Raw genomic sequence first — 288358 nt, forward strand, 5'->3', positions numbered from 1 at the left:
GAAAAAAAATAAATCTTTTCAAGTGGTCCACCTGCAGACAAAAGCTTTCAAGCAATGAGGCAACTTAGTGTGAAATGATGGGACCGGCTCTTGATTCACCTGATGTGGCTCTTCTGGTGAATTGTGCTCACATTTCATGAATTTGCATGCGCTGAGATTAAGAGCAGAAACAAATAAACGAAAACCTCAGTCTTAGAAGAGTGTGAGTTGAAGGGAGGGGCCAGCCCTGTGCTGAAGGGAGTATTCCTGTTGCTTGAATGAAATACAAAACCAGGTTGTACTGGGTAAGAGAAATAGGAGTCGGGACTAGGAGAGTTCCCCTCTATCCTCCACCCCAACTCTGAGAACAGCTTTCTTTGTTGAGCGAATACACCTGAGGTGAGCCTTCTTCACTCCTCCTCCCACTCACATCCAGGTTAAGTCCTGCCAGGTGCCTCCGGAGGGAATAAAGCATCCAACGATAACTCACAGACTCCTACATGAAATCAAAGCTTTGCTCATATCCTTTCACTGGAATTAAGAAATGAAATGGGCGCTGCCCTCAGAGATGCCAGACCAAGCCCACATGTTTGGATTTTCTAGACAGAAAATCATTTATTTTTGGTCCATTTCAGTATTTATAGCAGTGCACATGTAAATCATTTCAGTTCCCAATTGTTGGAGCAAATTAATCTTTCACAAGCCACTCAGCAGTGAGGGTAGAAGAAAAACAGTAGGTGCAACAGTACACGCTCCCCTGTATGTGAACCTTCTTGTTATAATACAATAAACTCCTACATTGAGCTCACTACATCCAATGAGTGCCGCTCTCTCCATTCATGTGGCAGCCCCAGCTGCCCCCTGCCACCTCTGCCCTGCTGAGGGAGTTCTCTGATCAACCACCTGGGTGGGTCTTGCTGCCATTTTCAGTTTGGAAGGAAAAGCCTGTAAATCTGCTTCCTGGGAAGACAGACATTGCTGAATTGTCATCTGCCTCCAGAATGCAGAAAACATCAATTTCATTGCAGCTCATCAGAGTTGGAAACACCTGCCACTTCCTTTCTCAGTTGCAATTAACATGTTGCATCTCAACATTGATTGATTCCAAGCAGCCTAACACTGCCAAAGTCAAGGTTTAAATGAAACAGTATAACCTGATATTATTTTTCACGGTTTTAGAAATATGAACACACTTGTGTTTTTATTGCCAAAGAAGCACTACAAATAGTTGGGGGGATAAGTCTTTGTACTTGAGATAAACGTGAGTAGAATAGGTTGATGCTCATAATAAAAACCATTCTTTATTCTTATATTTATTTGGAGTTGTACTTGTTTATCTTTGTGTTTACTTGTGGGTAGAGGAATAATGTTATTTCTGAATATTTCATCTAACACAGGGCTGCTGAATCCCATGGGTATTTGGAAGATGTTTATTAAACAAATAAATAAATGAATGGTTTGGGAGAGCAAGCTTATTTTAAGAATTGTCCTCTTGGTCCAACTTACATAAAATTCTGAAATTTTAATCATGAGCCTTTCATTCAACTTAAAAGCTGTGTGAGACTATGAAATATGACCTGAGGCTGGGGCTTTCTGTTTCATCCTAAATGGTTCAGCCTTGATCACAAGTGTTATTTTATGGAAAAGTGAAGGCCCCATCTGTTTTCAACATGATTCTACTCATATTGCCTACACAGAAACTTTTCAAATGGTACAACATTTTACCTTTAGAGAGTCTCAGAACATTCTCTGTTGTAATCATTTAACATAGTTCAACAGCCACAATATTTGTGTCCTTTTGGGAATGATCATTAAAATGGTTTTTAAGTACTGGGAAAACTGAAAGCTAGAGTAAGGAGAAGGCTGTTAAATACAAGGTTTATGTTTCAACTTGGCCAGATAAGACTCAGCCTTAAACCACAGAATATAATCTTTGGAAGAGAAAATGAACACATTTCTTCTCTCATCTATTAACAGAATACTGGGGCCAAGAACCACCTTCTTTTTTGGCCCTCTTGGGAGAATCTTCTTTTAAGACTGAAATAGAACAAGTTAAAATAAGTGGCACTTAATTCTCTCACACAAAACCAACCGAGACACGACACATTTGAGCATCATCTGTTAAATATATACAAGCATCAAGTGATGACTAAGCTTGAATATTTCTACCCATTCTAGAAGGAAAGCTGAAGATATGTATCTTTGTTAAAATGAATTAACATTCTGGTACATCTGTAGTTTTATCTCTAAATGCCTGATGGCAGAAAGTATTATTTTGATTATCTCCATAAATCTTTAATACTATATAACTTAATGCCCGAAATTTCTGGGTTATTTGTATATTAAATAGCTTACATACTAATAGCTTAGTGTTAATAGGTCTTCTCCAAATTATAACACAGGAAAACCAGAATTACGAGGAAATCACCTTAACCATTTCCACCAAATATATAAATAAATAAAAATAGATAAATAGCCCTAAGTGGCACAGTTTTCAGAGAGAGCGAGAAATAGATGCTTGTATATATTTCCTACTAATGGAATTCAGGCACTAGAAGACCTGATCATGTTAAAAAAGAAAAAGGAAGGAGAGAAGAAAGAAAAAGAACCACAACCTTTAGGACTTGGTATACCATGGAAAGGTGCGTCTTAATACTGCCCAGAACGTTGGCTGGCTCAGGAAATGCATGCATACATCTAAGTTCCAGCCTGATCAGCTGACCAGATTGTCATGTATGGAGAGCATCTCAGACAAAAGTGGCTTATGGGTCAACTTCTACTGAGGAGAGTTAGCTCTCCAGGCAGTTGCAAAGCACCATTTGTCCAACAATACATACATTTAAACACTTGCAGACATGAGAGAGGCCAAACATACAACAATGACTTCTCCAGTCTCACTCTTGTCAAAGATGGACTGACTCTTCAAAGAGTCCCATTGAGAGAAAATAATCAAATACTTTAGAACAACAAATCACCATTTAAAATCTTGTCTTTTGTTTCCATATGAACTATCAAAATGTCCCGGGAATCCCATGTCAGTGCACAAACTCCACCTCCCAGCTTTTTTTTCCCATGGAAAATGCCACAACGAAAAAATCCTTTACCCAACTTGGGATTTGGTGAATGGAGCCTCTGCACCTCACTTCACCTTGAAGGCAGAAGAGGCCTTGTCTTGTCCTGTGGAGTTCCAGGAAGCCCCTGTAGAGGGCGTCAGAGACACTTCTCTGTTTGGACCTAAGGAGAACACCACTGAAAGCATCCTCCACCCTTGATCACTAGAATGTTCGCTTTCAGTAGCAGCATCAACCTCACTAATATTTTATCAACAAATGAGTTTTCCTTTTTGCCATTACCAGCAGATATTAAAAAAGCACTTCAAAATTCTTTTTTAAAATATTGGTTCTGTCTTTAAAAATTATTCATCTTCTAAAAATGTTTTTCACTATATTCCAGGGAAATAAAGAGAGTGCTCTGAAAAAAAATGTAAAGCTTTTCTAAGCCAACAGCATTTGGTGAAAACTAACAATCCTGCTGGTATGAAGTTGAAGTTTTCTTTCCTTTTTTCTTTCTTTTTTTAAAAAAATAAAATTAAGGCTCAAATGTTCTATTAAATACTCATTTCTTATGTATATTATATTAAGGCTTATAAATACACCTGGTGAATTAAATTCACCCTGGATTGAATTAACACCTGCTATATGAGTTATTTGCTTTATGTAATCAGTAATCTCAAGGTTTCTTCCCTTTCTCTGGAAGCACAATTTAAATATTAACCTAATCTTTAAACGGCGGCTGCTTCTTTCTGACATTTGGAAACTGGTCACCCGTGCAAAAAAAAAAAAAAAAAAAGGCAAATATGGATATAGTAATGAAAAGGCAGCTTCTTAAAAATCTTAAGATGTGTAACTCAATGAATTGGGAAGAGAAATGATGAAAGCAGCAGGAAAACTGATCTCTGTGTCACTCTTTACAGAAAACAATGCTGATTATCTGCCAAAGTCATCTCCAATCTGAGACCAGCTGAAGTTGACTGCCAATTTCAAAAGAGTCTCTATATTTTCTTCATTATAATCTCTGGAAGTATCTTAGGCCGCTGGAGTACATATGAGAGAATCTTAATTAAAAAAAAAAATACTGCAGCATGGTATAAGTTATGTTTCAGGTCTAACATCCTGTGAACGGAGGAACACGTGAGTGTGGGGTGCTTGGCCTGATCTGGTCGTCAGCTTGCTCCCTGTGGGGCCTGCTCACGTCCTGCTCAGCTGACTGCCCCTAGAGAATATGAAGCTTTCAAAGTGCTGGTCTTCAGCCTTCTCTCTGATGCGTTGTTCCTCTAAGGAATCCACCAGTTTGTCCCTTTGCTCAATCACTTGCATCATCTCAGTGAGTATTTCTTGCTCTTCATTCAGATCATTCTCATCTTTCTGGCTCTCTACAGAAAAAAACAGAACCAAAAAAATCAATAACAAACAAAAAAGACACATTAGACTTCAGGCAACATTTGACCTCAGAGGAGCTTTTGGCAGGGGTGTTCTTGATTGTTCTGGACTTGTTCTGCTCTTTAATTTCTAAGGAGAAAACAAGGAAATGAATTTAACACCAGGAACCTGCCCTGCAAGACACAGATTAGAAGGGTGGGTGCTTTGTGCAGCTCTCAGCTCAGTTTTCATCTCAAGACTATATAAAGCAACAGGGAAAACCCCTTTGTGAGAAAAAGAAGTTCATACAAGCCTAGCCCTTCCAAGCCCTCCCACCTGTCCTTCCCTCCCCAAAAAGAAGCCAGCAAAACAACACAGAGGCGGTTTTCCCTAAATACATCTGAGCTACAGCAGAGCAATCTGCGAGAGAAGTTTCTGAGTAAACCATCTGCATCAGTGGATGTTATTTCAATGACAAGAATCCTGTTTTCATTTGCAGTTAATAACACATTGCAGCCCTCTGAATAGAGACCAGGAGGCAGCCAAGTGAGGCTGTGGCTAGCTGCTGGGAGGGTATTTCCAGACGGTGACTAGGCTTCTCCCTTTTGCCTTCTGAGTACACGACCTTCTTCCTAATTGCCCCGAAATGTTCAATTGCCTGGGGAAGATACGATTGTTATAAAAGGAAGGAAAAGAGTAAGAAACTGGTTGTAATGACTTCCTGACACTCAAAATAGGATTCTCAAGGCAGATCTTAAGTTTTGTCAGATTATTGCCTTAGGAGAAGATTTTATGTATTATTCCATTAACCCCTCTTGTTTAATGCATGGGGACTAGGCAGTGAGCTGGATCCCAGAGTAGAGATGGTACCACTGCCTCTTGCTGCAGGCTGAGTTCTGAGACCGGCATCAGGAATAAGGGACACATGACAGAAGGGAAATAAAGAGGCAACATTCCCTTTGCAGCTCAAGTTTCATGGGACGGAGGAGCGAGCGGCAGGAGAAACTGAAGGCGAGAGCCCTGGGCTCGAGTCTCTCCATTCTGGGCCTTAGGGGGGCTTCTATCCTATCATTTGATGGGAACATTGGGGACCAAGGGACCCTTGCCCTGACCCTTGCTCGGAACACCAGCAAGATGTTAGTTGGAAAGGCACCCTAGGTATAAACATGGAACAGGCAGAACTTCATGGTTGGGCAGAGAAGAGAGGTCTGGACGTGGCTAACCAGATCCTGATTTGCTGTCTGTGGCACACATAGGCAGTGGCCAGAAGTGTCCATTTGGCCCAGAGGTGCAAAGGTCGCCAGCCACTGGGCCTGCCACGGGGCTCCTTATGGTGAGGGATGAGGTGGCCCCACAGTGCAGACTGTCTGGTAGACTGTCTGGCCAGGCTGAGTGGAGGATGTGCTGAGGTGAGGCTGATTAAGGACAGGAGTGAGGCTTCAGGTACACTGAGAGCCTGGCCAGGCTATGGTCATGCCGTGCACCCGGTCTGCAAATGGCAGCAGAGAGCAGCCTAATGACGGGAGACAGCTACATGGGGGTCAGCGGATCAGAGCCACCCACACCAATTTCCAGTGCTGCAAAGTCACACGGACCTGCCTCTCGCTAACACCCGGCAGTCACCTTCAAGGATCAAGCAGATGGGAGGGGCGGCAATCTGCAAGACTGAACATTTCCATCCCAAAGAGACTGAGCATTTCCTGGAGGGACTTTTAAAATTATTGCATCAGACTAAGTTTACCAGAAAAACATCTACTTTGACTTTATTGACTATGCCAAAGCTTTTGACTATGTGGATCACAACAAACTGTGGAAAATCCTTCAAGAGATGGGAATACCAGACCATCTGACCCATCTGACCCATCTGACCTGCCTCCTGACAAATCTGTGTGCAGGTTAACTGGACAAAGTAGAAAAACATCTACTTTGACTTTACTGACTATGCCAAAGCCTTTGACTGTGTGGATCACAACAAACTGTGGAAAATTCTTCAAGAGATGGGAATACCAGACCATCTGACCTGCCTCCTGACAAATCTGTGTGCAGGTTAAGAAGCAACAGTTAAAACTGCAGGTTAAGAAGCCTTTGAGTGTGTGGATCACAACAAACTGTGGAAAATTCTTCAAGAGATGGGAATACCAGACCATCTGATCTGCCTCCTGACAAATCTGTGTGCAGGTTAAGAAGCAACAGTTAAAACTGTTTTAACAGTTAAAACTGACACTTACTCCTTGGAAGGAAAGTTATGACCAACTTAGACAGCATATTAAAAAGCAGAGACATTACTTTACCAACAAAGGTGTATTCAAGGGTATAGTTTTTCCAGTGGTCTTGTACAGATGTGAGATTTGGACTATAAAGAAAGCTGAGCCCAGAAGAATTGATGCTTTTGAACTGCGGTGTTGCAGAAGACTCTTGAGAGTCCCTTGGACTGCAAGGAAATCAAACCAGTCAATCCTAAAGGAGATCAGTCCTGGGTGTTCATTGGAGGGATTGATGTTGAAGCTGAAATTCCAATACTTTGGCCACCTGATGAGAAGAGCTGACTCGTTGGAAAAGACCCTGATGCTGGGAAAGACTGTGGGCAGGTGGAGAAGGGGACGACAGAGGATGAGATGGTTGGATGGCATCACTGACTCACTGGACATGGGTTTGGGTGGACTCCGGGAGTTGGTAATGGACAGGGAGGCCTGGCATATTGTGGTTCATGGGGTCACAAAGAGTCAGACATGACTGAGTGACTGAACTGAACAAACGCTACTATGTGAGAAAGAATAGGAGATCCTGAGTCTATAATCTGTTCCCAAGTCATAGCCCCATCATTTACCTTGAGCATGCTTTTTAACTGCTCAGAGACTCAGTTTTCTAATTTGTAAAATGGAGTAACATACCTGAGAATGATCATGATGATAACATCTCATATTTACTAGGTGCTTGTTCTGTAGCAGGTAACCCCATAGGTAGGTGCAATTATGGTCCCATGACGTATACAGAAAAGATTTAATTTGCTCTTTTAGACTTTGGTCCCAGTGTAGGAAAGCCATGCATGGATCTGGCCCCCACAAACACACAGGCACAAAACAGAGTGAATATGCCTCATGGGTTGGAGCCAATAAGTCAATATATGGTATCAGTTTATTCCAACTCTTCCTCCGTCATGGTGGAAATAATTTTCTCACGTGTGATGCCCTGGCCCAGTTGTGGTAGGGAGGATGCTTCCTTTACCGTCCCCAGTGCCTGGTAGAACCAGGCCTGCCTTCCTCTCACTGTGGAAACACGTACATCATGGCCCTCATCTCACTGTGTTATAATTACCAGGCTGAGTGTCAGTCTCCCCAGGGAGGCCACAGGGCAGGGCTGCTCTTCTGCACCTACCAGGCCCACTCTAAATTCTCAACAAACATTTGTTAAATGAATGGATGGATAAGTGAGTGAAGGTGTGAATGAATGACTTCATTCCTATTAGCACATGGGTTGGGATGGGGCAAAATGCTGCTCTCCTGGCCCTAATGAGCAAAGCTAAGAGGGACTTGCTGTGCTCTAGCGGGGGCAGAAGAAGCTGCCTTTGTGCCCCCTCTGGCTCCCAGGCTGGTGGCACCAGACAGGAAGAGTACTCTGGTCTATAAAGTGCAGCATGTTCTGGTCAAGTGTCTGCATAGGAAAAAACATCTTTAACAAAGGCCTGAAACACATCACCGTACTCACCTTCCTGGAGCATTTTCTCTCTTAATTTTTGCTCTAGTCTGCTTTGATGATCTTCCAGTTCTAGTTCGTGGGCCCTGGGAATGAGAAAATGTTCAGACTTTGTAAATACTGAAGACCTGTGTAGAAATATCTAATAAACCCATTGACCATAGCAACTGCTTTCCTTGTTCCTTATTAAGACTGGGGTCTTGGAATGCCTCTAAACCGAAAGTTTTGCTACTACTGCTGCTGCGATACACTGAACTCAGCAGAGAACGGAGAGCCACTGAAGCTTGTGACGAGATCCCAGAGAACTTCTGGAAGGCCACACTGGCATGGATCATGAAGAAATGACTAGAATGGTAGAAGCAATGACAATCTAAAACTCCTCTCTTTTAGGGGCAACGTGACTTCAAGCATCACCTCTAACAACTCCCAAATCTTTGACTGTGGTAAGCAAGAAAACAAGTAGGAAACAGGAGTAAGGCATTTTGTCAGTGGAGGCAATAGTCCTCAGACAACCACCCATCTGGTTGTAGGCAATGGTGAAAGAACCGTGATGCTTTGGAGGAGTCAATTTAGAGTGCTGGGTACTCAGTGTGTCCACCAGCAAAGTCAAGAGGGGAAGTCAGCTTTCAGTGAAGGTCAGATGGAACTTCATGAGCTTTCAAGGCCTGGCGATATGCCATGGATATTACAGAACCTGTGTCAGCGCCCCACACGCTGGGCCGTGTGGTCATGTGGAGGTTCCTCCAACCTCTGGGAGTGCAGCCCTGGAGTTCTCAGGAGAAATGAGGACCACAGACAAATGCAGCAGGGGTCAGAGGTGAAATGTGAATCACATGAGCCCTAAAAGGGAGACAATAGAGGAAAAAAAAGTTTGAAGACAGGAGCATGGGAATGCCCATGTTTAGAAACTAGTCAAAAGAGGTAGAAGCAGGGAAGGAGCAAGCAGAAGGTAGGAAGGATAGGCAGCATCACAGAAACCAAGAGAGGCAAGATTTAGGAGAGAAGAGAGGGGTCAAGGCTGTCCATTGCTAGAGACACTGAAAATGGGGAGGACTGACACTAGGGCCCCGGGGCTTCCCTTCCGGCCCCAGCCGCAGGCTGTGCGCGTATCTGCTACAGCATTGGGTCACTTTACTATACTCTGTTGTTGCTGGGTTTTTTGTTGTTGTTGTTGTTGTTACTTCTACTATTGCTTAGGCCAAGGTCCACACTTTGTTCAATACTCCGCCTTTTGTTATTGACACTGAACTTCCCTTGACCCACTCTAGCTCCCAATAGAATATACCTACCACTTAGATTTTCCTTTAAGAAAGGACTTTGTGAAAGGAGTGTAGTGTGTAGCAAGCTGACAGCTGTAGCAGAATGCACTTCAATGTCGTGCTGAAGCCACCCTGTCCCCGAGCACAGCGGTGGTGCTGGAGCTCGGCCATTTCTGCCCCACTTTGGGCTCCTCGGATGGGCAGCCTTGGCTGGTGCTCCCTTTGGCCTGGCTCAGATTTTCCTCAGGGCTGCACGGCAGTCTGAAGCCCCTCCTTCCAGTCCTTCTCCCCGCCCCTCTCCTTTCACAGGCGTCAGGACTGCAGGGAGGTGTGCAGATTTCACTCTCGTTCCCGCTCCCTTTTCCCTTCCTTCTGTTATACCTCTTGTGCTTCTAATTCTGTCCTGGCACCTGCTTTCCCAAGGGACTCAACATCACACACCAGTCTAAGACATTTCTCCTTGTTCAGCCAGGCCTTTCTCCAAACTAGAAGCTGCCCTCCACCAGAGCTCTCATCTGGCTCACACTCCAAGTTCTCCTCCTTGGCCTCTTTTGGAGGAGAACGTTCCCTCTGACAGCGTACCAGTAAGGGAAGGCCCAGTCACCGCGCAGTCCCCATCGCCCTGACCTTCGCAGGTAGGGCCTGTGCTCTGAATACTCCTCCTACAAGTCTTCACAGAGCAAATGCTATGTTTTACTATTTCTCTCATACTGTGTGCTTGCGTGTCCGTCTCTGAAAACCATGAGATCCCTGAAGGCAGGGACTGGGGCCTGACTCATCTTTACTTTCACAGTACCCAGCACAGTTCCTGGCACAGAAAATATGCTTGATAGATGTTTGTTGAATGAATTTTATACTTTCAATCTAGCCCAAAGGCAGATGGTATGGTTGTGTAAAAAGGGCTTTGTGGTCAGGTAGATGTGGACAAATTACTTTATTGAATCTCAGCATGTGCATCAATATAAAAAATAGTAATAATAATAGAAAAAATAATTACAGATGAGCCCTGCTTCCCCACTCCTGGCATTTCCTTCCATGCCAGTGGACCTTGATGAGTATAAGTCCTGGCTTATTCTTTCCACTTTCTCTCTTAGATTCACTCTCACCCCAGGAGTGGTAAATTTGGGAAGAACAGGGGAAATTAGCTGATACCCTTTCTCACCTGGGATCAGCCTGCCTGAGCAAACGTGTGTTCTCTGGGTACACATCGTGTATAAATACACATATTTATACACACATATGTAATGAGCCAATGTAAAATATACTCTGGGTCACTGTCAACAACGTTTAAAATCAACTGCTCTACGGAATTCTCTCTACTCTGACAGCTACTGATTCTAAATTCTTTTGATAAGGAGTAGATTCCAGAAATTGTACTTCCCCATCCATGTCTCAGCCTGTATACCTACCTGCCTACTGAATATCCCACTCACTACTAAATTCAAGTTGCTCAAAACAACTAGCTGTATGTTAAATACGAAAATTGTTAAGAGAGTTCTATCAGGAAAAAAAAGTGTCTATTTCTTTCATTTTGTATCAATATTTTTGCATGAGATGCTGGATGTTCTCTAAACTTACTGTCTGCGATAATCATTTCATGATATATGTAAGTCAAATCATTACACTGTATACTTCAAACTTACACAGTGTCGTATGTCAGTCACATCTCAATAAAACTGGAAGAAAAATAGAAACAACTACAACCTGAAAAAAAAAAGTGTTCTCTTACTCTGAGCCTTGCTAGTGGTTTAGGGCAAGATTTCTCAACCTTGACACTACTGACATTTGGGGCTGGGTAATTCTGTGGTGGTGAAGGGACCGGGTCTGCCTGTGGAATGTTTGGCAGCACCCTTGGCCTCTCCTCCCTAGATATCAGTAGCACCTCCCAGTTGTCTTAGACAAAAACATTTTCTGCTTCTGCTGCTAAGTCGCTTCAGTCGTGTCCAACTCTGTGTGACCCCAAAGATGGCAGCCCACCAGGCTCCCCCGTCCCTGGGATTCTCCAGGCAAGAACACTGGAGTGGGTTGCCATTTCCTTCTCCAATGCATGAAAGTGAAAAGTGAAAGTGAAGTCGCTCAGTCGTGTCCGACTCCTAGCGACCCCACGGACTGCAGCCTACCAGGCTCCTCCATCCATGGGATTTTCCAGGCAAGAGTACTGGAGTGGGTTGTCATTGCCTTCTCCGAAACTATCTTCAGATATTGCCAAATATCCCTGGAAGTAGGAGGCAGAGATGGAAATTGCCCCCAGGTGAGACTACTGGTCTCAGGTAAAAGCCTTACCCCTAAGAAGCAAGTGATTCACTACGTTTTGTGTGTCTAATAAGTGTGATAAGTGAGATAAGTGTGTCTAATTCTGAAGTTTGGTTCCATGGTGAACCCCCAAGTGATCCTAACCCCTAGAATCTTTGAGGGAGAAGGCAATGGCACCCCACTCCAGTACTCTTGCCTGGAAAATCCCATGGACGGAGGAGCCTGGTGGGCCACAGTCCGTGGGGTCGTGAAGAGTCGGACACGACTGAGCGACTTCACTTTCACTTTTACTTTCATGCACTGGAGAAGGAAATGGCAACCCACTCCAGTGTTCTTGCCTGGAGAATCCCAGGGACGGGAGCCTGGCGGGCTGCGGTCTCTGAGGTCGCACAGAGTCAGACACGACTGAAGTGACTTAGCAGTAGCAGAATCTTTGAATGTGACCTTATTTGGAAAAGAGTCTTTGAGGATGGAAAGTTAAGAACCTTGAGATGAAAATATTCTGGATTATCCTGATGGGCTCTAAACTGAGTGGCAAGTATTTCTACAAGAGCAGACACAGATACAGAGAAAAGGCTGCATGAAGATTGAGGCAGAGACTGCAGTGACGCAGCCACCAGCCAAGAGATGCCTGGAGCCTGCTAAGCAAAAGAGGGAAGGGAGGATTCTCCCCCAGAGCCTGGCCCCCCAACACCTCCCTTTCAGTCTTCCAGAACTGGGAGAGAATACTTCTCTATTACTGTAAGCCACCCTGTTTGTGGTAACATGTTAGTCCAGCCGTAGGAAATGAATATAGTTAGCAAGCTTTCTTGGACTCTCATATTTAGCCACGCTAGCCATGATCAGTAATAAATGCTCTAGTTTAATGTTCCATCTGTTGACCCAGTAGTCTTATTTCTTAGCCAGTTCAGAATCCAGGCAGAGACGAGGAATAGAATTTATTAGACCCCTTTAAGATTCCCCAAATTATTTCTCAGGGTTGGGTGAAAATGAAATGGGTCAGCATAAGGGAAAGCGCCCTATACAACCTGTGGTGCTTAGTCAGTTTATATTAAAAGTCACTTTCTTTCCCTCCAGGATGGTGACAGGTAAAGTGACCTTCAACTTTCTCAGAGTGCAGTGAGATCCACCTCTACTTTCTGATCTACCAGCCAGACTGCAGCCTCTTATCCAGAGGACAGCCAGATAGATTTCCACCTTCAATCCAGTAATGCCGCAAGGAGTGGTCGGGAAGCCCTTCTCGTCGTTCACACTCAGAGGCCAGACATACGCTTCCCCATCGCAGATGTGTGACTGCAGGTGGGTCTCCCCTGCCCTGGGGGCAGGAATGGACTGCAAGTGCCTCATCCATACGCCCTCCAGCCCAGACCTATTACCTGAAATCATTTTAGCCATAGGACTCCCCAGCAGAGAACAGACTACTGAAGATTCTCTGTACTAATGCCCGCATGATATGCAAGACCTCAAATACCAATTTGTCTCAATCACAATTCTGTATGCACAAGGAGAAAAGTCCTGGGACTTCAACCGAGGAGGGTGGGCCACCCCACTGCCACCCCCGTTCCCCTGGTTGCTTTTTTATCCGTGTTGCCTTACTTACATGATCAGGAGCTCTGACTCATATCGCATTAATTTATTCTTCTCCAGAACCAGCTTAAGCCATTCCTGCAAAAGCTGTGCTTCATCCTGTGTGCCTGAATCTGCTTAAGAAATCAGTGGCAAATGGGTTAGATTGGCATTTCTCTTCCCATGATCAAACTGCTTTGAAGCTACTTTAGGGGGCCATGTTTGTAGCAAAAAGGGGTCTGCAGGTGGCAGCCCCCTGACGGCCTGTTGAAGCCTCAAGGTCATGGGCATAACAAATAAAACACACCTGCGCATGCTCTAGGGGAGGTCCTCTTGGATATTTAGGGCGTGAATACTTCAGTTCCAAGGGTGGTATACCCTTGACAATGGCCTGCCACACTAATGACCCTCCTCTGAATAGAGTGTCTTCCATAAAATTTCTATGCATTTGTATATCATATCCACCACCAAAGAAAGCCCTAATAGCTCTGCTGGTTACTATCTCCTTCTCTTCTTCTGAATCGAATGCCTACTGAGTGCCCAGGTGGGCTGTGGCTCCCTCCATGGGGCAGGAAAGTTCATATACCCTTTGGTTATAGAAGAGTGGTAACTGGCATTTTGGGTTTTTTTTGGTTTTGTTTTGTTTTGTTTTTTGCACAAAGAAAAGCCAAATGATTAGAGGGGAAAAGTTATTAGCTTTGAGTCTCATAGGGAAAAAGTTTTATCTATACTTGCTTATAACTTAGATTATGACCTTTATTCCTTTATTAAACAGAAAAATTAGCATGATAAAATTCACATTGCTTTTAGATATTCAGTGTTAGATGCTACATGTTTAGATAAGAAAATGTTAAAATTTGGGAATGTTTGGGAAGTAGTAACATCGGTGGCTTTCTAGTCTTTCACCCTGAAATGGGAATACAAGCTGTGTTGCAAAGCTCATGGCCATCCTCCAAGGATTTAACTTGGTAAGCCCCATTGCTGTTGTTTGTTGTTCAGTTGCTAAGTCGTGTCTGACTCTTTGCGACCCTATGAACTGCAGCATGCCATGCTTCCCTTGTCCTTCACTATCTTCTGGGGTTTGCTCAAACTCATCCATTGAGTCAGTGATGCCATCCAACCATCTCATCCTCTGTCCCAAAGGCAGAGAGGAAAACAGGGCAGTCAGAAGATGTGTGTGACCTTGGGAAAGCTGTTTAACCTCTCAGAAGCTCTGCTTCTTCATGGGATAAACTAAACAAGAAGGCACACAGGTAATAGAATAATAATAAAGAGCTGCTGTTTATAATGCAGGGTTACGTGCCAGCCAATGGACTAAGTACCTTATATGCAATACCTCACTGAATCCTCACAACAAACTCACCAGTAGGTTCCCTTGTTATCACCATTTGAGGGCTGAAGAAGCAGAAGTTTGAAAGATTAGAATAACTTACTCAAGCTCACGGTTAGTAAGTGGCAGAGCCAGGGCTTGAGCTCCAGAGAGCCTTACCCTAAGCTCATACTCTTCTCTGCTTGTATGCTCCTCTCCCCTCCTCATTACTCCCTCCATTCCTCTCACAGCCCCGTAAAGTAAATAAAGCCCCTAGCACATTGCAAAGTCATCCATAAAAACGAGTTCCCTTTCTCCCTGTCTCCTTGATCACTCTTTTATTGACATGGAAACTGGGGTCCAGAGTGATTGATGTGCAATATCCCAAATTATATGTTTAGTTAATGTACAAACTGGTGCTACAATGCAGAACTTGACTTCTGATTAATTCATTCATTCAATAACACCTATTTACAGAATAGGAGTCGGGTATTGCCTTAGGTACTGGGGACACAGTGATAGATAATGCTATTTATCACCAGAATTTTGGAGATAGTAAGGCACAGTATCTGCTGAAAAGGGTGTTGTTAGATAATCTTTTGGATCAGATAGACCAAAAAGCTAGAATAAAATAGAATATCAGAAAACTGTTGCCATAGCAAAAAAAGGACTCTGGGAATACACAGAAGGGAGGGGATTTCTGGTCAGGATATGAGGCTGGGCTTCCCAGGGGAGGTGATGTTTCAACTGGGGTATTGAAGAAAGGATAACACTTTGAGAGGAAACACTGAGGGTGGGAGAGAACATTTCAATAAGAGGGAACAATATGAGCAAAGACAAGAGGATAGAAGATGGTGGCGACAGAGGTCAGGAAGGGCTAAGGGGACACAGAGGGTAGACAATGAGACCTCAAAGTGTATGACCATCTCATCACAGAGGCCCCTGAACACCATGCTAAGGCTTTTGCACTTTATGCTGTAAATACAAAGGGACACTAAAGGTGGTTGAGCAGGAGAATGATACCTAGAAGGATTAAAAGGGAAAGGGAAATAAGTGTTATTCTTTCTTAGGTTTCTTGAATGAATGAATGAGTAAAAGAACTTATAAACCTGTTGAGTACCAGCATCTTCTGAGCATTGTTGGTGGTGCTGAGGGGCAGGGATGAATAAGCCCTGGCTCCAGCTGTCCAGGAAACTGGGACCTTGCAATCCAGTGGGGAAACCAATGCCACACAGTCAGCTGGGATACAATGAGCCCCTGCCATGCAGCACAGGAGGGAAACGATTGATCTTACGCAGAGGAAGTGGGGGAAACCTCAGAGAGGAGACAGCAGGTGAGCTCAGTCTAAGTGCACAAGTGGGAGTTTTCCAGGGGCAGGAGGAGGTGAAGAACAAGGCATTCCAGGGCATTAGTTGCTGAATGGAAGAATGAAATTTATAGATCATATATATGACATAGATGTTAAAAACATATACTTTAAATTCAGACTTAGGATCAAACTTCCATTCTTTGACCTGTCACTGTGGGGGCTTGAGTTCTTAACAGCCTCTCTGAGCCACAGTCTCCTTATCTGTTTAAAGATACAATGGAATTGTGCATTCAGAGACCTTAACCCAGCCCTGGCACTGAGTATAAACTCAATAAATAGTAATGGTCATTATTCAAATCATGTAATGTACATGATGGAAGATCACTTAAGAGTCATCTCTCCCAGCCATCGAGGCACAAAGGAATTTCTTCTCCCACCCTCCGCTCCAGCCTCTACGGTAATTCTCCATGGATGGTGAAATGCCCTTCTGTTCAAGAAGCCCACTGCAGAGCTGTGTACTCTCAAGTACTGAAAACTTCTATTGCTCGTCAATGGGTTGGCTATTTGCCACTGAGTCCAATTTTGCCCTCTGGAGGCAAATAGAGAACACATAACTCTATTCTACGTGAAAGACATTCAGATATTTGAAGACTGATCTCATGATCCACTGTAGTTTTCTTATTTCAGAGTCAGTACCTCTAGGTCATTTATCATTTTATCATAAAAGAGCTGTCCACCTCTATTTGCCTTCTAATTTCCCAGAACATATCTTAAGGAGAGTCCAGAATCAAACAAAGGATCAAGAGCCCAGAATGGAGAGCCACGCTTACATCTTCCCCTTGTGCCCTGGAATGCAGGTGTCCTTTCAGCAGCAGTGTCTTCACCTGGCTCTTCCTAACGTGCAGCTGAATCTTGTCTTCCCACACCAGGAGTGGTGAAGGCTGAGGACTTCATGTTCAACTTGTGCAACTGATCTTCTAAAACGAATTCAAGACTTACTTGCGCCTTGTTAAATATCATCTTATTTTGTTCCATTAAGGGGGAATCTTTGGGATATTTTATTCACCTGATACATTTCTCCTAGTTTGGGATTTCTGTGTACTTGCACATTCATGCGATACTGAGAAATGAAACATCAGATGGAACTGGACCGAGAGCAGAGCCATCTAGCCCCTAAGGGACCTTTCTTACCCTTTGGGCAAGACTGTGCTACAAATTTTAAATGCATGGCACCCAACTAGTATCATCCAGCCCCCATTTCTATACCTTGTCCACTAGGATCTTATAAACCTTAATAACAAAGCAATTTCCCAAAATCAAGCTTCACAAAGCCTGCTGTGTCCATTGGCATGACAAACCTCAAAACACCACCCAGAAGAGGAAATGACATTTATTTTCCACAGTGTCTAAGTAAACGCCTGTGGTTCCTAAATATCCACAGTTTCTTTAATAATTCTTTCTAGAATTTTGACAAAGATCAGAACTCATGTTTCTTTCTCATATGAAACTAGAAAATATACCCAATTTCTAATCTTTTGGTTCTGGAATTTTTCCTGAGTTTTCAAAGACTGGGGTCATTTCTGCAAGTTATTTCAACACCAGGGGGTTAATTCAGTCAATAAGCAAATTCTGATTGAGTAAGGTCACATCAAAGACATATTCTATTGTGAACATATCATCTTTCACCACGGCTGAGAAACCTGAATTCCTTGCTCTCCCATTTCTCTCACCTATCCAGGTTTAATTTCCTCATCTAGATATTTGCTTAACATTTCTAGACTGAGGGCCATTTTCCTTGATTAGGAAAACAGAAAAGCTGAGAGGAGAAAATCTTGCCTCTCACCAGTCATGTAACATTAAACCATCTGTCTCAGCTCCGGGCTATCCTCGCCTTGTTCTCAGTCCAAAAGAAACAGCACTGTTCTGCTGTCTTGAGAGTATTTTCTGTTGTTGCTTTTCAGATTCGGCCTCTTTGCTATACTCTATCTACAGGTTCAAGCCAGACTTTTATCCTGCATTCCATGTCCCTTCTTCAGCCTTTCTTGTGTGTCTTTCTAAAATGTGGTCCCTCTGAGAGTTGTGCAGCCTCACTGATTCCTACTGATGCCGTATTCAACAAACACAGATTGAACTGAATCAATCAATTTAATTTACGTTCTTGAGTGAAATAATTTGCAATTTTATAGCCTACAGTTTATTTTTAGACTCTCCCTTTCCTCAGTAGTCAAAATTACTTTTGAGGATCTTTGAACATGGAATCAAGTGCAGATTTCTAGGGAATCTGCTTTCCCAAAGCACTGGGTACAGGCAGACAGTGCCTAGCCCAGGATTGCCTTGCTCTCAACCCGAACAATGTACTGAGATTTCCATCACCTCACTACCCACCAGAGAGCTTCCCTGTAGGTCCTAATGAAGTCTCGAAGAGCATTGCTCCTCACTGTAGATGCGGTAGAGTGAAGAGGCAGAGGGAGTGGGCTTTGAGATCGATCAGACCTGTCTCTCCCACTTACAATGTGTGACCTTGGTCAAGTAACCTCACCTCTTTCTGCCTTAGTCTCCTCCCTTGAAAAATGGGGGTGGGGACTTCCCTGGCAGCCCAGTGGTTAAGACTGCCATTGCAGGCATCATGGGTTTGATCTAAGATTGGGGAACTAAGAGCCCACATGCTGCTTATGCAGCCCAAAAAAAAAAAAAAAAAACAGAAATGCAGTGATCATAGTCTCTGTCTCATAAATTGGTTATGGGGATGAAATGACAAGATGCATGTAACATGTTGACCATGGTGCTTGGTACGTAGTAAACATTCAGTAACTCACACCATTATTACTACCGTGCTGTTGCTTCTTCCAGCGTCCAGTTCTATGTTTCTGTGTGGACTATTTGCTGTATATCTCTAAAGCTCAGCTAGAGTGTAATCCCTGACTTGATTACCCGTGGCTAAACTTTACCAGGTAACTTCCCTTGAGATGAATAAAGGCACTTAGATAATTATATATGTATATATTTGTCTCCATGTAAACAGAAAGATCACATGGCTGGATCGTCAACACTTGCTTGGGAGGAAGCCTAGAGACTGTGCCTACACAGATTGTGAGCTAAGCCACACCTGCAGCTGGTCTCACGGCTGCTGGTGAACTGCACACCCTTCCAGGACAGGGATGTGCCTCCCGCGTCTGGGAACCAGGATGCAGCCAGAATGGCGTGACCTGAAGGTGAGCAGCCTCTAGCTGTGAATGCCACCCCTGCTGCGGCCGCCACTCACCGGTTCCTCCTTTGTTCCTGCGCCCTCGTAACGTGCTTTCTGCTAGACAGAATGCAAGGATCCTCTTGTTAGGCAAAGTAAAGTCATCAAAACACAACATGAAACAACTTTTTATTGATGGGGGTCATATAAATTGACCCTCTTGTCCCTAATGAGCTCTCAAAAAAACAAAGCAAAATTTTTCACTTCCTACTGAAATTCAATACTCCCCTCCCCACCCCCACCCCCCATACAAACATATATACAATTGAGTTTAAATCACCTAGCCTGACAGCATTTAGTCCCTGCTCACAATAGGGGGACTGGCACTTAACATCCAGAACCTTTTTCTCAGTGAAGAACAACAGACTAAATGAACAATCTATTCTTTAAAGTCATGGCTTGTGAACCATTTCCTTTTGTTGGTAATCCTGAATGCTCCTGTGTGTATCGGTGTGTGGTTTTTCCAAGTTGGATCTTGTGTTGCTCTCTGATTCACAATTATCTAAATCTTTAGATGTGATTTCCCACCTCCTCAGAATCTGTGAGAAGTTCTACTTTGGTTTTTCCTGCAATTCTGTCAATGCCCTTGACATCCTCGGTGATGATCTGGAGCATGAAAGGGCATTTGAGTAATCACAGCCAGAATCCTTGGTAGCAGTGGGCAAGCATTTCCCTCAGATGGTGGGTTTCAGCCCCTGCCTCTGGCTGTCTGGCCTCTTAGCTCCTGTGCACATCCATGGGCCTATTTCATTTCATCTCTAGCCAGGCCTCTTGTACCCAGCACTCTGGGTTCGTGACTTCCCACAGCTCCTTACACATAATGGTGGTAATCCAGAATGCTACACTGGGGGTCTGGTCTGATTCAGTCTTGACAAAAACTGGATACTGGAAAGTAGGTCATGATTCTATCCTGGGAGTCAGGGACTGCAGCTGAAAACCATAAATTCTAGCCCTTCCTTTATTAAACAGCTTTTTGGTTTTGTTTTGCTTTTAGCTACATATCTAGTCACCATAAATGAAGTTTTTCTTGCTTAAATGGCAACCCACTCCAGTGTTCTTGCCTAGAGAATCCCAGGGACGGCAGAGCCTTGTGGGCTGCCGTCTACAGGGTTGCACAGAGTCGGACATGACTGAAGCGACTTAGCAGCAGCAGCAGAAATGATATCACATATATGTAGTCTTCTACAACTTGCGTATTTTAAATTCTTTCTATATGTTTCTAAAATGCCTCTATGCTGCTCATTTTCACTGCTGTATTTATAATATTGAGTTGTATGTGCCACAGTTAACTGTACTACAGTTTATCCATTTTTTTGTTAATGTATAGCTAGGTTGTTGGTAGTAGTTTGCTACTGTGGATGATACTACCGTGAGCATTGTTGTATATATCTTCTGGTTAATGTGGGTATGAGTTTCTCTGGAACACATAATCAGGAATGAAATTCTTGAGTAGTAAGTATGCAACTGTTCAGCTTTTCAGCATAAAGTCAAATTGTTTTCCAAAGATTTGTGGCTGTTTATACTCCCTCTGTCTTCCCCTGGTAAGGCTCAGAGGGCAAAGCACCTGCCTACAATGCGGGAGACCTGAGTTCAATCCTTGGGTAGGGAAGATCCCTTGGAGAAGGCAATGCACCCACTCCAGTACTCTTGCCTGGAAAATCCCATGGATGGAGAAGCCTGGTAGGCCACAGTCCAAGGGGTCGCGACAGAGTCGGACATGACTGAGTGACTTCACTTTTACCTTTCATACTCCCACTAACATTGAATAAAAGCTCCCTTTATTCCTCACCCTTGCCAAATACTTAGTATTATCAGATTTTTTAAGTTTTTGAAAAGTTAATAGTTTAGTTCACACTGTAGTATAAATTTGCATTTTCCTAATTACTAATGAGTATTCTGTGAGACCTAGGACTTCTCTGGTGGCTCAGATGGTAAAGAATCTGCCTGCAATGCAGGAGACCCAGGTTCGATCCCTGTACTGGAAAGATCCTCTGGAGAAGGGAATAGCAACCCACTTCAGTATCCTTGCTGGAGAATTCCATGGACAGAGGACCCTGGCAGGCTACAGTCAGAGGGGTCACAAAGAGTTGGACACAACTGAGTAACTAAAACTATTACTATTCTTTTGTGAAATGTATATTTATACCATTTGCCTATTTTTATATGGAGTTATTAATCTCTTATTGATTTATAAGAGTTCTTTACATATTCTGGAATACTGGATATTTGTTATATTTGTTACAAATATATTTTCCAAATTAGTAAGTTTTCTTTTCTGGTTATATTTGTTGCAAATTTATTTTCCAAATTAGCAGTTTATTTTTTTCCTTTCCTTATGATGTCTACAGACTACCAACTTGAGGTCTAAGAGATTCTTAACATTTCAAATTAAAGTCTTTAATTTTTATGACATTGATTATATGGTTTAAGATGAGGTTCAACTTCATTTTTTTCCTGTATGGAAAGCCAGTTGTCCCAGAATCACTTATTTCCTGTGAATTGCAATGCTACTGCTGGCTTATATCAAGTTTTCATATATGTGAGATTATGTTTGGGTGTGTTGGTGGCTCTCAGTGAAGTATTAAAATTGGCTCCATAAAGGATGTGCATATTTTTTCTTAGATTTATTCCTAGGCACATTGTGTTTTTATGCTAATGTAAGTAATATCTTCTTTGTTATTTCATTTTCTAGAAACCAATGCTGAGATATGGAAATGCAATTGATTTTTCTATTTTGATCTTATTTCCAATCACATGATATAGACTCTTATTATTAAAAAAAATTATCTGTACATTCTTTTGGGTTTCTATGTGGTTAATTCTATCATCTGGAAATGACAAAAATTTGTTTCTTCCTTTCCAAACCTTGTGCCATTTTATCTCTGTCTTACTGTACTGGCTAGGTCTCCTGTGCAATATTGAATAGAAGAGGTGATGGCAAGCATCCTCTCCTATTACTGATTTTAAAAGAAATGCTTCTAATATTTTACCATTAAACAATGCTGTTTGCTACAGGGTTTTGGAAGATATGTTTCAAATTCAGAAAGTTCTGACTCAGCAATTTCACTTCTAAGGACACAAAAACACCAATTTGAAAAGATATATGAAGCCTATGTTCATTGCTGCATTATTTACAATAGCAAGATATGGAAACAACCTGTGTCCACTAATTGATGGGTGGATTGAAAAAATGTGGTATATATACAAAATATTAGCCATTAAAAAACAGTGAAATCCTGTCATTTGACATCATAAATGGACTGTGAAGGTACTATGCTAAGAGAAGTCACACAGAGAAAAATAAATACCATAGGATTTCACTCATATATGGAATCTAAAAAACAAAATAAAACAAAAACAAAGTCATAGATACAGAGATCAGAGCAGTGATTACCTGAAAGGAAGGAGTAGGGGTGGATGAAATGGGTAAAAGGGGGTCAACTGTGTGATGATAGATGGTAACTAGATTTGTGGAGGTGACCACGCTCTAGTGTATACAGACATCAAATTGTCACGCTGTACACTGAAACTTCTATAACAAAACTTTTTTTAAGCTTCAAGAAGGCAAAATAAAAGGTTCTTTTTTTGCTAAAAGTTTTTATCCTCAATGAATGTTGAACTTTGTCAAATTATATTCTCTTCTATTGAAAAATCATATGGTTTTCTCTTTAATTTGATAATATGAGGATTGTTTAGTCACCCTTAGATTGTCAAATTTTAAAATGAATTGAATTAAATGTTCATTATATTCTTTTATCTTTTTGAATCTTTGCTATATCTATGGTTATGTCTGCCTCTTTCACTCATTATTTATTTCTTCTCTTTTATTTTTAAAAATCAATTTAAGAGGACTGCCTTTAGTCTTTTAACTTTTTCAGTGAACAAACATTTGGCTTATTTGACCCTATTTTATCTTTATTCTCTATTTCATTTACATTTGCTCATATATTTATTATCTTTCTTTAGGTTTATTTTGTTCTTCATTTTCTAAGCGAAGTTGGACACTTAGCTCATTGATTTAAGCCTTTCTTCTTTTCTAATAAAAGTATTTAAGGTAATACCTCTAAGAACCATTTTCACTGCATCCCATGTGTTTTGATCTATTGTTTTCCTTTTCATATTTACTATATTTTAAATTTCAAAGTATTTTTTAAAATATCTTTTTTATTTTTTTGACCCAGGAGAAATATATATTTTTACTTTCCAAATGCATGATTTTAAAAAATACCCTTTGGTTATTGATTTCTAAGTTAGTTATATTGTAGTATAAAATGTGGCCTGTATAATATAGATTCTCTGAGATTTACTTTATGAACCAACATAGTCAATTTTTATAAATCATCATATAAACTTAAAAAGAACACACATCCTCTAATTTCGGGGTGCAGGGTTTTATACATGTCCATTGGAAATGGCAACCCACTCCAGTACTCTTGCCTAGAAAATTCCATGGATGGAGGAGCCTGGTGGGCTACACTCTATGGGGTCACAGTCAGACACGACTGAGTGACTTCACTTTCTTTCTTTCTTTATTAAACTTATTAACTGCAATGTTCAAACTTATAGTAATGTTTTGTCTGTTTGACTCTCATTAATGGAGAGATATAGTAAAACCTCCTGCCATGATAATAGAAATTCCTGCTCGAAGTTTTGTCATTTTTTGTTTTATATATTTTGAGGCTGCTATAGGCTCAACATTTTAAACTGTCATAATCTTCTTGGTGAGTTGGTCATTTTAAAATTATGTAGTGGCACTGTTTATTGTTAATCATAGTTTTGTTACTAAAAGTTAATTATCTGGGCTTCCCAGGAGGCACTAGTGGTAAAGAACCTGCCTGCTAATACAGGAGATATAAGAGACATGGGTTTGATTCATTTACCCTAGCTTTATTTGTCTTATTTAGCTAGTATATACTTGCCATTTTTCTTTTTTGCTTTACACGTGTCTACTAAATAGCATACAAATGGCTATTGTTTTGATCATTAACTTTCATTACAATTATTGACATATTTAGACTTGTTTTTTTACCATCTTTGTGCTTTTTATCTTTTTAAAAATGTTTTAAAATTTCTGTTTAGAATTGAATTGGGGGTTTGGTTTGGTTGATTACTTTTTCTTATTTCTTCTTCCTGTTTCCCCTGGTTGATTTGAAGTTATACATTTTTCCTATTCTTTTCATAATTACAGTTAAAATCTAAATAGGCATTTTAAAAATATCCTTAGCTCAGTTCATTTCAGTTGCTCAGTCATGTCTGACTCTTTGCGACCCCATGGACTGCAGCACACCAGGCCTCACTGTCCATCACCAACTCCTCGAGTTTACTCAAATTCATGTTCATTGAGTCAGTGATGCCATCCAACCACCTCACTCTCTGTCGTCCCCTTCCCTTCCCACCTTCAATCTTTCCCAGCATCAAGGTCTTTTCCAATGAGTCAGTTCTTTGCATCAGGTAGCCAAAGTATTGGAGTTTCAGCTTCAACATCAGTCCTTCCAATGAACGTTAAGGACTGATTTCCTTTAGGATGGACTGGTTGGATCCCTTTGCAGTCCAAGGGACTCTCAAGAGTTTTCTCCAACACCACAGTTCAAAAGGATCAATTCTTAAATATTCTAACAAAGTCTAAATTTTTAAATAGTTTCAGTTCAGTTCAGTTGCTCAGTAGTGTCCGACTCTTTGCGACCCCATGAATCGCAGCACGCCAGGCCTCCCTGTCCATCACCAACTCCCAGAGTTCACTCAGACTCACGTCCATCGAGTCAGTGATGCCATCCAGCCATCTCATCCTCTGTCGTCCCCTTCTGCTCCTGCCCCCAACCCCTCCCAGCATCAGACTCTTTTCCAATGAGTCAACTCTTCACATGAGGTGGCCAAAGTACTGGAGTTTCAGCTTTAGCATCATTCCCTCCAAAGAAATCCCAGGGCTGATCTCCTTCAGAATGGACTGGTTGGATCTTCTTGCAGTCCAAGGGACTCTCAAGAGTCTTCTCCAACACCACAGTTCAAAAGCATCAATTCTTTAGCACTCAGCTTTCTTCAAGTCCAACTCTCACATCCATACATGACTACTGGAAAAACCATAGCCTCGACTAGACAGACCTTTGTTGGCAAAGTAATGTCTCTGCTTTTGAATATACTATCTAGGTTGGTCATAACTTTTCTTCCAAGGAGTAAGCATCTTTTAATTTCACGGCTGCAATCACCATCTGCAGTGATTTAAATGGTCAGAATTTCATATGTTGAAGGACAGCACTTCTGTCCATTTTAGTCCAGTAAAAAAAAAAAAAAACAAACAAACAAACCCATGCTCTTTTATATTGACAATGTTTTACTTACATGTTTTTTATTTTTTGCATTCACCATTTCTTCTTTAATATTTCAGATTAGCCTCTTAGGTTTATCTTTTTTTTTCTGATTAAAGCATATTTGCTAGAATTTTGTTTGTAGGCAATTTGTTGATTTGGCTTGAATCTCATTCTGAGTGGCTCACTTCTTTGTGTTTTAGGTGATTTTAAAAATTATTATAAGCTCATAGTTTACTGAATTTAATCTGTCTAAATCCTGAGAGCCTAACCTGAAAGCATGGTCTCTTTGATACAGAATCTACACTTGGTCTTAGAGTTCTAGAGACCTGGCTTAACATGGGAATCCCAAGGTTAGCTCCCCTACTTCTTGTTAGACTTGAAGCAACCCTGGATTACTGTTTCTGTGTTTGCTTCCTTCCTGGAACACATAGGTTTTAGTAGATGTTTCTTCTTTTCCCTCTCTTTCTTGGCCCTGAGAGACTTCTCTCACTTAAAAGTCTAGCAACATCTTCAAAAATGTCTTGTTGTAGTTAATGGGCTTTTCAGTATATATTCCACCATTCTGCTGTTCCATATGTTTTAGGAACCATATTCTGTATTCTTGGCAGAGGCAGTCACTTGGGTATTTAATTTAAATTTTTGTTTCAAGGAAAATCACTGTAATGGTGTTTTTTAAAACTGAGGGATGTAAAATTAATTTTGTGGGTCATAACAAGCACTAGAAAATGAGACAGAATAAAAATATCAGTCTTTTATAAGTAGTAAAGTTTAAAATTATCTCTTGAAATATTGTATTCGATTATATATTTAAATGTACTATTAATAACTTATGATATAAAACATATTTCTTACTGCTGTCATGGGCAATTTTTTTGTGTAAAGCAATTGTCTAGAGCACATAACTCTGAAGCACATAACTCAATGACTCCAGGATCCATACAATGGAGAGAAGACCCAAGGCTTCTTCAGGAAGAGAATCTTAGTCTGTCTGGCCCTCACTGGGTCCATCTCTGTAATAAGGCTACTGCTTGACTAGGTAGCTACTGAGGCTAGAAATAGAGTTGACTACATAATAAATGGATTATTGCCATTTGTTGAGAGAGGGGGTCTGCCATAAGCCTTGAGCAATCCTGCGTGTCTTTGCTGAGTGTGTGAAACAGCAAGGACTGACCATCCTATGATCCCGAGCCACTCCTGCAGCCAGTCAAGTAGATTACTTGCTTCCTGGGAAACGGGCCGGCTTGTTGACTGCTTGCTATAGCTGCTGCTGAGTTCCTCTGCTGTGGTACAATCCCCTGTGTGCACAGCTGCCATCTGGGTCTATCAGACTTAGATACAGGGCAACTTGCACCACGCTGCTGCTCTTGCCATTTGCGGTGCTGTGAGTCAAAACTCCCTTGCTCGGATGCACTGAATCTCACTGTTTACTTTCAGCACATAGAGTATGGCAAACCCATTCAAATTCCTTGGTTGCTAGGCTACCAGCTTCAAAATCTTTGCCATGAATGGCATCAAGATTCAAAATCAGGAGTGTCTGACTCTACTCTCTGTGTTCTTTGCAGGACACCTTGCTGTTTCATTATCCAAGAAATTAGTATTCCTTCTGTTCCTCAGTGGCAATCAAGATAAAAACCACAGAGTGGAAGCCAAACTACTTCCCTCTTCCGGCCTGTTTCTCTTGTTGTCATGTATGTTCCTGCTGCCACCTGCTGGCAGCCTCAGACAGGTTCTTTAAACCCCTTATCTGTGTGAAGGAAAAGCTATCTGACTCTTAAGAAAAAAGAAACAAGAAGCTCAACGCAGGCAACCAACTGGTAAGCCTTCCTCAAAGCTGGTAAAGCTATCGGGAAGGAATAATTCCCACACACTCCCGATCTCAGTTTTCACCAGATTTTACCTGTTTCCAGGTACTGAAAGAAAGCACAGATTCTGTTATTTACTTCGCCTAAATTTGAATGGTGGTCTCCTGCTAAACTGGGGTGTTCTATCACCTTGCACATAACACTGACCACCACGTTGACAACCAGCAAACCAGTAGGTAATAGCATTTGACCAAGAAGAGTCTAAGCAGCTGCAAAGCTCAACTTGACCTCCTCATAGAGAGTGAAGCTCAGGGCAATCAGGTCATTGCACATTGTGGTCCTTTACTCTGGGCAGCTAGAACCATCAGGATTCCCTTTGTCAAGGACATCTCACACACACACACACACACACACACACACACACACACTCACAAACACACCTTACAGAACATAAAGACTTGTTATCTGGGGTGGATTTTTGTTTTTCTTTGTTTCCCTTGCCTTGACAAAATGGGGAAAAACCCTTCCTGGGGGTGGGAGAGTTTATTTCTGACTGTTGGAAAAAGAGAAAGCAGGAATTGTTGTCACGACAATTAGAAGCTCATCAAAGGCTTATTTTGCTCATCAGCCACCACTGCCCTCTGTCCTGCACCCCCGCATGTTCCTCTAATTCAATGCCGCCTAATGAATAACTCCTAGGAACAAAAGACCCTTTCAGGCTGGTGCACATCACTACCGGAGGAGACTTGCATAACTGTCGCAGACAACTCATGTTTTCAGGCCTGTCTCTAAATCTGGTTATTCACAACCTTTATAGCTCAATATTATTGTCTAACTGTGATTATTTTCTAATTATCCTAATAATACCTATTAAATAATTCCCATTCAATCACTTGAACCAGAGCAGCCCAGACCAGCTCAAATACAACTTAACCTAATAAGCATCGGTCATTCATTAAGCACCAGGGCAATCTCTTAAAGGGGCTGAGTGGAATATTAAACTGCACGGGAATATTACTATTGCGCAAATGTTATTACAAGTTAGAGTGTATTAATTTCGATGCCTGGTTCGCACATCTTCTGCTCGGTTTCCTCTGGGGCCGCTGTGACTCAACTCTTCCAGTCTCCTGCCCCTTGTTGATCTGCATCTGTCATCCACACAAGGACAATCAAGGAGAAAAAGGCCCATAAACTTAACAGGGAAATTAAATTACCAAAGATATAAAGGGAATGAACAGAATCCATCTTCTGGCTGGGGAAATACTACCTTTGAAAACACCGTGAGCTGGCTGAGTTTCTCTAGCTGATAACTCAAAATAGCCTTTCTTTACAGGGAGGGAGATTTTTCAGGAGCTTTAAAAATTTGGTTTCTAGACTTTAAATTTCAAGCAATAAAGACCAGAAACTCAGGTCTTTTAAAAGTGCAGGATATTTAATAATGTTTCATAAAGTAATATCAGGTAGCTATTTATTGAATGCCTACAATGTGGTGGGCACTCTTGGGAGACTATTGGCCCACCAATGCCCTTAATTCTCAAAATGATCTAGTCATGTGAGGATTATTAGCCCTATTTTTTACTCCAAGGGACCTGAGGCCAGAAAGGTTAACTGATTCTCCTAAACCACATAAGCCTAAATGCAGTGGAACAGAATTTGAACACGGGGGTCTTTGATGCTTATGATTTTGCCTATCCCACCATGCCATACTGCCTCCCCAGCAAACCAAAACATGTCCTAGCTTTGCTGGTTTATCCTTTTCATTCCTAAGTCTCTCACTGAAGTCAGCAGATTCCCAAAGACAAGTGCCAAGCCTTCCTGATCGGGAATATGACCAAACATTTCATTGTATTGACAACAGCTATAGAGGCAGGCTGTGACCCTCACCCCAAGTAGTGACAAACAGTTATCATTTTTGCCAAAAACCCTACTTCCAATGGGTGGATTTTGGTTCTCATTGTAAGGAAATGCACAGAGTATTGTAAGAAAAGGAACAGATATTTATTAACCATCTCTCCTATGCCAGGCACTGTCTCAGGGCTTCCATATACATTGTTTTGACTGGTCTTCAACATAAATCTGAGGGACAGGTACAGTTGGCACTCCCACTTTGTAAACACAGAGACGTAAAGTAAGTCAGACCCTGACATCTCCAGAGAAACACTAACCACGCAGCTACTGAAGTTGAAATCTTAGGACCTCTCAAGTGGATGGGCCTTTGTAAGGCTCTGGGAGTAGCCCCCAGCTTCAGGTCTCACAAAATCTGAGTCTGTATCTGCTTTTTAAGAGAACTGAAGTCCTAACCTTTCTCTATATTGTTTACACGACTGCACACAGAAATATATGTTTTTCAGTATCTGCTTTTTCATGCTTTATATCCAAGCTACAGAAGGCTAAAGATATCACATCAGAAAGTTAAAGAGACAATGCCTCCAAGTATATGGATGTGTGTACCCATATAAATGGGGGCTTCTCTGGCGGCTCAGATGGTAAAGAACCATCTTCCAATGCAGAAGGCATAAGAGACATGGGTTCGATCCCTGGGTCAGGAAGATCCCCTGGAGAAGGGCATGGCAACCCACTCCAGTATTCTGGCCTGGAGAATCCCATGGACAGAGGAGCCTGGTGGGTTACAGTCCATGGGGTCACAAAGAGTCGGACACAATTGAGCGACAAACACTTTCACACATATATGTGTGTGCATGTGTGTGTGTGTAACTGAATCACTTTGTTGTATACCTGAAACAAACACAACATTGTAATAAAATTCAACTAAATAAAAAAGAGACAATGCCCACCACTAACTCCAGTTGATTAGCCACACCCTGCTGGATGGTTTCCAAAAACACATAGATTTCTTCATTTTATCCCTCACCCAAAACCCTCTCCTCATGCATTAAGGCATCTCACATTCGGCCTTTGCCAGTGCTGTTCCCTCTGCCAGAACAGTCTCCTCACCTCCCTTGTTGCCTCCTGTTCCTCTTCTGGTTCTTGTCTTAACAGAACATCCCTTCCAGGTGATTAGCCTGACTGACCTCCCCTCCCTGCCCCACCTCCATTGAGATCAGTTGGGAACCCCGTGATTCTGTCCTCATTCTACCCTAATGCTTGTTCCCATCACAACCCTCATCCCCCACTACTATGGTTTGTTTATTTACGTGTCTATGTCCCTCAGGGGACCACACACTTCTCAAAGTCCGAAAAAGTGTTTATCGTTATAGAAACACATTATCTCCATGTCGAAGGTAAGGCAAGCCTTCACCAGATGAATTCTGTTTGCATCTAAGAATCTGAAGCTATCAGTGGAATAGATATCATTTATTGCTTTCCCTTGTGCCAGGCATGTGCTGATTGGGGAAGTTACCCTGGGGAAGGGAATGGCAACCCACTCTAGTATTCTTGCCTGGAGAATTCCATGGACAGAGGAGCTTGGTGGGTTACAGTCCACCGGGTTGCAAAGAGTTGAACATGACTGAGTGACTTAACACAGTATTATACATATATACATATAAAGATACTTTCTTCTTTAATCTTTATCTTAGCTCTCTAAGATAGGAAACCACTATTATCCACATTTTATAGCAGAAAACAAAAGTTCATAAAGGTTTAGAACATAAGCGATCCAAGGCCTTATAGCTGATAAAGGGAGAAACATGTGGTAAAGGGAGAAATCAGGACTTTGACTCCAAGTCCAGCTTTGAATCTCTACCAACATCGCTTGAAACACTCAGCTGCTGCTGCTGTTGCCAAGTCACTTCAGTCGTGTCCGACTCTGTGTGACCCCGTAGATGGCAGCTCACCAGGCTCCCCCATCCCTGGGATTCTCTAGGCAAGAACACTGGAGTGGGTCGCCATTTCCTTCTCCAATGCATGAAAGTGAAAAGTGAAAGGGAAGTTGCTCAGTAGTGTCTGACTCTTCGCGACCCCATGGACTGCAGCCTACCAGGCTCCTCTGTCCATGGGATTTTCCAGGCAAGAGTACTGGAGTTGGGTGCCATCACCTTCTCCAGAAACACTCAGCTATTTCTCCTGAATTTATCTTAACCTCTGAATTGCAAGAACACAGCAGCAGAGAGACTGGACAGACCAGAAACCCAAGGCCCACAAACCAACCGATGCCCTGGGAATTTCAAACTGGATGGCCAGTTTGATTTTGCAAATGGGAAGCAGCTGCAGATTGAGCACCCAGGTCAGTGTTGATGGTTCCGCAGTGAGTGGCAAGGCCTCACAGCTTTGCCTGGATGGTTAGACCGACATTATTCTCAGACCATAGTCACAGGCCTGAGCCCACTGCACCGGATCTGCCCACAGCGATGCCTACCTGCTTCTCCTCTCAGCGCCTTCTCCAACCTCACGCCCTGGATCTCGGAAGCCCTCTGCCGCTCTTCCACCTCCTCCAACTGCCTCTGGATGGCCTGCAATGCCAGGATTGTGTGTCATGCAGGTGCTTGCAACATGCAGAGTCATACAAGGGGGCCAGTTCTGCCACCTGCTTTCCAAGAGGAAGAAGCTCTTTCTCTTGGGTTGCCAGCTCTTCAGTTAACTGGGTAAGAATCTCTGAATTCCCCAAACAACTGGAATTTGATATTTCCCTTCTTTAATATGAAAACATAAAGCAAGGAGTCTGTGTGTAAGCTCAATCTGCCCCCAAGGAGACAGTCTCTTTTGACCAGGCCAGTTGTACAGACATGCTGTCAGGCAGAGGCTGCCGGCCTGGGTGTGCAAGCCCCTGTGGCTCCTGGACTCCTCACAGTCTCGGCCTCTGACCGTGGTCATGGGACAGCTGCTGGAGCTACTGGCCATATTCAGAGTTGGACAGGATCTCTGGGGACAAACACAGAGCATGCTCACAATCCATTTTCCCAAGACATTGGAACAGGAGATGGGAGCCAACTCCTGGGGCTGGGTATTCCTCTCTGAGTCTGCCCTGCCCCTGTCCTGAGCTACAAATTGGCAACCTATTATTTCATTGCACCATGGGGCTTTTTACTGTCTGTGGAAGTATACTGTGGCTTGTTACTAGCAGTTTAATAAGACCAGACAGAGATGTTTATTTCATTAAGGCATATCCTCCTTAGACTACTGTAGGTACCTATCAAGGCTTGGGGTCATGATGGGCTTTGTATTTACATGTTTAGTTTCCCCACTAGCTATTTCTCTCTTGTGTGTATTAGGAAGGAAAATTAAGGGGGAAAAAATCCCTTTCCTATTTACATGTTGTTCATCCCCATCAGTTTTTTCTGCTTTTAATTACATGCTGCCACAAGGCACATCTCTTGGCAGAACAGACTTTGCACCAGGCACCTTCATAGAAATGGCAGCTGTTTGGGCAGGTATAACCCGTGTGTTCTTCCTTCCCTACTTTCTCCTAGCTCTGTCTCACTCTTCTTCCTCCTTAACTCTACCTTGTTCTAAGTCTCCTCTGGAGTCAAATTACAATTGCTGAGGCACCTCCAATCTGTGAAGAGGCCTGAACGAGGGTCGGGGCAAGGACTCAGCAGCCACCTGGCTTCTTGTCTTAGCTGAGAGTGTTTAAATCCCAAACATAAAATCTGAAATAGATGGGAATTCTAACTAAAACTACTTGTAATTTTATGCTTTCTTCCTGTCTCTTTTTAAAAAACGATGATATCTTTATAGATCTGTCTCTCACTGGTAGAATGCAGCATTGCTAAAGGAAGGGAAACATTTAAATGACTTTATGACTGATTGCTTTGTAATTATGCCTATGTAATTGTTATGGACTGAGCAGTCTCCACCCCACACTAAATTCATCTATTGATGTCCGAACCCTTAAAGTGACTGTTTGGCCCTTACGGAGGTAGGTGAGGTTAAATGAGGTCATAGCAGTGGGCCCTAATCCAACAGGACTGGTGTCCTTACATGCAGAGGAAAAGATACCAGAATTCTTTCTTTCTCTTGCTCTGAATGCACACACACGAAAAGGCCATGTGAAGACACAGCAAGAAGGCAGCTGTCTGCAAGCCAGGAAGAGAGTCCTCACTGGAAACCAACATTGGAGACACCTTGATCTTGGACATCCAGTCTCCAGAGCTGTGAAAGAATAAATTTCTGTGGTTTAAGCCACCCAGTCTGTGGTATGTCATCATGACAGCACAAGTTGACTGATACAGTCATCATTCTTTAGAAACTAAGAAAGAGAATCTCAAAGATTATACAGGGCAGGTATGGATGCCAGCAGATTAGGACTCAAAAGGCAACTGTGATTATTCTGTTAGTACTCTTGCCTGGAAAAATCCCATGGACTGAGAAGCCTACAGTTCATGGGGTCACAAAGAGTCAGACATGACTGAGAGACTTTACTTTCACTGTCTGGAGTAGAAATATCAGGTTGGCAAAAAACCTGTTGGGGTTTTTCCATAACATCTCATGGAAAAACTTGAATGAACTTTTCAGTCAACCCAATATAAGAAGAAGAAATTATTGAGTTTGCCAATCCATTTCATAAAGATAACTTGTTCTCAGAAGGAAAAGTTGAAATGTTTCAAGAAAGCCTGTTTCAGAAGGTGAGGTTGGACAGAGGGAATTTAATTTTCCCCAACTGCTAGGTGAAGAGGGTGGCTCCCGAGTCAGCCACTGAGAAGAGTAAAGAAGGTTAGATTTAGTGACTTCCTTCTTGTCAGAAACAACTTATTGGACTACACAACTGGATAAAGTGAGTTACTGGAGAAGGGGATGTAAGGATACAATGCATTAGCACAAGTGGTCATTTTAGGTCCCTTTGTCCAAAAACTCAACTGCTCTTCAAGGCTAGGTTTGGGGTCCTCAGGGAGAGGGGAAGTGCCTTGACTTTCTGCTTCATTTTGCAGGTCAGTAGATCCACCTGAGCAAAAATGTTTGCAGTAAACAATTAGGCCAGGAAGTCTACAGCAGAATGGTAGATGCTTATGCGTTCAACTAACCTTGGAACAGAGACAGCCCCAAGAGCTGTCAGTTCAGCAAAGACACTGTCAGAAATTCGAGAGAAGGTTATATCCTCACAGAGGACAAAACGAAGGCCACTGCTGTGTGGCAGTCAGGGCCTGGGATGGATTCCAAGGCAATGTGTTGGCTGCCATTCCAGCTCACTTTGCAGGATACACGCCTGCAGATGGAAAGGCAGCTGGGAGTGGGCCAACTCAACACCTGGGCTCTCTGGCCCCAGAGTCCCACCAGGGATTGAACCATAACCTTCAGAACAGCCACAAGCCTGGTGCTTAGAGAAGAGAGATTGATCTTTCCCTAGCTCAGCTTCCCCAGCTCAATACAGATTTCCAAAGGGCTTCCAGACTCAGATCCCCAGCAACCCAGACCCACTCACTCGTTTGTTTTCTGACCTGAGCTTTATGAAGTCTTTTCAATTCTTCTTGCTTAACCAATTGTTTTGTTGCTTTTTCCAGCTTCCTTCTTCTTCTAAGTGCCTTCCTCTCCTACAAAAACCAAGAAGAAAAATATGTCTAAGAAAAATGGAGTTGAAACTTACAAAATACTGTCACAGCCTCTATCCTCTTCAACAAAACCACTGCTTGACTTCTAGAACAAAGATGTCCAACAGAGCTTTCTGCAATGATAGAAATGTTCTCTATCAAGGCAGAAGCTTGCTTTCCTTCCCTACTTCACTTTGTTCAAATACATCATTAATACCACTGGGTTCTTCGTGTGCCTGGGCTAGCGGAATACAGAACACCCACGGATTAAGGCATCTACAAAGCTTGATTCAGGTCTTCATGACAAGTCTAGGACTTCTAGACTGTCAACCACTGCAAAGGTTCTAGGCCATTTGGATGAGGAAACCCCTACTTTAAGTGGCTGGGACCTTTCTTAGAAGGCTGGGGTGGAGACAGGCATGGTGGAAATCACTGGTAGTTGTCCAGAGACTGGCTAACTCAATCTCTGTGGCGAGACAGTCCCTTATTTAACAACTATCTCTTGAGCTCTCATTACACTAATCTACATAATAAACGCCAGCAAGTACTGAGTGCTATGTGTCAGACACTGTACTGATTACCTCACAAATATCATCTTATTTTTTCTTCAAATTATGGTGTTTTTTTTTAATAGACAAAGAAATCAGAACTCAGAGAAGTTAAATAACTTACCCAAGATGACACAATCAGGAATTGGAAGCACCAGTAGCTAAGCCCAGGTAACCCGAATCCAAGTATCCATATTTCCACCTAGTTTATTCTGTCTTTCCCAGGCCCCTACAGTGCAGGTACATCACGCACCTCTGTTTTATGGAAACATTAGACTTTCACCCTAAATTAAGACCATTCAAACAATTTCAGCGAGGATGCCTTGACAGCCTCATACCGTCTCAGCGCTTTACAGCAATGAAGTTGCCAAAGCCCAACTCCTTTATCAAGAGTCAGCAAAGCGGAACCTAGATGGGTGGAGAAAGTCTTGTATTGCCTTTTATTAAGATGATGTGCAGTGTCTGGCACACAGCACTCAGTACTTGCTGGCGTTTATTATGTAGATTAGTATAATGAGAGCTCAAGAGATAGTTGTTAAATAAGATGATGATATATCGACAAGCACTCATATAACCTTACGAAGCACCAGGCACACTTCTTACATCCTCAGTGATAGTGGTGACGATACAGAGAGGAAAGGAAGGAGGCTAAGGAAGAAAAAGATAAAGGACAGAGAAAGAGAAAAATCTGGCAGGGCTGAAGACGAGCTCCCTGTCCCCATCTGTCAGATCCAGGCATTAATTTCAGGGGAGGGGTGCAGAGTAAAGAGGTGAGGGTATTTATTTTGTCTCCAGTTTCCTGTCCTGAAGAAGGGCATGGCAACCCACTCAGTATTCTTGCCTGAAGAATTCCATGAACAGAGGAGCCTGGCAGACTACAGTCCATGAATCGCAGAGTCAGACACGACTGAGCAACTAACACACACACCAGTTTCCTGTGTAAAGGTTCACCTGAGCTGACATGGGCTCTGTGCCATGTGACTGGGGACATATCTGTATGGGGCAAAAGAGATTTAAAAACAAGAGGGGAAAACACTTCTTCTATTCCTTCAGTGTGAGCTCTGAGAAGTGGTAAAGAAGGAGCCTTTTTGCCAGCTTCCCTTCCTGAAGAATGGGCTGTGTCAGAAGCCAGAAGCACCAGGGAGCTTTACCACACACATCTTCTCAGTCAGATCTGACTGTTCGTGACCCCATGGACTATAGCCTGCTAGGCCCTTCTGTTCATGGTATTTCTTAGGCAAAAATACCGAGAGTGGATGCCATTTCCTATTCCAGGGGACCTTCCGGACCCAGGGATCAAACCCATGTCTCCTGCGTTGGCAGGTGGGTTCTTTACCAAGGCGCTACCTGGGAAGCCCAGCTATACCACACTGCAGGCTTATGTGATGATCAGCTCTGTTCTGGGTGACCAGGAAGACACAGAGCTACTGGGAAGGCTTGCCTTAGGTTATCATGGTCTTGCTATTTTGAGAGCTTAGGGCCACTCCATTCTTTTGGTCCCCATGAGTGTCAAGATGTTTGATGCTGGGGTCTCTGCCTCATTTGAATACAAAATTAACTCAGGGTCACTCAAGGGGGTGAGAGGGCCTGCAGGGAAACCCTAGAAATCAACACACAGAATTCATTTGTGTTGAGTGCCAAACTAATCAGACACCCCCACAGTCAGAAATTAGAAATCTCTCAGTATTGTCTTATTCTCATTCTCTGCCCTCTCTCTCTCTCTCCCCCTCTCCCTCCCTCTCTTGTCTCTCTCTCTCTCACACACACACATGTCCCAGTTCCCTCCTGACTTGCTCCAAGCTGGGCCTTGGGGAGCTGGAACCCCTGAGTGACTTGAGATGACGCCAAAGTTCCTAGTGCCAGATATGGAAAAGTTGAGTTTAAGTAAATAAATTTGGTTCTCTCTCTTTCTCCTCAGATCCTCACTGCTCCAAAAAGTAAACACCACCACAGCAGTGAACTGCTTCTCTGTCCGCCCAGGAAGCACATGCGGTCCAGCCATTCAGCCCTTCCAGCCCCAGCAGACAAAGGAAACAATGGTGGGATTTGATCATGGGATGCATGTCTCCACGTATGTAACATACAGATGCATTTAAAGACATACAACAACATTTGTGTTTTTAAATCCATGGGTACAGGAGTTGTTTAAAGGGTGCTCCGTAAACTAATGTTCATTAAGCAAAGAGGAGAACGGCTGTCCCCCTGCCGGCACTCAGCTAGTCAGTGGGGATCCTCGGAGTCTAGATGCAAGCGCATGGTTCATTTCGCATTTCTGATTAGAATAAACATAACATTTTCCATGCAATCTGCCTCTAGTGCTTCTTAAATGAAGCTGTGCTTCCCCCAGGGAAATATGCATCTGCTTGCTGTAATTTTTTTCGATGGTTTGCTTGTTGGATCACATATTAAACCCACTTTAAGAGCTGCAGTCACCAAATGGTTTCAAGTAAATACGTCTGTTTTTTTCCGCCTTCCCATTTTGACATTTTTGAGAAAGGCAAGCTTCTAAAAGTTATATATATAAAGATAATCCTTAGGGTGTTCCAGGTAAAAAAAGTGGTTGCTGTCAGATGCAATGAAACATGATCTTCCTAATGAAACTGCTGCAGCTGGAGCCCACATTGGGTCTGAAATCTGGATGGTAAAATGGCCCCCACAAGCCAAGGCCCCCGTTGGTTTGCCAAGTGTTGTTACCTTTGACCGCGAGGAAGGCTGGGGATGGAATTCCTCATCTGCAGAGGAGGTGGTGGAGGAAGAGGTGGAAGAGACAGTCCCTGTCCCCTGCGCTCTGATGGGGACGTGCGTGGGACCTGAAATGGGAACAGAACTCACTTGAACTCCTAGCTTCTTCTCCTGCTTCATGACCCAGAGCCGCCTCTCCCTCCTCCCTGCCACCCCTGTTCTCTTCCTCCCCACCCTCCCTTCCCTGCACCTGCCTTGAGCATGAAGCAGCAGCACCTAAGGGCAACTGAAAATTTGGCCCTCCATGTTAATTACATTTCTGGGTCCCTGCCAAGAGCTTTGCAGCTCTCTTTTCATGTTAAAAAAAAAAAAAAAAAGGTATTATGCAGAAATCAATTAATTCCTTAAACACCATTTATATGGTGTGTTGCTTAGAATGCATTCAGAGATGAAATCTATTATTAAAATGCGTGTCTGAAGTTAGCTGAGTTACCTAAATGCTTGTGTAAGGTTCATTCTGCAGAGTAATTGAATGCAAAAAAGTCAGAGCCAGCTCTTAAACAAATCGCCCTTCTGCGGCTCACAGCATCTGGCACCCATTTTTACTACATGACATCTGCTCAGTGTAAAAGGGCTGGCGTCAGAATGTCTGGTCATAGAAAAAAAAATCCCAAATGTAATCAGAAGCAAAAGGACTCTAAGCCTAAGGTTTTATCACATAGTCTCATGCAACATAAATATTTCATTAATTATGGCTAAACAAATGCCACTTTTATTTTCCCAACTTGCAGATATTATCACATCATCGAAGTGATGATTCAAATGCCAGAAAAGGCAGTTTAAGATAGGGAGGACTCAACAATTCCAGGCCCATGGGAGAGCTGAAGTCGAGGGGACGTGCCAACTCCTCAACAAGAGGTAGATGTTTAGAGGCAGGAAGTGCCCGTGTTTGCTCGAATCTCTTTGTGACTTCTCTGGGGCCCACGTGTGATAAAGTCTTCCAGGTGCCACAGGGGACTTGTATTCTGCTCAGCAACAACATCTGCCCAGACACATCAACCTGAAGCAGAGTCAATTATTACTATCTGGATTAACCCACCCTAAACACTGGATATCAGAATCAGCTAGGACTCTGTGATAGAAAACTTACTCATCTTTACTCTGCCATGGCAGGTTCTATCTAAAGAGAAATGTGTGCTGGGTACGGAGGGAGGAGAGGCAATTTCAAGCTGACTAACGTTCTCTCCAGCCTGCCTTTTCTTCCTGTAATTTTCAACTATTCACCCCAGTGAGAGAGGCCAAGTTTTAAAAAATAAGGGTAATTTTAACCTCCAGGAACACATTTACATATGCTGTTATTCAAAGCTAAATAATGCAAAACATCTATATAATAACATCGCCTCTCTGGGGAGGGAGTTAACTGTTTTTCACTTTAATTTGCCAGATGGGAAAGCTCAGGTGAAGATAGAATCAGGAGCAGCATAATAATGGTGGAGGCACTGTTGGTAGGGATCTGAGATTGTGTCCCAGCTCGAGCCACTAAATTACTGCTAAGTATTTTAAGCACAGAATATTCCCTTCTGTAAGCTTGAGGAACTAACTTCACCCCTTGCGTTTCTGGGGATTGTGATTTCTAACTCGCAGAACTGCTATGCAAGAAGAAAGATCAATATAAAGAGTCTAACACAGTCCCTGGTTCACTGGATGCATGCGTGCATGCTCAGCCGTGTCCAACAACTGTGACCCCATGGACTACAGCCTTCCATGCTTCTCTGTCCAGGGGATTGTCCAGGCAAGGATCCTGGAGTGGGTTGCCATTTCCTCCTCCAGGCGATTTTCCTAACCCGGGGATCAAACCTGCATCTCCTGCATTGGCAGATGATTCTTAACCACTGAGCCACTTGGGAATCCTGCCTGGTTCATTGCAGGTGCTTAAATAAATGTTTTCATCACCATCAGCTGCCTCACCCAGGTAATGAAACAGCAGCTATTGCTACATCATCATCATTGATCCCAATGAACACCACTGCAATATTAGTGTTGGGATAAGTCGCTTCAGTCGTGTCTGAATCTTTGCGACCCTATGGACTATAGCTTTGGACCCTCTATCCATGGGATTCTCCAGGCAAGAATACTGGAATGAGTAGCCACGCCCTCCTCCAGGAGACTCTCCCAACCCAGGGATCAAACCCACGCTTCTTACATCTCCTGAATCGGCAGGTGGGTTCTTTACCACTTGTGCCACCTATAAAACTGCCTGATTAATCTTTATTTTGTGGAGGAAGCACAGTATCTAAATTTCAATCTTTTTCTAATTCTCAAAAATAAATATTTCTATTGAATTTTATTTTGAAATTGAGAAGAAAATGTTTCTAAATTTGAAGCACTTCTTAAACTTCTGGCAACGTTATATAAAGTTAAATAGTTACCCCTGAATCTCTTCCCCTGTACTCTATTCCATCATAGAACCATTCATTCTAGTTTAGTTTTCACTTGCAAGCTTGTAAAGCTTGGCAGCATTGTTCTACTTTGGCTACAACGGAGTGACTGATTCTGGAATTGATCTCCCACCACAAAGCACTAGAAGTCAGGACGAAATATATGAAGCAGCTGCTTTGCTTCCAGACACTGGACAAGAGGCAGTGCAGACCTGTGATAAAGGCAGGAACACAGCAAATGAGGCAAGCCCCACAATCACTAGTTTTCTGCCTACAGACACTTTCCAGATCACAGGGCAGGTAGGAAGAACCTAAACAGAGCACAGCAGATTCTTTGAGAAGACAGAGGTCAGTGTTTGACTGGATTGAGACAATTGGAATAGGTGGGGAAGAGTATTTGAGAGGAAGGAGCTTTGCAGAAAAAGGCCTTCAGAAAAAGGCATAGACATCAATCGCAGTCTATCATAGGTGCACAGAAAGTGCAAAAGGTTAGGCCAATAACTGTTGCAAAGTTATAGTGTAAATAATCTCTACAGCTTTCACAAGACTGGGAAAGCTACAAGTTTTACCCAACTAGGGTAGAGAAAACATTGAGGGCGTTAGAGTGGAGACCACAGAAGAGTCACACTTGAGTAACAGGGATAAAGTAGTTCTAGAATAAAGATAATTACAGACATAATAAGTTTAAAAACCAGCCTTGAAAGAAACAAATTGATCTGCAAGTTACTTTACTGCCTGCCAAACATTCTTTATGCCTATATAACATTCTTTAAATGAAGGAACAAAATCAAGACACTCGAAAATGTAATATTTACAAAATTATTTTGTTGTTTAGTTGCTCAGTCATATCTGACTGTTTCAGTCAGTTCAGTTCAGTTCAGTCGCTCAGTCGTGTCCGACTCTTTGCTACCCCATGAATCGCAGCACACCAGGCCTCCCTGTCCATCACCAACTCTCGGAGTTCACTCAAACTCATGTCCATTGAGTCAGTGATGCCATCCAGCCATCTCTTCCTGGGTCGTCCCCTTCTCCTCCTGCCCCCAATCCTTCCCAGCATCAAAGTCTTTTCCAATGAGTCAACTCTTCACATGAGGTGGCCAAAGTACTGGAGTTTCAGCTTTAGCATCATTCCTTCCAAAGAAATCCCAGGGCTGATCTCCTTCAGAATGGACTGGTTGGATCTCCTCGCAGTCCAAGGGACTCTCAAGAGTCTTCTCCAACACCAAACTTCAAAGGCATCAATTCTTCGGCGCTCAGCCTTCTTCACAGTCCAACTCTCACATCCATACATGGCTACCGGAAAAACCATAGCCTTGACTAGACGGACCTTAGTCAGCAAAGTAATGTCTCTGCTTTTCAATACACTATCTAGGTTGGTCATAACTTTTCTTCCAAGGAGTAAGTGTCTTTTAATTTCATGGCTGCAGTCACCATCTGCAGTGATTTTGGAGCCCAAAAAATAGTCTGACACTGTTTCCACTGTTTCCCCATCTATTTCCCATAAAGTGATAGGACCGGATGCCATGATCTTCGTTTTCTGAATGTTGAGCTTGAAGCCAACTTTTTCACTCTCCTCTTTCACTTTCATCAAGAGGCTTTTAGTTCCTCTTCACTTTCTGCCATAAGGGTGGTGTCATCTGCATATCTGAGGTTATTGATATTTCTCCCGGCAATCTTGATTCCAGCTTGTGTTTCTTCCAGTCCAGCATTTCTCATGATGTACTCTGCATAGAAGTTAAATAAGCAGGGTGACAATATACAGCCTTGACGAACTCCTTTTCCTATTTGAAACCAGTCTGTTGTTCTATGTCCAGTTCTAACTGTTGCTTCCTGACCTGCATATAGGTTTCTCAAGAGGCAGGTCAGGTGGTCTGGTATTCCCATCTCTTTCAGAATTTTCCACAGTTTATTGTGATCCACACAGTCAAAGGCTTTGGCATAGTCAATAAAGCAAAAATAGATGTTTTTCTGGAATTCTCTTGCTTTTCCATGATCCAGCGGATGTTGGCAATTTGATCTCTGGTTCCTCTGCCTTTTCTAAAACCAGCTTGAACATCAGGAAGTTCACGGTTCATGCACTGCTGAAGCCTGGCTTGGAGAATTTTGAGCATTACTTTACTAGCATGTGAGATGAGTGCAATTGTGCGGTAGTTTGAGCATTCTTTGGCATTGCCTTTCTTTGGGATTGGAATGAAAACTGACCTTTTCCAGTCCTGTGGCCACTGCTGAGTTTTCCAAATTTGCTGGCATATTGAGTGCAGCACTTTCACAGCATCATCTTTCAGGATTTGAAATAGCTCCACTGGAATTCCATCACCTCCACTAGCTTTCTTCGTAGTGATGCTTCTTAAGGCTCACTTGACTTCACATTCCAGGATGTCTGGCTCTAGATGAGTGATCACACCATCGTGATTATCTGGGTCATGAAGATCTTTTATGCACAGTTCTTCTGTGTATTCTTGCCACCTCTTAATATCTTCTGCTTCTGTTAGGTCCATACCATTTCTGTCCTTCATCGAGCACTTGGATGCAGTCTTAAAAATGACAGAATGATCTCTGTTCTTTTCCAAGGCAAACCATTCAATATCACAGTAATCCAAGTCTATGCCCTGACCAGTAATGCTGAAGAAGCTGCAGTTGAACAGTTCTATGAAGATCCACAAGACCTTCTAGAACTAACACCCAAAAAAGATGTTATTTTCATTATAGGGGACTGGAATGCAGAAGTTGTATGTCAAGAAATACCTGGAGTAACAGGCAAATTTGGCCTTGGAGTACAGAATGAAGCAGGGCAAAGGCTAACAGAGTTTTGCCAAGAGAACATACTGGTCACAGCAAACACTCTCTTCCAACCACACAAGAGAAGACTCTACGCATGGACATCACCAGATGGTCAATACTGAAATCAAGTTGATTATATTCTTTGCAGCCAAAGATGGAGAAGCTCTATACAGTCAGCAAAAACAAGACTGGGAGCTGACTGTGGCTCAGATCATGAACTCCTTATTGCCAAATTCAGACTTAAATTGAAGAAAGTAGGGAAAACCACTAGACTATTCAGGTATGACCTAAATCAAATCCCTTACAATTATACAGTAGAAGTAAGAAATATATACAAGGGGTTGGATCTGATAGACAGAGTGCCTGAAGAACTATGGATGGAGGTTCATGACATTGTACAGGATGCAGGGATCAAGACCATTCCCAAGAAAAAGAAATACAAGAAGGCAAAATGGTTGTCTGAGGAGGCGTTACAGGTAAGAAGAGATATGGAAAGGCAAAGGAGATAAGGAAAGATACACCCATTTGAATGCAGAGTTCCAAAGAATAGCAAGGAGAGATAGAAAAATCTTTCCTAAGTGATCAATGCAAATAATAGAAATGGGAAAGACTAGAGATCTCTTCAAGAAAATTAGAAATAGTTGCCAGATACACAAAAAAAGCAGGAAAATGAGTCTGATAATCAAGAGAAAAATCAATCAATAAAATAAGACTCAAAAATGATGAAACTAGTGAGTGAGTTAGTGAAAGTCACTCAGTTGTGTCTGACTCTGCAATCCAAAGGAGTATGCCACGCTCCTCTGTCCTTGGAATTCTCCAGGCAGGAATACTAGATTGGGTAGCCTTTCCCTTCTCCAGGGGATCTTCCCAACCCAGGGATTGAACCCAGGTCTCCCACATTGCAGGCAGATTCCTTACCGTTTGAGCCACCAGTGAAGCCCATGAAACTAGACAAAGATTCTAAAAAGAGTTATTTTAATGTGCTCAAGAATTTAAAAAGAAAGCATGAACAGAATGAGGACAGAAATGAAAAATATTTTTATAAGAATCAAATGGACCCTATGAAGATGAAAATTATAAAATCTAAAATGAAATGTTCACCAGGTCAGTTTACCAGCAGACTAAATACTGCCAGCAGACTAAGTACTGCAGAAGACAATATTCAGTGAAATTAAAAAATAGCAATAAATAAAAAACTACCCAAACTGAAGCACCAAGAAAAAGACACTAAAAAAATTGAACAGACCTCAGTCATGTGTGATGCAAAATCAAATGGTCTAAAATACATGTGATTGGAGAACCAGGAGATAGAGGGAGAAAGGCAGGAACAGAAAATGTGGTTGACATAATATTGCTGAAAATCATGCAAATTTAAAGAAAATTGTAAATCCATAGCTTCAATAAGCTCAAAAAAACCACAAGCAGGGTAAACACAAAGAAAATCATAGAAAGCCTCATGATAATAAAATTGCCAAAGACCAGAAATATAGACAAAATCTTAAAAGCAGAGACTGAGAAAAATAATACATTTCCTACAGGGAAACAAACATAAAAATATCCATGGGCATCTTGGCAGAACTGAAATATGCCAGAAGACAATAGAGCATCATTAAAATGCTTAAAGAACAAAATCATCTGTCAATTTATAATTCTATGTCCAGTGAAACAACACATTCAACTTAAAGCAAGAATAAAGGTGATCTTTTTTTAAGGAAAACAAAAAAGTTAGAATAATTTCTTGTTAGCAGACATGTATATAAAATATTTTTAGAAAATTCTGTAGCAGAAGGAATATACCAGATGGAATAAAGAACTTCAGAATGGTAAAAAAAAATAACTTTTCTTTGTGGTTTTTAATTTCTTTAAAATGTCTGATGCATGATACAGCATGCTTGGGGCTGGTGCACCGGGATGACCCAGAGAGATGTTATGGGGAGGGAGGTGGGGGTGGGGGTTCATGTTTAGGAATGCATGTACACCCGTCGTGGATTCATATCAATGTATGGCAAAACCAATACAGTATTGTTAAGAAAAATAAAGTAAAAATAAAAATTAAAAAAAAAAACTAAAAAAGAAAAGAAAAATAATTGTAACAAAAAGGATTTTACAAATAGAAAATATTTCTCTTATGGTCAAATAAAACATTTTTGCTGGCAAAAAAAAATACAATTGACTATTTAATGTATGTTAGTGTGAAATAATAGGAGAAGGCAATGGCACCCCACTCCAGTACTCTTGCCTGTAAAATCCCATGGATGGAGGAGCCTGGTAGGCTGCAGTCCATGGCATCGCAAAGAGTCAGACACGACTGAGCGACTTCACTTTCACTGTTCACTTTCATGCATTGGAGAAGGAAATGGCAACCCACTCCAGTGTTCTTGCCTAGAGAATCCCAGGGATGGCAGAGCCTGGTGGGCTGCTGTTTATGGGGTCGCACAGAGTTGGACACGACTGAAGCGACTTAACAGCAGCAGCAGCAGCAGTGTGAAATAACAAGAAACACAACTATTGATAATCCTCAACTTACAATGGGGTTACATCCCAACAAACCCATCCTAAGTTGAAAATACTATTAAGTTGAAAATTCATTCCATACATCTTACTTACTAATGTCATAGCTTAGCTTAGCCTACCCATAATGTGCTCAGAACACTTACATTGCCTATAGTCGGGAAAAAATCATCTAATACAAAGCCTGTTTTATAACAATGTGTAGAAAATCTCATATAGTTTATTGAATACTATGCTGAAATGAGAAACCAAATGATTGAGTGCAGATGAGTGTAAGAGTATCAGTTATTTACCCTTGTGATCTCCTGGCTGATTGGGAGCTGTGGCTCTCTATAGAATATGTCATCTCATATCTCTAGCCTGGGAAAAGATCAAAATTCAAAATGAAGAATGGCTTCAACTGAATGCTTTTTTGCACCACAATAAAGTAAAAAAATAAAATAAAATTGTAAATTGAACCATTATAAATCAAGGACCTTCTGTATTGATCTCTGTCCCAGTTTCTGCTAATATTTGATCTTTGACCTCAATTCCTGACACAGAGCTCCTAAAACCCTTAGAATTTCCTAGGTGATAGGAGTATCTTTTGTCTAATGAGGTGACTTTTGGTGGACTTGGGAATAGGAGCTGGTCAATAGAAAGACTAAGCCATAATTAGAAGCTTGGAACTTTTATCCCTAATACCCATCCTCTCAAGAGGGGAGAGGGGCTGGAAGATGAGCTAATAATCGTTTATACCTATGTGATGAAGCCACCATAAAAATCCCTAACATACAGATTTTGGAGAGCTTCCAGATTGGTGAACACATCCATGTGCTGGGAGGGTGTCGTACCCTAGCTGCATGGGAACAGAAGCTCCTGCATTTGGAATCCTTCCAGACTTCACCCTATGTATTTCTTCATCAGGCTGTTCATTTGTAACCTTTATAATAAACTAATAAGTGTAAGTAAGTGTTTGTTGAGTTCTACACCACATTAGCAAATTATTGAACCCAAGGGAAGGAACTGGAAGAACCTCTGCTTATATCTAGTTGGTCAGAAGTACAACTGACAAACTGTAAGGGTACAGAAGATTTGAGCAAACACTAATATATTTGATCTAACTGCCTGATATAGAACAACCCCACAATAACTAGAGAATATTTCTTCAGAGGATATGCAATTTACTAAATTGGTAATATGCCAAACCATAAAGCAAGTATCACAAATTCCAAAGGACTGAAGTCATACATAGTACATCTTCCGATGACAGTGAGGTTAAGCTAGAAAATGAGAATAAGAAATATAAATGGAAAGTAGGGTGGGGTGGGAGGCAGGAGGGAGGTTCAGGAGGGAGGGGACGTTTGTATGCCTATGGCTGATTCATGTTGATGTATGGCAGAAACCAACATAACACAGTAAAGCAATTATCTTCCAATTAAAAATAAATAAATTTAAAAATACATATAAGTAGAAAAATTTCAGAATGTTTAGAACCTAAGCAATAATTTGTAACAACTTATAGATCAAAGAAGTAAAATAAATTTGAATTGGCTGATAAAAATACAGTACAATAAAATGACTAGACTGTAGCTTTAAATGTACGTGTTACGTAAAAGAGAAAAGTTGAGAATTGATGCTCTAAGATCTATTAATACTTCAAGAAACTAGAAAAAGAGCCACTAAATGAACCTAAGGAAACTAAAAGGAAGAGCACACTCAAGATAAGAACAGATTATGAAAGACAATAAAAACAAAGCAGAAATATTAACAAAGCAAAAATCCTTTTCTTAAAAAGATGAATAAAGTTGATAACCTCTCTCAAGAATAATTAAGAAAAAAGAGGCAAAAAACACACTTACCAATACTTAAGATAAAAAGTTCTACAGAGTATTAAAGGGAGCTACTAACCAAAAACCATTTTGTGACAATAAACTTGAAAATTTAGATAAAATAGACAGACTTAATGGAAAACATAGCTTACAAAACTAACATAAGAAGAAATAGAAAATTCTGATTATTTATATATCTATCAGAAGGAACACCCATACACTGTTGGTGGGAATATAAATAGGTACAGCCACAACAGAAAACATTATGGAGGCTCTTCAAAAAATTACAAACAGATATGATCCACCTTTCCAGTTCTGGACGTTTATCCAAAGAGCACAAGATACTAATTTCCAAAGATATATACACCATACTATATTCATCATAGCATTATTTTCAATAGCCAAGTTATGAGAACAACCTAAGTGTCCATCAACGAATGAAAAGATAGATGTGGTATATGATAGAATTCAGCCTGCCTGCTAAGTTGCTTCAGTTGTGTCTGACTCTTTGCTACCCTCTGGACTAGACCACCAGGCTCCTCTGTCCATGGGATTCTCCAAGCAAGAATACTGGAGTGGGTTGCCATGCCCTCCTCCAGGGGACCTTCCTGACCTAGAGATTAAACCCCTTTCTCCTGCATTGAAGGCAGATTCTTTACTGCCGAACCACCAGGGAAGCCCATATGATAGGCTCCATGAAAAGGGATGACACCTTGCCATTTGCGACAGCATGGATGGACCCTGATGAGTTTATGCTAAGTGAAACAAGTGAGAGGGAGAAAGACGATTGCACATGATATGGGGAATACACAATGCAACTGGTGTGGGGAATACAAAAATAATTGAACAAGTCAAACGAAAGCGCATTAAAAACATGTAAATACAGAGAACAGAATAATGATTACCAGAGGGAAGAGGGTAGGGGGAGGGAAAAATGAGTAGAGCAGGTCAACTGTATGGTAATGGATGGAAACTAAAACTTTGGTGGTGAGTATGCTGTAGTGTATATAGGGGTCAAAATATAATGTTGTACACATAAAACACAATGTTATAAATCAATAAATATAATCTATAGCAAATAATATATTTAGTGGTAAAATACAAGCCTTCTGATACTAGGTTAAAAGACAATGATATAAATAGCATTCCACTTCTATTTAGCATTATTTAAGAACAACAGACTGGTTCCAAATAGGAAAAGGAATACGTCAAGGCTGTACACTGTCACCCTGTTTATTTAACTTATATGCAGAGTACATCATGAGAAACACTGGGCTGAAAGAAACACAAGCTGGAATCAAGATTGCTGGGAGAAATATCAGTAACCTCAGATATGCAGATGACACCACCCTTATGGCAGAAAGTGAAGAGGAACTAAAGAGCCTCTTGATGAAAGTGAAAGAGGAGAGTGAAAAAGTTGGCTTAAAGCTCAACATTCAGAAAACGAAGATCATGGCATCTGGTCCCATCACTTCATGAGAAATAGATGGGGAAACAGTGGAAACAGTGTCAGACTTTGTTTTTTGAGGCTTGAAAATCACTGCAGATGGTGACTGCAGCCATGAAATTAAAAGATGCTTACTCCTTGGAAGAAAAGCTATGACCAACCTAGATAGCATATTCAAAAGCAGAGACATTACTTTCCCAGCAAAGGTCCATCTAGTCAAGGCTATGGTTTTTCCAGTCGTCATGTATGGATGTGAAAGTTGGATTGTTAAGGAAGCTGAGCACCGAAGAATTGATGCTTTTGAACTGTGGTATTGGAGAAGACTCTTGAGAGTCCCTTGGACTGCAAAGAGATCCAACCAGTCCATTCTAAAGGAGATCAGCCCTGGGATTTCTTTGGAAGGAATGATGCTAAAGCTGAAACTCCAGTACTTTGGCCACCTCATGCAAAGAGTTGACTCATTGGAAAAGACTCTCATGCTGGGAGGGACTAGGGGCAGGAGGAGAAGGGGATGACAGAAGATGAGATGGCTGGATGGCATCACCGACTCGATGGACATGAGTCTGAGTGAACTCCGGGAGCTGGTGATGGACAGGGAGGCCTGGTGTGCTGCAATTCATGGGATCGCAGAGTCGGACACGACTGACTGAACTGAACTGAACTGAGGAGGTCTCAGGCAGTACAATAAAATTAAATAAAGGGTATACAAACTAGAAAGGAAGATGTCAAATTGTCTTTATTTTCAGACAACATGATTATGTATGTAGAAAATGTCACAAAAAAATCTACTAGAATAATAAAAGAGTTTAGCAACCACAACATAAAAAGTCAAGTGTGTTTCTATATATGAGCAACTGAAACTCCAATACTTTGGCGACCTGATGCAAAGAGCCAATCCATTGGAAAATACCCTGATGCCAAGAAAGACTGAAGGCAAAAAGTGAAGTAGCTGCCAGAGGATGAGACGATTAGATAGCACCACCAACTTAATGGACATGAATTTGCGCAAACTCCAGGAGACAGTGGTGGACAGAGGAACCTGGTGGGCTGCAATCCATGGGGTCACAGAGTCAGACATGACTTAGTGACTGAACAACAACTGAAAATAACAATTAAGAAAGCCGTCCCACTTATAACAGCAGCAACGACAAAATAGGAAACTCTCAAGGAACACTGTTGTTCAGTTGTTCTTAAGGAATACATTTAGCAAAGTATGTGCAGGAAGTACACACTGAAACCCAAGAAAACTTCAGTGTTGAGAGATATTCCATCTCCATGGACTGAAAGACTCAGTAGGTATCAATTTTCCATAAATTATTTATAGATTAAAAACAACCTCAATCAAAATCCCAGTAGGCTTAGTTGGTAGAAATTGACAAGCTAAACTTTTTGGAAACACAGAAAACCCAGAATACCAAAAATAATACTTAAGAACAAAATCGGAAGACTCCCACTATGTGTTTGCAAGACTTACTCTAAAGCTATAGCAGTCAAGAGAATGTAAGGATAAACATACAGATTAATGAAATAGAGTAGAAAGTACAGTGGTAAACCCATACATTTATAGTCAACTGATTATCTATGAAGATGCTACAGTACCACAATGAGCAAAGAACAGTCTTTTTAATAAGTGGGACTGTAACAGTTGGATAACCATGGGCAAAATCTTTGACTTTTATTTATACTATACAAAATTAATTAGAATTGGATTGTAGACTTAAGCTCTAAAGCTAAAAACTGTAAAATTTCTGAGAGAAAACACAGGAGAGAGCCTTAGTGACTCTGGGTTTAGAAAGATTTCTTAACTCTAACTCAAATTATAAAAAAATTAATTTGTCTTCATCAAATGAAAAGCTTCTATTTTTTTGGATGATGGTGAAAATGAAAAGACAGTTGACTAGCTGGGAGAAAATATTTGCAAACACATATCTGATGAAGGAGTTATATCCAGAATTTTTAAGAACTCTGACTAAATAGATGGTTATAGATTGTTCTTAGATTTGAAGACAATATTCTAAAGCTATCAAATGTCTCTAACTTAATCAATTTAAAACTGTATCATTTATAACTGTACACACAAATATTGAATACTGGGCATATATGTAATGAAAATTGTACAAGATTACCACAACTACAAAACACTGGCAGAAATTGCGGAAGTCTTCAGGAATGTATTATGTCCCTGAATTTGAAGGCTTAATATTGCAAAGATGTTAGTTTTCTCCAAATTTATCCCTGGAGCCAATGCAATACCAGTCATATGCCCAGAAAATATTTTTGTGGAAATTGATGAATTGTTTCTGTAAGTCATATGGAAATGCAAAAGGCCAAGAATATCAAACAATCTTGAAGAGGAACAAAGTGGAAAATTTACTTCAGACTATGAAGATTTATTATAAAACCACATAATGAAAACAGTGTGATTCAGGTGCGAGGACAGACAAACCAGTGGAAGAGAACAGAAGTTTCAAAAATGAACCTGCTTCATTTATGACAAGTGTCATTACAATGAAGTGAGGGCAAAGGATGGCCTTTTTAATAAATGCTGCTGAATCAATTGGATAGCAACATGGAAAAAAAATAAACCCTCACCCTACTTCTCAGAATATATCAAAATCTATGCTATGTTGGTCACAGATTCATTTATAAAAGATAAAATAATAAAGCTTCTCTAACAATGTTGGACAATAGAAATCCAATTTGAGCCATGTAAGTCCTTTGAAATTTTCTAGTAGCCACAACAAAAAATGCACAAATAAACAGACGAAATTAGTCTTAATCATATGTTTAGCTCAAATTTCAAAAATGTTATCATTTCAATGTATAATCAATGTAAAAATATTGAGATCTTTTACATTACTTCATTCATACTAGGACTTCAGGATCTGGTACATATTTTATAATTACAGCACATCTTGATTTAGATAATACATTTTTAATAGTTAAAGTGAAATGTAATCCTATCAAAAGAAAAAAGTTGAGTCGAACAGAAAGATATTTTATATTGCTTCAGTTGCAAAATTTAAATCCATTAATATTCAATAAAATTCAAATTTAACTCCTCACTCACTCACACTAGCTATATCTCAAGTGTGAAAGAGTGAGTACCATACTAGACAGTGTAGTTCCAGAAGGTAACATACAACAGTATCTTTGTGACCCCAGAAAAGGGAAAGATTTCATAAACAGGAAGCAAAAATCAGCAATAAGGGAAAATAGTGCTAGATTTGACTTCAGGAAAATACATGCCTTTGTTTATCAAAAACATCTTTAGAGAGTGAAAAAGTGAGTCAAAGGGTGGGAGGAGATATTTTATATAATGTATGAAAAATATTTATATATATATATCTGACAAAGGATTTATATCGAGAGTCTACACAGATTACAAACTAATAAGAAAGGGACTGACTACACAATGAAAGTATGGACAAAAGACGTGAATAGACACCTCATACAAGAAAATACCTGTCAATACATAAGCATGTGAAATACACAGCACCATTATCACACAAATGCCAATTAAAATCATAATGAGATACCACCCCACACCCGTAAAAATAGTGACATCAACAAAACAAAGCTGAGACTACAGAGTATTGGCAAAGATATGGGTGAAGGCGAGTTCTCATTTTCTGCTGGAGGGTATATATATTGGTACAATCACTTTAGAAATCCATTTGACAGTATCTGCTAAAGCAAACCAATCATGCTTAACCCCAGGACCTAGCAATTCACGCCCAGGTACTAGTACATACTGACAATGATTCTCTTTCTTCAAGGCCAAGCTCCCTTGAGCCCTCTTCTCAACTAGACCTCAACCTTGGCCCGTAGTAACTATACTCTCAACACAAATAGTTTAGCATACCCACTTCTTCCTGCATGAGAAAGTCTTAAACACAGGTTAAGTTTCTAACAGCTCAGTCCCTCTTAAAGTCCTTGCCTGGAAAACTCAAGACTGATGAATTTATTGTTCATTTTAGCCAACATCTGTCTATAGGCTCCTGACCATCTTTTCTTATAGTCTTTACTAAAAAATGAGGTTACAACTATCAGTCTTTCTCCTGTCCCTTTGAGAGGTATATGTACCTCCTACCACTGAGGAGGACCAGAAAGCCAGCCCTTTCAAATGCAGTTATCAGGAAGGATAGAGCCTGTCTTCTAGTTTCTGGGGGAGGACAGAATCCTAACTTCAATCTCTGCCAGCTAACAGACCCAGCTGAGTAACAAGCATTTACACTAAGGAACCCTGTGGGATTTCTCACTTCCCTGTCTCTGCTGAGACCCCACTTATCCCTCTCCCTGCTTCCTCATTCTGTCACACACCCAGCCACCTCTGGCAAAATCAAAGCTGAATTATGCTGAATTCTCTCCCTCGCTATAACATCAAATTACTAATTAAACTCTGTCCTTACCATTCTAACTAGTATCTGGTTTTATCTTTGACAATACCCAACAGAAACAATATGTATAGGGATGCTGAAAGCAGCATTCTTCACAACTGGGAATGACCTAAGTGTCCAGCATCAGAATGCGCCAATAAAGAGTGGCATATTCATACAAGAGGATAAAATGCAGGGGTGGAAAAGTGGGAACCACTGCCATGCAGATTGACAAGGATCCCCACCTCCCCCTGCTATGCCCATAATGTTCAGTGAAAGAAGCCAGGCCCCAAAGAGCACATACTTGTATTAGTCTTCCATTGCTGTGGGAGCAGTGGACACCAGCGTAGCAGTTGACCACAGCACCCACTGATTATCTCATAGCCGTGTAGGTCAGAAGTACAGGTCTGGCTTCACTGGGTCCTCGGCTCAGCGTCTCACAGTCTGCCGTTGAAGTATCCACTGGGCTGGGGTCTCCTCTGCAGTTAAGAGTTCTCTTCCAGTTCATTCAGGTTGCAGGCAGTGTCCAGTTCCTAGTGGTTGTAGGACACAGAGTCCATTTCTTGCTAGCTGTCAGCTGGCTCTAGTTCCTCAAGGCCTTTCAGAAGGGCCCAGCTCCTTGTTCAGTTCTCACCCAGCTGAGTGAGTGAAATGTGAGTCAAATTCGCTCAGTCGTGTCCGACTCTTTGCAACCCCATGGACTATACAGTCCATGGAATTCTCCAGGCCAGAATACTGGAGTGGGTAGCCTTTCCCTTCTCCAGGGGATCTTCCCAACCCAGGGATCAAACCCAGGTCTCCCACATTGCAGGCAGGTCTCCTACATTGCAGGTGGATTCTTTACCAGCTGAGCCACAAGGGAAGCCCAAGAATACTGGAGTGGGTAGCCTATCCATTCTCCAGCGGATCTTCCCAGCCCAAGAATCAAAGTGGGGTCTCCTGCATTGCAGGCAGATTCTTTACCAACTGAGCCATGAGGGAAGCCCTGATTAAGTTAGGCCTACTCACCTCCCTTTAGATGAACTCAAACTCAATTGGTCTGGAATATAATTACATTTGCAAAATCCCATAAGTTAAGCAGCAGAATGAGATCCATCATATCCACATCTCACCAAACTCAAGAGGATGAGATTATACAGGGCAAGTATGTAGGAGGCAGGCAGCATGGGGCCCTCTCAGAATTTTGTCTTTAAGACTGAACAATGCAACTTTTATCAAGTGAAAAAACTGCAAAAGTAACCTAAGAGGACAGAAGTCAGATGGTAAGTACTTTTGTTGGGTGGCACGTGTATTTGGGGAGACACATGACGAAGGCTTCTGAATGCTGATAGTCTTCTACATCTTGATCTCCAAGGTGACTACACAACTGTGCTCTTTGCAAAAATTCATCAGTTCTGCACTTAATATTTGTGTGTGTATTTTATACTGCAATAAATATTTTACACAAAAATTTTAAAATAGGTTCTCAGGGTGCTTTGTTTATTTACATATAGGAACAAAAATTAGCATTAAAATTGTTGGTATGAAACTGGCACTGGCATAAAATGCTTGAAATCAGTCTATGCCCCAAAGTAACTTAAAGACTGAGAGGTTTCTGTCTACATTAGTTTACTTGGCAAAATATGTTGTAAAAATAAGAAAAATTAAATATCAGCTGACTCTTATTCAAGTGATCGTAAATTTGAGGTTTTGAAAGTTTCTCACTTTCCATTTGAATACTGTTTCTCTCTCCACTTTATGGAAGTGTGCAGCAGCAAGTTAAATGTAAACTGAGCTGTGAGCACGTGTGTGTGTGTGTGTGTGTGTGTATGGTGGGCTGGGCAAGGGCAAGGAAATACAAGGAAACTAAAAGGACCTAATTTGATAGAGCAGGTAAAATCTTTACATTCTTAGGATACTGACTTAAGAAGGCCTCAGAAACACAATGCTCTTTAAAAAAAAAATTTATTGGAGTATAGCTGCTTTACAGTGTTGTATTAGTTTCTACTGTACAGCAACATGAATCAACTATGCATACACATATATCGCCTCTTGTTTGGATTTCCTTCCCATTTAGGTCACCACAGAGCAGTGAGTAGAGTTTCCTGTGCTACACAGTAAGTTCTCACCAGCCATTCATTTTAACATTGTGCGTGCATGCTTAGTCGCAACTGACTCTTTGCCATCCCATCGACTGTAGCCCACTAGGCTCCTCAGTCCGTGGGATTTTCCAGGCAAGAATATTGGAGTGGGCTGTCATTTCTTCCTCCAGGGCATCTTTCCAAACCAGGGATAGAATCCGTGTCTTCTTGGGTCTCTTGCATTGCAGACAGATTCCTTACTGCTTGAACCATCAGGGAAGACCCCTCTGTATACATCGGGTGTATACATAGTGTGTATAGGTCAATCCCAATCTCCCAATTCATCCCAGTACCCCATTCCGCCCTTATTGTCTATATGTTTGTTCTATATGTCTGTGTCTCTATTTCTGCTTTGCAAATAAGTTCATTTGTACCATTTTTCTAGATTCCACATATATATGTTAATATATGATATCTATTTTTCTCTGACTTACTTCACTCTTTATGACAGCTTCTAGGTCAATAAAGACTGTTTTCATGACCACATCTCTGTGAATGGCACAATTTCATTTCTTTTTATGACTGAGTCATGTTCCATTAAATATGTGCCATGTCTTCTTTATCCATTGATCTGTTGATGGACATTTAGGTTACTTCCATGTCCTGGCTATTGAAATAGCAATGGGTACAGGTATTAACTTCAGAGCTGGTCAGCCTTAACCTAATTCCGTCCTTTGCATTCCCATTCTGTTCTAAGGTAAGGAATTCACATTATTTCTTTAAGGAATATAAATTAATGAAGGTCTCCATGATAAATAAGTCAGGAAAACACATTTATCCCAAATTCAAAAAAATATTTATTTATCTATTTTTTACTGCATCGGGTCTTAATTGTGGCTCAGGAGCTCAGTAGTTGTGACTTAACTGCCCTGCAGCATGTGGGATCTTAGTTTCCTGCTATGTACCTTGCATTAGAAGGTGGATTCTTAATCACTGGACCACCAGGGAATTCCTTACTCCACCTTATTCTAAACAGCACATAAAGAAGTCACATAAATGTGATATAAGTAAAGTAAAGGCTATTCTTACTATGATATGATGTAAACCTTAAATAAAATATTAGCAAACATAATAGAAAAATATATTAAATAATAAAATATCATGACCAAATGGTCACATTTCAGCAATACAAAGATGGCTCAATATCAGTGAATCTATTACATAACTCATAATACTAATTAAACTATGGAGAAAAAAATATGCAATCATCTCAAAATGTACTGACATTTAATAAACTCCAACTATATTGTTACCCTGCTTATTTAACTTATATGCAGAGTACATCATGAGAAAAACTGGGCTGGAAGAAGCACAAGCTGGAATCAAGATTGCTGGGAGAAATATCAATAACCTCAGATATGCAGATGATACCACCCTTATGGAAGAAAGTGAAGAGGAACTAAAAAGCCTCTTGATGCAAGTGAAAGAGGAGAGTGAAAAAGTTGGCTTAAAGTTCAACATTCAGAAAACGAAGATCATGGCATCTGGTCCCATTACTTCATGAGAAATAGATGGGGAAACAGTAGAAACAGTGTCAGACTTTATTTTTGGGGCTCCAAAATCACTGCAGATGGTGATTGCAGCCATGAAATTAACAGACGCTTACTCCTTGGAAGGAAAGTTATGACCAACCTAGATAGCATACTCAAAAGCAAAGACATTATTTGTGAACAAAGGTCCATCTAGTCAAGGCTATGGTTTTTCCAATGGCGATGTGCGGATGTGAAAGTTGGACTGTGAAGAAAGCTGAGCGCTGAAGAATTGACGCTTTTGAACTGTGGAGGAGACTCTTGAGACTCCCTTGGACTGCAAGGAGATCCAACCAGTCCATTCTAAAGGAGATCAGTCCTGGGTGTTCTTTGGAAGGAATGATGCTAAAGTTGAAACTCTAGTACTTTGGCCACCTCATGCAAAGAGTTGACTCATTGGAGAAGACTCTGATGCTGGGAGGGATTGGGGGCAGGAGGAGAAGGGGACGACAGAAGATGAGATGGCTGGATGGCACCACCAACTTGATGGAGATGAGTTTGGGTGAACTCTGGGAGTTGGTGATGGACAGGGAGGCCTGGCGTGCTGCGATTCATGGGGTCACAAAGAGTCGGACACGACTGAGCGACTGAGCTGAACTGAACATCTATTCATGATTTAAGATACTTTAAAAAAATAGGACTAGATGGCTATTTTCTCAATATGAATAAATATATCTGTGTCAATCCAGAAGCCAGCACCATGCTTAAATGGGAAAACACTTGATGAGATGAATTCTCATTAAAGTTAAGAATATGGAAACCATATCACTACCTTAATAGTGTTCTGGACATTGTGGAAACCAAAGAAACGAGGAAACAACATAAGTTAGTGGTACATTACATAAAAGAGGCAAAATTATCATCTATAGAGTTATAATTGTATATTTGGGTAGGATCCAGAAGAAGTCATTAGAAAGCATTTTTAAGCGAAGAGAATTCAGTAAAAATGGGTGAGTGGAAAATTACTATATAGAAATCATAACTTTCATATACTCACTAGTAGGAAGATAAAATGGAAACTACCTTATTTATAATAGCAACGAAAATGAACATAGCTAGTAATAAATAATAATAAATACGTAAGATCTATATGATGTAAAGTTTAGAATATTCCAGAGGGTCATAAAAAAGGGTATGAGCAAATGGAAAGACAATTCACATCATAAGGTTGTAACTAGATTCTGAGTTAGTTTGTAAAGTTAATTCCATAAAAGCACTCTTCAGGATATTTTAGGTACATAGACAAGCTATCACTAAGTCCATATAGAACATCAAACAAGCAAGGAGAGCCAGGAAAGTTTTGAACGAGAAGATCAGTAACAGAATTCTCTTCCTACCAGATGGTAAAATATAGAAAATTTAAAATGTATAAATATATAAAGGAAAATAATTAAAACAGTGTGGTACTGATATATAACAGACAACTCAAGAGAAGGTAATAGATGCTGTGGAAATCAGTCCAAGTACAGGAATCAGATATATGATAAAGATGTTATCTCACATAAGAGAGGAAAAGATGAGTTATTTGCTAAACTATGTTAGGGTAACCAAAGAGATATAATAAAAAAAGAAGGTTGGATTCATAGCTCATATTTATACTAGGGTAATTTCTTCATGTGAACAAATAAATGTAAAAAATTTGAAACAAACAAGACTAAAAGAAACTGTAAGAAGATTCTTCTATAAACTTAGGAAAAAATTCTTTCTGAATCATTATAAACATAAAGTTCAAAAGTGACAAAATGGAAAATTGCTACAACTACTATATAAAATTAAAACTTCATGTGACAAAAATCACCATAAACAAAGTTAAACACAAACAAGAAGCTGGATAAAGCATTTGTAATTTATATCACAAGAAAAAAGCTAAATGTCCCTTTTCATAAAGCCCCTACATAATATCAAGAAAAATACCACAACCCAACAGAAAAAAAAGATAAAGAAACAACAATTCACAGAAAATACAAATGATTCTTTATTATATGAAAAGACACTCTATCTATTGCCAGTGAGGTTAGTAAAGATTTTTTAGTGAAGAGGAACTAAAAAGCCTCTTGATGAAAGTGAAAGAGGAGAGTGAAAAAGTTGGCTTCAAGCTCAATATTCAGAAAATGAAGATCATGGCATCCGATCCCATCACTTCATGAGAAATAGATGGGGAAACAGTGTCAGACTTTATTTTTGGGGGCTCGAAAATCACTGCAGATGGTGACTGCAGCCATGAAATTAAAAGACGCTTACTCCTTGGAAGAAAAGTTATGACCAACCTAGATAGTATATTCGAAAGCAGAGACATTACTTTGCCGACTAAGGTCCATCTAGTCAAGGCTATGGTTTTCCAGTGGTCATGTATGGGTGTGAGAGTTGGACTGTGAAGAAAGCTGAGTGCCGAAGAATTGATGCTTTTGAACTGTGGTGTTGGAGAAGACTCTTGAGAGTCCCTTGGACTGCAAGGAGATCCAACCAGTCCATTCTGAAGATCAGCCCTGGGATTTCTTTGGAAGGAATGATGCTAAAGCTGAAACTCCAGTACTTTGGCCACCTCATGCGAAGAGTTGACTCTTTGGAAAAGACTCTGATGCTGGGAGGGATTGAGGGCAGGAGGAGAAGGGGATGACAGAGGATGAGATGGCTGGATGGCATCACGGACTCGATGGCCATGAGTCTGAGTGAACTCCGGGAGTTGGTGATGGACAGGGAGGCCTGGCGTGCTGCGATTCATGGGGTCGCAAAGAGTCGGACACGACTGAGCAACTGAACTGAACTGAACACACAGGTTAGTGCAAGTGCAGAAATAGCACTCTCATGCTCTGCTGCTGGAAGGGTGAACCAGCCCCGTTTTGATGGAGGACAATTTGTCAATATCTATCAAAATTCGCAATTCATATGAGCTTTGTTCTAGCATTTCCATTTTAGAAATTTGTCTAAAATTACACATATGTCAAATGGCTCGAGTTCTTCATTATCATAGCACTGTTTGTAATAGCAAAAGATTTGAAATGCTTAAACTTTCCACCATAGGGGACTGGCTACATCAGTTATGGTATTGAACACATCAACACAATGCAATACCACACAATCATCAAATGAAGGAGAAAGTTCTTTATGTACCAGTACCGATTGACCTCCAAAATAAAATTAAAAGTTCCAAAACAGTGTGTGCAATACAGTAGCATGCTATTAATTCTGGAAAAAGAAAGCATATGATATGTAAATTTGCTCATTTATTCATAAATTCTGTCTGGAAGAATGCCCAAGAACCTGATAGCAGTATCTGTCATCAGTGATAGGACCTGGATGACTTAGGGACATAGACAGAAGATACGACTGTTCATTTTATGCCTTTTATACCCTTTTATTTTGAGCCATGTGAATGTATTATCAAAAAATCCACAACGCATTGAAGTTTACGATGTAATACAAAGGGCATAGTTACATTCCAGTCTGTCCATGTTTATCCTGAATTTGCTAAAAATAAAGCCTATTGTTAATCAATACAGTCTTTTGGGTTTTTTTTAGGCAACAGACTCTTTACTTAGTCTGGTTTTAGAATAGATCAAAATCAAGTCCCTGACTTACATAGCTTTTTGATTAAAGTGTCAGAAGAAAAATAACTTTTGCTTGAAAACTGAAGTTCCAAGACAAAAGTTAAATTTTTTTAAAGTTTTAAAAAATAAAGTTCTCAACAATAGGGATGGTAGAATCAGTTTGTTTAAAGCAATCAAACAAATATCAATAACAAAAAAGAAATCATGTTGTTTATACTACTTAAGGGTAAGTACCCCCACTGCAAGGAGGAGAGTAGGGTGAGAGATTATATGTTACTTTCTAAAAATATTTCTTTATTGTTAAATTATTCTGATCTATTGATATATTAATTAATTTTGTAATTTTAAAAATTATACTCAGATTTAAATATTTAAAAATATCTAAGGTTCCACTGGTAGCCAAATATACATAAATGTGTTTAAGCTAGTAATAAAAAAACACAAGTTTAAAAGAGACACCAATTTCTTTTTTTGACTAGTAAAATAGTAACAGAAAAAATATGATACTTAATGCAGGTGACGGTGTTGTGGAAAAGGTACTCTCATCATTAATGGTGAAATATAAACTGGTCCCTTTCCCTTGTTTTAACTAAAATTTACAACATATAGTTGTAAGAAATAATACAGAGAGAACCTATGAAGTCTTTACCCATGTAATTCTCTTTTAAAAAATAATTTGTCGGTGTCAGTTAAGAATCTTTAAAAATTCACACTTTCAACTAGCAATCCCATTTCTTGGAAACTATCCTAAAAATATCATTAAAAGGAAAGAAAAAGCTATGTCCATAAAAATGTTCATTCAATACCATATATAAAATAAAAATATATTCATATACAATACATAAGTTAATAAGAAAATAGTTCATTAAATAATAACATATACACTAGGTAGACTATTCTACAGCCAATAAACCACATTTGTGTAGACTATAAGGTAATTGACTTAATATCTATGCTGAATGTTGATTTAAAAGATATAAAATTTTATGTACAACAGTGAAAAAGATTCATATGGTCAATGAGTGAGAAAGAGGAGGAATTATGGTTGATACTTTGTCTCTTTCAAAACTTTATACAACATAGTTTCAAATTTAATTTTTTTCAGATTTTTTCCAAATTTTCCAAACTCAAGTTTTCCTACTTTTGTCAGAATTTGAGAAGCAAAATGAGGTGAAAGATGGCTACTTATTAATCCAATAAGGATAATTAACTTTCCCGCATGAATGGGAGACTTTTGCTAGGAAAGAACCACTTACTTGCATCTTTCTCTGGAGAAGGAGGGACCTTCTGCCCCAGGCAGGTGCTACTGACTGGCTGCACCTGCTTCTCTGGGGGCTGGGCATTGCCCATGGGCGGCACCTTCCCCTTGGGGCTGCTGAAGAGGTTTTGGGAGTCCTTTCTTGGTCCAGATTCTTGGAGAGAACTCTCAAAAGATTTGTCTTTGAGTCTGAAGGAGGAGAAGAGTGAGGTCCTTTTCTTGGGAACCCTGGAAGCATCTGGGACTGTCTCCCGCAAACTCACTTTCTCCAGGAGTGTGGGGACATCTTCGATCCTGCCACAGGGTTGGGGCACACATGCAGGAAACACCTTGGATGGCCGGCTGGGCAAACTGTGGGTGCCAAAGGCAGGGGCAGGAGGGCTCAGGGCTGAGGGCTGGGCAGCCCTTGCAGTCGGGGAGCCCAGGGAGAAGAAGGCTGAGGCCTTGCTTGCCACGTCTCTCTTGGGGGATGGCTGATCGCTGTCTTTACTGGAGCTGCTTTTCCGAAAGCTGAATGAGCGAGTATAAGCATGAGGTGGGCTGGTGGGCAAAGTCTTTGACTCTGGCTTGGCCCAGGCCTTCCTCCCACCGTCAGAGTTGGGGAGGAGCGGCTCCAGGGACCTCCGGATGGCGTTGGCTATAAGCCTCAGTGGAGACTTGGGTGGGGCCGTGCTTCGCTCCCCAGGAGCCCGTTCAGCTGGGGCCCGCATCTTCTCCTGAGACTGTCTCTGGGCTGGCAAGCTCTCTTTCTCTGCCCGAGGAAGCAGCAGGGGGCGGACAGGTTTCAGCACACGGCCTCCTGTACCATTTTTAGTGCTCTTTTGGGAAAGTCGTGCCCCGGTTTCCAGGTGCAAGTTCTCAAGATTAGAGTCATTCCAATCCAACAACCAAGTCTTCTGCTCCGGAGTGAGAACCAACTTCTTTAAGCCTGACTTCTCTGCCAGCTCCAACCCACCATCCTCTACCCTCCTGGGTCTGCTACTCCCTTCTCCAGGCTCCTCTCCAGCCCAGGGAGACAGCGGGTGGTCTGGCAAGCACCTGTCCTTCCCTTCAACAGGGTGTGGGCCTCTGTGGATGCTTCTGATGTCCCTAGGAGGGGCCACTGCCTCCTGACACCCATCAGAAGCCGTCTCTGCAGGGCTGGGTGGCCTGGAGCTCTCAAGGCCGTCTCCACCAGGCCTCACCAGGCAGTATTCCATCCGCTCCAGTACCTGTCCATGAGGCAGACGCAGGGGGAGATCCTTGGGTGGTCCATGGGCTTTGGCACGCCTCAGAAAGATGGGGGTGGATGGACTGAAATGACCTCTGGAGATTTGTGAGGGGGTGTTGAAAACTGTCACCTGGAAGGGACAGGCAAAACCCAGCAGTGGTTTAGAAGCTCCCACCATTTACTTACATGAGGAGGTGCATTGCCTCCCACAGTCCCCTCCCTTCCTCTCTTCAGATCTCAGACACCCAAAGTCAAAAAGAATTCTGCCTAGGGTGATTTCAGAGGGCCACTCTTCCTTCTAAGTGGCTGCCTTGGAATGGGCTAGAATTGGCCCAGAGCCTCCATATCACTGATCAAAGGCTTACCTGAGTCTTAGATTAGATGGGTAGAAAGCCAGAGGGAAGACAAAGTCATTGACAAGCTCCCAGACCAGTGAGGGCAGGGCTAGCCTGGCCCGTATGGGTGGCCAGGCACATGCAGAGGCTCAGCTATGGTCCCAACGGGCATATCCTACCCATAGGTATGGTCCTCCAACAACCAAGAAACCAAGACTTTTTTCCTTGGAGACCATTAAAGAGAGACAACTACCCTCTCTGGCTTGGAACTGTGGTGGCAGGAAAGACTTTGGGATCTTCCAATAACCCTTTCAGCTATGGTTTTTCATGTATAGATGTGACAATTGGATCATAAAGAAAGCTGAGCACCAGAGAATTGATGTCTTTGAATTGTGGTGCTGGAGAAGACTCCTGAGAGTCCCTTGGACAGCAAGGAGATCAAATGGGTCAATCCTAAAGGAAATCAACACTGAATATTCATCGGAAGGACTAAAGCTGAAGCTCCAATAATTTGGCCACCTGATGCAAAGAGCTGACTCTTAGGAAGAGACCCTGATGCTGGGAAAGATTGAGGGCAGGAGAAGTAGGGGGCAACAGAGGATGAGATGGTTGGATGGCATCACTGAATGGACATGAGTCTGAGCAAACTCCAGGAGACAGTGAAGTACAGGGAAGCTTGGCATGCTAAAAGTCCATGGGGTCAAAGAGACAGACATGACTTAGCGACTGCACAAGGACCCTTTAAAACCTGATTTATGCCTCCCCATTGAGAAGGCAATCAATCATTGCCAGCACTCAGGAGCTTGGCCCTTGGCAGAGGGAGAACATAACAGACTTTAGAAGGAGAGGTTGCGTCCTGCCCAGAGCTCTGGTCATGGGACAGGAGCTTCTCAGGAGAATGAAATATTCTGTCTTGGATGTTCTACTTCCCAGAGTCTATAACAGGCTCTGGCAGGTAACAGAGGCTTCATAGATTCATACTGAAGGAAAGAGTCCAATCCTGTCTATCTCGGTGAGGCCATTTTCTGTTCAAGTGGGATGTTGCTTCCAAGGTTCTCAGCTGTGACCAAAGGCCCTCTCCATTCTGTACTTGCCACCCTATAGCTGCCAGCTCCTCAATACCCTCTGTGAGGTCATCAAGGGCAGAGCATAAGCCCAAGCATCTCTGCACCCCACAGTCCAGCCCAGATTTCAGGCCTCATAAAGTCTGCTGAGTGAGGCAGTGGCTGGCTATGCCCTTGGTGACTGAGAAGGAGCAGAGTGCACTTTTGTGAAAGGCACAAATGAAGAAGCCTGGGGTGGGCTCTTGACAGAGCATCTCTCTGGCCCTGGCTTTGCAACTGGGGTGACCTAAGGATGCTAGGAATCCAGAGCTTAGTGTGGAAGTAGGGGGAGTACAGGCATCATCCTCATGCCTGTGCAGGGCCCTGAAGGCACTTACCTGAGTAAGGGAGGGACTGTCCAGGGCATTCAGGTCATCAGTCGAGGAAGAGGAGGATGGAGAAGGAGGAGGCAGGGGAGGACAGGCTTCCTTGGGAGGCAACACCGTCATTTTGTGGTTCACTGGTATGAAATCTACCAAGGAAAGAACATGCTCTCCATTACGGAGTTGTGGTTTTTCCTTATTTTATCAAGAAAAGGGGAGGTTTATCAGTGAAGCTCCATTCTATAAATTGAGTCACGAGAGGAAGATGCTGGAGACCAATTCAGAGGTCCTGGAGCCCAGAGCCTGGGACTTGGAAGAACAGGCACAGGAGTGTCAGGTTCCTTAGGGGAAGGAGGTCTCAGGATGAAAAGTCCAAGAACCACTATGTCTCACACCCACAAGAGAATGCTTCCCGAGAGAGGGAAGAGGGGTCTCCAGGGTTTTTCTGGGAAACAGACATCTACCTCTAATGTCTGCCCTAAAGCCATCGTGGTGGGGGGCTGGGGCTGCATTATATTCCTTAGTCAATAAACAGGCCACCTGAGGCCTCTTCCCACAAGAGGCTGGACCATTCGCCATGGGCACGGATGGGGTAACACAGGAGAGGCAGTCACAGCTGAGGAAAAGGGCTCCTCCTCTCACGGGTGCACCAAGCGGCTCTCGGACGAGATGGCCAGACTGACGTTTTAAGAGAACTCGAGGGAGGGAGGTCGTAATGAGCATCAAAGCATCTGACGCATATGGAGTGGGGTTCATGCCAAGCTCCTGCTGGTCAGGGAACAAGCAAGAGAGAGTGCGTGTGCTCAGATGGACAGGAGAAAGGAGCGTGCCTGGGACTGAGGATGAGCCTAATTCTGAACTGTGGGAGCTGAAATCAATTAGTCTCATTACAACAGAGTTCTAACAGATGTCGCCTACAAGACCAAGCTCATTGCCTCTCTCTCCTGAGGGCACGCACCACGTGTGGACGTGTACCCTCTAGGAACCTTAAATCCGGGCCTCCCCGCTGGCTCAGTGGTAAGAATCCGCCTGCCAATGAGGGAGTCGTGAGTTCAATCCTTGAGTCGGGAAGATCCCCTGAAGAAGGAGATGGCAACTCCAGTATTCTTCCCTGGGAAACCCCATGGACAGAGTAGCCTGGTGGGCTACAGTCCATGGGGTCACAAAAGAGTCAGACGAGACTTAGCGACTCAACAGCAACAAACCTAAACTCTCGAGAGTTTTGTTTCCCTATCATACCATTTCAGTAACCAGTCCTCAAAGGGATTCAGAAGATGCCATGCTCACTTGCAGATTTACCCACCAAGTGTCTGACCTACCAGCCCAGCCAGCTCTCCTGTAAGCCCTCCAGGCACATAAAGGCTGTTCTCCAGGGAAGCTCGCAGGAATACCTGTCTATCCATTCTTGTCAGAATCCTTACTTCTGGCTGCTCGGCTGACCCATTTCCATTTCCCTCCAAGGCATGAGATTTCAGCTTGCTTCTTAACACGATCCCCTGGCCTCAGTTTCCCCAGAGCTTTGGCTGAGAGGCCCCTCCTCTGGGACTCATCCAGGCCAAGCCAAACCCAAGCTCACCACAGAAGGAGTTCCCTCCAGACCACCAGGGAGCCACACAGGGGGTTTGCCAGCGCTCTGACCTGCTTTCCTCTCTCAAATGCAAGCATGTTGGAGCATGCATCCCAGGCCTGGGCTATGAAAAGCTGGCCACACACACGGTCAGCAAGCTTCCCAACGGAAGAGCTCCAGGGGGAAAAGGTAACTCAGGGAAACAGATCTGAGAGTGGCAGGAAGGAGCTGCTGGGGACAAAGGCCACACTGGCTGCCAGGAGCTGACACAGGTGGGGGTGGGCAGCTGGCCGGCCTGCCTGTCACCCCAACGAACCCCCATCTCAGTCCACGATTAGATGGTTCGAGCCTAAAAAGGCAAAAGCTGTGAGTCAGTTGTTGCTGTGCTTCCTGTCCTGGGCTTGCCAAATTCCTGCTAAATTCCTTCTCCTCCTCTTCCTCGCCCCCTCATTCTCCTCTTTCTGCCATCTCCTGAATCAAACTCCTGAACTTGTCCCAAAGTCCCCTCAGCTCCACAGACTGCCTCTTTGTTCCTCTGAGGAGCAATCTGGGAACCTTCTGATACAGAGCCAGGACACCTTGGGAATCAAGCTCACAGGAGAGCCTTGGGGTTCTCAAGGTCATGACCTGGGAGTGCCCCCCTCTCTTCTTTATCTAATTCCCATCCCCACCCAGTGAGTGGGGTCTCTCTCCACACATGGCCTCAAGGGTGAGGCCTCAGAACTGGGAGGCGGCCCTGAGGAGATGGAAGCAACGCACCTGCCATTCAAGTCCCAGCCTGGGAGAGGAAGGGGGCGCCAGAGCGCAGCTGAGAGGTGACAGGAAATCTCACCCACCCAGGCCTTCTGAGGCCATCCTCTCAGAGGATGGTGACGGGGAGCCTGGAACACCACCCCCTTCACACACACGCCAGCTGGCTGATGCCGAGCGAGTTACGTAACCCTCAGGTTTCTCATCTGAAAAATGGGAAGCCTAGTGCTGTTTCATGGGGAAGCTGGAGAAAGAAAATGGGATTAAAAAGAGGTGCTCAGCACAGAGCGCAAAGTAAATCCCACAGTGAACAGTGAAAGTCGCTCAGTTGTTTCCGACTCTTTGCCACCTCATGGACTATACAGTCCTTGGACTTCTCCAGGCCAGAATACTGGAGTGGGAGCCTTTCCCTTCTCCAGGGGATCTTTCCAACCCAGGGATCAAAGTCAAGTCTCCAGGCAGATTCTTTACCAGCTGAGCCACAGGGAAGCCCAAGAATACTGGAGTGGGTAGCCTATCCCTTTCCAGCAGATCTTCTAGACCCAGGAATCGAACCGGAGTCTCCTGCATTGCAGGTGGATTCTATACCAACTGAGCCATCAGGGAAGCCCTAGATGCCACATGGTAGCTAAATATGAATCCCATTCCCTTCCTCCCATGCACACAGGTGGTGTCCCATAAAGGCACTGCTGAACCGCTAACCTGTTTCAGGGGAGACTGCACACACCCACCCTGGCCAGGACTTCTGCAGCTCAGGGTCCAGAGGCTTCATTTTCACTTACAGCTCACACCCTTCTCTGTTGGCCCTTTCTTGTTTTGCTTGAAACCTTGGCATGGTCCAGCCAGGCTGCCTGACCTCTACGGGAGCCTCAATCCTGGGTGCCACTGGCCCTTCCAGTCCCATCGTGCAAAGGGGTTGATGAACAGACCAGAATCCAGATTGCAGATCCTCCCATATCCTCCCTGGGTCAGCTGCCTCTTCTTTGGGCCCTCTGGCAATACAGACATTTCCCCCTGATCCTAGAGATCATTCTGGTGAGTGTGGTCCGCTGGGGGAGAGTGATAAGGGCAGACACACAGCCCACTCCATCCACCTGGCTGGGGCTGGGGCCTGAGCCAGCCTTAACAGGGCAGTGAAGGGATGGATGAGACAGTACCCCAAGCTTTGCTCCCTTCTTCAGGACCAGCCTTGCCTACTGGATTTCCTTTCGGGCACAATGAAGATGACTGAAAGATGGCTCCGGGGATTTTCACAAAGACTGGGATCCCAGGGTGCAGCTTCCCCAAATTTGGAGCATAGGCAATTCTTAAATCCTCCCAAAGTCTTGGAGCGCCCTCTAGGGGCTTCAGCTCAGGCTGAAGTCATGGTCTCTGTTCCTCCGCTCAGTTCAACAGGCTTGGTCCTGGACTCTTTAGTTAGTTCCTCCGTTAATTTATTTATTCATTCCGAAAGCAAGCACTGGGTGCCTCCTCTGCTCCAGGCCCATACTAAGCACTTAGCCCCTGGAAATGATTCAGACTCGAGGCTGACTCTCAAACTTTTATATAGATTTGAGAAGCAACAGCTGATACTCCTGGGTTAACTAAAGACATAGCTGAGAAACCACGCCACTGGTTAGCAGTCTCCTCTCCCCTGTGCCTCCTCCAGGATCCCCCACCCTGCTGGGAGGGTCACCTACCAGGCTCCCAGCTCTCACTGGCCCCCACCCCCCACTCCCCGACCAGGACCTCCTTGAGGGCGAGGCCAGACCCCTCATACCAGTGGCACTCAGTAAAGACAGCTGGAAGAGCGGGACAGAATCTGTGCCCAAATCGACCCACCCATAGAATTCCCGTGGCTGAGGAGGGGTTGAGGTGGGGGAGTAAATGAAATAACATGTGAAAAGGGCCTGACCTGGGCCTTCACTGAAGGTTAATTCCCTCCTTCCCCTTACCTTCCTTGCCTGGAACTACAGAATGGCTCGAGTCATTTTAGGTTTTTCCTGGTGACGTGGCCTGCCCAGGTGTGCGGCCCTGGTCCAGAAGTGCCCATTGTCCCCGCCTGGCCCAAGGGAAAGGGGCTGCAGGTCTTGGGGTTTCGGGGAGAATGACTCACTGACCAGGAGTCAGTGATGACTCAGAAGGAAGAAGTTAACTAAACTAGCACACTATTCCAGCTTCATCTCTTTTTTTTTTTTTTGGTCTAAGCCAAGGCTTTCCTGAGTCCATCTCTCTTACAGCAAAGTCTGGAGAGGGAGCGTGAGGGCAGCGATGAACTTGGAATCAGATGAAGAGTCCGTGCCCGCTCTCAAGATTGGAGAGGGAATTCCATTTCTGCTCGGTAACTAGGGTGGCGTCAGGCGCGGGCTGGCCCTAGGACGTCGCCAACCGTGCGCGCAGTCATTGCGCCCCCTCGTGGGAGCCTGCTGCCTTGGCACCTGCTGCAGGCCCTGGTCCTGGTAGCCTGCTCAGAGAAAGAAGTAGGGGGTGGGTGGGTGGATGGGTGTGTGAGTTCTTTCATTGCTTTACCCACTACTGCTCAAGCTTAAGCTGACAGCCCCAGCCTAGTTCCAGTGAACTGAACCAAAATGTATAGAGCCCCTGGGCCACAGTTTCATCTTTGTTTCAAGAAGCTTGGAGCTCAGGCCCCTTTCCAAGTGCAGTTGTAGAGTTCTAAGGCTCGCTGAAGGTAGAAAATCCACTGGAAAGTACTTTGTCTAGCGAGCAGCGGAAATGGAGTCAAACATACATCTCTTTCCTTTCCCCTCACATCCAGGAGGCCGGTTCAGAGAGGACATGTGAGGAGTGAGAACAGCTGCCCCTGAGAATTAATCAGACAGCTCCTGCCCGCCCCCACCTTCCCCAGGGAGCTCATGACTCACTGGACTGGAATCTTCTCCCACTCTGGTATTCGCTGGGAGTTGGACACTGGAAGCTACTGGCCCACTGCAGAGCTGTGGTGGGAAAAAGAAAAAGGCAGGGGAGATGAGGAGGGAGGAAGAGTCTGTTAAATGGATAGGACAAATAGGGAGTTGTCTCCTATGGCCCATTTGCCAAAAGCTAGTAGACTCATGGTCACAACTGACTGAGCCCCTTTACTCAGGCTGTCCCTGTCTCTATAACACACACCGCTAAGTTTTCATTCATTCAGTCATCAAACATTTACTGAGACACTGCTGGGGGCCAGGTACTGCCCTCTTTCAGAAAAGATCTCAAATTAAGTGCCATCATTCTAACTCACCCATTGGTAATAAGCACGTGTACTTACATGCTTATGTGCATACATGTATACATATATGCCTATATGCACACAGGCATATTTAACACATCTGTTTTTAGCAGAGCAGCTCTTTGAAGCTGAAGTCTAACATCAATGCCACAACTGTGTCATAGAGGAACCAGAGCTGCTCTCACTGAAGCCTGGAAGCTGCAGAAAACACCAACCTCTTTCCGTGTTACCCCCAGAGTCCCCAAGCCCTTTCGATTTTAACTGAACCCCTGTACAATCCATGGCCACGACCCCTCCTCTTGTCCTGGTTCCAATGGAAACACGCTTGCAGGATGCCGTGGGCTGGGTCTTGAGAATCAGCTGAACAAAATGAACATCACAGGCAGAAGAAATGGGTCTCGGCCATTTGGGGCCTGAGAGTGGGCAGCGGGATATAAATGTATCCCATTCCCACACTGGGCCCTCAAATTTGGCCTCTGTGGTGGCCCTCTTTCCTGGAGGCATCTGGGGCACTTATGCAAATGCAGATAGCGGGCCCCACTCTAGACCCAAGACATCCGAGTCTCTGAAGGAGGGAACCTAGAAACCTGCCCCTTATATGGTATTCTTTAGGAACCACTGAACATGGTGTTTTAGGGGAGCATTATGGACTGTTTTCTCTGACCTCTATTAGACAGGGCTCAAGTTCTATTTTAAACCATCATCATGGACATGCTCTATGCTAAAAAACTTTGAGAAGCTGATGAGCTGAGGCAGTCCCAGAGTCCTTTCAAAGGTGGTAAAACATATATAATATTAAAATCACCATGTTACCATTTTCACGTGTAGAGTTGAGTGGCATCAAGTACATTCGCATTGTTGTGCAAACAATACCTCCATCCATCTCCAGAACTTGTTCTTCATCTCAAATGAAACCCTGTCTCCATTAAACAATAATCCCTAGCCACCCTCCTCCCCCAGGCCCTAGTAACCACTTTTCCATACTCCCTGCCTCTACGACTTGAACGATGCTGGATGCCTCACAGAAGTGAAATCATACAATACTTGTCTCATGGCTTAGTTTCCTTAGCATAATAACTTAAAGGTCCATCCATGTTATAGCGTGTGTTGCAAATTCATTCCTTTGTAAAGGTGAATGACATTCCATTGTGTGGATATAGCACAAGTTGTTTATCCATTCACCTGTTGATGGACATTTGGGCCAGTAACCTTTCTGCTATTGTAAAAAATGCTGCTTTGAGCATGGTGTACAAATGGTGTACATTTGGTGTACAAATGGAGTCTTTGTAAAGTGATGTCCTGGTATTTTTCAGCATCCCTTCAGCTAAACTCTGAGCCATTTATCTAGGTGAAAAGTGTGGTTAATGAAACCCTGTAACACCCACAACATGATGCCAACCCTACATTATCTGCTACAGTGACAGACTCACTGTAACCAGCAACACAAAACACAGCACTCAGACTACGTCCAAGATTGTAACCTTACGATGCGGTCTGCTTGGCAGTGATGGAAACCATGATGGATGAAGGCAAAACTGACAGAAGATCGCTAGAAAGTCACGAGGTCTGTCCACTTCTGCCTACTCTTGTTTCTTATTCTGGAATTAAACTGGACTGTCGAGCAAAATCCTCTGGCCACACTGCCTTGATCTCTCCACCCAACCCCATCCTGGGAGAAACGCTCTGTCATACTTCCCTGTCATGCTCTTACCTGCCAGCAAGGGGCGCTACATAAAACAGCCTTGGGAAAAGTGTGGCTGCATTTTCTGCAGAGGCATTGTTCAAGACACACAGTGCGGAGAAGGAAATGGCAACCCACTCCCATAATCTTGCCTAGGAAATCCCATGGACAGAGGAGCCTTGTGGGCTACAGTCCATGAGGTGGCAAAGAGCTGGACATGATTGAATGACTGAACAACAGCAAAAAGTACCAAGTGTACAATCCTAACTAGCTAGCTGATCATTTGAAAGCTGACTGTGTCAAAGCCACAGAGAACCTGTCTGTTAGAGCTCATTCAGTTAGTAACCTTTATCAAGTCCCATGTATGTTTGTTAAAAATAAAATAAAATTGAAAGCCTTTGTATTAAAAAAAAAAAAAAAAAAGACACAGTGGAATATCCCTCTCAGGAAATTTCCATAGGGTGAAGCATCAGGAAAAGTGGAACTGAGACCTGCAAACCAGTGTATCTTTTCCTCGTGAATAATGAGAAATGATTGTTTCCGTTTGAACTGTGGCTTCAGGAAAACTAAGTATCAAATGACTCCACTAGACAACAGTTTAGGATCATAGTGTGCCTCTCTGAGGTCTAAACCTCCTAAACTGGTTTTCACTTTCATGTGTATATAGATATCTTGAGACTTTATCTTGAGGCGCTGTTTCATATATAGAGACAATTTTGTTTTATGGCTCTCTTGTAAGTTGTCTAAAATCCCCTGCAATCGAGGAGAGAGAAGAAATGGAAGGAAGGAATGAAAGGCTGGCAGGCTTCGTATACGTAACTGAGGAGGCTGGAGCCCAGGGAGAGGGAGAGTCCTGCGGTACCCAAGCCTCTGTCCTCTGCATGTGCTAATCCTCTCTGGACAGCACCACAAATGGTCCTGAGAAAATGTGTTTGGATGACAATCTGTCCTTTTAAAAAACAGCTCACATGGGAGGGTCAACCCAGAATTTGCAGGATTCCAAGCCCCAGCTCCAGAGAGCATTTCTAGGTTCACGTGGAAGTTCTGCTCTTGGCCACCAGAGGGAAGCACAGGACAAGCGGCGCTGCGGCTCTTCCCAGGGACGCTCAGGCCGTTGGTCCTGACGGTGGCAAGTAGCTGTTAGCCTGTTTCTTCACACCCACGGGTTAGTAGTCGCTCTTGACTAACTCAAAACACTCAATCCGAGGTCACCTTTATTAAAACAAGCTGGAATGCTAAAGACAGCTACTTCTTAGAGTGTGGAGCACCCAGCACTCACTAAGTTGTGAGTCCTTGGGAAAAGAGTCCGTTTGCACACCTGTAAAATGGGCTTCACGCCACTTACCTCACAGGGTCACCCTGAGGAGGAAGTGGCACCATGTATAGGCAAAGCCTTGACCAATACAGCTCTCACTGACAGGGCATGTGTTCCCACACGTTCCACAGGCCCCAGGCACTGACAGGGGCCCTGTGCTGCCCCCAGGGAAACTGCTGCCCAGGGCTACCTGTGGCCCAACAGCAGCTGGAGCTTCCCTTGCGGGCCACGGAATGCCAGAGGGCCCGTCAGGAGATATTCACAGAGGAGACTGCTTCAGGCGAGAGGGTCCTGGTCCTGGGTCACCCCTTATCTCTGCCTGTGACACACGATAGCCAGTCAGGCCCCTCTGCCACCTTCCCACTTGAGATTCCAAAGCTCCCTGTGGAGAGGGAGGCTGGCCCTGCATCCAGTCCCCTCACCCCCAGTCTCCCAGCTCCACCGCCTCTGAGCCTGGGGGCCAGACGTTCTGTCCCACGGTCCCCCATGAGGAAATGCTGCCCGTGAGAGTCAGTCTCTGTGCCCCTCCCCACTCCTGCCCCCGTGTCCCAGGGCCAGGCAAGCCTGTCTCTCTCCCAGGCAGGCTCTCTACTCACCAGGCACAGCTTCGGGCTCCCCGAGGTCGTGTGGAGAGACTGCCCTGGTCAGGGCCTCCCTCAGGGAGCTGTGCCGGGTGAGGGGCTTCAGGAGGGGTGGGAGCTGGAGTTCCAGTCGCGGGGGTCTTTTGTCAGAGGGCTCCGCATTGGAGGCCTCACTGTCAGCGTGGTCCAACTCTGCATCGGAGCTGGAAGGTGGAGGGACAGAACAGGTGAGCTTGGAGGCCTGCAATCCCCCACCCCCACCACGCTGTGCCAGGCCCAGCACTGCCTCCCTCAGACACAGGGCTCCCAGGGAAAGGGCTGTCGTCTCGTTACCTCCCTGCCTGGCACCCAGCCTCTGGCTTGGTTCGGGGCTGAACTGTGTCCCCCCAGATTCACAAGAAGTCCTAACTCTAAGTACCTGGAAATGGGATTGCTTCTAGAGACAGGGTCTTTACAGAGGTCATTAACTTAAAATGAGGTCATTAGGGTGGGCCCTAATCTAATCTGGCAGGTGAAAGTGAAAGTTGCTCAGTCATGTCCGACTCTTTGTGACCCCATGGATGGTAGCCCACTAGATTCCCTGGTCCATGGGATTCTCCAGGCAAGAATACTGCAGTGGGTTGCCATTCCTTTCTCCAAGGGATCTCTCCCACTCAGGGATTGAACACGGGTCTCTTGCATTGCAGACAGATTCTTTACCATCTGAGCCACCAGGGAAGCCTAATCTGGCAGGAGTCGCCTTATGATTTTCCTTACAAGGAAATTTAGACACAGGTATACATAGAAGGAAGGGGCTTCCCAGGTGGTAAAGAACCCGCCTGCCAATGCAGGAAATATAAAAGATGCGGGCTTTGATCCTTGGGTCGGGGAGATTCCCTGGAGGAGGGCATGGCAACCTGCTCTAGTATTCTTGCTTGGAGAATCCCCAGGGACAGAGGAGCCTGGCAGGCTACGGTCCACTGGGTCTCAAAGAGTCGGACGCTACTGAAGTGACTCAGCATGCACTCATACATAGAAGGAAAATGCCACATAAGTGAGAAGACCACCCCCTCCAAGCTGAGGACAGGGGCCTGGAATAGTCTCCCCTCATGATCCTCAGAAGGAACCAAGCTGCAAGTGAGTAGGGAGACTAGCGCCCCAGAGCTGTCTGCCCAGCCCATCCCGCCCCCGTCCTACGGCAGGGGGAGCATACCTGCTGTCATCGCTGGTGACCAGCACGCGCACGGCCAGCACGTCCTGTCCAACCACATCCTCCCCGGGGCTGATCCTCACCGAGGTCCACTCGGAGGGTGGCGGGGAGGCGGCTCCACCTGCCACATCCCCAGGCTCGGGCTCCGGGATGCTCTTGGGCTTCTTGGGGGAGGTCGGCTCATCTGTTGAGAGGAGAAGAGGGTCTAGAGAGATGGTGGGAATGGACAGCCCTGCAGGGAGCCTGCCCCTCCTCCAGAGGCTTGGGTGGGCTCTCCAAGATAGACCTCCTCCTCCGTGCCATCACTGGGTCCCCACCACTCAGCCCGCCAGACATCCCAGCATTTAGAGCACACATCTTGTGTGCTGGGCATGAACACACACACCATCCCATTTAACCCATAAAGGAAGGTTGAAACGTGCAGGGGCCCACCGCAGGCCCACCAGACTCTGCACTGCTCTTGTCAAAATCACACTGTGCTCCTAAACCCAGCAGTAACTTCTCATTTCTCCTCTTACTTGACACACCAGCAGCCTCTGACCCAGCTGATCATTTCCTCCTTCTAGAAGCAGTTTTTCTTTCAGGACAGCATAGCTGGCTCCCTCCTCCCCATTGGCTCTCCCCTTCTGTTTCTTTCCGTGTTCCCCTTTCCCCAGGACCTGACCTGTTAGCACTGGAAGGTCCCAGGACTCAGTCTTTCAACTGCTTCTCTTCTCATCTACACTCATGTCCTTGATGACCTTATTCAGTCTCATGACTTTAAATAACCCCAGACAGCATGGACTCACACATCTCTCTGTCCAACTTGGACATTCCCCTGAATGTAGATGCATGCGCACAAAGGCTTTCTTGGCATCTCCAGGGAGATGTCCAATAGATACCTTAACCTCACATGCATGGAAATCACCATCTCCACCTCTCCCCCAGCCTGCCTCCCCATGGCCCTCCCATCTCCGTAAATGGCAACTGGGGCCTGCTGGTTGTTCCAGTCAACACTTCAGTGGCATTCTTGACTCTTTTCATTCTTCCACTCTTCACTCGAGCTATCAGCAAATCCTGTTGGCTCTACCTTGAAAATACGCCAGGAATCCAGGCACCTGTCACCACCTCCTCTGCTACCACCCTGACCCCAGTGGCCATCATCTCTCGTCTAGATTATAGATACAGACTCAACTGGTTTCCCTGCTTGCTTTCCCTCTGGCTGCGCCCACCCTTCAGTCTGTTCTCAACAGCTGCCGAGTGACTGTTGAAACTGCTGTATGATGCAAGCAACCCAAAGCTGGTGCTCCGTGACAACCTAGAGGGCTGGGATGGGGAGGTAGGTAGGAGGGGGCTTCAAGAGGGAGGGGACATAGGTATACCTACGGCCGGTTCATGATGATGTATGGCAAAAAACCATCACAACATTGTAAAGCAATTATCCTCTAATTAAAAAGTTGTGTTTTTTGTTTTTTTTTTTAAAAGGAAGTCAGACCATACCACCACCTCCTCTCACAAAGCTCTAGGGTCCCTGTGACCTCATCGCCCAGTGCTTCCCTCCTGGCTCTCTGCTCCGACCACATGAACACCATGCTGACTCTCCCTCACTCAGCCCGCCTTCGTCTCAGCCCCCAGCTCAGAGGTTCTTACCTCTTCCTCCTCTGAGGAAGGAGGGGTTTAAAGAGCAGGGCTTGCTCACCCACTACCTTCAAGCCTTCAGCCAGCTGTCACCTTCTCAAGCAGGTGACCCCAATCATCCACCTCAAATGGGAACCCACACCCTCAGCACTCTCCTCTTTACTTTTATCTATAGCATATCACACCTTCTAATGAACTACACACATTCCCCATTTATTTTGTTGTTCTCTCTCTCTCCCATGCTGAGAATAAAGGCAGTGATTTTTGCCTATTTCTTTCTTGCTAGTATTGTGCCTGGTGAAGAGTAGATGCTCAATAAATACCTGTTAAATGGATCAATGAATCAGTTGGTGAATAAATGAGCAAGACAGGCAGCCCGGGCCCCAGTTCCCTCTTGGCCACTATCAGTGACCTCCTCTCTGGTCACAGTGGCAGAGGAGTCCTTCCTCCTCTCTGAGGATGACACTGCACTTGATCTTGGTTCCCCCTACACATCCCCCAAGGTCATCCTCTTCCCTGTGCCATTAATTCTTTGTCTCCCGCATCTTTTCCATAAGCGTTTACATACCCTACCATTTTAAGAAAACTGTTTTTATTCCCAGGCTATCCCCACTCCCAGCCAACTCTCCTTCCTTCCTAGTCTTCTTGGAAGAGTTGGTTGCACTCCCTTTCTCCATTTCTTCACCTCGCATCACTCACTCCGCAATCCCCTATAATCCTGCCTATATCTCCACTATCCAAATGACTCCCAGCAAAGCCCCCAGTGCCCTCCATGTTTCTAAATCCAATTCACTAGGCTTTGGGGCCCTCCTGCAGCTCTTGCACTCTGCTCCTCGCTGCTCCCAGGCTCACTTTCTCTCCCTGCCTAGCAGACCGTTCCATCTCAACCATTGTGGCTTCTAGCCAACCCTTAAGTGACAGATTCTTCATGCTTCCACCTAGGCCCTCCCATTTTTTCACCCACACGCTCTTTCTGGGAAATGTTACCTACTCCCTAATTCTATTTACCATCTGGGAATATAATTCATTTTTATTTTTATGTGCAAAGCCACACATTTTAAAATATTAGACAGGTCCAATAAAACATGTTTACAAGCAGGTGCAGCCAGGTGGTCCCTGGTTTATAAGCCCTGGTACAGTGCATGCTTGCTTGTGAGGACATATATGTACCCTTCTGCATTGGTGAGGCTGTAGATGGAGGGGATGCATTTGGGGAGTAAGTGTTATAATTGAATACTTGACTATGTAGTAATAATAATAGCAGCAGCTTTTGCTGAGTACTTTTATGAGAATTTTAGCATGTAATAAGTCTATTAAGTGTCACACAAGATTCTAAGAAAAGAAGTATTATCCCCATTTTGCTGCTGAGAAAACAGGTGTACAGAGAGTTTAAGACACCAGCACGCAGTAGTATATTTCCTCAGAGGATGCGGCCTAGTCTGTAGTCTGTGAGCAGAACAGCACTACAAATGGGCCCCAATATGCATGGGGGTTATTCTATGAGTTTGGACTGGGATGCGTCCCCAGTTCTTCAGTCCCTCCCGTAACAGACTTGTAGTTTGTCCTATGGCCTTGCAGTCCTTCCCACTAAAGAGGAGGGGTGAACTTCTCTGTCCAGTTGCCCTGAGGCTTGGCCTGAGGCTTGCTTTGACCAGCGGAAATCAGTGGGCATGATGTGAGCTGCAGCTTTCAATGTCCTTGCTGTTTGGCTAGTCCACTTGCGCTCCGGTTTGTTGGCCATGCGAAGAGCTTGTCCCTGGTGACTACTGCCCCTTCAGCCTAGGGTCCCTGACTGTGGCACACGGGACAGATCTGGAGCCAGCCTACAGCCTGGCTGATCCCATGGAATCCCAGGCTACCTTTACACCTGCAGCCTGAAGCAGAGCCACTCAGGCAAGCCAGAGACCCACAAGCAAGAAAAATGATGTTACACGATACTAAGGTTTGGGAGGCTTGTTACAGTTACTGCAGCAGAGACCTGGCTCTATACATGGTTCATTGCGAGTATAGATGTGTGTGCCTGTGAGCTGTGTGTGCAGCTACTTGCATAGCCAACGGACGCTATTGTGCTCTCCTCTGATCCAGGCTGTACTGGGGATTTGAAGATGAATCAGCCATGGTCTGCCTCAAAGCACCTCTTTCTGCCCCACAGGAAAAAGAAGGTCTGTTCACAAACACCTGTGTTATAAGGTAGACCCAAAAGAGTGAGGCCAAGATGAGCTGCGAGTGGAGGGAGGTCAAACTTCCATGCAATAAAGACTTTGGTTACAAGGCACCATTTCAATGGGGCTTGAGGATGAGTAGGATTTGAACAGGAAGAGGAGAGGTGGTGCTCCAGAGGGCAGACCCCTGGGAGCAAAACCAAAGTGAGAAAGCACTGCCACCTGCATGGGAATGGAAACTAAGTCCATGCGCCTGGAGGGCAAGAGGGTAGAGAAAAGAAGCCAGAGGGAAATGATTGCATTGACACCAGACCAGGAACAGTGAGGTGAAGGGTGGGTTTTGCTCTGGGAGCAACCACTGAAGGGCTGGAAGCTGGCAGTTGGCACCATCAGATTTGCCTCCGAGAAAGACAGCTCTGGTCACAGAGTGGAAGGTGGATGGAAGGACCCACAAGGAGGAGAAAGGGCTACCAGTGAGGAGCCAGCTGTGATGACTGGAGGAGGCCTATCAGCTGAGCACACAGGGCGGAGAAGAGGGGAGAGGGAGTGGAGAGCAGTTTGGCCAGATGGGCGGCTGCAGGCAGTGGAGGCGAGCTGTGCCAGGCGGCAGTCACACACCCACTATATCTCAGAGGCCAGCCCAAACCTGCAAGAACACCCGGGGTCTGTTTTCCTCCTCCTCCTCTCTCCTGCAGAGTTTTGTTATTGCCAGCAGGGCTGAGGGATAGATCAGAGTAAGGCTGGCTCCCTGGCTTCTGGAGGGGTGGGGAGGTGGCTGAATGAAGATCCCCCAGTGCAGCAGGGTCAGGGCCAGTGTTCCTCACAGGGGAGCCTGGGTATCAGGGGAGGGGCAGGGGCCGGGGGGCACCTGGTCATGGAGACTTGTGGAAAAGAAGCTGGTGCTTCCTCTGTCACCACCTCGCGCAGGCAGAAGACCCCCAAGGAGGACATGCTCCTCCCTTCCTTCTGCCCCACAAGGCCCAGGCAACCGCTGGGTCTCAGGTCAGCGCTGCCCCAAGAGGAAATCTCCACTCAAGCTTCTATTCCAGATACTTCTTCGCAGTCCCCTGAGGATCCCTAGCCACATCCACAGACCAGTAGCGGTAGTTCTGGTGGTGCTAGTACTTGCAAGGGAAGTAATCTAAAAGCAATAACAAAAGCAGCCCCAACTCATCACCTGGGGCCACATGCCTGTTTAGCAGTTTACATTCATCTTCTTGGATATCCCCTCATCCTGAAAAGATGCTATGATCATCTTCATTGTGTGAGTGGCAGAATGCAGAGACCAGAGTAACTCAACCAGGGCCACCCCAAGGGTGAATGGGATTAGCCAGCCCTGGACACAGAGCAGCATGTCTGTGACCAGCCCCAGGTGAAGGGCTCGGGTGTGCTCACTGGTGCTGCCTCCCCCAGGCCCAGCTGCTCTTTGTCCTAGGCTTTGCCTGAAGTCATCAGTGCTCATAGGGAGAATTCAGTGGGGCTGGGAGCTGCCAGGGGAGGAAGTGTCAGGTTGTAGAGGGTGAGGATGATCCAGCCCTTCCCAGGGCAGCTGCCCCAGCCTCCTGGAGGGAAGGACATCTGCTCAGAGCTGAGCATCTCAGTCTCCTCTCATTGCTCAGGCCAGACACCTGCTCCCTGGGGAAAGAGGAGACTCCAGAGGCAGAGGCAGGCAGTGTCCAGGCAAATGTCTATCCTCACTTGGCCCCAAGCAGCCAAGTCCTGAGCCTCTTTTGTGGCCAGGCCCCTCCTACAGGGAGCATCCTTGCCCCTCTCTCTGCTGGCAAACTTGTTCCCGTTTTCTCCCCAAGTCTGGAGACCCTCCACTCTCCTCCAGAACCCAGGAAGACAACGAAGCAACAGGTTCTCCTGGGTACAGCCATTAAGCCTGTTTTACAGATTAGGAAACTGAAACTCAGAGGTGTTATCTCACTGGTCCAAGGTCACACAGCTCCTAACTGCCAGAGCCACTTTTGGCTCTGGGCTTGTAAAAGCTCCCTCTTCACTCTTGCCCATTGTTCTCTTGGAAGAGAGAAGTTTAACAAGAGCAATGGAACTTAAGTTTATCAGTCAAGAAAACAGAACCCAAGTCAGGTATTCAACAGAGTAAAGTTAATAAAGGAAACCAATAACGATTGGTCAAAGTTGAAAAGTCAAATAGGGATGACAAGGCAATGCACAGACAAATAACAATAGGAAGCTACTGGCTAGGGGGACTCTGGGAGGAGCCAGTGCTATGAGCCCAGAGGCCAGGGCCACACAGTAGGTGGTGGGTACCATGGGAAGTACGCTGCACTGCCTGGGATACAGAGTGATGGAGGAATACCCTGGTTTCTTCCTTGATCCCACCCTCCAGTCCCTCACTAGTAATGTCTCAACAGTCAAACTTAATAGGAAACCAGTTGCAAAGGAGCTTGGGAGATGTAGTTTGCAGGGGTTACTCCTCTTACAGAGCAGAGCAGGGGAAAGGCAGGGAGTGCACCTGAGAGCAAGCAGGCAGCTGTCCAGGGTACTAAGCGTAGTGCAGTCTCCTCCTGGACTGCGCTGAGTGAGGGGACACGGACAAGCCCCCAGCAGGATGGGCGAGGGCCCTGGCAAGGAGCCTGTGTCAAGCATGCCCTCCACCCAACTGCCCTAGGAGGGATCTGTTGGTTTAGTACCAAGGGCCTTTGCAGTGCATGTCCCTTCCAAAGATAAGGCACAGGTGTCTAAAGACATCCTGTCTAAAGCTGTCATCCTGGAGGAGAGTATACTGCTAGGAATCCCAGTTTCCAGGGGCTTTCAGGGTATGAGCACACCGATGGGTGGCCCTGGGCCTTGGGTCCACCTGCCATGCGGCATGGCTCTCCTGCCCAGTGGCATGCTCATCAAGCGTCCCCAGGCTGACTGTGGGGCATGTTTGTGTGCAGACATGCATACTCGGGCTCACCCTCTACTGCTTTGAATCAGCGTGAGCAGTGTTCCTCCAAGGACCCTGCCCGGCTTTAGCAGCAACTTCTGTGCAGAAACCAACTCAAGTAAACCAAAAGCCAACCAGAAGGAGGACCCAACCCTTCCTTTGTTCACAGCCCTCAGCAGAGCTGATCTGCTCATCTCACAGAGCCCTCTGCCCAGACATACCATGGAAACACCAGCTACAGATGGGCCCCCAAATTGTCCTGAGCCCTCCGAGCAGCAAGGCCTCCTCCATCAGGGCTGGGAGGAAGGGATGGGTCATGCAGTGTCTTTCCGACAGTGTGGTGGCCCGAAGTTAGAGAGGAAGCTGACTTTCCTACTTGTGTTTGGCTCACAGTGCCAGCTTTGGAGGCTTAGTCCCCAGATCTTGACTCTTCTTCCTTCTCCTGCCACAAATAGGTACCATGCTGGGCCAACCCAGGCCTCCAGCTTCCGACATACTTGCTCTGACTCGCAGCCAAGAGAGGCTGTGTGCAGATTATACCCCTTGGAGGCAAAATGAAAACTAAACCAAAACTCCCTTCTCCCAATCAATCCAAAGGCTCTGCAGAGGTAGCAAGACACAATGCCTACTGCTCTTACGGGTTCTCTCTGCTCCTGTGACCTGACACCAGCAAGATCATCTCAGGCCCCAGGTGGCCACAGGCTTCCTAGTCAGTGGAGTCAGAGGTCCAGGCTGGAAGGCAGGACCTTTATTTATTCTACAAATATTTATCGAGGGTCCGCTATGTGCCAAGCACTGTTCTACCTGATGGGTGTATACGAGTGTTCCAAAGAAACAAAGACTCCCACCCTTGAGGAGCTTACGTTCAACAGAAGGAAAACATAAACAATACATGTAGGTAGTAAGTGACTTATATAATACAGTCGGAGGTGACAAGTACTATGGAAAAAGTAAACGGTAGGGGGATCAGGAGAGCTGGGGGTACAGGTTGTGGTATGAAAGGTGGACCTCCCAGGGAGGGAGACACGGAAACAAAGAGATCAGTCATATGGATACCAGGAAACGGTGTTCCTGGCAGAGAGAACAGCCAGTGCAAATGCCACACGGCAGCGGGCAATGTGGCTGGGACACGGCATGGGAGGGGGAGCAGGTCAGAGTAACAGGGGCCAGACTCTATAGAACCGTCTGACTCCACCATACGCCTCTGGCTCTTCCTCTCAGGGAGCTGGGCAGCCTTTGGAGTTTTGAGCAGAGGAGAGATCAGATTTAAGTTCTAACAGAATTACTCCAGCTGTTGGGTTGAAAATAGGTTGGCTGGCACAGGGAGAACTCTAAGAAGGGCTTGCAGGAGGTCGCCGGAAAAACGTGGGAAGAAATAATAGTGGTTGGGACCAGGCGGCAGCGTGGAGGTGGTGAGACACAGAGTCTGGTCGTACTTAGAATTCACTAATGGACTGGATGCGGGACCAAGAAAAGAAGGGCCAAGAATGACTCCAACCAAGGCTCTGAGCTGAGCAACAAGAAGAACGGAACTGCCATTTCCGGAGACTGTGAAGGCCAAGGGTGGAGTCTGGCTCAGGGGAAGATCAGAAGCCTGAGGTGGACATCTAAGCTGGAGACTGTGCAGAGAGCGAAGCGGAGATGGTGAGCAGGCAGCCCATGACAGAGCTGGAGACGGCTCCTCTGCTGAGACTCAAGACACTCACTACAGCAAAACTAAAGTGCAGGTAGTGGGAGAGAAGGGGCTCAAACTGAGGCCAGAACGTCCAAAGGGAAGTAACCAGTTACCTTCAAGAGAGCTGGGGGACTGGAAGGCTAGAGAGCAATAGGTGTTGCCACCCCATGTGAACTGAGACCCTTTTGGTTCTCAGAAGTCCTGTCAGACTCTGAGTCTCTCTGACCCCGAATGCCTGCCTCAGGACACTCTCTGCTGCATGAAGCCAGGAAAGTTCACCCTATAACTCAGCAAGAGCCCTTGCTGGGCACGCTCACTGACTCCGCCTTCACAAAACCCTCCGCCAGAGGCATCGCTAGCCCCATTCACAGAAGGGACTTGCTCTTCTGTGAAGGGACTGCCTGAGTCAGTACTAAGTGTTGGGGTCAGAGCTGGGCCTTCAGCCAAGTCCAAGGCCCTCCCCTATGCCAAGGCCTCTCCTGTGAGCAGCACCAGATTCCTGGCCTGAGCCTTGGACAGGTGAAAATGCTTAATAGTTGAAGATCCTGCTCTAGGTCGCCTGTCGCTTCAGTGAACTTTAAAGTCAGTATCAACCCAAGGAGGTAAAGAGCTGATGAGGTACCACACAGGAACTCTTTGACTCCTTGGAAACACTGGCCTTGGGGCAGTGAAAGTACCAGTTGCTTCTTTTACTTATTTAAGGGATTAAAGGAAAAGCCTTGAAAGCGAATGAGTTCACAGAAATAGGGGAGAGCAGCCGTCTATGGGGTCGCACAGAGTTGGACATGACTGAAGTGACTTAGCAGCAGCAGCAGCAGCCCACGCTCACCCACTTCACTTGACCCACTTTCCCTACTCCATATTCAGGTTGCAGGGACTTTCTCTCTCTGGCTGGATTATTTCTTTAGGATCAGTTCCTGGAGTGGGATTACTGGGCCCAGAGGTCAGAATCCCTTTTTTGGGGGTCTTAGTAATCGTTAGCATATTGCTTTCCAGAAAAGATTGTCCTCATTTAACTTTTCACTTAATACTAGTGATTAAGTCTGCATTTTTTTTCTTACAATCTATTCACTATTCCTTTACTTATTTAGTAGGTACAGCATAATTAATTTATATATTCCTTTGAAAGCCAAGTTAGAACATTTTTGGAAATGCTTGCTGTTTCAGGGTTTTAAAATTTGCTTGACTATGAACTATTCATGCATAGCCTTTGCCCGTTTATGGACTGGGTCTTTAATCAACAAATACTACCTACATGAGCAAGGTGCCTGAGACCATTGCTTTGCAGGAACTTTCTAAATGCCACAGCAACGAACATCTTTGTTATCATATCAAATGCAGATTTTCTCCTGGTCTGCCTGCCTATTGACTATTTTTTTACTTTTTATACATTAAGTTTTAAAAGCTGTTTATAAGTCAGATCTGTGCCATATTTTCCCTCTGAGATTTTTTTCCATCAGAGATTTTAAAGTTTACAAAGTCACCACTCCATTACCTGACCAATACTTAATTCTATTATTTACATTTTTATTTTAATTTCTTTCATCCAGTGTTTCTGAGTAAAGAATATTTTATAAACACTTACATAGAATGTAATATGCAAAACAAAAAAAACTCACTTCAAAGAGGTACAGGAAAACCCAGTAGAAAAAAGTTAATTAGGCTTCCTTACGGAAGGACTCCTCAGACTTGAATGTGCTAACCCGTCTCGTGGATCACCAAGATTTGGGAGGATCAGCATGGTAAGTATAAAACACTTCCCAAACTCTGGGACTATGGAGCCCTTTCTTCACAAAGCACCTCTCAAAGCTAGTGTTCTATTGTCATGCTTCGGAAAATGTTGTTTTAACCCAACTTCAAATCAAAACCACACTGTAAGCTCCATGAGAATGAGGACTTTTGTCTGTCTCATTCTCTGCTATATTCTCAACATACAGTAGATGCTCACTAAGTATTAGCTGAGTAAACAAATGTATGCATGTACAAATAAATAGGTGCACGCAGAATTAAACAAAACGAGTCAAGCCTAGTACGACGACACTGAGATATACACAATCCAAGATGCAGGGAGGCGCGGTGCTCTGTGCAGCTCCCTGCTGCATCTCCAGGTCCTAGAATATGCCGAGGGCATGGTAGGCATTCAGTGAACACGAGAATAGATGAATGAATAAAAGAATAAGTCACTTGTCCAACCCGGCTCCTGACTTTAGTCCCTAACACCCTTCCTTTCAGGGAACAGAAAGAGTATCTCACCTGGGTAAGAGGAACAACACCTGGTCATGATGCCAGGCAGCTCCAGGCACCAGCAACTGGGCTCAGAGGCCCAGGGCCTCGGAAGTGTCCCTTTAGAGATACAAGGGCCCTCATGAAGTTCACAGATGAATTTACATGCCAGTGTCAGAAGCCCAGCACATCCAGCCTGGCCAAGAAAGGCATCCACCCTAGGGAGGTGAGGGACCAGATTTCTTTGACACCATCCAGATGAGTTGAGTGAAACTTCAAATCCTTCCCTTAAAGACAAGTGGAACTGAGCCAGAGCCTGCCATGGAAACACCCTCAGAGTGGCCCTGTGGGCAGAGCCTTGCAGCCTAAGAAACTGAGCGACCTGAGCCTTTGAGGGCAAAGTGGGGCTCTTAGCAGCCCAAATGACTCTCCTCCTTGGATAAATACACCTGCCATGTGCACTGCCATCCTGAAACAAACATCCAGTCCTTCCTCTTACCTTATACCCATCACTCAGCCGGGCCAGCACAAAACTGTCAAGAGCAACCTCTGTCGCACGGGAACCTAAGTTAGAGTAAGGTTCCTAAGTAAAGTTCTCTGACAGGTCCGCAGCTTGGATGTGTGCAGGAAATGGATGCAAGCAGTTGTCAATACAGTCTGTTCCTTGTAGCTGAGGGCACCCTGACCCTCAGCCAGCAATGCCCAGCACCTAGAGCAGAAAAGTACCATGAGTTTTCAAGGAAGAGCCCCCCAAAGCCTGGCTGCGGAGCATGGGTGATATTTTCCAAATATTACCCCCAGGTAATATTTCCTCTGAGAGTACCCAGCACAGCCCCAGAGAGCTCCATGTCACCACAAGTGCAAGGCCCGCCAGTTCAGGAAAGGCCAACCCCTTCAACCAACCCCTGTGTTTCAGGTTTGAGCAGCTTCCACGGCAAAGAAGAGAGGAAACAATGAGCTTTATAAAGAACCATATTTATTTCCATGTACAGCATCAAATACCATAAATAAAGCTAAACATTGTTTGCTGTGTGCAAAATACAGGGTTCCACGTGGCACTGTAATGACTATCAAAGGTCACAAACATGCATGGTGACAAGGTGGGGGGAGGCTAGCTAAGGAGGAGGCTCGGGGGAGGAGGGCACTCTTTGGTTGACATTCTATAAAGGGGAGAGACTCTGCAAGAGAAGATAAGACAAGAACGGTGACTTCGTCCTGGCTGGGATCTGCACCAACGAGGGAACAAAATGCAGCATGCAGGGCTGTGCAGAGAGGTCAGCATGGCTCTGGGCCGCATGCAGGACACCACCACCTGCATCCTGGGACTGCGAGGCCTGCCTTCAACAGCCCCACCGGACTAGGTGTGGTGTTTCTCTTTAAAAGCACTGTGAGTGTCCTGCTGCTCCAGGCAGAGTCAGCAGGGGGATGTGTTCTGAGCAGAGCTGTGGGGGCATTGAAAGGGGGCTGCTCTCCAAGGCACCCTTGGCCTGTGACGACGACTGCTCTAGCTGAAGCTTCTGTATCCTCTGGGGCTTTATGAGCCTAGAGAGACCAGAAGAGTCAAAGCAAAACGCTGGGAGGGAAAGTATAGGCTGCAGGGGAGGAAAGATTCACTAGAAAAACTGTGATCGTATGTTTAAAATAGAGAGTCTGGGCCAAGCTTGTGATGAAGCCTGGGAGAAATTTAAAAAAAAAAAAAAATCCTTCCAAAACGAGTCACCTATGGTGCGGATTGGTAACATTGATAACCTTTATATTAGAAAGCAACTGAAGAAGATGCTTGTATGCATATGCTGTTTCAGAGGCTGAGAGATGAAAGAGTTCTTTTCAAAGGTGAAGGGCCCTCTCTATGGCACAGTCTCACATTCCAGGTTAACCCTCCCAGGAAGGTAAGTGGCTTTGTAAGTGCGACCAGAAAAGCATGCATGCAGGCCTTGGAGTATAGAGAGGAGGTGGGCCATGCACCTGGAGTGGACTGGGCAGCCGGCTCAGAGGGATGGACTCAGAAACGCTTTCGAGCTGAACGCCACCCCACATTGTTCACCAACCATGCCACCGAATGAGTGAGTCCATTAGTAGGCAAGACGCTCGCAGTTAGCACAACCAAGGCCACGGCGGGGGGAGTGGGGGAGACGGGGCGCGGAAAGCAGGTCAGGGGTTAGTACCACTCTCTGAAAATTGGCAAGAAAACCAGTCACCTCAGAGCAGAAGTGTGTCAGCCAAGAAGTGGGTGCAGCACTGGAAGGCTGAAATGCACTGATGGCCACAGTGTAAGGTTTGGAGAGAGAGAGACAGAAGAGAGAATTTAGTTGGGGGAACAAGGAAACTGATGGACAATACGAAAAGGTACAGGAGTTGAAAATGAGGCAACCATTAAAAAAAAGAGCAACTCCCCCAAACAAGTTATGGCTTGCTTAAGACAGATGAACCTTTCTGGAAGTGAGCAGTGACTTATCTGCAAGGGTGGATCCGTACAATGGGAAATAATCCCCTGTCTCCACCGCCCCCCACATTCTCTCTGCCCCGATTTTACTCTAGTGTCCCACATTCGTTCTTAAATACGTTATGGAGGTTTAGAAACATCCCGCTCCCAGGACTTACTTTTGTGTTTTGGTACTGCCCCACCAGGAAGGTTCAACGTCTCAGAACATACAAACATCTCAGGCTTCTGACAGGCACGCCCTGTCTCACCAGAGTAATTCAAACCAGTCTCCTTATGGCCATAAGTGATATTCTCAGAGATCCTAACTCTGGCTTCATGGAGCATCCCACAAAGCATCTCATCCTGCCCTGAGCTGACGGGAATAACAGTGACACAGCTGTGATGTGTTTACATCATGACTTTCAGAATCAAACATGAAACGAATCAAGGGCTCCTCCCCCCAGAGAACACTAAAATATCAGCAAAAATTTGGAAAAACACAATGCAAGTCATAGGATGAGAACAGTTCCAACAAAGACAGAGGCACCAGTTCCCACGGACTTGGCCGCAGTTATGCCCCTGATTTACCCAAGGACTTAGGGAAGTGTTTATATTATAGAAATGCCTCCCTGCTTCTTCCCACCCTGGAGAACTTGGCATCTCAAAGCCCTTAAGAGTTCTGGCTCCTAACCCACCAGACTCCATCCTTTCTTAATTTAGAGGATCTTTCTAGCGTAACAGGCAGGGCCCAGCAACTCTAGATACACTGAACTCTGCGGAAGGTCTTTCTCTATCAGCCATCTCCACTGTTCAGCCCGACCCAGCAGCCGTGCATGTCCAGGCAGAGTGGAGCTGGGAAGACTGAGGCCTCTAGATGCGCAGAATGAAGAATGTAGGTGGGCCCAAGGCCCGTTTTGCCCTTAATAAGGTACATTTCTTATGCAAAAGTCAATAACAGCATCCACTCCCAGCCTCCTCTGCTAGTCAAGACACGGGAGCTTCCCCCTGGATCAGATGCATTCCTCAGCTGGGACAATTCAATAATCAATGGTTTCTGACCGTTTGACCAAATATGCATGGCAGCTGATTGGCTAAGAAGCCAGAATGCCTACAAGCCATGCTCACAGGGGAGGTCACACTTTCCAGAAATAATACTGTCAGGTGCTAACAAATACCCTCCATCCCAAAGGACATGGCATGAGAGGGCAGTTTCCTCCCTCAGTCCGAGTGTTGTGGACCCTGAATGGCCTTGGCTCAGACTGCAACCTGGATTGGGGACCTCAAAAGGAGGGCTTGAAAGGCCACCAGCTGACATGACTCCTCCTCAGGACTGCATCAGTTTGATGGAGTTCTGAGTGGCCAGGGGCCAACGGGCTTTGGCTGCCATGCCCATTAGTGGGAAGGGAAAACGTATGTCTGTAGCAACTCACTTGAAACCCTGTGGTTCTACATAATTTGGCTGCAACTTGGTACTGGGGTCAGGGCAATCTTGCAGCTACTATCTTACATCAGAACAAGGGAGCAAAATAGTCCTTCTCCCTGGGAGGACAGGTAACAGGTAACTACATGTTGCCATATCCTTCTGTAGATTTAATTCTCTTTCATCCTTTCTGTTCCGTTTTTTTCCTTCTAAATTACTATGCTTTCATGTTGCAAACAGTTGTCCCATGTTGACAAGTGGTATCCAGGCACAAAATCAGAAGGCACTGTCAGGAGATCGCACGCTGGCTCTGGTTTACTTAAAAGCCCAAATTATTCACGTTACAGGGAGTGGCTATTTCAAGACCACAACATGGAAGGGGTTTTTGTAATACCAGTTATAAACCTCAAACCCGTGTTTAAAAAAACTGACACTCATAGAAAAAAAAAAAGCTTTCTCTTGGCTTATTAAACGTTGAAAATTGAAATGTAAACCTAGAAGTATGGCTCGCTTTGGTATAAAAGTACAAAGCTATTAAAAAAACATCCTTCATGTCATGGTGGCCTGAAGCAGATGTTCACTGCGACCAGGCTAGGTGCAGGTGGCCGACGGGAAATTCTTTGGCTTTGAGCTAACTGGTTCAAGGGCGGGGCTCCCTGGCCAGCACCTGAGCTGGCCGAACACGCCGCCATCTACGCGGGAAATGTTACGGTACTCTGGGGCTGGGCTTCAGTGCAGCTTGGCCGGGACGCATCTGAGCAGCCAGTCGCGGATGCTCTGGAGGGACTCCTCCGACTCCCGGTACATGGAAGCCAGGATCTCGGAGAACACCCAGAGCAGGGGCAGCCCGAGGCTCAGGAGCTCGTAGGTGTAGCAGTAGTTGTAAGCATTGTCCCTGATATGCAGGCTGGTGGCGCGCAGGAGTCCCTGAATCCAGTTAAGCAGCCTCCGGGGAAGGTGAAGCAGGCCCCACGGCAGCCTGAGGGACCAGCTTAGCGCCTTCCTAAAGAAGGAATTGGAGATACCTGGGGGGCTGCCTTCCGGCGTGGCGATGGCAGCAGCGGCGCAAGAACTTTCCGCGGGAGGGTCTCGCCGAGGGGCTTCTTGCTCTTTCCACATCCCCTCCTCCTGAGAAAGAGATCAAGGTGAGGGTATTCAGTCCATGATGCTCAGAGAGGGCTCCTCCAGGGAAGCAGAGGAAGACTCAACAAACAGAGGACTTGGCAGACCCTACAATTTGCAACCAGGACCCCTCCCTAAAATCTCAGCACCTCCTGTGCACGGCTGAAGGCGGCTGAACACGGGTGTAACTTTCCGGGAGGGGCGGGGGGAAGGCGGGGCAGGTGGGAGCTGATCACAGGGATCAGTTTCCTCTGGAGCCTTCAAAATATACATGCCCTTTGACTGAGCAATCTCACTCTCATGATTGACCCTAAGTAACAACGTGAAATACGGATAAAGATACAGGTACAAAGACATTCCCTGTAAAATGTTAATAAGGCAAATAGTAATGTCCAACAATATAGGATGCAAATAAATTATCAGTCATCTTTTACAGGTATCAAAGATTAGGCTCCAAAAGAATTCTTAATGGGAAACTGTTCTTAATATACTGTTAGTGAAAAAAGAAGGCTATGAAACTGCAAGGTAGGATTCCAACTGGGTGAAAACATACAGCTGACCCTTGAACAATGTGGGTTTGAACCGCATGGGTCCGCTTGAATGCAGATTTTTCAGTAATGAATACTACACCTCTACCTAATCCATGGATGGTTGAATCTATTGATATGGAGGAACCATCAATATGAAAGGTTGGCTATAAATTATACATGAATTTTCGAACCTGCAGAGAGTCAAAGGTTCTAACTCCCACACTGTTCAAGGGTCAACTGTATTCATACAGGAAAAAGTCTACAAAGGAATGTTCCAAAATGTTAATTATGATTTTCTCAGGATAGAGTGATGATGGGTTATTTCACTTTCCTTCTTTATAGACTTTCATTTACTTAGCCATTTTTCTACTGTGTGTGTGTGTGCGCCTGTGTGTGCTCAGTTGCTCAGCTGTATACAACTCTTTGCGAACCCATGGACTGTAGCCTGCCTGGCTCCACTGTCTATGGGATATTCCAGGCAAGAATACAGGAGTGGGTTACCATTTCCTCCTGTAAGGGATCTTTCCAACCCAGGGATCGAACTTGTGTCTCCTGCATTGACAGGCAGATTCTTTACCACATAAGCCACCTGGGAAGCCCATATTACTTGTGAAATCAGAAAAAAGCTGAAGTTGTTGGTCTTGCCGGAGATGGGTGATTAATCAAGCCGTAAAGAAGATGCTGGCTAAGAGCTACCATAGGTAGGGGTAGGGAGGGTGCTATCACAACCCATTTAGAAAATAAGCAGGCCAGTCACTTTGTTGACATCCAAGAGCCTGGGGAAAGGACTTGGAAACCACAGAGGGTTGGCCCTATACCAGGCATCCTTGCTCATGGTGCTCTGTGGCCACTGGGGCCCCAGGCCCTGGGGGCTACGTGGCTTTTGCATGGCTAAGCATTTAGCCCCATCCTTGGCACATGGGAAAGCTCTTCTAGGCTTCTCATGAGAAGCAGCAGTCATTGCTCTGGGAGCTGACATCTGGAACAGCTCACATCCCAGAGGCCAGCTGAATGGACTGAGACACAGGGACCTTCTTGCCAGGGAGCAGAGCCCTCTTCACCTGAGTCTCAAGCCCCCCAAAGCTAGAAAGATTGGCCTCACCTGCAGGAACTCTTGACAACCTCCTCCTACCAGGGAACTTTCCCATTTCACCACCACTTTCAAGATAAAACCTACCTCTTTCTGTTGCTTCAACTCTGCCCGTCTCTTCCGTTGCTGGCTGTTGGTCTTACAGTGAATGAAATGAGACTTGCAGAAAAACTTGCCTATAAAAAGAAACACACACTCAGAGGTTTTTCTCCTGTAAACCAGCGCCACAGCAGAACCTGAGCCAAGTGCCTGCCCCCATCTAGGTCAGAGAAACACCACTAAGGGAAACAAGCCCAGGAAGGTGCAAACGTGGGAAATGGTTTCCGTCATCTGCCTTAAAGAAGAGGCGTGGAGAGGAGGCCACCAGCTGCAGCAACGCTGGTGGGGGACCGGGGGGACTCTCCCGGGAATGGGGCAGAAACCCTCAGATAATCCCTCAGGCCAAGTCTCTTCCCAAGGCCAGTTGCCAGGCAGCAAAATGGACAGCCTGGAATAGCAGCTCTGTTTGTAGTTCCTCTTGCTTCTGGGACCCCTGGGGGTGGGAACAGCACTGAACAGATGGTGGCAGAAAAACCCAGTGAGCCACACACTGGGCCACTGGCCACTGCCCAGGATACTGGGTACCTTCCAGAAAACCCTTCTTTGCTCCACTGTTACCCCAGTGACAACAGTGATGGGAATGATCATACAACAGCGAAGTCTTGAGTAGGACTCAATATACCAGGCACTATCTTAACTCCTTCCCCTGAGTTAAATCAGTGATCACCTTATGAGCAAAGTACTGTTATCCTCATTTTATAAATAAGGAAACTGAGGGACCCAGAGGTCAGGTAAGAGGTTATCTGTATGTGGCATACATATGCCATATGCTGGAAGTGGCATACGCTGGATGTGAACCCAGGCAGTTAGTTTTAGGGTATGGAATCACAAGCTTTGTCATTATATGATAGTGCAAACATCAAGTGCTGAAGGTTAGAAATTAATCACTCATTCCAATGAAAGCGACTCCTTCATTGATGACTCTGGTAGGCCACTCAGCAGAGGGCATGTTACAGTTATGGCCATTCCTACAATACATGCTTCATTCATAATAATATGAATATGACATCATGTATTGAACCCCACCCCCCCTTTTCATTGGAAAAGACCCTGATGCTGGGAAAGATGGAGGGCAGGAGGAGAAGGAGGCAAGAGGATGAGATGGTTGGATGGTGTCACTGACTCAATGGACATGAGTTTGAGCAAGCTCTGGGAGATGGTGAAGGTCAGGGAAACCTGGCGTGCTGCAGTCCATGGGGTCCCAAAGAGTCAGACATGACTTAGCAACCGAATAACAACAAATTGAACCCCTCTCACATGTCAGGTGTGGTGCCAAGCATGTGACATAAGTTATCAGGTTTGATTTTCTTGACCACACAGGGGCGACTGAAGGTAGTGAGACTGAGTGAGAAAATGTCCATAAACACGTGGTGCCTGGTAGGTGCTCCCTACGCATGTGCAGCCCCCATGCTGCCAGCTCCCCTTTCCTCAGGACCCCTGCCCACCACAGGCAGCCTCTCCCCTTAGCAGGGGATCCCTGCCCACCCCGAACTGCTTTTCTGATGACACCAATACTCCCTGGGAAGTGCTGGCTGTCCCAGAGCCTCCAGAGTCAGGAGCCCAGGCCAGAGACAAGTGCTACCCTGGCCCCTGGGGGTTACCTTCATCAACATCAAAGGCGTAGGCGGCCAGGCGCAAGGTGGTGGCACAGGCGCTGCAGCGGAAACACTCCCGGTGAAAGAAGTGGCCCTCCGCGCTCAGCCGCTCCATGACGTACACGCGCTTCTTGCAGAAGTAACAGGTGTCGCTGCCACCCACGTTCAGGGGAAACGTCTTCCGAACGGACTCCTGGCAGGCACAGGGCATCGGAAGAGAAGAACAGCATGTTAGGGTGTACACCGCATCTACAAACGCAAGGCCGGGCATGTAGAGATGCCAGCCTGCCTTGTGGGGCCTCACAGGCTATGTGCTGCTTTCGTCATTGGGGGCACTGCTGCCAAGAGTGAGGGTGGGAAGGTACGCAGACCCCAGCCCTGCCAGGGCAGCGTTGACTGTACTCCCAGGCAGGCTGCTGGACACCCTGGTTTCATAGTGGAAGTGACATTTCCTCGTCTGACAGAGCAGGTGTCCGTCACAAACATTCCTGCCCAGGGATGCCATCTCCAGCAATCTGAGTCAGGGGTTAAGTGTTGCCTGGGTCTAGAGCGAGGTCACTGAAAGAATGTCTTATCCATCCTTGTCCCCTTGCAGTGACACAGGTCAGGCAGGGAAGGCTCATGGCCTCAAAACTGTAAGAGAACTGCAGGAAAGGGGCATAAGGGTGCCAATGAACTTCTTCAGTGCAGAAGGGGAGGGTGAGGCCCAGGGCAGGAGGGGCACCCCTGGGTGATTCCAGGGAAATGTGCCAAAAGGACTCCAAAAGAACTCAGACTGTGGTGGTGACAGTGAGCAGAGTCATCTGGAGGAGGGGGGAATTCAGAGGAAAGGGATGTTTTCCCCATTACTTCTTAATCCAGTCTATACTGGATGCTAAACATTGGTAGTAAGGGTTGTCCATCTCTGTAGATGGCCTTCCCTGACCTTTTCCCCGAGTTCTCCAGAGCCCCAGCTGGCAGGGAAGATGCTCTGCTTTCTGAAATGACCCACAAGGGGGCCGACTAAGGTTCGTCTACAGGAAACATAGCCCCCTACCCCCGCCCCCGCCACTAACCTCCGCTCTGACCCGGCCCGTTCTCAGCCCCTCTTGTCCCATGAGAAGGGGGCCAGGCCATCCTCTCCGCATCCCAGGCACCCTCCCTGGGAGGCCAGAGCCAGTGTCTGTGGGTGAAGGCGGAAGGGTGCGCATCCTTACCAGGTCTGGAGAGGTGGCCTGAGTTTTAGGTCTGTGATCATTCAAGTACAGATTGACCAGAACTTCAGCTGCAGCCCCTATTCCGCTGGATACTTTCCCTACTGTCAGCTACCCAAGAGCAGAGATAAAGGAGACAGAGACAAAGGGAGAGGCCATTAGCACCAGGAAGGAAGACATGAGCGAGCTGGAGGTGGGAGAGCTCCACACCCACATGCAAACAGCTGCCAGCGTCCCAGGAGAGGCCTCACTAGCCTGCAGTCGGCAGCAGGCACTCTGCAGATGGAGAAAAGAGAGATCAGCAGGGTGACTCACAACTACATCCACTGGGAGTACATGGTCTTCAGGAGTTCAGCTTGCTCAGTTCACAGAGAGGGAGAATGAATCCTAGAGGAAGGGATCTATCCAAGGCCACTTAGAAACCAGTGCAAGATCCAGGACTCTGCTAAGGTCTCCTGAGCCCCAGCTGGGGGACCTTCACACTAAGAAAACAAGCCAGCTGCACTGAAGCTGACCTTCCCCAGACTCCCCTCTCTAGAGGGCCTGGAGCAGCTACATGGGGAGAGCTGTTCCCCATTTCCCCAGATCAGGAGGGTTAGGACTGAGCTCTACCACTAACAGTTCTAAGATGGGACAGAAAGCCCTCAACTGCTGAGCTCAGTATCCTCATTTAGTGAAATGGGAATAAATGGTGCCTACCATGGAGCTGCGGCAAGAATGAGAGGGCACGTGTGTGAATGCCGGGCACTTGGCAGGGCTGGGCCAAGATGAGCTCGACTCCTCCCTCCCCACCCCTCTGAATTTGGCAGCCCCAGCCTCCCTTGCAGCCCCTGTGTCCACTAGGGAACTGTGGCTATGCCTGACTTCAGTTCTATCAGGTTAGGACACAGACTACCTTGCCAATAAAGAGTGGCTGAAATGGGAATGGATGGTGGTCCCCACTGGACAAGTGCAGGGAGCAGGACAGGGAGCTCCAGGTGGCAGTGCCCAGGGCCCCAGAGCTGGTGCTGGGCAAGTCAGTTCCACGCTGGCCCTGGAGACCACAGCCTGATGGGTCGTGGGTGCCTGTACTCCCGAAGGCATGATGGTCCGTGCATACCCATGAATGCTTGGATCCCCACTGGTGTGTCATGGAGCTGGGGAAAGGGTGAGAGCTGACAATCCACGCAGATGTGGTAAAATCACACATACACCCCCAGGCAACTCCCAGCTTATTCTCCCCCCACCAGCTCTGAAAGGCCAGCCCGGGAATATTGCTATCTCCTCTGCAGGGAGGCAAACACCCACGATATGAGACTGTATCTGTAAACACGGTTCCTGATCCTAAGGCCTTGGAGGGAGACGCTCCGCAGCCTCTGAATCCAGCTTCTGGGAGATGTGGCCACAGATAGCAGCAATGTAGACTGCTGGCCCTCAGTCACAGATTGATAGCCATCTTCACGGCAAGTAACAGTGACTTGTATGGGGACAAAGGAAGGCCCTCAATCTAAACCCAATACCGCTCTTGGAAGGCCACACAATTCACAGTGAAAGCCCCAAAGATAAAGCAGGAAGTTAAGGGACAACAAAGCAAATAGCAGCAGGTGCCCACAGGTCCTGCCTCCTGGAAGCAGGGCCCACCCTCAGAACCTGAGGCCAACTCATTGGGCACCAACAAACGCACAGATACAAAAAGAGGATGAAGAGGGAAGGGCTGCCAAGCAGGCTGGGGTGAAAGACATGACCCAGAGGATGCCTGCCCGCTTCTCATTAAGGAAGCCCCAGCACCAGCAGCTACTTGGATCAGTCGTGCCAGACCATGTGTGGGGCTCTCTGGGGAACTATGGAAGATGTGGCCGGGGACCTTCTCGGGTGTCTGCTCCCAGACAGGTGGGACCCCCTCAGATTTCACAAAGCTCGCTCCTTCTCAGCCGCAGCAGCTGCCAGACTGCTTACCCTCCCCACTCTCAAAGCTGGCCCCGTCTGGAAGAGATTAGGATTCTGCTTCTGAGCATACACGCTACCATTTTCAGGATTTCACAAATGCCAAGAAACTTGGCTCCTGCTCCTAAGAGAGGTTCAGGTGCACTGGCTCTGGACAATAAGCCATTATTTGCCTGATGTTCCACCCCCTGCTGGGGCCTCCAACACAGGCCTCCTCGGATAGGAGCTGAGAATACCAAGTACTTCCTGCGTTTACAGCAAAATAAAGACAGAAGAGGTCAGATTTACCTCACTGCCCATACTCCCCTTGCGTGACTGTCTCTCCTGACCCCATGTGTGAACTGGCTCTGAGGCGCTCTCCCAGGAAGGCACCGTGTGATGCCAGATGCCCACGCACAATCACTGCCTTCCCTGAGTGAGCAGAGAGCGAGACTCTACTTTCTGGGGCTTTAAATACAAGTCCTTAATGAGACCTTATTAACTATTTAGCTAATAAGCACTTTGTGCTGCTGAGCTTCTGTGCAATCCTGACTTATGAGCAATTATAGAAGCAAGCAGAGGGCCCTGGGGTGGCTGGGGGTGCCGCCAAAACATGTCTGTGCAGTCATGGGCCTGCTCGGTTATTCTATCAGCACAAGGGATCCAGGGTGAAGATCAAGCCCTGTCCTTCCTTTCATTGTGGGCCCTTAGTCATAAAAGACTCCTTTCTCCTGGTTGCATCCACATGCCTACCTATGACAGCAGTTTTCCTAGGAATAATGAAATGAAGGCACTCTCAAGGAAAGCAACACTGGTGCTCTTATATGCCCTTCCCAACTGTATCATGGAAACCATGCCAGGAACACCAAGAACAAGAGGTAGCCAGGACTTCCTGGAAGGACACTAGGAGGCCAGGTGATGGAGAACTTGTCTCAGGGATGAGAGGAGGCCGCCCCAAAGACCAGAGTAAAAGAGGATGCTGCCCTGGAGTCTCAGGTTATCTCCCATTTCCTGATGGTACGATGTCTTCCTGGCTCCAAGACAGTGCAGACCTGACCACCTGGACTCATGCTCACTCACTGCTCCTCAGATGGTCAGCGGTGAGTGACTAGGTTTTGGTTTTTCTTTTTAAATCTCTAATCCATGGTGGCTTGATATTTCCGGATACAATGAAAATGAATTACTAGAAATATGATCACACACTTGGATGTGTGGCTATGTTGAACTGCTCTGCTGCTGCTAAGTCGCTTCAGTCGTGTCTGACTCTGTGTGACCCCATAGACGGCAGCCCACCAGGCTCCCCCGTCCCTGGGATTCTCCAGGCAAGAACACTGGGGTGGGTTGCCATTTCCTTCTCCAATGCATGAAAGTGAAAAGTGAAAGTGAAGTTGCTCAGTCGTGTCCGACTCTTCACCACCCCATGGACTGCAGCCTACCAGGCTCCTCTATCCGCGGGATTTTCCAGGTAAGAGTACTGGAGTGGGGTGCCATTGCCTTCTCCTACAAGTGTCTAATGCTTTCTCTTGCTGTGCTCCTTGGATCACAGACTAGTTCCTGCCAATGGAACACACTTTAAGTAGCACTGTTCTAGCCAATCTGGAAATGAATGGATCCTGGGCATCCTGAGGAAGAAAAGAAACTCCACTCATGGAGAAACCTCCAGAAAACTCTTTATGGTTTGACCTCAGAGTAAGGACCAGAAGCCAGAGGTTCTCAACAACGAAATTACTGCACTTAAAGGCAAAAGCATTTGCGCTCCTGGGGAGCTGGTCCAGAGAAAAGCTTACAATTTGGCTGGGAGTACTTTTTCCAAATCCAAATCTGGGCAATCAGATGACCTAGTCAGAAACAAACATGTCACAGTCACTGGTTTTTTAAGAAATGGTCATTTTGGAAGGCCATGGGACTGCTTTTGCACCCTTTATGTATCTTTCAATATTTTTGTAATTTTTTAAGAACTGGGATATTTTTCACTAACAGGAACTGATCTGTGATCCAAGGAACACCGTAAGTGAAAGCATTAGACACTTATAGAGCAGTTCAACATAGCCACACATCCAAGTGCATGACCATATTTCTAGTAATTCATTTTCATTGTATCCAGAAGAATCAGGCCACCATGGATTAGAGATTTAAAAAGAAAAACCAAAATACTATATGGGGTATTTTTTCCTCTTGGAAATTCTACTTTTTCCAGCTAATTAATTAGAACAAGATGGAATGGTTGGACAATTCAGGTGGGCCATCATCTAACTTCACATTAGGTTAATGTCACATACATCATTTCCCTTCTGTGAGCCTCAGCTTCCTCATCTGTAAAATGGGGAGACCACTGCCATCCTCACAAGGCTGTGAAAGGGTCATCAGAGAATCTGGGGTGCACCTCACAGGGTGCTGGGTTCCCAAGAATTGCCTGGCAGATGGTTAATGAGTCCAAAGCACAGCCACTGATGCAGCTTTAATTTTCCCTGTTCTGGAACTTCTTTTCTCCTCTCCTGGGTGGCCTTCACACAAAGGAACTTGCAGTTGCTGTGTTCCCTCCTCTGCACGAGTAAGAATAATACAGCCCACCCAGATGAATGCACTGGCTTCTCCCTCTTCTTGAGTCAACTGAGATTCAAACATGATGACATTAATGGTCGTCACAAGCACCATCACCAAGCATGTCCCTGTCTGGATTTTGGAACCCTTCTTACCCTGCTCCAAGCTGGGAGATGGGTCATCTCCACTCTGGTTTGCACTCCCTGATGTCATAACCCTGTCTTTCTCATCTCTACACTCCTGGCACATGATAGATGCTCTGAAGGAAGGAGGAAGTAGGCACTCGGGTCTGTTTGTGTCCAGACAACGGTAACATCCCCCTTGGGCCTGGAACTCAGCCAGGAATACCAGGTGTCCAGGCTGTACTTCTCCACCTGACCTGCCGTGAGGATCAGGAAACCAACATGGGTCAGGCAGGGCTGAGGAATAGAGTTTCCAGGGCCTTAGAGCTGAGAGCTTGAGGGAAGGGAAGGTTTTGACATACAGGGCCAAGGGAAGTCTCCTGGGCAAATAGGAATATACTCCTCCCTGAGGAGTCCCTGGATGAGGAAAATCAGCCGACGGACTGGTGTGCCTGAGTCCTCAGCCATATGCTCAGGGCAAGGATTGAAACTGCCTTATTTGAGGGGCTCTGGAAATGATACCTTCAGAGCTGAGATGCAGGCAGGCCTTAGGGGCTGTGACCTCCCAGTGGGCGCCAATGTCCCCTGGTGCCAGGCGCTGAGCTGCACTGAACCCTCACAGCCTTGCGAGGTGGGTCTGATAATCCCCCTTCGCAGATGGGGCCATCGAGGTTCAGGGAGGCTCTAACTCACCTGAGGCCGCAATGTTCTTAAGTGGCCGGGTTGGAAATGGAAACCTGAAGGCGACTTCTTTGCCTTTAGAAAGAGAGGAATCAACATGCATTTTAGGTAAGTGAGCTTTCTTCCAGAATTCTCCACTGGGGAAATAGCACAGTTATTGGATATTTGAGGGACTGGATATATGCTAGGTCTTTGCATTATTCCAATCACCCTCAGGAGTAGCTGCTGCCACCTCCATTCTGAAGATTAGGAAACTAAGGTGCTGAGAGGTCTACTAATTCATCCAAAGCCACACTGCAAGTAAGCAAGTCATCTGTGAGCTGAACCAAGTCTCAGTCTTGTGTGACCGAGTCTTGTGTGACTCCAAGCCTACATCCTGCTCACTACAGCACCTGCCTCCCTGCAAATTAAAATCCCCCAGGCTGGGATGTACACAGGTTACCTCCAAAGGATTGCCTAGCTCTATCCCCAGAACAGAGAGAACAATGAGGTTGGAGCCAGTGTTGAACTCTACCCTTGCTATCAGATGAAACACTGGCAGATTGCCCAGCTAGACTCACCCAGCTTCTAATATGCAAATCTCTAGAGTAAACCCTGCAAATCCAGTTTTAAAACAAACACCCCCTGGGGTTAGAGAAAGCTCCTTTTGCAATGCACATTGCTCTTCTGACTCAGGACTAAACTACAGCCCCCAACCCCCGGAGGCCCTCCCTCTGGCTCAGCTGTGTAAATACTCCGCTGCCATCTTGATCTTGCAAGAGCTCACCAGCCTTGGTAAGTGGCTAGCAGCCATGTTAAAGGCTAAACTGGCAGTGGCCTCCTGCATTGAAGAAAGAAGTTAACCAAGGGTTGATGGGGGCTAATGGTGCTACAGGAGGACTGGTTTGATGGTATGAATGATCAGACTGGGCATGAGCCCATAGCCCATTGTCTTAAAAAAATGACATAAAAGATAAGACCCTGGTAAGAATTTGGTCCCTAAATGAGGGGACCTCAAGATTTCTTGTGACTGTTCAGGCCCAAAACTAGCTGCATCACACTGAAATTTAAGGCAATATGTCGGTCAGGCAAGCGTAGTCTGAAGGCAGAACCCTGGCTACATTTCTTGGACTCGGTGACCCAAGTTTGCATCCCTGTAACAAGTGTTCCTCGTGAAAAGTTTGACTAGGTCTGTTTCTAAGAGGAGATGATTATCCCTGGATCCTCAGAATTGAGGTGTAGGGCTCTGGGGCAGGAACCGAAACACTCTGCCTGCCAGGAGGTTGCCAAGAACCAAGCACCAGTTTCCAAGAGCATTTTCCTTTCTCTGGCTCCGCTGAATTGAGGCACAGTCTCTGGGCATCAGAGCAGCCCCAGAATCTGCTGGGGAGAAGCGTGAAGGCCCCAGGCTCTCTCCAGGGCAGCAGCTCTCTCAGCTCCATCAGAACGGAAGGAAACTGTCACCAGGTTGTCACCTGCTTTAAGGGGCAGCAGAGTCTTCTCAGAGGAGGCCATCACTCTGTCAGATTCTGCACATTCAGAGCTTGGTGTGGAATCAATGGTGGGGTCCAGGCAAGGCAGGGAAGTTGCAGGTGGGGGCAGGGGGGTAGAGCAGTGGGCAAGATCCTTTCCAAGACTGCTGGAAGCTAGAAATTCACCACTCTGTGCTTAATTGCCTACAACGGCTTCATGGTGAGATGTGGAGAGGTCTGTGGGTATCAAGCCCAAGTCCACAGACAGGGTAAGTGTCCCACGGCAACCATTTCCCGAGAACTCCCCAATCACTCCCAGCCACACAGTGACAGGCTCATCAGCCTGTAATTAGTAAGTCAAAAGCTACTGAAATTGTCCAATGACACCATCATCTGATGGCTAAGACTAGCTAGGGAGATGGGATAAGAAATAATAGGGAGCAATTGTTCTACCCCAACCTGGGAGAAACAGAGAGCAAAGCTGTAGAGGTGGGGGCCCGAGGAGCTCCTGAAGCCCACCCACCCCATTTGCAGCCCTCCTTGAGCCTGGGCTTGGGGCTCTATGCACATAGCCTCTGGGCTGTTCCCTCTGACAAGGCCTCCATTCACACGTGGCTTCTGTGGTTCAGAAGAGAGAACACAGGCTAGAATCAGGAGCCTGGGAACTAGTCTCCTCCCTTTGCCTTTGTTTTCTTTCTTTTTTTTTTTTGCCTTTGTTTTCTTCTCTGAGGCTCTGTTCCTGCTTAGTTCTCTTTCCCAGGAAGAGCTCTCCCACCGTTATCCATTTAAGATTGCTACCCTTCCCCAGCGTGCCAAGTCTTTGCTACCTGCTCTAATTTTCCCATGGGAAAAACTGTCTTCTGATACATCATATAATTTACCTAGATATTATAGATTATTTATACCTCCCTCTACTAGGATGCAAGCCTCATCAGGGCAGGAATGTAACCCCTGATAACTGACGTGTATCCCAAGAGTGAAATGCCTGACACCAGCTTGTCATTCAATAAATATTTGTTGGATGAACGAATGCTCACTCATTGGCTTAATGAGTGATGTTGATTTAAAGCTGTTTGAAGAGCGCAGTGGAGAAGCAGCCAAGGGCCTCAGTGGAGTCAGATAATGAATGACGGGGTAGTCTTGCGATAAGAAGTGTCTTTGCCAGACCCCAGTGGCCCTGCGTGTACCTGGGCAGGCTGCCTCTTGCCATCACCGAGAGAACTAATACCTAGTGGAAACCAAGTCAGGGAACTTGGGAAGTGTGGTCACTTCTCTTGTTCCACCTCTGCTCCCAAATCTGAGAGGACAGTGACCAAGCCAGGCCTTCCCTAAGGACGAAATAAAGGGCAAGCTCAGGGCTAGCAGGAAAGGGTCTGGGCCAGACAGAAGCACAGTGGGGGCCCAGCTGCCCAGCTGGCAGCACCAGTCATTGCCTGCCTGTGCCTAGGTGCCCTCGCTCCTCCCATCATCCTGGCCAGGGCACCAGTGACCTTTTCCATAGCAGGAAGTACCCGCCAGGGAAGGTTCTTCTCCCAAAGGCTACTCGGAAGCCTTGGTGATGACAACGACCAGCATGCCAGTCTCTAACCACAGAGGTCACTATCAGATGAGCCAAGAGTCACTCTCTTGTTGATGAGAAAGTGGTGACTCCTTAAGGTCAAACCACTGACCAAAGCTGACGTGGAACAAGTTGCTGGGCATCTCAGCCACGGCTGTGTTCAGTAGAGCTGAAGATGAGAAGTGTTTCTGTTTTCCCACACCACCCCCAGCTTCCCCTCCAGGGAGGCTTTGCACCCACACTGGGGACCATGGAGTGGGTGGGGCTGCTAAGGTTCCTTGCTCCTTCCTTGGAGACCCTGCCTGCACTCTTCTCCCCACAGTAATGGGGGTCAGTGGGGGTGGGACTCCCAGGAGGCAGCTCCTAACGTCCCACTGATGCACCAGCCCAGGGAACAGCCCAGTGGATTTCTGGTTTGTGCTTCAGTCTAACAGAGTGGAAACAAATGAGCGGTAACTCTGCCATGGGCACACTCAGCACCACACATGGAGATGAGCCCTAGTGGGGCTAGACAGAACAGAGGAGCTCAGGGGAGCACAGTCCTCCAGAAAGAGGCTCCAACTCACTGTCATGAGTGATAGCTGAACAAGTGCACTTCACTCCATTTTCAGACTCACCCATTACAGGGGCTAAGCTCCTCCAGAGGCTGCCCCTCTCCCACTCCAGCCTGGTAGTGCTCTTGGCATATTAGGTAACAGGCAGACAAGCAAAAAACATGAAAAGTGCTCTAGAACCCAAACTTCATAGCTTTATCTCCTCAACCACCATGGGCTCCCACCAGTTCCCCACCCTCTGCATCACTACCTGAGCCATTCTTCCAGAATTCAGAGCAGATCCTGCAGTGGCTCTTTATAAGATGGAATGAATCCCTTTAACACAAAGCGGACTGACTTTCACTTTTACTGTCCGCACTCCTATAAATACTTTTATCCTGAAATCAAGTTGCACCAGAATTGTCTTCCCACTCATGCAAGTCCTATCTGCCTTCCTTACCACAAGCCAGATCCTTTTGAAAATGCACTTTCCCTACACTTCATTCTAGCAAAATCCCTCCGTATAATCTTCAACACTTGGCTCCCATATTACCTCCTCTGTGAAGCCTTCCCAGGCTTCACCGTTCTGGGTTCCTAGAATCTTCCTTTTAAACCTCTCACATAATTCATCAATAGTATTGTCTGAGATGCACCATGTGAGACTGTCTTGTTAGGTGAAAAATAGCCAAATATTGGCAATATCCTATGGTGTAATGTGATACACTTCTATGCTGATATTCTGTTTGTCATCTACACCGTATAAGAGAACTGTACCCCCGCCTCCTCATTGTCTCAGCATCTGACATGATGGTTAGCATACAGTGGGTGCTCAGAAAGTGCTTGCTAGACAAGTAAGCACCATTTGATTAGGTTTTGTGTGCTGTCTGTTCTGTTTAGTTGCTTGCTCCAACACAAAACCAAAACCAAACTCAGGACTGTTGTAAAGGACCTTATAAATTTTCATCCCAGCCAAGCCAAGCTTCAGATGGTCGTCTGAGCAGGCTGAGTGGAGCAGGAGAATATCTAAGAACATGCAAGGAGTAGGGGAAGACAATTGTTTGGGATAACTACCTTTCTGGCAGGAGAAACAGAGTCAACAGTTGATGGAGAGGAAGTAGCAGCTGAATCAGGAGATGGAAGGCAGGAGGGAGAAGACGGAGGATGAGTATGAGACAGGCTTTTAGAGAGGAGTTTATTCTGCACAGAATAGAAACAGAGGAAACTGATTATCCATAGGGAAATGCACAGTGGCACCTGCTTTGATGATACAGCCCCCTCGTCTACACATCCAAGGAGGGGAAAGGATATCCAGGCTCATGTTTCAGGACAAATATGTAACCTGTGTCTTTGGAGCCCAGTAGGACTGTCTAGTTCCTGGTTACAATGCACTCTGTTACAGCTATTCTGGCTCCCTCATCACAAAATAGCTAGAGCAGAGCCATCCTATTCGAACATAGACATGAACTCCTGAAGGCACCACTCTGGAGCTTGATATAAAGCAACAGCTTCAAATTTAGGAAAGGACAACCCCAGGAGGCTCCAGGGCACATGCCCCAGCAGGGACCTCTGCAGCCACACAGAACCCTGAAAATGAACGAAAGGCAGAGCCTCCTTCCCATATCGATGACTCTGCCAAGGAGCAGAGAACACAGGTCTGGAGGCCGGGTGAAAGCAGCAGAGGAGTGTTCTAGAGACCAGGCTTGCTGCGAGCATGGGAGAGCTTACACATGCGTACCACGGGTCCTCACCCTCCACTCTGTCACCTCCTTGCAAGCACGTACTCTTCTCTTCAGCGGGTTTCTAGATAAGTGCCTGGACTGGGCTGTGCTTCCTGTTCTAAGGCAGGGCCATTCTGTCTGGCCAGTGCTGCCTTTTGGGAAAGCAGAGCAGGTCACGGCATGTGCTTGACCTGGACATTCAGGGTCTTCCAGATCAGGGCTGTGGTGGTATTCCTCCACTGCACTGCCACACATCATGAGCAACTGGCTTGCTCTCACTGTAGAGGCACTGTGATGTGATTCCTGCAATGGGCCAGCTTCCCCTCTTGGTGCTGGCCCCTAGGAAGCTCAGCCTACTCGGAAGCTAAGATCTTACAGTACACATGCTTCTATTTTCCTGTGACCTGAGCCCGCTTTTCTGCCTTGGTTTTCCCTTTGTCATGATTGATCTACTTATTTTGAGTCTCCTCATTTGGAGCTTTTTTAGACGCCAGTCCAAAGCCTTTGGTGACTTGAAAAGTAAATAGCTTTACAGACTATCAAGCGTGGAGGAAGGAAGAAATGAAGCCCCAGAGACCGATTCATGTCATCTCCCCAGAGGTCCAACACCTGGGTTCCCAGGGGCTCTGAAAGCCCTGCATTTACCTGTGGGAAATCCCCATGTCCAAACATGGAGGCAAGGTGAGCTGCCTTCTCCTTAATATTCTTTTTGTGAAATTCCCTGTTGGCCAAGTTCTGAGCCCTTTTCTGTAGCCAAGGCGAGAAAGAAAAAAGAAAAAAGAGACAGTGACAGAGATGGTGAGGGTTCCTTCTGGGAGAGAGGTGGAGAGGCAGCCAGTTAGGCTTGCTGTGCTCAGTACACACGGCAGGCAGGATGAGAGATGGGGAAGAGCAGTCAGAGGAGGAACCCACCCTGGGCAGGAGGAGCGGGGGGAAAGGAAGGCATCCCAGACACAGGCAGGACAGAGGCAGGGCAAAGACACAGGCAGGGCAGAAGCAGGGCAAAGACATGGGCAGGGCATAGGCAGGGCAAAGACACGGGCAGGGCAGAAGCAGGGCATAGACACGGGCAGGGCAGAGGCAGGGCAAAGACACGGGCAGGGCAGAGGCAGGGCAAAGAGCGAGGCTTTCACCTGGAGAACCTTTTCCTCCACTTGCTGCAGCCGCCGCAGCACCCCAGAGAGGGCCAGTGCTCCCGGGCAGGTGGGAGGCAGGCTGGTGAGGTTTTCTGGCCCACCCAGCTGCAGGTCAGACTTGGCTCGGGCTCTCCAGGGCCTGGCTGGACACTCACCACCAGCAGACACTTGCTTTATCTCTCGGAGCACGTGTCCTGTCACAACCATGGAGGGGAACTGGGGGAGATGGAAAATCAAGCTTCCTTCCCGAGGAAGGCCCTCTCATGGACCCTTCCCAACACTCACTGAAGGCATCCCCACCAGGATAAGGGGCAAGGGCATGCCATGTGCCACCTTGAGTGAGAGTCCAAACTAACCTTGAGTGTTGACTTCTCACCACCTGCATCAGAACCACCTGACTTATAGCCTCCTTAACTATACCATCTGAGATGTTATCGACAACACTCCAGACCCCCCGAGTCAGAACCTGTACTGTCCTGGTTCTCAAAGTCTGAGCTCAACCCCCAGAGAGTCAGGTTTAATTGGTTTGGGGGTGGGTACCAGAGATTGACATTTTTAAATAAAGCTCTCTAGATGATTTTTATACACAGGGACATAAAATCACTGCACTATATCCACACAGACCTCCTTTGACGTCCGCCACCCTCACCCCGGAAGCAACACAAAATTCCTATTGCTGTCTAGTAGTTTTGAGTGCTGTGTCAATAATAGTGATTCTAATTCCAAACCCAGAGATGTTAACTGGAAAAAAGCCTCAGGCCATGGCTCCTGGCTATCTCCCTGCCCACTGGGCAAGTCCTTGGGGGACCTGGGGAGGTCTTCACCACATCCCAGTCTTACCCCTTCGTTGGCATGTGGCCACCTGAGCCCATTCTATCATCTGCCACTTTTTCCCATCGATTTAGAAATCAGTCTCCTCAAGAGATCTGCAAATAAGCTGAGTATCCCAGGGGCACTACATAAAATACCCCTTGTGGAGTGGCCTGTTTTTTCCTAAATAAATGAAGCACTGAGAGCGCGGTAGCTGGTCAGCTGATATCGCCGACTGGCATGTATTTAAGATGGTGCATCCTTGGTTATCCTTACCTATAAGGGTGGTAACCTCAAGTTGTATCTGCCTTCCCAGAGAATCTACACTCAGCCCTACGCTGGGTGCAGAGAGAGCCATGGACCCCACCCCTCTGGATCAAAGTCCCCTCTGGCTTCAACCAAGACAGCATCCACTGGAAGGAGCCCTACCTGCCTTTTCAGAGGTGGTGATGGGCTGGGTGTGGGCTCCTCCGGCTTGGGACCGCGAGAGTTAACAGGAGGGTCAGAGGAAGAGCGCAGTATAGGCTTACCTATCCCTGAGACACGGTGCTCCTGGGAGAAGGAAGGTGAGTCCGAAAAAAAGCAGCCACAGGAAATAGGAAGGAAAAGGCGAGTCAGACTGAGACACTTGGAGGGAGGAGAGGAGAAGAGGCAGGGAGACAGAGTTTGCAGATGCTGAGCAAGCCCAGGGCTGAGCGCCGGCGAGCTGTGCCCAGCTGGAAACACGAACCCCAGCTCTCTGTCCCTGTTAATAGCTAGTCCCATGGTCCCCTTCCCTAGACAATGTGTGTATCCCCAGGAGGCGGTGCTTTTGGCTTGGACCAGGGCACTGAGCAGGCACTGCCAGAGCCCATGACAGGCCAGGGTGGCTGGTCCCAAAGTCCCTCCTGCCCATTAGACGACAGGGATGCTACAGTCCTTCTGAAGGAAGAGAGCCCTTATCAACACCTGGGGACCGCAAGGGGTCAAGCCTCCAGAAGGGCCAGCTGAGAAAACAATTCAGACAGTTATAAATCTCAGAAAACTCCTTATAATAAAACCTGGCTTCGTGGGGAAGTTCAGTATTTTCAGAAGGGACATGATCTACATCAAGACTAGAAAGATGTTTATGATTGCCTCTGAACCAAATTAACCAAGAGTTAGTCCTTCTCCTGAGATGGGCTAATTCTGTCATGTGACGGACATTCTGCAAAGAAAAACTGAACCCCTTGTCCCAAGCTTTTGTAATGTGGCAGTGGTGTCCCCAAGAAATTCAGGGGAGCAAATGAAACCATACAAGCACACACTCCAAGTCGGAGTCTGACAGAAGAGAGCCAGGTCTGCAGCCTGACCCACAGCATCTCACCGTCCTCAGCCTTACACAGACCCTGGTCAGACCAACAGCCCTGCCAGCCTGACCCAAGGGAACAAGGAGAAAGGAGCACCAGGGTACACTCAGGAGGTTGGTCTCCATTCCTGTAGGCCCACATGGAGCTAAGACCTGTGATTCCGTTTTTTCCCTGGTTTGGACAGGGTTTTCACCATGGACTTAGACCCTCAAACAGTCAGCATCTCTAAAGCTTCCTCCAGCTGCACTGTCTCAAAGATGACAGCAAACCCAGCCATGGTTGCAAAGCAAAACAAAATCAGGGAAAGGGTTTCATCTCCAACGCAGAACAGGCATCAGCAAACTACAGTCCTTGGGCCAAATCCAGCCTGCTGCCTGTGTTTGTAAATAAAGTTTTATTGGCACACCGCCACATGTATTTTTTCACATACTGTTCATGGCTGCCTTCACAGTGACTCAACTCTGCCATTACAGCAGAGCTGAGTCATTGCAAGAGAGATCACGTTGACCCTAAAGTCTAAAATACTTGCTATCCAGGCCCTTTTAGGAAAGTCTGACTCCAGATCAAGAAGAAGCTCAAGTCTCCTTTTGAGCCAGGACTGGCTGGCATACCTGAAATCCAGCACTTGCCTGACATTTGCTGGCTTCTCAGTAGATTCTGGTCACCAGGAAGGCAAGGTCAGTGGATGTTTGACAGGACTCACCTGCCTCAGGATTGAAGGGTTCCGTGAGCTCTCCTCGAACTTGGCCAGCAGCTGACTTGCCATGGACTTGACTTTGTTCTGATTTCCACCTTCCTTAATGCCCTCTTGATTGGCGCCCAAGCTGTGGCTGGAAAAAGCTGAAGGCTGCAAAGGCCAAATCAGAGCATTGGTTGTTGGATCCGGAACCCAGGCATCATGGGGTAGGTCTGGGGGCTCACAACAGGGATGGTTTCCTGAAGAAGGACACCCTCTATGGCCTGAGAAAGTGAGGCAGACAGAGCAGGCAATGCCCAATGGAGACGATGCTCAAAGGTGGGACATGGTTCCCTAAAGGTGGGCACAGCCAGGCCTGGGAGCCAGACAGTTTTTGAATTCTGAGTTCTCTAATGTTTCCTCATTTGTAAAATGGGAGCAGTAACCCACCCTCATATAACTGTTGCAAAAATAAAATAATGAAATGATGAACAGAACAGTTTGCAAACCCATCATGTTCACCTCTGACAGGAGGTGAAGAGTAGTGGGGATGAAGGAAGCAAGAGGGGGTGTCAGTGGGGCAAGGCACGGGCGCTGAGTGTCCCTTCTCCTCTGCACCCCACACCCAGTGGCAACCAGTCCTGCCCTGCTGTTTCTTTTTTAAAAATAGTTTAATTTTGAAATGATTTTAGACTGACAGAAAAGTTACAAAGACAGCACAATAGCTCCTGCATAGCACAGATGCAGCTGCACTTTACATTAACATACGGAATAATCATGACACTGTTATCAAACCCAAGAAATTCCCACTGGCATGATACCGGTAACAGAACTATGGACTTGATTCAGATTGCACCAGTTTCCCACGGATGTCCTTTTAGGTTCCAGGATGCAATCCAGGATCCCACACTGCATTTAATCATCATGCCTTCTCCACCTCCTCCCATCTGTAACACTTTCTCCATCTTTCTCTGTCTTTCACGACCTTGACAGTTGTGAAGGACACAGGTCAGTTATTTTGTACAAAGTCTCTCCATCTGGGTAGGACTGATGGTTGCTCATGATTAGACCAGAGTTAGGGATTTTGAAGAAGGATGTCACAGAGGTGAGGAGTCCTTCTCATTGCTTTGTTTTGGGATACATGATATCAACATGACTTGAAATGGCAACCCACTCCAGTGTTCTTGCCTGGAGAATCCCAGGGACAGGGGAGCCTGGTGGGCTGCCGTCTATGGGGTCGCACAGAGTCGGACACGACTGAAGTGACTTAGCAGTTAGCAGTGTTACTGTTTAGAGGCTGACCTTGACTGCTTGGTTATGCTGCTTTACAAAATGGAATTCCATGTAAGATTTTCTTAGCTCATCTGCTAAAAATAAAACATAGAAACTGATTGCTGTCCAATAAATGTCTGTTCCCTGGTACCATAGATCTGCTCCCATCAGCCTCAGAAATACGAATGGCATTGTCATGTCAAGAGGGCAGTCAGTTTTCCCAAGGAAACAATGCATCTCCCTTACAGGAACAGATGTTCTCAAAACAAAGATATGTTCACTTAGAAGAAATTCATGAAAAGAGATAAGCGATAGTCAATTGTGTTTTTTTTTTTTTTAAGATTCCCTAAGTGTAGCAGCCCCATGGGAAACCTGGTATGCACAGCCACTCTGAAGAGCTGGACAAACACAAATCAAAGAGTCACTCCCCACTTCAAAGCGGGAACTGCAACTCTGCATAGCAATCCAGTCTTGAGTGTGAATAGGGCAAGTTTACTAGGCTGGTCACTGTTTGTACAGCCCAAAGTAGGCCAGGACAGTGGGTCATGCAGACCGGCCCTTTGCAGACATTCACGTGCTCATGAATCACTTCAAAACCAGATTTGGATTCAGTGGGTCTGGGCGGGGGGGGGGGGGCGGGGCTGAGAGTCTGTATTTTTAACCAGCTTCCAGGTGATACTGGTGCCCTGGTTCTTGGCTCACACTTCGAGTAGTAAGAATTCAGAGGAAATTATTGCTTGGTTAAATCTCACTTAAGCAAACAGCTGGCCAAGAAAATAGAGCCATTTCAGAAGAGGCAGGTGCGACCAGATTTCTTCCCACACTGACTCCTGTGCTGCCAGCGACAGAAACAGTACAAACACCCCCTCAAATAAGGCACAGATGAAAGGCCTGAGAAGACTCCCCCCCGGGGACAAAGTGTATCCAAGGGAAGCTTCTTGGGAGGAGGCGGGAGCAAATCACAGGCGCTTAGAGCTGAGGCATTCTTCCTGGAACTAGAGAATGGGATATTTCTCAGCCGTCTTCCTATTCACTGGCTTCCCAAGGGCAACAGCTCTCAATCATATAAGTAACAGAAGTTTTTTCCTAAGTTCTATAAATCAAGTATGAATGTATCCTACAAATTATCCTTTGTGCCTTTTAGTCATTGTTTTGGTATCAGCCAGTAGGCTAGCTAAAGCTGGTATTCTTACAATTCAGAGACAGCAACTAGCCTGCTTTTGTGGGATTAGAATGGCTTTTTGGAATGAGGTGTGGGGCTTCCCTGATAGCTCGGTTGGTAAAAAATCTGCCTGCAATGCAGGAGACCCTGGTTCAATTCCTAGGTCGGAAAGATCTGCTGAAGAAGGGATAGGCTACCCACTCCAGTATTCTTGGGCTTCACTTGTGGTTCAGCTGGTAAAGATCCACCTGCAATGCGGTAGACTTGACTTCGATCCCTGGGTTGCGAAGATCCCCTGGAGAAGGGAAAGGCTACCCACTCCAGTATTCTGGCCTGGAGAATTTCATGGACTGTATAGTCCATGGGGTCGCAAAGAGTTGGACATGACTGAATGACTTTCACTTTCTTTCACTTGGAATGAAGTATATATCTCAGGTCTCTTTAAAGAGCTGCCTGGGGAAGCAAGAACCGGTAAACTTTTTCTTCTGATCAATTTTTCAGTAGCAGGAGAGAGAACATGCTCGGCTTTGACAAGTGAAAGTGAAGTCGCTCAGTCGTGTCCAGCTCTTTGCGACCTAGTGGACGGTAGCCTACCAGGCTCCTCAGTCCATGGAATTTTCCAGGCAAGAGTACTGGAGTGGGTTGCCATTTCCTTCTCCAGGGGATCTTCCCAACCCAGAGATTGAACCCGAGTCTTCTGCACTACAGGCAGATGCTTTACCGTCTGACAAAGCAAAGGCTACTTTGGCTTTGACAAAGCAGCCTGTAACTTTCTTCTTTCACCAGAAGGTGGCACTTGTGGGTCCTGGGACATTCGCCTTAAAGACTAATGGTACAGAAAACACAAAAAGTAGAAATGAGGGCTGGGAGAATAGTGGGACTGCTGGTGCCTCTTTCCTACTTACTATTAAAAGTGATTATATCTTGATTAACCTAGGTGCCAGAGACCACGATTGGTATGGTGTGTGCATTCATACATGCTTACACATCCTCTTATTTAATATTTAAGATTAAATTAAACCAAGGAAATGGCAACCCACTCCAGTCTTCTTGCCTGGAGAATCCTGTGGACAGAGGATCCTGGTGGGCTGCCGTCTATGGGGTCGCACAGAGTTGGGCACGACTGAAGCAACTTAGCATGCATGCATGCAATCTTGACTCTGGCACGTAGAGAATCTTGTCATCTGCAGACTGAGAATCTTACTTCTTTTCCAACCTGGACTCCTTTTATCTCTTTTTCTTCTCTGATCGCCATGGCTAGGACTTCTAAAACTATGCTGAATAGTCATGGGGAGAGTGGGCACCTTTGCCTTATCTCCTGATTTTAGAGGAAATGTTTTCAGTTTTCTACCACTGAGAAGAACGTTTGCTCTGGGTTTGTTGTATATGGCCTTTATTATGTTAGGTATGTTCCTCCTATGCCTACCATTTAATCTTTGAAAATTCTGCAAAATATCCTACATTTCAAATGCATCATCTGTGTTTTACAGACATGAGCCACTCCCTGGGAGAGTGACATAGCTAGTGACCAGACCTGACTGTTTGCCCATCGAGCTAAGCTTGGAACCCAGCGGTTCATGAGAGGAAAGAAAGAAGGGCAGGGCGACTGCCTCGGTCAGGCGCTGGGCTGTGGCCACTGGCTGTCCGGAAACAGGCCTCTGTGTGAACCGACAGTGAGCACACGAACCTCGTCCAGGTTGTTGAAGCCCTTCCGCCTCCGCTTGTTCATGTCATTCTCTTCGGTTCGACTGTCCACCTGTGATGGCCAAGAAAGCGTGGTGAGCTCAGGGCTGGTCAAGGGCTGCAGTGCCAGCACTGGGGATGCAACCCTGCCCGCAACAGCTGCCAGCCCAGGAACTGGGGGATGACATTATCCTGCACCATGACAAATGCTCTCAGCTCTGTTCAGGCACAGCGGAGGGAGCCTCCCTCCGTCTCAGGAGCCAGGGGTTCTGTCCGAAGAGAGTGGGAATACAGATCCCCAAAGCATGCCGAAACATCCCAAAGCACAAAGAATCCCTGTGACATGGGCCGGGATTGTCTTCTTGTCAGTGACCTTGGACTCAGAGCCATCACAGCCAGGCCTGCTGATGCTGCCCTGAGGATATCACCTCCTGTGAAGAGGTGCCACTGGCTCCCCTCACAGGCACAGATTCTCAGGACTCAGATCAGCTGTCTAGGAATTTGATGGCAAATTACTTCTGCCATTCAGTCCCACTGCAGCTACTGGTAAATGATACTGTGTTAACTTCAAAGCAGCATCAGATATGGCATGAAAACTATGGTGACTGTATAGCTCAGTTTTCCCAGGACATTTTGATGTACTGTTTTTCCCCCCAAGCATAATCAGGAATAATGCCCACATTTTTTTAAAGATTTTTTTTTTTTTGGTTATGGACCATTTAAAAAGTATTTATTGAATTCGTTACAATATTGCTTCTGTTCTATGTTTTGGTGTTTTAGCTGAGAGGCATATGGGATCTTGGCTCCCCAAGCAGGGATCAAACCTGGCCCCTCGCACTAGAAGTCAAAGTCTTAACCACTGACCACTAGGGAAGTCCCTCATTCTCAAAAGTACCCTGGTTTAGACAACAGATTGCATGGCTGTCCTATTGATAACCCCTTACAGTCAACCCTCTGCTTCCCAGATCTGGACATTTAAATCCAGAGACCCCCTTCTACCTCAGCCCATTGCATGATGCCTGCAAGGGCCACTCAAGGGCATACCTGTGGTCTGGCTTTTCTACTTAAGGGAAGCAGTGGGACTGCACAAGTTGAGCTGATGCTACAAGCTGGGATGGGGCTGCAGGGTGGATTTAGTGCCTCCCCCTACCCCCAACCCTCTCCTTGACACTGGGGTTAGACCTCCAGCTGGGGCCTTCCCCATATGGCCAGCTCACTGAGGACCATGGAGCCATCCCCACTGACAAGGCCTCCCTCCCCATGGGAGACTCCGACCCCCTCAGCGGGTCTCTCGCATGACAAAGTGTGAAGAGTGTGTTACCCATGGACTGTAGCCCGCCAGGCTCCTCTGTCCATGGGATTTCCCAGGCAAGAATACTGGAGTGGGTTGCCATTTCTTTCTCTAGGGGATCTTCCTGACCCACAGGTCAAACCCTTGTCCCTTACATCTCCTGCATTGGCAGGTGGATTCTTTATCGTCTGAGCCAGAGAAGGCCAGGTTAAATCCCAGCCTCTGTTCACACTGGATGCAGCTGAAACGGCTGGCCTCTCTCCCCCTCAAACCCAGGCTGCAGCCCAATCCCCACCACACATCCTCACCTTGCCCCATCCCAGAGGACCCTTTCCCTCCCGGATGTTATAAATCAACAGGAATGATCAGAGCCCTCAGCACACAGTCTAGTCTGTACCCACTTGCTCTCACAGGCAAGCACCTGCTCACCCTGCTCATACACTCCCCACCACCTCTGCCCCTCCTCCTATTTACCAGCAACTTAAAAAATTTGTAAAACAAGATCAACCGCAGTTTAGTCACTGATATTTGTTCAAGAATGTGACCCTTCCCTTGCTCAAGCTGCACAAAACAACAGATCAAAGGGCCTCACCTTCCCTTCAACATTTCCCTCAGCTTCTAACAAATCATTTTTCTGTGAATGGAAATAATTTCAACCCAAATGTTTGGGCAAACACCAAGAGAAACAGATGATCTTATTTATAGCGTCGGGTTCCAGAGGCCTAGGCTGTTTAGGCGCCCGGCTCCAGAGCCTGTGAGTGCTGCACTGGCCCCGAGACAAGCCTGTGAAAGTACAGGGTGTCCTCCCCACAAGAACACTTCAGGCATCATAGAGTTTTTCTGGTTTCCACCTTTAATGAGGACTCGCTCTTTCCTTCAAAGAGCAACATATCTTACTCTCTGGGTGTGATTGGTCCAACAATCAGAGCCTGCATGGATCCATACTCAGTACATTAGTGGCAAGTACACAAAAAACATTCCTGGGGGGAGTGTACCCAGCAGCAGGACCTAAGAAGATCCCCGAATCTTTCGGGGGGAGAGAGGAAGCGGGTGGGGGCAACCTCAGTTTCTCTGATTCAGCCTGACCCACAGGACAATAAAATGCAGTCTATATAGAAAGGTTAGCCACACACAGACCCAAAGGGTCTCTGCTCTTCCATATGGATTTATCGTGAAAGCACTTATGCTCAACCAAGAGCCAAGTTAAAACACAAAGCTTGAGAAAATACCAACCTGGAATTTTATCTAATTTTTCTTATCTGTACATCTCTATCAAGGAGCCAAAAAAATGCCTCCATATCCCCCTCCTTGAACTCTATTACACCATAGAGAACTGGGGTACAAGGAGGAAGAAGGTGGTTATTGTGCCAAGAGGCAGCACGAGATTCAACAAATAATTTGCTTCTGCTTCCTTTTCCCATAAATTTCTTCTGTCCTGTCACCCTAAGACACTTTCTTATCATGATTTCCCAATGATTTGAAGGAGTCTATATATCAGAAGACATTTACTAAACTACTTGGTGATCTCCATTTAAAAAAACAGACATATATCTACCAAGCTCATCATTTATTTGATCAGCATAAATATTTTTGTTCCCATACTATCTGACTTAAGTTGATTTTAGCCCCAAACAAACAAACTTTATATTTAGCTAGCCGATGAGCCCTAACCCTGGAGAAATTCAGACCAAGGTCATAGGAAGACAGACTGGCCATTGTAGGCAGTGGCCTGACTGAGAGTACAGTGGCCACCATGATATTTAGAAAGATGGCCAGTGATACTGGCAAGAGAGCTCCTCCCTCTGTGGCAGAGCAGCAAGGAGCCATGGGTTCAAGTTCTGACCTGAATTCCTTTCCAGCTAAGTGAGCTTAGGAAAATCACCCAACTTTTTTGACTTTAGTTTCCTCATCTCTAGGATCCTATACTGTCTCTGTCATAAATAAGCTATTGTAAGGATGAATACAATTGTGTGTATAAGACAATTCTTCTATGTAGCACTGGATAAGGGTTAGACGTCTGAAGTTAGGTCAGTGTTACTCATGGAATTAGAAAATCTGAATTCTAGTCTGGTTTTGACATTTACCCACCTATATGGCATCACAATATAATCGCCCTAAGACCAAGTTTCCCCATCTCTAAAATTGGGATAAGAATATATCCCTTGACTTCCTCAAAGCTAACAAGAGCAAATGAGCTATCTACAGCTCTGCTGTGCGCACGTACGACGCTGGATCCGTCACGGCTGCAGTACACACGCCAGTGGTCAACCCAGCTAGTTCTACCCTTTTCAGAAAATGAGCATCTTTGTTTAGTCAGTACTCCTAAAGGACAGGTTGGGGACCATCATGTACAGAACCCTTTCTATGTGCCAGAGAAGGAGATCAGATCTGCAGCTCACATTGGTTCAACACTGTCTTGACAGCAATGCAATGTTTGTTATTATGTCACATTTTCCACCCAAGCAAAGAAACTTAGAGAGGTTCAAACATGTGCTGAATCACCAGCAGACCAAAACATGTAGTTGTCGGCCTGGTTTAAAGTGCGTCTTCATTCTACAAGTCAGTGCAGAATGGCAGGCTATGGTAACACAGAGGACAGGAGTGGTTACTGTCCACAGACAGCTGCAGACCACTGGTGCCCAGGGTGGTGTGGGGGTGTGCACGCTGCTCAAGGCCTACACTGGCCACGCAGGCAGCGTCAGGACTCAGGGCTCTTGCCTCCCTAAGCTGTCTTCAAGTCTGAACTGAGAAGTGTGAAGAACCTAGTGGGAGTTTTGGCTGCTGGGTGGGTGGTTCTGTGAGCACAGCTGGAGAAGGGGAGTGAAAGGAACGTAGGAAGTTGCACTGGAGGTCAGCTCCTTCTGGCAGGGACCTTGGCCCTCTTGTTCCTTGCTGTGCCCCAGCAATGAGAACCTGGCATAAAGTGGGGACTTAGTAAATCTTGGTTGAATGAATGGGCGGATGGGGGAGGGACTTTCTTACATAATGGTCCCTGAATCTTTGGAAAGTGTCTGTGGAGGAGGGTCAAGGAGAAGGGTTAGAAGGGCCCCTCCCACCCCCGGCTCAGACCAGACCCTGATCTGAGTCATGCTTTGTGAACCCCACTCTAGCAGGGACCAGCAGTAGAGGAGGACCTGGGTCAGAATCAGCCAGCAGACCAGGATAAATCCTGGGGCCACTGACCTGGCTTCTAGGATGGGATTTCCAGGGACAAATGACAAGTTCTGTGTTGCTTTGTCCCTCAAGGAATGGGCTCAGAATGGGAAAACCAAAGACCAAACACTTTGACTATGTCTGTTGTATGTATTGCGATTGAAGAGGCCGTAAATCCAGGCATTACCTATGTGCGGTCAGATGAGAAAAGCATAGACAGGTAGTGTGTGCGTGTGTATATACACACCCATGTGCACACACAGGATAGAGATCACATATGTGTGTTCAGATTTCACCTGTGAGTATGGTGACAAGCATGTGTACACACCCACATGCACACACAGGACAGAGACCACATATGTGTGAGCACGGAGACAAGAGCTCTGGGTCTCCAGGAGCTGCCCCACACCACTGGGCTGCTAGATGCTGATCGGGACAGAGGCAGATCTGCAGAAGCGGACCAAGGGCCTTTTAGGAGAAAGCAGAATCCGCTACTCTTCTCCTTCTCCCCAGGTGTGGGCCATCCAGTCTTCAGAGACAACCAGCCCCGGGGGGTTACCACTCACCAGAGGTACAGCCCTCTTCACACTGGATGGGAAAGTCATTCTCTCTAAAATAAGTTCCTGGATGGAGCAAAAGCCTTTGGTTTTGCCCAAAGTTGTTGTCTTTTGCTGGAATTTGGATATTATCAGGAAAACAAGATTAGGGAGGAAAGAAGAATTTAACACCAACATCAAAAACCAGGAGGGAGGGAGAGTGTTAGCCTGGCTCAGGAGAGAAACAAAGAGCCCATTTCAGATTAAGACACCACATGTGAACAAACGTGGGCTGCTCAATCCCTGTATCAAGATGCTCCTCTGAAGTTAGCAAGGAGCAAGGATGGGCAGGGAGGGATGAGGGTGGGGGAGGGGAATACAGATGCACCTTTACATACAGATTGTGTGTTTGAGCCCTGGTGTAGAAAATCTCGCAAGAACAGCCTAGCCTGCATCTCCAGTCTGTAAGGACACATGAACCAGGGCAGTGAAGACAGCGTGTTTAATTGCACTGACATCTTCTGGGTGTAACTGTGGGGGAGCCCCATGTGTAGGTACAGTATTCAGTCATCTGTGTAGACCTCCGCTGTGTGTTCAGCGGCAACCTGGAGTGGACTCAGTACCCCTGGCTTGTGAGACATAAGACCAAAGAGCATTGCAAACAGATATCTCCAAGCCAAAAGAGGATCCAGACCTATGACACAAGATAAAAAGGGGAGAAGGTACTTTGCATGTGGCCTGACCATTGCACTGGAGTTGAATGGCAGACAGTATACACTGGGGTGTTTCAGTACCAGGGCAGAATGTGACTCAGTGGCCTTATAAACCCACCAACCCCCATAGAGGAAGCATTCAATCAGTTTGAGGAGAAAGGGCGGGACAACAAATACCTGCAGCAGGCACTTACTTCAATGACCTGACCTCCCTACCTATCTGAGGAGCAGGACAAACTTCAGATGTTAAATGGGGCCGTGGGAGGGAATCAGATGTGTGGATTTCAACTGCTCTCAAGATGCATGCACAGCCAAGGAGCACACCCTGGACATGGGCCAAAACCAGCCAGGGCTGGGCCAGGCAGAGCCCACGCATCCCCACTGCATTTGCGCCCAGAGCCAGGGCAAAGTGGAGCAAGGCTCCAGCAAGCCCTCGGAGAGCCTGGCTGACAGCCGACTTTTGACCATTCCCACCTCCTGAGCCAGAGCTGGCCAGGCTGTTTCAATTCGGTCACTCTGTAAACAGAGGTGTGGTGACTGAAAGGTTTAAACATTCCTCTCCAGTTCCCAGTTGTGGGCTAAGTGGTGGGAGAAATCGGGTGAACAGAGAAGAGTGGCAAGTGTCTGGCTCAGAGAGCTTCCAGAGAGACTGCACTGGCTTGTCTGGGATGGAGTAGCCCAAAGTGGGGGTCCTCGGTCATCAGAGGAAAAGCGGCTGGGCTGGGCTGGGGCAAGCTGATGACTGGGCTCCAGAAAACATCTTTCACTCAGTGAGATGTTTGGTGGGTTACAGTGCCTCCCACAGAGCCTCTGAGTGGGGTGGCTTGGGGAGCGGAGGGGGACAGACCAGTGGGGTACAGCTGCTCTGCTTACACCTGAGCTGACCTGCTCACCCTGCTTCCCCAGACCCAACTTGTCCCCTCCTACAAACAGGGCCTGCAGAGGACTAAGTACCGGCTCCTGCAGTCAGCACAGCCACTGCTACATTCCAGGGAGCACAGCCTGCAGTGGAAAAAGTGACCACTGATCACACAGCCCAGGGAAAGAGAGGAGGCCACACGACCCAAGCTCCACCCTGGGCAGAGGGGCCGGCAGGACAAGGCGTGACTGGCCAGCAGTTAAGAGCCTGTCGGCGATCCAGAGACACGGAGACGCGCGCAGAGGCCTGCGGTCCTCTGCTGAGTGAGGGTGGGGGAAGGTAAGCTCAGCGCACACCCTTGCAGCCTAATGTCTCTGAGTCTCCATGTTTTATCTATAAAATGGGCATGTCAATCAAAGCAACTTGTATTATACCTTCCATGGATATGCGGCCATTCATGTAAAATTATAATTTCTTGGACTCCCTGGTGGTACAGTGGAGAAGAGTCTGCCTACCAGTGTAGGAGACATAGGTTCGACCCCTGGTCTGGGGAGATTCCACATGCTGCAGAGCAGCTAAGCCTGTGCCCCACAGCTACTGAGTCCTCACGGTCTAGAGTCCATGCTCCGCAACAAGAGGAGCCCGAGGGCCACGACAAACAGCACCACAGCCCCGCTCTCCGCAGCTGAGAAGGTCCGTGGGCAGTGATGACGACGCAGCACAACCCAAATGAGACAAATACCTTTGAAAAACTGTAATTTCTCACTAGGCCGGCGGGTTTCCAAACTATGTACCAAGGCACCCCCAAGGGACCATAGTGAATTCACAGAGGAGCTGCAGGATATTTTAAATTTTCTAGGGAAGCATAGTGATGCTTGTCACATACCTTGCAAAACACGCCTACCAAGTTATTATATTTGGATGTAAATACTTAACAAACGAAACTTTTAGGTATTTCTTTTGATCTGGGAGCAGTGTGAAAAAAGTGACTAAGACGTGAAAGGTGCCGCTGAGTCAGGAAAGTTTGGGAACCTCTTTATTAGGCTCTGAACTCCTCAAAGGCAACGGCCCACTTATTAATCATCTCTGTATATCTGTTCCCCTCAAAAACTAACAAAACTTTCAGCTTTAAAGTTGGCATGAAGTAGGGCCCAATAGACATTTGCTGAATGAATGAATTAAAAAACAAAAAGAATAGAACAGAATGTGTAAATGTAGCCTCTTCATCCACCTCTGCTACTAAAGGGCCATCATGTTCCTGATCTAAACTGCTTAGCAACGTGAGATATCATCTCCTCCTCCCTGTTTAGGAGGCAGAGCTAATCTGCTGTGCTGTTAAAAATACTCACTGGCATGTCCTCTTCGCTCTCTACCCTGCCCTTCCTATAACCACACTGAAAGCTTTGAAGCTGGCTACATGGTGCAAGAGAAGTTGACTGAGTCCTACTCATATCTTCCATGAGTGCGCAATCTGTGTAATTTATCAGCACAGACCCAGCCTGTGGCATTTCCCTTCCCCTCACCCCATCCACGTGCAAAGAGAGATTAAACCACCCCAGACTGAAACTTACTCGCGGAGTCCTCTTCCTCGGAAACGTGAGGTTGAGATAGTGATGAGGAATGGATGACTTGGCCAAGCCGAGGTCGGCGTTCTCTTCATAGTTTTTACGCCAATAATCTGTTAGGAAGTAAAAGTGAGACTGAGATTCGGATCCTGCCACTGCTCCCCCAGTGTTCAGGGGGTGTCACTGAGACCAAGTCCCTCCAAAGTAACTCCCTCATCCCCAACTGAAGCTGCCAGTGGCCTGTGTAGGGAGCTTGTGCCACTCTGTCAGTGACCTCCCAGTGACGAGGGCAGGTGCAGACCAGCCCCATGTGACACCTGCCACACAGGACCCACTCATATACACAGAAAGTGTTAGTCACTCAATTGTGTCCGACTCTTTGCGACCCCATGGACTGTAGCCTGCCAGGCTCCTCCCATTCGTGGTATTTCCCAGGCGAGAACACTGGAGTGGGTTGCCATTCCCTTCTCCTGGGGAATAGAACCCGGGCACAGGGTCCACCCCTATTTAGGCTCAAAGGCAAAGGGAGGGGAGGGGTCAGCCCCAGAAAAGAGGCCACCAGTGTGAAGAGCAGCAAGATGTAGGTGCAGAGCAGAGATGGCTCAGGGGCAGGGAAAGCCTTGTCTGAAAGCAGGTCCTTACCCACAGGCCTCAGAGGGGTGCCCCGGAAGAGCTCGTAGAACTTGGAGAGGTACATGACCATACTGAGCTTGTCGGGCTCCTGGGCCGATGCCATCTCTTTGCCTGTGGTCACTGGGGGGATGCCAAACTCACGCTCCGCCACGTCAAATGCCAGCTGGTTGTTCTCCACAGCGTCATCTTCGTTCAAAGAGTCAAAGTTGCTGGAGAATCAGAATGAAGTGAAGTTCAGGGAGAGGATGGAGAGGGGTGAAGAGCTGAACAACCTCAGCCATAAGGAGCACTGCAGGGGACACTGTTCCTGCTCAGGTCCCTCCACCACCACCCCCGACCCCTTAGCGGGGCTCAGCCAGAAGATGTAGACCCCGTTCTCACTCAGGGAGGGACCAAATCAGATCTGGGCCATGAGAATGTCACTGGGCTGAAAACATAGGAAAATCTATGAGCTATTTTATTTTTAAGTAGTTCCCTTATATTCTTTTCCTTTAAATTACAAAACTAATATGAGCTTCTTGTAAATAAAAGAATCAAGTTATATAAAGTAACAAGCAAGAGCCCTGTCCCCTTCTTGAGGCAACTTCATTTCTTAAAGGCACCAGTTGGGAACCTTTACTAGGTTGCCATCCAGCCTTCTGGACAAATTTGCTCATGGGTGTGAGGTTATACTGCAGTTGATTTTAAAACAACAGAACAGACATATAGTGCTTTTGACATCATAAAGCATTTCCACAAACACAATCCAAACTTCCTAATGACCTTACTATTATTCCCAATTTATAGATAAAGAAGCAAACTCAGAGAAGATAAGGGGCCTGCCCAACAGTATACAGCTAACAGATCTGGGTCTCAAATCTAATTCTTTTGGCTGTAAAACCTCAAACCGGTCCCCAGAATTAAGTCTTGCCTCTAAGTCTTCTTTTGAGGCTAAAACTTGAAGATGCAAATGCTCAAATTTCCCAAAAGAAGAGAGTTTGGAATATAAGTGCAATCAATTCGTGAATCTGAGCCACTTTAGCTCCTCACAGATCAGACAAGCTGCAGGCAGAGTAACCAGTGTAAAGGGAAGAGAACAAACTGAAGAAAAAACTCAAATCCAAAGTATGCGGAGAGAATACTGAACCAAGGATTCTGCACGTAGAACAGCCCTGGGCTCCCTTGTCTCCAAGGTCCCCTTGAGAAGTGAGGCGCTTGCCAGGTCCAGCGGGGCCCCAGACTCACATCAGGTCAGGCCGGAAGCGGTGGATGATGGCACACAGGGCCAGGCCACTGCGCCAGGACGTGGTCAGGTCGGTGACGCTGACGTGCTGGTAGCCCTCGGTCTGCTGCTGGCACCAGGTTAAGAGCTTGCTGGGCCGGATGTCCGACTCTGCAGCAGGAGGAGACGGATAGTGGTGAAGTGCTTTGCAGAAATCTCAGCAGCTGCCCTGGGGAACCCCTCCATCTGCCACCATGGGTGGGGACCAGGAGCAAAAGTATGGAAGTAAGGGGCTGTAGGCACAGGTGCAGCCCTGAGGGGGTCCTATTGAGAGCATGCAGGATGCTGGGACAGGAAGCATGGTCTCTTGCAGTAAAGAGTCCCTAAGACCCCTACTCTGTCCAGGTCCTGGTTAGAGGTCAGGAACATAGGGGTAAGGAAGACATGGCCCCTGTCTATAGCACATTTATCCTGTGGGGAAGACAGACGCATTAGTGGGTGACAATGATGGAGAAGCCAATGCCAGGGGAGCAGGTTTGCTAGAGTCTGGCAGTGCCAGGGAATTCTCCAAAGAAAGAGTCATGGAGGAAGTACATATGAGCTACTTCAAGGAGAGTGTCTAAGACAGAAGGAGGTCTCCAGGGAAGAGACAAGGACTGTGGCATGGCAAAGAATCTAGAAAAAGCTGCCATGTTATGTGAAATGGTTTATCAAAGGGCCAGCAGCAGTGGGGTGTGTGAATGAGGAGGGCAGAGAGGAGTGGCAGGCAGGACACAGGTCTGGGCAGCTGGTGCCTCTTTAAGCAGGACGTGACCTGAGCACAGCTGGATGGACACTGAGCAGTTAGCCATTTAGCCCTCCTTTCCTTTTACACTGAGTACTAGCCTTGTGCCCAGCGCTGTGCCAGGCCCCAGAACCAGTAAAAGAGCGAAGCATGTGGAGCTGGTTATCTAACTGAGGGTCAAGATTTCAGACTGGAAACAGGAGAAGAAAAGCAAGTCCCAGGGAAGTCCTTCCAGTTCACTGCAATGTACCAAGCACTCGCCTCTACGCCACACAGTGATGCTATGGTTGGTGTTGTCCTGTCCCGGGTTTACAGGTGAAGAAACTGAAGGGCAGAGATGAGAGGCACCTGGCCAAGGCCACTGGATCAGAACCAGGCTGCCTGCAGGGCCTGGGCCTCGCCTACCACCCAGCCGGCCTGCTCCCTGCAGAGTTGGGGTCCCAGGAAGGCCTCTTACCTCGCCTGGAGAGGCCAACGGATCTCCTCACTGAGCCCAGCCTCTCAAGAGGATACTGGTGCAGCTCCTTAGTAATGTACAAATGCTTCACCTGGGGGAGAGGGAACACAACTGTCTGCCAGTGCTTCCCCAAATCCCAGTCACAGGGCCTCTGAACCCTTTTCCTCTCTCACTGAAGAGCACGACCTTCTGCAAGGGAACCAGCAACCTGATACAGAGCTATGGCTCTGTTATCCACCCAAACGTGGGGGAAGTCAAGAGTGAATCTAGATAACTGGCTTTTTAAAATTCACACCATTTTTACGCTATTAACTGAAGAGGTCAGAGCTCGTGTGACTCTAACTCAGTGAGAGAAAAAATAGACTCTAGAACCTCAGATGGAAAAGACTTGATATTTGATCAAGTAGATTATTCAAGAGAGCTATGCTCAGCAATGGGCTTCCCTGGTGGCTCAGACAATAAAGAATCTGCCCGCAGTTCAGGAGTGAGTGTGCTAAGTCACTTCAGTCATGTCAGACTCTTTGTGACCCCAAGGACTATAGCCCACCAGGCTCCTCTGTCCATGGGATTCTCCAGACAAGAATACTGGAGTGGGTTGTCATGCCCTCCTCCAGGGGATATTCCCGACCCAGGGATCAAACACACGTCTCTCATTCATGTCTCCTGGATCAGCAGGAGGGATCTTTAGCACCAGTGCCACTTAGGAAGTCCAAATGCAGGAGACTGGGGTTCAGTCCCTGGGTCAGGAAGATTCTCTGGAGAAGGAAATGGCTGCCCAATCCAGAAATGGCTATAGTGGTCCAGTGCAGAATTCTTGCCTGGATAATTCCATGGACAAAGGAGCCTGGCAGGCTACAGTCCATGGGGTCGGTTGCTGGACATGAGTGAGTGACTAACACTTTTCATGCTCAGCAGTGCGTGTGCTCAGTGACTAGCAAACATGTAAATCCATGTACATATGTGGACACACACCTACATGTTCTAGTTCTTTCTGTGGGCTAGAGATGCTGACTCTACCCTGTGGCTTTCCTAGGGAGAGGAGTTGCCCCACCTTTAGGCCAAGAGGCATTGGTGACCTCGGTCCCAGGACTGTGCCAAGATTTTAGGTGACCACCCCTTCCTACCACTCAGAGCACAGTGACCCAGACAGGACTCCAGGCAAGGCCTTACCTGATGTGGCCTGACGCAGTTTGAGTTGAGGTTTGGGTACCGCGTCCCCGGGTCTAACGTATACTGCTCAAAGTTCTTGTTGATGTTCTCTGGGGTCGTTTGAGGTAACAGTCGGTAAAGACTTTCTCTGGAGGGAGGCAGAGCTGGGGTCAAAGATTGCTCTTGCAACCTCGGGCCTTCAGTTCCACCCCTTCCCCCCATCCCCCGCCCCCCTTCCCATGTTCTCAAGAACTTCTTAGATGTATTTGCATAACCCTTCCCAGCAATGCCTGGCCCTCCTGGTTCCTGAGATTTACAAAGCAAGGGAAGGTCAATAGGGTTGGAAGGAAGCAGGAGGGAGCCTGGGAGGTGGTGATGCTGGCCTCCTCCCCTGGGCAGAGGGCAGGGACTCAGCTGGCAGCCCAGCGACCTGTGGTTTTGCTATAACTGCCACTCAGCCTCCTGTGGCTGCTCCCTCATGACCACAGGTCTCCACACCCAAGACCAGCAGAGGCCTGTCCCCACCCGCCAGCCCTGACTTTTCCCAGTCCACCAGCTGTCACAGCCATGTGGCCCACAGCAGAGGTCTGGGAGGAAGCTCAGGATCTCAGCAGCGGAAGAGGCCTAGGAGGTCAGAGCACCCAACCCTCAATAGAGTGGGACTCTGCGCTGCAATGGAGGCTTCCCCTAGACCTCTTCTGGCTCCTCAGTGTCTCAGCAGTGCTGAGAACCCCAACTTCAGGGCTGCCCTGAAAGATGAAGATTTCTCTTTGGCATCCAAGACTTAAGAGCCGGGCCCTAGGGAAGTAGATCATGACAGAGGTAGGTCATTATGGAGGACTTCTCCTCGGGGACACCAAAGGTTAAATCGGCCACATGTGGGAAGGCAGAGAGAGCAAGGTAGGGGCTCCAGATTTCATCCAGCCTCGCTCCCTCCCCTGCCTGAATTTTGACTCGGCCCTGCCTCCAGCTGAGGGTTCTGCTGTCAGTACTCACCTTTCAGCCAGAAGCTCCAGGGGAGAAGTACCTTGGTCCCAGCTTTTCACCATCCATGCAGTGTCAAAGGCTGCCAGGAAGCCGCGGGCACAGCCAGTGCCCATGGGCCAGAATGGCTACAAAGGACACATACAAAGTTCCAGTTGATTCCAGTGATTCCCAGCCTGCCATCCCATTCTATCCAGCACTTGGTGTTTGCCAGGCCCATGGGAGGCACTGGGAGGTCAGAGAGGTGACAGGCACATCCCTGGGATTCACCACAAACACAAGTAACTGTAGCATAAAGTCTATGCAAGGGTGCTATGACATGGAACAGCATAACTGCTTTGGGGGCTCAAAAAGGCAGAGGCAGATTCCCATGCTGGGGGAGGGAGACAGAAATAATCAAAGAATACTTCATAGAAGAGGTACGTTCATGCCAATTTTAAAGAATGGATAGGATTCTGATCTTGATCCATTCCAGAACAGGGAGCAAAGGCTTGGTGGTAGGAAAATAACAGAGCCCGATGGAAGAACAGCCTGTCTGGTTTGGGTGCAGCAGAGAGTGTGGGAGGAGAGTGCTGAGAGAGAAAGCTAGGAAGGAGGACTGGGACAGCAGCAGAGGCGTGCTGAGGGCTTATGCAAGGAGCTTAGGTCAGAGTCTGCACACAGGGATGAGCAAGCATGGATTCACGAAGCTAAGTTCTAACTAAACTGTTCCATGTGCACCCAAAGCATGGTTTGAAATTTGATGCTAACGTGGGATACATGCATCATCATTTTTTGGTCAGTGCTTACATTAAGATAAAAATTTCCCCTCCTGAAAGCATTCATTTAATCTAAGAATGCTAGCATCTGCATATTTTCTGGGAAGAATTTTGAGCAAGGAGGCCATGGACTTTGGGGCCAACACTCCCTTCTTGCTCCTATATGAACTTTATGCTGAAAGTCCACAGAGATCCACAGACTGGAGGAAGAAGTCTCAGGGTCTACAAGCTCTAAGAAGGATGGCCCATGAAGTCCAGACCAGGGCTGCTTAATTTTGTGCTCCAACCAAGAAGCCAGCCTGGAAGAAACCAGAGGGGCAAGGGAAAGTGTTCCTGCCTGTATATAGGCAGAGTTGACGCCTCTGAATTTAGTCAAAAGGCAGGCTCTGAGGCCAGGGTGGGTTTGTCAGAGTCCTGCCAATTGGCTGAGAGCCTGTCCTTCCCCTGAGCTTCAGGACAGCAGATGCTGCTAGTTACAAAAGCAATGTGGGGGGGTCTATCTTCCAGCAGGAAGCAGGGGAATCCAAACGCAGGAGGTACCTCAAGCAAGCTGTCACCCACAAGGGCTACGAGCAGCTGGTGTGACTGCCGCTCGCGCACCAAGGCCGCATTCTCAGAGGCGTACATGGAGGTGAAGTCGAACATGGCCACGTCGGGCTGCCCATAATGGTTCATGGCAAAGTCTAAAGACGGCAGCTGGTAATGGGTGGCGAAGTCTGCAGCCTCGCGTGCGTAGGAAAGCAGGTTGTCCTGGTTCACATTCTCCGCGCACAGCAGCATCTCTGTGTCGATATAGTCCTGGGGGAAAGAACGCAAGCACAGTGTAGCAACTTGCCCTCAAGAGGGCAAGGAGTCATATACACTTCTTTGCAAAAGGACTTGGAATGGATTTGCAGAAAGGCTAATTGAGACAGAACTAGAAAACTGGGGCCCAGGAACAAAGAGGAACCAAACCAGTCATCTGGAACGTTGAGAGTTATGATTAAACATCACATTTGGCTTTGAGCTTCCTGGCATCCAAGGCAAAAGGGAAATGAGATATGTTACAGGGCTTTCCTTATCAGAAAGAAGGAAGCGTAGAAATTCCTAGGGGAGGCAATTTATTCCTGGCACTACATTCTAAAAGAACTATCTGACATAGGAATTTTGACAGAGAGCAGTGTATTGTAACGAACAGTGTAAATAATTGTCCTGCAGAAGTACAGAAGCGTATGTCATATGGCTGGTTCTTACGATAACGTTCAATAAAATTAAAAGACAAAAAAGCAAGTGAGTAGGAGTGATTTTACAATGGACTAAGCTAATGTGGTCCAGAAATGCTGTGGCCAGTGGTCAAACAAGTCCGAAAAAGAAACGGGTAATTGGCATAACTCTCAAACTTTCTCTCCAAGATCAGTTACCCCTTTTCTCAAGAGGCTAAGGGCTCCTCAGGGTCCTGCGTTGCTCTTTCCCACTGGGAGGTAGAGAACCCTGAGCTTAGAGGACTAGGATATCCCCCTGGAGGGACACTGGCGATGATCTCTAGGACATCTCCCAGAGCCAAATCTGCTCATAGTGTGGCTACAGAAACTAAAAGACCACCTTTCCCAAAAGAGGACACAGAACATGCGAATCCCCTGGGGCGCGGGGCAAGGACTAGCGTGTAAGACTAACATGGGCCTTGCGTCAGTGAGATCAGCAGGTCAAATTCCATCTCTGTTTATCGATTGCATTGACTGTAAATTTGGGCAAGTTATTGAACTTTTCTGAGTCTCTGTATTCTTATTTGTAAAATTTGAGTTTGCAAAATGAGATTAACAAAATCTACTCCATAGAACCATGTGAGAACTGAATGAGACTGTGTACATGGCTCCCTAGCCCAAGGCCTAGGAATAGGGAAGTTTACAATGACTGAGATTCCAGTCTGTAATAAATAACAACGGCCAAGCCGCAGTATGTGCTGAAGTGCATCCCCGACACCCCAAGAGTAACAGCATGAGCATTTACAAAGGTCTTAGATGGCACAGCCTCAACCACAAACAGTGACCTACTGTGGTAATTTTCCCAACAGCCATGATTTCCCCCAAATTCCAGTATTTCCACATCCAAACCACGTCAACTAAATTGAACCCAGAGTTGGCCCAAGAGCCTTTTGTTGGGTCACAGCTGGAGCTCCTGTTACTCGCTTTCCTTTCTCATACCTATTCTTAGATCACAAGATCACTCTCCTCCCTAAGGGTATGGGAGAGTGAATGGAGAAATCTCAAAGATATCTCCTCTCCAAAACGTGCCACAAGCACCGTTATGGAGGACTGGGTGATGGATGGATGTGGACACTGTATGATGAAGGTGGCACCGGCGCTGATGCCACATGCAAGACTGCGGGGACCTGGCCAAGGAGCGGCCCCCCGCTGTGCTGGGATGACAGCCACCTTCCCCAGGGCTGCCGGGAGGAGCCAAGGGGCTGGAGGTCCCAGGTGAGAGGGTGGATAGTAGAACAGACTTTTAGGAAACAGGTGAGTACAAGGATGAGAGAAAAAAAGTGGGAATGGGGCTATAAGAAAGAGGGTAGGGCCGAGGAAGGAGAGCTAAATGAAGATACAGGCAGGAGGTGAGTTTGGGCCTCATTTTGCACAGGCCTAGGGAAGATAAGTTGAGTCCTAGACGGAGGTGGGGAGGGAGAGAGGGAGGCAGGAAGCGTGAGAGAAGAGTGGGGAATCCAAGAGGAAGAATAGTTCCCCAAGGTGTGGAGGTGGAGGGAGGCTGCAGCCCAGAAAAGGAGGTTAGGCAACACCTGTCCACTGCTGCAAATGAGGGCGGACTCAGCACGGGGAGACCAGCTGCGACGTGCATCCGTCCACCTCACACTCCTGGCCACCTAGCTCCCTGCTACTGCGGATAAGACCAAGCCTGCATGTTCATAGGTCAGCAGAGGCAGGGGCCTGGAGGGACAGACGCAGCTCAGAGCCCAGAGGGAGGGCTCCTGTAAGAAAAACTTTAGTCTCCCTTCAGTAGTCGCGGGAAAAGGCCCAGAGATCAGCAGGAATAGATGGGGAAGCAGGTCAGTCAGTCATTCAGCAAACATTCACTCAACACGTTATGCATCTCAAGGAAGATGCTGGCCCATGTAGAGACAGGAAAACAGGATTTGCCATTCCTCTGGGAGCAAGTAAAGAAGGGCAATTTAAGTAGACTGGGGTAGATAGGTCAGCTCTCAGCTTGTGCAAATACTATAGAGCTTGGCTGGACACCTGGACTCCATGCGGGACCCCTGAGCCATATGGTGTCTAGTTCTCCCATGCCCAGTCTGACCTCCAATTTCTAGAGATCATGTCTTATATCTCAAGGACCTTCTGCACCAGCTCAGATGGTGCTCCCAGATTCTCTGAGGTAGAAGGAAGGCCTTGATGGGGACAACCATGGGCCCCCAGCTCTTGCAGTAATTATGGGACCAAAGCTCAAAGTTCCCACCCACCTGTGCCACGGCACAGACCCTGAGGGGAGCATGGAGGGGCTTTGGCAATGCCAAAAAATCAAGTCACCATGAGCAACATGTTGTGGCCAGGACAAACACCCTGGGATGACCAGGAGGAACCTCAGCATCCCAGAAGGCCAGAGTTCTCAGCCAGTGACACAGGAACCCTAACTGAAACTTGGCTTGACTCCCCAGAGATGGGCTAAGAAGAACTTCTGTAGCTCCTTCCAAGCTAAGGAACCCACCGTACCTGCACCTTGGGCCCTAAATAGTCCTTCACTATGTGACATAGGCATCCCAATGGAGGAGGTAGTTTTGGGAGGCACATCTGTGGAGCAGAGGGAAAAGGGGGCACGGCCTTACCTCCCCCAGACTGGGTCAGCAGTGGGGCACCAGATGCTGAAAACCACATCCGCTGATTGGGCTAAGCTGGCTTCATTCACTAACCCCCCTCCCATTCCCAGCCTCCTGTCCAGCAACTCAGGCTCTCCGCAAAGCTCTGAGCTGATGCAGAGGAGGCCCAGGGGAGGGCTGGGTTACTAAAGCTGCCCAGCCGGCTGCCAGCACAAGCTGGCATGAGGATAGGCGCATTCTTCTCTGACAAGCGTCAATGAATGGTCACCATGCTGCCTGGGCTACAGGCCGACCCCCTGAGAGCAGGCTGACCTTGGATTGCATGATCCTTATCTTAAGGCCATAGCAGCAGCGGCGGCAGCAACCAGGGCTCTGGAAGGGTTGAACCCTGACCAAAGAAGCTGTCAGCCCAGGGCCGGTCACTCCATGTGCTCTTTCCTTGCAGCCCTGCTCTCTGTATAAGCAGGAAGGTGCAAAAGCAGAAAGCAGAGGCCAGGAAGGACAGCAGGACAAAAAACCAGGTGTCCAAACCAGGCAGAGATGCTGTGGAAGGAATCTACAAGCCTGCAACATGTCTGTGCTCTGCATACATTTAAAAATATATTCCTCTGAACAATCCTTTTAGACAGAAACTATTATTCCTATTGTGCAGATGAGAAGACTGAGGCTCAGAGAAGACAAGCAGCTTAGTCACAGTCCTGAGTTAATACATGGCAGAGCCAAGATTCAACTTGAATCTTCTTGACTACAGTAATGCTTTCTCCCAAACCATGACAATGTGGCCACAGCATGAAATTTACAAGTAAATATGCCCATGTCCCACTAGGACAATGAACCACCATCTGCCTCCAAATTATGTGTGACAGCCCAGAAAAGGAGGAAGTGGTAAATGAAACACATGGTAAAGACCTTCACTGACACTTGGGTGAGAATCTTAGCAACCCCGCAGTCCAGCTGTCTGCAGAAACACCCCTGCCCTTATTGTTAGTGTGGGCTCCTCCATCCAACATTCATGCGTCACCAAGGAGGACTTGGTAGGGGGTGGCGCCTTCCCCTACAGTCCCTCTTCCCCCCCACTCGGACTCAGTTTCTGGCAGAACAACATCTACTCCCACACTCGCTGATGCTGCCAGCCCAGGTCCCAGAGGGAAAGACAGGACTGATACACAGCCAAGAGATAAGAGATACGTACATTTATGATGACACCTTTGTCAAGCAAGCTCTGCTTCTTGGCGGTCATAACAAAATAGTGGGTGCAGTCCTTGTAGTAAACAATGTTCTCAAGATCAATCCCTGAAAAGAGAAGGTTATGGACACAATATTACTTCTTTAGCGCCTACTGTGTGTTAGGAATCCTGCTTTGTCTCATTATAGGTCTCATTATTTATCTGCAAAATATTTGTGTTAGACAAGTTTTGAAGATACAGAGGGCTGGCAAAGATAAAATCAAGTGCCGGAATTTACCCAAGTCAACACAGCCTTCATAGTCCCACAAAGATACTATTTTATTTTTAAATTGAGATATAACTTTGTGCAGGTTTAAGGTGTTCAGCATACTGATTTGATATACATAATGCAATATGATTAAGCCTCTATTTCTTTTAAAACTCACAAAGCTCTTCCGGGCTGTGGACCAGTATTTCCAAGTCAGAGCTGAGCACATGTTGCAGAAAGGCACAGTGCTATCCGTGGCATGGCAGTTAAGTGGCAACAGAACCAGGATTTGAACCACAGTGTGTCTGAATCCAAGTCCCATCCACTGTTTCCTCCATGTGAACAGAGACACAAGAGCTATGTGAATTCTCCAAAGATTAAGAGACATTTCTACCATCCTCGTGTTACGTGTGAAAACCCAGGTGGCTCTGGTAGAGCAATTCAGAGGACTGGGTTGTATCTTTTTGGACTTTCCATCACCTGCAAAAGACTTTTTAGGCTCGGTTTCTCCATTTAAAACAATGCCATAAAATAACAGCTTAGCTCAGTGTTTCTGAAAGGAGGATCTCTAGCCAGCAGCATCACCTGAAGACTTATTAATGCAAATAACTGGGGCCTGACCCCAGCCTACCGAATGGGAAACTGGGGGGTCTGACCAGCAATCTGTGCTTGAAAGAGGCCTTACAGGTGATTCTGATTCACTCTCAAGTTTGAGAACCACTGGTGTGGCTTCATAGGAGAAAAAGGAACAGGTTTAAGGCAACTTAGCAGTTATCACAGAGGCGTGCTGGGTAACCATGGAAACCCCTTTATTACTCTTAAATAGGAAACAGCCATCCATGCCTAGGGTCCCCCAGAGGATCCAGGAAATTCACTGCTGTCACTCTGTGAGGGCATTGTTGTCGAAAAACGGCCAAAGGTGACGACCGCAACAAAGTGTGAAGGAAGCTCATTGAAATATTTGGAAAAACACACTCAACATCCTGTCATAATTTATATTTGGTGGTTTGTTTATTGTCTTGGTTTTTGAGGGGAAGGGAGGGCTGGAGAATTCTTAAATCATTCGAAAGGGCATAATATGCTGGGAGGAAATACTAAAAAAAAAAAAAAAAATGCCACCGTGGTGACACTCAGAAGGTCATGCAGTGGACACACATCACTGTGGCCAGTGAGAGGCGGAGTCCGGCTCAATAACTAATCCCGTTCCTAGAAAAGTACCTTACAGAAGTAATCCAACAGCAGTTTTATCAGTAACAGTAAAGTCCGCAAACTTTTACCGTAAAGGGCCAGAGAGTAAATATTTTGGGCTTTGAGGGCTATCCGGTCTGTGTTGCAAGCCCTCATGGCACCAAGGTAAACAAACCAGCCTGGCTGCATTCTGATAAACTTCTATTGATGGACAATGAAACTTGAATTCATAACTTTTTTATTTTTCCCTTAAATTTGCTCTTTTGATATTTCTGCAGCCATTTAAAAATATTAAAATCATTTTTAGGTTGAAGGCAATACAAAAATGCATGGCAAGTCATGGTTTGCCAACCCCTGGTTTAAATGCTTCAGCAGTGAGTGACAATATATTCACTGCATGAGCTACTCCAGACAAACCTGACCGTCAGGAGGACTGGGCACAATGGACAACATTTAAAATGTGATGCTGAATTAGAAAAGCAGAATAACAGTGTTGACACTACGGTGAAAGCTCCGGCCATGTAGAAAGTAAGGATGCCAGTGGAGAATTACCGAAAAGGACTACATGAAAATGATTGTTCTTGTGCTAGGTAGTGCTGGGTGTTAATGATTTATTTTTAGTATAAAAGTTTTATTTAACATTGTTACACTGCCTTTTCAAGGAGACATATATATTTCAAAGTCAGGTTAAAAAGAAAGGGAAAAAAATCTTTAATTTTACTCAATTGGGAACAGGAGTTTCACCCTTCTTCTCCCTTACCCTGCATGATTTTTTCTCCACTATGCTTACAGACCACCTGCCATGTTAGTCATTGATTTGCCTATTGATGGTCACCCCCCACCCCCACAACACCTATAGAATATAAACTCTGAAAGAGGGATTTTTGTTTGTTTGCCAACCCCTCTATTTCATGTCCTTGGAAAATGGATGGTAGGTGTTCAATAGATATTTGTTGAGGAAATGAATGAGTCCTTTCTTCAAGTCCCACGGTTGAGAGACAACCGATGCCCTTGGGTGTCGTGACCCATCCTCCATATCCCTGACCGTCCCTGGAGGGAAGGGCAGCTGATACACTGATAAAAGCACCTATGCCTCTTTTTGGACCACCCACAGGTTGCTGGTTCCCCATCAGAGTGCTCCTGGAACCCCACACTGACTTAGGGCATAGATTCACCAGCCTGTTTTAGGATGGTTTATGTGGCTGTCTCTCCCCAGACAAGGAGCCACTATTGGGAGGAGACCATGTCAACCTCAACTGTGTATCCCGTGAAATTGAGTGCAAACTCCAGGAGATGGTAAGAGACAGAGAGGGCTGGCGCGGTGCAGTCCATGGGGTCCAAAGAGCCAGACACGACTTGGTGACTGAACAATAGCAAATATGACAGGCAATCAGTAAATGTCTCCTGCGTATAGATGGCTAAATAAATACACGGTTATCTATTAACCATTATATAAATGGTTATCTATTTTCATGTACAACATCTAGAAATTTCCCTCAAGAATCCTTCCTGTCCCTGAAGGAATTCTGTCCATTCTTATCCTAAAGAGAAACTCCTGCTTCCGCTTTACCAGAGTGAGTCTCGTGGTGCCAAGAGCTAGGAAAGCCAAATGCCCCCACCCCTCCCCATTCCACCCCACTTCAACCCCTAAACAGAACAGAGAAGCAGGAACAATAGCCTGATTTGGAGAAAGGTGAAGGTCCCACCTGTTTCTTCTTTAAGATCCTGAAAAAATTTCTGATTGAAGATGAAAGCCACACCGCTAATCTCTTCCACCTTGGCCTCAGCTGTGCTGTTTCTGTTGATGAAGTTGGCGGTGATTGCAATAGCCAGCTTCCCACGGAATTCTTTTCTTCTGAACCCTGTGTGAGGTAAAGGGGAAAAGTGAGTCTTTCTTCTGGATTTGATGTGAAAACTGGAAAAGATGACTGAGAAAGCTACTCTCAGATGGCCCATGGGACAGTGAAACCAGAATTTTGGATCTAGAGTATAAAGGCAGACAGAAATGCTAAGGTTTGTCCCTGAGGAAGAAACCTACTGGAGGCCTTTCTCAGTGGGACTTGTTTCTTCCCCCAAATCTCTAGGCCCAATTATCCTGGCTAGGCTTCCGAAACGACAGTGCGCTTCTCCAGTGGGCAATCACAGGGCTCATCCTTTAGAACAGGGGTCCCCAACCTCTGGGATCTAATGCCTGTTGATCTGAGGTAGAGTTGATATAATAACAGAAATAAAGTGCACAATAAATGTAATGTCCTAGAACCATCCTGCAACCACCCCGCCCCCACCCCGCCACGCCCACCACCCATGGAAAGATTATCTTTAGAAGAAGCAGATAGAGACATTGCTGCAAGGTAGCCTCATGAAAGACCCATGTGCAATTTAAACTTACACAATTAAAACTACTGTGATAGCATTTTTCATGTTTTTCCCCATTTGATAAGTAGAATTATGAGACTGAATTCCTGTGGGACAGAGATTTTTAACAAATTCTCTGTCTCCAGCCCACAGTGACTGGCCTTTAGTACTCACTCCATATATGGATAATGGAGAGATGCAATTCTAACTTGCAATTGTTTTAGTTCAGTGACTAACTGAGGTTCTCATAGTTTTCAATGGTGTACATTGAAATCACTTTTTTAACGGCCATACGAATTCTGCACCCAATTACAATGTGGTGGTGGTTGTTGTTGTTTTCCTTTTCCCTCACACGCCAACTAGCAATTTCAGGATAGCAGTTGTGTGTCCTACACTTCAACTCAATTCTGATACTACCTACACAGAGATAAGATCAGATCCCACAGGTTAAGAGCTCAGTCTTCTATTTCAGATGCCAGTTATAAGCCCTTGTCGTCACCAATGCTTCTGACTAACCAGCTCTACATTGTAGGTTCAAGAACTCCCTCCTAGGTTTGATTAATTTTCTAGAGTGGCTCTCAGAACTCAGAGAATATCTTACTAAATAACTCAGGATCAGCCAAGTGGAAGAGATGCTTAAGCATGCTACACTCTACTCTCTGCAAACGTCCACTTGTTCACCAACCCAGAAGCTCTCCACACCCTTTCCTTTGGGTTCCCCCCCCAGGCTTTATTACAGACACATGAGTGATTAAGTCACTGGTCACTGAGCTCCATCTCTAGCCCCTCTCCCCTCCCATGAGGTCAGGAGATAGGATTAAAAGTTCCAACCCTCTAATCATTTTTTTTTTATTTTTATTTTTGGCTCCCCAGGCAACCAATCCCTTTCCTTTCTTAGGCACTTTCCAAAACTCACTTTATTAACATACACTCAGGTGTGGTGGAAAGGAGCTCGTTGTGAATAACAACACAGCCATTTCACATTTATGGTTCTGAAATGTTTTCAGGAACCACAGACAAATATCATAACAAAAGATGCTCCTCTTGTTCTTATCACTCAGGAAATTCCAAGGGTTTGGGGAGCTGTGTCAGAAAGGGGACAAAGACCCAGATATATTTGCCTTATTATAAATCACAATATCATGGGCGATTACACACAGGATCACCAACAGGAGATCCCATTTCAATGGACCACCACCTTCTAATCCCCTTACATTTTAGCATGTCTTTTCTTTCAGTCCAGAATTTCCTTTCCACCCCAGCCCCAGGTACTGACTGCTTTTTACTTAGCTTAACTCAAGGCATTTATCTTCCTAGCAGACATAACCACTGTCTTTACCACCAGTGGGGATTCCCCTCCCCTTTTCATATGCTAAGACTCATGCAAATGCTAAATCCAGTCCACTCTTTGTGACCTTATGGACTGTAGCCCTCCAGGCTCCTCCCTGCAGGAGATTCTCCAGGCCAGAATCCTGGAGTGGAGTTGCCACGCCCTCCCTCCAGGGGATCTTCCCAAGCCAGGGATCAAACCTGTGTCTCCTGCATTGGCAGGCAGGTTCTGTACCACTAGGATGGTGATTCCAAACTTCTTTGCTGAAAATCTCTTTGACTAAAAATCTTGAGTTTCTGTTCAACACTCTCTCATTTTGGTTCTTCATTAGACCTTTGTGGAAGTGGTCAATAATGGTCAGTAGTCTCTAGTATTTTTCAATTGGAGGTGATTTTGCCCCCCCAGTGGACATTTGGCCAAGTGTGAAGATGGTTCTGGTTGCTACAACTAAGGGTGCTGCTGGTGTCTAGTGGGTAGAGGTCAGGGATGCTGCTAAGCACGACAGTCCCCACCACAAAAACTACCTGGCCCCAGATGCCAAGAGTGCCATTTGAGAAATCTGCTCTCGTCTGCTTACCTGGTCTTAAGTTGCTCAGATGGTTCTCTCCCTTCCTGCCCTACTTACGTTAACAAAATGTCAAACCATCCTCAAGGTGGGAGTGGATCCTGGATTTTTATATTCAGATTTACAAACCATCAGAATGGCCTCATAAACTCACAGTACAACATTCAGGTGGGCAGCTTAAACATTTTCTTGATCAATATCCAATACTGACTGCTTGGGGTGGGGGAGTGGGTGTGGAAGTGAAGGGAGAGGGGAGGAGCAGCACTGTACGGCAGGTGGGAAGGGCCTTGGCTAGGAGGACCACACTTCCTGAGGTCTGGCAGACCAACCCTAGATCAGGGACAGTGTTCTGTCCTCAGTGAAGGTGCCCTCCCCGGCAGACATCTGCAGGCTGTAGCCTTTGAGCAAGGCAAGCTTGAAAAACAGACCTGTCCTCAGCCCAAGAGATGCCATGTGGGACCAGTTGGTCTTCAAACCAGGGTCCTAATGGATTCTAGATTCTCCCCTAAAAAACGTGTTATGCTTCCAAACTTAGAAGCAGAGAGGTGTGGTTTTATTCCTTGAGTCTGGGCTAAACTTATCTCACTGACCAGCAGTGACCATGCTGTAAAGTTATGAGAAGAGATGCGGTCCTCCTTCTAGCGTATTATACTTCACAGTAAGCCAGTACCATCAACAGTATAAAATGATTCTCTTAGTCGGAAGAAGTATGAAAGTACTGAGCACCCTGGCTTGCACACCAGCAGGTGTTCAATAAATGTATATTGATTTTTTCTTTTAATTTCCATGATGTTTAACCTTTAAAAAGAAGGGTTACATACGAGTCTTAGACCAGTCCTTATAGCAATGTTCTGAGAGGTCCTACTACTCACAAATTACAGAGCTTCAATGAGAATTAAATGGTTTTCTCTAAATGCTCAGCCTCAAGCAGAGCAGGGCAGTTTGCCCTTCTATCAAGACCCCCAATCCAGCTTTGGCATCTACCATCTTATACCCATTCTTCATGCCTTTCCTGATACACCCTTTCCCACCCCCATCCCTCCATTCTCAGCCCTAAGAAGAGTCATCACCTTCCAGTGTGTTCCTGCGGCCATCCGCGCCAATGATGACATCAAACTCAAATTCCGACAGAGAGTGATCTGCAGGGAGAAATTCTGCCCGCCAGCCAATTTCTGCCAGGACAGATAAATGAGATGAGTTGGCAGTGAGAGATGGGAGGACAGAGTGATTACACGCCCCCCCCCCCACCCCGTGTTGGCCATGAGAAATGGACAATGCCACCAGGCATAGGCACCCCAGATAGAGGCTCCAAAGGAAAGACTCAGACTGTTCAGATTCACACTTGTGTTTGGAGTCCTTCTGGCTTAGTTTCAGTTCAGTCCCGGAAAAGGTAAATCAGCTGTGCCAATTCCATGCCTGGTTTTATTGGTTTCTATAAAGGCTGGGAGTCTGTGAAACAATTCTCAGGTGAAATCTTGCTGGTTACCCATAATTAGAATTTAACACCCACTACGGATCTGGGAGGGCTTCTCTGGTAGCTTAGCTGGTAAAGAATCTGCCTGCAGTTCAGGATACCCTGGTTTGACTCCTGGATTGGGAAGATCCCCTGGAGAAGGGACAGGCTACCCACTCCAGTATTCTTGGGCTTCCCTGGAGGCTCAGAAGGTAAAGCATCTGCCTGCAATGCGGGAGACCTGGGTTTGATCCCTGGGTTGGGAAGATCCCTGGGTTGGTTTGAGACCCTGGAGAGGGTATGGCAACCCACTCCAGTATTCTTGCCTGGAGAATCCCCATGGACAGAGGAGCCTGGCGGGCTACGGTCCATGGTATTGCAAAGAGTCAGACACAACTGAGTAACTAAGCACAGCACACAGGGATCTGGGAAAGGTTAAGAGCACATAATTTGACATGAGTCAAATCACACATATTGTCCTGCCACAAAAGCCAACTAATGTCTCCCCTAAAATGTCAATATTCCGGGCAAAGGAAGGAGAAATCAGGATTGTAACCTATGTGTGAAACTACAAGGTCTCTGACACAAAACTGGACCCAGAATTGAAAGCCCTTTCCAGCAGCAGAAGAGTTTGATATTAAGATATAGAGGCATCATGAACAAACTCTGGCCATGGTGAATATAAAAGATCAGAATTTTTATAAAATACTAAAAGGAATAAGAGAAAAATTACTCAATATGACAAACCTAAAGTGGATGAATTTTATGGTTTATAAATTATTTTCCAATAAAGCTTAAAAAATATTATAGGCCAAATAATATTTCAAACATTTATTTCACATTTGCTCTCAAAACTTCATTTTTATTTACTAGATTTTAAAATATCATACAGGTACAGTAAGTATATCCACATATCTGTGTGTGTACACACAGCTTGAAGAGCATGTCAATGAATTTTATCAGATAACCAAATCTATGTTTTCTTTCCCACTTACTACTTAGACTTCATCTGTCAAAGTACTGCCTCCTAGTGACAGGGTAACCAAATTACAGGTTTAATGTGTGTGTGGGTTCAGCTGTGTCTGACTCTGCAACCCCATGGACTGCCCACGGAATTTTCCAGGCAAGAATACTGGAGCAGGTTGTCATTTCCTACTCCAAGGGATCTCCCCTACCCAGAGATCAAACTCATGTCTCTAATAAATCCCCTAGGAGCTGAAGAACAAACCTAAAGTGACAACAATGATCCAAAACAGTAAAATATCCTTTGATGGAATTATGTCAAACAGCCCAGAGTCATCCTCTGGGAGTTCCAAATGTTGTTTCCATTTCACAATATCTGATTTCTAGACCAAAAGGAAACTTATACTGTACTTTGATTTTCTTGATCTTCAGGAGGCTCTAGAACCTTCACAAACTCGACATTCACGTGGATTTCAACCCCCAATATCAAGGCCACCTTGAATAGGATGAGCTGCAACTGACGAATACCTGTTAGAAAGGAAGTTGAAAGAGATGAACTGTCATTAACAATGTCTGAGTGCCTCTTGTATGCAGAACACTATCTAATTACCATATGATTTCTGAGCATAACAATATAGAGGCATATCTCATTTTATTGCACTTTGCTTTATTGCACTTTCTAGATATTATGTTTTTTTACAAATTGAAGATTTGTGGCAACCCTGTATCAAGCACGTCTGCCTGTGTTACTTTTCCAACAGCATTTGCTCATTGTGTGTCTCTGTGTCATATTTTGGCAATTCTAGAAATACTTCAAACTTTTTCATTATTATTATATTTGTTATGGTGTTCTGCGATCAATGACCTTTGATGTTTACTATTACAAAACTCACTGAAGGCTCAGATCACGGTTAGCAGTTTTTTTTGGCAATAAAGTATTTTTAAATTAAGGTATTTACATTGCTTTTTTACACCTATTTCTATATGTATACACACCAGATAGACTACAGCATAGTGTAAACATCACTTTTACATGCACTATAATTCATGTAACTTGCTTTATTCAATATTTGCTTTGTTTTGATGGTCTAGAACCAAACCTGCAATTTCTCCAGGGTATGCCTGTACCAATAATGAACACTACTGAGCACTAATTATGTGCCAAGCACCCTGTGTTCTCTCATTTAACCCTTCCACTGCTTTCTCATTTAACCCTCACAGTGGCCCTTTGGGATAATTACTCCTGTTTTAGAGATGAGAAATTGAGGCTCAATAAAAAGCCTCTTGATGAAAGTGAAAGAGGAGAGTGAAAAAGTTGGCTTAAAGCTCAACATTCAGAAAACAAAGATCATGGCATCTGGTCCCATCACTTCATGGGAAATAGATGGGGAAACAGTGGAAACAGTGGCTGACTTTATTTTGGGGGGCTCCAAAATCACTGCAGATGGTGATTGCAGCCATGAAATTAAAAGACGTTTACTCCTTGGAAGGAAAATTATGACCAACCTAGATAGCATATTCAAAAGCAGAGACATTACTTTGCCAACAAAGGTCTGTCTAGTCAAGGTTATGGTTTTTCCAGTGGTCATGTATGGATGTGAGAGTTGGACTCTGAAGAAAGCTGAAAATTGATGCTTTTGAACTGTGGTGTTGGAGAAGACTCTTGAGAGTCCCTTGGACTGCAAGGAAATCCAACCAGTCCATCCTAAAGGAGACCAGTCCTGGGTGTTCATTGGAAGGACTGATGCTGAGGCTGAAACTCCAATACTTTGGCCACCTCATACGGAGAGTTGACTCATTGGAAAAGACTCTGATGCTGGGAGGGATTGAGGGCAGGAGGAGAAGGGGACGGCAGAGGATGAGATGGCTGGATGGCATCACTGACTTGATGGATGTGAGTCTGAGTGAACTCTGGGAGTTGGTGATGGACAGGGAGGCCTGGAGTGCTGCAATTCATGGGGTTGCAAAGAGTTGGACAGGACTGAGCGACTGAACTGAACTGAACTGAGGGCTGAGTGACTTGCTCAGGTTCACACAGGAGCAAAACTGGAATGTGGATCCAGATCTGTCTGACTGCAAGACTGTGCTCTAGCTGTCAGGTGGGTGACACCCGGTATCCTGAGGGTGACTCTCTTTTCTGCCTCCTTCCTGAGCTGGGCTGTGGGTTTGACAAGACGAAGGTGGAAAGAGAAGTAAACAGAGAGCGAGTAACGAGTTAATACATACAGTCAGAGAGAAAATGGCTTACTCTGCCTGAGCTCTCAGCCATCCCTGGTAATGGGTGGAGTGGGGAATCCTCCCCACAAAGCTAGACTCATGTTTTCCACCTCCTATCCACTCTCCCAAACTCTCGCAATGAGTGGCTCTTTGTTTTTCCATTTTGTCCCTGCCATTGAGCACAAATGGGCATGCCTCCAAATACATTTCTGAGAGCACAAAGTTTCAGATTACCTGTGGGTCCCTCTGCATTTTGTGGGCTTCACTGCTTGAGCATTTAGTGAACATCTACCATCACACAGAGCCATACCAGGCCCAGGAGATATGGAACCCCATCTAATGGAGGAAACACGGGTAAACAGAATGGGGCAGGACCCGGTAGCTGGGGCCAGCGGGGTGGCAGAACAGGGTCTGAGCTGCAGTCCTGAAAGCCAAGGGCGGAGGGACCAAGAATACTAGGTTCTATGGAGAGATTAAGCATATGAAGACCGCAGGAGGCCAGGGCACGGGAGGAGGGGAAGCTTCTGGAGAGAGTCCCTTTAGCACAGTACTGGGGAGAAACCAGACCACAGTGGAAGCCGGCATGAGTGGAAAGTGGAGGCAAAGTCTAAGTCGCCTCTTTCTAGAATGAGCACTTTGAGGTGAAGAAAAGTAATGGGCTGTATCAGAGGACTGGAGGGGCTGAGTGAGGCAAGAGCAGGGGAAAAGGCGAGAAGGAAACTGAGAGCCTCTAGGGTTGGAGAGGGAGGACCAGTTCTGCCTCTGACTTCGGGCTGAGAGGGAGGGAGGGCACTTGGGGAGAGGAGGGCGCAGGAGGGAGGAGAGGGCCTGGCAGGGGAAGTTCCCGCCGGTGGCTTCTCTTCTGCAGAGCGTTGGAGGGAAGCGGATGGAGGGAGGCCATCTGCTCAGAATGAGGAGGCTGTGGTGGAGGCTTGGGACGGCCACGGTGGGAACTGGAGGAGGATGCTGACACAGGACCAGCGGAAAACTGCTGAGCAAAGCTGAAGACCAGGTCACAGCTGGGACTGGAGACCATGGCCAGTTTGAAAGGGAGCCAATCAGCCGGTGCTTCAAGAGTCCATGCCAGGAAATAGGCCATGGGGGTGGGAACCCCTCATGGTTTCAAGGTTCCCAGTCTATCTGGTTTCAGCACCCAGTAGGTACTCAATAAATTCTCCCTGCCTCCCCACGGGTACTAGAGTTGCCCTTGACAACGATCACTGTGAACTTTGAATCTCAGTTTCAGAGTCCTGCCCGTGTTTCCACACACAAGAACCAGGGGTTAAGTGGGGGCCCCGTCAATGGAGCAGTGAGGGGCCCCCTGGCTAGAAAGTCAGCCTGGCCTCCTTTGAGGCCTCCTGGTGATCAGCTCTGCCTCTCAAGAAGGCTCGATGGGAAAGTGGTGCTTAATGTTGTCATGCTAAACTGGTACCAACATACATTCTTCCGTGGGTGGTAAGGAATATCCGGAAAGCTGACACTGCAGCCTTCTGGGCAAATCCAAATTTCTTTCCATTGGACTCTTGGAATTTTCTCATCCGAGGGCGGGAACAAACCCTGGGCCCCTGCTGGTAAGGTCTCCTGTATCTGACTAAATTACACCCTGTCTGGCTGCTAATTCTCTCCAGTTGTTCTCGCCCCAGCCCCACACCCTTTTCCCATCAGTGCCTGTCCTCATAAGAGCATGGGTCTCAGGGTTCTCCTTCCACTCACTGGTTGAGAGATTGCAGCTCTGAATTTATTTGAATTTGGGGATCCCGGCTGCTTCTTGTTCATTGTACCCTGCTGGATGCAAGGCGCTTCCTGAACACTTAGACCGGCCAGGCACAGTGATAAGCACATTTCACACGTGACCTCATTTGATCAATCCTCTCAGCTCTCTTGGTAAGCAGGCATCAATCACATTTAGGGGAGACAAAACTGGGGCTGGAGGAAGGTGAGAAATCTGACCCGAGTCACACAGAAAATGGACCCAAATCTACTCAAACCCTTAACTCTCCCCACAATAGTAACTTCCCTGACTTTTATGAGTTATGATTGCTGTATATAAAATGACTAAAGACTCCCCCGCTGGTGGTCCAGTGGCTAAGAGTCCGGGTTCCCAATGCTGTGGGCCCAGGTTTGATCTCTGGTCAGGGAACTAGATCCCACATGCCACAGCTAAAGATCCTGAGTGATGTAAGTAACTGGTGCAGCCAAATGAATTAAAAAAAAAAAAAAAAAAAAAAGACCTCTTCCCTGTAAAGCATGAGGAGGAGGGAGGCTTCTCTCCCAAAGCCTGCCTGCACAGATCCTACCTCGAGAGACCCAGGCCTAAGTGACATCAGCACAGGAGGCGCCTCAGGGCTCACTTCACCCTACTAATCATTCAGGGATGGCCCAGGACCCAAAATCCACCTTCCCAGTCCCCTCCTTTTCTGGATGGACCCCCATCAGGATGGCCTCCCTCTCTAAAGCTCAAGGAAACCTGGTGCAAGAAACTATATGACTTACCTCTGCCTCTGTTTACCATATATCATTCATTCATTCATTCAACAGAAGTGCATTGAGCGTCTACTATGTGTCAGGCGCCATTTTACGCCCTAAAGGTACTGTGGTAAGACACACCATGGTCCCTGGCATCATGGTGCTTCCAGCCTAGTGGGCACAGCACAGGCTCTGGCACTAAATGTCTGTCGGTTGGATGTGAGGAGCCCCCGGAGACTTGCAGGATGGAACATCCTGGGGATTCCACAATGTGGAGAAATACCCCACCCCAGGTCAGCCCCTTCCCCACACGGGGTACCACCGCTGGCTCCACTCACTGATATGGTCGATCGAACCGGCACAAAACTTCCCATAGAACTTCTTGGCTCCCAGGCCTCGCAGGTCGTGGATGGTGAAAGGCCAGAGGTGCAGCACATTGTTCCGGGAGAAAGTGTCCCTCTTCTCCACCACAACCACTTTGGCCCCCAGGTAGGCAAGTTCAATGGCAGTGCGCAGACCACATGGTCCTCCCCCAATGATGAGACACTGAGAAGGGAGAGCGGAGAGAGACACTCAGTGGCCTCCAGTCTTGTGGACAGAACTTCCTCCCTAGTCAGCAATGTAACTGGGGAGCAAACCCACATGCACCCAAATTAACCAGTGTAAATCGAACACTTACTAGGACCCGCCATTCATACATCCCATGTACATTACCTGTGGGTTTACCCCACACCAATCACTGTACCAAATCCCGTGAAGAATGCAGAGTCCACGAAGGACACTCGGGGAAGGCACAGTAAGATAGGCGTGAGGTTCAGAGTTAAACTGAACTGGGCTTAAATCTCAGCTCTGGCATTTGACCTGTTAGTCCAGGTGGATGGAGAGAAGGATACTTTGGGGGAAAGGAGAGAAGAGAGACCAGGATTCATCTGGAGCTAGATGCTGAGAGTCTGAGAAGTCAAGCGAAGGGGTATGGTCATGGTCCTGAAGGCACTGGGACTGCGCGGGCAGAAGGGACAGGAAGGGATTTCTGCTCCAGTCCTGAACTCGGTCTCTGGATCCTGCAACACTGAACAAGACAGGGGTCCTTCCCCAAGAAAGCTACAGCCATTTAGGAAAGAAGAGAAGACACATAATGACCTAACCAACTACTTATACTGGGGAAAAGCCCTTCTATTCAAATAAAATCTTATGAGTATCACTGCTTCAGTAAAAATAGGAAAGTGGCGGTTGGTATTCTGGCTGACAGACCCCCCTCGCAGCAGCCCACCCTACCCCTGGACAGGTCCTGAAGCACCTTTAAGAGGCAAGAGTTCAACTTGGGAGGGGGGTCTAACTAACTGGGGATACCCCCCCAGAGTCACAGAGAAGGGGATCTGCACCCACACATCACTGCTTGACACCATACAGGCATCTGGAAACATCTCTTCTGCTCGGGATCAAACCTTATCTTAAAAAAAAAAAAAATGCATTCCCCTTCCCCTAGCAAATGTTCCATCATCCAGTTATCACTCATCTGGGGCCTCCAGACTCCCAAAGGGAAACTGCAAACAAGCATATCAGAAGCTCCCACACCACAGTCAGTGTGGCTTACTCGCTGGAACCGTCCGGAGAGTTTGTGGAAACTCTGTTAGGGGAAATGAAGTCACCACTGAGATACAATTCACTCCAGAGACAGGCAGCGGGTAGGCAAAACCTAATGCTTCCTTTCTGGTTGGAGCTGACTACAGAGAACCAACTCCCCCAAGCCCAGCTCTCCTCTTTATCTCACACCCTAAACAGCTCCTCCGGCTTGGACATAGCCAGACCATGACGGGCATCTCAAAGCAAGACTCCAAACCCCGACGCTCTGAGGTTGGCTTTGGGGTTAAGTCTGGATTCACTGCATTTCTTTGCAGTTAGCGCATCTTTTCCTGTTTGCTGAGTTCTGTCACTCCAGGGCCACAGACGGAGTAGGGCGGGAGGATGTGGGGGGAAGAAGGCAGGGAGGGGAGGAAGGGAGCCCCCTGCATTCTCCCATCTACCAGGCCTGACCCAGAACTGCTCCCTGGGCAAGGCAAGGATTCCCACTCCCACCAGCTGGGGGGCTGCTGTGCATTTCTCATGCAAACAGTTGCTGGTGTACCATCTCTGGCCCTCTCAACTAAACCTGAAATCCCACCAATGAAAGCTTGGTTTTCCCACCACCCTGGGCCCCAGCTCATACTTTGGGGCCTGAAATTTCAGAGACACCAGTCATACTTAAGGCAAATACCAACAGGCCTAATTATATAAAGGGAGAAATTTTGGTACAGATGTTATCAAGACAGGAGAGAAGGCTTGCTGGCCGGAGCAAGACCAGTTCCTCCAGGAACACACTCGTTATGATTAACATGGGAACTCAGAGTTCTGACAAGAAGCTGAAAACCATGGCTGCAGTGTGCCTGGGCAGAGGAGCAGGTGAAGAAGAGGGTTCTCCCGGCCTGCCCACAGATGACGCTCTGGATGGTGGGCAGAGTGCAAACAGACCACGTGTGCAAAGCATCATGATAACTCAATGCAAAGGAACTCTCCACCTTTCCCAGAGGCATCCGGGCTTCACTGCTGAGGGTTCCATGCCAAGGAATGAAAATTTTTCATTAAAAGTCAGCTCTGAGGCCAAGCCCCAAATCAGATTGTACATTCCTCCTACAGGCTCTGTCCTTAGTGCCACCCCAGAACCAAGCTCCATGTGTTATAATTATGTGCATCTGATTCCCAGGCCAGCGAAAAGCTCCACAAAAGCTATCTCCATGTCCAGTATGGGGCCTGGCACACAGGAGGCCTCAATAAACATTTGATGGATGAAGGAACTTCCACACCCTCAAGGCCCACCCAGTTCTGGCTGCCTGACAGTAATCGGGGATGTTCGATTCACATCAGCCAGGGTTTATGTCTGCATTTCCCACCCAGGCTAGGGGAGCTGGGGTCTGCCAAGGCCACCAGGATCACGGACGTCAGCAGATCTGTGTGCTCAGGCGACATAAATTTATTACACAGTGGGGAGCGGGGTAGATCCAACACCAGCAGGAAGTCCATTGTATAGATAAGCTTGGCCGTGCTTAGACCTCCACATTTGTGGAGAGAGACAAACGCCACATGGAAAAATCAGCTCTTTATTTATCAAATGATGGGAAGAGGGGGTATGAGGCCTCGCCCACTGTCAAGGCACCGGGCTGGACAGGACCCTGTGCCCTCCCAGGGGACCCCCAAAGCACTACTGACTTCTTGCTGACATGCTACATCATCCAACCCACAAATGGTGGGGGTGGGGGGCCAAGGGGAAAGTGTTGGGACTGCGCCAAGAATGCTAAAGGGATCAGTCCCCGAAGGGAGCCACTGAAAGGACCAGGGGCTAAGCTAGGGGTTAGCAGTCTGGAGGCTTGATTTCCGCTTTTGAATTCTGCCTCCACTTTGTTTGGGAGCTCTGCGTGCAGACAGTCCAGGGAGGTGGGGCGCAGAAAGCCAGCACTTGGAGAGAGCGAGCGGATCAAGGTCTGCCATTCACAAACTCACTCACCCAGGCGCTGCAGCTCCTTGAAAAGGATGACTATAGGATCTAAACTATATCACGTCCAGCAGGTTCTACTTGCGAGGCACTGTCCTAATCATTCCATCTATTTCATCTTTCCAACTGCCCTATGAGGTACCTGTCATCACCACCTCCACTTTGTAAATGAGGAAACTGAGGCATTGAAAAGTTAACTTGCTCTGGGTACTATTATTGTCCCCATATTTGAGCTAAGAAGTGAGAAGTCAGAAATTGCCCCAGGGTGGGTCACCTAATGAGGAAGTGGTCAAGTTTGGACACGAACCCAGGCCACGCAAGTCCAAAGGCTGATCTCCAAGCCACTTGCCTGACCACGAGGCCAGGCCACAGGGGATGTGTTCAGGAGTAAGTGAGGCTAGCTTGGGCTCCTTCCCTACACAGGGCACACCTTGGCCCTCTAAATGGAGCCGGGTTCAGGCTGAGTACAGGCCTCTTCCCCGAAGCCCTGAGTCCGCATCTCGGCTGAACTTCATGTCCTTCCCTGGGGTGGAAATTTATAGGCCGGATGGTGCTAAAGCCCCTGCAGCTCTCAGGAAGCCACTCAGGCAGGTGCGGGCAGTGGGGGGTCAGGCATGCACACTGGCAGCCTCTCTGGTGCCTCTGGAGACCTGGCAGCGAGCTGAGAGACACGATGTCACGCGTGGTGCCATCTCTCTGGTAGCGGCGGCCCTCCCGCATGCTGGCCCACTGGCCAGCTCCCTGTGCAGTGCTCTGGGTCCAGGGACGTGCCCTCGTGCTTCCTGGTGTGGCTTCCTAGCCTCACCGGCTCTTAAGATGGGCTGCTTATCTAAACCCAGACAGGAAGGCCCTGACTGTTACTGGGTTACCATGAGTGCAAACAGCTCGTTCAGAATCACAGGGCAGAGAGTTATCAAAGCCAAGGTGCTTCCCACCCACATGCTGGCCTAAGGGACCTGCCCTCACAGCCCCACGGTCTAAGAAAGGGGAGCTCACAAGAGATGCAGCCACCTACGATTCTAACCTTGGATGGAGAAAGCTCTGTGTGGCAGGGGTGGGGATAGCCAGACCGGGTTCTCCACGGCAACTTCAAAGGCCACTCCAGTGAGGAGCAAACCCTCATCTGACTTGACAGGGCCCTGCCCTGCCCTGATCTGACTCTCCTGTATCTGGGTCACACCCAGCTATTCCTGAGTAACAATCACCCCACTTACTAACCTCAGAAATTTACAGAGCGGAAATGAAGAAAGATATCCTGTTCTCCCTGTCTGCTCTCAAAAAATAACACGAATTCCTCTGAGAAACATTCCATTCCTCTGTGCCTCCCTTTCAGCCTGAGTCGGTGCTCTGACCCACTTGAGCAATTGTAACTGCTGAGATTGGGGTCTGGATTTTGGGGGGCAGTTTCATTTGCAAACATCTTACCCCTGGACCGTGTAAGTACACTCAGGTTGGACCCTGGACTTGAGAGTCAGAAGTGCAATCACCAAGGCTGTGCTTCCTGCCTCTGGGTGCTGTTTATACCTCCCGCATCGCCTTCATTTAAGGCATGAGTTCCCTGAAGTCTGGACATGCGTGCTATCAAACCTCCCCTAGAGATCAGCAGCAAGTGAGCCCACGACTCCTTTCATTTCAGATGCCAAAGTACATCATCAACAGTGCCAACTCTGTCCCACCTTTGCAGGTGTCTGTCCATCACATAACAGGAAGAGTAATAGGAAAGACAGTTTTCATAATAGCAATAATAAAAATCAGAGCTCCCACTTACTGTCTGCTTTTATTGTGCTAAGCACTTTGTAAGATAGGCACCTCATTTCTCTCCTACAAGAACCCTGAACTGGGCATTTGGCAGATGAGAAAACTGGGGTTTGGGAAGGTAAACTTGGCTATGGTCACAGGACTAGGGTAAGAACAAACCTTGGATCCCAGGAGTTGTACTTGAAATCATGATCATGTATTAAAATTCTTCCAGGTTTCCTTGGGCCTTATTATGAATTAGTATGTTCCCTTCTCAGCTAAGATATGTAAGACCACTGAGTCCCCTCTGTGGGTGGCAAAAGATGCAAGAGAAGGTCCCTGTCCCCAAACCTCAGGAGGCTGTCTGATTGGGGGCCAGAGGGGCCAGAAATGCTAGATGGGTTGGGACCGCCTGCGACTACTGAGGATGTGTGTGGAAGGGACAAATGTGGTTATGAAAAAGTCCTATCAGAAGATGGTCCAGGAGTAGAGAACTGAGGCTGAGGACTCAAGAGAGACAGAAGAAATGTCAGGCTGAGAAAGAGGGAGGTGACTTGGAGGGAGGGGAGGCCAGGCTGCGCTCAAGTGAGCCTGGTGTTGTGTGGGACAAGAAAGGGCTGAAGGGAAACCAGGGGACAGAGAGGGAGCCAGATGGTAGAAGGCCTGGGACGTCAGATCAAAGGATTTGAATGGTTCCCCCCACCATCCCTACTTGGGCTATTATGGGTTTGGAGTAGAATGAAAGTACTAGTTTAGGACAAGTAGTTCCAGAGCAATAAAAAAGATGGTAAGGAGAGAGAAAGAAACCGGAGGCAGAGAACCAGCACTGCAGCATTTGAAACACTCCCTCTCTGGAATCTCCTCTCTCCACCTCAGCCACAGACGCCCATGCATCTCTACTACTGCCCTCGTCTTCCTCACCTCCACACTGGGCAGCACCTGGGGCTCAAGCCCCATCCTCTTCCCTTCTTTATTTTACATCCTCTTTCCATGGGTTTAAGTACCCTCTTCATGCTGATGATGCTCAAAATTGTCCCCAACCCCTAAACTCCTAGACTCGGATAAACAACTGCCTGCTGACATTCTCAGCTGCTCTAGTAAGCATCTTCGATGTCAAACCAGACCTACGATCACACTCTTGATCGCACATCCTCCCCCGCCGCCCCCACCCCCTGCACCTCTCCCAGTCATGGTCATCTCAGTTCATATTTATCCTCTTCCCACTTTTCCAGCTCCTGGAGCCAAAACTCTGGTGTCCACCTAGATTCATTTTCGCTTATCGCAAACCAATCCTGCCAATAAATCCTGTTGACTCTACCTTCAGAAAAGAGTCTGCCCCTGATTAGTTTCACCTCCTCCATGCTGCCACCCTGATGCAAGATACTGTCCTCCTCCTCCATCCTGATCGCAGGACTACTTGGCCTCCTGCTTTCCCTCGTGTCCCTTACAGTCCACAGCCCCAACAGCAACTGGGGTGGCCCTTCTGAAGTCAGATCACGTCACACCCAGTTCACAACCTCTGATGGCTTTTCACGGCACACGGAATTCAAAACCAGACTGTATTATGGCCTCAAGACCCTACAAGACCTTGCCCTTCAATCTCCCTTCTGTGTTCAGCTCCCGCCCAGCCCCCTCCCTCTCTGCACTCCAACCACAATGGTCTCCCTAAGCACACACAGGGTCTTTTCACTTGCTTTGCCCACTGTCTGCAACATCCTTCTAAATAAATAAATAAATATATATATATATATATATGCACACACACATATTATATAAATATATAAATTTTATAATTCAAAAAAGGAAATATATTGCAGAATATATAAAGGACTACTTTTATTTTTCTTTATATTGACATCCAGTTTTCCAGCATTATTTTAAATGTTTGAAAATATTTCCAGTATCTACTTAAAGAGTTTTCCATTATGGGCTTTTTTGTTTGGTTTTATTTTCAATCTAGTAGCTTTAAAATATTTTTACAGTATCTTACTATAAAATTTTTAAAATAAATTTTTAAAAATTGAAAGAATTTTAGTGAACACCCAAATACCCACCACCTAGATTCTATGATTAGATTTTATACTCCTCACTTTATCATATGTCTTATCATCCTTCCACCTCTCTACTTATTCATCAGTTGATCTTAATTTTTGGTGCATTTCAGTGAAATTGCTGAATCAGTACATTTCTTCCCAAATATTTCAGGATGCAAATCTAATTAACTAGAGTTCAATATTTATTCAAATTTTTCACACCCTCTCACCATAAACAAAAATAAACTTCAAATGGCTTAAAGACTTAAACATATGACATGGCACCATAAAACTCCTGAAGAGAACATAGGCAAAACATTCTCTAACATAAATTATACCCATAGTCAGTTTCCCAAGGCAATAGATGTAAAAATGAAGATAAACAAATGGACCTAATTAAACTTACAAGCTTTTATACAGCAAAGGAAACCATAAACCAAACTAAAAGACGACCTACAGAATGGGAGAAAACATTTGCAATCAATATTTGATTGCAAGGAGATCAAACCAGTCAATTCTAAAGGAAATCAACCCTGAATGTTCACTGGAAGGACTGATGCTGAAGCTCCAATACTTCGGCCACCTGATGTGATGAACCAACTCATTAGAAAAGACCCTGAGGCTGGGAAAGATTGAAAGCAGGAAGAGAAGGGGACGATGGTTGGATGGCATCACCGACTCAATGGACATGAGTTTGAGCAAATTTAGGGAGATGGTAAAGGACAGGGAAACCTGGTGTGCTGTAGTCCATGGGGTTGCAAAGAGTCGGACATGACTGAGTGACTGAACAACAACAAATTTGCAAACGTTGTAATTGACAAAGGCTTAAGTTCCAAAATATACAAATAACTTGCATAAGTCAACATAAAGATGAACAACCCAACTGAAAAATGGTCAGAAGACCTAAAAAGACATTTCTCCAAAGAAAAAATGCAGACATCCAGTAGGTACCCAAAAAGATGTTCAGCATCATTAATTATTAGAGAAATGCAAAACCAAACGACAATGAGGTACCACCTCACAGAGGTCAGAATGGCCATCATTTAAAAAGTCTACAAATAAATGTTGGAGAGGGGGTGGAGAAAAGGTTACTCTCATACCCTGTAAGTTGGAACATAAGTTGGTGCATCCACTGTGGAAAACAGTATGGAGGTTCCTCAGAAAATTAAAAGTAGAATTACCATATCATTTCAGCAATCCCCCTCCTGGGCATATTTTACAGACAAAACTCTAATTCAAAAAGATACATGTGGGACTTCCTTGATGGTCCAGTGGCTAAGCCTCTGCGCTATCAATGCAGGGGACCCAGGTTTGATCCTTGGTCAGGGAACTAGATCCTACATGCCACAACTAAAAATCCTGCAAGCTGCAACTAAGACCCGATGCAGCCAAGCAAATAAATAAATTAAAAAAAAAAAAAGATACATGCACTCCCATGTTCATGCCAGCACTATTCAGAATAGCTAAAACATGGAAACAATTTAAATGTCCATCAATAGATGAATGGATAAAGAAGATGTGGTACAGAAATACAGTGGAATATTACTCAGCCATAAAAAAGAACAAAATAATGCCATTTGCAGGAAAATGGATGTAAACAGAGTATCTACTATCTGAAGTCAGAAAGACAAATACCTTATCATTTATATGTAGAATCTAAAATACGACACAAATGAACACATCTATGAAACAGAAACAGAATCAGGGACACAGAGAATAGGCTGGGGTTTCCAAGGGGGAGGCAAGTAGCAAAGGAAATTTAGGATCAGTAGATGCAAACTGGTGTACATAGGATGGATAAACAACAAGGTGCTGTATAGCACAGGGAGCTATATTCAGCATTTTATGATACAGCATAATGGAAGAAAAAAAAAGGAATGCATCTATATGTATAATTGAGTCACTGCCATACAACATTGTAAATCAACAATAAAAAATAAGTTAAAAAAGAATGATTATCGAAGTTCTTTTTTTTGTTTTTTGTTTTTTAGGTAAAATTTATATACAAAAATGGACTCATCTAAACATACCATTCGGAGAAGGCAATGGCACCCGACTCCAGTACTCTTGCCTGGAAAATGCCGTGGGCGGAGGAGCCTGGTGGGCTGCAGCCCATGGGGTCGCTAAGAGTCGGACACGACTGAGCGACTTCACTTTGACTTTTCACTTTCATGCATTGGAGAAGGAAATGGCAACCCACTCCAGTACTCTTGCCTGGAAAATGCCATGGGCAGAGGAGCCTGGTAGGCTGCAGTTCATGGGGTCACTAAGTGTCGGACACAACAGAGTGACTTCACTTTCATGCATTGGAGAAGGAAATGGCAACCCACTCCAGTGTTCTTGCCTGGAGAATCCCAGGGACGGGGGAGCCTGATGGGCTGCTGTCTATGGGGTTGCACAGAGTCGGACACGACTGAAGTGACTTAGCAGCAAACATACCATTTACAATACATGTTGCTTCTTATAGCATTGGTTTTCTCCCCACCAATGGTCTTTCTTCAGTGGATCTCATAAGTTCTTATCCCTGAGCTCTGATACTGACATCTTGGTGTACACAGTTATTAGCAAGGAATTCTAGTCATGGCAGGCGGTGGGGGGGTGGGGGGGCGGTTTGGCCAGTCAGCTACCTTGACTCTCTTTCCTTCCTTTGGAAGATCAAAAGCCATGGGCCCTTCCAAGACTCCAAAAAAGGGTGTTAGGAATCTCATATTCCTTTCGGAGAAGTAGCGTGAAGAGCCTTCAGAGATGGGCTGAGTCTAGATATATTCAAAGCTGAAAACTCTAGGGCCAGTTATAATCCATATGTGGGGGGGAAACTAGAGCTAAGATACACAATCTAGCCTCCAGAAATAGATACACAAGTTCACATTTATCACTTTCTGTCCTTCTTTTCAGTTGCTTAGTGAACTTTTGCTTTTAAACATTACAATGATAATAGCCAGCACTCAGAATCCTTTATTCACAACAACTCATAACCACCCTGCCAATTTCACAGCTGTAACTTTTAAGAGCTGGATCCAGGATTCAAACTCAGGTGCCTGGGTCCAGGGACCACGACTTTAATCAGCTGGTAAAGAATCTGCCTGCAATGCAGGAGACCTGAGTTTAATCCCTGGGTGGGGAAGGTCCCTGGAGAAGGAAATGGCAACCCACTCTAGTATTCTTGCCTGGGAAATCCCATGGACAGAGGAGCCTGGTGGGCTACAGACAGTCCATGGGGTTGCAAAGAGTTGGAGATGACTGAGCAACTAAACCACCACCAGAGACCACTGCAGGTACTTAGGGAGAGAGAGGGTGCAGGCAGGGAATGCCCATGCCCCCCACTGCTCCATTTATCAATGAATTTTATTTTTCTTCAAGTCTATCTGACCTCCAGTGACCTCTTCAAAAGTAGAGATATGTCTGACTCACTTTTGCACCCCAAGTAACCAGCCTGACCCAGGTTAAGTGTTCAGGGATGATTAGGGAGAAAAAGGGGCTGATAGTACCCAGCAGGCCCTGAGTATACTCCAGGTACTCCTAGAGCCAATCTGTTATGGTGGCAGTGAGAGCAGCAAGCACTGGCAGGACCCCAGTAGGAAAACTACAGCAATGGCAAGATGCCCCTTCCCATCCAGGACTTAGCAACATCTGAAAGGGGCCAACGTCATGGGCAACTCAATCCAGTGAGAAAGGCAGAAGAGGCTATGCACCCACCTACACTTTCCCAGCCCAGAAAAGCCAGCCAGGACTGGGACCAGCAGCTGTCAATCCACCCAAGGTCAAACATTTCCACTCAACAGGTGCCAAGACTGGGAGCCACTTAGTTCAGGAGAAGCATCTACTGGGTGTGTCACACAGACCAGACCTGCAGCAGATGCTTTAAGTAAGCCAGCTTATTTCCATCGTGAAAGCAGCATTGCTTTCCCTGGTAGACAGTTGAGCAACTGAGATCCAGAGGTCATATGACTTAATAAAGCTAGCAGAAGTCTAACTCTGTGTCAAAGAAAGTTGAAAGAGTTAGTCACTCAGTCGTGTCCTACTCTTTGCAACCCCATGGACTGTAGCCCTCCAGGCTCTTCTGTCCATGGGATTCTCCAGGCAAGAATACTGGAGTGGGCTGCCTATGTCAAGCACTGATCTAAATGCTCCAGATGTATTAATTTATTCAAACCAACAAAACCCAAGATTAGGAAATTGAGACACAGAATTGGTTAAGTGAAGTATCCAAGGTCACATCACAATTAAGAAGAAGGAACTTGCATTCAGACCCAGGATTCTAGCTCCAGAGCATAAACTCAGATCTGCCTAAGATCACATAGCTAATAAAAGGCAGAGCCAGGAGTCAGTCACTACCAGGTCCTTGACTCCGGCAGCCAGTATTCTTTCACATTGTTCTCACTGCCATTTTTTCTCCCAAGTGTTGAGGCCGCTGTCCATTTCTGGCCCCTTTGCTCTCCCTCATGACATTCCTCCACTGGTGCTACCTCATCCCATGATCACTCGTGGTCACCGGCAAGGCTGACTCTATCAGTGGGCAGCAGCCTTGTCCTGGGCTGGCCCTACAGAAAGGCCACCGTGGGCCTGGTAATGGATCTGCATGAGAAGAGGCCAGGTGTTCATTCCACGTTCATCGACTCCTATTGCTCTGAGGTCAGCAAAGGAGAGACTATTTACCTGAACCCAGCAGCTGATTCTGCAGCCAGCTCAGAGCTGGGCCGAGAGCCCAGGGAGCACCAGGCCACCCCTGACATACATGGACTAGTTAACCACCCTGCCAAGAACCCGGGCGTATTCTGCAGCAAGGAGGTGGTGGCTAAGTGTACACCTAAGAATATACTGCAAGGATGCACTGGCCCCTTTCATATTCTCCTTTTATAGGGTCTCTAGCCCTATAGGTAGGTACGGGATGACTGTGGCTTAGTTCAGGCATGCAAACAGGCAAAGACTTAGCTGTCCTCAGTGGAACACCAGCAAGAAACAGCACATCCAGGGACAAAGTAAGGGGCAGGTTCTGAAGCTGGCAAGCCATCTATCAGCTGTATGCCTTTGAGCACAGCAGCCTATTCGACTCATTTCTCTTGACCTCACTTTCCTCAGCCATAAGAGAGGAATAAGAGCAGTTCCTGCCAACTATGGTTGTTACAGGGATGGGATTAGTAAACTGTAGAATTGTTCACAAAAGGGCCTAGCCTAGCACAGGATGAGCAGCCAATAACAACAGCAATGACTAACAGATCCTCTGCTCCCCTCCTTCTTCTCGAGCAGTCCTGGAAGTGAAAATCAGCGTTGAGATCCGTGAGAGTTGTGGTCCAGTCCCTCAGGGGACATGGAGGCTGTGATCCCACCAGTTCAAAGGCTGGGAGTGGTTTGCATCCCTTGGGGCAGGTATACTGCCTTTATCAGAGAATGTTCAGCAGGTAGATGAACCCCACCTGCAGGAGGCAGCCAGCTGCTGTACCCTGAGCTCACAGGTACACTCACTGTTTGACCTGGAGAAGACTTTAGATCAACGGTCAGTGCGCTTTTTCTGTCAAGGGCCAGACAGTAAATATTTCAGACATTTTGTCAACCGCAGGCTTAGATTATCCTAACATCTCCTTCCCCACGTTGTCTTTTCCTTAGGGGCCCGAGAAGATGTTCACGGGAGCGCAGAGGCCCTTTTCAGATGGGCGCCCCTTGCAGCTCCTGCAGTCTGGGATGCCCTCCCTCAGGTCTCTGTGATCAGGTCTCATCTCAGACTTCACAGTCCTCGGAGACAACTCCCCAGCCCTACCCCATTTGCTCCATCACATCTCCCCATTCATTTTCCACACAGTGCTTTTCACAACCCTAGCCTTGCTTTCATTTATCAACTAGTTCACTGTGTGTCTCTCCCTCTGGAATGCAAGCTCCACCAAACCAAGAGCCTTCTCTTCCTCACTCGCACTGGATCCCCAGGGGTCAGCATAATTCCTGACCCAAAGAAGGTGCCATGATATATCTGTCAAGTGAATAAATGCATAAAATCAAATCATGCTTTTATCCCCAAGTCAGGATGCCTACAGAGGCTGAGTGAACTCCGGGAGTTGGTGATGGACAGGGAGGCCTTGTGTGCTGCAATTCATGGGGTCGCAAAGAGTCGGACACAACTGAGAGACTGAACTGAACAGAGGCTAACTGAAGTGTCATAGCCAATACTTACTGAGATACTGTCCTGGGGATTTATATATACATCCTTATTAAATGAGACAGAAACTAACTTATGAGACAGCAACTATTTTATCTCCCCATTTCTGATAAAGTGAAAGTCCCACTGCTCAAAGGCATGGATCTGGTAAGAGGCAAAACTAAATTTAAAACCCAGACCTGCCCAAATCTGGGGCTCAAATGATTAACTATCACTCTTGCTTAATTTTACCTCAAATTATATTAACTTAGAATGTAGACAGATTGTCTGCAGCTGATTAGAAATGCTGATGAGCAGTGAAGTGTCTCTGGATTTGTTTAAAGTGGGGGGAAGATATTATCTAATATATGTAATATATGGGGCATTTCTCACAGTTTACCAATGGAATAGCTAGATTCAGATGAAAAACTTGAGGTGTGACAAAGCCAAGGGAGACAGCAAACCTTGACATTCCCTAAGGGAAGATCCATCTGGTCAACTGCACCTTGATCTGCCTGTTGGGGGAGGGACATCCAGTGCCAACCCACAGAAGACAGCTGCATGGCAAAGCCGCATGTCCAGACATGGGTCCCCAGCTCCAGAAGACAAGCCCAGAATACTGACACTTAGATGCCTTCCCTAGAAAAGGAGCTTTAAGGCCTTGCAGAAAACAGGAGAAAGATGAGTTCTTCCTAGGATCTCACATGCCTTCCAGGCCAGGGAATCTCTTCTCACCAGTGCAGTGTTTGGACTCCTCTTGTAGCTGCCACAAAAGGGAGCAAACTTAGAAGCTCTTGACAACTTCCAAGTGGGTCACACTTTACACTGTAAAACGGCTTGTATTTAAAATGTTTCAAAACTTTGAATGGGTCACAGTGTCTAGACATTGGGAGACTCCAACCTTACATCATTCTGCCCATCCATGTCTGCAACCTGCCAAGGAACACGTTATATTTTCTTTATCAGACCATCTTAAAGAGCATGTTTCTGGAAAACTTCTCCTCACAGCCCGCTGGGAGCTGCTTGGGGATTATTTCTGCCACCATAAAGAAGGCATGCCTGGGCATCGAGGGCCCCTGCTCTCTGGAGGCAGGCCTGGGCCAGCGGAATGAGTGCGGCATCACCCCTCAGGCTGGCTGCGCAAGTCCACTTATGGAAGATGGGGTTTCTGGGATCTAGGTGTATTACATCATGGCTGTCACCCTCCAGGGAGAACAAACAAAGTGCTTCCCCAGCTTAAACACTGGGTGGGGGTTGGGCAGGGGGGAGTGAAGAGAGAGGTGAAGACATGGATTAAGGTCTGCTGAACTATTAAAGAAAAATAAGGCATTTGGAAATCACTGTTCTAGTTCCATGCAGGACCTGATCTACGAGGACCAAGGAGAAAAGGATACCTATCATGCATTTGGGCTTCCCGGGTGGCTTAGTGGTAAAGAATTGGCCTGCCAATGCAGGAGACATGGGTTTGATCCCTGGGTCAGGAAGATCCCCTGGAGAAGAAAATGGCAACCCACTCCAGTATTCTTTCCTGGCAAGTCCCACAGGCAGAGGAGCCTGGCAGGCTTCAGTTTTTGGGGTTGCAAAAGAGTCAACCATGGCTTAGTGACTAAACAACAACAACATCATGTATTTTGAATGCATTCAGAAGTGTTTCATACAGAAAACACTCAAGGAACACCCTTCCTTAGGCATCATGTTGAGAACTAGGAAAGTGGGCTAGGAGATGGGCATGTTACACTTCCTGCCCACAGGTAGCCCCACTTCAGCAAAAACAAAAGAAAGCCACAAACCACTGAGGGCTTCTAAGTAAGATGGGATTCACTAATCACACACAGAGGGAAGAGGAAAGAGCAAAGGCAGGACCTGAAAGGGAGCTGCTCTCAGGCTGGGTGAAGATGTCCTGCTGGGCTGAAACAGAGAGGAGGGGTGGAGGAGACATCCCTACTCCAAGTTCAGTTCAGTTCAGTTGCTCAGTCGTGTCCAACTCTTTGCGACCTCATGAATCGCAGCATGCCAGGCCTCCCTGTCCATCACCAACTCCTGGAGTTCACTCAGACTCACGTCCATCGAGTCAGTGATGCCATCCAGCCATCTCATCCTCTGCCGTCCCCTTCTCCTCCTGCCCCCAATCCCTCCCAGTATCAGAGTCTTCTCCAATGAGTCAACACTTCGCATGAGGTGGCCAAAGTACTGGAGTTTCAGTTTTAGCATCATTCCTTCCAAAGAAATCCTAGGGCTGATCTCCTTCAGAATGGACTGGTTGGATCTCCTTGCAGTCCAAGGGACTCTCAAGAGTCTTCTCCAACACCACAGTTCAGAAGCATCAATTCTTTGGCGCTCAGCTTTCTTCACAGTCCAACTCTCACATCCATACACTCCAAAGAGGTTAACAAATTACAAATTCAGGTGAGGGGGTAGAAGGAGGAAGTGAAACTGACTCAGATTCTAAGATTGGGAGGGTGGTGCCACTGTGAGCTAAGACTGAAAGTCAGAAAGTAGAATACATCGAGGGAGTGGGAGAGAAGAGGAAGGGTGAAATTACAAATTTAGTTTTCAAGCTTTTGAATGTCAAGTATCACAGAAAAATCCAGAAGGCATGTAGAAATCCCGATAGTTGATACAGAGAGTAAAAGATACATGAATTTTTAATGACAATAATAACTTCTATTTGGTGGAGGTTTACTAAATATCAGGTATGGTACAAGTCGATCTCATTTACTCCTAACTAGAAACTTGTAAAACAGATATTCTTATGCCTATTTTACAGATTAGGAGATGGATACTCAGAAATGGCCAGAGTCTCAGGTCTCTAACTCCAGCAATTTATGCTGTTAGGCCGCAGGGCCTGTAATTTTGGAGTCATTGCCCATAAGAGAAGACTATATCATCCAAAGTGAGAGTGTCCAGTAGAACTGGGTTTCTCGACTTTGGTGCAATGGGCATGTGGGCTACCTTGTTTATTTTATAGTTGGGGGGTGGGGAACTGTCCTGTGAACTGCAGGTTGTTTAGCAGCATTCCTGGCCTCTCCCAGCTAGATCCCCCTTCCCCCTGAGCATGACAATCAAAAATGTCTCTAAATATTGCTAAATAATTACAGCAGAGGCAAAATCGTCACCAGTTAAGAACCACTGCAACAGAAATAAAGTGTAAGCCATGCATGTAATTTTAAATTTTCAGGTAGCCACACTTTTTTTGAAAAAGATAAAATTAATTTTAATACTGTAATTTAGTTCAATATGTCATTCATACAAAAAGCAATAATAATAATGTTATTATACAATCTTTTCTTCTTTCCATACTGAAATCAGGTGCATATTTCACACTTAGAGCACGTTTCAGTTCAGACTTGCCACATTTCAAGCGTCCGAGCCATGTGGCTAGTGGCACCGCATACTGGACAGCACAGATCCAGAGGAAAGAGGAGGCTCCCTCACCCGCATTTATGAACAGTGGCTAGTGGCACCCCATACTGGACAGCACAGATCCAGAGGAAAGAGGAGGCTCCCTCACCCGCATTTATGAACAGTGGCTAGTGGCACCGCATACTGGACAGCACAGATCCAGAGGAAAGAGGAGGCTCCCTCACCCGCATTTATGAACAGTGGAGACAGGGGGACCAAAGGCAACACTGAACAGTGGTCAGAGGGCATAATGCAGATGCTGGCAGCTCAAGCTTTCCCTTTCGCCTCTGAGCAAAGGCAAGCCACCTACTCCATGGGATGGGTAGGGCAAGGCAGAGTGGAGCCAGGCACCTGTTTAAGAGAGGTGGAAGGGAAATCTGAGAGAGGGTCCTGGGACGCCCACCCACACGGACAATGGGAGTTACTAGCTTCCAGGGAGGCAGCCGCCCGAGGAGTAAGACAGAGACAGACAACTCATCTGTAATTGGAAACGCCCAGTCACCTCTACCAGCAGCTGCTGACACAGAGCTGATTCCAGCCCAAGTAACCGCTGAAACAAAGCCCTCTAAACCACAGCGTCTGAGTCAGTCTTCAGTCAGATGCAGAAAAACCAAGGCCCTTGCCTGGAACCACTCAGTAATGATCAACGTATCTTTGGGGGCAATTCAAATGGAAAGGCTGAGGGCTCATGGCTGTCTAGACTTCATTTATTCACTCAATAGGCCACTGCTGTCCTGAGAGGGGCATTACCATCCCCACCGTATGGACGGAGACACTGGACCACACTGCTGGAAAGGGCCAGGGCTAGGAAGCGCCACTAATTATTTAAAGAAAAAGAAATTTGAAAAGCCTGAAGCAAGTAATTAAAAAATAAGATCTAGACATGGTCCCTCCTTGAATATGAAAACAGCTAGCTCATCAAAGTTTTATACATGGAGCAAGAAACAAAAACTCTTTACAGTGATAAAGCAAACAGCTCCATGGGATTAAAGAGAGGAAGGGAGAAGATAAATGGAGCAGGAATGGGACAGAGGAATACAAAGGAGCCAGGGGACCTGGATTCAGCCCCCCTCCCACCCCGGCCCTGGCTGTGGAGGAGAGCAGAAGGGAAGGCAGAGTTGACACCCCTGCTCCAGCCTTGGGTGGAGGGCAGGGAAGTGCTGTCTGTCTCTACCCTCACAGTCAGGGTTGCATTCATCATCACTGGTCTCTCACATTCTCTGGGGAGTATCACCACTCACCCCTCAGTGAGACTGATGAGGATTCCTATGGCCATGCATTTTTACAGACCCCATCAGATCACCTTGAAGAGGCATAAGAGGGCAACCCGGGTACACAGCCCAGCTGCCCATGGACCTTGGGTCCTGAGCCTCTCCTGTCTGCCTCTAGGAAGAGGCAGATGCCCCCTTCTGAGTGGCCAGCTCCAGAAGAGAACGTCCCCTTAGCTGATGCCCAGGTTCCCATCAACTGTACCAGGCACCCTTAAATGCCTAGCACTCTCAGAGCCAACCAGCTCCTGTTCTCCACATTCCAACACAGCACCGAGCTGGTGAGAGGCACATCCCTATACCAAAGTTCCCAATCGAGGCTGTCACCTTCATTTTGCAGATGGGTAAACTGAGGCCCAGAGACTGCAAGGCAACCTGGGTTCTCTCCACTATGTAACAGGCAGAAAGGTGTGTGTATGTCAATAACCTTAAAGGGGAAGATTATATATAGTATTTACATACACATGCAATACATGTGAAAAGAGTTTTATAAATTATAAAGCATTTTTACGAGTGATAGTTATTATTATAAACAACTGGTAGAGGTGACTAGGTGTTTCCGATTACATCGTCCTCCAAACTTATGGACCTATGTACAGTGTTCTTTCTAGTCTCAGAGTTCTTATTCAACTAAACACCTCCCACCCGCATCCCATCTTCCAAAAAGCCATGTCTAACTTCTGCTTCAACTCTGTATAGGTAAGGTGCTGTCTGTTTTTCAAAACCCAGTTTGTAAGCACTTGGGACCTCTTCAGTGCTTGCCAGTTTCCAGCAAAAGTGCAGACCCCAGTTAATCCCATAATGGGGAGCCTCCCCCTACTGCTGGCTTGAGGACTTCCACTTCCCTCCTAAGTAAGGAAGAAAGGAAACCCCTAACAGCGCCAGGAACCGGGGCCCCACTCAGAGCCACTGGGTCCACCTTCTAGTTCCAGGGCTCCTGTGCTAAGCACCCACTATGTGCCTTGGGGGCACCTGGGATACCCTGAAGAAGGCGCAGAATGTCCAAGTCTTTGGTGGTGTTTTAGAAACATGACCATGGGTGGGGGTTGGGGTGCAAGCAGTTGGGGTTGAAGCAGTTTAGAAGAAGCCTGTCAGGGAAGAGGGGTGCCGTGCCAGTCTCTCGGGTGTCCCACAGCTTCTTCTTTAAACACACGCTATGGGCTGGGCCGGCCTCACGGCCTCCCCAGGGAGAGCTGAGCACGGCCATGCGGTCAAAAGCACCGAGAACTAGCACTGAGACCAGCAGCGCTCCTGCACGTTGGTGCCCTGGTCTCCTCTGGCCTCAGTGTGCTCACCCGTGGAATTAGTGCCCGTAATATTTGCACACATCAGAGAGCGGCCAGGAGGCTCAGACCCCAGCCCTGCCCCAGCCCTGGCCAGCACAGCAGCGGGAGCTTCAGAGATGACCAGCCTCTGTCGTCTGGATGGAAAGGAGGCACGAGAGGCTTAGAACAAGAGGGAAAGAATGTGGGCAACGTGGGAATGTTCCCTTGAACCAGGGAAGTGGGGCTATTTCTTCACTGTTCTCTATAGCACATGATAATAGCAATGGTTTTTATTCTAGAAGTTACCACTTCTCGAGTGCTCACTGCTTTATCTCCAGCCTCTAGAACCCTGCCATCCTGACCCCAAATACATGTATGCGTTCAACAGAACTTAATCACTGCTGTGAGCCTTGTATAAACAGGAGGTGCCTTGTGGGTGGTAGGTGAGGAGCCTTTCCTAAGGACGTTAGTCTTTTGATGACTCTCTAGACTATGTGAAGCCCTGCATTCTCCCCTCCTGCTATGTGATCTCATAAGGCAGTGAGATTCAGGAGACTCAGCGAACTGGAGAGGTTCTGAGCACCTAGAGGCTGAGAGAGGGGAGATAACCTCACCAATCCCTGAGGCTTGATGGCAGAATTCAACTAACTAACCTACTATGGGTTAGTTACCATTGTTGCTGTTAACTACCAAAGTGAACACCACCCCAGCCCTCCTTCCCCAGCAGACTGATGAGAGGAATCTGTGAAGTCATTCCCCCAAGCTCATTCTTGTGTTGGTAAAAATACAGAAAGGCTTGGTTTACTACAACGTCTGGAATCTATTTGCGAAACCTCTCAGAGAGGCCAATTTTATCACAAAACCCAAATATCAGACATTCTCTGAGACAGACAGACAATAGGGCAGGACATTCAGGAGCTAGGTGCCCTGCAGACAGACTGCAGGCTGGCACTGTCCCTAGTTCACCACTCCTGGGCTGGGATTTCAGAGAAGCCGGGATCACCAACTCTGCAGTCTCTATGGGCTATAAGGCCAGGGATTAGGGTCCATAGTGGAGCCCTCCCTCCTCTGGGACACAGACACCCACACTTAACCACTGGGGGAAGGGTGAACAAGAAGCAGCTCCCAGGGCAGGGAGGCAGCCAGGGATAAACGTCCCCACTGTCCAGATCCTGTTCACCCTGACAAGCAGTAATAATGACCAAGGCAATAACCTTACTCTAAGTGCTCTACATATATTAATTTATGTAGGTCTCACAACACCCTGTGACCTGAGTACTATTATTATTCCCGGTTTACAATTGAGGAAATGGAGGGCCAGAGAGGTTAAGTAAGATGCCGAAGGTCACACAGCTAAAACTGAGATGCAAACCCAGGTTGGTCTGAACTCAAAGACCAGGCTGTGCAGGCACAGCACCACACGCATACCACTGCCTCACTTCTTGGCATAAAGAAGTGAGAGCCTGGAGGGCTGTTTACCTCAGTGGAGCCCTTGGTATACCTAACTCTCCTATGTGCCGGGGCAGGAAGGTCCCTCTCACTTCAACAGTCCCCAGCCAGAATCTTCCCAGTGATATTTAAGGGACAAGACACATCAGACTGGCTCAGCTCAGTCTCAGAAACTCCATCTCAATTCTCTTGCAGGCCGAGGCAGAGCAGAGATGGTTAGTTCTGGGCTCAGAACTGGAGTGGAGGCTCCATATCGGGTCTGGGACAGGGAGGAGAACATGCAGAGTAGGGATGACAGTCCTCCCCGGCTGTGCTCCAAATGGTTGCCCACTGGGCCAAGACTCTAGCAATTGTCTTAAGGAATAGCGCAGCAATTAGCCAGGTACACCATATGTTTTCATCCATTCTGAAAACTGAGTTGGAATAGAACATGATTCCAAGGCCCAGGGCAGTTCAACAACCGAAAGGAAAAAAACCACAAGTACGTGTCATCTGAACCCAGGAACCACAAACCCTTTTTTTTATTCAGAGCCTAATTAAGGGAAAAAAAGAAAAGGAGCAGGATATGGTTCCATGATGGCACTGAGCCATCTTCCCCCATACTCCTAACTTCCTGTACAGAGAAGCATTTTGTCACCTTAGCACCTTCGCACCAAGACAACAATAGGCTACATTTTTTCCATCTAAGAACAGCCAGCTTGAAACAACAGATGGCCAAGCAGGGAAAGCGGGGTCTGCTGAGCCACCGAGGATGTTGATTAATGGGTTTCCCAGGTCTGCTATCAGCTGTCCCAGACATGAGGTGGAGAGAATGCTCTTAGAACATGTTACACCAACGGCCCTCTCTCAGGCACTCAGGGAGCAGCTCAGCCTACGCATTCCCAACCCATGAGCTCAGCCTGGAGGGGAGCCAGGGAAAGCCCAGGTGGAGAGCGGAAGGGCGGGAAAGGTCTGAGGATGCTGGTACTCCCTGCTGCTCCAAGAATGGAGACTGGCAGTGCCAGGGGCACGGAGACACCAGTTCCGACTCCACAGCAATGGACCACCTGGTTTGCCTTGATTATAAGATTCAGGATAACAACAAATTTAAGAGAGAACTCAGAGAAGACTTCTACTGAGACCTCTTATGTCACACAAGAGGAAACAGAGCAAGGAGGAAAGGAGAGGGGAATTTATGTTCTTGAAGACTTCCAATGTGCAAGAAATGATTCTTTGCCTGTTAAAGCCAGTGAAGTATGTGTTAATATCGCTGCTTTGCAGATAAGGACATTGGGAATCAAACCACTCAAGTAATTGGCTCAGGGTTGTAAACTAAATGAAGGAGCAGAGATTCGACTCAGGTCCTGCCCTAGGCTCTTCCCAGCATACCCTCCCCACACTGGCTGCACACAGGCAGGCCTCACACAGCTCTTGGTCCCTGGTTCCCAGGTCTGTGACATCGGCCAAGGGGCCCTTGACCATGTCTGTGCCCTGGGTTACTTTGGCAAACCACTGAAGTTTATGAAAACTTTCTCAATCTTTAAATGCATGAGATAAAATGTTAATACACTTCAACATATCTCATAATATATTATTAAATAATGATGACCTTAGACTTAGCTGCAGGTCTAAGGCCTTAAATAATTTCCAAATAGTGATGTGTAAACCAGAGATTGAGATATCTACAACTGTAAGGATAAAAGAAAATATCTGTGATTTCTATGGGTGACAAATCACAGGCACTCCTAACATAGGTTTGCCACCACACTCGCAAATGGGAGAAATGCTACATTTCAGTTAGAGGTTAGTGAAAATGAGAATTCCCCCTGCCCCTGCCTTCCAAGTTCACAGATTCCTAAAGATTAAAAAGCCTCATAATAGTACAGAAGGAAAACATGTTCCACCTCATATGTCATCAGGGAATTGCAAACGCATATCAGAATGGCCAAAATCCAGAATACTAACAACATCAAATGCTGGTGAGCATGCGGAGCAACAGGAACGCTCATTCACTGCTGATAGGAATGAATGAAGAAAGGGTACAGCCACTTTGAAAGTCAGTTTATCAGTTTCTTACAAAACTAAACACACTCTTACCATACAATCCCGCAATCAAGCTCCTTGGTATTTACTCAAAGAAGAATAAAGTTTATGTCCAAAAACCTGCATATCAATGTTTACAGCAGTTTTTTCATCACTGCAAGACTTGGAAGTAGATAAGATGTTCTTTAGTACGTGAATGGTACATAATAAACTGTGGTACATCCAGACAATGGAGTATTATTCAGCACTAAAAAGAAGTGAACTATCAAGCTGTGAAAAGGTATGTAGGCACCTTAAATGCATATCACTAAGTGAAAGAAGCCAGTGTTAAAAGGCTACCTACTATGTGATTCCAACTATAAGACCTTCTAAAAAAAGAAGTCAAAAAACTATGAAGACAGTAAAAAAGACTAGTGGTTGCCAGGAGAGTCAGAGGGGTAGTGTGAAAAGGCAGGAAGAATGGATGGGGCACTGAGGAATTTTAGGGCAGTAAAGAGATACACGGCCGTATATGTTTGCCCAAACCCATAGAGTGTATGACACTGTGAATCAACCCTAAGGAAAACTACAGACTTTGGGTGGCTATGATGTCATAATCACTTTGGATGACTATACTGATCGTGGGGAGGTCAATGCATGTGTGGGTGTAGGGAGTATATGGGAAATCTCTATGCCTTTCCTTCAATTTTGCTGTGAACCAAAGACTGCTCTAAGAAAAAAGAGAGAAAAAGGATACAACCACAAAAAAAAACAAACAAAACCCATACCACACAAACACTGCTACGAATCCTTAGCATGTGGGACAGTGTCAACCCTTGCCTTAAAGCTGTAGGGCAGAACAGTAACAGTGACCATTTGCTGAAGATTTACAAGGTTGCAGCCCCCTGTTATGGTAAACCATTTCCTATTTACAACTCTTTGAACAGGGTAAATATCACCTTCATCCTACAGATTAGAAAATTTCAGTTTCAAAGTTGAATCTTAGAGCAAACTGGATATATCTACCTACTATATATCCAGTTTCTGGATTACTATGATTGGTGAGACTGCAAAACAAGCTGTTAAATTACTTTACTTGAAACCCTATTTTAAATCTGTGTAAATAAGACAAAATAAATTAGACGCTAAATCTGATATAAGGCTGTGAGTACCACATTGAAGGTTTTTCCAGTAGTCATGTACAGATGTGAGAGTTGGACCATAAAAAAGATTGAATGCTAAAAAATTGATGCTTTTGAGCTGTGGTGTTGGAGAAGGCTCTTGAGAGTCTTTTAGACTGCAAGGTCCAACCAGTCAATCCTAAAGGAAATCAATCCTGAATATTCATTAGAAGGACAGATGCTGAAGCTGAAGCTCAGCCACCTGATTCAAAGAGCCAATTCATTAGAAAAGACCCTCATGCTGGGAAAGATTGAGGGCAGGAGGAGAAGGGGATGTCAGAGGACAAGATGTTTAGATGGTATCACCAATTCAATGGACATGAGTTTGAGCAAGCTCTGGGAGATGGTGAAGGACAGGGAAGCCTGGCGTGCTACAGTCCATGGGGCCACAAAGAGTCAACAACGACTGAGCAACTGAACAACAACACCATACTTAACCTTGAATTTCAAACTAATACATCCATCAAAAGAGTTTCATAGTATCAGCATATTAACTGAGACCCTTTTAATAAGCAAACATTAAAATGTGAAGTTCTAAAATTATCAATTCATAAATACTAAGTAATGCTGCTGTCTACCTTAAATGTTTCAGGTAAAATTTCTTTTGAAAATAAAAAATAAGAATATCTGAGCCATCCTTGTATCCTTAACACCCAATACCAAGCATTGAAGAAATTATGTAGTTGGAGAAACAATGGATTTTACATCTTTCTGAGGCTCACTGTCTGTACTGAAGTCCTCAAACAACTGGCAACAACATCTGGGCCTGCTGGTTTTGAACATTCTTTCATTCTTACATTTATCCCTGTGAAATTCTAGGCAAGTCCTTTATCCCAATTAAGCCTTAGCTTCCTCATCTGTAAAGTATGGTTGATCATGCCAGCCCTGATTACCCCCATGGAGTTATTGTCAGAATCCAATGAGATACTGGATGCAAAATTGCTTTGCAAGTGGAAAAGCTTTGCAGTGTTGTGATGTATGGCTGAATTCTAGTGAACGGTGTCATTTGATACGATCTGGAGCCCTGGAGTAAATCTATAAGGGAAAGACAAGAGGCTCCTGCAGCACAAGAAGGCATCATAAATCCATGCCACTCCACCTGTTGCTGAGCTCAGCAGCAGAAAAAGATCAATGATGTGCTCTTTACGGAAAGTCTTCTTGCCAAAAAATATGAAAAAACAGGGAGAGTTTGGACCTGTCAATACTCAGGTTACAATTTCTTGTAAAGAAGCATAACCTATATTTGCCCCTCCCTCAAGAACCAGAGCTCATGGGCTACACTTAGGTGCCTCTCTAAGGAGAGGAGTTTCAGGGAGATAATGATCTGCCATGTCCAGTGTCAGAAAGAGGCCAAGCAGACAAGGACGCAAAGGCAGCCATGGTCTTGGATAACTCTGAAGTCCCCATGACACCAAAAGAAAGCGTCTCTACTGGCACAGTGGAATGAAGTCAGATTACGGCAGGTTGGGATGAGAGGAAGGTGAAGCCAGGGGGCAAGGAGTATAGAGATTATCTTGCCCAGAAATTAGGTTGAGAAAAGGAAAAGAAGAAACAGAGCTGATGATACCAGTTTTCCTGAGAAGTAGGACAGCTGCTTACAGGTAAGGGACTGAAGGGTAGAGAAGGCGATAAAGGCTGCGGACAACTTGGACAGAAACTGGCTAAACTTTCTTAAAACGCTGTCCTGGCAGCACAAAGATGCTCCGAACTTGCTTGGTACCAAGATCAGCTGGTCGGGCTCTGCTACTTCCTCCAGTGGAAACTGGCAGCTTTGTGGATGGGGCAGAGTGAGAGTCAGATTTCCCAAGGCGAGGCCGGCCTAAAGCCGTGGCTTTGAGAAGCTGCTGAACATGGCTGCAAAGACAGAGGACAGGCTCCAGAGTGAGTAAGACAGTAAAGGTCAGGGGAGGCTAGGCTGACAAATGGACAGAAAAGAAAGGATGGCAGGTTAGCAGCAGATTTTGAGAGAGTAACTCAGCAAGACAAGCAACCACTCAGAGCTGTGGTTAGAGAGGAGCTTTTCAAAGGAGGATTTAGGTGAAGCAAACTCCAAGGTGTGGCCGTGGGGATGGGTTGCCAAGGAGAAGGTGGGAGGAGGAAGCTGCTGGAGCCACAGAGACCAAAGTCTCCGAGAAGGGGGTGCTCTGTAGGCTAGACTGAAGTACTCAAAGGCTGGCCAGAGGCAGGGGGGACATGAGGCTGAGAACAAGGAGGGAGTATAGCCAGCATGGGCATGTGAGAAGGGAGTTCTGGAATACGAAGTAGGAGACAGGTTGACCAAACAGGACACCAAGCCAGGCTGGAAGGGAAACCGCATCACAAGGCATTGGGGAGCTGTGAATGTGAGCAGAGAGCCACAGTCAGAGCCGTGCTTTGGAAGGACAATTCTGTGGGGGTCGGCAGCTAGTCTGGATGGGAGGAAAAGGCAAAAGAGACTTCGGACACACAAATGCCATCACTTGGGTAAGAGATTGCTACCCCACCAAAGTGTTGTCAATGGAAATAGAGAGAAGGGGACAGATGTGAATAAAACTGCAAAGGAAGGTGCAGCAGATCCCGACAACCGGGAGCAGAAAGCAGACAGGAATCCAAGATGTTGGTATGGTTTTGAGCCTTCAAGATTTAGAGAAAAAGGAGGAGAGAAACAGGTTTCAGAAAGAAGATGGTCAATGGGGTTTAAAGGTGCCCAAGGGACATCCTGAAGATGTCTTAAGCTACCTAAGTGGGCTCTTGGGGCTCAAGAGACATGTAGGGCCAGAGATAGAAAAGTAGAGAGTCGCCCTCATGGGGGAGGGAGGGGCGACAGATGAATGTAACTGAGATTTCCCCTAGGAAGCACACCGAGCAGAAGCAGGTGTCAGAGACAAGCCCTTGGAGGAGATGGAGCATGTACTACAGAAAAGGAGAGGGAGCATGAGGATGACTTTAAAAAACTGTGTCACAAATCCAATAGGATAGTTTCGAGAAGGAGAGGAGGCAATTAACAGCTACCAGGCACTTAAATGCTTCATGTTCATTTGGTGTATAATCGTCACCCCAGTCCTAGGACATAACTATTATTATTCCCATTTCACAGATGAACAAATAGAGGCTCCAAGAGGCGAGGTCACACTACTTAGCAAGCAGTGGAGCTGGTATTCAAGGAGAAAATAAAACCGAAACTTGTTAGAATGGACTACATGAAAGGCCTTTCAGTGATCTGTCTACTGTCTACCCGACCCCCAACCTTACCTCCTACCACACTCCCCTCCACCCACCTCTTGGCTGCCTTGCTGCCTCTTCCAGCTGGCCAAGAGCTTTCGCAGCTCAGGGCCTTTGCACTTATCCTCTCTGAATAACCAGCTCTTTGCCAGCTAGCTGCTTCCTACTTAGAGATCTAAGCTTAAATGTCACTTACAATAGCTTGTCTTGAGATAAGAAGAGATGGTTGGATGGCATCACCAACTCAATGGACATGAACTTGAGCAAACTCTGGGAGATAGTGGAGGACAGGGAAGCCTGGAATGTTGCAGCCCATGGGGTCACAAACAGTAGGACACGACTTAGTGACTGAACAACAACAATATGCTGTCTAGAATCAATTACCCTTCCTGCTTCTCTCTATCATAATGCCCTATTTATGTCCTTCTTAAGAAGAGGTGATAAGATTGTTTTCGTGTGTTTCTGTCCTTCCCTGGACCAGACAGAAAGCTGCACAATTGCAAGGGCCTTGTCTGCTGTCTTCACCTCTCCTCTCCAGTGCCTGAGGAGTTCAGCTCAGTTGCTCAGTCATGTCCGACTCTTTGCGACCCCATGAACTGCAGCACGCCAGGCCTCCCTGTTCATCACCAACTCCCGGAGTTCACTCAAACTCATGTCCATCAAGTCAGTGATGCCATCTAGCCGTCTCACCCTCTGTCGTCCCCTTCTCCCCCTACCCCCAATCCCTGCCAGCATTAAAGTATTTTCCAATGAGTCAACTCTTCACATGAGGTGGCCAAAGTATTGGAATTTCAGCTTCAGCATCATTCCTTCCAAAGAACACCCAGGACTGATCTCCTTTAAAATGGACTGGTTGGATCTCCTTGCAGTCCAAGGGACTCTCAAGAGTCTTCTCCAACACCACAGTTCAAAAGCACTCAGCAATCACTAAATGAGTAAGGAAAGACTAAAGTAATGACTCTACTCCTTCTGGGGGTAACGTTAGTTGCTGTGGATGTTCGGGAGGATTTTTTCCCTTCCAGGAAGACTTTTCAATTGTTGTTTAGTTGCTCAGTTATGTCCGACTCTTTGCAACCCTATGGACTGCAGCACGCCAGGCCTCCCTGTCCTTCACCATCTCCCGGAGCTTGCTCAAGTTCATGGTCATTGAGTCAATGATGTCATCCAGCCACCTCATCCTCTGTTGTCCCTTCTCCTCCCGCCTTCAATCTATCCCATTTTCAGGGCCTTTTCTAATGATTTCGCTCTCTGCATCAGGTGGCCAAAGTATTGGAGCTTTAGCTTCAGCATCAGACCTTCTAATGAATATTCAGGATTGATTTCCTTTAGGATTGACTGGTTGGATCTCTTTGCAGTCCAAGAGATTCTGAAGAGTCTTCTCCTGCACCACAGTTAAAAGGCATCAATTCTTTGGCACTCAATCTTCTTTATGGTCCAACTCTTACATCCATCCATACATGACTACTGGAAAACCCACAGCTTTGAGTATATGGACCTTTGTTGGCAAAGTATCACCAAGTCTGCCCTCACCTGGGCAGCAAGACTGGTCCCAGCCTGTCCCTGATGTGCTGGTCTGTAATGAAAGAGCAGACAGCTCTTCTAAGACAGGATGGAAAAAGGATGCAATAAATTCCTTGGGCCTGAGATAGCTGTTATTCACAGAGGGAGAGACTCTAGTCCACCTTCGCTTTCTTCATCTCCAGGGTTTCACAAGTCCTTCCACGAGGATCATGTGACTCTGTTCATCCACCTCCAGGGGTTTTACAAGGTCCATGCAATCTGGACCTCCTCACCTCATTCCCTTCCTGGACCTGTGTCTGACCACATCAGCCTGACTCTTTCTAGTCGCAAAGGTCTCCTTGTTATTTGAGAATACGCTGAGCACGTTTGCTTGCCAGCATCACTGCTCCCTTTGTCTAGAACTCTGTTTCCTCTAAGAGCCACAGGCTCACTTCCTTCAGGTCTCTGCTTAAATGTCACCATCTCACAGAAGGCTTCCCAGCGCATCCGATATAAAACAGCAGACCCACCTCTACTTGGGGCGCCCGCATCGCCCTCACCTCGTTTTTCCGCTATAGCATTCACCACCACCAACACACGCACACACGTGTGCACACTCAGGCCACATATATTTATTTGTTGTCTGTCTTTCCCAGAGAAGAATGTAAACTCCAAGAGGACAGGGCTTTTATCTGTTCTCTTTACTGCTGTAACCCTGATGCCTGGAATGTAGTAGGCATTTCAAATGGTTTTTTGAATGAATTAATAAATGTGAAATTTTTAACTCAGGGATGGCAATTTTAAAATAAGAGTAAGAAGAAATAGTTTGGTGGTTCCTCAAAAAGTTAAGTGGGCTTTCCACGTGGCACAGTGGTAAAGAATCTGCCTGCCAATGAGAAGACGTAGGGCCAGGAAGATCCCTTGGAGTAGGAAATGGCAACCCACTTCCGTACTCTTGCCTGGAAAATCCAATGGATAGAGGAGTCTGGCAGGCTACAGTCTATGAGGTCACAAAGAGTTGGACATGACTGAGTGATTGAGCATGCTTGCACACACGCACTCAAGAAGTTAAACACGGAATTACCATACAACCTACTAGTTCTACTCCTCGGTATATACCCCCAAAGAACTGGAAATAGGAACTTGAGCTGATACTGCATGTCAAGGTTCATGACAGCATCATTTGCAATAGGTGAAAGGTGGAAGCAACTCAAGTGTCCATCGAGGGATGAATGGATAAACAAAATATAGTATGTGCATATAGCAAAATATTATTCTGCCTTGAAAAGGAAAGAAATTCTAACATGTGCTACAACATGCATGAACCCTGAGGACATTACGCTAAGTAAAATAAGCCAGTCACAAAAGGACAAATATGTATGATTCCATTTATAAAAGGTACCCAGAGTAGCCAAATTGCAGAGACAGAAAGTAGAATGGAAGTGCCAGGGGTTGGGGAGAGGGGAGAGATGGAAATTATTGTTTAATATGTACAGTTTCAGTCTGGGATGATGAAAAAATTTGAGAGATGAATGGTGTATTGGCTGCTTGACAATGTAAATGCTGTACACTGAGAAACGATTAAAATAGTAAAATTAATGTCATGTATTTTACCACAGTTAAAAAATAAACCCAAACTCAATTCAGTTACTGGAAAACAAAGTACGATTGAAATAACTTGGACACATAAATCTACTTTTTTAACTGTAAATATTATGAAATCTAAATATGGATTAAGTATTTCTGATTAAAATTTAGCATCCAAACTGAGATATGTTAGAGTAAATATACACCAGAGTTCAAGGTCGTAGTACAAAAATCTAAAATATCCTATTAATAACTTTTATAGAGACATCTTAGAATATTTTTATAAGTTGGATGAAATAAAAGATATTACTAAAGTTGGAAAAAGGAGGATTAAAGGTCTGATACTTGGTACCACTTGGCTGAACCTTGAAAACATTATGCTAAGTGAAATAAGCCAGAATCAAAAAGACAAATATTACATAATTCCACTCACATGAAATACCTAGAATAGGAAAATGTATAGAGACAGAAAGTAGATTAGAGGTTACCAAGGGCTAGGGGGAAGCGGGGAGTAGAAAGTTATTGCTGAAGAGTTCAGAGATTCTATCTGGGGCAGTGAAAAATTTTGGAAGTAGAAAATGGCAATGGTTGTGTAACACTGAGAATGTAATGCCACAGATTCACATACTTAAAATGATCAAAATGACAAACTTTATGTTATACATATTCTACCACAGTCAAAAAGGTAAACATTAGGAATATCAAAGAGAGAAAGAGAGACAGAGATGGAAACAGAGAATGAGAGAGAAGGAGAAAATGGAAGAGAATGCTTTACGGCAGAGAGAACAACGCTCAGCTATATGGTAACCACTGGCTTGCTAACTAGAAGGGGCGAACAAACTTTCCTGGACTTCTACAGATTTGGACATAGAGAATTTTTCCAGATATGGTCCTCAAATTTAGACAGTTCTCCCTGGAGAAAGATCTGAGAATAAAGTCCTCCCACTGCTGAATCCCCATGGACAAACCATTGGTGAGTTTGCTACCCTATATTTATATCTCTTAAGACTGTGATGCACAGGAGGAGGTGCAGGGTATGCCAGGTGGCAGTGAAACATGTTCCACACTGTTGAAGGCTCTGTAGTTAGGACACAGTTGGGTTTTCTTCCCAAGATATTGCATAAAAGTTTAAGGTAAACAGTTTTTTATGTAATATAATTTAATATATAATATATTCATGTATATACTATATATATGTACTATATATATACTATATACTATTCATGTATATACTATCAAATTTATAACTTGCTCCCCTTAAGTATTATTGTTGTTGTTCAGTCGCCCAGTCATGTCCAACTCTTTGAGACCTCATGGACTGCAGTGCGCCAGGCCTCCCTGTCTTTCAACATCTCCCGGAGTTTGCCCAAGTTCATATTCATTGCATTGGTGATGATATACAGCCATCGTATCTTCTGACGCCCTCTTCCCCTTCCGCCCTCAATCTTTCCCAGCACCAGGGAGTTTTCCATTGAGTTGTCTGTTAGCATCAGATGACCAAAATACTGGAGCTTTAGCTTCAGCATCAGTCCTTCCAGTGATTATACAGGATTGATCTCCCTTAAGATTGGCTGGTTTGATCTCTTTGCTGTCCAAGGCACTTTTAGGAGTCTTCTAAAAGTTCTTTGGCATTCTGCCTTCTTTACGGTCCAGCTCTCACAATCATACGTGAACAATGGGAAGATCATAGCCTTGACTATACGGACCTTTGTCAGCAGAGTAATGTCTCTGCTTTCCAACCCTTAAGTATACAAGTCTATAACTACACATGTTCTAAAATACACTATTTGTATTGGTATATGTGTTGAACATGTCATAGAGAGGGTTGGTAGCTCATAGCTGACCTCCTATATCAATTGAGGTCTTTGTGGCCTCCCAATCCTGCCTCCTGCAAAACTCACAGGCTGAAAGGCCAAGTAAGAAAAGATTCAGCTGCCTGAACCCACAGGCATATGATTCTCTTGTACAGTTTGACTTCTTCTGCCCAACCCTGCTTCTCTCCCCCATTCCTTTCACAGGTATTGATTACTAATGAACATCTTGCACTCCAAATACCTTCTAAGCATCTGCTTTTGCAGAACTCAATCTGTGACAAATATGTACTATTCATTAGTTACTATTCTGCTGCTAAGTCACTTCAGTCGTGTCCGACTCTGTGCAACCCCATAGACGGCAGCCCACCAGGCTCCCCCATCCCTGGGATTCTCCAGGCAAGAACACTGGAGTGGGTTGCCATTTCCTTCTCCAATGCATGAAACTGAAAAGGGAAAGTGAATTCACTCAGTCGTGTCCGACCCTTAGTGACCCCATGGACTGCAGCCTACGAGGCTCCTCCGTCCATGGGATTTTCCAGGCAAGAGCACTGGAGTGGGGTGCCACTAGGTGCTGGAAAATCAGCAGAGACTATGCAGACAAAAACTGCCCCCAAGGAGCTTACATTTTATTAATAGTAGGGTTTCTGGAAATACTTTTGTCTATGTGATAAAGCAATGTATGCAGCTAGAGCAGTCCCTTCTACCTTCTTCCTGCCTCAAAAGCAGACATGATGGCTGGATATACAGCAGCAATCTTGCAACTACAAGGTGACAAGTATGAGGAAAAGCCTAGAGCTGCACTATCCAATTCAACAGCCATTAGTCACATGAGGCTATTGAGCATTTCAACTGTGGCTCATCTGAATTGAGCTGAGTTGTAAAACACACAGGATTTCAGAGACTTAATACCAAAAGAAGAATTTAAAAAATATCTCAGTAATAAACTTTTATATTGACTACATGCTGAAACAATGATATAGTGGATATATTAAGTGAAATATATTAAACCATTTCTTCATACTCTTTAAAATGCGGGTACTAGAAAATTTCAAATCACATATGTAGCTCATATTATATTTCTACTGGACAGCACTGGCTCAGAGAATCACAGAGAATATAGCCATTGAATTTTCAGTCACCATCATTCTCCTGATAGCTGGTTAAAAAATAAGCTCCTATTTGTTTAAATTCACTGCAGTTGAGTTTGCAGTTGAGTGTAATCATTTCTGATTCAGAGGGAGTGTGAATCGCCCTGGACCCGCCCTACGGCAGGAAGGCTGAATTCAGTCTGGCACCCCATCTAATTGATAAGAGTTAGACAAATATATTCACACTTAAGTGGACAAATCCCTTGCCGTGGAATATATTTATCTCCAAGATATTTTTTATTATGAAGAAAAGCAAAGCTGAACAAGCGCCTCCAATGAACATGATGGAGGGAAGCCAGGGGACACCTTCCAGTCTGGGAAACAGAGCATGAAACTGCTTCACGGCTTCCTCTCGCCTTGCCCAGTGGTACACATTAATTTGGATAATCCTGGCCAGAGATTCCCTAAGGCCTTGTGCAACCCTGGGTGGGGCAGGAACTGCGAGAGGTTTTTCTTTTTTCAAGAAGAAAAAAAGAGGCCCAGCCCTTCAGTCTAACAAGCCTACTGGCTAATTTCCCCATCCTCCTTGAAAGCTCCACGAATAGCCAGATGCCAGATGCTAGTCAATGGCACCCCACTCCAGTACTCTCGCCTGGAGAATCCCATGGACAGAGGAGGCTGGTAGGCTGCAGTCCATGGGGTCACTAAGAGTCGGACAAGACTGAAAGACTTCACTTTCACTTCTCACTTTCATGCATTGGAGAAGGAAACGGCAATCCACTCCAGTGTTCTTGCCTGGAGAATCCCAGGGATGGGAGCCTGGTGGGCTGCCATCTCTGAGGTTGCACAGAGTCGGACACGACTGAAGCGACATAGCAGCAGCAGCAGTCAAGGCACCGACAAGGCTATTGGTCCTCATCACACACCCCTGGGAGAGGGTGCTCAGAGGCAAATCTGGACAGATGTTTGAATAAGAAAATAAGGGATTGGCCGGTCCTGGCTTCTGTAAACCCACAATCAAGGCTTGGAAATATACTGGGACTCACCCAGTACAGCTCTACAGAGAGAACTGTATGTTAATAGTACACTGTTTGTGCATAAGTGCTCAATCGTGTCCAACTCTTTGAGACTCCATGGACTGTAGCTCACCAGGCTCCTCTGTCCATGGGACTTTTCAGGTAAGAGTACTGGAGTGGGTTGCCATTTCCTCCTCCAGGGGATCTTCCCAACCCAGGGATGGAACCTGAGTCTCCTGTGTCTCCTGCATTGCAGGCGGATTTGTTACCTGCTGAGTCACTGGGGAAGCCCCCAGTATGCTATTTGTACTACTGCAGAAAGAAGCCTCTTGAGCTACACAGTTCATTCATTCAGTCCCTGAGCACCCTCCCTACGTCAAGCCCTATGCTGTGTTTCAGACCCAAAGAGGAGCCAGTCTTGGTTCCTGTCCTCAGGGAGCTCACAGTGGTGAGGAGCCAAAAAAGCAGTCAGTGAGGGACACTGATCAGCAAGGTAGTGATAGGACCAGAGTTGGGAGCCCGCGGAAGCACCAAACTCAACTGGGGATGAAATAAGAGAAAGGAGATGTAGAAAGGAGGTCAGGGCAGACTCCCTGGAGGTGATACTAGCTTAAACTGAATCATAAAGAGAACAAGTTAGCTAGGCCAGGAAGGTGCCGCTGCTCAGCACAAAGAGTACAGATCCTCCATGGATCAAGGCTGTAAAATCTCCCACTCTTTGATGAAATTTTGAAGAGGAAAGCATATTGAATACAAATTCATTCTTCTTTGAAAGAGCAGTCACCTTTTACAAAGCAAATTTCTTAATGAAGTCATGTGTATGAAACTATAAAGCACTATGCAAATGCTGGATGTAACAGTAATGAAATCATTGTGATTGTTACAGGGGTGGCAGTGGTCCCGACCATGTTGCCACCGACTGCTCTTCACTCAGTGACCCCCTTCAAGGCCACCCAGCCCAGACTCCAGGATTCAGAGGGTGTCCATCACAATACCCACTCAACCAAGCCAAAGAAATCCAAGTAGGCAACATCCCACTGTGGCTCCCTTTTCCATCAGGGCGCTTCTTATCACTCTCCTGCACTATTGGGAGTGCCTATGGCAAGAACCTCCATGGACGAGAACTTGCCTGTAACACTGTCAATGCAATGCACACATCCTAGGACGCTGAAATTCTCACAATGTATCCCATAGACAAACTTTCATGTGCATACAAAGTACATATGAGGAAGTGTACTGAAGCACTGTTTAAGATGGCAACAGACTGGAAACAACCTAAGCAGTTAAGCAAACTGTGATGGGGCCATAAAATGGGAAGCCACAAAAAGCCATGAAAGTAATAAAAGGGTTCGATTCCCCAGGTACTGATATAAAACAGTCTCTGAGATATGGGGGGGTTTTTTTAGTGAAAAAAAAAAAAAAGGTACACAACAAATATATTTTTTAAAAACTTCCCATTAAACAAGGAGAAGGGGGATGCACACACACACAAATGGAGACTTTCAGGAAGGGCACATGGGAAATGGCATACTGGTTGCCTCTAGGGAAAAGACCTGGGGGCCTGGGCAAAGGCATTTCCTTTCCCAGTATATTTTCTTGTCTTGTCCTGCTTGAATTAATTTTTTACCATGAGCATGTTTTTAAAAATTTAATTAATTTTTGTCTGCACTCAGTCTTTGTTGCTGCAAGCAGGCTTTCTCTAGTTGCAGCAAGTAGGGGGTACTCTCTAGTTGAGCTGCCTGGGCTCCTTCTCATGATGGCTTCTTATTGCAGAGCATGCAACAGGGGAAGGTGCTCATGGGCTCAGTAGTTCAGGTGCACACGCTTAGTTGCTCTATGACATCCTCCTGGACCAAGGATCGAACCTGTGTCCCCTGCCCAGGCAGGAGGATTCTTCACCACTGGACCACCAGGGAAGTCCTGCATTTCTTTTTAAATTAAAGACAATGAATTAGATGGTTCTTAAATAGACAAAGAACACTTTAATTATAAATGTATTAGTAAAATGAACTGCAGTGAACCCAGACTAACCACTTCCTATGAAGACAGCCAGAAGAGAATTTTTCATCTCAGTTTAATATTGTCGGGATAATTGACTTCCTCAATCTCACGTAGCATGTTCAATGCACGCACTCAGGCAAACTCCACACACTTCGTGAGGTGCACTTCATGCGCGTCACACTTCGTGGTGACAAATGTAGTGATTCATAGAACTCGACTGGCAATCGAGGCTTGCAGACGTGCCTACTTGGGCAGCGCCATAGTCCACTGGCAGGTAAGTGGACAGATACAGAGTTTATGGAAGCTTTTTGTTTAGCTAGCACTTTCCTGGTGGCTCAGTCAGTGAAGAATATGCCTGCAATGCGGGAGACCTAGGTTTGATCCCTGGGTTGGGAAGGTCCCCTGGAAGAGGGCATGGCAACCCACTCCAGTATTCTTGCCTGGAGAATCCCCATCGACAGAGGAGCCTGGAAGGCTACCATCCATGGTGTCGCAAAGAGTCAGACATGCCTGAGCGATTAAGCACAGCACACATAGCACAGGAGGTCACAGTGCAGGGACCATCCTCTGCTCTGTCAGTTATGCCTGCAACTGCCTGTATTAGGCAAAGCGGTGCTGGACATTCCCAGTCGATACAGCGGAGCCAGGATTTGAGGGTCCTGGTGGGTGATTTCAGAAGTGCGGAATGTCAGATAGGCTTATCTAGGCTGCAAGACAGCGGCCTTCCCTCCGAGCTCCACCTCTCCTTCCCCCACTCCCTGCTCCTACTGTGCTCTGCTCAGGCAGCTAGGGAACCACGCTGTAATGAGCTGGGCTGCAAGCATTACCCAGGCCGGGGTTACCCACCCCCGGGGAGGCAGTGCAGACACAAAGACGGACAAAGGTCATGTTCAAGAGCAGAAGGCATGGTGTGACCCAAAATACGGACATTTCCTTCTCATGGGATAATCCAAAAGTTTTCATTATATAGGCTGGCCCTGTGGCTGCTGGTGATAGAAGCCTGAGTCATTTCCTGCAAACGTGTTTTTATGGCAGTGATGTACAAATGCCTTCTGGTCTGAACTGGTTACCTGTGATTACCAAGCCACCCCCTGGAAGGAGAGAGCAGGAACCCTGGATTGGGATCAGGGACACATCCTCAATGATCCTCCAGGTCCTCTGTCTGAGCCTGGCCCCAGGAGGCCTTCTGGTCTCCTGTCGTTCATCCATCCTGCTCTCATGCTCTCCCCTTCCTCTTCCCTCTCCCCATGGGCATCTTCATTCCCATTACATGAGCAATCCACTCTTCCCAGAATATGTTTCTCTGCCTTATGTTCCCTTGAGCTCTTCCTTCAATAAAGCCAGACAAACTCCTACTCATCTGTCAAACCCCAAATCATTTCTCTTCTTCCAGGAAGCATTCCCAGACTACTCCAATCACTTGCTCTTCTACAGTCCTGCAAAACAGTGTACACAACTCTCTCATATCACTTAGGATATTAATAATATTATTAATGGCTAAACACTAGCTGATCACTTACCAGGTACTAGGCAGAGTTCTAAACACTTTTCAAAGATTACCTTATTCAATATTCACAAAAATTCCATGAAGGAAGAAGCATCATTGTCCGCATTTCACAGAGGCTGCTATTGAGAATAAGGAATTAGGTTAAGTTGCCCAAAGACAAAGAGCTCTAAAGTGACTGACTGGTGCCTAGATAAGTACCTGGCACATAGCAGCTGCTTAATAATCATTTACCTTAAAAATGATTAAATAAGTGAGTAAATACAGAAGTGGTGACATTTCTGTCCCCTCTATAGAAAGCTCAAGTGAGAATCATTTCTTACTACTCTTCCAAACCATCTCCTCTGTCAAATACCTACTAAGGTGTAGGGTCTAGGAAATACCTAACGAATGAATAAACAAAACACTATACGAGCGATCCAATAAATAGAATCCAAACCCTGGCAATGCCACCCACTAGCTTCAGCCAAACAGCTTCAGCTTCCTGGGCCTCCTGGTTTGTCATCTGTCAAATTCAGAGATTGTATACAACATTCTTTCAACTTCCTTCTAGCATTAAAAGTACATATAAAATAAACGACCAGACTCAATGACTTTGTGGTAATAGTAATTCCCAGGCCAAATTATGTATTTTGCTTTCTTGGGAGCTGTCTTCCCTAGGAAGAGCACAATCAGATGTGGCATTTGATCTGGGTACTACCCTAATTCACAGCCAAAATCAGCCCTGAAAGAGTTTCTTGGGCCTGCTCCTTGGTTCGCTCATTTCTTATCCAAACAGATCACACCCAGGGGAAGAATTACTAAGTGCTTGGCTAAACCCTCATAAATAATAATCAATAATGAACAATAACCCCAAGTTAGATTATGCAACTGGCACCTAAGCTACTGCTCCATGGACCCTACAGGTCCTCCCTATCCCCTGCATATGAACCAGAGGCCATCTTCTCCAAACAGACCCTGGTCCCCAGTCTTCCCATGCCATCACCACTAGTGCCTGCATGGGCACACACACACACACACTCCTGCTGGCACGAAGAGCTTACAGCACCTGGTAGGGGCTGATTAATGCTCGTGAATCACCGAGGCCTAGATCCACTCCATATGGTGCTGAGACACAGCCACATCAGGGCAAAGGTGGAGTTCTGGCTGCAGTTCATTCATTCCCAGTCTACCTGTGACTAAGCAGGAGCTTGGCTATATGCCTGGTACCTGACACATCTGTGTTACATGGCTTAGCATTAATGATGAACCACAAGCATGCTAATGCCCATCACTCATTGTTTTGTTAATGCTCAGCATCAGCTACTACACCAAGGGATAATCCTAAGTGAGATGTGTGAGCAAGACAGTGTCTGTTCATGTTGGAAGAGAGGGAAGACCATGTTCTGTGTTCTGCTTGACTCACAACCAGGAGACCCAGGCTCTTAGAGTGAACATTACCCATCATTACCATTACCCACGTGAATCCAACGTGAAGAGGTCTGGACCATACATACCTAGGATGCAAACAAGCAGTTGCTCATCACGAGGAGGACACCTAGTGTTTGTCTATCTCCCACCCCCATCCCTGGGGACCTGTTCCTCCCCTCATGTGAATCATGTGATGCTTAAAAGGGCTGCCAGAGACAGCGGTCAGCTCCCTTGGTTTTGGCCTCAATAACTGGCCCCAAAGTGAGCTAACTGAAATCCTTGCCTGAGATTTCCCATATTGAGCAGGAAGACAAAGGTCTTTTGAGTCACAGAGCTATCAAGAGCCTGGTGGGCTTCCATCTATGGGGTCGTACAGAGTCAGACATGACTAAAGCGACTTAGCAGCAGCAGCAGCAACACAGAGAAAACATGTTTGCAGGAGGGAAGAATGGAGCCAAGACAGAGCAAAATATTTAAGAGATATTTAGATGGAAGAAGAGAGGGTGGGAAAGACTTTGAGTGTCTGGACCATCCTGTTCATGTGAGTTAATCATTTCCCTGTTTTGTTTAGGTTAGTTTGAGTTTCTGAAATGTGCGAATAAATTCGCCTAAGAGTCACAGCCATTTTTCTTTATTTCCACAGCCCAGTAATTGATTTTAAATTTGAGTAATTTCAAATTTCGCAAACAAAACTGAAGAACAGCCATATTTTGTTTGAATTCTTTTTTTCTGTACACTGAGTGCGGTTTCCAATAGGTCGTCTACAATTCAGGAAACAGGTAGTTTTTATGAGATGGGCCACCACATTTGATGTCTTTGTTCCTCCTCCTGAGAAAGGTGTAAAAATTCCTGCACAAGAACCACTCTTACTCAGCACCACTAGGGAAAGACATGAGTCCTTTCCCTTTGTTTTAATATCTTAGACATCACTGATGACCTGCCAACCACCAGATGTACAGACTCCTCCACTTCAAGCCATCAAAGCTTGTAAAACAGGGGCTGGCCAGGCAAGCTAGGCAACCAGCCAGTGGTTTTTGGAAGGACATCTTCCTGGTGGTCACCCCTTCATTCCATCCCTCTGCTGGCTGACTCCCTCTGAAGGTCTGTCCTCCAATCCCCGAGAGTCCCCAATAGCTAGGAACTGTTGGGTATATGGGGTGATGCATTTTTTGATACAGTGAGCTCTGAAAATTTTCCTTGAGAAAACATATTGCACTCTAGCCACCTAACTTCCATAGGACCTTTGAAAAAGGAAACCACTATATATGGTTACTGAAAAGGGTGATGCTTTGTAAGTTAAAAGCTTCCCACTCCTAGAACTCTGAAGAGCTGCTCAGTGAGCCAGGAACCATGAAGCTACAACAGCTAGAAAGGAGGTGCTGGGCGGGGATGGCACTTAGGATCCTGGTCCCCCCTCTTCTTTCTTTAAAGCTTTCCTCTTCTTGGGTCAGGCTGGAGCTTAGCAGGTTACGGTCAAGCCCTTCCTGGATGGCTAGTATGCTCTGGGCTAAAACGACTCCTGCTTTGCCTGACGAAATGCCCTCCTATGCCCTGTACAATCTGTGTGTCCCAGGCTCAGAGGAGCTTGGCAGCTGTCTTCCCCAGGGCAAGGGAAAGTGGCTGTATCCCACGGTGGACTCAACAGCTCCGCATCACCAAAACAAAAACACAACAGTTCTGATCTCTATGGAGAGTTCAATCCTCTTGTCTAGGATTGGCACCAACTAGAATTCCAAGGGCTCTGGCTGAGCTACCTCCTGTGAGGTCTAAATACAGCATGCTTGCTTTTAACCTAAACATACAGCCTGGACCAGTGCCCAGGGCTGACAGCCCCCAGGGAAGTCTTGACTTCTGGCTGCGCATTCAGAGATGGGTGATTCAGAGCTATCAGAGACATGAAGTGCTAGGCACAGGTTCTCCGATGTCACCAACGTGTGATCCTGAGCAGAGGAAGGGGATGAGGTGGTGGAGAATGCAGAGATGTGAAGAGGAAGAGAAAGAGAGGGAGGAAACAGTAATAAACACCAAAGACCTATTTCTTAGCCAATTCAAGTCAGGGGATCTTTCTCAAATGTTTGTTCCCAAAAGGAGCACAAATGTCTCTCCAGGGACTTCAGGGCATAGGCCCTAAAATCAGAGAGACTGAGATTGCCTTTTTGTTGTGTGGCCTTAAGTGAGACTGACTTTGCAGGTTCCATATCTCTTAAGTGACCCAAAGGACTATCGTACTGTTCAATGAGACCTCATATAGAACGGGCCTGGCCCAGAGAAGCTACTTGGTAAATAATGGCTCCTAGAAGTAATGGTAGTAGTAATAGCGGAAACAGGATAACATCAAGGTTGCCTTTGGTGAGCGGACTATTTCCTGCCATATCAATAAACAAGGATGTGAAAAGTCATCCTCAACTGTAGCCCTCCAATGCCAGCTGATGAGCCTTAAGGGCACTCAGAAAGGAGAAGAATACCTGCCATCTAGCAGCTACAGGACTGCAGCCACTCCCTACAGTGAGCCCTGAGGAACTCAGGACATAAAAACAGGACCCTGTCCCCAGATAGCTGAGGTGCGTATCAAAGGAATGATTTCTGTGAGCCCAGACTCTTGCATCTTCCCATGCAAAGAAAAGCACTGATTTCCTTAACTTGGGGTATCTGGCTTTATTTAGCTATATAATCTTGATGTTCAGACTATCTGCCCTTTGTTGCAAAACTTCCATATAATCTGGCTCCTCTCCTCACCTCCTTGGAGCAATTCTCTCCTACTTGAGATGCTGTCTCCTGAAAAATCCTAAAAGTCCCTACCAAATAAAGCATAGCTCTCAGCCTTTAGGTTATGAATAGTTTTCAAGATGACAACTTTATATTCTGTGACTCAGAGAGCGCATAAGAAGAATTGCTGAGACCACTACAATAGGATAGAAGCCTCCGACCAAGATAAGCTGTGCATATACAGACAAAGGTAACCTTCAGCTGAGTCAAACAATAAAACACAACCACATTCGCTAAGAACCTTACAATGGCAAAATGGTAACAGCTTCCTAACCTCTCAACAAACCACCCCACATGCCCCACAGGGTAAGAAGCATCTATGCAGGGGTTCCCTTACCTTTGTGTTCATACAAGATTTTCCTCGCTTATACTCTTTGTGGGACCCACGCTTGTCAAGTTTGTACCACAGGGCCTTGGCCTTCCAGGTGGTCACTTTGGACTTGAGCTTGGAATAAAAGTTTCTGTGGTCCAGAGGGTCTAGGTCCAGGTGTCGGGTGAGGATGTTGAAGGCCTGAAGGGTACCTTTGCATGTGGAAGCTTGGACAAAGTTCTCGAATATCTGCCCAGCCTGGGTCTGCTTCTCATCCTCATTTTCCCCCATGTTTCAGGAGCCACGCAGAGCAGCGATGTGGAGAGGATGGAGGAGAACACCATGAAGTACCTGGAGAAATGTCACACCTGCAAAGGTAGATGGAGGCAGAGGTGAGCTCCGTGGACGAGGGTAGGCTGGCGAGAGGGTGCAGAGAGCTAAAAATACAATTCCTCTAAGATACTAACATACTAAACATAAGACCCACCATACATACTCTACAGGAGAGGTGTAATCATACCATCTAACCTGGAAATGCTGCCTTGCTGGCAATCTCTCTCCCCAACACTCCACGCCCCTGGCTGTCTGCAGAGAAATACAGATTGCCAAAGACATACCCTGGCTGATGTCAACATTATCTGGGCAATCTTGCCATAAGCCAGATGGTTCTGGAAGGTAGGAACTAGCAAAAGGAAAACAAACCAACCCAGAAACCCAGATTTCACACTGTTGAAAACCTGTAATTTTTGGTACCATAAACTGATTGACTAATATTAATATAACCTAACCACATGACATGAATGCACAGTTCCCAAAAAGTAAAGCTCTCTAGATTTCATGACCACCATCCCACCTATCTTTCAACATCACACTTTTACATCTTCCTTCGTTAGTTATCAGAGGGTGACTTCTCTTTATACAGACAACAAATGGCAACTTCTCAAATCTGCTGGAAGGACAGCATCCACTTCAGTGAGACATACAGAAAGACAGAGAGACATGTGGGTCTCCTCCTGATGCACAAAACGAGTCTGTGCTTTGTAAGCCCAAGCTGGGAGCCATTTGGAACAAGTGCTAAAGGAAAGAAAAATCTGATGGAGGCTCATTCACATCACAAAAATAGCTTGCCGGGGTTTTGGCCATCATCCTTTCTTCTCTGCACCACTCTAACCTCAGGCATTTTCTTAGGAAAGTCATTTAAGTTTCAAAGGAACAAAAATAAATTAGACTGATTTTCCAACGCACTAGCTATTTTTCCAGAATCCAAAGCCGGTGCAAGAAAATGAGCATGGAGGAGCTGGGGCTGGCCCTGCTGTCAGGAGGGCTTGAGGGAGTCTGTAAACAGAGGACAGAGCATACCAAGCTGCCCCAGACAGAAGCCTGGCAGGAGGAGGTCAGCAAACAGAGACAAGCCCTCCGGCTGGGTAGCTTCCCACTCTGCAGACGGAAACGCCATTGTGGGTGCGCTTGAATTGCGGGCTGGCCTTATAAAACTGAAAGCAGAGGTTGGTGTTTATCTTCTTCCTAATCCTTTACTCATTCATTAAGCAATAACTACTGACTCTGATGCTGGGAGGGATTGAGGGCAGGAGGAGAAGGGGACAACAGAGGATGAGATGGCTGGATGGCATCACTGACTCGATAGACGTGGGTCTGAGTGAACTCCGGGAGTTGGTGATGGACAGGGAGGCCTGGCGTGCTGCGCTTTGTGAGGTCGCAAAGAGCTAGACACAACTGAGCCACTGAACTGACTGACTGACTGACCGGTGCCTTAGCAAGGGCCACACATCACCCTAGATGCTAGAGGAGGATACAGAGACAGGGCCTAGCGAGGAAGGCAGACCCATAAATAGTTGATTACAAGACAACAGGCCAGCGCTTGTAAAACTGAACACAGTACACGGAAGCCCAGAGAAGATGTTCAATAGAGCCTGGACAAGCCCAGAGGAGCCACAACAGGGAAATGCCTAAATGCCGTGATTTTAGGAATGAGGTGGGTTTTGCCAGACAACTTGGGAACGGACCATACAAAGGCACGGATCTGGACCAGCATGGCAGCAGAATGACAGCAAGTTCAAGGCACTGGGAATTCAGGACTCGTGACAAGGTGTCTGGGGCAGACTGTAGAGGAGACCTGGCTTCTCCAGTGGGCTGTGGGTACAGGAGACAGAGCAGCGGGGTGAGATAAGTCTTTGGGAAAATGAGATGGCAGGGGTGGACTGGAGAAGGAGGCAGCTGAGGACTGCCCAGGCACAATGAGGAAAGAAACTGGCAGGGCAGGGGGAAGGAAAGCACACACATGTAGGTTATGCACAGCCTGGCTGGGCGCCACCTGTGAGGCGCCCCTCGCTGGGGGCAGACAAGCTCTCCAGACACCCAGATCCTGATGGGTGAAGTGGCTTGGGCTACAGCATAGGACACCTCCCTCCTGTCCCTCTTTCTCCAAGAGCTTCCAACAGGCCAGGCACCAGACTCAGCAGAAGGGAGAATAGTACATTCCCTGCTTCAGACCCAGCCAAACTCTACTCTGCAGCCAGGCCTCTGTCCTCTGGTCCCCTCAACTCAACAAATTCAACCAACTTCAAAAGCTGGCTTTGTGCTCTACCCGGGACTGAGAAGACATAGATTCCCTCCCACGTGGATCAGTCAGAACCTTTAGTGTCTGCACTGCTCACATTGGTATCATTCACATAAACTTTGCCTCCGCCTGTGTTTCAACTTTTCCCCTGTGTAGGACCCACCACCCAGAGAGCATAAACAGAGAACAAGACTTATCTGCTTTTCGGAGCATATTAACATCCTCAGTCTTTATCTATCTTTGGAATCACTTCTATGCCAGGGATTGAAGAAGGGCTGGAGTAGCTAATTGACAGCTGCAAAGCTACTTGAATTCCACCGGAATCCTGTAGTATGGGGTGGGCAGGTGGTGCAGAGGAAAACCACAGGCTTTGGGGCTCTTAAAGCCATGTCCAAAGCTCAGCTTGGCCCCTCGCTGCCCACCTGGCCTCACATAAGCCACATAAACTCTGAGCCCCAGCTGTTTCTTTTGTATGAGAGCCTGCAGAGCTGCTGTGGAGGGTGAGATACAGGAGTGATGGCAGAGCCTGGCCCAAGGAGGCACTGGGTAGATGTGAAGATATATGCTGAAGCCATCACCTGCAGCTGATCTGAATCTGGGGAATGCCCCAGGTTGAAAGAAAAAGCTTTGAAAATCAGTTCTAGTCACCAACTCTTCCTTGTCTAAAATGGTGAGCTGTTCTGAGTTATCAAGCTAGACCCAACTCCCAGAGAATAATTTATAAACTGGAAGAACCTGCCTCCTCCCAATGCCAGCTGCCTCCTCTCCTCCCCCAAAAGAAAAATGAACAACTTAATTTTACAGCTCCAAGGGAAAGAGCCAGAGTGGTATTGAGGGCTGTGGGTGGGCATGAGAGCTGTAGGAACTAGCTCCTATCTGGAGGGAGATACGAGGAGGTGAAGGGAGATGAATGGACAGGAGGAGATAAGCCCTGCCTGGGGCTGTGCCCCCGCAGCCCGTGCCAGCCTCAGCCCTGCCGCCCTGCATCTAAAGAGTCTGGTCTCAGCCTTTAAAATCATTTTCTAGTTTAAGTCAGACACCTTAGGAATGACTGACAGCCCCTAGGAGTAGGTCTTCTCACAGAAGAGCATCTGGATATATGGAGTCTGGCAAACCCAGGCGTGGGTCTGGTCTCAGGCACTCACTAGCCACGGGACCCTTGGAAGGTTATCTAGCCTCTCAGCCTGCTTTCTCATCTGCTCAATGGGGATACTGATACTCGAGTCATAGGGTGGTAAGGAATAAACTCAATCATGTGTGATGTATTTAGCACCTGTGACTCCCTGATGACCAGCACTCATTACTATTCATCAAATGACTCAAACACCATCAGACCAAAATGAAGAGAATATAATTGAAGACTACTAGTACTAGCTTCTCGGAGAGGGCAGTGGCACCCCACTCCAGTACTCTCACCTGGAAAATTCCATGGGTGGAGGAGCCTGGTAGGCTGCAGTCCATGGGGTCACGAAGAGTCAGACACTACCGAGTGACTTCCCTTTCACTTTTCACTTTCATGCATTGGAGAAGGAAATGTCAACCCACTCCAGTGTTCTTGCCTGGAGAATCCCAGGGACGGGGGAGCCTGGTGGGCTGCCGTCTATGGGGTGGCACAGAATCGGACACAACTGAAGTGACTTAGCAGCGGCGGCAGCAGCAGTACTAGCTTCCCAAGTCAAACAATTATATACACTTTACAATTAGAGGCCATGGGCTTTCAATTCAAAAGATCTGGTTTCAAATCCACTTCCTAGCTGTGTAGCCTTGGACAACTAACTCCATTTCTGAGTTTTAAGTTCCCATATGAAATGTGGGGAACCTCACATCAAGAAGTTTGGATGATGAACTGAAAGCATCCATGGTACAAGGTAGTTTTGTGAATGAACTAGAGAGGCTGATTTAGAAGGACTCCCATAAGTTTGAGTCTGAGTTTCCAGAAACTGGAGGGTAGTATTTTGCTGGATACCCTTCTCTTTCCGCCAAAGAAGAAAGTCAGGATTAGTTAAGCCAGAGGATCCTGGATAATAGCCGTTGTTAGCCTTCCTTGTCAATCACTACCCAGTTGTTGCCTTTGGAGTTTGGTATGAAATATAAATAAATGAACTACTCAGAAATATGAAAGGTTTCTGCATTTTCTGGGAAGAAACAAGACATGATGCTTTAGTTTCTAAGAATAGCCTTGAAGCAATTTGGTCTTTGCCAATGAGTCCCTTATTTGTGGTTCTGCCTATGTGACTTCATGAGTCACAAAGCAAGTCCCTCTCCCTGACTCTGGCTGTTACAAATTAAAGCTCAGAGTCTCAGATTGCCAGCACTGGTAATGGGCTCTTGGACCCATAACATCTGGGATACAAGTTCAAGGTTTATGTAGAGGCCCTGAGTAGTCCTCAAAATAAGAGACGAGCTCCTGGCCTGACAATTACCAGTACACTCTTGTGCGGGACTTCCACACCTCTGTTGTCCCTTGGCCTCATCACCTGTGAAATGGCATCAAAGAGTGTGACCAGGCAGTGCATAAAAGATGGGACCTCACTGGTGGTCCAGTGGCTAAGACTGCAAGCTCCCAATACAGGTGGCCCAAGTTCAGTCCCTTGTCAGGGAACTAGATTCCACATGCTGTAACTAAGAGTTCGCATGTCACAACTAAAGAACCCTCATGGTGTAACTAAGACATGGCCCAGACAAACAAATAAATAAAAGAGAGAGTTCTAGAAAAACTGAAGGAAAGCTGGAACAGACAATGAGCAAAACCTCTCAAAGCAGAATGAGGAAATGGCAGCCCTCAACCCCACCCTCAAGGCTCACAGACACATTTCAAGGCAAATGCCATCTAAAAACCAAAGCCTCTTGTCATTTCCACTGCCAAACCCCTATTCAAACTCACCCTCTCTCAGGTTAACCACCCCAAGGGGCCATGGGGGCACGGCCCAGTTTCCTCAGCAGTGAAAGATGGGGAGGTCTTCACCCCATCCACTCACAGAGCTGCTGGAAAGACTTAAAGCCCCCAGCTCTGCACCTCACACACAGAAGACCCTCAGGCATGGCTACTTGGATTCGACATCTGAGACAAGGCAGAGGCAGCCAGGGCCAAATAGTGGGAAATCCTCACACACTGCATCTCTGCAGAGCCCAGCACAGGGAGAACACCTGCTTTACAGGTGGTGTCTGCAGACGTCATCTTCTCACCTGGCCCAGGGAGGCCTGGCTTTCCATCTACCAGGGCACGTGACACCAACTTGAACCTAACCCTGGGGCAACTCCCAAGGTTGGAAAGGGGCTGAAAGGGGCCCCTTGTAATCTCCTTCCAGCCAGGGGTCCCCAGCCTTCCCTCCGTCACCTTCCCAGGTTGAGCACGCACCGCTTCCTGGGGCAGCCTGCCCCACCCTCGTCTCCGCCGACAGGAAGACAGCCTCAGTGAGATGATTTCTCTTGGTCCCTCTTCAGCAAGATCGATGCTGTCTCTCCAACGGCTTCTCCCCGCGGTTGGTCTTAGCCCTTGAGATCACCCACAGGCAGTCAAAGCCTTTCCATGTGGGTTGAACCCACACATGCAGTCTTCTTACACACGCCCTCCAGAGCCCCTACTGGAAAGGCTAATGGAAACACATCCAAGAGAGGTAGCTGAAAGCCCACCCAAGTGCCTAGCCTGCAGCAGGGCCTGGACACTGCCCTCTGTTTACACTGGCCCAGGTGGGGAGCTCAGGAAAGAGTTCTGTGCTGCTCCTCTTCTGAGAGTCCAGGGCCATGTGGTCTTGCCCATCCATCCCCAGCCCTCTCCTCTCTGTCTTTCAATAGTGAGCTGACTCCACTGCTCTGGCTTGAAATGACCTCACACATTCCCACTTCCTCACCTCAGTCAATTTCCTCGTGGAATCACTCACACTAACAGATCCCAGGATGACCTAGGTTAACCCCCCAACCCCACCCCCATGAGTCAGAGAGCTATATGCTGACCAAAGTACCAGGAAGTCTAGAGGGTATGGTGATTCTCTTGCTCTCTCTCTGTATCTACTCTATAAGAAGCAAGGACTTTGAAGGTAGGGGGTGATTCCAGAACTTGATCATCTCACTTTCCTGCAAGGCAAGTGTAAGTGTGCCGTGTGTGGTTACTGTATGCATATGCATCTGTTCACGCTAATATATGCATATACATCAGTATGTGCATAAATGTTTATATATGCATGTATGTGTGTTATGTATATGTGCGTATGTATACATGTATGCACACAAACACATACAAATTTAAACTTTTTTCCATAATGATTTCTGGCCAGTGCCCCACATCTCTGCTTGTCCTGCTAAGCCCATCTATATGAACCTCTAGGAGAAGCAAAGCCTTTGAGACAGGCAAAACTTGGGCCTGGGCATGCGGAGACTGAGCCTCATCAGAACAGCAACAACGGCACTGCTCAGCTGCTCACTGGGCGCCAGACCCTGTCCCAGATCTTTTACATCCATGATCTCATCTAACCATCCCTGTTTGACAAAAGAGAAGGAGATTCCGAGGGGCAAGCAACCCCCTTCACAAGCCAAGTACTGAATGGGCACGCTGTGAAGGAGCTCAGTTCTACCTCACTTCCAAATCCACGCTCTTAGTCACCAACTGACATGAGCCATGATGATGGAAATGTTAGTAATGCAACCTGCCTTTTCTGAAGTCGCTGTGTAAATTAAACGGGGTGAGTTCTGTAGTCTCTGAAGTTCTTTCAGGCTCCGAGAGCCTGCAAATGTCACGCAGGGTGTGGCTTAAGTTATGGTGCAACCAAATAATAACGTATTAGGCAGTCCTTTAAAAATAATATTTATGAAGACATTTAATCCTTGGGGAAAATGCTTATGCCCTAAATCATGGTGAAAAGAGCAGGATACAGATTAAGGTCCTCAATGATTCCAACTCCTTAGCGTAATATCCAGAGGAGAAAGGAATCAAGCCAAACATGACCATAGGGGTGGGTGGGTGTGTGTGGCGGGGGGGGGGGGGGGAGTGTGTGTGTGTGTGTGTGTATGTGTGAGATGGTATTTCCATTGATTTATTTGTAGCTCTATACTTTTCTGTATTTCAGCACATACAGCTTTTTATAACTCCCTCCTATATATGCATCCCAAGTCCTGGAGTCCTCTCTCCCTGGCTAGACTATCTTCATCTCATGTATCTTCCCTTCCTCTGGCCAATCCAACTCCAGTCATACTAGCAGTGCCGTTTTTCTCCAGAAAAGAAAGGGCCTTCTTGGAAGAAGTCCTGACACTGCTAATTTAATGAAGGGGCTTATATTCCAACAGGTGAGAGACAAGGTCCCCAAGGCTGCATTCTACATTTTCACACTTCTGCTCTCTGGATCACAGACCTTCAAGTCCAGTGAGGCAGGTCCTTTCCAAAGAGCCATGCTGGGATAGGGATAGGGGGGAAACAGTACCTCTGACACAATCTCAGCTGTGTCCACAGACCCCTGACCAGCCAAACTCCACAAGACAGACACCTGCTTCCCTGCTTACAGTCCGCGGCTCAGTCACCCAGTCGTGTCCGACTCTTTGCAACCCTATGGACTGTAGTCCACCAGGCTCCTCTGTCCATGGGATTCTCCAGGCAAGAATACTGGAGCGGGCTGCCATTTCCTTCTCCAGGAGAACTTCCTGACCCAGGGATCGAACTGGTGTCTGTTAGGTCTCCTGCATTAGCCGGTGGGTTCTTTACCATTAGTGCCACCTGAGAAGCCCTAGGAGCTGACAAAACAACACACACCTCAGCACATACAAGCAAGTCCACTTCACCAACAAAAACTCAGCAGCCTGTTCTGCATATGCTCTGAGTCACCTTCAGCACACACTGGCTGCCTGGGAAGACTGCGAAGTGCAAATTCCAGTTTTCAGGAGTCTAGCCTTTCTCAAAACTGATGGTGGGAGGTACCTAGGATAAGCAAATTCACAGACACAGAAAGTAGAAGGGCTGGGGAAAGAGGGAAATGGGAGTTATTGTTTAATGGGGACAGAGCTTCAATTTGAGAAGATGAAAAAGTTCTAGAGGTAGAAGGTGGTGATCGCTGCCCACCCATGTGAAGCCACTGAATTCTAACATTTAAAAATGGCCACAATGGCAAATTTTGTCATGTATAGTCTCCCACAATAAAAAAATAAAATCCATTAAAAAACAAACAACTATCACCACCTTCTAGTAGGAGCTGCCCACGGCCAGAGTACAGAATCTGTGGCCTAATTAACAACGAACCTATTTTTTAAAAATATTTTTGAGTTAAAATATAATAAAATAAACAGTGGAAGAATCCTGTTGTTTTTTATTTGGCTCAGGGGCATAATTTCTTGTTGTTGTTTTTGTAAGTCATGTAGGCATCTTTCAGTCTTCCTTCCAAACCTCATTTGACTCCAGGAAGCCTTTGGAAGTTCAGCCCTGCCAAATTCCAAATTTTCATCTCTTATTCTGCCTTCCCTGGAACATCATCACCACTGTCACCCCCTGCCCCCTCAGCACCTGTAAAATCTGCATCAACATCACAGAGAAGGCTGGGTAGGGGCTCCCTGGTCTTAGCTCCCAGAGCCCACCATCCCTTGCCTGGGGAGAACACTCCTGTGTTCTAACAGGACCTAGACAGAAGTCAGCAGACTTTGTTCCTTGAAAGCAGGGAGCATTCTTCCCTGCAGCACACAGATTCCCTAAAGACTCCCTGAGGGCCCATCTAGATCAGTTCAGATCTGGTGGACATGCCATCGGGCTCAAATGAGGGGAGACAATGGGTATGTAACTAGATGAGACTTCTGTCTCTCAAAATCAGAGCTTTACACATTTTTCATTGACTAACATCAATTTCAGGGACACTGGGTATGAATCCTTGTCATGTTAGCAGAATCTTGCTGCAAGCAAAGAAGCTTGCCAATTTGGAAAAAAAAACCAGTATGTCTGACATATCATATACCATCCTTACTGTTCTTAAGCAAAGGACATGGATGTGAACCAATCTCTACCCCACTAACTCCTAATCTTCCTTCAAGGCTCTTTTCCTCTAGACACTCCCCACCCCGCTAACCCTGACCCCTTTCCCAAATGGAATGGAACCCTTCCACAGCACCTGTACTTGGCTCAGTCACAGTAAGCTTTTCTGTGCTGAACTTAATTTTTCATTTCCCTACTCCCAGTTTCCAGCACAAGACCCTTTCTATATAGTATGTGCAAAATGAATGAATAATGTTCAATCCTTGGGAACATAACAATTGTTGACATTTAATGATCATCTATAAAGTTTTAGGCAATAAGGTAAAGCTTTCCTTGTGTTAAAGAAGTTAACCGTTGTTAAGAAGCGAAGGCATCATGAGACACTATTTATTATCCCCACTTTTCAAAGAATTAGAAAAGTTTGTAACTTGGCAAAGTCACATAGCCAGAAGTATGGAAGCTATGCCTTGAAGTCGAACAGCCCGAGTTCAGAGCCCACATCCATGACCACCTTCCCATACTGCTCCCACACAAAATGGATGGAGGGATCCGAGTTCTGCCTCACACCCACATCAGGGACACGGTCTCTGGTCTAGACCCTTTGGTTCATGATACTCCCCTTCTTTCATCAAACTCCAAATGCCAGGATCTCTCGTCATGAGATCTCGATGCAGTTTCGGATAACAGTGATGAATACAATGAAATGTCAGCTGAGGGGTGACTTTCTACCCTGGGTGGGTGTGGCAGAGATAGGCCAGCTGATCACCAGATATATTTCTCCTTCCTCCTGGGCCCTTCCTTGCAGCTGTGTGAGCCCACATGACCAGTTCAAGGTGATGGAATGTGAGCAGAAGGGATGCGCACAACTTCTAGGACCAACCCATGAGAACCTCTCATGGTGATCCTCCAGGCTCTTTCCCCCTCTGTCAGAGGGCAGCAGCCTTGGAAATCACATGTGCAAGATAGCAAGACCACAATGAGGAGGAGCTAGGCCCCCTGATGCCCACTGGGAGGAAAGCCCTCTACACCAAGAACATTTGGACCTCATATAAGTGAGAAATAAACCTCACTTATATGTGAAGACACTGAGAATCAAGGCTATATCTGTTAGGCAGGAAGTATCAACTAATCCAGTAGGTAAACTATAGTACAGTGGGTATGTCAAATTTAGCCTGGGTTAGAAAGCACCCCCTCCCAGTAAGAAGGTTGATCACATGGGCATTAACCTCCCTCTTGTCACCAACACTATTGTAGGCTGACTTCCAGACAACTATTTCTGGTCTTTTCTATCTTCCTTTTCATTAGGCTCTCTATACCCTGGAAAAGTCACTTGACCCGCCCCAGAAATATGGCTGACTGCCCCTCACTGAAGCACCTCTGCTCACACATATATACCCTATGGTGAAAATCCACATCCTTCCCTGTAATAAGACACGAGACTGGGATGGATAGGCTAGTTATGTCGTTGGTTTCAACAACCCTGAGCCCTCAGGTCCTGAGTGCCTAGAAGCCCATGTGGTGCAGTCAATAGAATGTGGACTTCTGAGTCCTCCAGCACTCCCTTGAGCAAGTCTCAAACATCTGTGAGAACCGGATGGAGGTGCCTCTCACAGGGTGGGCTTGGGTGTGCTTATCTAGCGTCACTCCAGCCCACTGCCCAGGGATAACTCCCACCACCCCAAAGGAGCCCAAGCCAAACCACAGCAGAAACTGGGGCATGTTCACATAGACGGTAAGGGCGATCATCTCCCCTTAATCTACCTTAAGCTGAGATGGGACAGTTAAAGCATATTTTCCCCCAAGTCTTTGCCTAGCACACCATTAAAGTCACTTCCCAGGTGAGCCTCTGTGTCTGGACAGCTGAGTTCAGACCTCGGGAACTGCAACCCTAGTAATTAGTCTGGAGGATAGAGAAGAATGCTGGGGAGGAGGCACAGAAGTCATGGAAAAGTGAACTTGGAAAGGATTTCTCAACAACACCTGCTTGCTCTACACACACCATACCCAGGAGCCCACAACGACCACAGAGCAGTCCCGGCTCCAGAAGCTCAAAGCCCAGCCATGTCTCATGAAGTCTATTTTCCAAAGGTCCCTCATTTTGAAGAACTGTGCCAAGTGACTATATTTTTCAAACCAAATAGAGGAAAAAGAAGAATTCATCGCCTGACAAAAGTTTTTTTGCTCTTATTTTGAGGCATGAATTATCAGTGTGAAGTCAGTCTCCAAAATGTGTACAAATTCAATGCTCTTATTGGACAAAACAAAATGGTACCCTCCCCCGTTCCCTTCACAGCCTAGGTTCCTTCTGTAGTAGAGTCTAGCCTGGTAATATCCACTTCCTCACCTCATTCACCCTCTAATCTTCCAGAATCTCATTCCCACTCATACACAAAGCCCACTCCAGGCATCACGCCCAAGGTCAACATCAACTCTGTCACTAAATCCAGCTGTCACTTATCGGACCTTATCTTGCTCATGGTCTGTCCCATCTTCAGTCTATTGTAGACACATCTCTCTCTGAATGTTCCTGAAATCTCCCAGGGTTCTGATTTTCACCACCCCTCTCATTCTCAACACTCCCACAGACCCACCACACTTTACACCCTGATGACCCACTGTGAACCTCGAGCTGCTTTCCAGCGCTGTATTCAACTGCCAGTTACACACTCCCCCGGACTATCTTATAGAGACCTCACATGTAGTCAGTTTTCCTTCTGCCCTCACCTCCCTGCATCCTCATCCTCAGCGAACGGCATCTTCTGCACTCAGACTCTCACACCAAACCCCTGGCGTCACTTTCTCTGTCCCCTTTCCCTCATCTTGAGGAGCCAGCCAGTCACCTGAACTCTCAGAAACTCCTCAGAAGCACCTTTCCTGCTTGCTCCCTCCAATCCACCAGCCTCTCTCTTGAGTTGCTGCCAGAGAGATCGTTCCACCAGAAATGCACACTTGGTCAGGTCCTGTTCCTATTTCAAATCCTTCATCAGCTCCTTGACTGTCTTCAGGGTGAGAACCAAACCCCTTAGCAGAGCAAGACAAAAGCCCCCTTCCTGATTTGCCCCTTGCCTGCTCTCCAGCCTGTCTCCTCACCATGTCCCCATCCCCTCTGAGTCCAGACTTCCTGAGCCATCTGCAGCTCCCTGACAAACTGAAATCTTTCAGGCCACCCTCCCTGCACCTTTGCTTATGCAGGTCGCTCCATCCAGAAAGTTTATCTAGACTCTGTTCACTTGGTAAAAACCCAGTCGGCTTTAGGAAACATTAAAGGCAGCAGAATGTCGGAGGGGTCCCAGGGTGGATTCTGGAGTCAAGCAGACTTATTACAAACCTGCCCCATCACTTACTAGGTGTGTGAGCCTGGATGAGTCACCTAACTTCTTTGAACCTCAGTTTCCTCATCCATAAAATGGAGATAATAACAGTCCTGATCCCACTGCATTACATGAGGAAATTCAGTGACGCCAGGCTAGGCCGTACCCTTGGCTGCACTGTTCTTTGAAGTCTTCCCTCAGCTTCCCCACACCTTGTTTTCCCACGCTGTACTCCATGGAGGTTCCAGGGATCATTGCAAACAGACTATTGCGTGAACTGCTTTCGGGTCTTCCTGCCTCAATGGACTGTGAACTGTCTGATGCCAGAGATTGCGCACCTAGGGCCAGGCACCCGTGCCTCTGGCAATAGTAGACTCTCAGTAACCACTGCTTGTTGGGAAAACCCAATCAAGAGCAGCCACAACATTTAGGTAACATGGTGGCATGAACTGTGACCGCCCTTTCTCTCTAACCACCACCAGAATTATCATGGAAGCCTCCTAACTAGCCTCCACTCCCCATCTTCCCCCTCCCATCTGACCAGCACCACCCTGCTCTGTTCATAAAGCTCTCAGGGCTTCCTACACCCCATTGTGTAAGTCCCAACTCCCCTGACGGTCTCATCAGCCTACTCCATGTAGCCCCCATTTCCTCATTAGGCTCAGTTCCCAAAGGTATTGGGGCTCCGCTGTGGCTGCATCAGACAGACTGGGCTATTTGATGCTTCACATCCAGTCTTCTTCCTCCCACCCCTGCTCAAATCTGAAGCAGTCAGGCCCCACAGTACTAATAGAATGCTATCATCACAGTCCATTCAGGGAATCAATTTTAAATAACGATTATAGGTAAGAGTTACACAGAGATGGGTGGCAAGATGTGTGGACACAGTGATGGGAGATGGAATGACCCATGTGTGGCCTGGAGAGAGGCCCACAATAGAAGTGGTACCAGAGCTGGATCTTGAGAGGTGAGCTGGAGCTTTCAGGAACAAAAGCTTCCCCATCCCGTACTGACTTTTCTCTCCCAAGTTGTTGTTCAGTCACCAAGTTGTGTCTGGCTCTTTGCGACTGCAGCACGCCAGACTTCCCTGTCCCTCACCATCTCCCAGAGTTTACCCAAGTTCATGACCATTGCATCAGTGATGTCATCCAATCATCTCATCCTCTTCTCCTTCTGCCTTCTATCTTTCCCAGCATCAGGGTCTTTTCCAATGAGTCAGCTCATCACATGGCCAAAGTACTGAAGCTTCAGCTTCAGTCGTTCCAAAGAGCATTAGGGGTTGATTACCTTTAAGACTGATTGGTTTGATCTCCTTGCTTTCCAAGGGACTCTCAAGAGTCTTCTCCAATACCACAGTTCGAAAGCATCAATTCTTTGACACTCTGCCTTCTTTATTGTCCAGATCTCACATCCATACATGACTACTAGAAAGACCACATAGCTGTGGACCTTTGTCAGCAAAGTGATGTCTTTGCTTTTTAACACACTGTCTAGGTTTGTCATAGCTTTCTTTCCCATGTTGCTAAGTCACTTCAGTCGTGTCCGACTCTGTGCAACCCCATAGATGGCAGCCCACCAGGCTCCCCCGTCCCTGGGATTCTCCAGGCAAGAACACTGGAGTGGGTTGCCATTTCCTTCTCCAATGCATGAAAGTGAAAAGGGAAAGTGAAGTTGCTCGGTTGTGTCCGACTCTTAGCGACCCCATGGACTGCAGCCTACCAGGCTCCTCCTCCCGTGGGATTTTCCAGGCAAGAGTACTGGAGTGGGCTGCCATTGCCTTCTCTTTCCCATGCTTTCTTCTAGTTTCCAGACTCTTTGCCAGAGATCACCAAAACTAGTTGCATACCAGAAGATTTATCAGGAAGCATCCCAAAATACAGCTTCCTAGGCCCACTCCCATACAGTCTGAGGTCCAAGGGGAAACCTGCTAGGCACTCTGGACATCAGGGGAACAAGTTCTGTCTCCCTAGCTTCTGGGCAACTACTATTCAGTAATTTCTAGAGAAAGACAGTTACAACCTTGAACCCAACAGCTTTGTGCATTAATCTTGTCTAGACAATTAATGTATAAACTTAACTTTGTAGTTTTTACATTATATAGGAAAAAGCCAACATCTTTTGTTTCTTTTCTATTTCCCAGAGTATTCAGCTCAGTTCTAAGTATGCCACTGACATTCAATCAATATTTAAGCAAATAATTCAACTTTTTGTATTATGTCTCTTTGGACTAATTCATCCATTAACAAATTGTCCACTGATTTTTAACTTTTTAACTTTGGTGCCAGTGTGATGTCTGCTCCTAGTAGGTAATTAGTACATTCTGTTGAATGAATATTTACTAGTAAAAATTTATTTGGGGAGGAATGGAACAGCTCACACTGTACCCACCATCTTTAGAGTTCACTCAAAGGGCTTCCAACATTTCCATTTGAGTTATAGACCTTAAATTTCAGGATTAATTTCCTGATCTGCCATTACACATGCTTTGTTGTTTATATTGTCATTAATGTTATTAGCAATATAATAATACCTCCTTAGATCTTGACGGCCGGGCGGCCTCCAAGCAGGTGTGCCTGGGGCAGGGGAGGGGGGTGCTTGCCTGTTTCTTCCACTGAGGCGTCTGCCTAGCTGGCAGTTCAGCTGGCCACGCCCATCACCTCAGTCTCCACACGGGGTCTATGAACTACAGTCAGCCTTTATGAGCAGGTGTGTGCACCTGCCAGGGCAGGTGAGCCCTGCCTGAGTCAGAAAGGCCTAATGGGTTGTTCAAAACCTACCAACCTGTCAACATGCTTGGGAAGCTGGGATCTGAGATGTAAAGGTAAAAAGCCCTGTGCTGTAGAGAAGCAGGCTGACAAAACACAGATGCCCAATAGGAGGCTCCTGGAAGACATATCCAAGCATGCGATGCCCAGCCAAGGGAGCAGTTGCCGGGGGGAGGGGAGTGGGCTGGGGAAGCCAGCAGGATGGACTCTACGCTGCTTTTGCTGAGGCCCACATTCCCATGCCTTGCTGCTGTTACTGCTCTTTGTTGGTGTGTTGTGCTTATCTGAATCCCTGAAAATAGGACTCACAGTCTTGAGTGGGGGAATTTCTGGATGTGGATCAAAGTTCTTCTGACCCTCCCTCCAGACCCAACCCGGGAGATAGGAGATCTGTAAATCCCTTTGTACCCAGGACCAGAGGGATCTTTCCCGGAGTGTGTGCTGGGCTGTGGAGAGCACTCACTCAGGCAACTCAGCCTGAGAGCTGCTCACTTCTTTTGGCTTCTGCTGGAAAACTGCAGGCAACTCAGCCTGAGAGCCGTTCACTTCTTTTGGCTTCTGCTGGGAAACTGGAGGATTTTCTTGCTGGTAGGGTATTTGTTCCCATATCCATCCCACAGACACTGGCTACCCTGTGCCAGGCAATGTGTTAAATGAACACAGCTTAACAGTCTTCAGATGCAGCCTCTGGGAAGTGAGCAGGTCAGAGAATGACAGGTCGAGATAGCCCTGAGCAGTGCTGCCTCCCCTTCTCCAGACCTGCCCAAGGGGCTCTGTGCCCTCATCCAATGTGCCCTTACCAGGGGGTGGTTCAGACCTCCGAGCAGAAGAGAGGGAGTAAGTTTGGGCCACGTTCTTATTGTGCAGAGGAACTGAAGTCGCTTATGAACTATTTTTACAGAAGCTCTTTAAAACCATTCAGGGTTTCAGACAGCAAATGCAGAAAGGCCTCTCTGATAAGACAGGGTGGAACCAGTCCCTAAAATACACTCAACTGCTGACCCCACTTCTGAGGAGACGATTAGCTTGATAAGCTGCGCTGCACTGTCGGTAGCTGCCAAGAGGCTGACGTGGAGGCGACATGGGCCTGTGTGAGGGGCCGCGGAGCTCTGAGGGAGGGACAGCCGGTTCTCCAGGTGACACTCAGAGGCCACATTTCTGTGCGCTCAGAGATGCTGGGATAAGCACTCCAGGACCAGTGACTGCCAGCTTGGTCATTCTCCACTCAGGGAGTGAAAACACCCCTCTCTGACTCACTCCACCAGAGAGCTGCCCCAGAAAGGACAGCAGAAGATGTGACCGAGCTGGTGAATTTTCTGTCAACGTACAGGAGACAGTCTCCCACCATTTTGATGTAATAAACTGGGGTTGGCTGAATGAAGATGCTGGACTCTTCTCCTGGTGTTTGGGCTTATGTTCGGAAAAACACATTCACTAAAGCAGCCATCGTCCCAGAAAGGATTTTTCTTTTCTTATAAAGAAATGAAACACAGGAGGTCACAAAAGATGGGCTATGATCTGAGACCTGGAAGCTGTGGACCCCAGACTGCTGTCTGGGTTTTTGCTTTCCTCCCCTCCCGGAAGGGTACATCAGGCTCAAAGATCTGCTTCCGGAATGGATTTGCTAAGGGCAGACATCAGCAAGGACCTCATCAGAGAGGAGACAGATAAGAGTTCCTGGAAGGCTCTCTCTCTCTTCCCCACGACCCTTCCCACTCGAAAGGGTTGGAATTTTTAAAAGCATCTGGCTCACCCTCATGGCAAATGATCCATTTCCTAGATACTCTTGCCCTGTAAATATTGTCCTTAAAAACAGCTATATATTTTTGTTGATCTTTAAGTAGCCTTCTCACCCCACACCCCCAGCTCCTACAGAATGATTGTGTGGCTGGGTTTGGAATGCAGAACAGTCCCTGGAGAGAAGTCTGCACATGAATTCATAAGGGTGTCTGCTATCAGCTTATTTGGCAAGAGGAATCCGAGACATTTTAAATATGAACCGTCAGCATGGCCCAGCCGGCTCCGATGCCTTAGCACCATCAATAAACACCTCCACTGGTGCGTGAGACACAAAATGTGGAAAATGGGCATAAACTGTCTGAACACGAGCCCCATGCACATTTCTGCGGGGAAGAGTACTTCAGCTACCTGGATAATTCATATCTGGAGAATCTTTGCTGGTTCTGACTGATGTTTCTTTCAACAGCTCTCACACAATTAGCCCTTAATGGTCTAGTTCTAAACCCCTCCTTCCCCAGCTTTCTCCCAACTGGAAGTTCCACTCCTTCTACGTCAGTTGAGAAGAAAACATGCCATGACTCCTCCTCACTTCCAGGTACCGAATCAAGCCTTCATACCACCACACGGTTCGCTTGGCAAGCTCTCTGCCGGGAGACCTCCTGCTCATCCTCAATACCCGAGTCCCAGAGCACATGCCGGGTGCCACGCTCCCTGTGTGTCGCTCTCTGCTCGGTTCTTTCAGGGCACTTGGTGCGCGACTCGTTATGACAGAGCTCAGAGTGATGGCTGTGACCTGTCTCCAGGTCAGGCCACGAGTTTCTGGGAATAAAGGGACCAGGTCTTACTCACATTTGCATCCTCACAGCCAAGACCAGAGCCTGATACTCAGCATTCAGAAGTCCCACCATGAATGCTTGATGCCTCCACCAATGCCCGGTCCACTTGGCCCAGCTCTCTTTTCTCCATGCAAAGAGAGGCCGTGTGAAATGTGGAGCGAAAAAAGGCTTTAAGATCAGACCCCCTGCCCCTGAACCCTGGCCCCTATGGGACGTGGGCAAGTTACTTAGCCTATTATCTGCCTGATTTCTCTTCAGTACAACAAACAGCCATGCTCACTTCTCCCCGAGAACCACGGTGAGGAAAAACAAGGTAAAGTCTGTAAACCCAGTGCCTGCTCACTGGAAAGAGTTCATGATACATTTCCTTGAGCTCAGCAGGAAGTGCTGAGACAAATGAAGCGCTCTAGAAAAAAGTGAATGACTTCCGTTCTGGTTCACATGCCAGCAACACAGCGACCGGGCAGACAGCCTTTAACCCAAAGTGCACTCTGTCAAGAGCCGGGGACAGCACAGGCTGCACTTGATCCATGCCTTCAGCTTTAGAGTCTCAGAATGAGGCGTGCTTAGCAACAAAGCTGATTTTTATTTGAATGGTAAACCAACGCGGATCCACTATTGTTAAGGCTGGGCCATCAGGTCCTTCGTTTCCTGTCTTGCATCATCTTTCACCCCAAGACCCACATAAAACAGAATACTGATGACCCAACAGTGTTAAGTCCCTAAGTACAAGTCAAACAGCCCACACATGAGGGAAGTCTCAGCTGTGCTGTGATGTCACACCCAGGTTTTACTAGGCCTCAATAAACAAGGAGGTGGGAGCAGTGGGGCCCTGCTGACACCTTAGACAATCAAGCTCAGGGTCAAGGAGGGGAGTGGGAAGGGTGGTGGCTAAATCCACAGAGAGGAGGCAACATGGCGCTGGGGAAAGAGCCACTTTGTATCAGGTTTATGATTCCAAGACTAGGAATCAGGAGACTTGGCTTGCATCTCGGATCCATCTTTAGCTTGCTTTCTGGGTCTGGTTAAGTCATGTCTCTCTGCTTCAGTTTCTTCACCCATAAAATCAGAGAAATAGATCAGATGACCTGTAGGTTCTTTCCACCTTTCATGCCCGAAGATCATCAACCTTAGAGGCAGATCCACCCTCCCAACACTGGCCTTTTTTGTGTGTTAGTTGTTTGTCTGAGACATCTCTTAGCTCCCCCTGAGCAGCCGTCCACCAACATCATCACCTTTACTACTCCAGAGTGCCTGGTCCCCTCTGGCCAGAGACCCCGGCCGGGGAAGATGATGATAAGCTTGGAGCCATGTTTTTACAAACACATCTACTACCCTTTGGTCAAACAACTGGACAGATGCCTTGGGGCACCAAGATCTCTTGTAACCCAAAAAGCTCTAATCACCTGACCTGACTTGCTCCACTGAAGGTTAATCCCACTCATCTCCTATACCAACCTGTATGCCCTAGGTCCCAACACGCTTTTGAGAGATTAGACATTTCTTCCAGGTTGCTTGGCTGGAGTTTAGGGCAATAACAGGCAGTTCTTATCTGCGCTCAGGCGTATCTCAGGGTGGAGCAAGGGAGAGGTGGCAATGCTTCAAAGTCCAGAAAAAAAAAAAAAAATGCCTACAGAAACAAGCAGAGGAGGTGGCAACCTGTAGGAGAAGTCAGTGCTGATCATGAAGACAAGCAGAGTGGCCATTGGGGACACAGGAGTCTAGAAGGCTCCTGTAAGATGCCACAACCCTCTGCGCCTCCCTCACTTCCTTAATAAGAAATCTGAGGGCAGGTGAAGTTCTGTAGCTGGCCCATGGCCACGTGGCTAAGCCGTGAACAACCAGCACCAGGTCGTGGGTCTCTGGGCCTCAGCCCGCTCTTTTTTTCCACTCGACTCTGTTGACCTCGAGATCTAATTAGGTTGCTCTAATGAGGCCAGCTGGATCCTCTGCAGACGCCAAGCAACATGACCCAAGTGTCACTCAGGGAAAGAGCAGGCCCAGCAGATATTTTGATAACTGCCCCCATCCCCACCCCATGCGTTCCTTCTCATCCCTGACACGGGCTGCTGTTCTTTCTCCAGCCCTCACCAGAAAATTCTGGGGAGTCCAGAGGGAGAGTGAGAAAGGAGAGGTGGGCCTAAATACTTCAGATAACCCGCAGAGATCTCTCTCTTTCCATCTAGGGGAGGTTGATGGGGAAGAAGGGCAGGAGGAAATCAAATCAAACCACTGGAAGTCTGACTTGATTAGGCCAAGAGTATTCCCCATAAGCAATTAGATGGGTCATCTGAGGGCTGATGACGACAAACAATAGGATCTGCCTCCAGTGGTCAGATCAGTGCTGGTCAGATCATCTTGGCATCAGGAGGAGGAAGCTCCGAGCGAAAGACTCAAGGAATTAATTATTCAATGTGTGTGACCCAGTTCCCGGAGGTGAGGCTGGGTGAGGAGAGAACTCACTGGTTTCTTATCATGGTAAGAAATTCAAATACTTCACAGGGTAGTGTTTCCTTTGCTGCCAAAGAGGATCCATTTACGGTCAAGAGTGACCTACCCCCTAAAAAAGGAAATAACCAAAGTTCACTCATTCAACAAATATTTACTGAGTTCCTCTTATGTCCTTGGTCCTTCAGAAATTTGCATATGGTTGAAGCTTAGTAGAGTAGAAAGATGAGGGAATTTATAAACAGGAGGCCTGGGCTATGGCCCAGTTCAGCCCATAGGCAGCTACATTAATGCAGGGCACGTCACAGCTTGTCTAAGTCAAATTCCTCATCTGCAAAGTGGGAGTAAATCCACCTGCCTTTTTATAAAGATGAAATGGTCCTGATGAAATGGAGTATAATGTAAACCTAGGGTGTAAACAATAATGATGTAACACTGAACCCTTTCCCTGTGGAAGTTTATAACCGAGTCATGTTTTGGAAAATAACCCAAGGTACCTATTTGGCAAACACCATATTCTCTGTAATTTGGGCAAAGTGTATGTTTCAACCTGCCAGTGGAGATGGAGCCTGCAGTCAATCCCAGGCTCCCAGTCTGCATGCCCAGGAAGTTGCAAGAAGGGGCAGGGTAAAACTGGAAAGAGCAGGACCTACCTAGCCCTGTATCATGCCTGAAACAAATGAATGTTTCAGGAGAGCCCTAAAACTGAGATGGGGGTGAAGACCAACTGGAAGTGTGGTTAGTCAGAAACAAACCAAAAATTCATTTGAGCACAGTAGGAGTAAGCCAGCCAGATATTCACACGCTTCCCTCCCATATACATCTCAATGATGGAATTCTCTGTCCACTGTTCATTTGACCCTCCTCTGTGTGCCCCCTCTACATTCTGTGTTTCTCCAGCAAACAGGAGGGATTCTCAAGTCACAGCAGGCTGGCTAATGAGGACCTCTCTGCCCAGACACTAAGAACCAGAACAACTTAATGCAGCTTTCCCCTTGGTCCTCGCCTCATGCTGCTGCTTAGGATGTCAATGTGGACTCCCCTGCAATAGCCCTAACCCTAACCTAACCATCCCCATCCACCCCCATGGTCCTCAGTGCCCACTAGGCCATGCCTGCCAGCAGCCCTTCCACGAGGCCTCCACCCTGCTCCAGTCTCACCCATCCCCAATCCTCTCTCCACCGGGTTCTTCAGTCCCCTGTCTCTGCCCCTGGTCTCACAACCCCAGTGAAAGTCCTGGAGGCAGGGCCAGTTTTACTTATGTCTACCTTCCCTCTCAGAGGGTAAAGCGTCTGCCTGCAATGCAGGAAACCCAGGTTCGATTCCTGGGTCACAAAGATCTTCTGGAGAAGAAAATAGCAACCCACTCCAGTACCCTTGCCTGGAAAATCCCATGGACAGAGAAGCCTGGTAGGCTACAGTTCATGGGGTCGCAAAGAGTCGGACTGAGCAACTGAGCGACTGAGCAACTTCACCATCACCACCACCTTCCCTCTAACTCTGGGTATCCTGTAAGTTCTTTACCCTCCTGGATGAGATGGTTAGATGGCATCACTGACTCAATGGACATGAGTTTGGGTAAACTCCAGGAGTTGGTGATGGACAGGGAGGCCTGGTGTGCTGCAGTTCATGGGGTTGCAAAGAGTTGGACATGACTGAGTGACTGAACTGAACTGAAATATAGATTGATGGTCCCCAAACATTCTCCGATGGCTATACACAGAAGGGAGGCAGAGAAGGAAGGAGGGGGCGTGGAGAGAAAGCTAGACTGGAAATCTAGGGCCTGCCTCCCAATTCTCCATTGGACAGTAGTTGGTTATGTAATCTTGAGAAAATATCCTCCGACCAGGCCTCAGTTTCCCTATCGGGTAATGAGGGGTTTGCTCTAAATAACCTCTTGGGTTCTCTCTAATTATAAACTTTGCTTGCAGAAACCAGACTAGCCCAGTTCACAGGCGATGTGGGTCCTGGACCTTAACAGCCTACAGTCTGACGGCTCAGTCCTCAATCTCCACGTCTGTAAAATAAACCCCTCCCAGGTTACAAGGCCCCCACGAGACAGAAGATAGGGCTTCATGAGCCATCAAGCCCTGAAGAAATCTCAGGACCTGAACTTGAGTCAACAGTATCACCCCCTTGTCACGTGCCCAGCCCTGGTGCTGCCCAGCTCAGACGGGAATGTTGGGGGACAGGTCCTTGCTGTTAAGGCTCCTACAGCGCATGGGGAAGATGGGCAGCTGGACAAAACTCAGCTCAGCTGGTGACACGCCTGAGGTCTGAACAAAGTACTGCAGGAGTGGCGAGGAGGAGGAGGCCCCAGCTATGCTTGGGAGAGTGAGGGCTGCTTCTCAGAGCGAAGGTGTGTCCCCGATGTGGAGACCTGTTCCAGGAATGGTGGGACAGGAGCCAGGGCAGAGACGAGAGGCAGATAATGAGTGTGGAGAATGACCAGAGGTGGCCTCGAAGGCCACTGAGAGAGGGATGGGCAGACACATCCCTGAAGAAGGTCACAGGCAGCCTTGAAGAGGACAGAGAAGGGGAACAGAGAGTGGAGCCAGGAGAACAGTGTGGAGGCTCTTATGCAGTTCACGAGCGTAACGGCACCAAACAAGTCATCACTGATGTTCACCTACAGAGAGCCTTCCGGACACTAAGCTTCCATGCACCTGCTGAATCTACAGAAAGCTGTGAACAGATTTGCTCTCCTTAGAATGGAACCCAAGCAGAGGAAGATGCTATGATCACATTTCCAACTCTTGGACAAATGGTCTACCCTGCTCTGAAGTCACTCCCTGCAGAAGCTGCCCGGCCAGATTCTTTTCTTGGCGCAGACCTGGCCCAGCAGGAGGTGGAAACAGCATCAGAGCTGGGAGTGGAGTCAGGATAGCTGAGCTGCTGCTATTACTTAGGGAAAGAGGGACAGAGATTCCATCTACCTGAAGTCCACTGAGTCACACAGGTTTTCCATGTCCCCAAACACAACTCAGTCTCAATACCTGCCACTGTCCCTTCTCTGACAGCATAAGAAGGCTGTGCAGCCTTGGACATGGTAGGCAAAGACAGGCATTATATGTCTCTTCAGAGAAGGTCACATTCACTTGGGCTTGAAAGAAGAGTGCAAGCATCCCTGTCCTTTGCAAAGCCAGACCCCCAAGAGCAACTCAAAGGCAGAAAAGGACTGACTGCTGTGACTTACTCGATTCTTAGGCATCATGATGACTGAAGTCAGCTCCTCCCAGGACGAGCCATGCACAGGTTGCCATCTTCCTTTAAAAACAAAGTGCAACAATGAATGTCAAGTAGATTATCCTACATTACAGCTTCCAAACTTCTTCCTACCAAAAGGTCCTACATGCTGTATATTTTGTCCTGTAGTAACACTTTACCGAAGAGCTGGGACAGAGAACGTCCCAAATGGACAGTGAATGTCTCTTTGCACTCCAAGTTTTTCATGTGAAGAAAGGAATTATGTCACTTTTGTGATCATCTTTCATCTGTCACTCTCTGGGCAGCCTAAAGCTTATCACACCTCTACACAAAGGCTTGCAGAGAAAATAAGAGGGATCTAGAAAAGCATGCCTTTTTTTTTCTTTTAAATTTTGGCTGGGCTGGTCCTTGGTTGCAGTGCACAAGCTCTCTAGCTGTGGTACTTGGGTTTCGTTGCCCCACAGCATGTAGGATCTTAGCTCCTCGACTAGGAATCGAATCCACATCTCCCGCATTAGAAGTCAGATTCTTAACCACTGGCCCACTAGGAAACTCCCAAGAATGCTTTCTTAGTTGCTTCAGTAGAAATAGAAAATGCCAGAATTTCTAAGATTAAGACATGAAGAAAGGAATCGAAATGGTGTAAAAATTTGGTAACAAGTCAACAATGTAAAATTTGCCATACTTCCCAAGGTAGAAGGGTCCAAAATGCTGAATAAACTAAGAAGTCATAAAAGTGGACCATCTGATCATGGCTGAGTTTCCTAAACACTATGATTTTGGCTTCCAAGTGATTTGGTTACATCCCCTTTCTTCTGCAGAAAATGCTTCTACACCTGCTTGGAAAATGAAGCCTAGAGTTACAAAAATTCTAAAGATTTACAATTCCAAGTTTCTAAGAGGTTACCTCAAAAGGGCAAAAAAAATGCAAAAGTTGAGACCAACAAGAGGCCATCCCCACACTCCACGGACATAGGCACTTTTGCTCAGCAAGGTGGTAGGCCTAATGCCCACAGAAATACATATGTATTCTCTCTAGTACAGGCTGCATTTAGAGCCTGGGATTTGGGACTCACTGTTCAAAATCCTCAGACTATCAATGAGAGAAAAGCTACCATTTACCGAGCGCTGGCCATGTGTGGAAGGAGGACTGTTAGAGACCAGACATGCTTTATCTCAGTGGCTCCTCACAGTCCGTAGAGGCTTGGAAAGCAGAAGGCCCTTGTCAAGCCCAGGCCTGGCTGACCAGGTACTCAGTCTCTCTCCTACCACGCTGAGGTGAGAGATGTCCCAGCACAGCTGTGATGGGCCCGCTCACCCAATGGCAGCCACCTGGCAGAAGTTGCAATCATCCTTGTCTTCATCTACATTATCAAGCCACACCTCTCCAGCCCCTGGCAGCTGACAAACAGGCTGGCCTGCCTTGGCCACATTCTATCAGCCTGAGCTATAGGCTCTGTGCTGCCACCTCTAGCCAGAAGTCAGGGGGAGGAGGCCTCCACTCCTCTATTCCCCTGCAGTTTCTGGGTACAGTGGGTGGAGGAGCAGGACACCCTGGTGCAGAATTCCACCATTCTCAAAATCAGGTGTGAGAACCAGGGAACTCCCCCGATGCCAGGAATGGAAGCCCCTCCCCTGTGGGATGTTTCTAAGACCAACAGTAGGAAACAGGGCCTCTTTGAGGTTTTACTTGGACTGTCTATATGGTTGGATGGAGGTGGGCATTTGGGGACCAGTCTACAAGGGCTAACCACCAGTCAGGCCTGGGCACACAGGCCTGTGCACACACTTTGATCCAGTCACTCCAAGGGCCACCTCGTACCCTCCATATGACCAACAGTCAAACACACTCCCTTTAGCATCACTAAATCAGAAGGCCATTCTTTTTCCCCTTGAGGGGCCTCAGTTTTCTCATCAGCCAAAGGAAGAACTTGACGTAATTGGTGATTTCCTCATCAAGGATCCCTTATAACCTGCCCTCATCCAGAGGCCCTGATTGTTAGAGAGACCTACGAAACTAGCTGATTGTTAAGAGGAGGGAGCAGGATTAACCTATAGGAAGGCATTACAACAGATGGTTAGCATGTGCTATTTCAGATAATCCTCCCAGCAACCCAGTGAGGCAGGTAATACAGACACATCACAGACGGCAGAACTGAGGGATGGCCCAGTCTCAATCTGTACCAACCATCGCGGCTTGGGACTCATGGTGGAGCTAACTGGAGCTCAGGCCCACACTTGCTCCCTGACACGTTTCCCTTCGCATTAATCAGAGTGAGGAAACAATCCCCACTCTCATATTTGCCATCATGCCAATCCCAAACAAAGAAGTATGAAGTCTCCAGGCCCCCAGGAGGGCCTGACTTAGGTGGTGCAGGAAAGGCTTCCAGCAAGCTTGAGTAGCCTCATGGATCCCGAAAGATGTGAGAGGGACTCAGGGGAGTCCTACTTCCATAGAGTCAGAGTCCCACTGAGGAACCTCAAGAACTTGAGAACAGGGCCTGGCACCCCCTAGGCAATTCATGAAATTTGCTGAATGGAGGAATGAAGACATCCAGAGTTTAGATGCACTGAGGGCTTGTTCAAGAACCCTTCGGTGTGAGTGAGTGTGAGACACACCAAAATAAGCTCAGAACCACAAAGCCAGCCCCTCTGCAGTGTGTGCCAAGCAGAGGTCTCCGCACCCCAACTTCTGGGGCCAAAGGACAAAGGCCCAGATGCGGAGTCAGAACTGCTCTTCACCCCAAGTACCGGGGGGGGGCACCCAACACAGCAAGAAGAGTGTCTAAACACAAAGGCTGCCCAGCAAAGTGGGCACAGCTCAGGCCCTGGCACCAGGTAAACCTGAATTCCTATCCCGCCTCTGTCACTTTGGTCAGGTGGCCTAGGCGAGTCACATAATCTCTATGAGACTGTTTCTTATCTGCAAGTGGGGATAATGTTAGCACCTACTCCACAAGGCTGTTCAGAAGATGAAATGAGATTATGCCATAAAGGACACAGTCCGGTGTTTCGTTCAAAGTTTGCAACTGAACAATAAATGCTTGGAGATGGCATCTGCATCTTGTATTGTCTGCATCAGAGGTGGCAGTTAGGAGCACCTCTGGAGTTCTCTGCTTGTGTTCAATCCAGGCTCTCCTACTAGCTAGCTATGTGACCTTAGCAAATTGCTTTAACTCTCTGTGCCTCAGGTTCCTGGTGTATAAAATAGGGTTGATTGTAAAGATTAAGCGAGTTCTATAAAATCCCATGGATGGAGGAGCCTGGTAGGCTGCAGTCCATGGGGTCGCTGAGGGTCAGACACGACTGAGTGACTTTACTTTCACTTTCCACTTTCATGCATTAGAGAAGGAAATGGCAACCCACTCCAGTGTTCTTGCCTGGAGAATCCCAGGGACAGGGGAGCCTGGTGGGCTGCCATCTATGGGGTCGCACAGAGTCGGACATGACTGAAGCGACTTAGCAGCAGCAGCATACGTAAAAAGCTTAGAATAACTTTTGGTTCAAAGTAAGCACTCAATAAAAGTTCCTGTTATACTTAATTATTAATATTTCTAGCATCCTTCTTGCTTTGCTCCAATAATAGATTCTACCCCATCCCTCACTCAGCAACCTAAAAGGAAAGCATGGGACTCAGGATAGGTTCATCAGAATATCTTTCTTTATACATTCTTAGGTATAAAGTGTGTGCAGGCACTCCACACTGGGTCAATCCAATCTAAAAGTCCTGGGGAAAGCCTGACCCTCTTGGATCCCATGCAGGGCTGCATGGGGTCAGCTGGAAGCTGCCTGCCGACACAGACTAAGTAGGGGATGCTGGACATGTTTTCTCTCTGGGGTTGGATTCTGCAGTGCCTCCTTTGAGTTTCTGTACCTCTGCTGGAACCTTCCAGTGAATTCCATTTTGCTTAAGCTCATTCAAGTTGGGTTCCTATCACCTGAAACCCAAAGAATCCCCACTAATAGCAGCAGTCAACAATTGGCTGCTTTATCATCACTAAATCCTACTCACACTCTCACTGAGACCCAGGCAGCCAGGAAAAAGCAAACATGGGCAGCAAGGCATCTCCACAAACTGAGGTGACAGGAGCTGCCCACAGCCCTTGGACCCACACCCTTCCTGGGAGAGGAAGATGCTGGAACCAAAAAGAGGAATAGCCCAGCCCTGCGGCCCGGGCTGGGAACCCAGCCTCAGATGTGGGTCCCACTTGCCGTGAGCAATAGGAAAATGAAAGAAGAGAAAGGAGACAGCTTGTTTCTACTGGCTTCACAGTGATACAGGAAAACATCTGGGCAGCTACTTGAAACAATCCCTTTAGAGGGCAAGTGAGGGACGAAAAATTAGCTTGTCTGAGCCCTTAAATGACTTTTGCGGATATGATTGCATCTAAACTTCACACAGTCCTAGGATCTGGATGCTCATCCAATCCATTTTCCAGGTGAGGAAGCTGAGGCTTAGAGAGATCAGTAACTAACTGGCTGAGGTCACACTGCTAGCGCCTGCTGCGTGGGGTACCCCTCATGCTGCCTCCTCAGCACTCTCTGATCCCTCTGCCTGAGGCCTCCTCTTCCTCCAGGCTCATCTGCTGCCTTTCACACCTGTGTTCAGACCAAGCGAAGGGATACAGGATGCACTGCAACCCCCTGCCCCCCCCCCACCATCTACAACCAGCCTCCACCCCACCCAGAGACAGACCTCCAGGCACTGACAAGACAGGCAGAATATTGGCTCTTTCCTTCTCTGAGCATCAGTTATTTCAGTCTCCAAGAGCTCCAGAGTGATGGTAACAAGACGGCATGTATCCGTGGGCTTTAAACAGGATATGCAGGTCAGAATCCCACGGAAATTTTTCTTTTGGTGGGGGAGGGGGGTGCTTCTTTCTGTCACTTTTCTCAAGAGATTCTGAGTCCACAGGTACAGCTACAGTGCCTGACACACAGCATGGGCTGAACACTATTAGTAAAGACTTTGTCTCATGTTCTTGCCACCTCCTGGGCCAGCACCCAAAGGGAATCTATTTCTGTACTTCCAGGCCTTCTAACAGCACCCTCTTAGCTCCCTCCAGGGAAAGATGCTCCACCTTCACATGTTGTTTTAAAGAGTTTTAGAGAAACCAAAGCAAAAACCAAACCCCAGCCTGGTAGCAAAAACAAAGAATCAAAACGCACGGGTCACCTCCATCACCTCCTGCAGCGTTAGCCGTGGAGTGAACACATAAACCAGCACGCACAGCAATCTTCTTCCACAGGTCCCTGGGAGCTCAATGCCAAGGTCTACACAGACGTAAACTAAATAACCAGTTGGCATGAGGACTATGCAGACACAAACATCAGCTGGTACCGAAGGAGAAGGAAGTGGCAGCTTCCAAAGTTTGCTGGAGAAAAACTGAAAACCATGATCTAAGATGATGTGAAAACCATCCTGACTACAATAATGTCAAGAGCAGCAGCCTTGTCAGGGCCCCAGTTGCACCCACGGGTATTGCGTAGTTCAGTAAGCCATTCCTGAGGGCCCTCACCTACTGACCCTCACAGGACACACACTTCAAAATGCCACAGGCCACCCAGAGCTTGCTTGCCAGCTCCCGGCTTTTCTGTTTGCTTTCCAGCAGCTGGGTTTAGGCAGTGGCTGCCCAGTCATGGGGGATTATCCAGGCATGTATTTCCCTTACTTTTCTTGTTCTTTTCAAAGTTTATTTTCTGCTATTTAAAAATAAATACATTAATTAAAAGGAGTAGACTGATTTGCCCTCAAGGGATGAATTGGTTTCCCTCCTCCTTGACTGGGTGCAATAAGGCACCATGCCCTGCCTGGTATTGGAATGGTATGCAGTATACTGGCAGGAACCTGTGGACAAGCTGGATCAGCTAGACATCTGAAAGGGGATGGAACGCTTGAATGGGTCCTATTCCCTGCCCTCCTGGTTCCCATCAAATCAGCCAGGAAGAATCATTTAATAAACATTTGCTAAGTTTTCTGGCTAAGACTGTGAAAAACACCAAAAAGCATGGGGACTAGGGGTCTGAACTTGGGAAGCAGAGGCAGCAGAAGAAAGAGTGCTACCTCAGGGACAGCTGGCACTTGGGCTTGGAAGCGAGCCTCACTGCATGCATATCCTGAGACCTTGGGGCAATGCCGTCTACCTTATAAAGCTAGGGTGTAGATTAAATAAAATAATACATGTCAAAGAGTTAACAAAGGCTGCCGTGTATCAGCCATTTACTATGAGCCAGGAATCGTGTGCTAAGTGCTCTGTGTGGATTATTTCACCAGATCCTTACAACTTGCCTGTGAGACAGGCACATCCTTAAGTTCAGATGAGGAAACTTAGACTCAGCGAAATCAAAGCATCTACCCCAGATGACACAGTTCATAAGAATCATAGCCAGAACACACACCCAGACCCACCAGACTTCAAAGTTCCAGTCTCTGCTCTGCTGCCTGTTGACAAGTGCTCAAAACACATTACATAACATGTAAATGCCAAACTGGGGGCTGCTGGCTCTCCACCCGGGAGGCATATGGAAAAAAGAGGGGGAGTTTTGGCTGAGAGAGTTTAGGAAACCTTTCTGAAGTAGGCAGGGCTAAATCTTAGCCTTGAAGGGTGAGGCTGGAGAAAGACCAAGAAGTAAAGGAAAGCACTGCAGACCATAAAAGCAAAGAGCTGGAGGCAGGGATGAGCCAGGCAGGTAGGCAGAGAGGTGGCAGAGTTTGACCAAGTTGGAGAAAGAGGGACTGCTCTGAGCAAGGGATGGGCACCTGAGCCATTATCTTGGTGGTCGTTCTTTCTGGGATTTTTCTCACCCACACTCCAGAGGCACTCCTGTGACTGTTCCTTTGGTCACACAATAATCACGGAGGGAATAAAAAAAACATGATTATAAAGGCCCAATAACCCCTCTTTCCCCAAAGCAGGCTTAAAACCCAGTTGGAGGAGCAGGCGTTTTTGCCAACTCCCAGCCTATGCTGCTGTGACGACCTGCCAGATCCAGAGTCTAGCCCAAGCTCCAGGACACTGGGAATCTGAACACTGCATAAGCACCTATGTATCATCACCACCACCCTGACATTTAAGGTTCCCAGGAAGGAGAAGGCGGCACAGTTCCCAAGCTGTAGCAGATAACTCTTCACAGCAGAGTCCCTATCTCACTGGACTTCGTATTCCCAGGACATGGTAGGTACTTTCTCAATAACCTGGACCAAATGGTAAATTCTTCTTCTTAAGGAACAACCCTACAGTCGGGTAAGTCTGGATTATAGTCCATCCTGGAGCCCAGGATTTAGGTTCACCTTAGCGAGTACATCATGAGAAATGCTGGGCTGGAAGAAGCACAAGCTGGAATCAAGATTGCCGGGAAAAATATCAATAACCTCATATATGCAGATGACACCACCCTTATGGCAGAAAGTGAAGAGGAGCTAAAAAGCCTCTTGATGAAAGTGAAAGTGGAGAGTGAAAAAGTTGGCTTAAAGCTCAACATTCAGAAAACGAAGATCATGGCATCTGGTCCCATTACTTCACGGCAAATAGATGGGGAAACAGTGGAAACAGTGTCAGACTTTATTTTGGGGGGGCTCCAAAATCACTGTAGATGGTGACTGCAGCCATGAAATTAAAAGACGCTTGCTCCTTGGAAGAAAAGTTATGACCAACCTAGATAGCATATTCAAAAGCAGACATTACTTTGCTGACTAAGGTCCGTCTAGTCAAGGCTATGGTTTTTCCGGTAGCCATGTATGGATGTGAGAGTTGGACTGTGAAGAAAGCTGAGCGCCGAAGAACTGATGCTTTTGAACTGTGGTATTGGAGAAGACTCTTGAGAGTCCCTTGGACTGCAAGGAGATCCAACCAGTCCATTCTGAAGGAGATCAGCCCTGGGATTTCTTCGGAGGGAATGATGCTGAAGCTGAAACTCCAGTACTTTGGCCACATCATGTGAAGAGTTGACTCATTGGAAAAGAGTCTGATGCTGGGAGGGATTGGGGGCAGGAGGAGAAGAGGACGAGAGAGGATGAGATGGCTGGATAGCATCACTGACTCGATGGACGCGAGTTTGAGTGAACTCCGGGAGTTGGTGATGGTCAGGGAGGCCTGGCATGCTGCGATTCATGGGGTCGCAAAGAGTCAGACATGACTGAGCGATTGAACTGAACTAGCTGAAAAGACCATTTGCCTGTTCACCTCCTGGAAAGGAAGTGCCTCTCGCCTCCAGGAGTGTCTGCTTCGGCCCCCAGCAGCCCTGTGCACCCTGGACATCGTTCTGAACTCCACACCTAGTGCCTGCTCTTCCGCCTGGGCCAAGCCGTGATGCCAGCCTCCTCCACTTCTGAGTACAGGTTCCCCCCCTAACCCCTAGACCCCCCAGCCTGGGCATTGAGCTCAGTGTCTGTCCTCAGGCACTGCTCCAAATGCTGAAAGCTACAATGCCCTCCCACTGTCTCAGCTCCTGATCAAGCCCAGCCCAGGCCTCGGACCCACAGAAAAGGTAGAACAGGGCTGCGATGATTTAAGCAACTCTGATCATTGGTTTAGCACAAGCCATCATCATGTGCTTTTTTAGAAATAACAGAACCTGGAGGAGGGAGAGGATAAAACTGTAGAAAGGTGTGTTAGTCACAGTCTCTACCCCACCCTCCTCCAGAGAGGCACAAAGGGGAAATGAGGAAGGGGCTTGTGGGAATGGTCAATTCCTGAGTCTCCAGATGGGGGCACCTGGGATGAGCAGGGGCACTTGTGTCATTATCTTCCACCAGCCAGTCTGTGGGTAAATTACTTTAACTCTGAGGAGTCACGGTCTCCTTATCTATTAAATGGAGACAATAACCAATGACCATACAAGGACGACTGAAGACAGAGCAAACTATAAAGTGCCCTTAGAAATGGCAGACATTTCCCACAGTCTTGGCAGGCGGGGGCTTCAAGTAAAATACTCGACTGCGGGGGAAACGGGAAACTGGGAATCCATTCTATTTGGCAAACCTTCTAGACAAGGCACATGTCTTCAGGGATGTCAAAACCATCAATTGAGACCTATTTCCTGGTCTCACGCACTCACTGTCTGGTGAGGGGAAAGCTCCAAACACATTTGTACAATAAGGCAAAGCAAACACATGTTACTGGACGGATTGTGTGGAGAGGATGGGACATTTCATTCGGGTCTCAGAGTTTTGGAGGCTTTTAAAAATAATATTATAATAATTATTAGCATAATATTTTCTTTGTGAGTGCTTGCTATGGGCCAGGCACCTCTAAGTACTTAATGGCCCACCTCATTTATTTCTCATAAGAAGCCTATGAACTGGTTCACAGATGATAAAACTGAAGCACAAAGCAATTCACTTCTTTCTTGGCCTCATGCAACTGGTAAATGGTGGAACTGGAATCTGAACCCATCAGACTGCTCCTCTAGCCCACAAGGGGCGTAGTCAGCCTAGACAGATCTCAGAGACTCTCTGCAGCTGAAAGGCTCTGATAAGGCCTGCAGGGATGAGTCATTGAGGCAGGGCACCAACTCACTCATGGCCTCTCCTGCTCCTGGGCAGCTCTGACCGCTGGGCCAGGGCCTCCACTCTGATGCTGCCCTGATCTGTTCAGGAAGTTGGCCAGGGCTCTGTACTCCCCAAGACTCCATGTGGGCACCAAATACCAAGGGAGATTGATGTAAGAAACTGTATGTCAACATACATTTACATAACGGCTCATTTATGAAGTAATTTGTGCTTATTGTAAAAGGTAGTCAGGGGGGAAAAATTTGAGAATTCAGGCTCTGCCTCTTACTCGGCTGTGTGACCTCAGGCAAATCTAAGCCTCTCTGAACCTCAGCTTCTTCATCAATAAAATGTGGTTAACAGTTCTCATTTCAGGCAGTCGTAAAGAAGAAAGGAAGAACATGTCCAGTATAGCACCTGGCACACCATAGGCTTAATATGTTGGGATGAATCAGACGACTTAACAAAGGATTTCCATTGGAAAATCATTTTTTCCCCACAATATTTGGTGGTAACAGTAGCACTTTTAACTAGTAGTCACCTGTCACTAAGTTAAATCCGTTACTGGCATTCTCTCATTTAATCCTGAAAAGCATCGCTTTCTTCAATTGGTGTAGCTTTAGGACAACAGGAAGAATATGTCCAACACATTAATTTTACTCATACATGGGGGGAGAGAAATAGACTTTAAAGATGGTATACTGTAATATACAGACTTCCTATATGCCAGGTACTGCTTTATAGACATGGAGCTTGAGGCACAAAGAGGTTAAATAACTTGCCCAAAGGATTCTTAACATTCTACTATACTAAAATAATGAAAGAAAAGTCACAGCAAGAATGTGTAAGTCTCACATTCTAAGAGCTTCGGGGATTTGCGTCACCCCCCACAACCTGAGCCCTGTCATCACCCTCTTCTGCCAGTGTCCACTCTCACCCTCACCCCACTGCCATGGCTTGCTCCCGAGCTCTGCCCCACCACTCCCAGGCAGGAAACGTCAAATCAATGGGCCCTGGTCCTCTTCTGGAATCTCAGCCTCTCAACCAGCCTCTCTGCCTCAGTCCCCTATATCCTGTCCTCTACAAAACCACTGGGGACATCTTCCCGTATACTCCTCTACTCAAGAACACTGTAAGGCTCCCTGCCACCTAGAACTGAAGACCCCAGTGGGTTGAAGAGGATCAATATAGGACTCAGGGTCCCAACAAGATCTGTCTGGAGTAGTCTCCTTCTCTTTGGCCCCAGACTTCTCACTTGCTGGCTTATAAGTCCTAGAACACGGCGAGTCAGCAAGGCTTTTCCTGACCACTCTTTTTTAAACTTACAGCACTCCTGACTGCTTCCCTCCACCTGCACCCAACACGCCCTCACTTCCTGCTTGCTTTAGTGTTCTTCAACCACCTCTCATCACCTGGCCACACACATTTTAAGTCTTTATTGTCTCTCTTTCCCTCCTAGAATAGAAGTCCCATATGGCAAGGGATTTTACCTTCTTTATTTTTCCCTGCTGTAACTGCAGCACCTAGAACTGTTTCTGGCACAGAGTAAGAACTCATAAGCGCTTCCCTGGTGGCTAGTGGTAAAGAATCTGCCTACCAACACAAGAGACATGAGTTTGACCCTGGGTTGGGAAGATCTCCTGGAAGAGGGGATGGCAACCCACTCCAGTATTCTAGCATGGAAAATCCCAGGGACAGAGGAGCCTGGTGGGCTACAGTCCCTGGCATTACAAAGAGTTGGACATGACTTAGCGACTAAATAATAACAAGAACTCATAAATAGCTGCTGAATGAATAAACATTTAAAATGCCTCTAAGAAGCAAGTGTCCAAACAAAACAATGGTGGGGGTATGGCTAATGTTTCTGGACTCCTCTTTGCTCCTGAGAACATTTCTGGAAGACACACGAGAGATGCCTCGATTAAAATGTCTAAAGGCCAAAGTCTTCCCAGGATTTACAAGAGTTCCCTGTAAGACCCTGGGCCCTCATCATCCCATTCCTTTTCTGGACTTTTACACTCACGCACACCTTCTCTCTATCCACCATACTGAAAGCAGTCAGCATCCATACTAAACTCCTCTGCCAGCCTCATCTCTGAGTCCCACCTTCAAGCCAGGCGATTCCCCTCCTGGACACCACTAGAGATGCTCTCATCTTCCTCCCACTATCCATCTGTACATTACCTACTCTTGAAGATAATACCAAATGCAGCCGCCTCTCATCCACCTCCTCCAGGAAGCTTTCCAGGCCCTCTCCAGCCTCCAGAAAACACTCCCCCACACCCACTGCTGTTTCCACCAGTCACACGGAAATTAGTCATGAACTACTTTGTCACTTGCCTGCTATGACTGAGCTGAACTGTCACCAAAATCTGTTCATTTAAAAAACAAAACAAAACATGTGTGTCTTGTTTTCCCCAGAATACTGTGAAGGCTTTGGGAGGAGAGGCTGGGCCTTAAGCATATTGTCATCCACATGGCACAGGGCCTGGGGCACACAGTAGGTGCTAAATGTATGCTTTTTAATTAACTGCCCAACATAAGCAAGTCACTGTCCCCATCAGGTCACTTCCTCAATTACAGGTACCTGGACTAGCTTCTCCCAATGCCCTGATTTCTTTCTTCAGGGCCTGCTTTGACCTTGGTTATCTGCAAACCCAGTCATCCGCTTGTGTTCTCAAAGGGTATCAGACACTTTCTAATCACACACACCCATGCACTAGGCAGATGAGGATGTCCAGGAAAGAAATGATATGTTAAGTCCCACAGATCTGGAAAAGGAAAGGACATAGTTGTTCCAGGCAGACCCAGACATTCAAAGTGTTTCAACTTCTTCAAATAACAGAGGAGAAAACAAAACAAAAAATACATAGTAAAATAAATTTTAAAAATAGATAAATAAAACAAAACATGATGTTTTAGGTGACTTACTGCAGAAAACCAACACTCGAGGCCCAGGTGCACCTTCTGAGTACCAGCTCTAAGTAAACCAAGATTAGAACAAAAGGCAGAAAAATGTAAACTGAGATTAGAACAAAAGGCAGAAAAATCTCAATCTACTTCTGAGCTTGGAGAGATGAGAATCAGGGAGGAATGGAGGGGGCCCTCTGTGCTGCAGAATCTCTCTGTGCTGGACCCATGCCGTATCCAGGGAAGGGTCTCCTGGTGTCCTCGCTGTGAGTTAGTGAGCTGTGACCAGCCCGATCTCACCTAAGGAAGCAGGCACACCTGGGAGCAGAAGGCAGCATGCCAACTCAACCAGCTGTCATCCTCTATCTACAGCTCGCCAATCAGGACTCCCAGATTATCTATGCTTTTTAAAATTTTGAATGGCAAACACTTCACTGGGTTCAAAGAGTACAGATGTATCCAGGAAATGTGCCCCTCCTACTCCCGTCGCATCAACCCAGTCTGTCCCTGTTCTGGAACCAGTAACTATAGTTATCAGAGGCTTGTATCTCATTACTGATGGCGTTTATGTACATACACGCGAACAGAAATATGTATTCTTTCTTACAGGGGGCAGAGTACACACATCCCTATGCCTAGCTTTTATCTTTTAAAGGAATGAACTTGTATTAGGACAGCGAGACAGAGGATCTCTACACAAAGAAAAAGAGGTGAGTCTATGTGAAAGGCCCATGAAACAAAAAGACATTCTGGAAGACATGTGCGCAAGGAGAGAGGGCTGAGGGAATACTCCAGAGGACAGATGTGTGAGGAGCGAGGGCTGAGGAAATATTCTAGAGGACTCGTGTGTGAGGAGAGAGGCCTGAGGGAATACTCTGGAGGATAGGTCTGAGGAGAAAGGGCTAATGGAATGCTCTGGAGGATAGGTGTGTGAGGAGTGAAGGCTGAGAGAATATTCTAGAGGACTCGTGTGTGAGGAGAGAGGGCTGGGGGAATATTCTAGAGGACCAGTGCGTGAGGAGAGAGGCCTGAGGGAATACTCTGGAGGATAGGTCTGTGAGGAGAGAGGCCTGAGGGAATACTCTGGAGGATAGGTCTGTGAGGAGAGAGGCTTGAGGGAATACTCTGGAGGATAGGTCTGAGGAGAGAGGGCTAATGGAATACTCTGGAGGATAGGTGTGTGAGGAGTGAAGGCTGAGGGAATATTCTAGAGGACTCGTGTGTGAGGAGTGAAGGCTGAGGGAATATTCTAGAGGACCAGTATGTGAGGAGAGAGGGTTGAGGGAATATTCTAGAGGACCAGTGTGTGAGGAAAGAGGGCTGAGGTAATACTCTGGAGGACAGGTGTGTGAGGAGTGAGGGCCGAGGGAATATTCTAGAGGACTCGTGTGTGAGGAGTGAAGGCTGAGGGAATATTCTAGAAGACTCATGTGTGAGGAGTGAAGGCTGAGGGAATATTCTAGAGGACCAGTGTGTGAGGAGAGAGGGCTGAGGGAATATTCTAGAGGACCAGTGTGTGAGGAGAGAGGGTTGATGTAATACTCTGGAGGACAGGTGTGTGAGGAGAGAGGGCTGAGGGAATATTCCAGAGGACAGCTGTGAGAGGAGAGAGGGCTGTGGGAATATCCTAGGGTATAGGTGTGTGAGGAGAGAGGGCTGAGAGAATTCTCCAGAGGACTCGTGTGGGAGGTGACTGAGGTTAAAGGTCCAGTCACTGCAGGCACTACTGCTCTGTGGTGACCCTAATCCCAAGTCAGTGGATGAAAGCCCTTGGGGTTGCGGGGCAGGCAGTGGGATCTACCATTCTGTTGGCATTAAAGCCCCACTGGCTAAAAGCTCCAATCAGCCTCGCTGAGCTCTTCACCTTCAAGAAGAGAGAGGAAGCATCTATAGGAGAGGGACTAACCTAATTCCCATGGCAGTGACTGAATGGGTACTGACCACGGGGGACACGGGAAGGAACTGTGGAGGAAAAGCAATCATTTCCTCTGGAACTTGGGAGGGACCGAGAAGGGGAAGTTGGGTCTGAGACTCTAAGGAAACAGACTTTAGATTGCTAAAAGAATAGGAGGGCTCTGGAACCTGAGATTGAGGAAGTAAATGATTCTGATGCTCTGAAATGCAATTCTAACTGTGCAGTGGAGGATGGGGGAAGGGCAGAGGGGAGTGAAGACAAGAAGGCACAGAGAGGGAGGGGCAGGAGGGTGAGGAGGACAGGGAGGGCAGATAGGGCTTTTTAGGAAGCAGGCAGCTCACCATTATGCTTCAGAGCTGGACCTGATGGCAACCTGACTGGATACGAACTCCCCCTCCCACTCCTAGCTGTGGAATCTGGAGATGTCAGTGAACCCCTCTGCACCTTAATTTCCTCGTTAGTAAGTGAGGAGCATGAGGGTATTTCTCTAATGGGGCTGACACAAGAATGAAGTGAGGGCTTCCCTGGTGGCTCAGCGGTTAAAAAATCTGCCTGCCAATGCAGGAGACTCAGGTTCGATCCCTGGACCAGGAAGATCCCACATGCTGTGGAACAACTAAGCCCAGGAGCCGCAACTACTGAGCCTGTGCTCTAGAGCCCAGGAGCCGCAACTACTGAGCCCACGCGTGCCCTGCAACTACTGAAACCTGTGCCCCCTAGAGCATGTGTTCCACAGCAAGAGAAGCTACCGCAATGAGAAGCCCGCACACCGCAACCAAGTGTACCCCCCAGCCACTGGCCACAACTAGGAAAAGCCCATATGCAGCAACAAAGACCCAGAACAGCTAAAAATAAAATACATACACTTTTTTCAAAAAAAAGGAATGAAGTGAGTTAGTGTTTACAGAACCTTCACACTGTGCTGGCATGTGAGTGAGAGAGAATAGAGCCACGTGGTTGCACCGGGAACCTTGACAAGGTGAGTTGTTGAAAAGCCCAGGTCCTATCACTGGGAGAAGGATATGAAACAAAAGGATCCCCTGAGACAGCCTCCTCCCAGACCATGAACCAAAGGAGGACAGTGAGACGAGCTGAGACTGCACAACATGCCCAGACCACAGGAAGGGCTGGTGGTCATCTTGAGCCAAGACGTCCAGAGGTATCAAGGGACCCTGGGAAACAAGACTTTGGCTCCGACTCTGGGCACACGATGGCCCCTGTTGAAGAGAGCTATCCTTAGACTGACACGTCAAGATCCAACACTGAGATGAGAAAGGGTAGGGGGTGGGGGAAGCCTGGAGTTTTAGGAAAGGATATTTAGATAATTTCAATGACATCCACCCCCCTGGTTGGCCCAGAGCATTGGAAACTCTGGCAGGTGAGACCACTGAACTGCATCTGTGGGGGCACTCTGGGGATACCCGAAAGCAGTCCCGGAGCCCTCTGGGAACTGAGAGCATGTGATGTCAAGGAGTGTCCATGCCTTTCTGGGATAGGATTCTTGACAGTTGGTGGAGAATTACGATAGATTTGGCATAACTAGATTCAAAAAGGCATCTGGTTAGAGGTCAGGAAAGCAAAAGGCAGGGACTGAGGCAGGGGTCCCCAAGCAAGCTGATGAAAGATCATGTCAGGAGGGGAGGACTCTAGCAGAGGGTTCTCTGCTAATAAGCATTTTATTGGCAACTTGGATGATGCTAGGGAAAGCACATTAAACAGGATCCTGAAAGAGCTCAAGAGAAAGGGCTGCACAGAATTTAACACACTGAAATTTAACAGAAATGCTTGTTCTGAATCAGATTGGAGGAGGCTTGCACTTAAATTCTAAAGAACATGTTAAGGACAGGGGAGAAGCAGTTTAGCAACACCCCATGTTAAAAAGATCTGGTCAGGATAATTCCATGGGGGTCCAGTGATTAGGACTATGCAGTGGGTACAGGTTCGATTCTGGGTTAGGGAACTAAGATTCCATAAGTTGTGTGCTACAGCCAGAAAAAGAAAAGATTTTGTCAGGAGTATTGTCAGTGAGTCAAAAACGTAAAGTAGTTGCCAGAAAAACTGATGCAATCTTGGGCTGCATTAAAAGAAATAGAATGGCCTGAATTAGGGAGGGGATACCTGCCTTCCTCTGCTGTGGTCACACCACACCATGAATATGATAGATGGTCTGGGCACTCACCTCACTGTATTACAAGGATACAGACAAAAATGGAGTGTGTTCAGAGAAGAACCCCAGGAAAACACCCGAACCCGCATCAAGGGTTGTAAATCTGGAAGAAAACTCAGGAGAGGACAAGAGGGCTGTCTTTAAGTATCATATTTTACTTATTAGGAGATGTGTAGTATTTTCAGTCACAGAATGTCTGAAAGCAGAATTATCTTATAATACCCTAGCATCTAATACCCTAGGCCAGAGTGCAGCTGTGGCATAGTTGTCATTGCCTCATTGCCACTATCATATGGAAATTTGACTATTATTCCCCGTGACATGTCTGGACAACTGCAACCCTCAACACTTCAAGAGCCAGAACATTCAAGGACCATTTGAGGAAGAAATGTGAGTCCTAGAAAAAAGAATTCCAAAGACAATAGAGATTAAGAAATACATCACCACTTCACCAGAATATAATATGTCACAAAAAAAAAAAAAAAAAACAACGAACATATTGATAACTCTGAGTCAGAAAGTGATTTGAGAGACTTGGATTCCAAAAGTGATGTTTTCAAAATGCTGTAACATTTCTTTTCCTTTTTATGTGGATGCAAGAGTGATATGGACAAAAAGCTTATATCTAAAATCTAAGAGCATTCTTTCAGTAAATATAAACATTTTAAGTAATAACAAAGTATTGTTCTTCAGTTTAACTGGAACCACTTTCTATTTCTTGCAGGTTCATAAGAGAACGGTATATCTTACAATCAACAATATCACAGATTTGATTTAAAAGACGGTGTCTGGGGACTTTCTTGATGGTCCAATGGCTAAGACTTTGCAATCACAATGCAGGGGGCCCAGGTTCAATCCCTGGTCAGGAAACTAGATCCCACATGCTGCAACCAAGAGTCCATGTGCCACTAAAGATTCTGCGTGCAACAACTAAAAAAAGACTGCACGTGCCGCAACTGAAAAAAAAAAATCCTCTAGCCTCAATGAAGACCTGACACAGCCAAATAAATATTGAAAAGAAAAAAAAGTATTTGAAGAGCTTTCAAGTGGAAGAGAGACTAGAATATCCTTCTCTATGATTCCAAGGAGGAAGAACTAGGCCCAGATGCCAGAAGCTATAGGGAGCCAGCAGGGGATATAGGAGGCGCTGTCCAGAGATGGAATGGGTCACCTCACAGGCTGGAAAGCCAGGCTGGACCACACTGGGGAAACCAAGCACCCATGTGACAGCCCTGAGGTCCCAAGGCCTGACTGAGAAAACTCACCACAAAGAGAAAGGCAACCCGTCTTTCTTTGTTACCCACCTACGTGCTTAGCACAGTTATCCTCTTAAAACGTCACCACTTAGAGATAAAAGCCATTTAGGAAACAGCACTGAAAGGGGGATCTGAAGCAGAGTGGAACATGGCCTGCAACTGTGTTCTCAGTGATAGCCGGCTCCGGTGGGCCAGCTGGGGGCCACCTACGTGCCTGCTCTGTGCCAGGCATGCGACAGGTGTGCTGCATACCCTGCCCCAGTTAATCCTCACGGCCCCTGTGAGACAAGCGCGGTCAGCATCTTACAGAAGAGGGACCTGACACTCAGAAAGTCAGTGGCTTCACCAAGGTGTCACTGCCACTCTGAAAGCCATGGTCAGTCTGTGACACATGCTTCCAATAGAGGGACCTCCAAAAGTTTTGACTGGCAGAATGAATGGAGTGCTCAGCTGAGCAATCAATGAATGAACCAACTTGGCCTCATATTGGCAGCACAGATGTTAGGAGAACAAAGAAAGAGGAAAGCTGTCTCAGCGTTCCATCCCCACCCTCGATCAGAAGCTCCCACAAGCACAAAACTCATGCCATTTGCTCGCTGCTGAAGCAATTTATTCCAACACATAAAGCAAGGGTGTTTCTGAGATGTCTATGGCAGAGAACAGGTGCCAGCAGCTCTGCTCAAATGTCAAAGCTGTAAGCATACCAGGTTGCCATGCCTCCCACCTGCCAGGTTAACTCTGGAGCGGACAGAAGCTGAGCTCAGCTTTTGCCCCCTCCCAGGGCCAGGGTGTCCAGAGGGCGGGAGAGTCAGCCAACTCCCCGCCCTATGTGTTCCAGTTGCCTGGAGACATCCAGTCCAGTCCCACGCCGGCCGGCCAGCAGGCCCAGGCTTCCTCCTCCACTGGGGAGATCAACTCAAAGTGGGCACCAGATACCCGAGCAGCACCCACCTGAAGGGGATAGTCAGGGGCTTATGAGACCATAGAAGGGGAGAATCAAGTCATTTCTGATGATGACCCACAGTGCTCCGTGAGCAGGTGACATCCTAGAAATGATTCCAGTGAAGGAGGAGGGGATCATGGAGGTCCTTGCCCAGTCCAGCTTTGCTGCCTTAGCCATGTGCAGGCACGTAACACCTTCTCTTAATCCATGGGTACCCACTTCCAGGGCCTCAGCACCCATGACTCCTCTAAGTATCCCCCTCAGGCTGACCCTGAGGCAGGAGACCTCCTGTAGTGAGGTGGTGAAAAGTAAGGGCAATTACTATTGTTCTGCAGCAGATAGAGCCACTGAAGCACAGAACAGGCACACCGGGGGCACAGAAAGTGATCGATGTCCCATCTTCTAAGACCCTAACTGAGGCATTCCAAATGGGCTGCCTTCCTGATCAACTGAAAGATGGGGGTTGCCCATACTGACCCCCTTCCCACAGAAGACGGTGAGGCAAAAGCACAGACAAGGCCTTAGTCAGGCCCAGCCTTAAGCACCCCTTGACCCTTCTGTTCCCCAACCCCCACGGCCTTCTGGTCAGAGTACCTGTCCAGCACATGGAGGGCAGCGCAGACCTCCTAACAGATTCCCCACCCCTGATTCTCACATGAGCTTATCTTGCACAACCTGATCTGCCTGAAGGAGCACTCTGACCATCCCTCTCCAATGGTTCCTGCTGCCTGCAGGGTTAGGGCCATACTCACCTCATTCACCAGTACTCAAGGCTAGCCTGATTCCAGCCTCAGCTTCCACAGTTCCCCTAGGCAGCCCCCACATTTCTACCACGTGACATCCTGAACACACCCTTCTGCTTCCACATCTCTTTGTGCTCTACCTCTCCCCATCTCTGCCTGTGGAAATCCTGTCTTTCAAGGCCCATCTCAATGACCAACTGCCACCTCCTCCAGGAGGCCTCCCCTGACTCCCTCACACTGTGACTGTCTAATGCAACATTCCAAACTCTTATCCTGATGCGTGGGCATCTGTGGGCTTGTCTAAGGCACCTTCCTCCACATGTTAGATGGAAGCTCTGCTTCTGTCATTCAGCACAGTACCCCTCAGCGTGGCAGCTGAACACCAAGCTCTAAGGAGCATAGGTCACCATGCTCCATGCCAGCCCAGACAGCACCCTATTTCCAGTCCTTTCTGATTCCCTTCTCCACCTACTTCTAGCTGACTCATTCCCCATTCTCTCAAGGTTTAGCTCTCAGCTGACAGTTAACTGGAGATAAACTAATCAACATAATATCCTTCCCAGTTAAATTCTATATATTTTTAATATAAATTTATTTTAATTGGAGGTTAATTACTTTACAATATTGTATTGGTTTTGCCATATATCAACATGAATCCGCCACAGGTATACACGTGTTCCCCATCCTGAACCCCCCTCCCTCCTCCCTCCCTGTACCATCCCTCTGGGTCATCTCAGTGTACCAGCCCCAAGCATCCAGTATCATGCATCGAACCTGGACTGGCGATTCGTGTCATATATTATACGTGTTTCAGTGCCATTCTCCCAAATCATCCCACCCTCTCCCTCTCCCACAGAGTCCAAAAGACTGTTCTATACATCTGTGTCTCTTTTGCTGTCTCGCATACAGGATTATCGTTACCATCTTTCTAAATTCCATATATATGTTGAAACTGGAGCCTATTATACAGAGTGAAGTAAGCCAGAAAGAAAAATGCCAATACAGTATACTAAATTCTATATTTTTAACAAAGGCCCTTTGGAGACAAAGGCTGAAGACAAAGGTGGGAATTTTAGGCCCCAGAACTCTGGGGGCAGTAGTTCTGATAAGGGAAGATGTTGCACCAAAGCACTGTGTAAGCCAGTGCTACCAGGGTGCTAAACTGTTTCAGTCATGTCTGACTCTTTGCTAGCCCATTGGACTGGAGCCCACTGGGCTCCTCTGTCCATGGGATTCTTCAGGCAAGAATACTGGAGTGGGTCGCCATGCCCTCCTCCAAGGGATCTTCCCTACCCAAAGACTGAACGCTTATCTCGTGTCTCCTGCATTGGCAGACAGCATCTTTACCACTAGTGCCACCTAGGAAGCCCCAGTTCAAAGCACAAGAGACCTGCTAGAAAGGGGAGGTGCAGCTTGGTGCTGCAAAAGGGAAGGCCAGATCCAAGTATGCTGCCCAAGCCTGGTCACAGGCTCACAGCCTGACAGAAATGGAGGGTGGAGAAGAGACTCCGACCTGGCTAGGTGACCTTGAGCCAGGAACCACACATTCTGGCCTCCACTCAGTATCAGGAACCCTTGATACTTCCCTGACAGTTCAATGGTTAAGACTCCATGATTCCACTGAAGGAGGTGTGGTTTCCCTCCCTGGCTGGGGAACTAAGATCCCACATGCTGCAAAGTACAGCTAAAAAAACTCAATAAAACAAACAAAAATACAAGAAGCCTCTGAGCCTCAGTTTCCCCATAGGTAAAAAAACAACAACAACAACAAGGCGGCAGGAGTGAGAACTAGATGACCTCAGAGGTCCCTTCCAATCTGACATCTCAAGTTTCTGCGACTTACAGTCTCTACTCGTCCTCCCTCCCGAGAGGTCAGTATCATTTGAAAGTACCTGCTTCCACTCCCCCCTTACCTTGAGCCCCACCTGAGTCCAAAGGGAAAGCTAAGGCTAAAGATCTCCCAGCTAATCAGCAGGCAGCAGGCAGGCCCCTCTCAGCGTAGGGAGAAGGAAGGGGCAGAAGTGGGGGAAGATGTTGGTTTCTATGGACACACAAATGCTACTCTCTCTTACTCCATTTGTCCCAACCCAGAAAGACAGTCAGCTGATTGCCTCTGCTTCCCTGACCTACCTTTTTAAGAGATTACCACTGCCTGCCAAATGTAAGTACTGCCCTAAAATCAGGACATATAAGGTCTCTCTGCCTGGATCTGAAGGGTTTCAAATGGGTAGAGTAAGCGTGATGAAGAATGAAACTTGGAGGCAATCTAGGCCATGGTGTGCAGACCTGCCAATTAAAGTTCTTTAAAAATAGCCTCTTTCTTCTCTTATGCTGAAGATAAAGATGAAGTTTCAGCAATAAACAGACATCTGCTGGAGCTTCTGAAGAAGATTACAGCATAAACACCCCCAGAGAACAGCCATAAACAGCCCAGAGCTTTCTCCAGGCGCCTGCTGCCTCCTGTTCACCAACAGTAGGGGAGAGGTGAGGGGATGGAAGGACAGAGGAAGAGGTGGTGTTCAGAGGCTCGGGAGGACAGAGCAGGAAGAAGTGGTGGGGGAGAGCCCAGCTTGGCAGAAAATGGAGAACCGGCTGCCATCTGCAGGGAAATAAAAGCTCAGGGATCCACCAAGAAAATTTCCAGGAAGTCCTCCAGAGGATGCCATGCCAGTGTCATTCATTCTGAAAATGGGTCACTCCTTACAAGCGGAAAAGAACCGACAGTTCTGAGTGCCTACCTAAGTGGGGCACTTCACAAATATTTCATTTCTACATCAATTCCCTGAGTTTGCTGTGATAACTCCTTTTTTTTTTTTTACAGACTAGGGTTTTTTTAAACACTAGGGTTCATTGATGCCCAAGGCCATGTGGCTCCGATTCAAGCCCAGGTCTGTCTTAGCACATTTGTTTGTCTGTGCCTCCGTCACCTGCACCCAGAAAGTGCCCCTGAGTGTCTGAGTGCCCAGACTCTCTGCACCCACAGATCCAGCCCAAAGAGGGTCCTAAATGGAAGAGGCAACACAGCAGGGTAGAAGGGCAGGAGTCAAGCCATGCCTGGCTAATTCAGATAACTGCTGAGTCTCGGCAGTCCCGTGGGTCCTTTGGTTTTCTAGCCTGAAAGAGGAGTGAAGAGGGAAACAGGCACAAATATATGCCTAGACTATCTGGAAGGAGCCAAGGAGACCGGGGACAGTAGTGCCACTGAGGAAGAGAACTGAGGACTAGGGGACTGCTTTTCATTGAATTCTCTTTGTCCTGAGTGGACATGTTACCATGCACCCATCATGTGTGGAGTGAATAGCCTCATCTGTGTGGGGGGAGGTGAATGTCATGTATCCAGGTATGTGGGGGGGAGGCTGGGTGAGTACCACCACCTACGCATGTGCGTGTGGAGGTGGTAGCATCACTTGTGTGGTGTGTGTGTGTGTGTGTGTATACATGGGGCGGGGGAGGGTGAGTACCATCATCCATGCACGTGGTAGGGGAGGGATGAGTCTTTTTTTTTTTTTGGCCGCACCATGCAGTTTGTGGGCTCTTAGTTCTCCCACCAGGGATTGACCCTGGGCCCTTGGCAATGAAAGCGCAGAGTCCTAACCACTAGACCACCAGGGAATTCCCATGGGTGAGTCAATTTTAAGAGAGCCCAAGATGTCAGGTACAAGGTAACAGACACGCCCAAGCTGGAGATAGTGACCTGGACCAAGCAGGAAGTCCTGGGTCCCCTGGTCGCAGCAAGCCTGGAATCCAGAAGAAGCTTCTTTCCTCCCTCACAACGGTAACTTGCTGCAAGCCCAGGCAGATGGCTAGAAGCTCTCTGAGCATGAACCCCTTGGTCTCCAAGTCCACAACTAGTTGCATGAGCCCCCCATGACATCCCTTTAGGAAACAGATTGACTGTATCCTCTTCTCGAGGGTCTGGAGAGAGGCTTCCCTGACTCCCCTACTTAATCCTCTATTCTGTCCCTTTCTTCCACTATTGGATTTCTCACCCCTCCAAGCAGAGAGCTCCTGACTGTTATCACCTTTCTATTCCATTGTGCAAAAGCCCAGCTGTCCTGATATGCGGAGTCATCAGCACCCCAACTTTACAGCAGCCGTGAATTCCACAGGCCACACCTCAACCCCCCATGCTGCTTCCCTGAGATGAAACTGTCCAACAGAAGGGTTCAGCAGCTCTACCAGGCCCCCAGCAGCTTTCCTTGGTGAACAGAACGTCCAAGCGACTTTGGCACTTCTTCATCCTCCCCTACACTTCATTCTCCTGGCCCTGGCACAAGTTAAACCCTGAGATCCTGCAACTCTTCACCATATACAGTCAGTTCTCAGATCAGTAGCCAAAGCCAACCATTCAGAGTCACCAGAGCCAAGAAGTAGTTTCCGCATCTTAACACATTGATACTACGGTGCAGGACGAGATGTTCTTAGACTCCCGCTCTGTCTCTGGGCTGGTTGGGTTTCTGCACTGGGTGTGTCAGGAGCTCCAGCCTGCAAATGTTCCATTAAACCTGCTGTTGCAGCAGCTCAGGGATCAGGGGCCGCCAGCTGACTCTTCGCTATCCTACCTTATTGCCTTTAGAAAGGACATAGGCACTAGACATCCTCTGCTGCACGGAAGGGAAAACCTGAGCCCCAAACCAGCAGGAAACAAGTCCCTGCCTTGATCTCTGTATTCCCCAAAGAGAAAGCTGACCGAGCCTTGGAAGGAATACAAGAGCACCAAGGTCTCTGGGCACCTCCAGGAGAGGGGGGATTCCGGTGCGGAGGGACAGGGAGATTGCTCTGACTCTCAGGGGAGAGAAACACCAGCGCAAGTACAGAACACACTAAAATCCCAACCCTACAAACACCGCACCATCCACACACAAACACACACAACTCACTGCCAGCCACCAGGGAGACACAGGTTTTCCTGGGATAAACTGTAGTAATATTTAGAGCAATTGCATTTAAGAAACAATACAATACCTAGTACCAGACTTCCCTAGTGGCCCAGTGGTAAAGAATCCACCTGCAATGCAGGAGATGTGGGTTCGATCCCTGGGTTGGGAAGAACCCCTGGAGAAGGAAATGGCAACCAACTTCAGTACTCTTGCCTGGGAAACCCCCGGACAGAGGAGCCTGGCAGGCTACAGTCCATGGGGCCTCAAAAGAGTCAGACACGACTTAGTGACTAAACAACCACCAACATACCTGGTATTCACAAATGGCTCTTCCTCTGGGACACAGGGATGGACATTTTCTCAACAGCTGGCAGAAAAGGGAAGCATCTCAAAAATCACACTCCACTGTGACCCAGCCCTGAGATGAAGGTTTGTTTGTGACTAGAAGGCCCATGTCCCCATCACCCCCACTAACTCTGAGTTCAGAGACCAGATGATCAGGGCTTGAGAAGGAGGAGCCTTATCAGTGCAGAGCAGCTGTGCTTTCTACCTCGGAGGAGGTGGCATGGAGAAAAACAGAAAATGGTGGAGGGAGGGGTCAGGGCCCCCCGAAGTGAGGTGAGTGGGGCATCTGGCCATCAGGCACTTTCCCAAGGGGATGAGACAGGCCGTCTGAGCCTGAAGCTTTGCCCTGCCTTTTTCTTAACCCACTATGTTATTCTGTCTTCCTTTGATATCACCAACTCCCTGAATTAAAAAAATCAAGATCAAGAGCCTACCATGCGAACGACTTCATTCTGAGGAAACCAGAATGAAATTCTCATGAAAGAAAGTGAGGTGGTACAATGGGAACGAGGGTCAGGCTGCATAGATTCCGCAGCTTCCTGCCTCCACAGCTCCAGCTTTCTTAGGTATGGGAATTCCCCGGTGGTTGGCACTTTCACTGTATGGGTCTGGGTTCCATCTCTGGTTGAGGAACTAAGATCCTGCAAATTATGTGGTGGGGCCAAACATTAAAAAATGTAAATAAAAACACAGATAAATTCTTTAAAATAATGTCAAAAAATAAAATAGGCAAATATCAAAATCACAACGGGTATAGGAACCTATCCACACATAAAACTGGACAGAATGCATGTATAATCTTGTTTACCTACACAAATCAGTTGAAGGAAGTTCTCTTTTTTAAGAGGAAAAATATCCCCAAATATTTTGATTTTCCATTAGAACAAAACATTTTTATTATAAAAATTTTAGAAAAATGTTGAGAAATATATAGGAAAAAATTAACTCTATCTCCACCATACAGAGAGAAAAACAACATTCTCTTATACTTAATGGCTAGTGGAAAAGCCTGTTTATGTTTAAGGAGGACGTGGAGGAAAAGAAAAAGGCCTCCTCATTTAGGGGCTATTTGCAGAGAAGGATCTTTGCTGGGTGGGTCAGAAGATGGCTATCAGAGAGCCCAGCACCTTGGAGAGATCTGACAATGAATCCAGGTGTGAAGCATGTTATCTGGGGAGGGAACACACCTCATCCTTCTCACTGAGCCTCTGGTCTCCTTCATTAGGACACCTGCAAAGGTGCCGATGGTGATACTATCTCTTCACCATAAATTCAGGCCAGACACTGACAGGTTATAAGTGTATGTTTTCTGTCACGGTCTGTCAGTTGCAGGTGGATAATGATTTGAGAAGAGCCCACACCTTGCCCAGGTATGAGGCCAGATAGAGAAGGCTCCCGAAGGCACAAGGCAAGAATCTTGCACTGCCCAGAGAGAGGTGGACAGCATTCTCTGGGCAGCCTAAGGCCAAATGCCTGACTCCTAATGTGGTAATGCCTGTGGCTGCATAAGTCAGTATTCAGAGCTTGGACAGAAATGACCTTAGTCCCTGTCAGCCCCATGTGTGATTCGGGGAGGCCAGCTGCTGATCAGGGCACCTCGGCAGCTGCCTGGGCTCCCCACACTGCAAACCAGAGCGCCAGAGAGCACGGCAAATAGTTCTCCTATTGTTTCAGGATGTTTACAGGCTGATGCTTGCAGATGAAATATCCACACTGGAGCAAGTCATCTTTTTTTTAAAAAAAAACTCTCTTAGCTAAACACATGCACGGGCAGTCACACAAACCCACCACAAGATTCATTCATTCAATATGCATTTCCTGAGTGGCTACAACATCACTGGGCAGATGCTCACCACACCCCTGCCCCATCCCAGAGACAGCACTGGGGATCCAACAGAGCACAAAAGCAGACTCAGCATCAAAGGGTTCGCTGTCCAGTGGGAGATTTAAAAATGGAGGGTAATGGCTGGATAAAAGCAGAAGTGCCGCAGAGGGGGTGGTGCTCCAGACTAAAGTAGGCGTAAAAGGACTAACAACCAAATGCACCCCACAGACTTTGTTTGGATCGTGATTTGAACAAACTCATGATGAAGGTCACTTCATCTGAATATATACAGATGAGACCAAAGAGTTACTGTTGATTCTGCTACATGCAATAATAGTGATGTGGCCATGAAAGAACCTGCTTTTTAAAATAGGGAAGAAAAAAAGAGAAAGAGAGAGATGAAGCCAGCCTGGCATGATCTTGGTTGCTGAAGCTGGATAATGAGTATTTGGGGCTCATTATACTATTCTATTTTTGTGCCTGAAAATGTTAATGATTGTGGTGGGGGTGGGGACTGCACTGAGCAGTTTGTGGGATCTTAGTTTTCCAACCAGGGATAGAACTCAGGCCCTTGCAGTGAAGTGCTCAGTCCTAACCACTGAACCTCCATAAATATGCCATGTTTATGAGCGTTTTAAATGCCATTTCATAGTGGGGTGGAAAGAAATGCCCACAAAAAATTACAACATAAGCTGGGGAATCATAAGCACAATAGAGGGCTGCACACACCAAGCCTCCAAAGTTCAGAGGATGGCCACAGTTCTTTCCTGTTTCTCTCAGTGTTGAATTCACCATACAGACCTCATTCATGCAGATGGAGAACAGAGTCCTAGTTTGGTCACTCACTAGGCTTGTAATTGGAGGTAAGTCCCAGAACCTCAGTCTCCTCATCTGTAAAATGGGAATAACCTTACATACTTCTTCATAGGGCTACTGTGAGGATCAAATGATTATAAAGAATGAAAAATCCAGCATGATATACAGTGTTCCCTTTTCTGGTTCTTTAAAGAACAGAGACGCTCTAGCCCTGGAAAGGCCTCAAAGATTGACAATGTTGAACCCAAATCTTCTTGCACCTAACCCCACTCCTCTTGGCAGAGACAAGGCTCTCCCCAGGAAGGCAGGACCTCTACCCGTCAGTAGTAGGGAGTGAAAGGAACAGGGCCCAGGACTGGGAGGCACACCCAGATGGGTGTGGACGTGGGTGGAGAAAAGAGAGACAGATCCCAATCACAGGCAGAGAGGGATTACTCAGTGCTCCTGTGCTCCTTAAAGTTCCTGGGAATAGGCTTCCAATGACCAAACCACACCCAGCCTTAGTTCATAAGCTGATTTATACTAAGGTGTAACTAATTGGTATTAGGCTAATCACAATTTTCTTCCAGAAGAGAAGGATGAGCAGAAAGCCAGCCCTGGGCCTGAAGAAGGAAAGAGGCAGTGATTTCATTTTTTATAAACATAAACTCCAACTGTGGATCTCAGTCACCTTACAATCACAGCTAGTGTACCTCAACATCTGCCCTCCCTCCTAAAAAAAATAAAATTAGAATCGGTCCTAAAGTAGAGATTATTGCAAATAATAGTCCCTCTAAATCATTACAAAAGTCAGCTCTCAGAGGTAGGTTCAGGTCAACAGCAGCAGAGGCAGCCTTCCCCCTCAAATACCACCCAGACTCCAACAATCAACCCCTCCCCCTCCCATCATGACCAACACTTGCCATCACCCTTGAAGGACAGGGTGGGCAAGGCGTCTGCAGGTTGAACAACTTGGCTAACCTGGGTCAGTTCAAGTGCTCTGCTTAAAAAAAAAAAAAAAAAAAAAAAGCACCCAGGGGAGTTCCCTGGCAGTCCAGTGGTTAAGACTTCGCCTTCCAAGGCAGGGTGTGTGGGTCTGATCCCTGGTTGGGGGGCTAAGATCCCACATGCCTTGTAGCCCAGAAAAATAAAACAAAAAAAAAGCAATATTGTAACAAATTCAATAATGACTTTAAAAATGGCTCACATCAAAAAAATAAATAAGAAGCACCCTCAGGATCTTTGGACAGAATATTTTCAGAGGCCAGGAGCCTACAACACAGCACATTCACTCTTCACAGCCATGGGCCAGCAGGGAGAGCACTGGACCCAAGCTTTGGCAGTCTGTTTTCAAATCCTGGCTATGCCACTTTCTATGTGACCTTTGGCACTTACCCTACCTGAGTCTGTTTCCCCATCTCTAAAATGAGGAGGGCAAACCTCTCAGAGGTTTTAAATTACTATGAAATTGGCCAAAAAGTGCCACAAGCCAAGACTTGGGTGCCTAGCTCGCTCAGCAGGCACTTAATAAAACATCTTCTCCCTATCTGAAGGCCAGTTCTTACTGCAATAAGAGCTTCCAACGCATCATGTGGGGCTGCCCTGGAGACCTGAGCCCCCCTTGGGCCCCCTTCCCCTGGGCAAGGGACAGGAACAGATCCGGCCTGGAGACCCAGGGGACCCTGGTCCCAGAGCACCCAGGCAAGCAAACATCTCAGGGCCAACCAGCTGCTGACTTCTTCTCCCACCAGTCCACCCAGAAGGGAACTGGTTGGGACTTCATCCTTCAGGGACACCACCCAAGACTGTAGTGAGCAGGCAAGACTGACCGAAAGAGGTCTCCACACTGCTTAAGGTCCCAATAGGGCCCGATGTGCCTCCAAATAAAAGCTCTTTGGCTTTAGAATAAACAATGTGGAAGGAGACGCACGTTTATTCTGGTTTCAACACGCCTCCTCCCCATCCAGCAAAGGCTGTTCCCAGTTCTGCCGAAAGGCTGGCCTAGGATAAATTAACCCCACCTGCCCCGGCCTGGAAGTCAAGTCAGCCGGCACTTTTACCCGGGGCCAGTCCGCACGGGCAAGCCTGGCGGGGCTGCTCCGGTGCCTGGGGGTGAGTGCATGCTGCTGGAGGAGCGAGGTTCAGAAAAAGACAGCTCCATGGCCCCTCGGGCCACCGTCCCAGACCCAGTCTCAGCCCGCAGGCGGCCAGGCCGCCGACATTTGGCCCAACTTAACTTCCTGTTGTTAAGGAGGGAGGGGAACCCGGCTGGGGTGTGGGGTGCGCCCAGCGAAACGCCGGGAAAGAACGTGACAGGCTAGGTGCCCAAATCGTGGGAAGATAAGTTTGGGGATGATCTACCCCAGTGGCAGGCGGTACTGCTGGCGCGTCGCTCCCACTCCATGTCGACGTTTGGGTATTTTCTAGGCTTAGAATTGAAGAATTTGGGTGTTGCGGGGCGGAGTAAGAGGTCGTCCGTGGTACTGCGTTCTAATGGATTCAGAGAGCTATGGGGGTACACCGGCTTCCCTGGGCAGCGCCACCTGCTCTCTGGGCGCCCCGCGGGCAGGGTCTGAGGCGGGAGATGCTGCCGCCGCACCTGACCCTCCCCGGCGCCAGCTAGGGCGCAGAGTCCAGGCTCGGCTACCAAGGTCCCCGCCCGCTCTTCCTGGAACCCCGCTCTCCCCTTCCCTCCCGTTCCCCCTACCTTCTTACCGAGAGCGGCGCCGGCCGCCGAACCTCGAGTCTAGCCTCTATTCTCGCCCAGGGCCGCGGGCGCAGTGGTCAGGACCCGGAGGCCGCCTGCCGAACTGTGAGCTAGCTAGGCGGCCCCGCGCAGGCTTAGCCCGGCGAGCGCCTGCGGTTCTGCGCCTTGCGGCGGACAGGACCGGGAGACGCCCCCATTTGCGGCGAGACCAATGACAGGGCCACCGGCGGCGCAGCCCCGCCCCCAGGTGGAGGCCCGTAGCCAATGGCGGCGCGGCGCGGAGCCCGCCCCCACCCCCGCTCTCCACCCGCCCCGCCCCTGGGGGGCCAGCTGTCACCGCTGCAGCCGCGGGCGCACGTGGGCTGTAGCCCGGCCCTAGAGTAGGGAGCAGCCCGGCGCTCCCACCGAGATCAGTGCAATTCTGAGACCAGCAGAGGGCCGGTGGGGACAAGGCGTGGTGGTGCTGCTAGATAAAAACCCCGGTGTGGGTATCCAAATGTCAAGAGAGAGGCAAGGGCTGGTCTTCAAGCTCCTTGACCTAAGAAGCTGGAAAGCAACCCTCTGTGTCCCCTTTTGGACTTGGGGAGAGAGGCATACCACTTCTAATACCGGCCGTGGCCCTTCCTTCTTGCTTTGCTTCTTGACCACTCTGGGCTTCAGCAAACCCCTAATAGCGGATAGGCCCTTCCCTTCACCTGGACTGGCCTTAGAATAAAACTGGTGGAAAGAGGCAGCAGTGCATATCACCTGTTCAGTTCAGTTGCTCAGTCGTGTACAACTCTTTGCTACCCCATGGACTGCAGCACGCCAGGCCTCCCTGTCCAACACCAACTCCCGGAGTTAACTCAAACTCACGTCCATTGAGTCGGTGATGCCATCCAACCATCTCATCCTTTGTCGTCCCCTTCTCCTCCCTCCTTCAATCTTTCCCAGCATCAGTGTCTTTTCCAATGAGTCAGTTCTTTGCATCAGGTGGCCAAAGTATTGGAGTTTCAGCTTCAACATCAGTCCTTCCAATGAATATTCAGGACTGATTTCCTTTAGGATGGACTGGCTGGATCTCCTTGCAGTCCAAGGGACTCTCAAGAATCTTCTACAACACCACAGTTCAAAAGCATCAATTCTTTGGCACTCAGCTTTCTTTATAGTCCAGCTCTCACATCTGTACTTGACTACTGGAAAAACCATAGCTTTGACTAGACAGACCTTTGTCAGCAAAGTAATGTCTCTGCTTGTTAATATGCTGTCTAGGTTAGTCATAGCTTTTCTTCCAGGGAGCAAACATCTTTTAATTTCATGGCTACAGTCACCAGCAGTGATTTTGGAGCCCCCCAAAATAAAATTTGTCACTGTTTCCATTATTTCCCCATCTATTTGCCATGAAGTGATGGGACCAGATGCCATGATCTTAGTTTTCTGAATGTGGAGTTTTAAGCCAACTTTTTCACTCTCCTCTTTCACTTTCATCAAGAGACTCTTTAATTCTTCTTCGCTTTCTGCCATAATGGTGGTGTCATCTGCATATCTGAGATAATTGATATTTCTCCCAGCAATTTTGATTCCAGCTTGTTCTTCATCCAGCCCAGTATTTTGCATGATGTACTCTGCATATAAGTTAAATAAGCAGGGTGACAGTATACAGCCTTGATGTACTCCTTTCCTGATTTGGAACCAGTCTGTTTTTCTATGTCCAGTTCTAACTGTTGCTTCTTGACCTGCATACAGATTTCTCAGGAGGCAGGTCAAGTGGTCTGGTACTCCCATTTCTTGAAAAATTTTCCACAGTTTGTTGTGATCCACATAATCAAAGGCTTTGGCATAGTCAATAAAGCAGAAGTAGACGTTTTTCTGGAACTCTCTTGCTTTTTTGATAATCCAACAGATGTTGGCAATTTGATCTCTGGTTCCTCTACCTTTTCTAAATCCAGCTTAAACATCTGGAAGTTCATGGTTCACGTATTGTTGAAGCGTGGCTTGGAAAATTTTGAGCATTACTTTGCTAGCATGTGAGATGAGTGCAATCATGTGGTAGTTTGAACATCTTTTGGCATTGCCTCTCTGAGATTGGAATGAAAACGGACCCTTTCCAGTCCACTGCTGTAGCCACTGCTGAGTTTTCCAAATTTGCTGGCATACTGAGGGCAGCACTTTCACAACATCATTTTTTAGGATTTGAAATAGCTCAACTGGAATTCCATCACCTCCACTAGCTTTGTTTATAATGATGCATCCTAAGGCCCACTTGACTTCGTATTCCAGGATGTCTGGCTCTAGGTGAGTGATCACACCATCGTGGTTATCTGGGTCATGAAGATCTTTTTTTATATAGTCCTGTGTATTCTTGCCACCTCTTCTTAATATCTTCTGCTTCTGTTAGGTCCATACCATTTCTGTCCTTTTTCGTGCTCATGTTTGCATCAAATGTTCCCTTGGTATCTCTAATTTTCTTGAAGCGATCTCTAGTCTTTCCCATTCTATTGTTTTCCTCTATATCCTTGCATTGATCACTGGAGAAGGCTTTCTTATCTCTCCTTGCTATTCTTTGAAACTCTGCATTCAAATGGGTATTTCTTTCCTTTTCTACTTTGCCTTTTGCTTCTCTTCTTTTATCAGGTTTTTGTAAGGCTTCCTCAGACAACTACTTTTGCATTCCAGTCTCCTATAATGAAAAGGACATCTTTTGGGGGGTGTTGTTTCTAGAAGGTTTTGTAAGTCTTCATAGAACCATTCAACTTCAGCTTCTTTGGCATTACTGGTTGGGGCATAGACTTCAATTACTATGATATTGAATGATTTGCCTTGAAAACGAACAGAGATCTTTCTGTCATTTTTGAGACTGCATCCAAGTACTGCATTTCAGACTCTTTTGTTGACTGTGAGGGCTACTCCATTTCTTCTAAGGGATTCTTGCCCACAGTAGTAGATATAATGGTCATCTGAGTTAAATTCACCCATTCCAGTTCATTTTAGTTCGCTGATTCCTAAAATATCGATGTTTACTCTTGCTATCTCCTGTTTGACCACTTCCAACTTACCTTGATTCATGGACCTGACATTCCAGGTTCCTATGGAATTTTCACCTGCTACTTTAGTCAAATCATGCAAGCACCCTCTTCTCTTATCTGTCAAATGGCTACCTTAATCTCTGCTCTGCCCACCCTCCCTGGTTGCCCCCAGCTCCAGAGAGCACCATTCAGAGAAAAGGCAGTGTGAACAGTGAGAGGGGTGTGAAGCTGCTTTATGAACTGTAAATACTGCAAACATCTTGGGCAGACTGCCCTGGTAGCAGTGATAATGAAACAGGCATCCCACCTGCAGGAGGTATGTCTTACTTCTGGGGCCTAGGGGCCTGTCATGGGCTTGGCCCAATATAAATGTTCTTGGGACAGAGCTGACCCATGGGTAGGAGAACAGGCAGGCTTGGGCAGTAAGAGAACAGTATCATGTCTCCAGGCTGCTGGAATTTCCACAGCATCAGACCACCCTCTAAAGAGACTATGTTTTCTTGCCAGGCAAGTTTAAACAGAGCAGTTTGTCCCTATGAAACGGGTTTATTTTTTCCCATGCCCCTTACCATGTGATCCTATTTGAGGCCTTTAGGGTTTTCCCAGGGATTGTCCTACTTGGTTGTTCACTTAGCATCTTTAGAGTTCAATTCACTTCCTGCAGATGAACTTTCAGCAAAAGCAATCCCTGCTCAGTTTGTAAGACTCAGTCAGCATTGATTCTCAGAGGGGCAGCTCTCCACTCTGATGCAACTCTGCCTGTGATGCCAGTTGATAAAGTGTCTTCTACACACATTATCTCATTTAATTCTGACAGTGACTCTGCACAGTGTGCATTTTTATTATCATCCCTTTTTGCAGATGTGAAAACTCAAAGAAGTAAAGTAGCTTATCAAGGTCACATGGTTAATAAGTTTCAGAGCCTAGATTTGATTCTGGATTCCAGAAACTGCATGCCTAATCACTGTGCAATGGGGTCTCTGCAGTCCTGCCCATACTTCTAGAGCACTGGACAGGCCAGGTCTATCCCTGAAGAAACTCCTCTGGGGCCTGACCAGCCCCAGTCCATCCAACCATTCTCGTGAGCTCAGGCCTGGGCACTGTCAGGGACAGGAGATGCGGTCAACATGGCCCTGCCTTATTTACAGAGTGACTGATGGAGGAAAGAGCATTACCTCTGCTCCCAGCCCAGATCCTCACTAGACACAAGCTTCTTGCTTCTGGTCTGGGCTGGAGGCACCCATGCTAGGGATGGAGATGGAGACAGGGTCATTCATTCATTTCACTGATGCTACTGTGAGCTGAATATATGATTCTTGCATTCATGTAACTTATTCAGCTGATAAATAATCAGAAGTACATGGTGCTAGGGGGCTGTTCTTTATCACTTTTATTTTTTATGATTCCCGTCACCTTATCTATGGCACATGTTCTCCAAATAAACAAATTTAACCCTACTGCAGGAACAACTGTGTGCCCACCACGTGAGATAGCATGGCTCAGCATAGAAATCCTATTAGCTCAAAAGCTCAAAGTTATCAATGTGTTCCTAGGACCTCTGCCTCCTCTCCTGACCCTATCCCCAAACTTCTTGACTTGGGGGCCTCAGATAAGAAAGGCCCCTGTTAGGTGAGTCTGAGTGCTGAAGAGTGAGCTTTTCCTTGGATATAGGGCAAGCCGGGAGCTGATGAAGGCTGATTGCAGGGAGAGAAGCATTGAGACTTCTTGAATCAGTGGTCAGAGCCTCTTGCTACCTCTTGCTTCATCCAAGCCACCCTTGCTGGCCATCTCCCTAGGAAGCGGAGAGGAATGGAGACAGAAGATCACAATTGTCCTTTCTCTGGACAAAATGGTAGCCTGGACTCTGTGTTGGGAGTTTATACAACTAAGATTGTCAAAGAAAAGATCTTACAATGTTAGGGTGAACTTAAAGGAAATATTATATAAGACCCTCACTGAACAGATTCAAGAAATTTACACATTAATCAGGAAGAGAAGGTACCATGAGAGTCACAGAGTACAGAAGTGGGTTCCGGGTCTCCAACGCCCCTACTTCACTCTGAGCATGCCAGGCAAACTCAGCCTCTCTGGGCCACAGCTTAGTGTTCTATATTTAACGACAATCTCTCCCCAGCCCACTCTTCTGGGATGGCAAATGTGCGCTTGTGAAGGTTGTCTGGGAGATGCAGATGGCCACATTAGCATCAGAGGAAGGGAGAAAAGGAAGGCCCAGATTCATTCCTAAAAATATCTGTAGCTCAGACTGGAAGCAGTGAGTCTCAGCACCACTACGCATGCCTCCTCCTGAAAGAACTCCAGCTGGTGATCTCCATCCTCATCAGTTATCCACCTGATGGTGTCCCAGGGTGGGGCTGGGGCAGGAGGCAGGGAGTGGGTTATCGGGCCTGGCTTCTTATTTCCAGCCAAGCAGTTGGCTTGAAGAAAGGTCAGAGTTGAACTAAGTGGATTCCCAATGCAGAGATTTCCTGCAGAGGAGTCTGAGTGTGTCTCACAGCGTTTGAATGTTAGGGGGCACCTCCTGAGCCTCCTCCTCCAAATAAGAAAGGGTCTGTTCCCTCAGACCCCTTACTCATACGCAGATGTTCCAGGAAGGGATAAAACTGGTCAGTGAGTGTGGTCTCACCCACTTCCTCCCAAAACCACTATCAAAGGACTTCAGTCTTTTAGAAAGAGGTGTGCTCCTAGTCGCTCAGTTTAGTCTGACTCTTGGACCAACAGACTTGCCTGCCAGGCTCCTCTGTCCATGGGATTCTCCAGGCAAGAATACTTAGAAAGAGGAGGAAGGCTGATATCTACACAGAGTCAGATGACCTTGTTAGATGATGAGAAAAGGCTGACTGGCACCTATCCTCCTTGGGAGGTATCTTTGGAGAAGGGTTTTCTAAGCCAGGAAGTGGAAACATTTTTACCTCTCTCAAACAGACTCAGGACTGTATGAGAAGCAGGATCACTGGGGCTTTGTTCCAGTCCCTTATCATCCTGATGGCTGCAGAATGCACTGTTTCTCACAGATAAGACATATAAAAGTTTTCAAGGTCACTAGGAACTCATCAGGCCTTCCACATATTCAGTGCATCTTCCAGAGACAGTTTGGAGAAGAGATGGCACCTGTCAAAATCAATAATGCCCTCAGAGCCACCGCAGCACTTTGGGGAGTGTGCATTTGGCTGCAAGGATGGGAAGATCAGCGCTGGAGAGATGAGGCCACAGGCAGGAGGTGATGATGTAAGAACCAGAGCAAACAGGGCAGGGTATGCGGAGGAGAGGGGAGGAGACACGATCAAGAAAGTAGTCTGACCTCAGCTCCAAACAGCCTGGGGAGATGGTAGAGGCTGAGTCACAGGTAGATACATACACACTCAAAGCCACCTGTGAAATCCAAGGGTACAGTTCTGGCCCCTAGAGACAGGTGAGACCAAACAATACCGCCAAACCAACTGCACCCGCACGGCAGGCGGGGCCCAGCTGCTGCCCTGGCAGAGTCCTGTTCATGCACACCTGAAGCCCACTCTAGAACACACTGCTTTCATTCAACAAAGCTCCCCAGACCACCACAGGGTAGCTGGCTAGGGGCAAGGATGGGGATACTCTCTTCTGTTCTAGCCCATAGAGGGAACTCACTCAAGTTCATCTGTGTATCCATTCAACATATATCCACCCCACAAATAGGTACACTGCAGTTATTCTAAGAGACATAGTCAAGTAGTTAGTTACACAAACCCTGAAGTCAAGATGCCTGAGTTTGAATCCCAATTGTGCCACTTATTAACTAGGTGACCTTGGGGAAGATCTTAACCTCTCTGTACAGCAGGTTCCTCACGTATAATAGGGGAATAGTTATAGGATAGCATAGTTAGAGGGAGATGTGTGCTTAGAACCCAGGTACATAGTAAATGACATATATGAGTTTTGATTAAAGTAACTTGGGGGCTGGTATCAATAACGGGGTAGAGAACTGGAGTCTCTAAGAGACACTGTTATGAGCAACTCCAAGTCAGGGACATGGCCCCTCCCAGTGCTACACTTGTGTATCTTCAGCCACATTTTAAGGTGGATACTTATCATCCACACCTTAGAGATGAAACAAATGCAACCTTGGAGAAGTGAAGCCACTCGCCCAAAGCCTCCCTACTCCTGGTTACAAGACTGGACGTAGCACCTAGGCCCAGCCAGCCATGTAGGCTCAGTGGTGGCAGGTCCAGCAGACACGCATATAGCCCAAGCAGGTTTCTTTTTCAGGACCAGTGTATACGTGCAGGAGAGAAGCTCTCTCTCCCTGGAAGTCAGGGCTAGCAGCAGCTGTGTCCCACACGTGATGGAAGAGATCTGACCACAGTAGGAGTGTAGGAGACCCCTCTGACTGGAGAAGTGAAGTTCCAGCTCTCCTCTGCACTGCTCTTGACTCTGCCCTCCCTTGTGTTGGTTTTGTCTTCAGGTTGATTTTTTCCTCCCTGTTGCCAGTACCAGAAAAGCTTCCATGCCAGAAGCTACCTGATACCAAAAGCCATTTCTGACCCAGCATTCCAAGCAGGAATCCTGAGATCCACTCTGACTGGACTGAGTCACATGCCTGCTTGAGCCCATACCATACCCAGAGGTCAGGAATGTGCTGATTGGCTGTGCCAGTCAGGGCCCCTGCCTGGAGCTGGGGTGGGCTCAGCTTCCCCTGAGACATTCAGGCTGCATGGGACGGACAAGGACACCTGAACAAAAGCTGAGATGGTTAGGAAGGGAGGAGAAGGGACAAATGGTTATACGCTGGCCGGGTATGGCAGATGCTGCTGGTTTTCATATACACAAATGGCTTTCTATTGCAAGCACCTGTGACTCCATACCTATGGGTTTCCTCTGGCCTCTGCAGCGAGCTCAGCCAATGCATAGGGCCGGCCAGAGTACTGGAGATTTAACACCTCCAGTAGTAGCCTTCAAACAAGAGTGGGCAATAGTTGGCAGATACATACCCCAATGTCTCAGCCTCAGGTGGGATGTCTTGGAGGTATGTGCTATATCTGTCTCTGTCCCAGAGATCTCCAGAAGGGCAGAGCCCAGGTGCCCACAGCAGTGATTGCTCATTAACATGCTCTATATTGGTTCCCTCTTATCACTTCCTCAGTTCTTTCCTGATGCTTTCCAGACTTCCCAAATAAACTGCTTGAACTCAGATTCTCTTCTCGGGTCTGCTTCTGGGGGAACCCATTCTAAACTATAGAGTCATCTAAACCCCGACCTATAACTCCTTGAGATGAGCAACAGGAAGTTTATTAATGCTGTACCTTCCGTGTGTGTAGCTGAAACAGCACCCAGTACCTGGAAGGTGTCAGTAAATGTTTGTTGAAAGAATAAAAGAGGAAGCTATTCAAAAGCACAAGGTGTTTGTACCACCCACCGCTGCTTCTCCAGTGGGCCTGGATCATTGCCGTGGACTTCGGCCGATACGAATGCTCAGAAGGAATTTGTGCTTTTCACCTCTCAGCAATATCCTTGTACATCATCCTGACCTCTTCTATCATTCCCTCCTCACTCTGACCCCACCCACACGCCACCTCACATGAAGGTTTTCTCTAAGTTCCATGCATTTTGTAGCAGATAAATACATTTTAATTAAAATTAAATTCCTGCCCAACTGCTCTTCCATTCAAATCCTTCTCCTAGATGCAGCTTAGATGGCAAGAAACTACCCAGGGCAGCCCAGCCTCTGATGGGTTCAGAGAGCTGATTCTTCCCCTTGTCCAGATGTGTGGGGTCTGCAGGGCTGAAACCCCGAAACAAAAAGGCCCAGTTCAGCTTCACAGGTCAAATTCTGGTGGAAAGTGCTCAGGCCCCAACAACCTGGGTTCCAGTAGACTTTCAACAGGTGATGGAGATAATACGCCTTATTTGGTAAGCAGAGTATAGATTAAATCAGGTGACAAACATACATGGAGGTGTGTTGTTGGCTCTAAATGTTAGTTGTTTTCCCTCCTATTTGTAAGTGTGATTATTTTATATTGTAGCAACTTATGAAGCTGGAACTGGGTTTCCCAGAACTCCCTTGGGGCCACCAGGCTGTCAAAGGAGGAGGTGGTGAGAAATAGACACAAATTCCAGCTTCTCCTCAAGGGTTGTCAGTGTTCCGTTTCCTCTGTTTTATTTCTGTTGCTGTTTGTTTGTTTGTTTCACGCCTGTGCTGTCTTCTCACCTGTCAGCCCTGCTGGCCAGCACAGCTCAGGCCCCTAGTCGACGTCGAGGCAACTTCTCTCTCTATAATCATCCCTTATCCCATATCGCAGTGTGGCCCTTCTTCCCCGATCAAACCCTAAGTGATACACTAGGTAAATGAGACTGCCACTTCCCATGGGCCTACAGTGGACCTGTCATTACTTTACACATCTTCACATCATCCATACAAGATTACTTCTGCGAATTATGGACTGAGATTATTAGCCCAATTTTATACTTGGTGTAATAGGGTGTTTCAGAGAAGCAGAACCAATAAGAGATTAGATACAGGTAAAGATACAGATGGATTTATTACGAGAAATTCGCTCATTTGATTATGGAGACTGAGAAGTCCACGGTCTGCTATCAGCAAGTTGGAGACCCTGGAAAGCAGGTGTTGTGGTTTCACACCAAGTCTGGAGGCCTGAGAACCAGGGGAGCCAATGGTGTGAGTCCCAGTCCAAGGGCAGGAAAAAACGAACGTTCCAGCTCAACAGGCTAAGAGAGTGATTTCTCCCTGTTTCTCTCTTTTTGTTCCATCCAGGCCTTCAAAGGATGTGGGTGATGCCACCCACACCAGGGAAGGCCACATGTTTCTCTCAGTCTACTGATTCAAATGCTGATCTCATCCAGAAACACACTCACAGACACACCTAGAAATAATGTTTAACTAGATATCTGAGTACCCTGTGACCTAGTCAAGTTGACACATAAAATTAACCATCACCCTTGGAGAAGCCAAAGATCAAGAAGGTTAAATACCATGTCCTAGCATCTGGCAGAACTAGGATTTAAACCCTGGTGTGTCCAGTTCCTGAGACTAAGCTTGGATCATTTGGTCACTCTGAAATTTATCAGAAGCACATATCTCATTAATTGTAAAGTACTACAAATGTGATATATTCTTATTAGGAATAGGAAGGGAATTCCTTCCCAGTCCAGTGGTTAGGACTCAGCACGTTCACTGGGGTGGCCCAGATTCAACCCCCGATTGGACAACTAAGATCCTGAAAGCCACATGGTGTGGCTTAAAAAAAAAGAGGAAAGACTCTTAGACATGTTAATTTAAAATGTTTAACTTGCCAAAAACATGGCAAAAAAATTTAAAAAGGGATAGACATACCCTCAAGATGTAAAACACTGTCAGGAGGGCGTTAAGTTGTAGACCTGCTAGTCATTGGGCAACTTGCTCTTTAGGCAAACTGGTTTAGGCCTTGTCTCATCTGAAGGGGTCTGAACCCTCTCTGCACAGCCATCTCAGCAAAGAAACTTGACTTTTGACCCAAAGAAATACAATCGTCGTTTCTCTGCACAGTTCAGCACTCAGCACCCTCCCACTGGCCAACAAGCCGACAGTCCAACTGGGAGAAAATCAAAGAAGTGATTGAGTGAGGGCTGCTCTGGGTTTGTGCCCGAGAGTCACAGGATCCCAGGACAAAGCAGGAAGGCATGGCCACAGCGGCCTTCTAAGAATGCCTGGGAGGCCAGCCCTCGAGGTTTTCTATTCCCCAGAGGACTGAGGAAAGCATCTCAGAATAAAGCTGTGGCTGCCCCGTGGACAGACAGAGCAAAGCAGCTTTGTGGGGTGTCTTCGGGTAGAGGAGAAGCAGAGGGGCCTGGAATCGAGGCAGATGGAGGCCCTCAAACGCGGCCCAGCTGGATCCTGACCCTCCCCATCCTGGCCTCAGGGCTTCAGCCTGGCTGTTCCCTCTCCTGCTTTCCACCCACTGATGACCATCACTCCCTTCCAGACTGCGCTCTGGGTCACCTCCTTGAGAAGTCTTCCTTATCGCCTTGGAGTGCGTGCTCCTTCCACAGCCTGCAAACAGACTCGCCTGTGTCCCTGTGAAGTTTTGCGTCTTCTCTAGTTGTTTCTCATCTCCTTCAGAGAAGTGCTGTACTTATAAAAACCATTTTCTTCCTTATGTTAAAAATAGGGTTTATCTTTTCTAAATAAAAATCACGCCCAATCAAAAAGAATAATATAAGAAACTATATAGTCTCATCACTCAGAGATTTGGACCATCAATACTTTGAATATGGATCTATTATCGATATATATATAGATAGATATGAAATTATGTAGCTATAGAGGCAGTATGAGAGAGGGTTTAAGAATTTGGGCTTTGTAGTTAAATCAGCTCGAATGAGAATCTCAAATCTAGTAGTGTGATCTTGGATAAATTAATCATCTCTCTGATCCTCAGTTTTTTCTTGTGTAAAATGGGAATAATGAAGTAGTTATAAAGTTGTATTAATTTTTATTTTGATTTCTTTGTGGCTGTGCCACACGGCTTACAAGATCTTAGTCCCCTAACTGAACTGGCACCCTTGGCAGTGAAAGCAGAGTTCCAACCACTCGACTACCAGGAAATTTCCCAAAGTTGAATTAATTTTGTTGTTAGGATTAAATAAAATGATCTACATAAAAACCACCAAGCAAGGTATATAAAATCACTGTGTGTGTGTGTTATGGGGATGGGATATTTAAAGTACACATAACAAAAAAATTCACCATTTCAAAGTGTAAAATTCAGTGGTATTTAGTAAATTTAGTGTTACACAACTAGCATCACTATCTAGTTCCAGATCACTCTTATCACCTGAAAAGGAAACCCCACATCCTTTAAGGCGTCCCTCTCCGTTACCCTTTCTCCCACCCCTGGTGACCGCTTATCTGCTTTCAGTCTCTATGGAAAATCATTTTTGCTTCAGCTTTTTCCCTCTCTTTTTTTCCTGACAACTTGGTCAGGCCTCTTTTATCAAACTGAGCAAATCAAACTTGAGAAAAGTAAACAAACAAAACCAAACAAAAATAAAACTACAAAACAGGCTGAGCCAGTCAGCGGCTTGCACCTTTCTGACTCCAGCAACTTGTTCAGGCCCCAGTCAGTCAGTGGAATGCAGTTCCGGGCTTTTATTTGAGCTAGGAGGAAATCAAACATCTTCCTTGCACTGGACACGAAGAAACAAGGTAGAGACCAGAACTGCTGCCCCTTGCAACCAAGGGGAGCCTGGGAACGGAGCCATCGCTGGAGAAAGAGGAAAACCTCACTTTGGTGACATCTTTAAAGCTGAATCAAACCCTTCTCAAAACCATATACCCTTTGTTTCTCCTTTTTTTCAAAAATTGGGGTATAATTGATATATAACATGCCAGTTTCAGTTGTACCAGATAACAACTGTATATTTGTATGTTGCGACATGATTACCTCCTTAACATCTGTCACTATACATAGTTACCAAAAAGATGTTTTTCTTTTTTTTTTTAATTTTTATTTTTACTTTATTTTACTTTACAATACTGTATTGGTTTTGCCATACAAAGATGTTTTTCTTATGATAAAACCTTGCAAGTTCAGTTCGGTTCAGTCGCTCAGTCGTGTCCGACTCTGCGACCCCATGAATCGCAGCACTCCAGGCCTCCCTGTCCATCACCAGTTCCCGGAGTTCACTCAGACTCATGTCAAACCTTTCAAGATCTACTCTCAAATATGTAATATGGTATTATTAACTATAGTTACCATGCTACACATGACATCTCTATGACTCGTTTATAACTAGAAGTTTGTATCTTTTGCTTTTGTCCCCTTTTTCTTATTGTACCCTAATACATTTAGCCCCATGCCCCTCCTTTTCTTTTCATTATTTTTCCTTAAGATAATTTCAGTTAGGTTTTGTGTTACTTGCAAACCAGCTTATGACCTGTTAGGCCAATGTTTCCTAAATTTTGCTGAACGTTAGCTTTTAAAACTCCCAGTGCCAATTAGATCGTAAAGGCTAGGGGTGGCAGCCAGGCATGAGTCATTTTTAGAGATCTCAGGTGATTTCAGTGCAGAGTAAAGCATGGGAACCACTTTAAGTAAAGCAAGCTGCTTCATCTTTGCTTTCCCAGTTCCCACCTTCCAACTTACCAGGGCTCTTCATGCTGCCGTATTACTGGCCTGCCTCCTTTGGGCTCTGAGCTTCTTAATGGTAGAGTTATGTATTTTATCCCTTCTGCCTTGCACATGGTAGGCCCTCAGTGAGTGTTAAATAATGAACAAATGAATAAATAAGTGGGACAGGTTCATGCCTAGCCACAATGCTTGCCCTTGGTTCATGCCATTTTCTTAAGTATTTTTTTTTTTCCTTCAAGCCACCTTGTACTGAGTACAAAGTATAAGAAAGTTTAGGTTCTGGAACCAGGGTTCCTTTGCCCAAATCCTGGTTCCATGGGATCCAGTGTAAGTATTCAACCGCTCTGGGCCTCCTTTCCTCATCTATAAAATATAAATAACGATAGCACTTACACCACAGTGATGTGGTCAGCAGTTCAAGATTAACACCTGTAAAATACTTAGAACACTGGTAGCACACAGCAACCACACAGTAAGTGTCAGCCTCTATCTTCATTCTTTCATTTATTCCTACACAGAGAACTGAGTCTCTCCAGGCCAGAGGAATACAGAGGGTGGATGTGGAGCACTTCAAACCTGTATGCACTGTAGAGGTGGTTTTGCTTTGCATGTGGGCTGTTAACATAGGTGAATTTTGTTCAGGTGGCTGGAAATTTATGTTGGGGTGGAGAGCCAATTACCTCACGGTAGCAGAACAAAGGACTTGTAAAGTTCTCTCTGCTGCTGGGCTTGCCCTGCCCGCAATGCCAAAGGCACACAATCAAGTGTTTTCAGAGTCACCTGAATAGAGCCTGTTATTCGGACCCAGGCCAAGTAAAGGGATATTGTCTTGTATTATTCATCTTGGGGAATTTAACCTATTTTAAAGGAACTCTTTTTCTGCCTAAGGGAATGAGAAAGTACTTCCTCATAAAGAACACAGATTTATAAGGAAACTGATTACAATGGAACTTTACCTGTCTAGGCTTTGTCTTTAGAAACATGTGTGGGACTTCCCTGGTGGTCCAGTGGCTAAGACTGCACATTTCCAATGCAAGGGGCCTGGGTTTGGTCCCTGGTCAGGGAGCTAGGCCCCACAGGCCGCAACTATGATTTTGCATGCCACAGCTGAAAATCCTGCGTGCTGCAATGAAGACTGAAGATCCCATGTGTTGCAACTAACAGCCGGCACAGCCAAATAAACAAATAATTTGAAAAAAGAAAAACCTACATGCTTCTTAATTTGTTAGCAGAGTGGCTGCAGGGCTTTTTGCTGTAAGCTTCCAGCTCAGGATATCCTTGAAAACATCACTCCTCCTCTCCTATTCTCAGCCTTCTTATCTGTCAAAGGAGGGGTGAGCTGCCTGCTTCCTGTCTCACTTCTTTCCATCAGCTTGTATTCATCGAGCTCCTATCATATGCCGGGTACAACTGTAGACCTGTGGGGTACACACAGATAAAACTGGATTAAGCCATTGCCCCACCTTCAATTCATTTGAAGTTTTGCAGGAAAACTATAACCAAAATCACTGTGTCGTCGTTAAGGTTTTCATCACCTCCCATTGAAACACTTTTTCAATGGCTTCTAACCAATCTCTAACCATTTTTTTCTCTTTGGATTTTCCATCCTCTGCCACTGCCAGAAAGACTTTTTTGAAGCACGTGTCCAGTCGAGATGCTGCCCTCCAGCCCCATAATACAATCCCATGCCTTGTTTTCCTTACTCACACTGTCATCCTCTTTGTCTTGCCAACTCTTAAGTAGACTTCAAAGCCGAATTCTTTGCTTTTTCTGTATCCACCCCTTCAGCAGAATGAATTATGACTCACTCCTTCCTACTGTGCCATCCCAAACATTTTTTTTTAAACACACTTCAGTTTTAGCATCCTACAAACTCCTATATAGAAAAGGAACAGTTCTTAATTTTTGTTTTGGACAGCACTGAGCTGGTGCTGAATTGATCTCAAAGTCATTGAACATCCTAGGTGAGTCAAGGTGCATTAAGGAGGGCCAAGTCTCTAGGAAAACTGCTGGATATAACATAAGGGCAGAAAACATTTCTGCCTTTTGCTTTCCCAAGCCACAAGCATGCTTTTGGGGAAAACTCAGAGACCAGGGATCTGAGGGCTCTTCCTCTAATATTTCAAACATAAGAAAACCAAGGCGGTTTGGGCAAAAATTTCATTCAGGTGTACCATCTCATAGAGAAATCTGAACGAAATTTTTGGCCAACCCAACATAACACACCAAACACTCTTGTTAATGAATCTTATTTTGCCATACTTATTTCAGATGTATTTTTTCTTTTTTTAAAAAAATAAACATTATAGTTAATGCATGCTGTTAAAGAGATCCATTTACTTTTTTATGAATTTAATGTTTGTCATTCTAATATATGTTTTTATACTTTCGTATATAGGCATATATTTCCAAACAATGTTTTATATGGTTTTTCACATTTTAAAGCATATTAACTTAAAATATAGACTCATACTATATGAAATGACTATTTGCTTTTCCTTTAACATTATGTTTTTGAAATTTATCCATGTTAATATCTGAGATTTACTCTTGAGGATATGCTAATTTGTTTTGACTGCTTAATAGCATGCCACTGAGTGAATATACCAGCTTTATTTGCTCATTCCCCTGTTGATATCTTTTGTTTTAATAATTGAATTTGCGAAACATTTTTGTATTTGTCTTTTTGTGTACATGTATGACAATTGTCCTATACATCTAGAATTGAATTAGAAATATTCATTCTCGACTCTGCTCACTAGGAACATATTGCTCTTCAAAACAATTATACCGTTTATCCTCTTTAGTTCCATTCTATACAGCATGAACCACTGCCATACACATTTTAAAGGTCTTGCCAATCTGATGGGGACGAAGTGAAACTTCACTGTGATTTCAATCTGTGTTTCCCCAGTTACTGTAGAGGGGAAGCTGCTTATGTTTATTGGACACTTGGGTATCATTTATTTCTGAATTTCAAATTTATACCCTTCATTGATTATCCTCCTGGGTGGCCTTTTTCATGCTGATTGTGGGAGTTCTTGATATATTCTCGGTGTAATCTGGAATGAATCTTTCTACCTGGTTTGCTTTGTCTTTTCTTGAACAAAATTTATAATTTTAATTTAGGTGAATTTATTGTTTCCTTTATGGCCTGTGGGTTTGTTGTTCTTGCTATTCTCTATTTTAAAAAATATTTCCTTACCCCGATGTCATAAATCTGTCCTCTTATGTTTGCATTCTCCTTCAAAGAGTTTTACATTCTACTTTTTAAAACCCTGTTTTTATTTTGCATTCCATCTTTGTTTTGTTTTCTGTTTTTTAATTAATTTTTATTGAAGTATAGTTGATTTACAGTGTTGGATTAGTTTCTGCTATATAGCAAAAAGAATCAGTTATACAATCCCAATTGCATTCCATCTTGAATACTAACTTTCCCATGTGGATAACCCATTAGGCAACATTGTTTATTGAATGGTCTATCCTTTCCCTGTTGATGTCACCTCGGTCAGGTATCAGGTATTCAGCTATATGTGAGTCTATTTCTGGGCTCTCTGTTCTATTCCATTGGTTTATTTGTCCCTTGGTGCACAAATTTCTTTATGTCAATGATTTGTAATAGTTCTTAAGAACTGGCAGGGTCAGTCTCTGCTTCTTATTTTTCTTCAAAGCCATTCTGGCCATTCTTTGGCCTTGTCTCTTCCATGTGAATTTTAGAATCAGCTTGTAAAGGTCTAGGAAAATCCTTATTGAGGTTTTGATAAGCATTTCATTAAATACATATATTAATTTGGGAGACATCTTCATGTTTATGGTACTGAATCTTCCAATCCATGGGTTGGCTAGAGAGCTCCATTGATTCAGGTTTCCTTTTGTGTGGGATGTGGTAATGAACCACAGAGCATCATTCTCCCAAAAATTCCCAGTGGAAGAGTAAAAAGCTTCCGGAAAGTGATCTCTGGATATGAGCAGAGTCGAGCCAGCAGGAAATGAAAGTAAGGTTTCCGAACCAGTTGTCAAGGTTTGCCTAACCCAAAGGTGGCAAACAAGCTCCCGCTTCCTAAGCCTGCTGTGGCAGGTGACGCTAGTCCACAAAGCAGGGTGCCCGAGCCTGGGTTCTCAACCTGGCCCCCAAATCAGCCAGAGCTGGCACCATGAGCAAAACCAACCTAACCTCTTTGGAGGGGGCATTTCCTGGGGCCCTGTGACAACCCAGCACTGGTGGCTCTGCAGGCCTGCACAGGACTCCGAACTTGCTATCTTCCAAGATAGAAGGGCTGGCACATCCGATGTGTGACCTCCTCCTATTTTAGAGATCTCCGCCCCTGGAGAAGTAGATTTTAGGCAATCCAGTTAGCCCTGTAGAACGAATGGAGATATAATTTGCCACAGGATCTGGTTTTGACTTCATTCCAGCCACCAGACTACTCTGTGTTGTTAGGTGTGCAGAAGCCCTTAAAATCTAGTACCCGAGTGCCGAGCAGTGGGAGCTACTTAGTTTCCTTACAGATTTTCTGATAATGATCATTACAATATAGTTCAAAGAGATTCAAACAGAGATTTTAAAAAATTTCCCTTGTTCCCTTCTGGGCCCTTGGCACCTGGCACACAGTAGGGGCTTAGTTGATGCAGATTCAGTTGGTTAACATTCTTTAAGACTCTATCCTGTATAAGGCCTTGGGTTAAATATTTAAGATCTAAACCCATTTAGTCCTTACCTCAGTGGTATTATCATCTCCATAAATGCTCAGAGAACTAAAGTGACTGATTCAATCAGGGCCGCACAGTCAATGATAGAATTGAGAACCAACCTCTGTCTACCTGTGACTGTGGAATCCAGGTCCAGGGCCACGTACTCACTCTCACTTATGGAAGAGAAGAGGTCGGGGGCAGGAAGATGTGGGAAGGAGGAAGCTGAGAGAGGAGAAGAGAGAGCAGAGGGAGGGAGGCAGGTGGAGTTGGAGGCTCCAGGCCTGCCCTCCTCCTCCTCTCCTGGAAGCTGCGTCCTTGGGTCCTGGGAGTCTAGAAGCCCCACTACAGCAGTCTTATCAGAGTACCCTGGTTTGCCTTTGGAGGAAGGAGAGGAGAAGGCAGACTTTCACAGCTAAGGATCCTCTCTGACGGGGGAGGCAGGGCTCCTTGAGGCCTAGTGGCTGTGGGGTGAAAGGGCGAATCCTGAGCCTAATGACCAAGGTAGCGCTGTCCTTTAAGATGAGGACAGAAAAGCCACATCGACCTCATGACCTCCGTAGCCCCGGAGAGGGGCTCAGCTAAAGACCAAAGGGAGCGCCAGAGACATAATATCTGAAGGCTATAATTTGGTTAAACATTGTTTTAAGGGGAAAAAAAAAAAAAACCTCTTCCAGAATACAGAAATTATTTCTAAGGGTGGAACTCCTGAAATTTTCTTTCCTCTGTTCAGATAGTCTATTCTGTGCCCATATTATGGTGGATATAGTTCCCTTTATTTTGCTTGATTTGAAGGACATTATTCAAAGATGCTCCCCACTGCTCAGTGGATGGATGGATGGATGGATGGGACGGGTGTGTCTGTGCAGTGGGTATAGCTGTGGCCGCTACTGGGAGGGGCTGGTTCTCCTGTGAGCAGGCAAGCTGCTCATCACAGGAGGCACGTTACGTCAGCTGGGAGGGAGCCACTCTGGATTTCTGACTTCATTTTCACCTTCTTCTTTCCTGCTCTCAGTTCTGATCTCTGCGGAAGGAGTTCTATGAGGCTGTCTCTTCACCCAGGCTCTTAGGGGTATGGGCTTCATGAAAACCTTACCCTCGGTAGGAAATAGGGCAGACAGGATGTTGGTGCTAAAGCAGCCCGAGCCCAAGTCAGCCCAGGAGGTGGGGGCATCCTGTTGCGACCTGCTGGGCCCAACCCCCAGGCCCTGGCACTGGGACGGGGTAGCAGGGCCCGGCCCTCAGAGAGGGTGACGACTGGCTGTAGCCCTGGCAGGGACTCTGGCAGGAAGAGCCTCTGGCCTCCGTCATCAGGGGGGCAGCAGCATCTTGACTCTGAGGGGACGTTCGAAACAGGAAGTGGTTTTGGATTCAGGAACAGGAGTCAGCCTACAAGGGGAAAGATGAGAGAAGTGAACAAGAGCTTTGAGTCTCAGCCAAATGGGGCTCAGGAGACTCCCCATTCACCGGAAAACCTGTGAGAATTGGAGCAGAAGCCTAGTCACCCAGATTGAGCTGGGGAGCTTCCTTAGGACCACATGACTCATGAACGCAGATGTTAATCTTCCCTCTCCCACTGCCCAGATGGAGCTCTTATCCACGCCTGGGAGTAGCAGCTAAAGGGGGCAGCTGCCGATCTCCAGCCTCTGAGGATAGGCCTGGCTCAGGCATGCAGAGACTGACATCTTCAGCCTCACCATATGGGTAACAAGGTGAGAATCTCAGCTTGAACCTGTTCATCATCTGATTTTCCCCTCCATAGTACCGGATATTGACAAAACACTTAACTAGCATTGACTCTAGAGAAGGCAGTGGCACCCCACTCCAATACTCTTGCCTGGAGAATCCCAGGGACAGCGGAGCCTGGTGGGCTGCCGTCTATGGGGTCTCACAGAGTTGGACACGACTGAAGCGACTTAGCAGCAGCAGCAGCAGCAGCAGCATTGACTCTTTTCATTCACTTTTTAAATTCAGCAATCACATTTCCTCATTCCCATGTTGAATAGCCCTTAGAAAAAATGAAAAAGAGAAAACCCAGGTACAGCTCAGTTGTGTCCAACTCTGTGTGACCCCTTGGACTGTAGTCCACAGGCTCCTCTGTCCATGGAATTTTCCAGGCTGGGATACTGGAGTGGGTTGCCATTCCCTTCTCCAGGGGATCTTCCCAATCCAGGGATCGTATTGTTTAACTTAAGAACCACCAGGAAGCTCCCCAAGGGGACAAGCTATTATCTCCCACTTCGGTCACCTCCTCCTTTCCTGGCTTTTGGTAGGCAGAGATGCGGTTGGGTCTCTGCCTTCTCTCCCGCTGAGCCCAGAAGAGTTGATAATGCTCAGCAGGGCTCTGCAGGTCTTCTTCTCTGGTTGCTCCATGCTTGCCAATCTCTGTGTGATTATGTGAAAGGATGGACAGAGAGCAGTGCCACAGGGAAGGACCACGCAGAACAAAACTGCCCTCTTATCTTTGCCACAATAAAGCTGTTCAGCAACTTTATTTCCCAAAGATGGTCCCAACAGTATCTCTCATTCTATATTCTCTTTTGAAACATGATCTTGCCATTTCCCCATCAAGAGATAACATCTATTTCTTTTTTCAACATCTATTTCTTTTTTTAACATCTATTCCCTCTTGAGTTTGAGAGGACCCTATAACTGTTTTGACTAATAAATTATGGAGGAAGTGATGCCATCCTGTAACTGGCATAGCCCTTAACTGGCCTGGCAGCTTTCTCTTCCAGCCCCTGGGAACCCAGCAGCCATGTTGCGAGAAACTCAAGCCACATAGAGAGGTCAGCACCATAAGGAACAATCAACAGGCCCAGCTGAGCCCCCAGACGACAGCCAGCATAAAGTGCCAGCATCCACATGAGCCATCTCAGACACCCAGTCTGGTTAAACGTTCAGATGACTGTAGCCACAGCTGACAACGGACTGTCACCCTGGAAAAGCCCCCATGTAGAAATCCCCCAACTGAGACCAGTCAAGGCACAGAACCATGGAGATCATAACAAATCAATACATAATAGTTTTACACCACTAAGTTTTGGGGTCCTTTGTTACTAGTAATAGGTAGCTAGAACAGAAATAGACTACTCCAAAAGGTATGCCTTAGAACAACCACCATTTAATATTCCCCATAAGGCTCTTTGCTCATCTGTCTTCAGGCAGTCAGCTGGGGGCTGGCTGTTCTGTCACGGTCTCGGTTGGGATGAGTCAGTTCTGATGTATGTGACCTCTCGTTCCCTGACAGACTAACCCAGGCCAGTTGCAGCGTGGTAGCAGGGGTGTAACAGACAGAGTAGAAGATACAAGGCTTCTTAAGACCTAAACTTAAAGCTGGAATACTATCAATTCCACTAAATATTGTTCAGAGCAAATCTTAAGGCCAGCGCATGCTCAGAAGACGTGGAAATCAATTCTATTTCTTGATGGGAGGAGTTACAGAGTCACATTGCAAGGGGTGTGGATACTAGGTGGGTGGAGATTGCGGCTGTCTTGCAGTCAGTCTGTTCCATCCAGTGAGGATGTTAAGAAGTTTGCTGGGTATTGTGAACTAAAAACCCTCCTTTGTTTTAACTGACATCTTTAGTTAGATCTCCATCATCCAATATTACTTTTCATTCTTTTAAACTTCCAGCCTCTACATGGAGGTAAAGAGAAAGGGGTCCATAAGGAGGAACTCTGGGGCGGCCTGCCTCCCTCATCAAGTGCTCTAGTTTTGTGGTTTTCAACTGGCTCTCTGCAAAGCCCTGGGCTTCTGAGGTGGCTTTTTGGCAGATACCACAAGGGGAGTGAATGTGTCTAAGTGTGAGGTCCCTGCCTTAACCAGGGCAGCTTAGCTCTGGCTTTGTGACTTTCTTTGGGTAAATGTTACCCAGCTTTGAAAAAATAAAATAAAAAGATTTTTAACTTCACTGAAATGGACCAACTTCTCCCTCTGATAGAAAAGCAAACAATCTTAGTGAAGTGAGTATCTACTCCAAGTTGCCCAGCAAATGAATGTCTTGGCTGGAATTAGAACCCCAGTCTGCTGATCCACTGTTAATTCCAGAGCTAGATATCTTAGCTTTTTCTCTCTTCTCCTCACTGGGTTCAAGATGGAAAGGGATTGCTGTAGCCTAATGGATAGAGGGGAAACTGACACCTTTTCAATTCTACATCCCCTCAATGTGAGAACATTTGTACTCCTTGAGCTCTGAGCCTCAGTGACCCCCATTACACACACACACACACACATGCCCTTATGTGATCCCTCCAAAGCTTAATCCCCAGAACCATAGACAATTCAGGGTATATCTGGCAGGCAGACAGGGCTAGCTGGTCAACCTCAGGATTAAGAAGTGCAACTCTATCAACACTTAATAGAGTTGACTCCTACAAGGGCAGATCGAGCTCCATCTGGGAGAAAAGCTCATTTCCCAAGAGCAGTCTTGGTCTTGCTTGAAGCCTGTGATCTCCTTGTTCTCCTTCCAGTGTGTTAATTCCATTTCTCCCTAAGTTAGATTTTTTAGGACATGAGCTATTTATAGCTCCTCCTAAGCCCTTTCCAGTCTGTTTCCTGTTCAAGTACTGCATTAGTCACCAGAAAGTGTCTCAGGCAATCTCCAAATCCCTGCCTGATCTCAGCAATAGAAAGCAAGGATGCTAGTCAGACTCGGTGTGGTCCTGGTGGGGAGGGGAGAAGCAGGAGGCTGGAGGCTGGGCAGGGAAGCAGAGGGAGCATCTCTTGTTCCCCATTCTCTGTGGCATGAAGCTCAGAGTCTTTATGGCTTCCTGGAGCTTACTTAGCCCTTAGAGACACAGAAGCCCTGCAGAGGCACCTCCGTTTGGCTGCATATTTTTGCCATTACTTGATGACCTATTTGCATGCAGCTCCTTGCAGAGAATTTCCTCCCAAGCCATATACGGTGATTTCATTGCACCACAAACTGAGGTTTCTATTTGCAGTCATGATAGAGGCTCCTTCCTAACTTCCTCCTGCCTATCCCTACATCACTCTTTTTTTTTTTTTTTTTTTACTACAGCCTGCCCGGCTGCCTCCAAGCTTGGGTCTCGCCAAGTGTATTCTGTCCCAGGAACTTAGCAGCTGCTTCTGCAAGGAGGGTCCCCCAATCTGAGTTGAGCTGAGCATTTGTATCCATAGAGCCAGGGAGCAGAGATCTCTGAGGCCAAGGGGAGGAACGGGCAACTTCAGACAAGGGAGTGGGCAGAGGGGGCAGTAGTCAAGACTGACCTCTGCAATCCCTAATGAAGGCATTGAGTACAGGGCTTCTAACCCTGCCTTGCTGGGGACAAAGGAGAAAAAGGTGGAGCAAAGTCTGAGCTTCCATTGGAATAGCAAGTCTTCAAATGACCAGCATCCCAGAAGACTAGGACAACTATAACCTCACCACTCCCCAGGCCCCAAACAAGAGGACCCACATGCCTTGAACAAAGTTCCTGGGCTTCACTGGTGATTCAGTCTAGGCTCTCCTCAGAGATAGTGGCCGTCTCAGTCCCAGCTTCATCATTGCTCATCTCACAACAGCAAAGTGTCACCTACTACCCACCCATCACGAGCACCTGCTTTATTTATGCCAAGTTGGTTTATTATTATCATCATTGTTATTAGCTTCATTTATGCTGAGTGTTGTGGAAACAAACAACCCAAATCCTCAGAAAATGCCCTGGTGAGAAGCTGCCGGAGCGAAACACAACCCCCTCCCGTTTCACTCAGAGGGCTGGCACGCATACCAGCCACCTGAGCAGAGGAAATGGGGGAGGAGGTGGAGGAGGAGGAGAAGGAAACCAGACATGAGACGTGCATACCAGGCGCCAGCCCGGACCAGGCATATCAGGGTTACTCCTCAGCTCTGATCCGCACCAGCAATCTGGCACAACTCTCTTGATTTCCGTTCAGTTTCCATCCTAGGAAATTCATTACAGACTGTCTCCCACAGAACACACTCAATTACATCCTTGGGGATGCAGGAGCCCAGAAGATGCAATCAGGGCCAGCTGAGTCAGGCTTAGTCAAGGATGAGATTGCTTCTGCCAGTACTGGTGGCTTGGACTGATTGCTGGAGCAGGGCAGGGATGCAAGACCAGGCAGGGATGTCCCTCCTCCAGGACCATGATGGTAGATTCTGAAATTGAGAGCATTAGAGGGTGAGGCCCTTATCCAAGTTCTTCTTAAAACCAGGCCTCTCATTCTTTCATTTTTTAAATTCTGAGAATTAGCATGCATACAGAAAAGTGCAAAGAATCTTCTATATTCTAATAAATAACTATAAAGCAAATGCTCGTGTCATCACTGCTCACATCAAGAAATAAAACATTGCCAGGACTCTGAAGCCCCTGGCATGGTCGCCTTCACGCCTGGCACTGTCCGTTCTGTAGGTTTGTATCGAACCTGCCCGGAGCCCTGTGACATCGTCCTGGATCAGGTGTTCGGTGGAAAACACCCTGTCCCCCTGCCTCATCGGCAGGTGGATTCTTCACCACTGGACCACCAGGCAGGGAAGTCCCTTCACAGCCTTCTAAAATCATCTACCCTGAAACATTCAATGTCGTCCTCCAAAATCACTGGACCATCACGACTGAAATGAAGGAAAATATGTGAGTTCAAGAATGTCTTAACTCCTCAGTGCTTCTTGCTTTAGAACCACAAAGGCATCTCTCTCTCTCTCTCTCTCTCTCTCTCTCTCTCTCTCTCTCTCTCTGTCTCTCTCTCTCTCACGGCTCTTCCTCTCCCTGAGACTTACAACATTTACTGCCTTTTAGTTTTACCACTTAAGTTTACATTCCTAAAGAAAATAGTTTTGCCTGTTTTGAGCTTTACATAAATAGAGTCATTACTAGATCCAAATAGAGTCATTATTTTGTTCGGTTGTGTTTCTGAGAATCATCCCTAGTGCCATGTGCAGCTGTAATGCCCTCATCTGCACGTCTATATAGTATTCCACTATATATATGTCAGATTTACTTATCCATGCTACTGTTGGTGAACATTTGAGTTGTTTTGACTGTTATCACAATGCTGTTATAGTGTTCTTGGTATGTATAGCCTGGTGTTATGAGCATGAATTTCTCCAGGGTTTGCATCTAACGGTGGAATTGCTGGGTCAAAGGATGCACATTTCTTCACCTTTACTAGATGCACTAGCAAATGATTTTCCAAGTGGTTGTCTGCCTCTTGCCTTCTCTCCATTGCACAGTTGTAGCAGCTATGCTGAGGGAAGGAAGCCACAGGTTCAGAATTGCTGGTCCCAAGAGATGCTCTAGGAGGGAGAACTTCTTTGGGAAATCAACCTGTGTGCGCCTTCGTTTTTTTTCCATGTCTCACTTATGGGGCCTGTCCACCTCAGCCTCACTGGCCGTCTCTGCTATGACAGCTTCCCCGGAAAGTATGAAAGTATTAGTCGATCAGTCATATCTGACTCTGCAATCCCATGGACTGTAGCCTGCCAGGCTCCTCTGTCCATGGAATTCTCCAGGTAAAAATTCTGGAGTGGGTAGCTGTTCCCTTTTCTAAAGGTCTTCCTGATCAGGGATTGAACTGATGTTTCCTGCATTGCAAGTGGACTGTTTACCACCTGAGCCACAAGGAAAGCCCTGACAAGTTGAGCCAATTACTTCCCTGTCCTCACACTCATTTCATATGGTTTCCAGACTAATCTAGTCAGGACATGGCAGGAGCAATTGTTCTTTGAGGGTTGTTCCAAGGCATAGTGGGACCCCAGCCATGAGACAGGAAGCCAGGGGAGATTATACTGGGCAGGGGCTGGAGCAGGGCTGGTGGCAGGATGGCACTATCATGTATGGGATCTGAGGGTCAATAGATCCTCTTGGCAGCCTGGAACATGCAGGGAGCACTAGGCCCAGAGACCACGGATAGACCTATTCTGTCTTCAGCATAGCATCCCTCTCAGGGATCTTTATATGGAGGCAAAAATCCCAACTTGAATACTCTTGAACAAAAAGGGGTTGGACCATAAAGAAGGCTGAGCACTGAAGAATTGATGCTTTCAATTCTTGGTGGTGGTGCTGGAGAAGACTCTTGAGAGTCCCATGGACTGCAAGGAGATCAAACTAATCAATCCTAAAGGAAATCAACCCTGAATACTCATCAGGACTGATGCTGAAGCTCCAATACTTCAGTCTGACACAGAGAGCCTACCCTTTGGGAAAAAACCTGATGCTGGGAAAGATTGAGGGCAAGAGAAGGAGATGGAAAAAAAAAAAAAAAAAAAGAAAGCTTGGAGGGTATCACCAAATCAACGGACATGAGTTTGAGCAAACTCCAGGAGATGGTGAAGACCAGGGAATCCTGGCATGCTGTAGTCCATGCAATCGTAGAGTTGGACACAACTTAGGGACAGAACAACAACGGACTTATAACAAAATAAAATGATAGGCCTGCCTTCAGAAGAAGCTTGTTTCAGAAGTTCCAGCAATGTCTTCAGTGGCTTTAAGAGAATCAGTCATTGCTAAGACATGATAAGATGAAGCTCCGTAGAAAAGACAAGATTCCAGAACAGGAATGGGAACCTGCTGCCCTGGCCGAGGCCATGTCTCTGCAGGATCTATAACTGGAGACAACTTGGGGAATGATTCCCCATTTCTCAGTATAGTGAGTGCCCCCAGAGTGTTCCTAGTGCCTGGGGAACCATTCTTAAAACGGGATTGGCAGACTCACACCAGCTCTAGTGAGGGATGTTTGCATCCTCAGATTCTTGAAAAAATTAATGTATTATTATCTTGACCATCCATAATAATAATAATAATGTATTATTATTCTCAGAGAAGAAAGAACAATTGAATGTTCTTCCTAGACATGGAAATTATATTTTCTTTCCTCGACGTTAGGAACTGAGGTCTGATTTGAGATTTGACACTACTTCCAGGTCGATGAGGAGTTTAGATGCTAACATGCTGTCAGAATTTCTGGGACTATTCTATACTCTGTGAGACCAAAAGGACAGAATATTGGAACTCAGGTCTGTATTGGAAATCTTAGTGGTACAGTAGCTGCATTCAATAACATTTATTATTTTCTTAAATATAGAAATAAAGTAAAAACCAATTGGTCCAAAGTTCCACAGATGTGATAGCCTCTTAGGCATTTTTCAAAAATAATACCTCTGCATGTTATTTGTATAAAACAATATAAGACAGAAACACAAAATCCTCTTCCTGAGTCTCCCCTTCCCACTGCTTATGTGATTTTGCTGTTATTTCTACAGCAGTCAAACCCAGAGTAAAAGGATTGGTGAGTTGCTCTGTTAGCTGTCCCACCTAATTGAGAGGAGATCCCAAGACTTCCAGACCCTCTAGCCCCCTCTCTAACGAGGCTTGGTGCCCACGTTCCGGATGATGGACTCAACTCCCTGGAGCCAGGAAGCCTCCCCTGCGGGCTGGTCTCCCCTCCCTCCCTCCTCTCTTCTTCCATCCTGACTCCTCCCTCTGACCTCCTGCTCCATCCCTACCTTTCACCAGGGCTTCCCCATCCTGAGGAAGCTCACAGCAGGGGAATGTTTACTAAATGAGAACACCCTGAAGGGATAGATTTTCCTACTGATTACGTGTTTGGCTGCCTGGAACATCTTCTCTCTATTTTTTCCGCAGTGATTCACCCAGGGATCATCAGAGACAGCCATCTGGGGAAGATGCCATTGTTTTTCTCCAGCTTTGAAGGGGTTGTACAACCTTGCACTGATTTGTGCTTAGAAGCCTCCTCACTTTCCCCTTGCCAGTTGTCCCCAGAATTTAGGGAAGAAGACTATATCGTGCCTGGTTTGACATTCAATCCTTTTCCCTAAGAGTTGAGTCTTATGTATCCATAAACATGCCTTTGCATGACGTTGGCCCTGGAAGTGAGATTCTCAAAAATTCTCATTTTTTTCATTCACTGTGTGATGACTGAGAGTTTTCTAAGTGCCAGACATGGTGCTAGACCTTTAGTACTGCTGTTATCAGACTGAGAAAGAGTGAGAAGCAGTTCAGACATAAGACACTGCATGCTCAGGGGTGCAAATATCTGAGGGTAAATACGTATGATTCTATAATTAGATTCCAGAGTAAGTGAAGGCCAGTGACAAGAACCAGGCTGGAAAGGTAAATGCGGTGATGAAGGACTTTGAGTGCCAAGATCATCAACTTGGACTTTATTTTAAAGGCCGTGGGAACCTCTGAGGATTTTGAGTAGGAGAAGTGAATCATTCAGGAATGCAGCCGAAAGAGATGGCACATTCAAACCGGGATGATCTGAGGTGTGTTCAATGGAAAGGCTATTTACTAAGGTTTGGGCAGCATGCAGTAAAACCACAAAGTGAAATGCTATTCCTGAGTCAGGTAACACGAGGAAGAGACGAGGGGAAGGAGCTCATGCGAGGGTCACCTTGAGAGGACCTGAGGCTTTTGGTTAAGGTGAACTTACCATGGGGATCCCAAGTTGGCTTCTTGGGCTTGCTGGTCTACGGTATAATCCTCACCTCGGTTGTGAGAGGTCCCGGATTCAAATCCTGGACAAGCCAACTTCCTTTTGGGTTTTTCAGATGGCTCAGTGGTAAAGAATCCAAATGCCAATGCAGGAGACATAGGAGACATGGGTTCAGTCCCTGGGCTGGAAAGATCCCCTGGAGGAGGAAATGGGAGCCCACTCCAGCATTCTTGCTTGGACAGTCCCGTGGACAGAGGAGCCTGGTGGGCTGTAGTCCATGCGGTCACTAAGAGTGACCAACTGACTGAGCAACTAAGCGAGACTCCACCGTGAGGGGCTATAAAGACCCCAACCTCATTCTTCTTCCCCTTTGATCTCCTGGTGGTGCTCCCCTTTGGCCAAATCCAACTAGAAGCCAGAAGCCAAGGGGGGGGGGCCATTGTTGTGGTCCATCCAGGTCAGTTCCCAGGGCTAAGAGTAGAATAGAACAGGTTTGCAGGGGCAGACAGAAGATGTCCTGCCCAGGAGTGATGCGATAAGATGAGCAGTTCAACAAGACCATCTTGGGCAGGATGGAGGATGAACAGAGGCAGAGGGATGGGGACAGGGAGAGAGTATGAGGGTCTGAACTAAAACGGGTCATGGGGAAGGGAAAGATTCGCGCAACACTGAGGAAGTGGAACAGTCATGATCTGTTGATGAGTCTAAGGACAAGGGAGGTGTCTAGAGTAGCCGGGGGAACTTGATGGGTGGTGACGCTGTTACCTAGGAGAAGGTTCAAGTCCAAGTGCAGGTGCTGCTGTGCTGTGCTTAGTCGCTCAGTTGTGTCTGACTCTGTGACCCCACCAGGCTCCTCTGTCCATAGGGATTCTCCAGGCAAGAATACTGGAGTGGGTTGCCATGCCCTCCTCCAGGGGATCTCCCCAACCCAGAGATTGAACCCAGGTCTCCCACATTGCAGGCAGATTCTTTACCATCTGAGCCACCAGGGAAGCCTTCTGGTGAAAAAAAAAAAAAAAATCACTCTTTTCCAGAGGCAAAGGCAACTGTGAGAAGAAAGATTGATGTCCCCCTGCGTCTTGACTCTGGTCAGAATTACAACATCCTTCTTCTTCCGTTCTGTATCCTTTTTCTCTACCACTTTTAAGTTCCCAAATACCCATTTTCACAGGGGTCTGACCTCAAAGTGTCCTGGCTGCAAACCGATTTCTATGACTCCACTCTTCTCCTCTTTCCACTGGTTGAAACCCAGTCCTTTTTCTTTTATCCCCCCCCTTTTTTAAAGAGAGCTTTCTTTCTTTCTCACTATTTTTTTTTAGAAAGCTTTGTCTTTTAAAATTTTTAATTGGAGGATAATTGCTTTACAAAGTTGTGTTGGTTTCTGCCATACAAAATCATGAATCAGTCATAAGTATACATATATCTCCTCCCTCTTGAGCCTTCCATCCCATCCCCCATCTGACCCCTGGAGGTCATCATGGAACACCAGGCTGAGCTCCTTGTGCTGTGCAGCAGCTTCCCACTAGCTATTTATTTCACCCATGGTAGTGTATATATATTTCAATATACTTCTCTCAATTCGTCCCACACTCTCCCTTCCCTGCTGTAGAACCTGGTCCTTTTTAATGGGAAAAACAATTACAAGAAAAAGTACCTGAGTGCTAGCTCTCTGTGCAGATAGATGCACATTTTAAAGGTATCTGCTGTGATCAATTTATAGTCAAGAAGGAGATTTTTATTTTTAACCCTGGGCCCTCCCAGGGGACTCTAAACCCCAGTTCCACCCAGTCCCCCACCACCTCAAAAGAGCAAGGTAAGAGAATTGGTGCCTCCTCTACAAGGAGGAGAGCATGGCAACCCACTACAGTATTCTGGAGAATCCCACGGACAGAGCCTGGCAGGCTATGGTCCACAGAGTGGCAAAGAGTCGAACAGGACCAAAGTGACGGAGCACACACACCACAGGCAGCCTGGCAGCCCCTAATCTTTCATTATGTATTACTCAGGACTTTCAGTCATGGGTGCAAACTTCACGTTTGGCTTCTAAGAATTGTGTGATATATCTGGGGTTGGGTTGACCTAAATATATTCTAAAACAACAGGGCAACTTTGGTAAGTTTTGTGATAGGGTATCCAGAGTCCCCACTCCCTCCCGCAGGGAAATCTAATTATCTTACCCGCAGAGAGTTGCCTTGAAGGGGAAAGGCCTGCATTCCACATAGGAGAGGGTAGTGGAAGGTGGGAGCCAGGGAGGCAGTGTTGCTAGGCAGCCAGTTGCTGTCCTTTGTTGCCCTGGAGATGCTGGTTTGTGTATATGAGGTGGGTGCTTGTGGGTATTTGCTGAGTGTCTGTATAAGCAGACCGGACTTCTTCATCACAATACATTCCTGGAAACTATGTCATAACATGGTTTGTCAAAATTTCCCGAAGGAATAGCATTTGTTCTTGAGGAGTTGGTTGTGCTTCTGATTAAAGATATAGGCCAGAAATAAATTATAAATGTGAACAATAATCTGTCATAAGCAGAAGGCACAAATACCCGAATATCCTCAATGGGTTCTAGGACTAAAATTACCCTGCAAACCTCACCAGGAAGCTAATATTGGACTCCATGGGAGACTCCAAGTACTGCGGTATTTCATTCACTCATTCATTCAAGGGCTGTGAGGGTCATTGTGATTCATTTTCAACATTCAACTACATTGTAAGTTATAGTCCTAACCCCTACCACCCAAGAATGTGACCTTGTTTGGAAACGGGGTCTTAACATAGGTGATCATGTTAAAATAAGGTCATGAAGGTGGGCCTTAATCCAATATGACTGGTGCTCTTATTAAAAGGGAAAATTGGGGCCCAGAGACAGACACGCACAGAGGGAAGATGATGTGAACCCACAGGGAGAAGATCACGTGAAGATGGAGGATTGGAGTGATGCGTCTATGGGCCAAGGGATGTCAAGGATTTGGGGTGAAACACCAGAAGCTAGGAAGAGGCAAGCAATGATTTTCCTTCAGGTTTCAGAGGGATTGTGGCACTGCCAACACATTGATGCAGGACTTCTAACCTCCAGAACTGTGAGACAATACATTTCTGTGGCTTTAAGCCACCAGCATATGGTATTTTGTTATGGCAGCCCCAGGAAACTAACATAAGCAGCCATGGTAATCCTACCCTCTTGGCCCAATCCTGGCCAAGGAGCCATAATCGAAAAAACTGCTGGGCTGGATTCTGAGAAGTTTCTGCCTTTCCTTCTCCAGGTGCCTGGATGGGGCTCTGGGAATTGCTGCAGTCATCCTACTGCAAGCCTAAAGGACAAGGACCTCACCAAGGAGGGCAGGGAGTGGATGGGTAAGGACCTGGGATGGCTGACTTTGTTGAGTTGCTCCTTCAGCCAAGCTGGAGCAAGCCCCACCTCTGCAGTCCTGTCAGGTGAGATGATACATTTCCCTGTGGTTTGAGGCAGAAGGTGCAGTGAACTCTCCTCGCCAAACCAGTGTCCTGCTGGATAGACTGTCACGTATGCTCAGCACTACCCCCGCCACCTCCCTCATGGAACTGAGCCTCCAGCCCCATCTCAACCTCTATTACACAGCTCAGTATTAACTGTGATGGATCATTTACAAGGACGGCTGCAATGATCCCTCCTTTCCTGTACTTTGTCATGCAACTTTGTCGCCCCTCCCATCAAGAGGTGGGGCTCATTTTTCCATCCCTTAAGTCCAGGCTTAGCCACGTGACCTGCCATGTTGTTCCGTCACTCAGTCATGTCTGACTCTTTGCAACCCCATGGACTGCAGCACACCAGGCTTCTCTGTCCCTCACTATCTCCTGCAGCTTGCTCAAATTCACGTCCATTGAGTTGATGATGCCATCCGACCATCTCATCCTCTGTCGTCCCCTTCTCCTTCTGCCCTCAATTTTTCCCAGCATCAGGGTCTTTTCCAATGAGTTGACTCTTCCCATCAGGTGGCCAAAGTATTGGAGCTTCAACTTCAGCATCAGTCTTTTCAATGAACATTCAGGATTGATTTCCTTTAGGATTGACTGGTTTGATCTCCAAGGGACTCTCAAGAGTCTTCTCCAGCATCATAGTTCAAAAGCATCAATTCTTTGGTGCTCAGCCTTTTCATGGCCCAAATCTCACATCCATACATGACTACTGGAAAAACCACGACTTTGACTATACAGACTTTTGTCAGCAAAGTGATGTCTCTGCTTTTTAATATGCTGTCTAGGTTTGTCATAGCTTTTCTTCCAAGGAGCAAGTGTCTTTTAATTCCATGGCTGCAGTCACTATCTGCAGTTATTTCAGAGCCCAAGAAAATAAAGTCTGTCACTGTTTCCATTGTTTCCCCATCTATTTGCCATGAAGTGATGGGACTGGATGCCATGATCTTAGTTTTTTGAATGTTGAGTTCTAAGACAACAGGAATTTAGTAAATAAGGCACAAGCAGAGGCTTCAGAAGTGCCTAGAAATTAGGGCTTGTCTTTTGGATGCAGTTGGAACCCTGCGACCGTGGTGCAAATGGACCTGAGCTAGCCGGCTAGAAAGGCCACATGGAGGAAAACTGAGGCTCTCCAACTAACAGCCAGCACCAACTGTCAGATGTGTGAGATGCGTGTGATGGGTCTGGGATCATCCAACATTAGTCAGCTGCCCATAACTGCAGCCACATAAGTGATTCCAGGTGAGAGCAGCAAAAGATCCACTGAGCTGAATCCAGCCTGAAATGCTGACTCACAGAACTACAGACATACTGGATGCTTGGGGCTGGTGCACTGGGATGACCCAGAGGGATGGTACGGGGAGGGAGGAGGGAGGGGGTTCAGGATGGGGAACACGTGTATACCTGTGGCAGATTCATGTTGATGTGTGGCAAAACCAATACAATATTGTAAAGTAATTAACCTCCAATTAAAGTGAATAAATTTATATATATATATAAAAAGAACTACAGACAAGTAAAATGGCTGCTGTTTTAAGTGACTAAGTTTTGGAGTAGCTTGTTACACAGCAGTATCTAGCTGATACACTGAGAGATGATCCCCAATCTGGCACAGTTCTCTTGGATTCATTCATATGCCAGCCAGTGTGCAAGGAACTGTGGATGCTGTCATGAGAAATGACAGCCCTGCTCTCTGGTTTCTTGGAAGGACTTAGGATATTATTATATTCAAGGCACTGAGTCAAAAGCTTTAGATACTTTAACCCAGACGGGAGGTTTGCAGCTATCACCCTGTCTTCTTGCTGAGGAAACCAAATCTCAAAAAGTTGGAAAATTACCCAGTGTGGCAGATTACATTTTCCTAAGGTACTTGCAGCAATCTCTGCTGTCTGATGCATTCTATTAGAACCTTGCCACTTTCCATCAGGAGGGAGAATCTAGTTCTGCTCTTGAATCTGGATGAGCTTGTGATTTGATTGTAAACTAATAAAGTGCAGCAGAAGGGACGCTGGATGGCTGCTGAGGATAAATCATAAAAGAAGCTACAGGTTCTACTTTATGGGCTAGGACACTCGTCTTTGAAGCTCTGAACTTCCATATAAGGTTGCCATACTATGTTGAGTCATCCCCAGCCTTGTAATCTTCCCCCTGGAGACCCAGGAATCACAGACCAGAGATAAGCTGTCCCCACCATGCCCTGTCCAACTCAGAGAATGCTGAGCATGGTACAAAGCTTGCGGTACACTACCAAGTCTTAAGGCAATCTGTTATGCAGCAATAGTAGTGAAACACCTAGGGTTACACAGCCAGATAAGAAGAAGGAACATGAGGTCAGACTTTGATTCTGGAATTCTGACCCAAGAGCCTGTTTCCAGCTTCCCCTCAGAAAGCCTATTGTTCCCATGCTCCCCAAGTTCCCTTCCAGATAGAAGCTTGGCTCCCCGGCTCCCCCGATAACTACCAAATCATAAGCAACCACTCTACCCACTCACCTCCATGCTGGGGCTGCATGCTTCTTACTCAGCTGCTCCCAGGCTACCACCTTCCAAGTCTCCTCCTTACTGGAAATTTGGTCTCCTCCCTTACCTGGGCTCCATGACAACAGTCTCCCAGTCTTTAGGAAGGAGCCCCACTTTCCTTGATTTTCAGTTCTTGCTTCACAAGTTTGCTTTGCTCCCCATCAAACTCCATGTGAAAAATGCACCTGCTATCTATACTTATTGTGTACCAGGCACATGGTAGGGATGAAAAGTAAAATGAGCTGTGCATTCATTTCCTATGGCTCTCTAGAAAATTGCCACAAACTTGGTGGCTTAAAACAACATAAATTTACTATCTTATAGTCCTGAACATTGGAAGTTCAAAATGGGCCTCATTGGGCTAAAATCGAGATGTTTTCAAGGATGCATTTCTTCTAGAAGTTCTAGGGGAGACTCCATTCCTTTCCCTCTGAAGCTTCCTGAGGCTGCCTGCATTGCTTACCTCATAGCCCCTTCTTTCATGTTCAAAGCCACCATTGTAGCATCTTCAAATTTCTCTCTGTCTCTCTTGTCTTGCTTTTCTAACACTTGTGATTACATAGCACCTCTCCCTTAGATTATCCAGTAAAATATCCTTATCTCACAATTCTTAATCACATCTGCAAAGTCTCTTTTGCGTGAAGGTAATATCTTCTGAGATTGTGGGCATTAGAACATGGAAATTTTTGTAGGCCATCATTTTGCCTACCGCCAGCTCTTTGGGGGAGCTTACATTTGGAGAAGGGCATGTATTCTTGCCAGTATTCTTGTCTGGAGAATCCCATGGACAAGGCTCCCAAGGAGCCTGGTGGGCTACAGTCCATAGGGTCACGAAGAGTCAGACATGACTGAAGCGACGTCGCATAGCAGAACACAGCACACTTGGATGAAGTGAGGTTATATATTTATAGCAGACCTACTACTCCTCATCAGTCTTCATCTTCTCTCCCTCCTGGACACACCCTCTCTTGCCCTGTGTTCAGGTGTGATGACTGTGCAGCTGAGTTCTGGGCAACGGGGTGCAAGCAGAAGGAATGGGCTCCAATTACAGACCTGACCACAACCACCTCCCCGAGAGACTCTTTGCTTTTCCCATAAGTGAAGAGGACTCTGAGGACCCAGGGGAAGGGGAAATGCAAGGTAGAAAAAGTCAGGGTCCCTGAAGGCCAATAGGATAGTCTCCCTGCTGACTCATGTTCTAGTTTGACATAAATTAAGGCGTTGAAATTTGAAGGGCATTTCTTGCAGTGGTTAACCAAATGCTGACAATACACAGCTAGAGAAATGTACTTTAAAAGAATTTGTATAAATGCATTTCATGTATTTTCTATGGTATTCAATTTTATAAGTAAATATCAGATTTACTTATTATAATAAGTTGATCAATGACATGGACTGAACAAGAAGGTTACTTGATAAACACAAAAAAGTGAAATCAGGAATCAGGCTACTCAGCTGTGGGCTGTCCTCTGCATCTGACAGATTTCTATGTTCTGTACTTTGCTGGGTCTCATTCAATCCCTAGGTCAGAAAGATCCCCCAGCAGAAGCTAGGGACAGCCCTAACTACTTGGTTTCTAAACAGCAATCAGTCTTCTCCTCTTTGTGTGATATTAGCTCTGCCCTCATAGCTCAGCAGTGAAGAATATACCTGCAATGCAGGAGATCGGGGTTCAATTCTTGGGTCAGAAAGATCCTCTGGAGAAGGAAATGGCTACCTATTCCAGTAGTCTTGCCTGGAGAATTCCAGGGACAGAGGAGCCTCGGAGACTACAGTCCATGGGGTTGCTCAGAATCAGACATGACTGAATGACTAACACACTGATCAGCACAAAGAGATAACTGCAAATGGAAACCAGTGTATTTTAATCTATTGTGATCTCCAGAAATTCTTCACTAAACAAGAGATCCCCAGAAAAGTTTGATTCTGAGGTTAGCACAGAAACAAGTTAATGTTTCGGAGAGCTTCTATGCTGACTTTTTTTATGTTGTTTATTTTCAAAAGCCTCAAAGACAGTTTGCTCAAAACCTGCAGGATAAATGAAACCAAAACCATGCAAATAAGAACAACAAGATATGAGCCCAGTGGTCAGGCAACTGGAGTTAAGGATTTCATGGGCAGAGAAGCAGGAGTGTGTGTCTACATAAGCACGATGGGGAGAAGAGGGGCAAGAGTAGGTAGGAAGAGCCTATGACCTTGGAAATATGTAACTTGTTTTCCAAAATGGTCCTTTTGGGCAAATGATGGAAGGGTCCCGCATCTAGATTGCTCTGTGTTTCACTAGAGTAAGAGTTGAGGGTCCCTATAATTACAGAGGGAGAAGGCAATGGCAACCCACTCCAGTGTTCTTGCCTGGAGAATCCCTGGTGAGCTGCAGTCTGTGGGGTCACACAGAGTCGGACGCAACTGAAGCGATTTAGCAGCAGCAGCATAATTACAGAGAACAGAGCCTGGGACTCCCAGCACTGATGTACACGAACATTGACAGAGAGGCTGGGAAGGGCTGGAACCCCAGAGCAGTCACTTCTGGGCAGTGATCAGTATCTTACCCATGACACTTTTTGGGAGATTGGGTCTGTGTCTCAATGGGATTGGGTGGAGGGTGGGTCCTAAGAAGACCCTGTTGCCTCTGGTACCAAAAGACATAGAAAATTCTGAAAGCCTAGCCAACAAACAAGCAAGGCAAGCATGAAGCTGTGTCACCAATGGGGAGCCCAAGACTGTCGACTAGCCTGGGCAGCCCACCAGGAAGGACCTGCTGGGGGAAGAAGGATGTTCCCATCGATGAGGACATAGTCTGTGCCAAACTCTATGCTCTGCTCTTTACATATAGTTCAGCTCACCAACCACCCTGTGGGGCAGGTACTTTTAATCCCCAATTTAGAGATGGGGATCCAGTCTTAGGAGAAGGAAGTCAGTCCCAAGAGCACATCTGCTGAGGTGTCTGAGAACAAACCACCGCTGTGGGATCCCTTCCCTCCTGAACTCAACTCTGACTGAAATGGACCAGAAGAAGCAGGCACTGTGGCCCTCAGTGCCACAATGAAAGTTGTGAATGTTCCAGGACTGAAACCGCTGACCTTAACCAGCACCGAGTGAGACAGGAAGCTGCAAAGCCAGGGTACGCGGTGTGCACTGGTGGCGCTCATCCCAGGTACCGGGGCCACGGGCACAGCGTGCTCCCATCTTCGTGGCATTTAGGGCCTCAGATTTCACAGGTCCAGTGACACAGCCCTCCTGGAACAGCGCAGAGGCCCTCAGAACACTCTGAACTTCTCATTGTTTACACAACAGCCACTGCTATGAGCTTTCCAGGGTTAATCACCTTGTAACCATTATGTAGAAGTGAGGAGACTGAGGCACCAAGAGGTGTGTGCCTAGATCAAGATTCATAAACTAGTGAGAGTGATAAACGGGTAGGCCTTGGTCCCCAGGCATGTTCACTAAATATTTGATGCACCGATTTTTTTTTTTTTCAAAGTCGTTCAGTCGTGTCCGACTCTGCGACCCCATGGACTATACAGTCCATGGACTTCTCCAGGCCAGAATACTGGAGTGGTTAGCCATTCCCTTCTCCAGGGGATCTTCCCAACCCAGGGGTTGAACCCAGGTGTCCACATTGCAGGTAGATTCTTCACCAGCTGAGCCACCAGGGAAGCCCATTAGTGAGCTCCAAGTAATAGTGGCATATAGGAATAATAGGGGCTTCCCATGTGGCTCAGTGGTAAAGAATCTGCCTGCCAATGTAGGAGACATAGGTTCTATCCCTGGGTCAGGAAGATCCCCTGGAGAAGGAAATAGTAACCAGCTCCAGTATTCTTGCCTGGGAAATCCCATGGCCAGAGGAGCCTGGTGGGCTACAGTCCATAGGGTCACAAAAGAGTCAGACACAATTTAGCCCCTGAACAACAGGAGTAATAAACATCTTCCCAGTAAAATACTGACTTTACCTCTGGGTGGACCTTGCCAGGTGTGGACCAGGTGAGCCACAGGTGTATAGTCAGGGTTAAGTTCTAGATGTCAAGGGGTTCACTGGTGGTACGAAAGGCCTTCATCCACTCCCCAAATCTAGTGGTTCACCTACCAGAGCAGGCATCTCATATTCTCACGTGGCCATGCGCATGGAACAGGGCTTCTCCCTTCCTTGCATTGGCAGATGCAGGTCTTCACAAGCCCCCAAACTACCAGCCTCCTAAGTGTCTGTTTGCTGTGTGTTTGCTTGGTGACAGTGTGAGATTGTAGGTCACCTTTGCTTTCTAAGTGACCCTGACGGCTACCTGAGTCCCAGCTGCCCAACAGGAGTTCCATGGAGGATGCAACCCACTCTGCTCCTTTCTTTAACAAAGCTGCTGCCCAAACCCCTTTCCCTTCAACCCTCCCCTATAAACTAGATCGAGCCAGGATGATCTTCAGGATGACGCTGTAGTGCAGAGACTTGCAGTGAGAAATGACCCTCAGATATTTTAGCAGACTGGAGTTTGCTTGATGGGAATGTGGACTTTTCTCCAAAATTAAAGTTTTTGGTACTTTATTACTTCAATTTTTAAAAAATTACATAGCATTTATATACAACTTGCTTTATCTGGGCATTTAGTTTTATTGTTGAATGCTTTCTTTAGAAATTTCCATGAATTCCTTAGAGAAGGAGGGTGGGGCTGCTGGAAGAGAGAAGGATAAAGAAGGAAGAAGCACAAGGCCTGGCTATGGTCGGTCCGGAACACCTGTTAACTGAGTGAGTGGTGGATGGATGGATGAGTAAAATTATCACCAAGCAGCGGATCTAAGGGATCCTGGCTCCTCCCTTTCCTTTTTCGGTCACCTGCAAAATAGTGTCCAGGAACCCTATGTACTTCACCCAAACATTCACATGTTCAGACTTCAGCCCCTTGCTGAGGGGGTGTGGACCACCTGAGGCCCTGGCCGGAGCAGCGGTTGACATGGGCCAGGTACCCACAGCAACCACCAGCCCTTTCCCACCTGGGTTGTTAAATCAAGCCACATGGTTCCCTCATGGGTTCCCAGAGCACCCCACCAAGGAGGCAGGGGCTCACTCCTGTTATGCCCTTGGGGTCCTGCACCTATGACTGAAAGGGCCACCATGGCCAGCAGGAGGAGGGGCGGTCAGGATTGACACACCAGCTGGACATCAGCGTGGGGAGACTGCCCCACACTTAGGGGATCTGAGCACTTCCAGAGTCCCAGCCAGTTACCCAACCTTTACAAACTCACTCCCCAATAACACCGGAGTACTTTGTTTTACCTCCCCAGTAAGCAAGAAAACTTGAAGTTTAACCCACAGGTTAAATTATGAGAATAATAAAAATATTGTATATTCATTTTCAAACACAGCTTTCATCTCAGACCCTGGTAACATCCCCTAAGGGTCCAAGCCCCCGACTTCTTCACTGCTCCCCGAGGAGAGCACTGCCCTTAATGACGAGAAAGCACGGGTCCCCTCCTCCTCTGCTCAGTGGCAGCACACAAAACACTCTGCCCTCAGTTCCATACCCCTCAGCCTGGTCCTAAGAGTTAGAGGGATGGGAGGGCAAAGTCCGTAGAGCCATTTGCTCCCCTCAAATCTGGGGCCCCCTACTTGTGACTGCTGTTCTCAAGAAACTTTGAGCAAGGGAACCAAGTCAACTGGCTTACAGCATCAATCCTCAGTTAAATCCACTGACTCTTTTTATATCTAAAAACTCTGAGATATAAGCGACCTCAATGTTTGTTGGGGCAGAAGAATCTCAAATCTGCAAACTGCCAAGGCTTGCTAAGGATCTCAAAAGAGCTAACCTAACTTACTGAGGGAAGTGCCCCACTAGAGAGACCTTTGGAGGAGGATGGCTAAGATGTCACTGACAGGCGAGAAGCAGCTGAAAGAAAGGGGACTTTCATTTTGAACAGCATGCAGCTGGCCGCTGTTCTCAAACCTCTGGATGGCTCCAGTGGAGAAGAGAAGCGGACTTGCTCAAAGGGGGCCCTACAGGCGAGGACAGTGAAGGAAGGCCACATGGAGGTAGGTGGCAGCCCCGTGAGGGACAGCCAGGACTCAAGAGCCATCCTGACCGGGGACAGCTGACCTGTAAGGTAGTGAGGTCCCCATCCCCGGAAGCATCCAAATATCCATTCTTTCATTTATTCTGTCAATATATATGCATTGTGGTCCAGCTACACTTTGAGGGCCAGACAGGCAAGGTTACTACTATCAGGTAGCTTACATTTTAGTGGGGAAGACAAAAAATTTTTTAATTATACAAAAAAATTAAATAGGGTTATGGGAGAGTACATTCCAAGTGTCTCCCCTGAACTGGGTCGCAGGGTGAATATCAAGCAGAAGCAAAATGGCCTCTTGGCAAGGAAGGTGTTCAGGGAGTATCAGCTAGGGACCTTTGAAACCCCTTCCATTCTGAGTCCATGGGGATCTCACATCATACCACTTGGCCATCTGTTCCCTAATGACTGACTACTGGGTGAGCCTCCCCAGAAGGTGGATATAGTTGAAGGAACCTTGACCTGACTCCCCCATGGGTGTGTGTTTGGGACCAGGGGGTCCCAGGCACAGTGAGGTGGTGGCTTCCTTTATTTCCACCTGCCACTTGCTTGCGTTTTGCCCGCCTCACAGGCTTGGTTGCATAACTGCTGCGCTTGGTTTTATGGCTTAGCACAGCATGGAGCTTGTAAATCTTCTTTTACATCATGAAATGCCAGCAATTTCACAGCCAGGGATTCTTGTTCTCATAAAGTCCTCACACCAGCAGATTTGCATCTAAAAGTGTCCTCTGGACTGATGAATTGATGTCAGAACTGCTCTGGAGCCAAACACAGAGGCAGGCAGTCCCTGCCACCCACTCGACTTCCCTGAAGCTCCTAGAAGTGAAGGTCGTGACTGCCTGGCACAGCCCCTCAGATATGGCTCCAAGGAAGCAGAGGGGCAAACGTGGCAGCCCCACACTGGGAACTGAGGCACATTTATCTTCAAGCCTATCTGAGGGGGAGAACAGAACACACTTCTAAACAACATGCACAGCGGTAATCCATGTCAGAAAACACTTAAATTTATGCTTGCCAGTGACTCTCAACCTGGATCCTGTTAGAGTAACCTGTGATGTTTTTGAAAAATAAGCTTACAGAAAGAGGCATTTCCCATGGAGATTCTGACCCAGTAGAATCTAGCATCTAGAAAGGGGCCCCTGCATCTCTATGGTCACAGGCAAACATTCACCACCTAATTCATAAGAAAAATAGAAAACAAACAAAGGCATGGTGGCAGCTTTCCAAAATGGCCCCAAAGATCCCCACCTCCTAGGACTCATACACTGGTGTAATCTGCCCCCCTTGTGAGTGGGCTGGACCTAGTGACTCACCTCTACGAATAGAACAGGGGCAGAACGATGGAAGGTCATTTCCAAGACCAGGTTACGAAAGGACTATGACTTCTTTATGAGCTCCCTCCTTCTTCTCTTCCTCTCCGGGAAGACAGCGCCAGCGTTGCTAGTTGCCCTATGGAGAGACCCATGTGGCAAGGAGTTGATGTCCCCAACCAGTAGCCAGCAAGGACTAGAGGGCTGCTGACAGCCACATGACTGAGCTCGGAAATGCTTTCTCTCTCTGTCAAGACTTGAGATGACTGCTGCCACAATGACACCTCTATTGCAGCCTTGTGAGTGATCCCGAGAAAAAGGTGCCCAGTAAAGTGCTCCCAGATGCCTGACCCACACAAACTTTGAGAAAATAAATGTTTGTTTAAAGTTGTGTTTCTGGGATAATTTGTTACATAGCAATAGATGACTAATACACACATACGCAGCAATACATTCATGGTGGCCCACCTAGGGTAGTCTGATTATGAGTGATCTGTATTTTCTTCCTTTTGTTCACCCATATTTTCTAATTTTAAAAAGTTACCATGGATTTTGTTCAAAATGAAAAAACAAAATTCATTTTCAAATTATGTTCAAACATATTCTAGGGGAAAATATCAGAGAAAAATTTTTGTGAATTTATGTAAGGCAAAGCTTTTAGACAAGTCACACAAAAGGGCAATCCAAAAAGTAAATAAATTGGACTTTATCAAAATTAAAAGCTTTTGCTCATCAACAAACAACATTTAAAAAATAGAAAAACAAGCCAGGGATTAGAAGAAAAGATTCGTAAATTATGTTTGAGAAAGGATTTGTTTCCAGATTGTTTAAAGAGCAACAAGACAAGTCAATTAAAAACTGAGCAAAAGTTTCTAATAGACATTTCCCCAAAGAAGATACACAAATGGCTAAGAAGCACATGAAAAGATGTTCATCATTAGTCATTAAGAACATGTAAATTCAAACCACACAGAGATATTAATGTTTACCTATTAGAATGAAAATACTCAAAATAATAAGTGTTGGTGAGGATGTGAAACCAGTGTAACTTTGATATTATGCATTGCAAGTGAGAAGGTAAAATGGAAAGTTTGGGGACATTCTTTGGTGATTTCTTAAAATGTTTAATATAAGCTTACCATATGACCCACTCCGAGGTATCTATCTACCCAAGAGAAATGGGTAAAAACATGTCCACACAGAGACTTGTGGGTAAATATTCATAGCAAAATTCTTCTTAGTAGGAGAAAACTGGGAATAATCCAAATTTCCACCAACAGACTACTCAGCAACAAAAAGGAACAAAGTCGTAATTCATGCTGCAACATCACTGGGTCAGAATAATGATATGATAAGTATGGTTTTTTCTGTGGTCATGTATGGATGTGAGAGTTGGACTATGAAGAAGGCTGAGCGCCAAAGAATTGATGCTTTTGAACTGTGGTGTTGGAGAAGACTCTTGAGAGTCCCTTGGACTGCAAGGAGATCCAACCAGTCCATTCTGAAGGAGATCAGCCCTGGGATTTCTTTTGGAAGGAATGATGCTAAAGCTGAAACTCCAGTACTTTGGCCACCTCATGCGAAGAGTTGACTCATTGGAAAAGACTTTGATGCTGGGAGGAATTAGGGGCAGGAGGAGAAGGGGACGACAGAGGATGAGATGGCTGGATGGCATCACTGACTCGATGGACGCGAGTCTGAGTGAACTCCAGGAGATGGTGATGGACAGGGAGGCCTGGCGTGCTGCGGTTCATGGGGTCACAAAGAGTCGGACACGAGTGAGTGACTGAACTGAACTGAACTGAAGTAAACATGGCCATATAGAAAAAGAGTACATAATGTATGATTCTGTTTTATGAAATGTCCATAAAGGGTAAATCTATATATACAGTAGATCAGTGGTTGCTTGGGGCTGGAGTGGGAGTGAGTTTGGTCATAAAAGAAATTGAGGAAATGTTTTGTGATGACCAGTATGTTCTAAATCTGCACTGTGGAGGTGATTGGCATGGATGTATAAATTTATTAAAAATCATTACATGAACAACTTACAATGGTGAATTTTATGTTTTGTAAAGTATACCTCAATAAAACTGTAAAAATGTTATGTTCATAAGCTTGAACCCAGTAATTTCATGACAAGGGCGTAATTGGAAAGGCACACAAAGGCGCATGTCAAGTATGCTCATAACAGTGTTTTAAGTTAGTGAAAGTGAAAGGGAAGTCGCTCAGTCGTGTCCGATTCTTTGTGACCCCATGGACTATAGCCTACCATGCTCCCCCGTCCATGGGATTTTCCAGGCAAGAGTACTGGAGTGGGTTGCCATTGCCTTCTTCAGAAAAATTAGAAAAAACTCTGAATGTTTAATAATAGATAATAAATACTTAGTAAGTGATGATCCACTTGATAGAATACCATGCAGCCATTAAAAATGGTATTTACAAGGGATTTTTAATGATCTGGGGAAATGCTTAGGATTACAAAATTGTTCTTATGGCCAGATTTCTGCTGCTCCCCCCCCTAAAAAAGAATCTATATAAAAATGTTCATTTTTAAACATAGCTAAATTTGTTCTTTGAATGGATGTGTCTACATACGCAGCACAACCAGAGGCATATCTGAATATAGTTATTTTTTTTCTTTTGCACATTTATAGATAGGAAACTGCTGGTGCCTATAAGTCATTTCTATTTTCTTCTTTGTCCTTCCATTATCTTTCTGTATTTTTTTTCCAAAAAGCATGTATTCCTTTTTAAATCTGAAAAGAAAATATTTAAAGGAAGGAAAGCCATGGCAGTCCCTCCTTGCATGGTCAGAGGAGAGGCTGAGGTATCCTGAGTGAGGGGTACACCCTGGCCTCAACCAGAGGATGTAGAGGGCGTATCAGCACGTGCAGGCATGATGGCAGTGAGCACACCTGGAAACAGCTGTCTGGGTCCCATTCATCCCAGCGTGGACTCACAGCCAGTTAGAGATGAAGGAACAGGGCAGGTGCTGAAAGGACACTTTCCCCTCATTGGCCAAGAGGAGGAGATGCTCCTGCTGTGGAGAGGCCCCAGGGCTGGTTGCTTTGTCATTGCAGGGTGACAGAACAAGGAGCAAGGATCTCAGAAACAGTCACACGAGTCTTAAAAGAAACTGCTGTAAACCCAGGTCTGCAAGCTGCCGCACCATGGAGACAGCCTAAACGCTGGTAATGGAGAAACCAGAGTCTGAATCCTGAATCTGCTGTGGAAGCCATGCTCTGTGGGGTCTGAGACAAACTACGGATCTTTACAGAATCTCAGGTTCCCGATTTGTAAAGTGGGAACAATTAGACTACTTGCTTCCAAAACGGAAATCTCCATCATTGCTTAATAAAATACTCAGGAATAAAGGGCTTGTATTTAGTTCCCCAGGGCTGCCAGAACAAATTATCGCAATGTGGGTGGCAAAAAAATAAATAAACAAAAAGAAAAAAAATTTTTTTTCTCAGGTTCTGGAGGCTGTGCTAAGCTGCTTCAGTCATGTCCAACTCTGTGCAACACTATGGACTGGAGCCTGCCAGGCTCCTCTGTCCATGGGATTCTCCAGGCAAGAATACTGGAGTGGGTTGCTGTGCCCTCCTTCAGGAGATCGTCCTGACTCAGGGATCGAACCTGTATCTCTTGCATCTCCAGCATTGGCCGGGGGGTTCTTTTACCACTAGTCATCTAGGAGGCTAGAAGTCCAAAACAAAAGCACTGTCAGGGCCATGCTCTTTCCAGAGATTCTGGAGACTTTGTCAGGCTTATGGCAGAATCCCCAGGACCTAGTACAGTAACCAGTGCATGCTAGATGCTCAATAGGATTTGTACGAATAACTAAAAGGTTAATAAATAGGAGGACAGTGGATATTCCTTTCTGTCTTATTTTATGATGACCTCTTTTTTTCTAAAAGTGACAAATATTCATTTTTTAAAATATCAAAAACATTTATAAGCAGAAAGATCAGATGAATCACTGCTAATATTTTTGCATACAGCTATCCAACATTTATATAGTGCTGCTGCTGCTAAGTCGCTTCAGTTGTGTCCGACTCAATGGACCCCATGGACGGCAGCCCACCAGGCTCCCCCATCCCTGGGATTCTCCAGGCAAGAACATTGGAGTGAGTTGCCATTTCCTTCTCCAATGCGTGAAAGTGAAGTCGCTCAGTTGTGTCCAGCTCTTAGCGACCCCATGGACTGCAGCCCCCCAGGCTCCTCTGTCCATGGAATTTTCCAGGCAAGAGTACTGGAGTGGGGTGCCATTGCCTTCTCCGATTTATATAGTATAATAACATTTAAGAAAAACTTCATACTGTAAACACACTTTTGTCATTTGACAAAAGTCACATTAATAATTTAATAATATCTTTCTGAATTAGTATATATTATTCAACCCTAGGAATCATATATTGAAACACTAACCACAATTCTCCTACCTTTCTGAGCATCCTTTTTTCCTAATGCCCTTCTTCCAACCAGCCAGAAGCTGAAATGAGCCGTTGTCATTGCCTTGAACTTGTACCAGTACTCAGATCAACAATGAGTAGTATTTTTAGTCCAAGTATCTCTCAATAAGAAAGGGATGCTGAAGGAGAAAAACACGATATTCAATCTTCAGGTGGCAGAAAATCTGTTCCTTCTTAGTGGGTGCAATAGATTAAAGATGACTGCAAATTCTTCATCACTGTTCCCTGAAGAGGTGAGGTCGATGTCCCCCACTGTGGAAGCCAGGTTGGTTTTGTGACTGCTTGACCTATAGAATAAGGCAGAAGTGATATTGAACTAGCTGACAGGCCCAAGATTCAAGAGACTGGCAGTTTTCATTTCCTTTTTCAGAGTCAGGTCTCAGAGTCTCCATGTAGGAAGCCTGGCCTGAGGCTGCTCTCCTGTGAGTCCTTAACTGCATGCAAAACCGCCCTGGAGGATGAGATGCCACCTGAAGGGAGAGTGCGAGGCCAGGGGCACCCAGGCACCAGACACGTAGATGAAGCACCGCCCATAGAAGAGCGTCTTCCAACTGCCCCAAACCCCACCCAAATTCCTGACCCACAAAACTGGAACCAAAATAGGGTTCCCAAATTTTAAAAAAAATTCCAAAAAACAAGACACTCCATTAAATTTGAATTTCAGATCAATGATAAGTAACCTTTTTTTAGTCCAAGTATCTCTCAAATATGCTAAGACATACTTATACTAATATATATATATATATTGCTGATCTAAAATTAAAATTTAACTGGGATTAAATTTTTACTCATATAGTACACAAAGATAAATGTTATCATTTTTAACTTTAAAGATAAATAGGTATAGTATTTAGAGGTAAAATATCCATAGTACCTTATCTGGCAATCCTAGGCCAAAAGAAAATATATGCTTGATAGGGCTGTTTTGGAAGTGGCTTGTCATGCTGCAGTAGATAACCAGAACAGTGGGAAGAGAAAGGGATCTT

General features: G+C 46.4%; 1 protein-coding gene and 1 non-coding gene across 24 annotated transcripts; one reads left to right on the forward strand and one right to left on the reverse strand.

The window, feature by feature from the left end:
* Nucleotides 1-568: 568 nt before the first annotated feature.
* Nucleotides 569-241451, reverse strand: MICAL2 (microtubule associated monooxygenase, calponin and LIM domain containing 2). Of its 23 annotated transcripts, XM_042233044.2 has the most exons (37): nucleotides 241353-241451; nucleotides 211358-211428; nucleotides 187568-187908; nucleotides 145693-145900; nucleotides 141083-141199; nucleotides 139326-139427; nucleotides 135712-135867; nucleotides 132576-132676; nucleotides 128116-128373; nucleotides 126830-126945; nucleotides 125855-125981; nucleotides 124685-124775; nucleotides 123467-123614; nucleotides 122252-122451; nucleotides 121616-121722; nucleotides 113497-113565; nucleotides 109403-109546; nucleotides 107801-107923; nucleotides 106559-106777; nucleotides 106071-106172; nucleotides 104779-104904; nucleotides 100178-100240; nucleotides 94923-95030; nucleotides 93733-93919; nucleotides 92120-92208; nucleotides 90316-90418; nucleotides 74879-75059; nucleotides 73702-73889; nucleotides 69763-69834; nucleotides 64600-64733; nucleotides 61612-62953; nucleotides 37804-37919; nucleotides 34472-34564; nucleotides 31456-31549; nucleotides 13203-13302; nucleotides 8103-8176; nucleotides 569-4411 (listed from the first exon to the last, which is right to left on the reverse strand). In XM_042233044.2, the coding sequence occupies exons 3-37, from the start codon at nucleotides 187829-187831 to the stop codon at nucleotides 4227-4229; spliced, it is 5907 nt and encodes a 1968-aa protein (XP_042088978.1). In that variant the 5' UTR covers nucleotides 187832-187908; nucleotides 211358-211428; nucleotides 241353-241451; the 3' UTR covers nucleotides 569-4226. The 23 variants fall into 23 exon arrangements, with proteins under 23 accessions (XP_042088978.1, XP_042088979.1, XP_042088980.1 ...); XM_042233045.2 differs by lacking the exons at nucleotides 104779-104904; nucleotides 106071-106172; nucleotides 106559-106777; nucleotides 107801-107923 and having other exon boundaries at nucleotides 13203-13305; XM_042233046.2 differs by lacking the exons at nucleotides 100178-100240; nucleotides 104779-104904; nucleotides 106071-106172; nucleotides 106559-106777; nucleotides 107801-107923 and having other exon boundaries at nucleotides 13203-13305.
* Nucleotides 228648-228720, forward strand: TRNAV-CAC (transfer RNA valine (anticodon CAC)). Its single transcript has one exon. It is a non-coding gene; the product is annotated as a tRNA-Val (tRNA).
* Nucleotides 241452-288358: the final 46907 nt, after the last annotated feature.

This window comes from Ovis aries, chromosome 15 (assembly GCF_016772045.2).
Source record: "Ovis aries strain OAR_USU_Benz2616 breed Rambouillet chromosome 15, ARS-UI_Ramb_v3.0, whole genome shotgun sequence".
Taxonomy (NCBI): domain Eukaryota; kingdom Metazoa; phylum Chordata; class Mammalia; order Artiodactyla; family Bovidae; genus Ovis; species Ovis aries.

Excerpts from the sequence above, each read along its gene's own strand:
- MICAL2 (XM_042233044.2), bottom strand. The coding sequence starts at position 187,831 with ATGGGGGAAAATGAGGATGAGAAGCAGACCCAGGCTGGGCAGATATTC. Across the intron at positions 121,723-122,251 it reads CACCCCTCTGAGGCCTGTGG|ATTATTGGCGTAAAAACTAT; the intron begins GTAAGGACCTGC and ends ACTTCCTAACAG. Across the intron at positions 8,177-13,202 it reads GAGTCAGAGCTCCTGATCAT|GGCCCACGAACTAGAACTGG; the intron begins GTAAGTAAGGCA and ends TCTCATTCCCAG.